The 261,832-nt window shown below is 41.3% G+C and overlaps 2 protein-coding genes, 3 long non-coding RNA genes and 1 pseudogene across 12 annotated transcripts; 4 read left to right on the forward strand and 2 right to left on the reverse strand.

The window, feature by feature from the left end:
- Window positions 1–2,570: 2,570 nt before the first annotated feature.
- Window positions 2,571–33,835, forward strand: LOC137635574 (uncharacterized). Of its 2 annotated transcripts, XR_011042725.1 has the most exons (4): window positions 2,571–2,731; window positions 12,610–12,756; window positions 13,135–13,281; window positions 33,742–33,835. It is a non-coding gene; the product is annotated as an uncharacterized lncRNA (long non-coding RNA). The 2 variants fall into 2 exon arrangements; XR_011042726.1 differs by lacking the exon at window positions 12,610–12,756 and having other exon boundaries at window positions 2,580–2,731.
- A 24,462-nt stretch (window positions 33,836–58,297) lies between these two features.
- Window positions 58,298–65,362, forward strand: LOC137635573 (uncharacterized). The gene is made up of 3 exons (XR_011042724.1): window positions 58,298–58,371; window positions 61,675–61,826; window positions 65,239–65,362. It is a non-coding gene; the product is annotated as an uncharacterized lncRNA (long non-coding RNA).
- Window positions 65,363–87,864: 22,502 nt separating this feature from the next.
- LOC137635571 (uncharacterized) lies at window positions 87,865–156,502 on the reverse strand. Of its 7 annotated transcripts, none has more exons than XM_068368035.1 (4): window positions 156,418–156,502; window positions 123,759–123,920; window positions 90,233–90,366; window positions 87,865–88,338 (listed from the first exon to the last, which is right to left on the reverse strand). In XM_068368035.1, exons 3-4 carry the CDS (start codon window positions 90,279–90,281, stop codon window positions 87,944–87,946), a joined length of 444 nt encoding a protein of 147 aa, XP_068224136.1. In that variant the 5' UTR covers window positions 90,282–90,366; window positions 123,759–123,920; window positions 156,418–156,502; the 3' UTR covers window positions 87,865–87,943. The 7 variants fall into 7 exon arrangements, with proteins under 7 accessions (XP_068224136.1, XP_068224134.1, XP_068224138.1 ...); XM_068368033.1 differs by lacking the exon at window positions 156,418–156,502 and adding an exon at window positions 139,322–139,405; XM_068368037.1 differs by lacking the exon at window positions 156,418–156,502 and adding an exon at window positions 139,322–139,405 and having other exon boundaries at window positions 123,742–123,920.
- LOC137635572 (uncharacterized) lies at window positions 88,132–89,343 on the forward strand. Its single transcript, XR_011042723.1, has 2 exons — window positions 88,132–88,242; window positions 88,282–89,343. It is a non-coding gene; the product is annotated as an uncharacterized lncRNA (long non-coding RNA).
- Window positions 153,942–167,033, forward strand: LOC137635570 (DNA replication complex GINS protein PSF1-like). The gene is made up of 5 exons (XM_068368032.1): window positions 153,942–154,662; window positions 154,927–155,022; window positions 159,443–159,533; window positions 162,555–162,671; window positions 166,793–167,033. Exons 1-5 carry the CDS (start codon window positions 154,568–154,570, stop codon window positions 166,895–166,897), a joined length of 504 nt encoding a protein of 167 aa, XP_068224133.1. The 5' UTR covers window positions 153,942–154,567; the 3' UTR covers window positions 166,898–167,033.
- Window positions 167,034–167,039: 6 nt separating this feature from the next.
- LOC137635575 (tRNA (uracil-5-)-methyltransferase homolog A-like) lies at window positions 167,040–226,401 on the reverse strand (annotated as a pseudogene).
- Between the last annotated feature and the right edge of the window lie 35,431 nt (window positions 226,402–261,832).

Raw genomic sequence — 261,832 nt, forward strand, 5'->3', positions numbered from 1 at the left:
TATCGATATTTATTATTCATAATAGGCTTGTAATCTCAAAAAATTCATGGACACGGCGATGGTATGGCCACCTGTTGACTGTAAAAGTAATTAAAATATTGCAAAAAAATTAATACGAATTGCAACTTTGTATATCAAAGAGGCTATTTTGTGCAAGACATACGCTATTTAATCATTGCAATGTAAGACGAATATATTAAGAAATAATATTACTTTTCTTTGGAGTAATAATGTATGCAATTACTAAGAGGAAAACTATTTAAAAATTGAATTTAAAAAACTATGAGTAACTTTTGTATCTGAGAGTATTCATTAAAATACCTATTGTCTGCGCTATAAATTTCTTCCCTATAAAATATATCTTATGCATAATAATGATACAAAATATATTTATTTCACGTAATAAATGTCCTTAGATACTAATAATGATCTATTTGATTGTAAAATTAGAAATCTTAAAGGTGTTTTGCTAATCATATTTGGTAAAATAGATAGCAGAGGGAATTCTGAAACAGAGTCAGCAACTTGTGTTACCAGAAGAAATGAGCAAAATACCTTGAAGATTTCTAATTTTACAATCAAATAGGACTTTGATGATATCTAAAAGAATTTATAATCTTATATAGATATATTTTGTATCAGTTCTGTACATAGAATATATTTTATCTCTTAGAATTTTAAAACTTGAACAAAAGCTCTTTTGATGACTGATATGGGCAAGGTTGAAGTTGCTAGAAGTGGCTAGTAAATTTTCTATTTTAGTTCTCTTCTCAGTATTTATCTTCACAATTGGATATATTATAACTCCAGTTAAAAGTAATTTTATTTTTTAATATATTCGTCCTATATTGCAATGATAGTATAGTGCGTGTCTTGCACAAAATACCTTCTTTTGGATATACAAAGTTGCCATATAGTATCAAATTTGTGTCTACATAAATAATTACTTCTACTGCCAATAGGTGTCCATACCATCGCCGTGTCCATGAATTTCTTGAAATTACGAGCCTATTTTGAGTAATAAATATATATATAAATCATTTAATAGAATACAGGAATCGTAGTATCAAAATTAAAGCTGAAATTTACATGGTAGAATGGGCCAATTTATAAGATATTGTTTTCTTAATTTAGTTTTGTTTTCCTAAATAAATTCGTCTGCTAATAATAAATCTCTATTTTTAAGGTTTTCCTCTATATATAGCTATCTCTAGGATGGAATATCCTTTAATGATTAAATGTATTAAATTCTAAGACTTAAAATTGCCTTTAAAATTGAATATTAATGTTTTATAAGCCATAACACAAAATTCTTTTTTGCCACGTTACCAAACTAGATGACTAAAAACCCTTCAAGATTTCCAAATTTACAGTTAAATAAAACATTAATGGGGTCTAATGCACTCTATTTCTTAAATATAACTGTATTTTGTAATACTATTTTATAAAATATATATTTTATATGGAAGAATTTTAAAGCTCAGACAATAGTTTTTTCTTTTAATGAAGGATCCTTGCCAAGAGAAAATTTGGCATCAGTCTCTTCTAATATATTTGTATTATCAATTTATATATATATATATATATATATATATATATATATATATATATATATATATATATATATATATATATATACATATATATTAAGAATTGAATATATTACTCCTAATAAAAATAATTTACTTATTTTAATATATTCGTCCCGTATTATTATTATTATTATTATTATTATTATTATTATTATTATTAGCTAAGCTACAACCCTAGTTGGAAAAGCAGGATGCTATAAGGCATATATGGGCTCCAACAGGGATAAAAGCCAAGTGAGTAAAGGAAATAAGGAAATAGATAGCATAGTGTGCTCGTGTGTACCTTCAAGCAAGGGAACCCCGTCTTGGATTAGAGTTCTCTTGCTTGAGGATACACTCGAACACACTATTCTACCTTATTTCTTTTCCTCTTATTTTTTTCTTAAGTTTTTAGTTTATACAAGAAATATCTTTTCTATTTTTTTTTTTACTGTTCTTGATGTATTTTATTTCAATTGTTCATTACTTCTCTTTTAGTTTATTCATTTCCTTTCCTCACTGGGCTATTTTTTTTCCTGTTGGAGCCCCTGGGCTTATAGCATCCTGCTTTTCCAATTAGGTTTGTAGCTTAGCCAATAATAATAATAATAATAATAATATTAATCTGGTTAGTCCAAGTCCCAGTAGCACTCAAGTAGTAGTATCTCGACGGGTGGCAGGTACCTTGGCCAACCTACTACCTGCTGTGAAATTATCTCGAATTTTATATTTTCTCATCTTTACATTACTGAAAAATCGTTGGTAATTATATTAAATTTGAAGGCCATGCCATTCATTTACAATTGAAATCCAGTGTTTTATACGTCAGAATGAAAGGATAATATTGAAGCTGTAACGACAAATTTAATATTAATTGGATGAAATATGACATATGAAAGATATTTGTAATATAACATTGTGATTTACGAAATTATATGATAGATAAATGGTTTAAAACAAAGTCTATAGACCTTGGTTTAAAATACAGTTCCCTTCGTGGCTCGCAAGGCTGTTGGAACGTTCCCTTCGTGGCTCGCAAGGCTGTTGGAACGTTGACAAAAATGTAAACAAAGTCACGTGACCTAACATCATGAGTTGTGATAGTGCGCGGCAAGTTTCGTTCAAGAAAACCATGTCTCTCCTGCTACAATTAGCTTATTGTAAGTATTTTCACGTAATGTCTTATGTTTTTATACAGCCAAAAGATAAACTAACATCTCAGTGTACTGTCTAACGTACTATTTGGTATTTGCTGGCAAAGACAAGACTAATCGAGAATCAGTCTCTTGGTAAGTTGGTACGGGATTGTCTACAATTGTCATATTTAACAAGTTGGCTGTTGTGTTTCTACCGATGACTGGTATAAGCTAAGGCCTTCTCAGAATATAGCCATTGTAAATTAAATTACTCTGGTTATTACAGATAATACTTTGGTTTATGAATAGCACGTAATACGACTAGCCAACATGGCCTCTTGTCATCTCTTTGGCCACCCTACCGTAGATTTAAATTGCTCATGCTATGGCCTCGATTATATTTATGAAGTAGGAAAAACCATTTTAAAGTAGATTTATTCAATCTACGTCATTTTTATATGAAAAGCAACCTTAGTGACTTATTTTTCGTAATTGTAGTAGCAGTTTATTGTAGTCTTGGTATTGGCCTTACTTTAGGTATCCAATTTGTGATTGTGAATGGGTTATGCACAGTAAAGGTTTGAAGGCTGCTCATGAATGGCAGAGGCAAGGGGCAGTGACAATGTCCTAGACTAAAGACTGACCATATATACTTATGAACTGCGCCCAAGGTAGGACGGAGGGGGCCCAGGCAATGGCTGCCTATGACATAGCAATTAAACCTATAGGCTCCCCCCAATCCCCCATCCTTAGCTCACAAGGATGGTGAGGTTTCAGTGACCAAAGGAACTAACGAGTTTGAGCGGGACGCAAACCCCAGTCTGGCATTCACCAGTCAGCGACGTTACTCCATCGGCCACCACAACCCTAAGCCTGTGGTAATTACCTAAACAGTTTATTGATGAATTTTACCTTTAGTATTTACCTTTGGTGTGGTCATATGGTACCTAAATAGGGTAATTTGCCTTATACTAAAGCTTAACTTGGTATAGGTGGGCAAAGCCTACCCAGAAAATAAGTTGGGATTACAGTTACTCTATACTGGTTAGGTGGTTGAGGTTATAATAGGTTTTGCTTCCCTGTACTTTACTTGTTATTGTGGATTCCATGCTATTTCTTTATCCCTAAACCAGCCATAGTTTAAGCTGTAAATTTACCCCCATTCCTTATCTGCTCCTACTTTCAAGTCTTCTGCCGTATCCCTGCTCCTATTTCCTTCATTCTTGCTCTCCATTCTCTTCGAGTTCAGGGAGGAGGCATAGCCTCTACAATAGCTCGTACTATAATCTAACTATTTTGAATTTACTTTCTTTTACGCTGCTTTGTCTTTTTGTCTACATCAGGTATAATATTCATTTTGTATTTTCTAAATTTGTTTCATTTAATAAAAATGAACCTATTATTTTTTTTAGGTCTTCCTCTTAGGGTTGCGGAAGCTCGGTTATTTCATTCCTTTTATATGTTCCTGGCAAAAAACAAATAATGGTTTAAATGACCTTCAATTCTCATTGCTAGACTATAGAGGCCAAATTTTCAATATTAATCTTACCCGATGATCATGTAGCTGTCAACTCTGTTGCCCGACAGAAATCTACGGTCGGGATACGCCAGCGATCGCTATACAGGTGGGGGTGTACACAACAGCGCCATCTGTGGTCAGGTACTCCAGTACTTCTTGTCAACACCACCTCAATTTTTCCTCTGTCGTGCCACCGGCTAGACCTACTTGGATACGCTGTTGATTCTGGAGTTATTGTTCACGATTTGGTGATGTATTTGCTCTAGAGTTTAGCCTTCGCTATTCAGGAAGCTTATAACATTAGCTTAGCAAGTTTTTGGAATTAATTTGATTTAATTTTGGTGACGAAGAGAGTATGAACTCTCTTTCACTTTTAAATGGCCGACCCTTCCCTTAGACGGAAGTGTTGGTGTCGAAGAGAGTATAGACTCTCTTTCTTAATTTTGCTTAACAAAGTTATAGATTTATTTTATATCTTTCCGCCTTTTTTAGGCCTCTTCGATTAACTTCCTTTTATTATAAACTTAAAAATTAATTTTTATGTTTGTTTATATGCGACCTTTCCTAATAGTAGGCGGTCTTTTCTTGGAACCGAAGTTAATTAACATTGAGCCCGTCATAACGTTTTTACCTGTTAAGATTAATTCTAATAAAGGAACTTTTTATTTGGGAAAGCTTTCAGTTTTTTTCCTTTAACAATAATATGTTTTAACGATATATATAATTGGGCTCATCTCTCAGGTTCTAAGTCAAGAGAGAGAGAGATAGAGACGGAGGGAGAGAGAGGAGGATAAACGTTTCGTTCAAGCGGGTAACGTTGTTATCGTTTTTGCTCTTCTCCCTAGTCTCTTTAGGGGAAGAAGGTAAATGTTTCTAGAGTTTTATTCTTGTTCCCAGGCTTTATGCGGTGAGAGATTTTAAACATAGTTTATTTGATCTAGTGTTTAGTCTCTTTTCCAGCCACTGAATTCTTTATCTTTCATTATGTTTTTCTGTTACATTGTAATACTGTTTTCGCAATTACTAACTTTTAATGAAGGATAGAATTGCGTGTTTCAGGTACAAACCACTTAAAGTTTCGAGTTCAGTGAAATAATTGCAAACAGAAAATCAAAAGTGATAAAGTGATAAGTGCAAAGTGTTACAGTGTTGCGTTCGAGGGTTCGTCTGTTCGTGCCAGTTGTTCGCCTAGTCTGGGACCTCTTACAAGCTCCCAAGCCCAGGGGAGAAGTAATGTCGAAGGACTTATGGGTTCATCAGGCCTTGATCGACGAACAGACGTTTCCCTCCGTGGTTTCGGGTGTATCCACTCACGTAGCCGACGTGATCACCCCACCCACACAAAGACGAGAGAGCCCATTTATTCCTCGTCTGCGGAAGAGGTTTCTCGCAGAAACCATGGACCAAATCTTGCAGCTTTTAAGTGCAAGTCGGTCCCTTCCGCGCAAGTCCAACTCCTAGGTGTAGCCACTGCCACTGGGTCAGTTCGGACTTGCTGCAGTACGACACCTGCACACCTCCCAGAGAGGCAAGGTGGTACCGCAACAGGCAGTAACTCCGTCTGTTGCCGCACCAGCTGTTTTAGACCCTCAGTCTCAACGGACAGTAGCTCCGTTTGTTGTTGTTTTTCATAGACCCTAGTGGTCCATGCTGCAGACTATACAGTCTCAGCTTGCTCCTTCATACAGGAGTATCATGCTGGAAGGTTGACAATGCAGCCTGTTAACCTACAACCCGCCGAGGTTGTGCGCTCAGCAGATACTGCGGCTGCCTGCTCCCACCCTCCACCTGTGAGAGCTCCACCTCAGATGCGCAGTCCACCCTGCCAGACGCATGTTCTTGCTGCGCCTCCTGCTTTCATGCGTGAGTTGCCGGGTTCCAGCACTATGAGGCAACCTCCTCAACCCATGAGGCAGGAGCCTCATGCTATGCGGCAACCTCCTCTACCCATGAGGCAGGAGCCTCATGCTATGCGGCATCCTCCTCAACCCATGAGGCAGGAGCCTCATGCTATGCGGCATCCTCCTCAACCCATGAGGCAGGAGCCTCATGCTATGCGACATCCTCCTCAACCCATGAGGCAGGAGCCTCATGCTATGAGGAGCCTCATGCTATGCGGCATCCTCCTCAACCCATGAGGCAGGAGCCTTATGCTATGCGGCAACCTCCTCTACCCATGAGGCAGGAGCCTCATGCTATGCGGCATCCTCCTCAACCCATGAGGCAGGAGCCTCATGCTATGCGGCATCCTCCTCAACCCATGAGGCAGGAGCCTCATGCTATGCGGCATCCTCCTCAACCCATGAGGCAGGAGCCTCATGCTATGCGGCAACCTCCTCTACCCATGAGGCAGGAGCCTCATGCTATGCGGCATCCTCCTCAACCCATGAGGCAGGAGCCTCATGCTATGCGGCATCCTCCTCAACCCATGAGGCAGGAGCCTCATGCTATGAGGAGCCTCATGCTATGAGGAGCCTCATGCTATGTGGCATCCTCCTCAACCCATGAGGCAGGAGCCTCATGCGATGCGGCAACCTCCTCAACCCATGAGGCAGGAGCCTCATACTATGCGGCATCCTCCTCAACCCATGCGGCATGAGCCTCATCCCTTGCAGCATGAGCCTCATTCCATGCAGCATGAGCCTCATACCATGCAGCATGAGCCTCATCCCATGCAGCATGAGCCTCATCCCATGCAGCATAAGCCGCATGCCATGCAACATGCTCTGCATACCTTACAGCATGCTCTACATACAGCATGCTCTGCATACCTTACAGCATGCTCTGCATACCTTACAGCATGCTCTGCATACCTTACAGCATGCTCTGCACATGCTCCTCAGTCACACATCTTTGGTTGTTGCCAACTCACAAGACTGTCAAGCAGTTTCATAACGTTGCCTTTCTGGTCTGCTGCTTTTGCACCAGTGAAACCCTCACTGAGAGAACTTAGCTTTTCTCGGATATGGTTCCTGTAGATGAGAAAGTGCTATTCTCCCTCCTTCTGATATTCCCTTGAGGACTCTGTCATTTGGAGAGGAGACTTAAGCTGCTTAGCCTCCTATGGACTTTTATTTAAGCATAACATGCTTCCAGGGAGGGTAATGGTTCCGCTTCAGTCGCTAACCCCGTCTGTTGCCACACCTGCTCCCATAGACCTTGAGCTTTGTTGCAAGACATGCAGTCCAAGCTTAGTCCTTGTTAGAGGATTTTTTGTTTACAGAGTCAGTGTGTCACTGGGAAGACGTTCAACAACCAGCAGAGGTGACTTGTTGTGACGCAGTGCGGCAACCTCAGCAACCCGATAAGGAGTTGTCTGTACTACCCAGACAGTCTAGACAGTTTCGGGTTGTCGCTGTACTTCCTCGCTTCCCCATGGTTGACAGTTCACAGACTGTGCAGCAATACCATGATCTTGTGTCCGACTCCGTCAGACGACTGGCTTTTAAGAGCTCCCACAAGTCGTCGCTGTCTGGAGAATCTCAGATGAACTATGGATCTGACCAAGGAACTGGGCCTCCTGGTCAATTTAGAGGAGTCCCAGCTCGTCCCATCCCAGACCATTGTCTACCTGGGTATGGAGCTTCAGAGTCGAGCTTTTCGGGCTTTTCCGTCGGCCCCAAGGATCTACCAAGCCCTAGAATGCATCCAGAGCATGCTGAGAAGGAACCGATGCTCAGTCAGGTAGTGGATGAGTCTAACAGGGACACTTAAATCGCTGGCCCTGTTCATCGAGTTAGGGAGACTCCACCTCCGCCCCCTTCAGTATCTTCTAGCTGCTCACTGGATAAAGGACATGACGCTAGAGACGGTCTCAGTTCCTGTTTCCGAAGAGAGGAGGTCTACTCTAACGTGGTGAAAGAACAGCTTTCTTCTCAAGGAAGGTCTACCTTAGGCTGTTCAGAAACCCGACCGCCGTCTCTTCTCGGACGCATCAGACACGGGCTGGGGTGCGACTTTGGACGGGCAGGAATGCTCGGGAACATGGAATCAGGAGCAAAGGACACTTCACATCAATTGCAAGGAGCTGTTGGCGGTTCATCTGGCCTTGATAAACTTCAAGTCCCTCCAGCTTAACAAGGTGGTGGAGGTGGACTCTGACAACACCACAGCCTTGGCTTACATCTCCAAGCAGGGAGGGACTCATTCGTGGAAGTTGTTCTAGATCGCAAGGGACCTCCTCATCTGGTCAAAAGATCGAAAGCTCACGCTGGTAACGAGGTTCATTCAGGGCGATATGAATGTCATGGCAGATCGCCTCAGCCGGAAGGGTCAGGTCATCCCCACAGAGTGGACCCTTCACAAGAATGTTTGCAGCAGACTTTGGGCCCTGTGGGGTCAGCCAACCATAGATCTGTTCGCTACCTCGATAACCTAGAGGCTCCCGTTGTATTGTTCTCCGATTCCAGACCCAGCAGCAGTTCACGTGGATGCTTTTCTGCTGGATTAGTCCCATCTCGACCTGTATGCATTCCCGCCGTTCAAGATTGTCAACAGGGTACTTCAGAAGTTCGCCTCTCGCAAAGGGACACGGCTGACGTTGGTTGCTCCCCTCTGGCCCGCGAGAGAATGGTTCATAGAGGTACTGCAATGGCTGGTCGACATTCCCAGGACTCTTCCTCTAGGAGTGGACCTTCTACGTCAACCTCACGTAAAGAAGGTACACCCAAACCTCCACGCTCTTCGTCTGACTGCCTTCAGACTATCGAAAGACTCTCAAGAGCTAGGAGCTTTTCGAAGGAGGCAGCCAGAGCGATTGCCAGAGCAAGGAGGACATCCACTCTCAGAGTCTATCAGTCTAAAGGGGAAGTCTTCCGAAGCTGGTACAAGGCCAATGCAGTTTCCTCAACCAGTACCACTGTAACCCAGATTGCTGACTTCCTGTTACATCTAAGGAACGTAAGATCCCTTTCAGCTCCTACGATCAAGGGTTACAGAAGTATGTTGGCAGCGGTTTTCCGCCACAGAGGCTTGGATCTTTCCACCAACAAAGATCTACAGGACCTCCTTAGGTCTTTTGAGACCTCAAAGGAACGTCGGTTGTCCACTCCAGGCTGGAATCTAGACGTGGTCCTAAGGTTCCTTATGTCATCAAGATTTGAACCTCTCCAATCAGCCTCTTTTAAGGACCTCACATTAAAAACTCTTTTCCTCGTGTGCTTGGCAACAGCTAAAAGAGTAAGTGAGATCCACGCCTTCAGCAGGAACATAGTTTTCACATCTGAAACGGCTACATGTTCCTTGCAGCTCGGTTTTTTGCTAAAACGAGCTTCCTTCATGTCCTTGGCCTAAGTCGTTCGAGATCCCAAGCCTGTCCAACTTGGTGGGGAACGAACTGGAGAGAGTACTTTGCCCAGTTAGAGCTCTTAGGTACTATCTAAAAAGGTCATAACCTTTACGAGGACAATCAGAAGCCTTATGGTGTGCTATCAAGAAGCCTTCTCTTCCTAGGTCTAAGAACTCAGTTTCTTACTAAATCAGGCTTCTGATTAGGGAAGCACATTCTCATCTGAAGGAAGAAGACCTTGCTTTGCTGAAGGTAAGGACACATGAAGTGAGAGCTGTGGCTACTTCAGTGGCCTTCAAACAGAACCGTTCTCTGCAGAGTGTTATGGATGCAACCTATTGGAGAAGCAAGTCAGTGTTCGCATCATTCTATCTCAAAGATGTCCAGTCTCTTTACGAGAACTGCTACTCCCTGGGACCATTCGTAGCAACGAATGCAGTAGTAGGCGGGGGCTCAGCCACTACATTCCCATAATCCCATAACCTTTTTAACCTTTCTCTTGAATACTTTTTATGGGTTGTACGGTCGGCTAAGAAGCCTTCCACATCCTTGTTGATTTGGCGGGTGGTCAATTCTTTCTTGAGAAGCGCCGAGGTTAAAGGTTGTGATGAGGTCCTTTAGTATGGGTTGCAGCCCTTTATACTTCAGCACCTAAGAGTCGTTCAGCATCCTAAGAGGACCGCTACGCTCAGTAAGGAAGACGTACTTAATAAAGGCAGAGTAATGGTTCAAGTCGTCTTCCTTACCAGGTACTTATTTATTTTATGTTATTTTTGAATAACTAATAAAATGAAATACGGGATACTTAGCTTCTTTGTCAACATGTATGCTGGTCTCCACCCACCACCCTGGGTGTGAATCAGCTACATGATCATCGGGTAAGATTAATATTGAAAAATGTTATTTTCATTAGTAAAATAAATTTTTGAATATACTTACCCGATGATCATGATTTAATTGACCCACCCTTCCTCCCCATAGAGAACCAGTGGACCGAGGAAAAAATTGAGGTGGTGTTGACAAGAAGTACTGGAGTACCTGACCACAGATGGCGCTGTTGTGTACACCCCCACCTGTATAGCGATCGCTGGCGTATCCCGACCGTAGATTTCTGTCGGGCAACAGAGTTGACAGCTACATGATCATCGGGTAAGTATATTAAAAAATTTATTTTACTAATGAAAATAACATTTTTGTGAATATGACCCATGCAATGTCATTCCCGATACAAATGTTGTCTCTTGCGTGATACCGCAGGGTAACCAGGCATCCTGTATTAGAGAGGATTGTACCATAATTATGAAGTTCGTCCTGTGTTCCCTATCAATCCTTTTTGGGTCCCATACAGTATTTTAAAGATCTGAAAAAATATTTATTTTAGTGAAATTTTTAAAAATATTTTTATAAGGATTATGGAAAGGCTTTCATCATAAAGTAAAATCCTTTAAAACTATAAAACATGCTTGATTGCAATATTCTGATGCCTCGATATATGTAACGAATGTAGCCGAGTCTCTGCGGGTGTAACTTTATGAAAGTTGTGTCTCTATGTTGTTCAACTACCTCTCCAATTTAAGTATCCCTTATTTCAGTTTTCTAAGTCTGGTCACCCTGGAGGAAACAGGTATCTAATCTAGGCTTAATACTCTATAGTATGTACATGGAGTTCTAGGTTTTGATTCCAAACGTTGCTGATAAGAACTTGAAATATTGACCAGAATGTCTCCTTAGTAGTTAATTACCTCTGCCAACAAAGTTGGAAGGAGGTTATGTTTTATCCCCTGTTTGTTTGTTTATCTGTTAACAGTTCCCTGGCTACAATTTTAATCGTAGAGTAATGAAACTTGCAGGGATTACCTGTTACGTAAAAAGCTGGAAAGGATTAAATTTTCTAAGGTCAAGGTTACAATCAAGCAAAAGGTCCAATACACGTAATCAGCCATGAGTTTGGACGTCGTTGTCACAGGGACTTTAAACTTGCCTCATAATTGAGTGTATGAAAGTCCATGTCATTTAATACATATGAAGGTCGAGGAATAAGATACCACGGCGGAGGTATGCGCTCTACTGAGTGCCCCTCTAGTTTTTATTAGTTTTTGTCTAGAGATCTTGTAATGTAGTTGATACTGGGGGGAGAGAGAGAGAGGCGTGCATCGAACCAAAACAGAACAGCGAGAAGGAGCTATCTAAGCATGATTATTATGACTCGTGCACCAAGTTTGTGTCAGAGGTCAGTGAACATAGTTAGGGTCAGTAATTTGACATATTCAAGGAACTGAAATTGTGTTTTATGGACAAGAAAAGTCTCTGATGAAAATGAGTTATATCCGTAGGGTGGATAGTCTGTATTTCGTGTTTCCGATCGGCAGTTTGCGCTTATGGGAAGGCAACTTTACTCTGTTCTAACTGTATTCATCTGATGACCTTGCAATATAAATATGGTCTGTCTACCCATAAGATAAGAATAAACACTCAGATGCAATTAAGCCTTTTCTTTTAGAAACAAGATGACAAAAACGGCCTTTAAAGAACGACAGGCTCTAGAAATGAGTACGACAAGATGGTTTCACATGCACACTTAAAGTAATAATACCGATCGTCTACTAATCAGGGTATTTCCGGAGAGAAAGAAAAACTTAAACCATAACCTAGTGCACTATAAGCATGATCTTGTAAAGGTTTACTTGACAAATTCAAGACAAAATCAGGGTTAGCATGCTTATTCCAACCAGTGAATTGATAAAATTATCTGTTAAAGACTGTAAATTTATTTTTAATGTAAAGTACTACCTGCAAAAGTTTGGAATGGCAATGGGTAATCCCCTATCCCCAGTACTCAGTAACCTTTACATGGAATTTTTCGAAGTTAAATTGTTACCAGCGATTTTGCCTAAAGGGGTTTTTTGGTTTCGTTATGTTGACGATATTTTTTGTGTTTGGCCCACATATGAGAATCTAAATATTTTTTTTGGAAAAGTTAAATAGTTTAGTATACTCCATAAGATTCACTTTTGAAGAAGAGAATAATTGTAAATTGCCATTTTTAGATGTTTTAGTGCATAGAAATAATAGAAGATTTGTTTTTGATATTTACAGGAAAGCTTCCATATTAATATTTGGGCACTCCCCAAGAGAAATTAGTTTACTAAACTTTCAAGTGGGCTCCACAAGGCACTAGAAAAGTGGGAAGACCCAGGCCTACATGGCTGAGGACTATGAAGTGAGATGGGAGATGATGAATGGGCAAGTACTGATTAAAAGGTCAAAATAGAGACGACTGGCGAAATCTAACCGAGGCCCTTTGCGTCAATAGACGAGGAGGAGATGATGATGACTATATTCTGGGGATATTATGTATATACATAAACAAATTTGACACATGTTAAACGAGTTCTGTGTTAGCAGTCCTATGAGTGGCCATCAATGCTTTTAATGTATAATCTTATTATTGGTGAATAACCTTCCAGTGTTAGTCATTTGAAAACTTATGTACAAAGACTGGCTTACTGCACTGACATTTTTTTTCTCTTATCATTGCTTTCTTTTTTTCAATTCAATAGATTTTACTTGTTTCCAGAAGTATTTCATGACATGCTTATCCATGAATTATCTTATTTTCAGATCATGAAAGTTTGCTGAAGTAAATTGAGCTACTGAACCGCAAGTTTGAACAGCAAGTACACTACAGTTATAGAGAACGCACCAAGAAACCGCATGACTTAAATGCAAAAACCAAGTTCTCTAGGATTACATTATATCAATTTCAAGGTAAGAGACGAGGATTATTTTTTATTTAATTTTAATAAACGCCCCTTTTAAAAAGTAACAAAGGAGGAAGCTATAGTCCACTTCTTTTAGCGATGCATATTTGCACCGACTCGCAACGGTGCCCTTTTAGCTCGGAAAAGTTTCCTGATCGCTGATTGGTTGGGCAAGATCATTCTAACCAATCAGCGATCAGGAAACTTTTCCGAGCTAAAAGGGCACTGCCGCGAGTCGGTGCAAATATGCATCGCTAAAAGAAATGGACTATAGTACCTGGGTTAGAGGTCTGATCATGGAAAGTTATCCACATCGTTAATGCACAGTTAATCATATTTGAACTAATCATTAGAAAAAAAAATTCTCTCTCTCTCTCTCTCTCTCTCTCCTCCTCCTCCTCCTCCTCCTCCTCCTCCTCCTCCTCCTCCTCCTCCTCCTCCTCCTCCTCCTCCTCCAATCAATCATAAACCCTAAATGAGGTACAAAAAACAACCTTCCAATTTCTTTTAATTTGTCCAAAAGAATCCTATTTTTTTCAATATTAAACTTACCCGATAATCATGTAGCTGTCAACTCCGTTGCCCGACAGAATTCTATGGAGGGATACGCCAGCTATCGCAATACTAGAAGGGGGTGTACTTACCAGCGCCACCTGTGGCCAGGTACTCAAGTACTTCTTGTTGACACCTCCTCAATTATTCCTCTGTCGTGCTTCCGGCAAGACGTTCTGGGATACGCTTATGTTCTTGGAGTATTTTCACGACTTTGGTGAAGTATTTCTCTTTGATTTCGGCTGTCGCTTTACTGGAAACTTCTATATTAGCTTAGTTAGCTTTTGGAATTAATTTGATTAATTATGGTGACGAAGAGAGTATGAACTCTCTTTCACCTTTAAATGGCCGACCCTTCCTTTAGACGGAAGTGTTGGTGTCTAAGAGAGTATAGACTCTCTTTCTTAATTTTGCTTAACAAAAGTTATAGATTTATTTTATATCTCTCCGCCTCTTATAGGCCTCTTCGATTAACTTCCTTTTTTTTTAAACTTATTAAAATTAATTTTTATATTTGTTTATATTCGACCTTCCTAATAGTAGGCGGTCTTTTCTTGGTACCGAAGTTAATTAACATTGAGCCCGTCATTTCGGTTTTACCTGTTAACATATTATGCTATTTTAATGTCTTTGAAAGAATTTCTTTGATAGTCTAGTACTGTTTTCAAAGTTGAACTAACGTTTTGTTTTGTCTCTGCAGTTGTTGACGTTCAGAACGTTCAACTTGCACTCTATCGTTACGATAGAGAAAGAATTTTCACGGTTTCACATTGCAGTAAGAGTAACCGTGTCTAGCGTTTTGTTCATTCTTTCTTAACTTAATGGTTTTAATCCTGATAAAGGAACTTTTCATTTTGGGAAATATTTCAGTTTTTTCCTTTAACAATAATATGTTTTAACGATATATATGATTGGGCTCTTCTCTCAGGTTCTAAGTCAAGAGAGAGAGAGAGAGAGAGAGAGAGATAGAGACGGAGGGAGAAAGAGGAGGATAAACGTTTCATTCAAGCCTGCCAGGCGTACGAGTAACGTGTTATCGTTTTTGCTCTTCTCCCTAGTCTCTTTAGGGGAAGAAAGTAAACGTTTCTAGAGTGATCTAGTGTTTAGTCTCTTTCCAGCCACTGAATTATTTATCTTTCATTAGATTTTTCTGTTACTTTGTAATTCTGTTTTCGCAATTACTAACTTTTGAGAAAGGATAGAATTGCGTGTTTCAGGTACAAACCACTTAAAGTTTCGAGTTCAGTGAAATAAGTGCAAACAGAAAATCAAAGTGATAAGTGATTAGCGCAAAGTGTGTCAGTGTTGTGCGTGAGGGTACTTCTGTGCGCGCCAGTCGTTCTCCCAGTCCGGGACCTCTTGCAAGCTCCCAAGCCCAGGGGAGAAGCAATGTCGAAGGACAAAAGGGTTCAGCAGGCCTTGATCGGCGCACAGAAGTATCCTCGGTGGTTGTGGGCGTGTCTTACCGAGACCGTCACTCCCACCCGCAGACGATTGAGCCCTTATTTTGCTCGTCTGCAGAAGAAATTTAGGGGAGAAAACGCTGGTCTCAGGTCTCAAGACCTCTTAAACATAAAGTCCAGACCTATGCCAGACGTACGAAGTTAGAGTTCAACAACCCGGATGCAGTCATTGGGTTAGCTCTGACTCTCCTCAGTCATCAGTTGAATGCACTCCGCCTAAGAGGAGTAAGGTTCTGCCGCAACAGATCTCTGCTGTTAAGGCTTTACCTCAGCAGACCTTAGTGTCTGCCGACCCCAAGTTGACTCTACTGCAGTCCATGCAGTCACAACTTTCGGTCTTGATGCGTGAGTGTCGGGCTGAGAGTGTTGCGCCTCCGCCTCCGCCTACACTCCCTCCGCCTGCGCTCGCTCCGCCTGCGCTCGCTCCGCCTGATCGCAGTACCACCTGCCAGGCGTACGATGTTGAGCCACGTTCTGAGTTGGCTGTTCCCAGTGGTGCTCAGCCTCCGCCTTCTTTAAGGCAACCTTTACAATGGGATCAGGAGGATTATACCTCTCTTCCTCCGCCTCCACTTGCTGCTCCACCAGTGATGCAACTCTCGGTTGAGGTACAACAACCTCTCCCGTCCTTGAGTCAGTCTCCTCAGCTCTCGCTGCAGCGAGCTCAACCCTCCACAAGGCAAGCACCACTACACCTTAGCCTTGCGCCTCAGGAGCCTCAGCTTGCGAGACATTTACCTTGTTCTGCGCAGCCTCTACCTCATCGCGCTCCGCTCACACCACAGGAACAGGAACTTGCTACTCCGCTTCCACCACCGCTCAGCAAGCGCAACCCTTGGGTTCAGCCACTCATGCCAGGAGTCAGCCTCCTCCACCCATGCGCCTACCTTCTGCTACTTCCTTTGATCAGCCTTTGCAGACTGAGCCTCAGGTGTTCCCTCAACAGAGTCTTGAAGAGGAAACCACAACTATTGTTGTTCCAGCTCGTTCTGACTCTGCTGTTCAGCATACCTTACCTCCATTTTCAAACCTTATGATAATGGAGGTTATTTGTATTACTTATAAAAATATATTTGTATTCCTTGCAATATATTTTTAACAATATCGCAGAATATGGCAAAAAATATGAATCATGAGTTATGAATGTAAGGTAAATATTATGTTGATATTTAAACCTATGCAAGCATGCATAAAGCACTCTAGCACTGGTCATGGAATTTCTGAGAAATGTTAAACGCCATGCACACGCTCTGCTTACCTTACAGCATGCTCTACATACAGCATGCTCTGCTTACAGCATGCTCTGCATACTACATGCTCTGCTTACAGCATGCTCTGCATTCAGCATGCTCTGCATACAACATGCTCTGCATACAGCATGCTCTGCATACAACATGCTCTGCATACAGCATGCTCTGCATTCAGCATGCTCTGCATACAACATGCTCTGCATACAGCATGCTCTGCATTCAGCATGCTCTGCATACAACATGCTCTACATTCAGCATGCTCTGCATACAGCATACTCTGCATACAACATGCTCTGCATACCTTACCGCATGCTTCTCAGTCACACATCTTTGGTTGTTGCCAACTCACTAGACTGTCAAGCAGTTTCATAACGTTGCCTTCTAGTCTGCTGCTTTTGCACCAGTGAACCCTCACTGAGAGAACTTAGCTTTTCTAGGATATGGTCCCTGTAGATGAGAAAGTTCTTTTCTCCCTCCTTCTGATATTCCCTTGAGGACTCTGTCATTTGGAGGGAGCCTTTAGCTGCATAGCCTCCTATGGACTTTTATTTAAGCGTAACATGCTTCCAGGGAAGGTAATGGTTCCACTTCAGTCGCTAATCCCGTCTGTTACCACACCTGCTCCCATAGACCTTGAGCTGTGTTGCAAGACATGCAGTCCAAGCTTAGTCCTTGTTAGAGGATTTTTTGTTTACGGAGTCAATGTGTCACGGGGAAGACGTTCAACAACCAACAGAAGTGACTTGTTGTGACGCAGTGCGGCAACCTCAGCAACCCGATAAGGAGTTGTCTGTACGACCCAGACAGTCTAGACAGATTCGGGTTGTCACTGTACTTCCTCGCTTGCCCATGATTGACAGTTCACAGACTGTGCAGCAGTACCATGATCTTGTGTCCGGCTCCGTCAGACGACTGGCTTTTAAGAGCTCCCACAAGTCGTCGCTGTCTGGAGATTTTCAAATGGACTATGGATCTGACCAAGGAACTGGGCCTCCTGGTCAATTTTGAGGAGTCTCAGCTCGTTCCATCCCAGACCATTGTCTCCTTGGGTATGGATCTTCAGAGTCGAGCTTTTCGGACTTTTCCGTCGGCCCCAAGGATCTTCCAAGCCCTAGAATGCATCCAGAGCATGCTGAGAAGGAACCGATGCTCAGTCAGGTAGTGGATGAGTCTAACAGGGACACTTTCATCGCTGGCCCTGTTCTTCGTGTTAGGGAGACTCCACCTCCCCCCCCTTCAGTATCATCTAGCTGCTCACTGGATAAAGGACATGACGCTAGAGACGGTCTCAGTTCCTGTTTCCGAAGAGAGGAGGTCTTCTCTCGCGTGGTGTAAGAACAGCTTTCTTCTCAAGGAAGTCTACCTTTGGCTGTTCAGAAACACGACCGCCGTCTCCTCTCGGACGCATCAGACACGGGCTGGGGTGCGACTTTGGACGGACAAGAATGCTCGGGAACATGGAATCAGGAGCAAAGGACACTTCACATCAATTGCAAGGAGTTGTTGGCGGTTATTCTGGCCTTGATAAACTTCAAGTCCCTCCAGCTTAACAAAGTGGTGGAGGTGGACTCTGACAACACCACAGCCCTGGCTTACATCTTCAAGCAGGGAGGGACTCTTTCGTGGAAGTTGTTCTAGATCGCAAGGGACCTACTCATCTGGTCTAAAGATCGAAAGCTAACTGGTAACGAGGTTCATTCAGGGCGGTATGAATGTCATGGCAGATCACCTCAGACGGAAGGGTCAGGTCATCCCCACAGAGTGGACCCTTCTCAAGAATGTTTGCAACAGACTTTGGGCCCTGCGGGGTCAGCCAACCATAGATCTGCTCACTACCTCGATAACCTAGAGACTCCTGTTGTATTGTTCTCCGATTCCAGACCCAGCAGCAGTTCACGTGGATGCTTTTCTGCTGGATTGGTTCCATCTCGACCTGTATGCATTCCCGCCGTTCAAGATTGTCAACAGGGTACTTCAGAAGTTCTCCTCTCACAAAGGGACACGGCTGACGTTGGTTGGCTCCGCTCTGGTCCGCGAGAGAATGGTTCTTAGAGGTACTGCAATGGCTGGTCGACATTCCCAGGACTCTTCCTCTAGGAGTGAACCTTCTAAGTCTACCTCACGTAAAGAAGGTACACCCAATCCTCCACGTTCTTCGTCTGACTGCCTTCAGACTTTCGAAAGACTCTCAAGAGCTAGGGGCTTTTCGAAGGAGGCAGCCAGAGCGATTGCCAAAGCAAGGAGAACGTCCACTCTCAGAATCTATCAGTCTCAAGGGGAAGTCTTCCGTAGCTGGTACAAGACCAATGCAGTTTCCTCAACCAGTACCACTGTAACCCAGATTGCTGACTTCCTGTTATATCTAAGGAAAGTAAGATCCCTTTCAGCTCCTACGATCAAGGGTTACAGAAGTATGTTGGCAGCGGTTTTCCGCCACAGAGGCTTGGATCTTTCCACCAACAAAGATCTACAGGACCTCCCTAGGTCTTTTGAGACCTCAAAGGAACGTCGGTTGTCCACTCCAGGCTGGAATCTAGACGTGGTCCTAAGGTTCCTTATGTCATCAAGATTTGAACCTCTCCAATCAGCCTCTTTTTAGGACCTCACATTAAAAACTCTTTTCCTCGTGTGCTTGACAACAGCTAAAAGAGTAAGTGAGATCCACGCCTTCAGCAGGATCATTGTTTTCACATCTGAAACGGCTACATGTTCCTTGCAGCTCGGTTTTTGCTAAACGAGCTTCCTTCACGTCCTTGGCCTAAGTCGTTCGAGATCCCAAGCCTGTCCAACTTGGTGGGGAATGATCTGAAGAGAGTACTTTGCCCAGTTAGAGCTCTTAGGTACTATCTAAAAAGGTCTTAACCTTTACAAGGACAATCAGAAGCCTTATAGTGTGCTATCAAGAAACCTTCTTTTCCAAGTTCTAAGAACTCAGTTTCTTACTATTCAGGCTTCTGATTAGAGAAACACATTCTCATCTGAAGGAAGAAGACCTTGCTTTGCTGAAGGTAAGGACACATGAAGTGGGAGCTGTGGCTACTTCAGTGGCCTTCAAACAGAACCATTCTCTGCAGAGTGTTATGGATGCAACCTATTGGAGAAGCAAGTCAGTGTTCGCATCATTCTATCTCAAAGATGTCCAGTCTCTTTACGAGTACTGCTACACCCTGGGACCATTCGTGGCAACGAATGCAGTAGTAGGCGAGGGCTCAGCCACTACATTCCCATAATCCCATAACCTTTTAACCTTTCTCTTGAATACTTTTTATGGGTTGTACGGTCGGCTAAGAATCCTTCCACATCCTTGTTGATTTGGCGGGTGGTCAATTCTTTCTTGAGAAGCGCCGAGGTTAAAGGTTGTGATGAGGTCCTTTAGTATGGGTTGCAGCCCTGTATACTTTAGCACCTTTGAGTTGATTCAGCCTCCTAAGAGGAACGCTGCGCTCAGTAAGGAAGACGATCTTATTAAAGGCAGAGTAACGGTTCAAGTCGACTTCCTTACCAGGTACTTATTATTTCATTGTTATTGTGGATAACTGATTATATGAAATACGGGATACTTAGCTATCCTTTAGTCTTGTACACTGGTTTTTCACCCACCCCCCTGGGTGTGAATCAGCTACATGATTATCGGGTAAGTTTAATATTGAAAAATGTTATTTTTATTAGTAAAATAAATTTTTGAATATACTTACCCGATAATCATGATTTAATCGACCCTCCCTTCCTCCCCATAGAGAACCAGTGGACCGAGGAATAATTGAGGAGGTGTCAACAAGAAGTACTTGAGTACCTGGCCACAGGTGGCGCTGGTAAGTACACCCCCTTCTAGTATTGCGATAGCTGGCGTATCCCTCCATAGAATTCTGTCGGGCAACGGAGTTGACAGCTACATGATTATCGGGTAAGTATATTCAAAAATTTATTTTACTAATAAAAATAACATTTTTCTGTTGTTTTTTCCATTAAGTTCCAGAAATTGCCAACCTTGATAATGGGCAAATTTCAAGGGCTCTTGCAGTGCATCTTAATACAAACGGCTCTGATATCCAGCTCGGAAATTAACAGGTTATCCCAGATATGCTATCTTCCAGCAGTTATGCTTTACTGAACATATATATTTCAAACATGGGAATTAAACCATTGTTCTCTAGTTTTGGGTAGTGCCATAGCCTCTGTGCCATGGTCTTCCACTGTCTTGGGTTAGAGTTCTCTTGCTTGAGGGTATGCTCGGGCATGCTATTCTATCATATTTCTCTTTCTTTTGTTTTTTGTTTTTTTTGACATTTTTATAGTTTATATATGAAAGATCTATTTTAATGTTACTATTCAATAAGTATTTTATTTTGATTGTACATTACTTCTCTTGTAGTTTATTTATTTCCTTGTTTTCTCACCTCACTGGGCTAGTTTCCTTGTTGGAGCCCGTGGGCTTCTAGCCCCATGCTTTTCCAACTAGGGTTGTAGCTTAGCTAGTGATAATGATAATAATAAACATGGGAATTTAACCCTTTTATCCCCAAAGGACGTACTGGTACGTTTCACAAAACTCATCCCTTTATCCCCATGGACATACCGGTACGTCCTTGCAAAAAATGCTATAAAAATTTTTTTTTTCATATTTTTAATAATTTTTTGAGAAAATTCAGGCATTTTCCAAGAGAATGAGACCAACCTGACCTCTCTATGACAAAAATTAAGGCTGTTAGAGCAGTTTAAAAATATCCATCCATCCATATACCAAAGGCACTTCCCCCAATTTTGGGGGGTAGCCGACAACAACAAGAAACAAAACAAAAAGGGGACCTCTACTCTCTACGTTCCTCCAGCCTAACCAGGGACTCAGCCGAGTTCAGCTGGTACTGCTAGGGTGCCACAGCCCACCCTCCCACATTTCCACCACAGATGAAGCTTCATACTGCTGAGTCCCCTACTGCTGCTACCTCCGCGGTCATCTAAGGCACCGGAGGAAGCAAAATGTGCTGGGGAAAAAATAACCCCTTGGGGGTTAAGGGTTGGAAATTTCCAAAGAGCCTGGGGGTAAAAGAGTTAAGTTATATAATGTAAGTTCGGCTGAAGGCTCGACCAACTGACTCGGAATCAAATGAGAGTCGGTCACTACTACAGTACATACACAGGAAATTAACATGCTAATACTGTCACTGGTTGGTACCCCAGATCACCCTCTTATTCGTGATTGCCATGTTCTCACCTGGCACTTAGGTCGTTCCTCTTCGCTGACATATGAAGACCACCTCGCCCTTATTTTAATTGTTTTTTTTTATATTCTATTAGCTGCTTTCCACAGACAAGGTTAAATGACCTTATTTCCTTACTTTTTGCCTGTGCATTTTATAACTTTCAATACAGTGATGCCTCAGCTTACGAAAGTAATCTGTTCAGGATACGGTTTCGTATGCTGATTTTTTCGTATCCTGAGTCGCGTTTTACATGTAAATAGCCTAATCCGTTCCAAGCCTTACGAAAAGACACCTTTTCTTTCATAAACACGCTAAACTGTAGTAATAAACATGCAATGCAGCCATTTCTATCATTCAATAATCAACCCAACCGTTAAAAACAGCCTAGTCCATTCCAGAAACCACCATGAGATTATTTAATAATGTAGTTATAGCCTAGTTATCCCCTCCAAGCCCTAAGAAAACGGTCCGTTTTCTTTACTACTGTATAAAAGTTACGGTCCTGTATGTAAAGCATTTGGATCAGTGAAGGTGTATTGTTACCTGTACACCTAAATTAAGGGTTGATACCCTGAAAAAAAAGGTACTGTACTCTCGGCGACGAGTTGGGATCTCGTAAGTTTTTCGTATACTGGGGCATAAAAATCTTTGTATCGCTTTTTGTACCCTGAATTTTTCGTAAGCAGAAACTTTCGTATCCAGAGGTATCACTGTATTTGAATAGAGTAATTTCAACTATCTAAACATCATAGTGTTCTTGAATGTGAATAGTTCACCAAATGACCGGCGTCAATGACTTTAGATGTCAGGATGCCTGAAAACTTTAAATCAATCAATCAATCACCAAATGAACACTTTAGATCAGATATTTGAACACTACTGGCCTACTTCAGAATTTGATGCTTGTAACAACAGTAAGGCGTTGAAATCACAGATCAGAACTCTTATCAAACTGAGCTCAAAATATGTCGGCTTAAACCGTAGTAAATGTTTCAAAGAAATGTTTTATGTATTAAAGGTTTACTGTGAATAAGAGACTGAAAAATCTAAATATTTTTACATGACACATCCGTGTCCCCAATGTTAAATTTACCAGTCACATATATTTGAAGACAGTCAAATTATTTTGTCTTCACAGGAACATTAATTTTTACCAGACCAGTTGAATACTGTTAGAAATTGTCCGACAGTCCTGTATTTATCATAGGGTCTTGATTAAAAACAGAGTTCTAAAGGCTACTTATCAGTGGCAGAGGCAATGGTCAGTGACAATGCCATATAGACTGACCATATATGAATGTGATCAGCGTTCCAAGCCCTCTCTCCTCCCAAGCTAGGACCAGGCAGGGCCAGGGAATGGCGGCTGATAACTCACAAGGTAGACCTTTAGGGTCCCTCAAACTCCCCATGCTTAGCTCACAAGGATGGTTAGGTTGCAGACACTACAAACTTAATCACCCTTTTCCTTTTTAAGCAAGAAGATTATCAATAATGAAGATGGCTACCACATTAAAACAATTGATTGGTTGATTATCATAAATGCATGTGGCAGTGTCCCAGGGAACATGCTACTACATCAACACTGATACTATTCGTATTCATAGCTGCTGCTCTTTAATTCTTAGGTTGTTTGTTTGGTTAGTGAACAAATCATCAATTTACAATTCTTACAACAGCTCAGTCATTATGTACCTGCAGTGATGTCACAACAACCCTGTAAGTAATTAAAATTTGCGGCTGGGTAATCGATTCGCTGTTCACTTCATAACGCAGTTAATTCTTCGTGAATTCTAATGCTTTCTTTTTTGACATTGGTATTTAGACATACATTATTACATCTGTATGTATCATGATGTACTGTAGTGTTATCGTATGTTTGCATGACGTTCACTGCTGTAATATTATATCAAATGTGCGAGAGGGAAGTGGTATTAGTTTCAGATTATTATTATTAATTGCTAAGCTACAACCCTAGTTGGAAAAGCAGAATGCTCTAAGCCTGGGGACCCCAATACGGAAAATAGCCAAGCGAGGAAAGGAAACGAGGAAATATGAAATATTTTAAGGACCCTAACAGCATTTAAATAATTAATTCCTATTTAAACTACAAATACTTTTAACAAAACAAGAGGAAGAAAAATTAGATAGAATACTGTGCCCGAGTGTACCCTCAAGCAAGAGAACTTTTTAATCCCTTTCTCACCTGATGTGGTCCATTTCATACTTCGCTTTCTTGAGGTATACTCGTTCTTTGTTGGGTGGTTTATGTCGAGTAGTAGCTGGTTTGCTGCTTTGTCTGGTGTCATGGCAGCTACTCTTGTTCGAGTAGTAGCTGGTTTGCTGCTTTGTTGGGTGTCATGGCAGCTACTCTTGTTCGAGTAGTAGCTGGTTTGCTGCTTTGTTGGGTGTCATGGCAGCTACTCTTGTTGAGTGTCATGGCAGCTACTCTTGTTGAGTAGTAGCTGGTTGGCTGCTCTGCTGGGTGTCATGGCAGCTACCCTTGTTGGGTAGTAGCTGGTTTGCTGCTCTGTTGGGTGTCATGGCAGCTACTCTTGTCGAGTAGTAGCTGGTTTGCTGCTCTGTTGGGTGTCATGGCAGCTACTCTTGTCGAGTAGTAGCTGGTTTGCTGCTCTGTCTGGTGTCATGGCAGCTACTCTTGTTCAAGTGTTCTGTTCAATGTTCAGTTCTTTTATAGTAATCCAAGCCTTCTTGCTATTATATTCTCTTGCTTGAGGGTGCTCTCAGGCACACTATTTTATCTTATTTCTCTTCCTCTTATTTATTTTAAGTTTTTATAGCTTATATATGAAAGATCTATTTTGATGACACTGATCTTGAGATATTTTATTTAAAGTATTCATGACTTCATTTATAGTTTATTTATTTCCTTGTTTCCTATCCTCACTGAGCTATTTTTCCCCTGTTGAACCCTAGGGCTTATAGCATCCTGCTTTTTCCAACTAGGGTTGTAGCTTAGCTAGTAATAATAATAATAATAGGGGTCTTTTCTTAGATCTTGGGCAAGGGATGAAGGGATATCCGCAACCTCATGGGATATACTTTTGTAATTGGCAAATTAAAAAGGTAAAACTTTTATCATGGCTTTTTGAAAGGTAAATTATTTTTAGATGACCGCGGAGGTAGCAGCAGTAGGGGACTCAGCAGTATGAAGCTTCATCTGTGGTGGAAATGTGGGAGGTTGGGCTGTGGCACCCTAGCAGTACCAGCTGAACTCGGTTGAATCCCTTGTCAGGCTGGGAGGAACGTAGAGAGTAGAGGTCCCCTTTTTGTTTTGTTTCTTTGTTGATGTCAACTACCCCCCAAAAATGGGGGAGGTGCCTTGGTATATGTATGTATGTATGTGTTATAATTTTAGGTTATATAGAGACCAGAGTCAGTTCATTGAGTAGATCCCTGGAAAGAGCTATTTATTGATTTCCTGTGAGAATTCAGAGAGTACCATAAGAAGAACTAGAAAACAGTCAAAGATGCCTTCCTTGTCCAGCTGATGAAGCTGATATAGATGTATACTGGGATGGATTCTTGCTCGTAGAAATTTTTGATGTTTAGGTTCAACTTTGAAACACTTTATTTGTGACAAGTTCATGTGTATAATTAAAGCATGCTAATGAATGTATAAGGCAAAGTGTAGGATTTCTCTTTTATTAACCCTTTTACCCCCAAAGGACATACTGGTACATTTCACAAAAGCCATCCCTTTACCCCCATGGACGTACCGGTACGTCCTTGCAAAAAAATGCTATAAGAATTTTTTTTTTTCATATTTTTGATAATTTTTTTGAGAAAATTCAGGCATTTTCCAAGAGAATGAGACCAACCTGACCTCTCTATGACAAAAATTAAGGCTGTTAGAGCAATTTAAAAAAAATATACTGTACTGCAAAATGAGCTGGGGAAAAAATACCCCCCTGGGGGTTAAGGGTTGGAAATTTCTAAATAGCCTGGGGGTAAAAGGGTTAATATTACTATTACTAGCTAAGCTAGAACCCCAGCTGGAAAAGCAGGATGTTATAAGCCCAAGGGTTCCAATAGGGATAATAACCCAGTGAAGAAAGGAAATAAGGAAATTGATAGAATGGTGTGTCCGAGTGTTCCCTTAAGCAAGAGATCTCTAATTAAAGACTGTGAAAGACCATGGTACAGAGGTTATGGTACTACCCAAGACTAGAGAAGAATGGTTTGATTTTGGAGTGGCCCAGAAGAGCTCCTTTCTCTTCTACCCTTAGTAAGTGGAAAGTAGCTACTATTATTATTATTATTATTATTATTATTATTACTATCCAAGCTACAACCCTAGTTGGAAAAGCAAGATGCTATAAGCCCAGGGGCTCCAACAGGGAAAAATAGCTCAGTGAGGAAAGGAAATAAGGAAATAAATAAATGAAGAGAACAAATTAACAATAAATCATTCTAAAATAAGAAACAACGTCAAAACAGACATGTCATATAATAAACTATCAACAACATCAAAAACAAATATGTCATAAATAAACTATAAAAAGACTATGTCTGCCTGGTCAACAAAAAAGCATTTGCTCCAACTTTGAACTTTTGAAGTTCTACTGATTCAACCACCCGATTAGGAAGATCATTCCACAACTTGGTCACAGCTGGAATAAAACTTCTAGAGTACTGCGTAGTATTGAGCCTCGTGATGGAGAAGGCCTGGCTATTAGAATTAACTGCCTGCCTAGTATTACGAACAGGATAGAATTGTCCAGGGAGATCTGAATGTAAAGGATGGTCAGAGTTGTGAAAAATCTTATGCAACATACATAATGAACTAATTGAACGACGGTGCCAGAGATTAATATCTAGATCAGGAATAAGAAATTTAATAGACCGTAAGTTTCTGTCCAACAAATTAAGATGAGAATCAGCAGCTGAAGACCAGACAGGAGAACAATACTCAAAACAAGGTAGAATGAAAGAATTAAAACACTTCTTCAGAATAGATTGATCACCGAAAATCTTGAAAGACTTTCTCAATAAGCCTATTTTTTGTGAAATTGAAGAAGACACAGACCTTATATGTTTCTCAAAAGTAAATTTACTGTCGAGAATCACACCTAAAATTTTGAAAGAGTCATACATATTTAAAGAAACATTATCAATACTGAGATCCGGATGTTGAGGAACCCCCGTCCTTGACCTACTTACAATCATACTTTGAGTTTTGTTAGGATTCAACTTCATACCCCATAATTTGCACCATGCACTAATTCTAGCTAAATCTCTATTAAGGGATTCACCAACCCTAGATCTACATTCAGGGGATGGAATTGATGCAAACAGAGTAGCATCATCTGCATATGCAACAAGCTTGTTTTCTAGGCCAATCCACATGTCATGTGTATATAGTATGAAAAGTAATGGACCAAGAACACTACCCTGTGGAACACCAGATATCACATTCCTATAATCACTATGGTGCCCATCAACAACAACTCTTTGAGATCTATTACTTAAAAAATCAATAATAATGCTAAGAAACGACCCACCCACTCCCAACTGTTTCAGTTTGAAAACAAGGGCCTCATGATTAACACGGTCAAAGGCAGCACTAAAATCAAGGCCAATCATACGAACTTCCCGACCACAATCAAGGGATTTCTGTACAGCATTGGAGATTGTAAGAAGGGCATCACATGCTCCAAGGCCTTTACGAAAACCAAATTGCAAACTAGGGAGTAGATGATTACCTTCAGCAAACCTATTAAGACGTTTTGCCAGAAGACGTTCAAAAACTTTAGATAATATGGGAGTTATGGAAATTGGGCGGTAATCAGTGGGACTTGAGCTACCACAAACACATTTACATAGAGGAGTAACATTACCAATTTTCCAACTAGTGCTAAAAGCTCCTCTTCTTGCTAACTTGCGCAAAATAACAGATAACTTTGGAGCTAGGAAATCTGCTGTCTTTATAAAAAACAAAGGAAAAATACCATTTGGGTCTACACCTCCATAAGCATCAAGGTCCATCAACAGATCTTTAATCTCACGAGATCGAAAAGCTAAACTAGTTAGTTTAGCCTCAGGAAAACAGGAATGAGGAAGTTCAAGTTTTTCATTACTCTGTTTTCTGTCAAAAACATCAGCCAAAAGGGTTGCCTTTTCCTTTGGACAGTGAGTGACTGAGCCATCTGGTTTAAGTAAAGGAGGAACTGTTGCATCTACACCAAAGAGTGCAGATTTAAGGGTAGACCACCATTTATGTTCCTGAGTTGTACCAGAAAGTGTTTCTTTTATGGTTAAATTGTACTCCTTTTCAGTTGAGGCATAAACTCTCTGAGCAAAAGCTCGAAGCTGAGTATAGTTGTTCCAGGTCAAATCTGATCTGTTACCCTTCCAAAGTTGATAGGCCTCCTGCTTCTCCAAAAAAGCACGTCTACAATCATTATTGAACCACGGTTTGTCCTTCACTCGGTACCTTAGCACACGAGAAGGGATACGCCTATCAATTATGTTGACTAGATTCTCATTCAAAGGGACAACAGGATCTACACTATTATATAATTGTGACCAATTCAAGCACAAAAGATCATGTAAAATCCCATTCCAGTCTGCTTGGGATTTCATATAAATTTTACAAGAATATGATATATCAGGGACAGGCTGCTCAGTCTTCACTAATAATGAAATCAAGGCATGATCAGATGTCCCGACTGGAGAACCAACCTTACCAGTTATAACGCCAGGGGAGTCAGTGTATACAAGGTCCAAGCAATTACCAGACCTGTGAGTAGCTTCATTTATGAGTTGCTCACAGCCTGATTCAGAGGCAAAGTCTAAAGCTCTTAAGCCATGGCGATCGGTAGGAGAGATAGAACTTAACCACTCCTTATGGTGAGCATTAAAATCACCAACAAAGACAAAAGAAGGCTTTCTATCATCTTCTTGTATCTTAGCCATAATGGTAAGAAGACAATCGAAGATAGAATCATCCATGTCTGGATTCCGGTAGATCGAACATAAATAAAAGTTGTTATGCCTGCCACAAACTTTTATTACCTGAATCTCATGACATCCACATTGATAGCAGGACTTATGAGAAGCAGGGTACTCGGTCCTAATATACACCGCCATTCCCCTGGCCCTAGGGATGGCATCACGTTTCAACATTATTGGCTTCTTGAAACCAGTTATAAGGAGCTCAGATGAGTGCCTCATATTAGAAACCAAAGTTTCTGAGCACAAAAGAATATCATACTGTCTGGACGCAACTGTAAGGTCTTGGATATTTGCATGAAGACCACGAATATTGCAATACAGAAGACGACATTGACGAAATCTAGGACGTACTGGTCCAGGATTTCGCTCAATGTCTCCAGACAGCATAAGAATTAATAGAAATAAAAAAGAGACATCATACTTAAAAACTAGATTAACAAGAATTATAACAAAAACAATACGTACAGAATTATAAACAAAGTGATTGATGATACCCATAGACTATAGTAAAAAGTCGGAAAAACTGGTCAACATGGAGGAGCCGATACACCATGCAAGGCTAAATACCCTCCAGGATAGCCACTTCAACTGAAGGGAGGACAGTAAGGATGGTTTTGAGAAGAAAAAGAATCAGAAAAAGGAAAAGATAACCTCTTGATAAACCACCAGGCATCCATGGCCCTTCTATTAAGCCTGCCCAACACACCATTTCAAAAAAACAAGAGGAAGAAAAAAAAAATAAGATAGAATAGTGTGCCTGAGTGTACCCTCAAGCAAGAGAACTCCAACCCAAGACAGTGGAAGACCATGGTACAGAGGCTATGGCACTACCCAAGACTAGAGAACAGTGGTTTAATATTGGAGTGTCCTTCTCCTAGAAGAGCTGCTTACCACAGCTAAAGAGTCTCTTCTACCCTTACCAAGAGGAAAGTACACTGAACAAATTGCAGTACAGTAATTAACCCCTTGGGTGAAGAAGTGTTAAGTATCTCATTGTTGTCAGGTGTATGAGGAAAGACGAGAATATGTAAAGAATAGGCCAAACTATTCTGTGTAAGTGTAGGCAAAGAAAAAATAAGCCGTGACCAGAGAGAGGGATCCAATGCATTACTGTCTGGCCAGTCAAAGGATCCAATACCTCTCTAGTGGTAGTATCTCAACGGGCGGCTGGTGCCCTGGCCAACCTACTACCTACTGAACAATTACAGTACAGAAATTAACCCTTTGAGCAAAGAAAAAGAATTGTTTGGTTAGCTTAAGTGGTGTCATATGTATGAGTACAGAGGAGACTGTGGAAAGAATATGCCAGGCTATTCGGTGTACGTGTCGGCAAAGGAAAATGAACCGTAACCAGAACGAGATTCAATGTAGTACTGTCTGGCCAGTCAAAGGACCCAATAACTCTCTAGCGGCAGTATCTCGATGAATGGCTGGTGCCTTGGCCAACCTAGTACCTATAATATTAAGTGAAAATTTGTATTTTTCACAAGTGTGTGTTGCTGAAATGCAAAAGAAATGTCACGTACTGTATTTGGGACGAGGGGCAATTGTCAAAATCTTAAAAGTATGAGACAGACCTTTTGATTAACCCTTCATAGATTTCCCCATTTAGGCACTTTGTACCTGTAATAATGCAGTTGATGCATTTGAAATTTGCCTCTTAAGTTTTGCCTTTACTGTAATTGTATTTCCTGTGACATTTATTAACATTGCTTTTATTAGCTATTAACAACGACAACAAATGCAGGTGTTTTTAGTCCACTGCATGACAAAAGCCTCGCACATATCAATGAGTTTTGCCAGTTGTCTTCACCACGCTGGCCACTGCGGTATAGGTGAGGGTGTGAGATTTTTGTGTGATTACTCAAACCAAACCAACCAAGGGTGTCCCAGACTAGTACAGCTTTGCAGATCATAGTGATATACAAACCTTTTCACCATGTGAACGTATGCCCACTCGGAAAGGGGTTAACTATTTAAGTACTGTTTATATCAATATCACATTTACGAAAACTATTCCAGCCATTTGTATAGCTGATGTAATCAGTGGAGGTTGAAACACATTTTCTTCCTGTCTTCTGGGAGAGACGTCATATCCGCTAAGCATCGCAAGACGAAACTGTTGCAAACAGAGAACCTACTCTATCCTATTGTGCTGACTTATATTATTAAGGAAAGGTGGTTACCTTGATGAGCGTGTTTTTAATGTGGATGAGACCTGGTTATTTTGGCTGCATATGCAAAGTCTTAAGTGTATAAGGAGAGATTGACTTGATTCTCACAGCTGAAACCCTTGCTGGTGTATCAGGCAGAGGATCCAGGGGTATAATGGAAGAGACAACTGCCTGTCGTGTAGAGGTTTAACAAGAAGGCTCGAGTGACACGCCATTTTTAGATTGCTTTACACACCTTCAAAACAAACTATGGTACTTAACATTGGAATGTGTGAAGATGGAGCTTCGGACATGACGAAATAAATCCACGAATGTTAAAAAAGGTCGAGAGCACCACAAAAAAATTCCACACTAACAAGTCCAAAAAGAAGGATGTTGTTCAGATGGCGCTCGCGTCGTGGCGTGGGTGGTGTGGCGCTGGTGGTTGGCTAGGGCCTTTGTATCGGCCCATCCCTTTGATGAAGGGATTAACTAAATGGAAGACAACCTGTGAATAGTGGATTTCACGCGCCTTTGCTTTATACACGACACCCAAAAGGTGCTCGCTCGAGGGTTGTAACCTCAGCATTCCATGCTTTTATCTTTCTCTGGTATAATTGGAAGGTTTTATCAGAAAAGGTATATAAGAAGGACTCTTTTCACCGGGCGCCACATGTCTCTCCCCAGAAATAGATTTTTCCTTCGTCAAAATCCCTTTATTTTACCAGAAGTCTGACTGTGTTATGTTTCCAAGGGTTTGTTTAAAAGTTTTAGTACTGGACAATGCTCCTGGTTACCTGCTCACTTGAGTCCATTGGCTAGCCAGACACGAGTGGATCCCTCTCTCTGGTTACAGCTCATTTTTCCTTTCCCTGTACATAATACACCAGATAGTCTGGCCTATTCTTTCCACATTCTTCTCTGCCCTCATGCACCTGACAATACTGAGATTACCAAACATTTCTTCTCTCCAGGGGGTTAACTCCTGCACTGTTAATTGTTCAGTGGCCACTTTCCCTTGGTAAGGGTAGGAGAGACTCATTAGCTATCTTTAGTATCTCTTCTAGGAGAAGGACACTCCAAAATCAAGCCATTGTTCTTTAGTCTTGGGTACTGCCATAGCCTCTGTACCAGTCTTCCGCTGTTTCAGAATAGAGTTCTCTTGCTTCAGGGTAGACTCGGTAATGCTATTCAATCTTTTTTTTTCTCTTCCCCTTAATTTCTTTAACTTTTTATAGTTTGTATATGCAAGATCTATTTAATGTTGATGCTGTTCTTAGAATATTTTATTTTAGTTGTGCATTATTTCCTTGTTTCCTCTCCTCACTGGGCTGTTTTTTGCTATTAGCTCCCAAGGACTTATAGTATCCTGCTTTTCCATGTAGGGTTGTAGCTTAACTAGTAATAATGATAATTATAATAATAATTATTTGGAACATATTGACCAAGGTGTCATTGCTTTTTTGAATGCAAGTCCTACTGTTTTCAAAGGACATTTACTAAGGGGCTCAGAAGAAACTGACAGCAACAAGGAATGATTAAACTTGAGAAGTCGTCTCACAAATTACTGTTGCCTGTGTGGACGCAACTTTATTCTTTGTTCCTGAAAGATCATTGGTCCAAACTTAAGGGAGTAAAGAAGTATTTTACTCTAAGTTTTGGTAAACAACCCAATAATAAGATAAAAGTTCTATAAGGCAGTAGTCTTATCATCGGAGAAGTTTGAAGTAAAAATGGGATTTTGACGAAGGGAAAATATATTTCTGGGCGAGAGACCTGTGCCCCTCCGTGAAATGCTCCTTTTACATCCTTTCTAAGGTATATAACTGCGATGAATTACCAGAGAAAAAAGTTGCATAGGAATGCCAGGGTTGAACCCAGCTCGCTTACCTATATAAGGTGTCGGTATAATACTGGGGCGTGATAAATCACAACCAGAGGTCTCGCGCCATTTAGATATCTCCTCCTCAATATCCCCGTTACAGCGAGGTGCCGTTCAACACCCACCACTGAATGCTACTACCACCATCTCAACCCACGCTAACTACGTCACTCCTTTTCATAGCATCATCGCTTCCGCTTGTTGTGATTTTTTGGCTGTGTTTTTCGGTGTTTTTTCTCCGCTCTAGTGCAAGATGTCGGATGCCCAAGATTGGGAGTATCCTGCATAACTTCTACTTGTATAGTTCAGTAAAGTCATATCTTTCCCTTTAACTGCAAAACAGAAAGGTTTAGAATTTAGTTGTTAACTCTTTAACCCCCAGGCTATTTGGAAATTTCCAACCCTTAACCCCCAAGGGGTTATTTTTTTTCCCAGCACATTTTGCAGTATATTTTTTTTCAAATTGCTCTAACATCCTTAATTTTTGTCATAGAGAGGTCAAGTTGGTCTCTTCTCTTGGAAAATGCCTGAATTTTTTCAAAAAATTATCAAAAATATGAAAAAAAGATTTTTATAGCATTTTTTTGTGAGGACGTACCGGTACGTCCATGGCGGTAAAGGGATGGCTTTTGTGAAACGTACCAGTACGTCCTTTGGGGTAAAAGGGTTAAGTGATTTTCTTTTTACTGGCTTCCCTTTGGCCAAGTTGTCCAATCCACCGGCCTCAGCTGTTATGATTGAGTAATAATTGACTATGGTTTATAAATTTAGCTATTGGATGTTTACAAAATACACATTGTGTAACCTCCTGTGTAATGTTATCGAAACACTAAACCTATTTTGGAGTTCGCTGTGGAATATACTATATTGAGTTAGTGACTTTTTTTTGTATTTGGGGAGACTTAGAGACTTGTCCGTATGACTTTGATATAAATTTTATTAGTTTACTGTTTATAAAGTTCTGTAACTAATTTGGTATTGTGATTGACAGGTGCCCTGCAAATCAGCGGTCAAAGAGGGAACCGACAGTAAATGCCAGGAATCGGATCTTTGCAACTACTGTACAGGTTAAAGGTGAGTGCCACATGTAGTAGTAGGTATGCTTTAGATGCAAAATATCTCGCTGAAGCATTTTCGTTTTTACTAATTTTTAACCCTTTTACCCCCAAAGGACGTACAGGTACGTTTCACAAAAGCCATCCCTTTACCCCCATGGACGTACCGGTACGTCCTTGCAAAAAAATGCTATGAAATCTCTTTTTCATATTTTTGATAATTTTTTGAGAAAATTCAGGCATTTTCCAAGAGAATGAGACCAACCTGACCTCTCTATGATAAAAATTAAGGCTGTTAGAGCAATTTAAAAAATATATACTGCAAAATGTGCTGGGAGAAAAATAACCCTCTGGGGGTTAAGGGTTGGAAATTTCCAAAGAGCCTGGGGGTAAAAGGGTTAATGTACACACAACCATCAGGTCGTCATTAATTGCCTCGCCTCGTTCCTTATGCGGCGGCAAAGCTTTATCTGTTGTAGCTTATGATACATCAGCATTCTTATCTTCCATTTATGAGTATGTATATGATTTCCATAAAGTTTAAACTCTGTGTTATATCCCTAAGGTAATATCGTCTCATTAACTTGATAGCTTTTACTCCGTCATCTCAAGTCTCTGGTTTCATTAGCCCATGGGAGAGACTATGAAAATCATAATTATTGGCATCGCCATCAAATGGTTTTGCCAATAACCTTGGCTCGTAACCTGTTGGCATATTCACGGCGATAAATAATTAGCATTAAATACTCTCTCTTCAAGGATGCGTTGGATAAATTAAGATAAAGGAGGTTGTAATGAAACTGGGTCCTTCTCTCAACACTTTATTTGGAACTTAGAAAATTTACAATCTGCTCAAATGAGTTAGGGCGCTTATATGATTAAAATGGATAATGAAGTACAGTATCAGAGAAAATTGACAGAACAGTAAAGCCAGTCTTTGATTATTCTTACCCATTGCAAGCTATTCTGTGGAACAGCAACATTTTCCAAATGTCCAGCAATGCTCTAATGTAGGATTTTCCATTTCAGGAGACCCCGATGATATGCACTTCTTCCTCGGGGCAAGATCCGGAGAAATAAGGTCAAGCGGAGAAGAAATAGAAGAAGCTTCTCTGAACTCTTGTACCTTATACCCCCCTTTAGCTTTTAAGTTTTGATCCTATTTGTGACTGGGGTCTTTCCTTCCCTTATTGCTTTCAGCCTGAAATCTGCCACTCTCAGTTTATGAGGTTCTCTGGATTTATTTGTAATCTTACAATCCGTAATGGTTTTCTTGGCTATCTAACACACGGTAAATTTGTGAAACATTTTGTCCATTTTATAAGTTACTCAATGACGTCTCCTTTTCTCAAACTTCTGTATTCATGACAATTCATAGCTTCAGCTAATTCCATCAATCTTTCACCTTCCTGATTGTTTCTTCCAACACTCTTATCTTAAGATAACACTAGCAGTTCACTCCTTCGAGATCTTCCTATGTATTCTAGTAGTTTCCCTCTAAATTCATCTCTGTTTTTCGCCACACCTTTAAGGGATGCATGTCGAGAGGATATGCCATATTATCTTTCTCATGAGCTTGATTTCTGACATTTTCCTGCAAATCTTAAAGTAGAATAACTCCTCCCACATTTCTCCTTGTATCTTCCCTTGCATAGTAAACTTTATATCCTTCCCCAAGATTTCTTGCACGTTTCCCCTTCCGGTTTCTCTCCTGTATATGTAAAAGTCCTTCTTTTCCTTCTATGCATGACATCCACTGACTACTTGAGCCTATGGGACAGTGTAGAGAGATTTAATAACTTTGTTCCATAGGGTGCTAATACTATAAAATTATTATGAATTTGATCCCATAGGTTTATGTAAGTACAATATTCATGCCAAGCAAGGAAGATTGTAGTAATTGTGTTTGGAATAATAAAAAAATGTAGACTTTATTCAAGTTGAGTGTACAGCCCAAAAAATATATACAGTGATGGAGACCTGAGAAGTTTTCTTTCATTAATAAACTAACAATTCTTTTGGAATTTAGCAGTTGTTTCAAAAACCTTCCAGACACATAATCCATAATTGTATTTTGTTCCTACACAAGTTCAAACCCTCATTATATATGTATGAGTTTACTCCTAAGTCATTTAGTTACGACCAGAATTTAAGTTGTTGGATTCTGGTAAGATTGTATGCTTACCAACTGCCTCGCCCCTGTGTAGGAGTGGCCGAGTTAGCGAGACCGCCATTTGTCTCCTGGTCTCCCTAGTAGACGTACATGTTTACTACCGCTTCCTCGCTATGATTTTATGTTGCTGCTTTATACATACATACATACATATACCAAAGGCACTTCCCCAATTTTGGGGGGTAGCCGACATCAACAAATGAAACAAAACAAAAAGGGGACCTCTACTCTCTACGTTCCTCCAGCCTAATCAGGGACTCAACCGAGTTCAGCTGGTACTGCTAGGGTGCCACAGCCCAACCTCCTGTTCAAGGTAGTGCGAGAACGTGGCCTGTCTTATGGATATCTGTGTGGCACGTTCATGAGCACAGTTGGGAGAGAAATAGTTCTACTGTAGTTCCTTTTCCAGGCTTTTATAATCTGTTTCCAAAAGGTTCTAAACTTTTGGAGACCAATTTCAGATGTTTTTCATCTCAAGTTCCTATTTTAAACCAGGTTCTCCATTGAGACGACTTCCACAGTTTTAGCTGCAATTCAAAGGTGGAGATAAGCTGTAAATACCTGTGCTCTGTCACCGGGCTGGATCAGGATTCAATAACTTAATCTTTGTAGAAAATATTCATAATAATCTTGATCGCTCTCAAACAAAAACAACTCGACTACTTCCCACCAATGTACATAATGTCAGCATGTGTTAAAGATACTGAGGTACACCAGTGTTATAGAGAAAATAGAACTTGGACATTTTTAACGGACACTAAATACCTCAAGTTCGTTTCAAGACAGAATTTGTCAGTTTAAGTTATGTTTTGAATGCTCTTCACTGAATGTTTTCAGAAGTCACAGCCCCAGTAGCAGAGTGGTTATTATTATTATTATTATCATTATTATTATTATTATTATTATTATTATTATTATTATAAGTGTTATTACTTGCTAAGCTACATCCCTTGTTGGAAAAGTAGGATGTTATAAACCCAAGGCCCCCAACAGGGAAAATAGCTATGTGAGGAAAGGAAATAACGAAATGTACTACAAGGGAAGTTTAAGAATAATAACATGAAAAAAATCTTTCATATATAAACTATAGAAACTCAAAATAACAAGAAGAGAAATAAGATAATAGTGTGTCTATGTGTACCCTCAAGCAAGAGTGCTCATCAACAATTGAGTGGTCATTCTTTGATCTTTGACGACCGTTAAGTGGAACTTCTTAACAAGGCTCAGGATTGTAGTCTATTTTGAGAAGTCCTGTTTTAATCAGACTCTGTTAATGTTTTATCTGGGAAGGACGATAACCTCAAAAATTTCTGCTTATGGTCAAAATATTGAAGGAATAAATGTTGTTTTGTTCCACAATTGGTTGGTCCTGTAAAGAACTATGCCCTCTGGGAATACATAGCTAATGCTCGATTGGGTTGAATCTGAAGTCTGCTTGGTATAGGTCATTCATTTACTTTGTTAACCCTTTTACTCCCGGGCTATTTGGAAATTTCCAACCCTTAACCACCAAGGGTTATTTTTTTTCAAACATTTTGCAGTATATTTTTATTCAAATTGCTCTAACAGCCTTAATTTTTCGTCATAGAGAGGTCAGGTTGGTCTCATTCTCTTGGAAAATGCCTGAAGTTTCTCAAAAAATTATCAAAAATATGCTAAAAAAAATAGTATTTTTTTGCAAGGACGTACCGGTACGTCCATGGGGGTAAAGGGATGAGTTTTGTGAAACGTACCAGTACGTCCTTTGGGTGTAAAAGGGTTAAGCTTGTTGTACAAGATTTTTCTTAATTCTGATCATCGTTTGCATTCAGATCTTCCCTGATAGTACCATCCGATTTTGTTAACCTAATGCCCTATGTATAGTAAGAGAAATCGATACCCGTTTGAGGATCGAGGTGAGGATGGCAGGGTCATCCTTGCCAAGATTCTTGGACATGATGTGTCCTACCATGCTAGTAGTATTTCTAGCTTCATTTCAGAAGCAGATCTGAACGATATTTAACTTTCAAAATGACATCTTTGCTTTTATGGTTTTAATTGAATATTCTTTTATTTTTTATTCACAATAAACAATATCGGCGTCAATGACCTTAGATGTCAGGATGCCAGAAAACCTTAGATCAAGCAATCAATTGTAATATTAGGTATGTAGTTAATTCTAATAGTCAGGCCTTCTCCATCATGAGGCTCAATACTTAACAGTATTCTAGAAGTTTTATTCCAGCTGTGACTAAGTTGTGGAATGATATACCTAATCGGGTGGTTGAATCAGTAGAACTTCAAAAGTTCAGACTTGCAGTAAATGTTTTCATGTTGAACAGGCTGACACAAGTTTTTATACTATATTTATGAATTATCTATTTTAATGTTACTGTTTTTAAAATCTGTTATTCTAATTGTTCATTAGTTTACTTGTAGTCTATTTTCCCATTTCCTTTCCTTACTGGGCTATTTTCCCTGTTGGAGACCTTTGGCCTATAGCATCCAACTTTTCCAAGCTTGGATAGTAATAATAATAACAATAATTTTGAAAATGGTTTCTGTTTCAAATATTAACCCTTTTACCCCCAGGCTATTTGGAAATTTCCAACCCTTAATCCCCAGGGGGTTATTTTTTTCCCAGCACATTTTGGTGTATATTTCTTTTAAATTGCTCTAACAGCCTTAATTTTTGTCATAGAAAGGTCAGGTTGGTCTCATTCTCTTGGAAAATGCCTGAATTTTCTAAAAAAATTATCAAAAATATGAAAAAAAAAAATTTTATAGCATTTTTTTGGCAAGGACGTACCGGTACGTCCATGGGGGTAAAGGGATGGCTTTTGTGAAACGTACCAGTACGTCCTTTGGGGGTAAAAGGGTTAAGAATTAATGGAAACTTTTTGGATAGTTTTTTTTTTTCTACCTCAAGTTTCTATTTTCTAGGTACTCGTTCCCGATCATTATGTTCTGTGATATGTCTGTTGAAATGAGGCTCTACTTTGAAGGTTAATTAGCTCTAAGGAAATTTGTCAATTGTAGTCTCACAAAACGGATTTTGAGCGAAGCGAAAAATCTATTTTTGGGTGAGATAGCCATGTCGTCCTGATGGAAGTTCCTATAGGGTAGCTTCCTTGGGTATATTTGACTGCGGTGATATTCCCAGAGAATTTACCTTAAGGTACCTAGAATTCTAACTCCTGGAGCACATATCCCTACATAAATGAACCAGGGATATCGCGAAATATCAGAGGACGTATTCTTGACACGCCACATAGCAATCTGCACCCCGAACAGAATTAACACTTCGAAGGGGTCAAGGAGAAAGAAAGGAGAGCCGCTCGTAAGGTACCTCTCCTCTCTCGCTTCGTATGCGTGCATAGCGCCGCCGACAGCGCCATCTGTATTCCTTTTTGCGTAACTCAACAACTCGGTGTTTTCCCTGTGTTATCTCGTAATTCTAGCTGTGTTTGAGGCACTAGTTCTGTCACACAATCTAGTTAAATAAGGGTGAATGTTGTGCACTTGGGTCTCACGGCAGTTTTGCCATATATGAAACGAGGTACTACAGAATTCAGACCTTTTTTTATTGTCATGACAGAGGAACTTTTAAGTTTCGCCGAAGCAAGGCACGTCTTCCTTCTTCCTCATTCTGTGTTGGCATATTTTTCTTTTCATTTCAACCTCTTGTTTAAATTTTGGTGCTCATATATACTATACCTCCTTAGCGTATAGAAAGCTGGAACCTATTTTTGGAGGCTGAAAGACCATAAAATTTTAAATGATAAAATAGTAGATCATAAGTAAGTCTTAATGTATTGCTGGGCATGTAGGAGATTTGTATTTTCACATTACTGTTCATACCCACGAAGTATGTGGTCCATTATCTGGATGGAATAACAACATGCACACTCGGCAGAGGTGTCGAGACTCCACTTATGAAGATTGTCTCCAGTTCTTCCAACTCTAGCACGTTTCAGAGTAACCTAATGCTTTCTACAGAGGTTTGTTCCATAGGGATGAGACTCACAAGGGCTCTGGATGGCCTCACCAAGTGGGCTGTGGTCTGTTTTTTTCTCCAGCATTCTAGGCGGTAAGTTGCTGACTCCATGGGGTCGAGGCTATTGGTGGTTAAGAAGCTCATGCAGGATTTCAATTTGTCTAACCACCCGGTGATTGTAGAGTGGGTCCGCTTCATCTTTCTCTTATTTTTGGGTCTTTCAATGAGCTGTGTGGCAGATGTTCGGTGGTACAATGCCTTCCAGTCTATAGATTATTGGGATTTCCAGTGAATCCTCCCTTAACCTTGGAAGTTCTGGTCATTCTCAAACTATGGCCAAACCTAATGCAACCTCCCATTGTCATTCAAACATTAATAGCATTTCATTCAGTAAGAGATCTGAGCCTACGCTTCCTCACTACAAAATTGAAACCCTCTCGGTCTCAAAATCTTTACCTTCTATACTTCTTCTGCAGCCAAACTTTGCAATTCCATGATCCTAGTCACTCTATGAGACAGCTAGATTGTGAGGCAGAAGACCAAGCTGATCTCTTATTACTTGTGTGGATGGCATGGCATATTGTATGATTCCCTTAAAATCTGAGGTGAACAAAGTTTCAATCAATTTGAATTGTTTTCATCGTATTTCAGATAACAGCCATCGCCGTTTACCTGTAAGCTTAGCCACTAGCTCATCTCGCTATAATCGTATTGGGGCTAATATAGGTGCTAGTACTGTACATCTAAAGATAATACTATTCTACACACTCCCTAATCTACCCTGTTTCAAAGTATAAATACATACATACATACATATACCAAGGCACTTCCCCCAATTCTGGGGGGTAGCCGACATCAACAAATGAAACAAAAACAAAAAAGGGGACCTCTACACTCTACGTTCCACCCAACCTGACAAGGGACTCAACCGAGTTCAGCTGGTACTGCTAGGGTGTCACAGCCCACCCTCCCACATTATCCACCACAGATAAAGCTTCATAATGCTGAATCCCCTACTGCTGCTACCTCCGCGGTCATCTAAGGCATCGGAGGCAGCAGCAGGGCCTACCGGGACTGCGTCACAATCGCTCGCCATACATTCCTATTTCTAGCATGCTCTCTTGCCTCGCTCACATCTATCCTCCTATCACCCAGAGCTTCCTCCACTCCATCCATCCACCCAAACCTTGGCCTTCCTCTCGTACTTCTCCCATCAACTAAATCTGGAAATCAGCTGATGTTCACAAGGATTTCCCAGCAAGACAGGTAAATCAGGAAGAGAAATACAGAGACGGACAATGAAAGTGAGGAAGCATCACCTTTTCATTCATTGTGGAACTCGACCCTAATAAAACGATTAAGGTAATTTCTAGGTTTTCAACTTGCAAATATTTGGAGAACCAAAGACAATCCAACTGAAAACTTGAATCTTAAGTATTGTATCAAAAGTTCTTATACTGTAATAAGATAAAGAAATATTGTAATAAAACAACATTATACAATTCAGATCTCCCTGGACAATTCTATCCTGTTCGTAATACTAGGCAGGCAGTTCATTCTTATAGCCAGGCCTTCTCCATCGTAAGACTCAATACTATGCAGTACTCTAGAAGTTTTATTCCAGCTGTTACCAAGTTGTGGAATGATCTTCCTAATCGGGTTGTTGAATCAGTAGAACTTCAAAAGTTCAAAGTTGGAGCAAATGCTTTTTTGTTGACCAGGCGGACATGAGTCTTTTTATAGTTTATATTTGACATATTTGTTTTTGACGTTGTTAATAGTTTATATATGACATATCTCTTTTGACATTACTTTTTTTAGAATGATTTATTGTTAATTTGTTCTCTTCTGTTATTTATTTCCTTATTTCCTTTCCTCACTGGGCTATTTTTCCCTACTGGAGCCCCTGGGCTTATAGCATCTTGCTTTTCCAATTAGGGTTGTAGCTTGGATAGTAATAATAATAATAATAATAATCTATTGACTTATATAGCTGGAAATCATAGGCATGTAACTTAGGTTAGGTCTACCTTAGGCCAAAATTGAACAAAATTCAACTTAAAACATCTTGGAATCTATTAAGTTTGTAAATTGATAACCTTCTGTTTCTTATTCTATCAAATCGTAGAGTGGGTCAACTTCCAAGATAGTTTTCACATCTTGACTTTAACTTCATTATGGATAGATACACAGAATTGTCTCGAATTCAGAAAAAGATTCTGGTTCATGATTACGAGAGATATTTGCAGATTGAGCCACCGAAGTACTATGTCTTTGTGTTTTATATGATTAACCCTTTTACCCCCAAAGGACGTACTGGTACGTTTCACAAAAGCCATCCCTTTATCCTCATGGACGTACCGGTACGTCCTTGCAAAAAAAGGCTATAAAATTTTTTTTTCATATTTTTGATAATTTTTTGAGAAAATTCTGGCATTTTCCAAGAGAATGAGACCACCCTGACCTCTCTATGACAAAAATTAAGGCTTTTAGAGCAATTTAAAAAAAAAAATATACTGCAAAATGTGCTGGGGGAAAAAATAACCCCTTGGGGGTTAAGGGTTGGAAATTTCCAAATAAAAGGGTTAAGAGATGAAAAGGGTTATGCACTTCTATGGTTGGTTCAGTATCGGTATGTACTAACATGGTAGGTTCAGTATCAGAGACACAAAACTAAAATTGATTTCTGCTCGTATCTCAGTACCTGTGTTGGATGGAGTAAACGATGATAAATTAGTGGCTCAAGTAGAAAATAGAACTCGAGCCAATGTCCTGACGTCAGTTTCTAGAAATACCCAACCTTCCTAGCCAGCGCTGAGATGAAAACAGGCCAAACCCCAGACATGAATTGATATATCTGAGGCCTTTTTTCTGCAGTTGACTAGAAACGGCTGTATTTGCTCGACGGACTTACGAGGAGGCCCTTTCATGGAGGAGATATCACGGCAAAAATTCCGCTAACATAGACATTCCAGAAGGTTTGCCAACCGAACTCTAAAACCTTATCGTAGAACAGAATGACGGTTACTTAAACCGAAGGCTGGCAATGAGGGTACACTCGGGCACACTACTATCTTATTTCTCTTCCTCTTGTTTTGTTAAAGTTTTTATAGTTTATATAGGAAATATTTATTTTAATGTTACTGTTCTTAAAATAGAAAATGGCTGTCTGCTAAAGAGGCTGATGAATGCAAGAGTTGATGGGAGAGGTACAAGAGGAAGGCACAAGGTTTTGGGTGGATGGATGGAGTGAAGGAAGCTCTGGGTGATAGGAGGATAGATGTGAGAGAGGCAAGAGAACGTGCTAGAAATAAGAATGAATGGCGAGCGATTGTGACGCAGTTCCGGTAGGCCCTGCTGCTGCCTCCGGTGCCTTAGATGACCGCGGTGGTAGCAGCAGTAGGGGATTCAGCATTATGAAGCTTCATCTGTGATGGATAACGGGGGAGGGTGGGCTGTAGCACCCTAGCAGTACCAGCTGAACTCGGTTGAGTCCCTTGTCAAGCTGGGAGGAACATAGAGAGGAGACGTGCCCTTTCTTGTTTCATTTGTTTGATGTCGGCTAACCCCCCAAAATTGGGGGAAATGCCTTGGTATATGTATGTGATGTTCTTAAAATATTTTATTTTTACTTGTTTCCTTTCTTCACTGGGCTATTTTCCCTGTTGGAGCCCCAGGGCTTGTAGCATCCTGCTTTTCCAACTAGGGTTGTAGCTTAGCATGTAATAAAAGTAATAACTAAGCCGGGGCCCCTGATCATGTCCAGGCCAGAGCCCTGAAGGTGTGTCACAGGGGTATCCTGCTGATAAAAATTTTTTTAAGGCATTTAAAGGCTTCTAGTGACATTATTATTTTTTTTTTTTAATGCAACAGATGAGATAATGACAAATCCACATACTGTACCTGGTTGAGGTGACAAGAAATTTGTATTTTCTCTAATAATTTCTATTTTTGTGTAATACAGTATGCCCTCTTTACATGTTATATTGTTGTATGCTTATCCAGTCAGGAAAATATTATAGTTTTTGTCAAAGCTCATGATCATTTTCACCATGTTTACTTTGAAAATAATCACTATTTTTTGAAGGTTTGTCAAGGAGGGAGGTTTTGGTAACTGCGCTTGTTAGTGACACGAGGCTAAAACGTGAGTCTTGTGTAGGATATAAAATGCCTGAGTCTCAAGGAGGATTTAAAATGTGCGAGTCTCACGCTGGATTTAACATGCGTGAGTCTCTCGTAGGATATAAAATGAGCGAGTCTCATGCAGAATTTAAAATGCGTGTCTCACTCAGGATTTAAAATGCGCTTGTCTCACGCAGGATGCATAACGATTGACAGGTACGCGACTGGCTCGCCTTTTACTCCTTTTGGAAAGACAACAGCCCAACCCTTGAGTCTTGGCTTTGGTCAAAGAAGGCTATTGAATACTGTACCAACCGGCCTTAATCGAGAAATCCATTCCTCTATGCAAGTCATCTTACTTATACAGCAAAAGCTCAGTTACTGAAAATAAAAATTGCAAATCTCTCGGAGAAATATGTGATTGAAGAGATCTTAAATCGTCCCCCAGGGTTCTACAACATATTCCAGGACACAAAATTTTCAGGAGGGTGGAGACCAGTTTTGGATGCCTTGTCACTCAAGTTTACATACTGTACATACATACATATACCAAAGGCACTTCCCCCAATTTTGGGGGTTAGCCGACATCAACAAATGAAACCAAACAAAAAAGGGGACCTCTACTCTCTACGTTCCTCCCAGCCTGACAAGGGACTCAACTGAGTTCAGATGGTACTGCTAGGGTGCCACAGCCCAATCTCCCACATTATCCACCACAGATGAAGCTTCATAATGCTGAATCCCCTACTGCTGCTCAAGTTTACAGTGCTTGAAAAGTTTTCTTTTTAAACATCCTAAAAGTTCTTGAAGCGATCGAACAAAACGATTGGTTGTACGCAATAGACGGATGCGTGTTTTAAATTTTAGAGTTCTCTTGCTTGAGGGTACACTCGGGCACACTTTTCTATCTAGTTTCTATTCCTCTTGTTCTGTGAAAGTTGTTATAGGTTAAATTGGAAATATTTATTTTAATATTGTTACTATTCCTAAAATATTTTATTTTTCCTTATTTCCTTTCCTGACTGGGCTATTTTCCCTGTTGGTCCCCCTGGGCTTATAGCATCCTGCTTTTCCAACTAGGGTTGTAGCTTAGCATTTAATAATAATAATAATAATAATAAATAGTTTCATATTGCAAATTCCCACCTTGCTTACTGCCCTCCTTTATATAATATTTTTTCTACTACAATATTTCATTTTGATTTTTTGATACAATATCCGAGATTTATTATTTCAGATGAATTTTTGTTTGTATCTCTGAATGTTCGTAAGTCAAGGACCTTTATTTAAACTTAACCTGCTCCTTTTTATTTCCATACTCACCTGATGTTCACATACTTGCCCCCCCCCCCCCATCCCCTCCCCTCTTCTAGCCACTGATTCATAGCAACAAGAGGAGGAATAATGTCCATTTAGAAACTGAAAGATACAATAGTTCAAACAAATTGGTGGTATAGATCCCAAATATAGTCCTATACAAGTCAAAGACCCAAGCTAATTACAGTACGTAGACAGATGTGACTAGTTTGCTGGAACGGGTGTAAACTTTTTACTTGTCAAATTTATTTTATTTAGGGGGAAAATATAACTAATTTTAGTCTGAAATACTTATTCTTATGGTATGTTAGGAATAGAACAGTCTAAGGGTGGTCACAGGTGGTGTAGGTACCCCGCCTCACCTTAGGGAAGGATATGGCTCAAAGGTTAGGTTAGGTGAGGAACCTTAGGTAGTGTTCTTATGTTGGTGTATTATTCTATCATAACTTAAAAATTACATTAAGATAATTTCTTCTTACACTAGCCTCTCTCTCTCTCTCTCTCTCTCTCTCTCTCTCTCTCTCTCTCTCTCTCTCTCTCTCTCTCTCTCTCTCCTGCTGAGCATGGTCTTCACATATACTCTGAAGTTGTGAACTATTGCAGCTGTTTTTTGCAACAGTGTCTGCAAATATTATAGGGTAAACCTAGTTTTAAGTGAAGCATTGTGTCAATTTACAGTTATTTAGTGATAAATTCAATGATCTAGATGAATTAAAGCAATTCAGATAGCTCAATAATGATAAGTATAATTACAGCAGTTGAAAATTTATATTATAATTCTCATAGTATTATGTTGGTTAAATATATCACCAAATATTAAGGCTTAGCATTATATTAATTCCTTCACTACCATTTAGGGTATGGGGAAAATTTTATATATTTTCAACATCCTCTTAAAGTAAGTTTATTGCCATTACTGGACACTTCCACCTTCTCTTGGATGGCGTAAAGAAGACAATGCTATAAGCATTAATAAGCTTATGGAATTAATTGGTTATTATTATTATTATTATTATTATTATTATTAGCTAAGCTACAATCCTAGTTGGAAAAGCAGGATACTATAAGCCCAAGGGCTCCAATAGAGAAAAATACCCCATTGAGGAAAGGAAATAAAGAAATATAGAAAATCTACAAGAGAAATAATGAACAATTAAAATAAAATATTTTATTATTAGCTAAGCTACAACCCTAGTTGGAAAAGCAGGATGCTATAAGCCCAAGGGCTCCAATAGGGAAAAATACTCCAGTGCAGAAAGGAAATGAAAAAAAAAACTACAAGAGAAGTAATGAAGAATTAAGATAAAATATTTTAAGAACATTAACAACTTAAAATAAACTCTTCATTAGAAACTATAAAAACTTGAAAACAAGAGGAAGAGATTTAAGATAGAACAGCGTAGCCAAGTGTACCCTCAAGCAAGAGAACTCTAACCCAAGACAGTGGAAGACCATGGTATAGAAGCTATGGCACTACCTAAGACTTGAGAACAATGGTTTGATTTTGGAGTGTCCTTCTCCTAGAAGAGCTGTTTGCAATAGCTAAAAGAGTCTCTTCTACCCTTACTAAGAGGAAAGTAGCCACTGAACAATTACAGTGCAGTAGTTAGCCCCTTGGGTAAAGAAGAATTGTTTGGGAATCTCAGTGTTATCAGGCTTATGAGGACAGAGGAGAGTGTATAAAGAATAGGCCAGACTATTTGGTGTATGTGCAGGCAAAGGAAAAATGAGCCATAACCAGAGACAGGGATCCAATGCCATTGATTGTATATTAGAAAATTGTGTGCCAAATTTGAATGCAGATGCTTCTAGTCTACTGCAGGACAAAGGCCTCAGGCATGTCCTTATTCATGTCTTGGGTTTGACCATTTCATCACCATGCTGGCCATTGAGGATTGGTGATGGTGGGAGACTTTAGACTGATTGCTTACAGCAAACCAAACTAGTATGGGTGGTCCTAACTAGTACAGCTTTGCTGATCATGGCATTACTCAAACCTTTTCACCATGTTAAGGTATCCCCACTCAGAAAGGGATATATATATATTTTTGGGCTCAAGCCATGGCGTCCTGATGGAAGGTTCCTGTTTGGTAGCTTCCTTGGGTATAAGACTACTAAGATATTCCCAGAGAATTTAACCACAGGTTATCACAGAATTCTAACTTCTGGAGCGAGTATCTCAAAGGTTTCCCTTTAAGACATCGTAATACAACAGGGGACACGCATGTCTGGTCGTGCCACATAGCTATCTCCACCCCGAACAGAGTTAACGCTTCGGTGTGTAAGGGCTGAGAATAGCTGGGAGCCGTTCCACAGCTAATCTCACTCGTGGCTACTACTGATACTCGAGACGTAAACAAACGGACGCCATTGCTCTAATGACGTCACGAGCGTCTTTATCCTTTGTTTAGTAGCTGCCCTACTGAGACGGATTTTCCCTTGTGTGAACTTTATCGTTTTGCATCTTCGCTATGTCGTTACCTTCAGCCTCGCCTTCTTCTGGAAAGTTGAGTACAAGGTTCCAGTATTGTTTAATTAAGCTCTGGCCGTAAAGTAAATATTATTTTGCGAAATAATTGATGTTTTGTGGCAGAGCTGTGCCTCTACCGGACCCGCCATTTTATGGCGTCGTTGTTGTTTTGCATGTCTTATTTAGTTAGCCACAACAACGCTTCCGGCCTTATATACTAATCGAATACATTAGTTTATTTAGTCTTCATAGCTAGGAACTTTTATTTCGTGTTTAGACGCTTTTTATCGGTCATCGATTGACCTCATACCAGTCGGCTACTATAGCCCCCAGGCCAGGAGCCTATATACAAGTGTTCATGCATGAATTATCAGTGATCCTAGACTAAGTTATGAAGATAGTGGCATTATTATTATACAATACTTTTGACTAGTGATGCAAATGTTTTCGCCTTCAGGGACCATATAGGGGATAGGCTAGTCAGTGATTCTTACTAGCCTAACCTAACCTTAGGACCCCTATATGCTTCCTTCATCCCCTGCCTTGGCATTCCCTCTAATTAGCCTTGATCCCTTTTCTGAGTAAAGGGATTCATTGTCTAATAGAGTATTATATCGCCTCTCAGTCCTCCCTAAAGGAATGAACCCCCTTTAGGATTGCGTCTGAGAGTGAGGTTAGGCTAGCCTACCTCTATGGCTAGGATAGTCTGCGACTTTCCTGCGATAGCGATACGTCTTCTTCCCTGCCTAGTTCAGGACTTTTAGCCCTGATCTAGGTCGGGTTAGGAAGGTTTCTCTGTCCCTTGCTGAAACTGTACTCTTGCACCGTTTTAGCCGATCAGCCTAATCTTAGGTTAGGGAGTGTCCTCCCTTCCCTTTGTGGCCGCTCTGGTACAGAAACCCTTCCTGGGAAGACCCCTCTCTTCTCCCTCCCCACCTATCTCTTGTATAGCCTAGCCTATGCTTAGGTTAGTTTATACTTATCTGTCCCCTGTCCTACAACTCCTCCTTAGGGTGGATGAGTAGGGCTACCCGAGCTTCCTTGTGCAGTCCGCTCTGGTACATATACCTTCATAGTGTCCTATAAGGTTAGTTCCTAGTGTAGCTCTGCATAAGGGAGTCTCCCCCCCCCCCCCCATCTTGGGTGTTCCCTAGTCCTCCCTTGGGCTACCTGCTCCCGGTCCCTAGTGACCCCTGCATATGGATGATAGAGCCTGTCTCTATCATGGGTACTCCCCCTCAGGGAGGGGGAGGGATGTCTGGAACCCTGAAGGTACTTCCTGCATCCTTCCCCCCTCCCCCTGTCTCTCTATCTATCTGGGTGCCGGTCTCTTGCCGCCTCTTATGCCGGCAATACCTGCCTCTTGGTGACTTCCCTACCCTTGCCGCCAGCCCCCCGTGTTCCGAGGGACTGCCGGCTGCCGCCGGCTACTACCGGCGGCTCTCCTACTCCTATCTAATCGTCCGCTTGCCGGTCGATCTCCGGAGTGCCGGCATATACTGCCGGCAACCCGATACTACCTGTACCATCCTTACCCCAGTCACCAATCCGGCATCCTCCGGCTGCCGGAGCCGCCGCTCCCTGCCGGCGTGCCGCCGTTGTGCCGGCGGCCGCCATCCTGGTATCTAACTGACTTTTGAAAATTGTCTGTTCTAATGCCAGAATCTATGCTGGAGCGGGCTCCGGCGTGCCGGCGGCTTGCCGGATACCCCGGAGGCGTCAAGAATACTTGCACCCCCTCTCTGTAGCTATCATAAGACTAAGATAGCCCTACCTGGCAAATAGATAAGCTGCTTTGCTTCTAAGATCAGTACCTAGTACTGCTCTATTAGTGATCATGCTGTCTCTTTGCATTCTTCTATTTCCAGCATGCTATGTGCATCTTAGCACGGCTGGTTGCCAGAAGCAGTTACCCTTAATGAGACCTTCTGGCTCTTATCTGGGAACCGAATGAATTCGATCCCAACCTTGTCCTTGGCTTTCCATGGAGTTCCAATATAATGGGAATCCTAGGAAACTGTATCCAATGATCTCGGTCATTTGGATTATCCCAGGACCAAGCCTTTGGTAACCAGCCGGGCGAGATGCATGGAGCGTGTTCTCCTTTACTGTTTCACTCTCTATGCATCACACCTTATAAGTTAAAATTAATGATTAATATTAACTTAATTTAAGAGCCATTTCTATGACTCCCCCATACTCATTTTCTCTTTCTTCCACAGGAGGAGCAGATGAAGTGCGATTTCGCATACTGTGCCGTGAAACGCTCCCAGTTTTACGGACATACGGCGTGCAGGACTCACGCCCCTTGCTCAGACAAGAGAGGGGATTGGAAGTTCTGGAATCCACTGGATTGTACGGTCTGCCAGGCCTACCTAGTTGAGGCCTTCCATAACCCTCCCTCAGCGGAGGTTAGAGACATTGCTCGTGAGAAACTGCGCAAGTGGGTGCGTGGTTTTCAGAGGAATGCCACTGGACCGTACCTGGCCACCGAAGAACTGAGGTCCCTGCTGTTCCCTAAGGCCTCCCCTGATTCAGTGGTTCCAAAGGAAGCAATCCCAACTGTCCAAATTACGGTGGAACCTGATGTGGTCATGGCTCAGTCCATGCACGAGTGTCGCCTAGATTCCGAAGAGGATGAACAGATCTCTGACGTCTCGGAAGACACGGAGAAGACGCTTATGGCTCAAGGAGCCGAAGAGGACGAAGACAAGGTGGAATACACCGAGTCGGAGATTGGAGCTACTCCCTCGTCCATCCCTCCGCCTACTCCTACACCGACGGATGTGTCCATTCCGTCTACCTCCTCGACCCCGGATCCTTCTTCCTCTACACAAGAACTGATCCGACTGATTAGAGCTGTCATGGACGACAGACTGAAGGAGAACCAGGAGTCCATCAGGTCTATGATTGGATCCAGAGAACCGAAGAAGATCTCGGTTAAGGATCTCCCAGCTTGCTCTCATGCCAACCCGTGGAGGTATGCAGAGCATATGGTTATTGCGACCGGCAGGATCTTTGTTAGTGACAAAATCGGCACGGTCCCGTTGGAAGATGTGGAATTCTTCCCAAGCTTCGAGGCCTACCCGGACTGTTACGTCCGGCTTCGTTCTGAACCTGCCTCGAAGGAGGAGACCGAACCTAAGGAAGAGATAGTGTTCGATCTCGCTAAGGCCCAGGCTATGCTAGCCTCCGCATTTAAGAGCAGGGGCTTTACCTGCTCTAAGCTTCCTGCCTTGAGCAAGAAGCATCCTACTTATGTCGCTCCCGACACTGCGATTCTTCCATTTTTGGAAAAGGCCTTGGCTGCATGCCTTAAGGCGGCGGAAGAAGGGAAACCCTGCCCTGCACTGGAGGAGTGCAGACCCTTCTCCATCGTAACGCCCCCTGACACTAGACAATGGAAAGATGTCCAACATACTTTCGTTGTGGGTAGGCTTGATCCTGACGTTGCCGGACGTCAGTTTAATGAAGACCTCCCTAAGCTCAATGATCACCTCCTTCGCCGGGAACAAGACACGAAGGAGAGGCTTGCAGCGTCTCTTTCTCATCAAGTCCAACTTGAAGTTATGGCCTGTGACACAGCAGTACCAGATCACTACATGGTACTGGCCAAATCCCACTTACTGACGGTAATGAAGGACTTGTACCATTTCATAAAGGCTCGTAGAGCCTGTCGTGAATTCGTGTTTGTCGGTGCCACCGTGAAACACGAACCCCGGAGGCTGATTTCCTCCAACATCTGGGGAAAGCACCTGTTTCCTTCGGACCTTGTCAAGGAAATAACGGACAGAGCTGCCACGGAGAATAGGAACCTTCTCCACAAGTGGGGCATGTCCAGGAAAAGGAAAACCTCTCAGGACGATGGACCTCAGCCTAAGAGGAAACCTCAGAAACCGAAACCCCAGCAACGTCAACAAAGACGTCAGTTTCCGGGACCCGCTACCTCCCAAGTGGTTGCCCAACCACAACAGACCTTTCAATTGGTCCCCCAACCGGTGTTGTCACAGTCACCGGTCTTCACCCCTGCCTTTGAACAGCCAACCACTACCTTTCATGCCAGAGGTAGAGGCTCGTCCAGGGGTGCAAGCAGAGACGCCTCTCGTCGTCCCTCCAGAGGTAGAGGAGGAAAGGGAGCTAGCGGCCGAGGCAACAAGTCCTCGGGACACCAGAAGCAATGAAGTGCTTCCGGTGGGAGGAAGACTCCGCCAATTCCAGGATCGTTGGACCTTCGATCCTTGGGCACACAGCATCATCAAGAACGGTCTAGGCTGGAGTTGGGTGCAACCACCCCCAATCTTCCAGCGGTTCTTCCAACAATCGACCCCCATTCTGGAAGAATATGTTCTAGACCTCTTGAACAAGAAGGTGATAAGGAAGGTAAAGTCCACCAGGTTCCAAGGGAGACTGTTTTGCGTTCCCAAGAAGGACTCAGACAAGCTCAGAGTCATTCTGGACTTATCCCCCCTCAACAAGTTCATAGAGAACAACAAATTCAAGATGCTGACGCTTCAACAAATAAGGACCCTTCTGCCTCAAGGTTCCTACACGGTCTCTATAGACCTGGCGGATGCCTATTGGCACATTCCAATGAACCATCACGCTTCCTCCTACCTAGGATTTCGACTCCAAAGGAAAAGCTACGCCTTCCGGGCCATGCCATTCGGCCTCAATGTGGCCCCTCGGATCTTCACAAAGCTGGCGGATGCCATAGTACAACAGCTCCGCCTAAGAAACGTCCAGGTGATGGCCTACCTCGACGACTGGCTAGTCTGGGCTCCATCGCCCGAAGAGTGTACAAAGTCTTGCGACGAAGTTACCCAGTACCTAGAACACCTGGGATTCAAGATCAACGAGAAGAAATCTCGCCTCTCTCCAGCTCAGAAGTTTCAGTGGCTGGGAATCCACTGGAATCTTCAGTCACACCGCCTTTCCATCCCCCAGAAGAAAAGGAAGGAAATAGCAGGGTCTGTCAAGCGACTACTGAAATCCAAACGCATTTCAAGACGACAGCAGGAACGAGTTCTAGGCTCTCTACAATTCGCCTCAGTGACAAACCCAGTGCTTCGTGCACAGCTAAAGGATGCCGCGGGAGTCTGGAGACGATCGGCATCCATCGCTCGAAGAGACCTCAAGAGACGGCTTCCAGACAGACTTCGACGCCTCCTAAAGCCGTGGTCGGAAGCAATGGCCCTGAAAAGGTCCATTCCTCTCCAACACCCTCCTCCATCACTCAACATCCACACGGATGCCTCACTGGAGGGCTGGGGAGGTCACTCCCACCTAAAACAAGCTCAAGGGACCTGGTCTCCACTATTCAAGACGTTCCACATAAACATCTTGGAGGCCATGGCGGTCCTTCTTACTCTGAAGAAGCTATCCCCGCCGCCCTCGATCCACATCCGTCTAACCCTAGACAACTCGGTGGTAGTTCGTTGTCTCAATCGCCAGGGCTCAAGATCGCCCCAGATAAATCAGGTGCTTCTCCCAATCTTCCGTCTGGCGGAGAAGAAGAAGTGGCACCTGTCTGCAGTTCACCTACAAGGATTCCGCAACGTGACAGCGGATGCTCTATCTCGGACAAACCCGATAGAGTCGGAATGGTCTCTAGACGCAAGATCATTCTCCTTCATCTCTCATCAAGTCCCAGAACTTCAGATAGATCTCTTTGCAACGAGCGACAACAATCAACTTCCTCTGTACGTAGCCCCGTACGAGGACCCCAAAGCAGAAGCGGTGGACGCCATGTCACTGGACTGGAACAGATGGTCGAAGATATACCTGTTCCCTCCCACCAACCTTCTGTTGAAAGTCCTCTCCAAACTGAGAACCTTCAAAGGGACAGCGGCCCTAGTGGCTCCCAAGTGGCCCCGGAGCAACTGGTACCCCCTGGTCCTGGAGCTGCAGCCCAAGCTGATCCCTCTCCCGGGCCCAGTTCTCTCTCAACAAGTACAGAAGTCGACTGTCTTCGCTTCATCATCGAAAATCAAGGACCTTCATCTCATGATTTTCTCTCCCTTGCCGCAAAGAAGAGGTTTGGGATCTCGAAGAAAAGTCTAGACTTCCTAGAGGAATACAAGACCGAATCCACGAGACGGCAATATGAATCATCCTGGAGGAAATGGGTCTCCTTTGTTAAAGCAAAAAATCCTAAAGAAATCACCATTGATTTCTGTATGTCCTTCTTCATTCACCTTCATGGACAAGGATTAGCAGCCAATACGATTTCAACCTGCAAATCGGCTTTGACTAGACCAATTCTATATGCTTTCCAAATTGATCTGTCCAACGACATCTTTAACAAACTGCCGAAAGCATGTGCTCGCCTACGCCCAGCACCCCCTCCGAAACCGATCTCCTGGTCACTAGACAAGGTGCTCCATTTCGCCTCCAACTTGGACAACGATTCATGCCCCCTCAAGGATCTGACTCAGAAAGTTATATTTTTATTTGCTCTCGCCTCGGGAGCTCGAGTCAGCGAAATAGTGGCATTATCAAGAGAAGAGGGACACATCCTGTTTGCTGATTCAGGAGAAGTGACCCTCTCCCCTGATCCGACGTTTCTCGCCAAAAATGAATTACCCACCAAAAGATGGGGCCCTTGGAGAATATGCCCCCTGAAGGAGGATGTCTCTCTATGTCCAGTAGAGAGCCTCAAGGTCTATCTTCGCAGAACTTCAAACTTTGGTGGAGGCCAACTCTTCAAAGGAGAAACATCGGGCAGCGACCTGTCACTGAAACAATTAAGAGCGAAAATCACCTACTTCATTCGCAGAGCGGATCCGAACAGTACACCCGCTGGTCATGATCCTAGAAAAGTGGCATCTTCTCTGAACTTCTTTCAGAGCATGGACTTTGAGAGCCTTAAAAACTTTACGGGCTGGAAGTCCTCGCGAGTTTTCTTTAAACATTATGCGAAACAAGTGCACGAAATCAAACATTTTGTGGTAGCCGCAGGTAGTGTTATGAAACCTGCACCTAACTCTGCGTAGAACAGTGAGTTATTTGGGACTCTAACTCTTCGGGTGCCTATGTTGACCCTCGAGTGATTCATAGTGATGTCTAAAAACACTTAGTGCTTTTATAACTGTTCTTATCCCAGGTGAAATGTCATAGTGTTACACAAGTGCCGCATGCCTTGAGCATGATGTGTTATTTAAAGACTTGCGTTCCTCGAGAACGAGTACCTACTAATCCTGAAATTCCCTTTCAGATTCAAGAGCAAGCCTTTATTTCTATGTACATTATTATTACTGTAAATGAACTTTACTTTTGCTGTAAATTATTTAATTTCTGCATTGTGAAATAAAATTTCTATTTTATTACTTATGCGTCTCTTTCAGCTCCTACTTACTATGAAATACATACTGTCATAGTTTTATTTATTCCTCCTTTCTTATGGTCATGAAGAATTTAAGATATCTATCCTTAAATTATATTCACCTTGCCTCAGTAAGGTTCCTACTCGAATACTTACTTCTGATAATCAGGAGATGAATCCTACACACAGTGCCCAACCACCACTGACCCACTCAGAATGTTCCTATACAAATATCAAACATTCTGCTTCATCTCTAAGCTTTTAAAAAGCTCTTCTGTCAAGATGAATAGTCCTTCAATACCACTTTGACGTCGGCATAGCCCATGGGAACTTCCTACCAATGGGGGGCAGGATACTTCGTTCCTATGGTTCTTATCTAAGATTACTTTGCTATTTTGTCAATGCCTAGGCACTTAACTCTGGGGGAAAATCTACCACGATACATTGATTCTCTGGTACTCTTCCATCAGGACGCCATGGCTTGAGCCCAAAAAACGGATTTTGAGCGAAGCGAAAAATCTATTTTTGGGTGAGATAGCCATGGCGTCCTGATGGACCCTCCCTACTACTTCGTCAGTTTGTTCCCACCCTACACAATTGTATCATGGTGATGGGCAGCAACTGGCGCCAGGATAAAGACGCTCGTGACGTCATTAGAGCAATGGCGTCCGTTTGTTTACGTCTCGAGTATCAGTAGTAGCCACGAGTGAGATTAGCTGTGGAACGGCTCCCAGCTATTCTCAGCCCTTACACACCGAAGCGTTAACTCTGTTCGGGGTGGAGATAGCTATGTGGCACGACCAGACATGCGTGTCCCCTGTTGTATTACGATGTCTTAAAGGGAAACCTTTGAGATACTCGCTCCAGAAGTTAGAATTCTGTGATAACCTGTGGTTAAATTCTCTGGGAATATCTTAGTAGTCTTATACCCAAGGAAGCTACCAAACAGGAACCTTCCATCAGGACGCCATGGCTATCTCACCCAAAAATAGATTTTTCGCTTCGCTCAAAATCCGTTATATATATATATATATATATATATATATATATATATATATATATATATATATATATATATATATATATATATATATATATATATATATATGTGTGTGTGTGTGTGTGTGTGTGTGTGTGTGTGTGTGTGTGTGTGTGAGAACTGTATATCCACAAGCTAAATATGGTATATTAACATTTAAGTTAATAATAATAGTCTATAAATCAATTTCATAACACACATGCATGTAAATTATTATTATTATTATTATTATTATTATTATGATTATTATCATTATTCTTTAATATATCCTATTATTACTTAAAATCGACATTGTATCTCAAGGGAATGTAATATATATTTTTCCAAACTGAATATATGATTAAAAAATGATGAAAATCCATTAATATTTAATTAAATAATTTAAAATAAAAAAATATTCACACAAGGAACGCTTCCTCTGTCAAAATCAGCTGATCGTTTGTAAACACTTTCGCTTTCATTTGACCGTCCCCGCAACACACTAACCCAAACCACTTTCGCTTTCATTTGACCGTCCCCGCAACACACGAACACCCTTCGACTATCTACCCCGTTATTATTATTATTATTATTATTATTATTATTATTATTATTACTGTACTTTATATAGTAAATTGAGCCTGTAATGTATATTTAAACAAACTATTAATAATTATTGATTTTACAAGAAATGGTCTATTACTGAGAAAAATATGCATAAATCGTATATATTTGGTGGAAGTTTATCGCACATAAGGTTTATCCATGTTTCAACAGTAGGCATAAAGCCTGAATGAGGCTTATAGTAATTTGTTTCATACTAGGAGTCATCTCCTTTTAAAGTAAACACACACACACACACACACACACACACACACACACACACACACACACATATATATATATATATATATATATATATATATATATATATATATATATATATATATATATATATATATATATATATATATATATACACCCCTTGGTAGTAGGTTGGCCAGGACACCAGCCACCCGTTGTGATACTACCACTAGAGTTATTGGATCCTTTGACTGGCCAGACAGTGCTACATTTGATGCCTCTCTCTCTGGTTACGGCTAATTTTTTCTTTTCCCACCTATGCACCAAATAGTCTGGCCTATCCTTTACACATTCTCCCCTTTCTTCGTACACTTAACACTACTTTCCTCTTGGTAAGGGTAGAAGAGACTCTTTAGCTATGGTAAGCAGCTCTTCTAGGAGGACACTCCAATATAAAACCATTGTTCTCTGGTCTTGGGTAATACCATAGCCTCTGTACTATGGTCTTCCATTGCCTTTGGTTAGAGTTCTCTTGTTTGAGAGTACACTCAGGCACACAATTCTTTCTATCTCTTCCTCTTTTTTATTTTGGTAATTTATGAAATATCTATTTTAACGTTACAGTTTCTGAAATATTTAATTTTAATTGTTTATTACTTTTTAATATAGTTTATTTATTTCCTTTTTTCCTTTCCTCATTGGGCTATTTTCCATGTTGGAACCCTCTGGCTTATAGCAAATTAATATGTATCTGTCCCTGCAGTATTTGGCCTAAGGAAATCAGGGTAACATAAGATATATCATTGCCATAATTTGCCCACAAACTGAAATATCTGAACTTGTCCTTCATTTTCCACTATTTGTTTATTTAATGGTTTATCAAGTACATTAATTCTCAAAAGTTTTTGAAAATCAGTTGTACATTTTTACATTTTTCATATAAAAAGTCACGGAATATATATAATATATATTCTGTTTTATTCATTATTATTTTTTATGCATTGAAATTAAACTGAATTTGAATTTTACCAAAAGAAAAAAAAAAGAAAAAAATATCAGCTGGGCAGGATCAGCTGATTGAATGACCATTGCCAAGTTGGAAAAAATTCCTTCGTAATTCTTGCAATTTGAATCCACCCAAAATCGTATTTAAAAAATTTTCAGTAATTTAAATTACATTAAAATATCATTTTAAATTATTAATAAATGAATAATAATATAAATAACATGATATTTATAATTTAATTAAGATTTTCTATACGTCTGTATGCCTTTCTTAACATTGATGTCTGGACACACTGTCTTCTGTTTTCCTCTCTCTGTTGTCTGTACGATGGCTCACCTGAACTACTATTTCCTCTATAAGTAAGTTATTTTAGGTGTTTTTATTATATTTTATCATATTTAATTAAATTTCTAAGTATATTTGAACGACAAAAACTGCTTAAACTACACCAGGTTTTATAAATTACAGATTTTACGATAGAATATTGAAATTTCAAAATCTCATGGCCAGAACTTTTGACCGGCCGTGTTTAGGGGCTATATATCTTTATATATTAATAGATATTATTTGATATATTAGTTTTTTTGGAAGCAGTTACGTTATTTCCTGTTTTATATTATCGTACGAGTTGTAATAGCAATGGGTTTGTCACATACAGTAGCTATTTATATAAGAAAAACTAGTTTTTTTTTTTTTTTTTAAACAGCAAAATACGTGAGAAAAATAATATTTTCTTAGATTTTTCGTTTTATATTGTTCTGTTGATGATATTTTCATAAGTATATCCATCTTTTTTATTAATCACCACCACCCTACACAAACCCCAGGTGAGAATTGGCCCTTGGGGGGGTTGTGAACCCCAGGGGAGAAAGTGTCTTTAGGGGTGTGTGGCAATGTAAACTACCCTTATGTCTAAGATAATAACAGCTGATCCCAACATAAGAAATCTAGCCAAGAAATTCATATTTATACTAAATGGTTAAATTATAGTTACAGACGGAACAATATTTTGAGCCAAAAAAAAGTTCTTCCTGTAGTAAATAATGTGGCTTCACTGAATTTGACTTGGTTTCAACAGTAAATAAACCGAAAACCCATTTGACCATCTAAGAACGTGGATATATTTTAGAAATCTAATGGTTTTTGTCCTCTATGTGCTCGCTTCGCTCACGGAGGAAAAACAACGTTGAGCATTTATGTACTGGCAAGCAGTTTATGATGAGTTGCGCACGTTAACCCCATTAATTATTATTTCTTGGGCAGTTAAGTTTTTATTTGTAGTGAAAATGTCATTTTGGGTAGTTTGTAGTGCTACGACCAAGCATCCTAATTTGCTTATTATCGCTCCGACTGTTATCTTGTATAGAATAAAAACGTTTGGAAATGGTCAACGGATCTTAAATATGTTGTGTAAGGGGGGGTCCGGGGGGGCGCAGCCCCCCTGGGTAAGGACACGGCTTTTAGCATAGGTTAGGTGGGTTTTTTAAGTTAGCTTCTCCCGCCAAAATCGTTTTTAGAACGACGGCCACAGTTCAGAATATTCCCGTTTTCTACGGGATCTGGCCGTCACCCTACAAAGGCTCCACTGAATTTGACCTTCATTTCAACAGCAAATAAACTGAAAACCCGTTTGACTGTCTAAGAAAGTGGATATTTTTTAGAAATCTAACGGAAAAAGAAAAACAAGCTCATGTACTGGCAAGCGGTTCATGATAAGTTGCGGATGGTAACCCCATTAATTATTATTTCTTGGGCAGTTAAGTTTTTATTTGTAGTGAAAATGTAATTTTTTAAGAAAACCAACGTTTTTTTTTCTATAGGAAACGCCTGTCTTTTAGTAGAAAACCTTTTCCCGTCTGTAGCTATCACAAAATTGATTCCTGTTTAAAAGTGTGCTGTTGGTGATGGTTCCCCTACAATAATGCCAGGTGAGAATCAGTCTTTAGGGGGATGGCAATGTAAACTCACCTTTAAGTCTAAGATAATAACTGCTGATCCCAACATAACGATAAGAAATAAAGAAATTCTTTATTTTTTGCTAAATTAAAGTGGTAAAACCACTGGTGTAGTAGGTATGGGCTGACAGGGTTGGATTTTTTCAAACCTCCCCCAGTCCTCCAAAGCAGGGGAAGAAAATATTTATTTTTCATTTCCTCACTGGGCTATTTTCCCCGTTGGAGCCCCTCGGCTTATAGCATCCTGCTTTACAGTACTAACTAGAGTTGTATCTTAACAAGTAATAATAGTAATGGTAACTTTACAAACTCGATGCCCCAGTCCCCCAAATCTCTAACTACCCCCGAGGGGGAAAAGAACCCTTTGGAAGGACTGCGGCAAAGGTACCTCGCTCTAATACCGTTTTCTCCCTAGCACCATTTTCTATATCTTAAACATATTCCGATATCAAGCACAGTGAAATGACGTCACTCGAGGGATTTTTGCACGGCCCGGGCTAGCTTCGCCCGCAAATAAGCACAATCTCACTAATGCGTTCTACTGGCAAGCAATATGCGGATGCGCATAATATGCGGATGCGCAGCGCATGCCAGCTGCGTCTGTCACTATTTCTGGGACCATAATGTTATAGCATTATTAAGCTGACTTAGGATGCTATATAGTTTCAACTTATCATTCTGTGTCTGATGTTTTTGGGTGAAGGGCTACGAACTTTCGTATGATGTATCAACATATTTAGGACACTTACTATCTTTTGGAAGAACCCATGTTACTTAAAATATAGCAAGTTTGGGAATTATTACAGTGGCGTGTTCAACTTGATTAGTTTACAACCCTCACAAGTGTCAAACATGAGATTTATGACTAAAATAAAAGAGTATCTTAACAAAAACCAAATAAAACCTATTTATTAATATAAATCTAGAATCTGATAGGGCAAATTTAGATGAGGCTTAGTCAAATCGTCAGAGATAGAGATGGGTCAAGTGTAACGAATGCGTAAACAGGTCTTTGTCTTAATATTTGTCCCTTGAAAACTCCCACTAGCCAATAGTAATACATTATCATTGGAGCGCTGTGCTCAGCGGGTGGAGTTACAGTACTGCATATGTAGGTGAAAATTGTCACAATGGTCAATGGGTATGAGTCAAGTTAAGTGGAAACAAATGTACAAACTTAGCCCTTTTACCCCCAAAGGACGTACTGGTACGTTTCAGAAAACACACCCCTCTACCCCCATGGACGTACCGGTACGTCCTTGCAAAAAACTGCTATTTAAATTTTTTTTTTGCATATTTTTGATAATTTTTTTGAGAAACTTCAGGCAATTTCCAAGAGAATGAGACCAACCTGACCTCTCTATGACAAAAATTAAGGCTGTTAGAGCAATTTAAATAAAATATACTGCAAAATGTGCTGGGGAAAAAATAACCCCTCGGGGTTAAGGGTTGGAAAGTTCCAAATAGCCTGGTGGTAAAAGGGTTAATAAGAGCTAGTAATTGTGACACGTGAAACGTTAAGAAACAACTTGGAAAACGAGCAGACTTAAACTAAGTTTAATATTTTTTCTCATCTTGCAATTGATTAAGGTCTATTAAATTTCTTATTTCTGATCTAGATATTAACCTTTAGCACCGTTGTTCAATTAGTTCATTATACATGTTGCGTAAGATTTTTTTCTAATTCTGACCATCCTTTACCTTCAGATTTCCCCGGACGGTTCCATCCTGTTCGTAATACTGGGCATGCAGTTAATTCTAATAGCCAGGCCTTCTCCATCATGAGGCTCAATACTACACAGTACTCTAGAAGTTTTATTCCACCTGTGACCAAGTTGTGGAATGATTTTCCTAATCGGGTAAGTTAAATCTGTTGAACTTCAAAAGTTCAAACTCACAGCAAATGTTTTTATGTTGAACAGGCTTGCACAAGTCCATTTATAGTTGATAAATTAAATATGTTTTAGTGTTGTTTTTGCTTTGAAGTATTTAATTTTAATTTTTATTACTTATATCGTTTGTTTATTTCCTTATTACCTTTCCCCACTGGGCTATTTTTCCCTGTTGGAGCCCTTGGGCTTCTAGCACCTTGCTTTTCCAACTAGGGTTGTAGCTTAGCTAGTAATAATGATAATAATAGTAATGTGTTGTGAAGAAACGTCATGTCATTTACCCATGAAAAATATAAACTAGAATGTCGTTGGTTTATGGAGACAAAAGAAATTTACAGTAATGAAGAAAATAAGTGTTCCCATTGTCTGATTTTAAACGTTGAATTATTTATTTGTGAACGAACGAAGCCACTGCGAAGCGAAAACCAATTTAGGGGCGTAATGTAAATTATAGGCATTTATGAGACCATAATAGGGACCCATGTGATAGGTGTGTGCAGCATAACCACATACCGCTTGAGAGAAGAGAGGAGCAGTGAATTATGTTTATTTGCGAGCGAAACAATTCGCGGCTTAGAAAAATCCGAAGTTTTTGTAGTAGGTTGTGACGAACCGGATCAAGTTAATGTGGGTAAATATTTACTATAGCACAACACTCCCAATGAAGGAAATAGGAAGTGTTACTTTTGTATAGGTACTTTGAAGTGTTCTGATGCAAGTTGGGAGAAACTCCCCTCAAATGGTTTATGCTTGGACGTGGCTCCCCTCGCTTTCTAAGCGGAAAGGTAGCAAGAAGTAGTTACCAGTACATAGAAAAAGGTACACAATTATAATCCAGGGAAATGCGTGGCATATATTGCTGCTAATGTAGCTTGTATCTTACTAGGATATTCAGACTGTAGCTTGTATTTGACTAATGATTTAGGTAGGAAAAGGTGAAAATGATTAGTGTATACATTTATTTTATTTAAGGAGTATTTCTTTAGGTTGGAAGTGTACTTACTTTAGGGAAAACTTTTTCTAAGGAAATGTTTTCCCGTCCTAAGTTATATAAATTTTTGGTCTCGAATGTGAATCCATTGCTATTATGATAGTTTGCGAGACTGCCTGGTTCAAGGTACAGTACTTCAATCCCAAAAATGTCTATTTTCAACTTTGGTTTAGAGCTTAGTACTGAACGATACAAGCCTTTATATAACGACGGACAGGGATTCGTGGATAGAACACTGTCTAACCTAAGCTTCCCCACCTAACCTAACCTACAAACAGTGCCCTTACCTACTTACCCAAAGGGGAGCTAAGACCCCCATGAGAATCCCCTTAGACTGCCTCATTCTTAGCGATAAGATTGAACTTATGCTACTGAAAACTTACTATATTTTAAGAAATTGTCTTGATGTGAATTTGTTTATCATTTATTATTATTATTATCATTATTATTATTATTATTATTATTATTATTATTATTATTACTTGCTAAGCTACAACCCTAATTGGAAAAGCAGGATGCAATAAGCCCAAGGGCTCCATAAGTTTTTGTAGTTTATATATGAAAGATTTATTTTAATGTTACTGTTTTCAAGATATTTTAATTGTTCATTACTTCCCTCGTAGTCTATTTTCCCTGTTGGAGCCCTTGGGTTTATAGCATTCTGCTTTTCCAGCTAGGGTTGTAACTTAGCTAATAATAATAATAATAATAATGATAATAATGATAAACATAAAATAATGTGCGTGGGTGTATCCTCAAGCAAGAGATCTCTAATTTGACTTTTGAAGACTGATAGAGAGGCTATGGCATTACCCAAGGTAAAGATTGAAGAACAATGGTTTGATTTTGCGAGTGTCCTTCACCTAGAAGAGCTGCTTACCATCGCTAAAGAGTCCCTTGTACCCTTGCCCTTAAGGAGAAAGTAGCCACTGAACAATTACAGTGCAGTAGTTAACCCCCTTGAGCAAAGAATAATTGTTTGGTAATCTCCGTGTTGTCATGTGTATGAGGACAGAGGAGATTGTGGAAAGAATAAGCCAGACTGTTCGAAGTTTGCGTAGGCAGAGGAAAAATGAGTTGTAAAATTTGCTTTTTCGTAGGAAAAAATCGCTAATTTTTAAAAAGTAAACCAAGTCGTCTTATGTTACTTTTCCTGCCCCAACAACCCCACAAGTCTCGGATTTAAGGTCAAATTAGGAGCTCGGTGGCGTGTCAGGTTGAGTTGGCTAACTACTGCCACCTCTCGATTAAAGGGATCACGTTTATATTGTTAAGAAAATACATTTATCATTTGTTTTGGAATGTATTCAATGCATGAAGGTACACCATTCTGGTATCCTTGTTCGTTAGGTAGTAAAAGTTTTTGCACTTAGAGAGTAACTGTTAGATTTTAAGATTAGAATCCAGATGGTTTAAGACCATGAAAACGAATATAGTTTTTGGGCAAATCATAGGTCATGCTATTTTCCAAGGATTAAAACTATCATAGTTGCAAGAAGATAGGTTCTTCTTCGCTATTCTTGGGTAGTGCCATAGCCTCTGTACTATGGTCTTCCACTGTCTTGGGGTAGAGTTCTCTTGAGGGTACACTATTCTATCTTGGTTCTCTTCCTCATTGTTATTTTGAAGTTTGTATAGTTTATATATGAAAGATTTATTTTAATGTTTTGTTCTTAAACTACTACTGTAGTTTTTCCCTATTTTCCTTTTCTTCATATATACAGTACCTATATACTGTATATGTATCTTTAATTCTATTTTGTGTAAACATACACACACACACACACACACACACACACACACATATATATATATATATATATATATATATATATATATATATATATATATATATATATTTATTTACCATCGTAACCTCCTACACCTATTGACGCAGTCATCTCTATAATGAGTTTTTAAAACAATACTTCTCCATTCATCATCATCATCTACTTCATAGTCCTCAGCCATGTAGGCCTGGGTCTTCCAAAACTTTTAGTGCCTTGTGAAGCCCAATTGAAGTTTTGGTGAACTAATCTCTTGGAGTGCAAAGATCATGCCCAAATCATCTCCATCTACCCCTCACCATGTTCTCATCCACATATGGCACTTGAGTAATCTCTCTTATAGTTTCAGTTTCTAATCCTGTCCTGCCATTTAACTTCTAATATTCTTCAGAGGCCTTTGATGTAAAATCTACAAAATCTGTTGGATTTTGTTTCATTGTTATACCACGACTCATGTCCATACAGTAACACCGATCTCGCTAAACTGATATATAACCTGTAATATGTAATTTCAGGTGATGTGATTTCAAAATATTACTTAACCTAGCCATTGTCTGATTTGCTATTTTCAATCTTTCTGATACAGAGTTATCTTTTTCAGGTGAAGTAAGGAATATTTGTGTGCACCGAGATGGATACTAGCAAGTGTATTGACTAGCAAAGGACTAGTTTTGCACAGCAGACCTCCACATCAATGAACTTTACCTACCCATGACATGTAAAAGGTAATACAGTACAGTAGCTATAGATATCGGGTGGAAATAGTCACGGTTATTAGTTATGGTTTCCAGTGAACAACCAGAGGATAAATCTATGGTTGGGTTCATGAATTAGAATAATTTTAATAGTTGTATTTTTTAGGCTTTTGTTTGTTTACATAATTAGCTGTGGGATTCAAGTGTTTGCGACTAACGGTATACTGTTAGTAGCATAAAACGGATTTTGAGCAAAGCGAAAAATCTATTTTTGGGTTAGGTAGCCATGTTGTCCTGATGGAAGTTCCTTCATAGTAGCTTCCCAGGTTATATTTAACTACAGTGATATATCCCCAGAGAATTTTACCTTAAGGTATCCAGAATTCTAACGCCTGGCGCGAATATCCCTGGCTTTCGCCTTTAGGGCTATCGCATTATATCAGAGGACGTATTCTTGACACGCCACATAGCTATCTACACCCCGAATAGCATTTACGCTTCGAGAGGGGAAAGTGGCAAGAATTGTAGGAGGGCTGTTATTAAGGCAACGCTCCTACTCGTACTATAGTTGAGCGCCAGTATGACGTCACGTCCCGGCGCCATCTTGTCATTCTTTCTCTCGTAGTGATACAAACTCGGTGTTTTTGGATTACTTTATCAGCTATGATGCTTTCTCCACCTTCATCTGCCTCTGGAAAGTTGATTATTATCTTTAATTTGTATAAATGTAAGCTCTTGCCAGTTTTTTCATCGATTCAAGACTTAATTAACGCAACAACAGCTGTTGCCTAACCGGATGGCGTCATGGACGCGGTTGTTCGATATGCATATGTCATTTAGTCAGCCAGAACGACCTTCCCGGTATATATTCGCTTTAATAGATTTAGCTATTTAGCATTTTTAGCTAGGAAATTTTATATTATGCTGATGGTACCGTGGTTTCGGCGATTTAGTTACCGATCCTCACTCATGCTAGGCTTCCTAGCCTAGGCACGTAGCCTTACTCTCATGCATGATATAGTTTTCCTAGTGTGATAATTTATTGAAGCTTTAGGCAATATTTTATACATATAAGATATTACTGCATAAATTTTCCTCTTCCAAGATAGTATACGAGAGAGTTTCGGTAGTCGATTCACACCGCGCCTAGGCTACTAGCTTAGGGGCTTTAGTATACTTTCATACACAAGTTTAAAATGAATACACGAGCATCCCACTGTCGACAGTAAAAAGGAAATCATTTGCTGTAACTGCATAGTTCTTGTACCCATGATCTGTGCTTATTGCATCTCCACATATCTCACTCTTTTCAGCCAATACTTTGGTATTATTAAAGAGGCCCTGAAGTTTGTTGACAACCCTAGTAACAACAGATGTAAAGTAGAGAAAGCCATAAGCTATTGCTTCTGTTAACATTATTTTTGTACATTGTTACTCTTGACTCTCCCATCCTCTCTGCTTTCTTATCTTGACTCGTATCCATTGATGAGTACTCTCTCATATTTCTTTTACATAGTACTTTTCTCACAGCCTTGCACTTTGACACAATTTTTCTTGTACTCCTATTCACATTCCCGGACGCTATTGCAAGAGTGAACGTTTTTCTTTCTCTGCACCTTCAATTCTTCACATTTTCTTAATGTGTGCTATACTTTCTTTCATTATTTCTCTCTTCTTTTTCTGCACCTTCAATTCTAAACATTTTCTTGATGTATGCTGTACTTTCTTTTATTATTTCCATCTTCTTTTTCTGCACCTTCAATTCTTCCCATTTTCTGTGTGCAATCCTTTCTTTCATTATTTCCTTTGAGGTTTTCAGGGAACCCCTTCTGTTTTTTATCCCTTTCACTAACCTCCTCATTGCTTGTTTTCCTTCCTGAATATTTCATCCTTATTTTTTCTCCTCCTTAGTTAATTTCTCAAAAATTTCAATTCATCTTCCATGTCACACTCCCAAACCGTAAAGTCTATGCTCACTCACACTTCTTTCTGGACCCAGTTGAGTTGGAGCCTAATGAGTAATGCCCACGTTAGGCCTGATATATTATTATATTTATAATTATTATTAAATGCTAAGCTGCAACCCTAGTTTGAAAATCAGGATGCTATAAGCCCAGGTGCTCCAACGGGGAAAATAGCAGGATTAGAATTTATAGGGATCAGAAGTAATCATACATTTACTTATTTTTTTTTCTTTAATTTATTTTCCTGGGTACGCACTTATATAGTCCCTTTCATACTCTCTTTTACCATCAATAATAATTTTGAAATTGACTCTCATACAAGTACTATCTTTTTAACCCTTTTACCCCCAAACGACGTACTGGTACGTTTCACAAAACTCGTCCCTTTACCCCCATGGACGTACCGGTACGTCCTTGCAAAAAACTGCTATTTACATTTTTTTTTGCATGGTTTTGATAACTTTTTGAGAAACTTCAGGCATTTTCCAAGAGAATGAGACCAACCTGACCTCTCTATAACGAAAATTAAGGCTGTTAGAGTAATTTTGAAAAAAATATTTTGCAAAATGTGCTTGGAAAAAAAAAACCCTGGAGGTTAAGGGTTGGAAAGTTCCAAATTGCCTGGGGGTAAAGGGTTAGAACATATTAACCTCCACTTTTCATAGTAAAAGTACTGTCTTGTTAAAAAAACTTTGCTACATTTCTAACTTAATAAATCTATTTAATGTATACAATATTTAATCTAATGACCTTATAATAAATTCTTTATTCCTCAACTATTGAATAAATTTGACATGCTTTTCGCTTTTAGATTTAGCTATACTGTACATTTGCCTCCACTCTTACTCACTTAGTCTACACACATTGGTAAATCTCTTACGGTAATATAGGATTTGAAACTTTCCAAATATATATTGCACTTACCACATCAGCATGAAGACATATTTGCTCTAGAGGCCACTTTAAGGCCACTTTACTCGAGAACGCATCATCCTTCTCAACAGTCACTTCTATAAATATTATCGGTCATACTAACCTTTTCAAACCATGCAACAACTTCTATTCTCCACTCCTCATTCAACTAATAGAATACTTATATGTATTGACCCAGAATAAATTGTGAAACAGCATACATACAGGACATAACCTCCATTATTTATTCAGGTCCAGTTGTTCGTAAATCTCTACACCAAGATGTATTCCTTGGCAATTTCTAAAGCTTTTTTTAGTTTCTTGAATATTTTTTGAACGACTTCCTGTTTTGTAATAGCCATATATTTCTTCTCTTTATTCTTGATTGCCTTTCTTATCTATCGTTCCTACAGCTAGTCTTATGTAGTGGACGAAACCTCGTTGTTACGGGTGATTTTGAGGAGGGAGAAGTCTAATTGGAAAGGGACCTCTGGTAGTGGTATCACTCGCCCCAGTTTTAATACCGACACCCTTTAGGGGTAAGCGAGCTGGATATATTCCTAGCATTCCATGCAACTTTTTTCTCTGGTATATTTAGCAGTATTTATACCTTTGAAATGGTGCTTTAAGGAGCATTTTACGGAGCGACACAGGTTGAGCCCAGAAATTGGTTTTTCCTTCGTCAAAATCCCTTTTTTAGTCACTTTAGCTTTTATATTTTGTAGTTTTCATGTTCATCCCACTTCATATTTTCTAAATCTCTTCCTACCCTCTTATACCAATGAAAGGTTCCTACTGTACCCAGAAATTCATGGTGAAGTTAGACAAAATACCCATTTATTTCACCACATGTTTCTTGAACTCTAAACCTTCAATTAATCCATTTTCACCTTTATTTTACACAAGTACCCATTAACATACAGGCACTTTAGTACACTTAGTTTTACCTTAAATAATGATCTTGAAACCTTACTTTATACAAATTTTATACTAAGTATTACTGCTGTTTTGCAGATAATAATATTGTTTTAAAAACGCTATGTAATACCTACCCAAGTCGTGAGGCTATCAATCAAAGCTGCGTTCCAACTTATACTACAGTATTCTCTTTTATATTGTCATCTCAATCACTACATTACATGTGAAACCTTTTTTCGTCTTTTGAATACAGTATGCATTCTTTTCAAGTATAGGACGCATCTCTTCAAACACTTTTTATACCCAGGTCTACAAGAGCCAAAAACAGATACCCATTGACCACCTTACTTATTCTTCTTACCCATTCCGTTGTACTTGAAATACCCTTCAATTTGCCTTTTCTTCTTATATCCCTCTTAGACTTTGCAATCATATCTCTTCACTCCGGTGTTGACAGCATGTACTCATGTGCAATATATTTTCATTCTCTTACGCTTCCATTCTCATACTGCTCTTCAAATGTCTTATCCACAACATTAGGCTGCTGGGTTTCAAGTCTGTTTCCAAATGACTTAAGGACATTTTGTTTTGAAATCTTTATTCAAAAGGAACAATTTCTGTCTGGACAGATAAATAGGTGTTAGAAGAGGTAGAGCATTTCTGTTACACTGAAGTCAGGAGTCAAGTCGAAAGGCATTAACAAGGAGAAATAGTCTCCCCCAAAGTCCTCTTATATAATGTTGTAATAACCCTTTTACCCCCAAAGGACGTACTGGTACGTTTCACAAAACTCTTCCCTTTACCCCCATGGACGTACCGGTACGTCCTTGCAAAAAAATGCTATTTAAATTTTTTTTGCATATTTTTAATATTTTTTTGAGAAACTTCAGGCATTTTCCAAGAGAAAGGGACCAACCTGACCTCTCTATGACGAAAATTAAGGCTGTTAGAGCAATTTAAAAAAATATACTGCAAAATGTTTGTGAAAAAATTAACCCTTGGGGGTTAAGGGTTGGAAATTTACAAAAGGCCTGGGGGTAAAAGGGTTAATAAAAAAGGGAAAGTCTTATGCAATATGGCCTAGGGACATTGGCTGCACAGTCAAGAAAAATGGATCACACTTTGATAACGGTGGTGGCTCAGTTTGGTTTTGATTGCTAATGTGGCAATGTAACTGTTAGGTTTTTACAGAGGGGAGAGATGCATGTGATAGTTTATTCAACAAGACAGAGAGCTAATATACAGATAGGTGAGAACAAAAATGACAAAATTCAAATTAAACAAGACGTTTGATAGCAAACTTAAACAGGTTTATATTATTAGAGCAGGGGAGACCGAGAGAAAAAAAACTAACGTTAGTGTACGATCGTGTATGAAACACATGCTGTACACCATGTTCTTGTTTGCCTTTTTTTTATAAGAATTGGATATGCAGACTTTGATGATCTATTGTATGATGTATTTTTATCACAGTGTGCGTAACTTCAAAGTTGGTGTACAATTATACATACAGTACTTATATCTTTTACTCTAGTCCATTTCTTTTAGCTATGCATATTTGCACCAACTCGCAGCGGTACCCTTTTAGCTCGGAAAAGTTTCCTGATTGCTGATTGGTTGGACAAGATAATTCTAACCAATCAGCGATCAGGAAACTTTTCCGAGCTAAAAGGGCACCGCCGCGAGTCTGTGCAAATCTGCCTCGCTAAAAGAAATGGACTATAGATATTGGCTTAGGCTGTCACATCAATTCGTCACCACAGATCAGACATTTTCATATGTTCATATCTATCATGGGGTAATTATGAACATACAATTGTGCCTTTCACATATAATACCTGTACATCTTAGTGTTAAATATAATAGTTGACCCATAGCAAACCATAGCGCCACCCCTAACAAAATGCGTTCTATTTTCCTCAATACGGCAGCCTGTGTTTCTGCATTACAGAGTAGTGTAGGCCATATTGCATATGGTTTTCCTTTCTACTAATTGGACATTATATAATAAGATCTTTGGTGCAGACAATTTCTTTTATGATGCTGCTACTTTTCTGTAAGGCCCTCTTGCTTCCTGCTTTGAATTCCACTGTAACAGTAATGCCTTTCCTAAGACCTGTGCATCTGTCCCAGCAGGTTAATCTACTTTATCATTTGCTTTATATTTGATTTAAAATCACTTAACCCTTCTACCCCCAAAGGACGTACTGGTACGTTTCACAAAACTCATCCCTTTAACCCCATGGACGTACCAGTACGTCCTTGCAAAAAAAAATGCTATTTACATTTTTTGCATATTTTTGATATTTTTTTTGAGAAACTTTAGGCATTTTCCAAGAGAATGAGACCAACCTGACCTCTCTATGACAAAAATTAAGGCTGTTAGAGCAATTTAAGAAAAATTTACTGCAAAATGTGCTTGAAAAAAATAACCCATGGGGGTTAAGGGTTGGAAATTTCCAAATAGCCTGGGGGTTAAAGGGTTAATCAGTACTAACCACCACCGCTTTCTCGGATTAATATTAATGCTTCACTTCCATAGATGATTGTCTTTTTAAAATCTATTCATAATATTGAGTAGGTGTCGGTAGGGTAACCCAACTGTATTCTCTAGGGCCTGTCACGGCCCTCCCCTTTGATGAAGGGATTATCTAAATGGAAGACAGCCTGTGAATAGTGTTTTACAAACGCCCTTGTTAGATATACGACACCCACAAGGTGCTCGCGCGAGGGTTGTAACCTCTGCATTCCATGCTTTTATCTTTCTCTAGTATATTTGGAAGATTTATATTAGAAAAGAAGGACTTTCACCGGCCGTCACAGGTCTCTCCCCAGAAATAGATTTTTCCTTCGTCAAAATCCCTTTATTCAACAGTTTTTACAATTGCATGTGATCACACAATTTACTTTCATATGCTCACAACTCTACCGTTAATGATAATCATGAAACTAACCTTCGTATTTATTTTATACAATTTTATACCGTTGATATTATCAGTTGGTAAAAGTTCAGTATTATTGACAAAGCAGCCAATCTTAGTGCTTACCTAAATCAAAGTAATTAACCCTTTTAACCCCAGGCTATTTGGAAATTTCCAACCCTTAACCCCTAGGGGGTTATTTTTTTTCAAGCACATTTTGCAGTATATATTTTTTTAAATTGCTCTAAAAGCCTTAATTTTTGTCATAGAGAGGTCAGGTTGGTCTCATTCTCTTGGAAAATGCTTGAATTTTCTCAAAAAATTATAAAAAATATGAAAAAAAAAATTTTATAGCATTTTTTTGCAAGGTAAAGAGATGGCTTCTGTGAAACGTACCAGTACGTTCTTTTGGGGGTAAAAGGGTTAATATATGAAGTTGCATAAAACTTAATACTGTACCCTATTTATCAATCTCAAACCGAAGCAATTTTTACATATGCATGTTACTTTCCTCTATTACGTAGCCCTCTGCAACACACCATGTTCTAGAACAGGACCTGTACATTTACTCGGCGTTTTTTTATACACGTATTTCTTGTCAGATTCCTACTGCTCAAAATATTGCCTATGTTCCATTTAATCCCTTATTCTAGGTTCAAAATACATTTTTCTGCCCTCGCACTCATTTCGTATTTTAATATCTGAAGTTACTTGTTCTACCACTCAAGTTTTGCAACATTTTATATATTTCTTCAAACACTTACAGTATTTCTATCCACTCCTAACCTTTTTGTTTTTATTTTCCCCATTCCCTACACATTCACCACCAGATCAACTCAGTTTATACGTTTGCTTATTGAAGCTGTGCTGTTCCCTATCAGATCAATCATGCTTTACTTTGTACATATACTTCTTAGAGTCGAGCACATCCCAATAAAATGGCCTTGCTGAATACATTATCCACACCCCCTCCATTCTGTGAAATAGTGTAGCCTATTTCACTTCTGTACTTTCATTCACACGATGCCCTTTCTCTCCGCAACTAAAGCATGTGATGAGTGACCACCTTCATTAAACCTAATTTATTACATCTTAAATCCCTTCCAGTTTGTCTTTTATCCTTTCTTGTATATCTTATGATACTTATTTCTGCATTCTCGAATTCTGGGTATACAGTATAGTGTACTCATTTTGATTTGTGACACTTACAATTCCACAGTATTCATCCTGAAATATTGCCATAACTTTTACTGGGTTGCTTGTTAAGAGCAAGTCTATATGCCTTCTACTATGAAACTCACTTTTCTCCTTTCTCGCATATACACTATATCCATTTCTTGCATTCACATCAATTTTAATCTCTCAATTTTTTACTGTTTCCTGCACACCATCTCATTTAAATTTTTCATTCACCCATCTCATTTTATCCTTTTCTAAATGGTAAACACAGACATTGCTCACTAGAGTAGCCAAGAAATTTTTTATCAACACCCTACAGATATTTATATCTTTGTTTCCACACAGTATGTTTTCTTTCCTAAAGTCACCATTCTAATTGCATATATCCTGTCTAATTTTGTCCCGTTCTGTCTTCTTGCAATTCTTTCTTTGTGGTGTAACTGTAACGTGTCAAGCATGAAGTTCTGTTGCGTTCCACCGTGATCAGTTATTTTACTGACAATAGCCAACATGAAGTCTCACTCTTTATCTTAACCTTCTCCCTTCTCATAGGCACTTGCAAGGAAGCAATCTTTCTACTGCATTCCTCCATTGATTTACCTCCTTTCTGGTCTCTCTATCCATGCACCATTGTAACATATTTTATTAAAATGTCTTGGGTGCTTTAAAAAGTACATTACTGTATTTCACATGGAAACTTATTACTGTAGGTATTTGTTTTTTGTAATATGATAGCAGGTTTCAAGTACTTTTAAATGTTCAATAAGGTATATAGGCAATGCGGAAGAAGCTTTTCAAGACGGAAATCCATCTTGTGTCGAAAATAGCTTTGCTTCTGGTCTCTCGGAACAGATTCATGATGTAGAGTTGGGTGTTACTGTACTGTGTAGTGGTTGCACTTACATCCATATTTCTCTCTCCTGACTTTTTGCATAACTCCATCCTTGAAGGTAGTGACAGTCAGACTTATTAAGCCTCACATCTCCTTTACCACCACACTAGTCATTGCCCTCTCGACACTACTCTTACATGCTTCTATAAAACTTTCTCTTTTCTAAGCTTTTATTTTTAATGTACACAGTACCATACAATCTCATTTTCACCCAGAATATACCTTCACAAATTATCATATTTTTTGGTGTGCCATAATGCTTTTTATTCATTTTACTTTCCACAAAACCGAATTGTAATCAATGATCCAAGCACCCTCTTCAAAATCCACAGTTCCTTCCCTTACCAAATTTTCTTTCATCGTCCTTCCTTTGGCAATCAAAATCCTATCATACACCTTCCTTATATCAAGTAACATTTGTCCCCTATAATTCCTACAAGTCACTTTTATCTTTATATTCATTCATTATTTCACCAACTTTGCATCCTGTAGACTAGCTTTTAAAAACCCTGATAGCCACTTAACCTTTTTACCCCCAGGCTCTTTGGAAATTTCCAACCCTTAACCCCCACGGGGTTATTTTTTTTCCCAGCACATTTTGTAGTATATTTTTTTTAAATTGCTCTAACAGCCTTAATTTTTGTCATAGAGAGGTCAGGTTGGTCTCATTCTCTTGGAAAATGCCTGAAGTTTCTTAAAAAATTATCAAAAATATGGAAAAATAAATTTTTATAGCATTTTTTTGCAAGGACGTACCGGTACATCCATGGGGGTAAAGGGATGGCTTTTGTGAAACGTACCAGTCCGTCCTTTGTGGGTAAAGGGTGCAGGAGTACAGCATCTGGTTTGTAATATCCTCTGTCTTCCTATTTTTGAACCTCTTAATTACTTTTGTTATATCTTCAGCAGTCATTGACAACTTGCAGATTTGTAAGTGTTGTGGCAAGCTGTAATGGACCTGAACTGGGTCCCCTATAATTCACCGAGTCTGTACTCTGCACGTTGGTGTACTGTCCCTAGAGCAGGGAAACAATATTTCTTTGGTATTGGGCTGTATTGAATTCCCTGTTCTAGCCTTGAACAGGAAAGTCATCGGAGACCGCAGAGCTCCTCCCCAAAAATTAGTTTTTCGTTTGTCAAAACTCTGTTTGTAGTCTTGCAGTCATTGGAGACCACAGAGCACCTCCCCAAAAATTAGTTTTTCCTTTATCAAAACTCTGTTTGTAGTCTTGCAGTCATTGGAGACCACAGAGCACCTCCCCAAAAATTAGTTTTCCCTTCGTCAAAACTCTGTTTGTAGTCTTGCAGTCATTGGAGACCACAGAGTACCTCCCCAAAAATTAGTTTTTCCTTTATCAAAACTCTGTTTGTAGTCTTGCAGTCATTGGAGACCACAGAGCACCTCCCCAAAAATTAGTTTTCCCTTCGTCAAAACTCTGTTTGTAGTCTTGCAGTCATTGGAGACCACAGAGCACCTCCCCAAAAATTAGTTTTTCCTTTATCAAAACTCTGTTTGTAGTCTTGCAGTCATTGGAGACCACAGAGCACCTCCCCAAAAATTAGTTTTCCCTTCGTCAAAACTCTGTTTGTAGTCTTGCAGTCATTGGAGACCACAGAGTACCTCCCCAAAAATTAGTTTTTCCTTTATCAAAACTCTGTTTGTAGTCTTGCAGTCATTGGAGACCACAGAGCACCTCCCCAAAAATTAGTTTTTCCTTTATCAAAACTCTGTTTGTAGTCTTGCAGTCATTGGAGACCACAGAGCACCTCCCCAAAAATTAGTTTTCCCTTCGTCAAAACTCTGTTTGTAGTCTTGCAGTCATTGGAGACCACAGAGTACCTCCCCAAAAATTAGTTTTTCCTTTATCAAAACTCTGTTTGTAGTCTTGCAGTCATTGGAGACCACAGAGTACCTCCCCAAAAATTAGTTTTTCCTTTATCAAAACTCTGTTTGTAGTCTTGCAGTCATTGGAGACCACAGAGCACCTCCCCAAAAATTAGTTTTCCCTTCGTCAAAACTCTGTTTGTAGTCTTGCAGTCATTGGAGACCACAGAGTACCTCCCCAAAAATTAGTTTTTCCTTTATCAAAACTCTGTTTGTAGTCTTGCAGTCATTGGAGACCACAGAGCACCTCCCCAAAAATTAGTTTTTCCTTTATCAAAACTCTGTTTGTAGTCTTGCAGTCATTGGAGACCACAGAGCACCTCCCCAAAAATTAGTTTTCCCTTCGTCAAAACTCTGTTTGTAGTCTTGCAGTCATTGGAGACCACAGAGTACCTCCCCAAAAATTAGTTTTTCCTTTATCAAAACTCTGTTTGTAGTCTTGCAGTCATTGGAGACCACAGAGCACCTCCCCAAAAATTAGTTTTCCCTTCGTCAAAACTCTGTTTGTAGTCTTGCAGTCATTGGAGACCACAGAGCACCTCCCCAAAAATTAGTTTTCCCTTCGTCAAAACTCTGTTTGTAGTCTTGCAGTCATTGGAGACCACAGAGCACCTCCCCAAAAATTAGTTTTCCCTTCGTCAAAACTCTGTTTGTAGTCTTGCAGTCATTGGAGACCACAGAGCACCTCCCCAAAAATTAGTTTTCCCTTCGTCAAAACTCTGTTTGTAGTCTTGCAGTCATTGGAGACCACAGAGTACCTCCCCAAAAATTAGTTTTTCCTTTATCAAAACTCTGTTTGTAGTCTTGCAGTCATTGGAGACCACAGAGCACCTCCCCAAAAATTAGTTTTCCCTTCGTCAAAACTCTGTTTGTAGTCTTGCAGTCATTGGAGACCACAGAGTACCTCCCCAAAAATTAGTTTTTCCTTTATCAAAACTCTGTTTGTAGTCTTGCAGTCATTGGAGACCACAGAGTACCTCCCCAAAAATTAGTTTTTCCTTTATCAAAACTCTGTTTGTAGTCTTGCAGTCATTGGAGACCACATAGCACCTCCCCAAAAATTAGTTTTCCCTTCGTCAAAACTCTGTTTGTAGTCTTGCAGTCATTGGAGACCACAGAGCACCTCCCCAAAAATTAGTTTTCCCTTCGTCAAAACTCTGTTTGTAGTCTTGCAGTCATTGGAGACCACAGAGCACCTCCCCAAAAATTAGTTTTCCCTTCGTCAAAACTCTGTTTGTAGTCTTGCAGTCATTGGAGACCACAGAGTACCTCCCCAAAAATTAGTTTTTCCTTTATCAAAACTCTGTTTGTAGTCTTGCAGTCATTGGAGACCACAGAGTACCTCCCCAAAAATTAGTTTTTCCTTTATCAAAACTCTGTTTGTAGTCTTGCAGTCATTGGAGACCACAGAGCACCTCCCCAAAAATTAGTTTTCCCTTCGTCAAAACTCTGTTTGTAGTCTTGCAGTCATTGGAGACCACAGAGCACCTCCCCAAAAATTAGTTTTCCCTTCGTCAAAACTCTGTTTGTAGTCTTGCAGTCATTGGAGACCACAGAGCACCTCCCCAAAAATTAGTTTTCCCTTCGTCAAAACTCTGTTTGTAGTCTTGCAGTCATTGGAGACCACAGAGTACCTCCCCAAAAATTAGTTTTTCCTTTATCAAAACTCTGTTTGTAGTCTTGCAGTCATTGGAGACCACAGAGCACCTCCCCAAAAATTAGTTTTCCCTTCGTCAAAACTCTGTTTGTAGTCTTGCAGTCATTGGAGACCACAGAGTACCTCCCCAAAAATTAGTTTTTCCTTTATCAAAACTCTGTTTGTAGTCTTGCAGTCATTGGAGACCACAGAGTACCTCCCCAAAAATTAGTTTTTCCTTTATCAAAACTCTGTTTGTAGTCTTGCAGTCATTGGAGACCACAGAGCACCTCCCCAAAAATTAGTTTTCCCTTCGTCAAAACTCTGTTTGTAGTCTTGCAGTCATTGGAGACCACAGAGTACCTCCCCAAAAATTAGTTTTTCCTTTATCAAAACTCTGTTTGTAGTCTTGCAGTCATTGGAGACCACAGAGCACCTCCCCAAAAATTAGTTTTTCCTTTATCAAAACTCTGTTTGTAGTCTTGCAGTCATTGGAGACCACAGAGCACCTCCCCAAAAATTAGTTTTCCCTTCGTCAAAACTCTGTTTGTAGTCTTGCAGTCATTGGAGACCACAGAGCACCTCCCCAAAAATTAGTTTTTCCTTTATCAAAACTCTGTTTGTAGTCTTGCAGTCATTGGAGACCACAGAGCACCTCCCCAAAAATTAGTTTTCCCTTCGTCAAAACTCTGTTTGTAGTCTTGCAGTCATTGGAGACCACAGAGTACCTCCCCAAAAATTAGTTTTTCCTTTATCAAAACTCTGTTTGTAGTCTTGCAGTCATTGGAGACCACAGAGCACCTCCCCAAAAATTAGTTTTCCCTTCGTCAAAACTCTGTTTGTAGTCTTGCAGTCATTGGAGACCACAGAGCACCTCCCCAAAAATTAGTTTTTCCTTTATCAAAACTCTGTTTGTAGTCTTGCAGTCATTGGAGACCACAGAGCACCTCCCCAAAAATTAGTTTTCCCTTCGTCAAAACTCTGTTTGTAGTCTTGCAGTCATTGGAGACCACAGAGTACCTCCCCAAAAATTAGTTTTTCCTTTATCAAAACTCTGTTTGTAGTCTTGCAGTCATTGGAGACCACAGAGCACCTCCCCAAAAATTAGTTTTCCCTTCGTCAAAACTCTGTTTGTAGTCTTGCAGTCATTGGAGACCACAGAGCACCTCCCCAAAAATTAGTTTTTCCTTTATCAAAACTCTGTTTGTAGTCTTGCAGTCATTGGAGACCACAGAGCACCTCCCCAAAAATTAGTTTTCCCTTCGTCAAAACTCTGTTTGTAGTCTTGCAGTCATTGGAGACCACAGAGCACCTCCCCAAAAATTAGTTTTTCCTTTATCAAAACTCTGTTTGTAGTCTTGCAGTCATTGGAGACCACAGAGCACCTCCCCAAAAATTAGTTTTCCCTTCGTCAAATCTCTGTTTGTAGTCTTGCAGTCATTGGAGACCACAGAGCACCTCCCCAAAAATTAGTTTTTCCTTTATCAAAACTCTGTTTGTAGTCTTGCAGTCATTGGAGACCACAGAGCACCTCCCCAAAAATTAGTTTTCCCTTCGTCAAAACTCTGTTTGTAGTCTTGCAGTCATTGGAGACCACAGAGTACCTCCCCAAAAATTAGTTTTTCGTTTTTCAAAACTCTGTTTGTAGTCTTGCAGTCATTGGAGACCACAGAGCACCTCCCCAAAAATTAGTTTTTCCTTTGTCAAAACTCTGTTTGTATTCTTGCAGTCATTGGAGACCACAGAGCACCTCCCCAAAAATTAGTTTTTCGTTTTTCAAAACTCCTTCTGTAGTCTTGCATTTAAAGTTCTGCCACTCTAGTATGCTTCACATTCAATTAATAGCCAGGCCTTCTCCATCATGAGGCTCAATACTACGCAGTACTCTAGAAGTTTTATTCCAGCTGTTACCAAGTTGTGGAATGATCTTCCTAATCGGGTAGTTGAATCAGTAGAACTTCAAAAGTTCAAAGTTGGAGCAAATGCTTTTTTTGTTGACCAGGCGGACATGAGTCTTTTTATAGTTTATTTATGACATATTTGTTTTTGATGTTGTTAATAGCTTATATGTGACATGTCTGTTATGACGTTGTTACTTTTTTTAGAATAATTTATTGTTAATTTGTTCTCTTCATTTATTTATTTCCTTATTTCCTTTCCTCACTGGGCTATTTTTCCCTGTTGGAGCCCCTGGGTTTATAGCATCTTGCTTTTCCAACTAGGGTTGTAGCTTGGATAGTAGTAATAATAATAATAATGAATTTTTTTCTATCTGACATTACAGTTTTTGTCACTTATTCAGTTACATTTGTTCATGACATATCTCCTTTCTAGCATTCTTGGTATACACTTCAACTATCTGTTTCCTCATTCATTTGCTTAGCATCCATCCAGAAACTTTGCCCTGACATTCACCGAGATTATTCATCGGCAGATGTATAATACTTGTATCCTGAGATAGTAGTTTATCCTTTCTTTCTTTCCCATGCACACACTACTTCCATTCCTCACACTTAATCATATTCAAGCTTATGATGTTCTTTAATTTCCACAACCTCATTCCATCTCGTTTTTCTTTTCAAATTGATACAATGAGACGTACTATACTCCCAGCACTGTCAACTGGCATTTTTAATCTTATTTCTTTTTCCTTTAGATAATTGTTGGAAGTTTGTTCTGTGCAAAGGATATTAATGAAGATGAAAGGTTTTTCTGTTTTCCAGACATTTGTAGCTAACTGACAGTTGTCTGTGTATCTTACTTATATGGTTTCTTGTTCCTGTTTGACAGCATTACTGTTACTGTTTATTTCCTTATGCATGATAGGTGTAGCTACTGCTGCCGAGTTGAAAGGGAGGGTCACTGCCCTTCTTGTCAGAATTTTCTTGTGTACAGAAGGTTCTAGAGACATATCTCCTGATAGTGCTGCCTCTTCATAGAGAACCGCGGATCTCTTTCCTCAGTGTGTCTTTGGCATCAGCCAGGATGCCAGACAAGGTCGTCTGCCTCTTCATAGAGTACCGAGGATCTGTTTCCTCAGTGTGTCTTTGGCATCAGCCGGGATGCCAGACAAGGTCGTCTGCCTCTTCATAGAGTACCGAGGATCTCTTTCCTCAGTGTGTCTTTGGCATCAGCCAGGATGCCAGACAAGGTCGTATGCCTCTTCATAGAGTACCGCGGATCTCTTTCCTGTGTGTCTTTGGCATCGGCCAGGATGCCAGACAAGGTCGTCTGCCTCTTCATAGAGTACCGAGGATCTCTTTCCTCAGTGTGTCTTTGGCATCAGCCAGGATGCCAGACAAGGTCGTCTCTTCACTCACTGCCAGTCGGAATGGAAGTGCACCCTTCTTTTCTTCTTTTTGGACCAAGGCCTTTGTTTTCCCACCTCAAGGTGCACAGGTATGGTTGATTGCCTCGCTTGCTTTAGGACCAGCATCAACTATCTATCCATATGCTATTATCTCTACTTTATTTCCTAATCGTGTAGTTGAATCAGTAGAACTGCAAAAGTTCAAAGTTGGAGCAAATGCTTTTCTGTTGACCAGGCGGACATGAGTCTTTTTATAGTTTATTTATGACATATTTGATTTTGATGTTGTTAATAGTTTATATATGACATGTCTGTTTTGACGTTGTTACTTTTTTTAGAATGATTTATTGTTAATTTGTTCTCTTCATTTATTTATTTCCTTATTTCCTTTCCTCACTGGGCTATTTTTCCCTGTTGGAGCCCCTGGGCTTATAGCATCTTGCTTTTCCAACTAGGGTTGTAGCTTGGATAGTAATAATAATAATAATGAATTTTGTTCTATCTGATGTTAGTTTTTGTCATTTATTCAGTTACATTTGTTCATGACATATCTTCTTTCTAGCATTCTTGGTATCATCATTAAGTACGGGGTGTTCGATGTCGAACGGTCGTGGCCCTCTGCACAAAACTTCTCCATTCATTCCGGTCTTGAGCCTTCCTTTCCAACTCCACCATCGTTAGCCCACACATCTCCTTGATATTGTCACTCAATCTAGTTTTAGGCCTTCCTCTCGTTCTTGTACCATAGACTGATCCAATTAGTAGCGTTCTTTCCAGAGTATTGTGTTTCCGAACCTGGTGTCCAATAAAAGTTAGTTTTCTTTCATCCAAAATGTCAAGTCATCTTTTTTCGATATTGATCTTTTGTAGAACTTCTACGTTAGTCTTTTTCTCAAATTCTTGGTATACACTTCAACTATCTGTTTCCTCATTCATTTACTTCGTATCCATCCAGAAAATTTGCCCTGACATTCACCGAGATTACTCTTCGGCAGATGTATAATACTTATATCCTGAGATAGTAGTTTATCCTTTCTTTCTTTCCCATGCACACATTACTTTTATTCCTCACACTTAATCATATTCAAGCTTATGATGTTCTTTAACCCTTTTACCCCCAAAGGACGTACTAGTACGTTTCACAAAACTCATCCCGTTACTCCCATGGACGTACTGGTACGGCCTTGCAAAAAACTGCTATTTACATTTTTTTTTTGCATATTTTTGATAATTTTATGAGAAACTTAAGGCATTTTCCAAAAGAATGAGACCAACCTGACCTCTCTATGACAAAAACTAAGGCTGTTAGAGCAATTTAAAAAAAATATATTGCAAAATGTGCTGGGGAAAAAAAACGCCTGGGGGTTAAGGGTTGGAAAGTTCCAAATAGCTTGGGGGTAAAAGGGTTAATTTCCACAGCATCATTACATCTCATTTTCCTTTTCAAATTGATAGAATTATACTATCAACCTTTATATCTGCCCCAAATTTTCACTTCTTCAAACTCATTCTGTTGACTTTCTATCTATGATGGTGGTAAATATTAATGATAATTGTACGATTGCAAATGACTTGTGACTTTAATTGATGGGATGTACTGCAGTATCCTTCACGAGAGACAAATTACTTACCTTCTACAAGGATATGTAATATAGCAATATGCTGGAACGTTCTACAGCTCCCTTTACTTTATTGATTCTCAATTTGATAAATATTCACCATTCTCCTAAACATTCACTACCAGACCAACCATGTCCAGTTTGTACATTTGCTTCTTGGAGCCTTATGCTTCCTGGGACAATATCCTTTCTGACCACGATTTGCATTCCCCATCCTTTCTGACCGCAATTTGCATTCCCCATCCTTTCTGACCGCAATTTGCATTCCCCATCCTTTCTGACCGCAATTTGCATTCCCCATCCTTTCTGACCACAATTTTTACTCCCCTTACTCTGTGAAACCCAATTTTGCTGTGTGACATAGCCTATTACACTTTAAAACATTTATTCACACAATGCATTTTCTTTAGTATCTAGGGACCCTAAATTATTATTATTCTAATGACCAAAGCTATTACATCTAAATTGCCTTTTAATCTGACTTTTCTCTTTTATATATCTTATGAATCTTTTATTTCTTATATGTGAGATGCCAGGCGTACACGGTTCTATTTTTGCCTTCTCTCAGGTTCTCATTCCCGTAGTATTCATCCAGAGAGATTACTATGACATTCACTGGGTTAGATGATCTACTGTTTCCAGCACACCATCCCTTTACAATTTTTCATTTACACATTTTTTGCTTTACAAATTGATAAACTCAGACATTGATGTGTACAGAGGAAAAGAAATTCAGTCCAAACGCCATACGTTTATTTATATCCTTGACTGCATACGGTACTACCGTATAGCTTTCATAAAGTTTTCAGTCTATGCATGCACATCTTGTCTTATTTTCTCCAATTTTATCTGCTATAAGTTCATTTTTTGTCTTAATGGCAGCCCTTCTCATACTCGGCTGATCACTCAGCCTCTCACAGATTCATAACTGTTCACCCACATGCATAATTGTCCTATAAAAGCAAGCCAGTTTCCCTTCCGAAAAACTGCCAAATTTGTACATTCCTAATTATTTTTTTTTCAAAACTACCACTTATTTCTCTTCAAACCACTGTACTGTATACTGTACTATCAGGGACTTTATGTAGTAACGATATCTTAAAGACTTTTCCTAAATTCTCTTTAATTTGCTCATATTTGCTTTCTTATCCTTACCCATTTGATCTCTTATTTGTTGGTGAATACTTTGACTTTGCTTTTTCTTCTTCTTTGTCTACATCTTTTTCCGCTTTTATGTCGGGTCGATGTATCTGGCCAGTGTTCTCCATCTACCTCTGTCCCACACTTCATCACCGGTTAATCTCACAATCGCCGCTGGCCATATTGGTTTTGGCTAATTTTTCATGGCTGGATGCTTTTCCTTCCGCCAACCTGCCCCATTTACCCGGGCTTGGGGCCGGCACCAAGTTGATGCTGGCTTGTCCCCCTCAGTGGCTGGGTTTTTTACTTTGCTTTTATGTAATTTTATTAAAACTTTGCATTTCTTGACGTCTGCTTTTCTTAGTACCCTCGTTCAACTTCCTGCGTGCTGGTGCAGGAGAGAGTCTTCTTTTCTGCATCTCCTTTCCCTCTAATTTCTTCATTTCAGATGTTCTTGCTTCCATTATCTCGGGTATTTTCAGGTAACCTTTCACTGTTCCTTCTCTTTCCCTATCATCCTCAGTTATTCACTTTTCTTCGTCAACCTTTCATTCTCAAATGCTCTTCCTCCTCAGTTCTTCCCTCAAAGCATTAGTTTCTTCTTCCTTACTGCTCGATTTCCTTTGCACTTATAAATAATTGATGCGTAGCTTGCTTGCTCGCTCTGTCATAGCAAATACGGAGAGGAGTCTGATTCTTGGACCAAAATCAGCCAATGCCTACGTATTTTCTACTTTACCTTTTTACACAATGCACACAATGACATACATACTGCATTCAGTTTCAAACATATAATTTTATGAAACATTTCCTCCACTTTTCAAATATGACAGTACTGTATATTATTAAAAATAGATTAATATTTACTTAGCTCAATGAAGCTCCTAAATATATACAATCCTCAGTCCAATGTATTTCAACGAGACTCCATATTCAATCTCACGATACACACTTGTGCATTTTTAAACCTAGCAACCTTGGCACTCCAATATGAAATTTAATTGCATTGGCAAATATGATTCCCATAATTAGTACATTTGAATAGTATTTGCTTCTACATGTACTGTATACAAATCTTTGTCTTCTAATAGGGTTATGCATTCAGTGCAGCTAGAACTGAAATGTTAAAAATAAGGTGGTGTCTGTAGTTACTGGTTGGTGATAACGAAGCCTCCCTTGCCTGCTGTGATACTGAATAGCCACTTTTTCAGCTGCCGGATATTAGACGTACTGTACTCCCGGCGCTGTCAACTGACATTTTTAATCTTTTATTTCTTTTTCTTTTATTTCTTTTTCTTTTAGATAATTGTTGGAAGTTTGTTCTGTGCAAGGGATATTAATGAAGATGAAAGGTTTTTCTGTTTTCCAGACATTTGTAGCTGACTGACAGTTGTCTGTGTATCTTGCTTATATGGTTTCTTGTTCCTGTTTGACAGCATTACTGTTAATGTTTATTTCCTTATGCATGATAGGAGTAGCTACTGCTGCCGAGTTGAAAGGGAGGGTCACTGCCCTTCTTATTGTCAGAATTTTCTTGTGTACAGAAGGTTCTAGGGACATATCTCCTGATCGTGCTGCCTCTTCATAGAGTACCGAGGATTTCTTTCCTCAGTGTGTCTTTGGCATCAGCCAGGATGCCAGACATGGTCGTCTCTTCACTCACTGCCAGTCGGAATGGAAGTGCACCCTTCTTTTCTTCTTTTTGGACCAAGGCCTAGAAGACTGATCGATAGGAGTTGCGTATGTTACGCTACCGTATCTCTCCTCATGGGAAAGACAGTACTACCCCATGGACTTGCTTCACCAAAGACGAAAAATAAGACGAGACAATGCAGAGGACACTTGAGAGTCCTCCTTTTACTTATGACAAGCACTTCCTTACATGCTCATGTGTACCAACTAACATGCTAATTTATGCATGTGTAACCTTGCATTACTTGTGTTTGTGCTCATGCTCCTGCGCCTGTTTTGTTTTCGCTAACACTCCTTCAGTCTCAGCTATTCACATACCCACTAGAGCACTAGGTGTGTGTCTACCTTTGCTTGCTCAAACGCCCACGAGTTCTCTCCTGTGTGTTCTCATGCTCCTACACGAGAGAGCACTCGCATGTTTACTCGTAGCCTAGTTTATTCTCCTACTGGACTGTGCCCTTCTACAGCAGGTCCCTCCTGCAGAAGTGTACCCTCACCTCTTCGTTTACCTTCCTGTGAGAGTGCACATTCTGCATTTCAAACCAGTGTTATAGCTGGGCTAGTAATGATAAAGGTAATAATAATAGGGGCTCAGCAGGTTAGGTTAGCAAATCGAGCTTGTCCACGGGACAAGAGGCATCTCACCTTGCATAAGTCGTGACGTTACTCCAGAATGAGAGGTAATGTCAAGTGGTCTTGTTAACTTTTTTATCTTCCCCTTCCCTGGGATGCAGTAATCACTATGTTATATGCTGGACCAGACAATGAATGTAGGTTGAGGTCCACATGATCAAGCATCTTTTCCAAGTAGTAAGTTTGTTTAGAAGCTCCTCTCCCATCTTTCCTAATGAGGGGGTGAATAGATGTGTATGCACCCATGTTCTCGTATGACCCTACATGTAGACAGCATATCCCCCTCACAGATATAGGTTCTTCCCTTGACTGCATACTAGGCCATGGTTGTAATCTAGTGGCTAATTAGGAGTCAGGGCTTCATTGTCACCAGCCAGTAACACCTCGTTATAGATTTTAACAACCACGATCAAGCTTTGCCGAAAGTATACGCTTATTAAAGGACTTGGTTTTGTATATTTAGGGAAAATACAAATCACTTCAGATATTACAATCATTGATAAATCTTCGGTACAGTATAGCATTTCTCTATATGAAATCCTCTCGCTATTTGGTTCACACATCACAAATTTATTAGGGTCTGCTTTAAGTAGAGTTCATTCCCTGTTTTGATAATACTGTAATTGGTCCAAATAAAGATGAATTAGTAGTCTCTTTGAATTACAAGTCTCTAATCTTTTGCATACATCATGCTACTAATCTTAAGTCTATTTTGTTTAGGTAATTCCTAGTAATGCTATTAATCAAATTTTATATTCCTAGTTTCAGTGAAGCTGGGAAAGCCTATTAAAGCTTTTCTGTTAAGGATATTGTATTTAGAAGGAAGGCTTAATGTTCAGTGGTTTATTGATAAGTGTAGGATGTGTGATAATTTCCTGTGCAACCTTCTAATAACTCAATTCTTTCACCTGTATAAAGCATTCATATTTTCTGTCTTATCCCTCGCCCATGTTGAACAGGCTGACATAAGTCTTTTTATAGTTTATATATGTAATATCTGTTTTGGTGTTGTTACCATTTTCAAAATATTTTAATTGTTCATTACTTTTCATATTGTTTATTTCTAATTTCTTTCCTTGTTGGGATATTTGTCCCTGTTGTAGCTCTTAGTTTTATAGTTTATATATGTAATATCTGTTTTGGTGTTGTTACCATTTTCAAAATATTTTAATTGTTCATTACTTTTCATATTGTTTATTTACTTAATTTCTTTACTTGCTGGGGGTAATTTTCCCTGTTGGAGCCCTTAGGCTTATAACATTTTTCTTTTCCAACTAGGGTTATAGCTTAGCTAGTAATAATCATCATGTGGCAGTGTGACGTCAGCAACGTAATCCTAAGGAGGTTGGCAATCCTTGAAGTTTTACTGCTGCAGTGTGTGAAGCAGAAGGATGATTTCTTTGTGTCTTTCTGTTCCTGGAAAGGCACTAGGGACTCTCCTTTCCCTGGGAACTTATCACCTGTTTGTACTATCAATGGAGTGTGAGATATCTTCCCAGTTGGAGCGTCACCACTGGACTGAACGACTTTCAAGAACAAGTTCAAGTGCCTTGTTCACTTCTGCTGTTAAATCTTTGTGTTGGTGTACTGGGACTGGGTTGATATGATAAACAGAGAGAAGCATCTCTCCTGTTTTCCCTTCACACACACACATGGATGCTTACCCCTTTCATTCATTTAAAACTGATTTGTGTAGTTTTCCAATTAGTGGAGGGATTCTTAAAAGGAATTATCAGTACTTTATATTGAATAAAAAAAATACCATTTTAGTTTAAAGACTAGAGAATCAATATAAAGAACTCTGGGTTTTTATGGCTAAGAAAAATACAGAAAAATTTAATTTTCTTTATTAACTTACATTTAAAATCTTGATTAACTAGATGTATGTGTCTACTAATATATAAATGGTGTTAATTCCACTGCAGGACACTGGTAAAACCAAGAGGTTCATTAGCAGGAACGGTGGTAAAACCAAGAGGTTCATTAGCAGGAACGGTGGTAAAACCAAGAGGTTCATTAGCAGGAACGGTGGTAAAACCAAGAGGTTCATTAGCAGGAACGGTGGTAAAACCAAGAGGTTCATTAGCAGGAACGGTGGTAAAACCAAGAGGTTCATTAGCAGGAACGGTGGTAAAACCAAGAGGTTCATTAGCAGGAACGGTGGTAAAACCAAGAGGTTCATTAGCAGGAACGGTGGTAAAACCAAGAGGTTCGGCAGCAGGACACTTTGATAAAACAAAACCAAGAGGTTCGGCAGCAGGACACTTTGATAAAACCAAGAGGTTCATCAGCAGGAACAGGGGATCTGGAAGAGACATTGTAAATTGAAGAAAGGCCAAAAAATAATTAACTAAAGCTTCAGTATTCGGTGTTAGTATATACAATCAAATGTAACATCATGACATATCTTTGTAATGGTAATTTACTGGAAGTGATAATGGTAATTTATTTAGCACATTTTATAAACCATTGCCTCTGTAATTTAACTAACACTTCCACTTGAAATTTCAATAATCACTTTAACAATACATGAAAATCTTTCATCAAAGTTAAATAACAATTTGTCCTGATAAGCAGAGGTTATTGTAAAAAGTCATATCTTTGAAGCAGCTGAAGATATTTTTATAATCAGAAGTTTTTATGACTGAACAAATCTATGAAAGTTCAAGATATTTTTATAATCATTAGTTTTTATGACAACAAATCTATGAAAGTTTAAGATATTTTTGTAATCAGAAGTAAAAAATGACTGAACATTTTTGTAATCAGAAGTAAAAAATGACTGAACAAATCTATGAAAGTTTCTTGTGAATAATAAGTTAAATTTAGGAATATTTATTACTAAAATTTTGATATCAAACATGAAAATAATTTTTCTGTAAATAATAATTTAGGAATAATTTCTAGTGAAAAAACTATACATGTTAAAATGACATTATTTTAATATCATACATGAAAATATTTTTATCTGCAAATAATAATTTAAGAATAATTTTTAGTTTGTTTTACATGTTAAAATTAAAAATATTTTTTTCTGTAAATAATAATTTAGGAATAATTTCTAGCAAAAGACTATATATGTTAAAATTATTGTTCAAATAAAGGCAAAACACACAAATTATAGAATCAAAAGGCGAGAATAGAAGCCTTAGTAAATTAGGTTACAAACTTGGATTTCAAGTTGCCAAAAAATAGCTGGATAAAACAAAATTGTAAACATGAAACAATTAAAATCCTATAAAACTCAAAATAATTTTCATGAAACAATTAAAATCCTATAAAACTCAAAAGACCCAAAATAATTTTCAAAGTAAAACAAACTAGAAATAGTTTTATAAAACTCAAGACCCAAAATAATTTTCAAAGTAAAACAAACTAGAAATAGTTTAATACTGAAAACTATAAGATAGTTCAAGGTTAGGAAAACAAACCTGTTAAAACATTTTAAGACCCAAAACAAAGTTATTTCTACAACAAGGTCAGAAAAAAATATAAAATTGGAAACCAATTCAGTGTTTTAAAATCCGAAACCAAGTAAACAGCAGAAACATCAGAACAGAAACAGATTTAAAATTAAAACAGCAGAAACAACAGAATCAGGAACCAATTTATACAGGAAACCTATTTCTTGACTATATCGGAAATTATTTTAAAACAGCAGAAACCAACCAGATAAAATCAGACATCAGAATAAAACAACCAATTTGTTTTAGACTATAAAATCAGAAACCAGTTTAAAAGAAACAATTAAAATCACAATAAAATCAGAAACCAATTTAAGACTTGCAATTAAAACCAGATAAAATCAAACAATGTGGGTCCAACATAGTCGACATCTAAAAAGTGAAAAGTTTTCCATGGCAAAAAGAGTAAACGACTAAATAAACTTTTGATTTTATCTATTTCAAGTATGACAAAAATAACCTGATTCAGTAAAGACTAAGAACGAGCCATAAAATCCAAGTAAGAGAGAAAACTGTAAAGGGAGAACAATAATCAGAGTACTACGGATGAGTGTCATTGAGGATGACAGTCGTAGGCTTTTTGACTACTGACGAATCACTTGACATTCAAACCATCAGAGGACATGGGATGATAGCGAAGAATTAAATTTCTTCGTAGTAGTGTGTAAAAGAAAAGAATAAAAAAAAGATTAAATAAATGGCTGTGAAGTTTATCATGTTAACTACGGTACTCACCAATTTGCTGCTTTTGTAAGGAATCATTGTTGGGGATTTGTGACCCCATAGAAGCAGTTCTTTCTTTTTATCCTCTGTTTATCATCTACGTTGAATAAAGCTCATTTTTTTCAACGCCTCAGCATGGTAAACCTCTGTAGGGGAAAATTTAACAGATTAGCATACAGTACATCATTCAAGTCAAAATTCATTTAACATGTACAGAACCAGTTACAAAGCCTATTTTCTAAAGTAAATCAAAATCATAAACAGATTTCTTCCATTATGCAAAGCTAAGAAAAAGTAATCTAAGGTCTCCACAGTCCCTTATATTCTTAAAAAAATAATCATTACTTTAAAGGCATAAAAAAGAAAATTAGAAAAAATAAACGGCATAGTCCCTTATTTTCTTTAAAAAAATAATCGGTACTTTAAAGGTATAAAAAAGTAAATTAGTAAAAATAAATGGTGTACTCTGGTATCTCCAAAAATTTATTTCAAATCACAACTAAATGTCCACCTGTTATCCACTGCAGAGAATATTAGATCCTATTGAAATAAGAGTAAAAAAGAAATTTATATAAAGTTTTTAAAAGTAATATGTATTTTTCCTAGCTATATAAACCTGAGGGATTGGTTGGTTGAAATTCAGGATAAGACCAAACTGGTTGTTCCTTTATCTTCCCTGGAAATGTCAGTCTGCATCATATGGATGAATATACTGTACAAGATTAGTAGGTAGTAAAAGGAGGGATACCTTTCCCCTATGGAGGGTGCAGAATAATACAGTATACTTGCTGTATGATAATTGGGTTGGTGTATATTCCACTATCTTCCCCCTCGCCTAAAGAGGATCTCTTGAATCTAAAAAATGGTGCTCAGAAGTGTAAACTTACAGGCATCAAGTCAGCTTCATCAAGTGATAATTTGATCATTTCGTCCCTCCAGAGAAGGGAAAGAAAACATGGAGAAGAGCCAGTCATTTTACCTTTCATTCCAGACTTCCATCCATGCATTACCATAGATAATATGCTTCCAGGCTTCCAGTTCCGTGTGGGAGATGGGCTGGCTATGCAACTACCTGAGCAGCCAAGCACAAAAGTGACGTATTTGTGGGCATACACCTGTTGGCAGAAGACCGTGAAGGTTGTTTAGCATTCGCATACCCCAGCTTTCAACACCTGGCTGACTGGGAGATTCCTCTTTAAAGGCAAGGGGGGGCCTATGCCTACGACTTCATGAGCCCTGGTTTTAGCTGGTACCTCAACACTCAGAAATTGAGGTGTACGCTTTACAGATATTAAGAAGCCATAAGAGATCATGTTCCTTGATAGCTCTTTCTTGGCTCTACAAGTGCTTAAGCAACGCAAAACCCTAACAGAACAGATAATGGAGAATAACCACTGGGGGTCACCTCACCTACCCCCTCTATCACAGGAGACACTGGTACTGTACTGGGAATACAGTGGGTGAGCTACCAGCTCTCTTAAACTACCTGCCACACCCTAGGAGGCCAAAGCCTCATTGTTAGCCATCTGCACAACAACATATGTGTTTCTTACCCTTCTGTAGGGTACAGCAATCAATGGGGGGAACCCCACACACCACCAGAACCCTAAAAACACGCCAATGGAGATCGCAGGATACTCCCATGGACGGAGCCCGGGGCATATACACAAAAGCAGTCAAACTCGATGAGGGAAAGAAAGAAGAAAAAGACTTCATCATTATGTTCTTGGGCGTCGCCAAAATAGACACCGCATAAGATTTGGCTCTCATTTTCCCCTTCAAAACATACGCCTAAAGCCACAGTGTGCGTATCAACAGCCAGTTTTGCCATAAACTGGTTGTAGCATCCACTCTTTTCATTTATCACAGACACCAACAGCCAGCATTTACTCTCTGTGAAGAAAATGAAAAAGATAAAAGCCCTTGTTCATGGAGCAACAGTACGTCTATGCTCATTGCGGCCAAACCCAAAAGTGAAAGGCTTCCAACTGGCAGACAGGTGGGGCTACTCAGTGTGCCTGCATCCTTAGAACTTTCCCTATTTTAAAGAGCTAAAGGCTTGTACTGCATATGCATAGGAACTACTATTATAATTGAAATTAAATATTAGTTGATGGTAAAGAGTAATTGAAGTAAGATTTATACAATCCATTGCTTTAAAAGAACAATTGAAGTAAAAAATTATACCCTTTTTTCTTTGAGAATCTTGGTGCAATTTACAGGTGAGAACAAACTACTGTTTAATTATTGTTATACCTGCTAAGTAATTCAACAATGATAATGTTTAATAAAATAGGTATTCAGTATATTGTCCCTATATCAAGAAAAACTTTTTAACAATTATTATTATTACTACCTAACCTACAACTCAAGTTGGGAAAACAGGATCGTATAAGCCAACAGGCTCCAAAAGGTAAAAAAAAGCCCAGTGAGGAAAGGAAATAAAGAAACACACAGAAGTGTACCTGAGTGTACCCTAACTTAAGAGAAATCTAATCCAAGACAGAGCAAGACCATGGTACAGAGGCTGTGGCACTACCCAGTCTAAAGAACAATGGTTCGATTTTGGAGTGTTGTCCTAGAAAAGCTTCTTACCGTAGCTAAAGTGTCTCTTTTACACTTACTATATGCAAACTAGCACTGAACAATTACAGTGGAGTAGTTAACCACTTGAGTGAAGAATTTTTCAGTTACCTTAGTGTTGTCAGGTGGTAAAGGAAAAAGGATAATGTGTAAAGAATAGGCCAGACTGTTAGTGTACAGTATGTGTAGGCAAAGGAAAATGAGTAATAACCAGATGGGGTTCCAATGTTATTACTGTACTATCTGGCCAGTCAAAGGACTCGATAACTCTTTAGCAGTACATAGTACAGTACTGTACCTCAATGGGTGGCTGGTGCCTTGGCCAACCAACCTACCTACCCACTATTATACAAATACGACACTCAAAAGACTGGTCAAACCTACAATTGGCACAAAGGGACGATTGCAAACAATCATGGAACAGTGCGTCTGTACTCAGAGAAGTCGAAGACAAAAGTGAAGAGCTCTCGACAGTTGACGCTACTCGCCTGCGTTCACCGCCTGTCATCAATTAACCCTTTTACCCCCAGGCTCTTTGGAAATTTCCAACCCTTAACCCCCAGGGGGTTATTTTTTTCCCAGCACATTTTGCAGTATATTTTTTTTAAATTGCTCTAACAGCCTTAATTTTTGTCAAGGTCAGGTTGGTCTCATTCTCTTGGAAAATGCATGAAGTTTCTCAAAAAATTGACAAAAATATGCAAAAAAATTTTAAATAGCATTTTTTTGCAAGGACGTACCGGTACGTCCATGGGGGTAAAGGGATGAGCTTTGTGAAACGTACCAGTACGTCCTTTGGGGGTAAAAGGGTTAATATTCAGGGTAGATACTAATCGTTTAACAGAAGTAAGGTACAGTATTTTCATATGAAATCAAGAGGATACTACATTTATAAAAAATATAATAACCAATTAAGATAAAAAATTAAAAAATCTTTTAATCATTTGTATTTTTCCTAACCTAATATGAGTATGATTTAAGCTAAGCTAGAATGGCCATTAAGCTTTCAATGAGGTAAACAGACCTGGCTGCAGAAGAACTTGTGGGGCGGTTAAGGTGAATAGTGCAACTTAAAAGATTTGTTCCTATAAATAACACAACCCTTCAACATTATAATAAGAGACTCATCCTTATAATGTGCAAATGCATAATAACAGAGAAAAAATAATCAAATTACAGTAAATACAGTATGTCATTTTTCTAAGTTGTTTGATGATGTTTTTCAGTATCAAGATTTGACTAAGCCTCACCTCGTATTGGTCAATCAAAATTCAGATATGATTGAATCACCTGTTTTATAGCGTTTTCATTTCCATCATTAAAAATACACTTCAGTTTATTTCAAATAAACTCATTGCAGTCATGGCCGACATTTATGAGGGGTTTAAACTGACTATGTTAAAAAATTTGTTCGAAAATCCTCATAGAAAAACCACTTTGCCAGTTTATTTCAAATAAAAAAATTCCTCGTTACAGTCATGGCTGACATTTGAGTACTACAAGCCTTATTTCACATAATAATTCAGAAACATTGACATATTTATATAACCACGTTGTTCTTCCAAGAGAAGTCAAGTCTCCTAAGTGTGTTAAACCTGAGGGTCTACGTTCAGACTGACACTACCAGCACTGTCACGCAAAAGTCCGTAAACCCGAAACTATAAGACGCGTGGCGCAATTTGGGGCTTCTTCAACGGCTGGCCGTTCCGGCGCCGTTACTGACCGTCAAACGGAAACACCAGACTCCGACTGATAGGGTAGGACAATAAGGCATCCTAGATCAGCTTGATAATAATAATACAGGAGTTATGGAATTATGATACGTTAGATAATGATTACACGGCTGGCGTGTGTAGAACATTCATGTACCTCTTGCATAACCCTTTTTCCCCCAAAGGACTTACTGGTACGTTTCACAAAACTCATCCCTTTACCCCCATGGACGTAGTGGTACGTCCTTGCAAAAAACTGCTATTTACATTTTTTTTTTTTTTGCATATTTTTGATAACTTTATGCAAAACTTCAGGCATTTTCCAAAAGAATGAGACCAACCCGACCTCTCTATGATGAAAATTAAGGCTGTTAGAGCTATTTAAAAAATAAATATTGCAAAATGTGCTTGAAAATAAAAAAAAAAACGCCTGGGGGTTAAGGGTTGGAAAGTTCCAAATAGCCTGGGGGTAAAAGGGTTAAACAGAGGAGTGATGAGATACTGTTTATTTGCGTGTGAATCGAGCCACGGCAGAGCAAAAACATTTGGCGTCTGTAAATAGATTATAGGTAGTCATAATACAGTACTTGATAGTGATCCACGCAGATGGCGTGCACAGCATAACCATGTAACGCTTACCAGAATACACAAGCAACGCAATAATGTTTATTGGTAATAAACATGAAAAACTATTTTTTTTCTTTGGTATTCTTGTGTTGTTTTGTTATGTTGTTACCTTCCATAAAGCCAGTGTTTTCCGATTACCACCGCCGTACGTACCCCTACACTAATGGGGGTCCCCTGGTGGGATTCGGTATTGGTGGCGGCAAAGGAAAACTAGGTATGTGGGGAAGATAACAGCAGAATAAAACAAAAATCCAAGAAACATAACAGAAAAAAATGTTTTTTTTCATGTAAAACTAACAGGACGAAGCAACACCAACAGAGTGACTGCGGCAGAGGTGCCTCTCTCAAGCACAGTTTTCTATATCGGCCCGATTTCTAAACGACGATTTAGAAAACTGGCTAAAGAGAAGGCTGTGCAATTTGCCACCACTCAAATAGATTTTGCTTCGCCGTGGCTAGTTTTGCTTGCAATAAACATCATCTCACTGCTCCTGTATTTTGGTAAGCGGTACATAGATGTGCTGTGCATGCCAACCGCTTAGTTAACCCTTTTACCCCCACCATAAGGTTAAATTTCGAGCACATTTTGCTAAATAATTTTTTAAAATTGCTCTAACAAGCTTAGTTTTTGTCCTAGAAAGGTCAGGTTGGTCTCATTCTTTTGGAAAATGCCTGAAGTTTCTCGTAAAATTATCAAAAATATGTGAAAATATGTAATTAACAGTGTTTTGCAAGAACGTACCGGTACGTCCTTTGGGGGTGAAAGGGTTAACTATCAAAGTACTGTATCATAATTACCTATAATTTATATGACATACCTGAAATGGATTTCACTCCGCCGTGGTTCGCTCCGCACCAAATAAACATTACCTCAATGATCCCTTGTTCTGGCAAGCAGTACACAAATCGCTACCTCATTGCAAGAGGGTCGTAACTCCAAATTCCTGATTTTTCAGGAAACGCATTTGAAAGTTGCTAAGTGCTATGAATTTGATCATGTTTCACAAATCTCTCGGCCGCTAATTCACCTAGATTTACGACTTTCTTACCAAAAGATGCAGAATCAATTCGGCAATCTTGTACACCATATAACTCAAAACTAGCAAATTTGGAGTTACGACCCTCTTGCAATGAGGTAGCGAAATGTGCTATGCACGCCAGCCGTGTGGGTCATAATTAAATGTATCATAATCGCCTACTGCACTATTATTATTAAACTGACCTAAGATGCCATGCTGTCCCACCCTATCAGTCGAAATCTGCCATTTCCGGACGACGGGCAGCAACACCACCGGAACGGCCAGCCATTGGGGAAGCTCCCAAATTCCCCCGTACACGTTTTAGTTTCGGGGTTACGTCCTATTGCGTGACACTGCCGGTAGCGTCGGCCTGAACGCAGACTGCAAGGCTTGACACACTTAGGACCCTTGACTTCTCTTGGAAGAATATCATGATTATGTATAAATGTCAATGTTTCTGAATTATTATGTAAAATAAGGCTTGTAGTACTCAAATGTCAGCTATGACTGTAATGAGGAATTTTGATTTGAAATAAAATTGAAAAGTAATTTTTTTCTGAGGATTTTTGACTGAAATTTTTAGAGGATTTTTGACTGAAATTTTTAGAGGATTTTTGACTGAAATTTTTATAGAGGATTTTTGACTGAAATTTTTATAGAGGATTTTTGACTGAAATTTTTATAGAGGATTTTTGACTGAAATTTTTATAGAGGATTTTTGACTGAAATTTTTTATAGAGGATTTTTGACTGAAATTTTTATAGAGGATTTTTGACTGAAATTTTTAAAGAGGATTTTTGACTGAAATTTTTAGAGGAATTTTGACTTGAAATAAACAAGCAGTGATTTTTTTAAAGAATTTCATGAAAAAAATTTTTTTTAATAGAAATAATGTATATCTAAATTTTGATGGCACAATTCAAGGTAAAGTTTAGTCAAATTGTCACATAAAGACGACAATGAAAACATCAATAAAGAATTTAGAAATTTTTTTATAATTACCATAATTGGATTATTTTTATTTTTTCGCTGCGGCAGAGCAGCCCTCTCCGCAGCCAGTTTTCTAAAAAGTCGTATAGAAATCGGGCCGATATAGAAAACTGTGCTCAAGAGGGTTACCTCTGCCGCGGTCACACTGTTGTTATTTTACTCTCCTAGTTCTACCTGACAAAAAACAACAAATTTAAAATAATTTGTATTTTCCCTAACTATACAAACCTGGAACTCTTTACTTAGGAATATTACTTCGGCAATAGCTGAAAATGACAAATTCGAAGATAATTTGTATTTTTCCTAACCATACAAACCTTAGCTATTTACAAAGGGTTATTACTTTTAGCGTAGCTGAAATGGCGAGCCATTAGAATTTAACGAGGGTGTATTACCCCCGCGCTAGTTAGCGGGGGGGTAGGGGAGTGGTAGCTAGCTACCCCTCCTCCCCCTCACACACAGGTGAATACTCACTTTCACTTAGAGGTAGGACTTGTCTTGGGGGACAGGGCTGGCGGGCAAATATGTGTAAATAGCTAAGGTTTGTATGGTTAGGAAAAATACAAATTATCTTCGAATTTGTCATTTGTTCCGTAACCGAAATACAAACCACGCTATTTACAAAGGGTGACTTATCCCTTAGGAAGGGTGGAAAGTCCCCAGCCATACTGGCTTTGGCTTTACCCGGGGACTCAGAATCCGAGTGAGTCGCACTCGAGAAAAGGAGTCCCTGCACCTCACAAGTTCCTTGCACCGCAAGGAACCATGTGGCCTACGTAAGCTTGTGTGTGAAGGAAGAAGTGTGACCCGTCCTAGGCAGTTGACCTGGAGTTCCAGAAGGAACTCTGGGTTAGGACGTTCCCAATACCACCTCGTCAGGGTATGGGGGACGCGACAGTATTGACTCAATACTCGGAACACAAGGAAGCATGGTTTACCTGCAGAGGTTCGAGGTCAGCTATGCAGAGACCAGGATGCTGCTTCCCCGTAGAGGGGATGATGAAGAAAGAAGTAAGGGCCAGACATACTTCTTTCGTTCATGCAGACTAAAACCTGATAACAATGCCCTCAACCTTCTGCTACCTGTCCAAAAAGGAGCCTGAGGTTAGACCAGCTGTTGTGTAGCCACCACAGAGCGATAGAAAACGTATCGAGACTCCTGTGGGTCACGCCCTGCAGGAAGCGGGCTGCGAAGGTCATCAGACGCTTCCAGACTCCAGCTTGTAGCACCTGCGTCACAGAGTAGTATTACTCGAAGGCGAGGGACGTTGCGATGTATCCAACATCGTGCTGTAGGGCGACGTGACAGGGGAGGGTCTGAAGACAGGTCGAGATGAATGTCCTTGAGTCCGGGCTGAAGAGGTATACTGGTGACTCTCCCCCCATGTCCTCCTTGTGTTCCCAAATCGGCTGCAACTGAGGCCAAACTGCAGCTGTTCCCAGCGCTAACCTCTCGATTCCTGTACTGGCAAGAAAGAGAAGGTCTTGGGACATCAGACACAGAATGGAGACTCAAAATCTTGAATGAATCGGACCGAAGGGTCGGGACCCTCAGATTCTGAGTCTAGCCAACAACTCAGGAGCGAGCCTGAATGTTGCCTTCCCCTCTTCCTTAGAAAGGGGGGGGAGTAGTAAGAGACCAAGAAGATTGCTTACACACTGGCCGTGGCCAGAGTGAGCAGAAGACCCAAGGCGGAATACAATCCGAGGCCTGTCATAAAAGGGTCTTGAGAAGATCTCTTAAAGGACTAAAAGTCCGAGCCATGCTCCAAGTTGGAGGTCTTCCTCCGACTAGGGCAGGGACGATCGTAGCTTCGCATGAGCGAGGATAGATCCAGCGGGCAGGAAAAAGTTATTCCTTTAAGCCTGAAGGTCAGGGAAAGGCTGAGCGACAGGCTTCATTGCCAAGAGCGGAAGGAGTTTCCTCCCGCCGAAAGGCAATAAGACCGTTATTGCTGGAGAAGAGGCCTCACGGGAAGAGGTATATCTCCCACGGCACCAACCACCTTAGACTCTTCACTTTGCCTGGGAGACCCCTGTGGATGACTATCGCAGATGACGCGACCTCCGTACCGCGACTGTAGCGGGTTGTCTCTTCTAGAGGAGGAAGCGTAGTGTCTCCAGGCATGAAGCCGAAGCGACGTCCCGGTTCGGGAGAGATGTCGCAGTGTGGTTGCTTGAGTAGTCTGCGCCGTGGGAGAAGCTCTCCCGGGAGTTCCGTCAGGGGAAGCAGAGGGTCCAGAAACCGTTCTGCGCATAGTCCCAGTGGAGCTCTCCCATTGAAAGGTTGACAGACAGCCTGGTTTTGTTGAGACCCATTGTCCGCAGACAAAAAGGAGGGAAGACGCAGGCGTCGAAGTTGTCCCACCATCACCGGAATGCATCTTGCCAGAGTCTCGGGGTCTGAGACTGGGGGGAAAACTAGCGGAAGCTTGAGGTTCCAAGCTGTCGCGATCAGGTCCCCCAGACCAGCACTTGCTGGTTACCCAAGGTCAAAGACCCTTAGGTACACTCTCTCTATGAGGCTCTGCTCGGATAGTCTGAGAGAAACATTCCCCTGCCTGGAATGAGAGAGCCGATGGTGGAATTGAGAGAATCTCAATCATCCCGGTATCTCTACTGCAAGATGTGAAGGTGTGAAAATGCGTCCCCTGCTGGTTAGCATGAAGTCGACACGCAACGGGGCGACTTGGCAGGAGCGGTAGGATCTGAAGAGGGGCCAGACTAAGGCCCTTAAGCCTGCCTGAATGATGGAGAGGTATCCTTCAGGTCTTGACCATAGGCCTGGACCGGAACATGCCCCCCCCCCCTTTCCTTTGACGAGTCCGAGAACCGCATCAAGAATGTGGGGAAAGGACGAGAATATCCACTACCATCAAGAGGCTCCATAGGTCAACACCCATTGCAGGTTTAATAGTTCCGCTGGTCCCATAGGGCCAGGGAGTCCGGTTAAACATTGCCTGAAGCCACCGGAACTTGGATCGCCCCACATGGAACTTATCCTGAGGCGACCGTTCGGACTATAAACGGGTCAATGAGGAAAGAAGAACTAGGAAACGTTTCAAGGTAGGGCTGAAAACTCTGCTTGACTGAGAACAGGTACTGCGACTCTCCTCAGTCTTGCCACAGTCAACCGAAAGGAAGGCTCGGAGGATGTGGTAACAGAATCTGGCGTCCCCAGGTGGTCACCCATCCAAGTACCGACGTTGCTTAACCTCGCTGGACGGACGAGAAGCGGGGTTTCCAACGTGGTAAGGCGGTTGACTCAATATCATGGCCAGATACTCCAGATGTTGAGGCAGAGGAAGAGAAGGCTCCAAGCAAAATACCATGAGCCCACACTCATGGTCAGCATTCGGAAGCTTTTCCCGGCGCTGAAGAAGGTCGAAACCCGAGCCTACCGGAGTTGACCAGCCCTCCAAACAGCAGAGGAGGCGGAAGTCTGCACCTGAGCGGCCAAGAGGAAGGCAGGGAGAGTTCTCTGGGGAAACAAACCTGCTATGCCACGGCGGGATAGCCACACTGCATCATAAGCAGGAATACTTGCAGTTTAGGCTGAATTCGACGAGCACCCTGGAAGATGGATGGAATGGAAACTGAAAGTACCCGTCCTTCCGATCCAGGGTTAAAGGAGTCCTGTCGCCTCGTTACCAGTCTGATCGATTCTGCTGGTCTACGCTGGCCAAAGTTTGTTCGACAAACTTGATCAGGGCTGAGAGGTCGACTATGGACATCCCCTCTCAGATCCTTCCTTACAAGAAAGGATCGACTGAGGGGGCCGGGGGTGAAGCCGTCGATGATCCTAAGGAAGACCTTCGCCTAAGGTATGGATCATTCTGCCCAACCGGGCAACTCTGCTGATGCTATGGCATAGAGGTTCAGAGACACTGAATTCGCTGACAGAGACGGCAGGCGCGATATCCTTGGCTACTCACAGAGATTGTGCGGGAATGGGCATCGGGAAGCTGTCATTCGGATGAGTAACCTTAAGCATCCTCCCAGCGAAAAAACCTGCAATCCTAGAGTTCGTGAACTCCTTTTAGGACTATGCCCCCCCGGGGGAGTCTCCCGTGCCATCTGTTCCTGACAGGAGGAAACTGCAATTGGACACCTTGTCCCAGTTGTCGTAGCCGATAACTTAGGCCGACGTGGTTGAAAGAAAAGGGAGCTGGAGCCCTGCAGAGTCTGGAAGAAAGCGCCTTGGAGGAGTGAAACCGGAAGTCGATTTACTCCGCACAGCAGATGTTTAAGTCTCTGTCCTTGGGCAAAGACAAAACTCTTCTCAAGGATGGAAGGGTGTCTGAGGTCGTTGACCTCCACAGATGAGACACCCGAAGGAAGCCTTCAGTCAGTGCGTCCAGATGGTACAACATCGAGCTTGTCCGCAAGTAGATACTTAACGACGAAAGGCCAAGGTGCCTGAGCTCGAGAGGAGGAAAGTACCCTTGATCTTCCTGTAGCTTCCTTGAACCAAACCTCGGGCCGTAACCGAGGAGGGAAAGAACCTGGTAAGCTCCCAGAGGAAGAGGTAAGCAGTCACCCCTTGTCCGATGGAGAAATCTTTAACGGAAAGCCCCCCCGCCAAAAATCCTTCCAGGGCGGGAGAAGGAGAGAGTACTCGTGCAGGAGAGGGGACCCTCGAGACCGACCTCTTGGGAACCAACTTCGCCCTGGGGGAAGTCACCACGAAGTCCACTCCTCTCTTTCTCTTCAGCGTAGGAGAGACAGCCGCTGGTTTGTTACCCTGGCCGGTGAGTGCTGGTTTCATAACCCTCATTAACGCCCGTGCCAGCGGATCAAACCATGTCTGCTGCTCCAAGGACACAGAGTCCGAAATCCTCGCTAAGGTGAAAGGGATCGGGCGATCCTTTGGAGAGGACACGACGGTTCCTGCCTGAAAAGAAGGTGGGAAGAATGCTGTACTGACCTGTCTTCGTCCTGCACTACCAACCTGTGCTTGGATGGAGGTGATCCCGAGTGCCGCCTAGGAGCACGCGTCCCTGCTGCTACCACCGGCTGTGGAATTCGCCGCGAACTATGGTCGCGCGAGGGCGAACGGTCGCGCAAAGGCGAATGGTCGCGCGGGCGCACAGGCGAGTGGTCGCGCGGGCGCGCAGGCGAGCGGTCGCGAGGGCGCGCAGGCGAGCGATCGCGCGGGCGCGCAGGCGAATGGGCGTGACGGCGAGGGATCGTGCTGCCGCGTAGGTGAAGAAGATCGCTGGCGGTAAGCGATGGCGAGCAGCATGTGTAGGTGAATGATCGCGTGATAGGGTGCGATGGTGATCAGCATCCGCAAGAGGGCGAGCGTTCAGGGTTGTGCGATGAGGAGCAGCATGCGTAAGCGGGCAATCGTGCAGGGTTGTGCGATGGCGAGCAGCATGCGCAGGTGAATGATCGCGTGAAAGGGTGCGATGGTGATCAGCATCTGCAGGAGGGCGATCGTTCAGGGTTGTGCGATGAGGAGCAGCATGCGTAAGCGGGCAATCGTTCAGGGTTGTGCGATGGCGAGCAGCATGCGCAGGTGAATGATCGCGTGAAAGGGTGCGATGGTGATCAGCATCTGCAGGAGGGCGATCGTTCAGGGTTGTGCGATGAGGAGCAGCATGCGTAAGCGGGCAATCGTTCAGGGTTGTGCGATGGCGAGCAGCATGCGCAGGTGAATGATCGCGTGAAAGGGTGCGATGGTGATCAGCATCTGCAAGAGGGCGATCGTTCAGGGTTGTGCGATGAGGAGCAGCATGCGTAAGCGGGCAATCGTTCAGGGTTGTGCGATGGCGATCAGCATCCGCAGTTGAGGGTCGCGCGATGGCGATCAGCATCCGCAGTTGAGGGTCGCGCGATGGCGATCAGCATCTGCAGTTGAGGGTCGCGCGATGGCGATCAGCATCCGCAGTTGAGGGTCGCGCGATGGCGATCAGCATCCGCAGTTGAGGGTCGCGCGATGGCGATCAGCATCCGCAGTTGAGGGTCGCGCGATGGCGATCAGCATCTGCAGTTGAGGGTCGCGCGATGGCGATCAGCATCCGCAGTTGAGCTAGTAGCTGGCGAACCATGTTCCTTCAGAAGTGTTGGAGAACGTTGGCGTGCCAGCTGTAACACACATGGGCGATCCGGAGATCGCTGGCGAGCTGATGATCGCTGACGAGCTGACGATCGCTGGCGAGCTGATGATCGCTGACGAGCTGATGATCGCTGACGAGCAGAAGGCTACGCGTGGAAGCCTGCGCAAAGAAGAGTCCTTGACCCCGACCTGAACCGAAGTTCTAGATCGCGAGGGCGAACGTGGGCGCACAGGGCACGTAACAGGAACCGCAGGGAAGATCATCTTGAAAGCGCTGACGAACAGGAGAGCGCTGACGAACAGAAGGGCGCGCAGGGAAACCCTGACACGCAAGGGAAGAACCCCCGTGGGGGCAACCCTTTGCCCCGAAGGGATCGTTGTCCGCCGGGAGACTGATGTCCGTCGGAAGACCGCTGTCCGTCGGGAAGACCGTTGTCCGTCGGGAAGACCGTTGCCCGTCGGGAGACGAGATTAGACTGCTGTCCATCTGCACCAAGACGGAAGATCGAGAAAAAGAAGTTGTAGGCTGCAAACGGAGATTCAAAAAGGCGCCTCAAGCACCCTTATAGGGAGATGAGAGGCCCTTACGACGAGGCGGACGGAGGGCCTTACGGCGAGGGAGGCCAACAGCAACAGCAACAGAAGAAACCTCCGAAGAGGAGTCTCTATGAGTGTACTCTCTCGCGAACGACAGAGAAACACTTCGTGGAAGAGACTGGTCAGCCAGTGACCTAAAAGGGGCAATCCTCCGAAGAGGAGCCCCTGCAGTTGCCCAGCCCCTTGAGCGAAACTGCAGGTGCGACCGCTCAGCACCAAGAGCATAGTCGCACGAAAAAAAGGCAAGAGAAGAACCCCCCAAAAGAGGAAAAGCTCAAGCCTGGACAGGAAAAAACTTCCCTCGGAAGGAAAGTTATCCGCCCAAGGAGGCAAGCCTCCTGACTGTTCTAAAATGAACTGGAGAGCTGTCCGTCGACACGGGAGTACTACCAGTAGAAGGAGACACGCCCCTGACGACAATACAAGGGGGGAGGCAGCAACAGCCGAATCCCCAGGACTCAACCAGACAGCTCACACCGTTGCTATATTACAGAAACGAACTAGATCGGTAACTGTAAAAAAATAAAACAAATAATATTAGTACACATTCATTCCCCCGGGAAGGCTCCGAAGAGGAATCCCGAGGAAAAGGAACAAGAATTACACAACAGGCACGTGCCCTCACAACCACTTACACTCGCGGAAGGAGAGCTGTAACCAAAACAGAATTATAACAATTATAATTATGTAACTATGTAATTATGTAATTTAAAAAAAAGAATGAACACTAAAGAAAAAAACGAAAACCCCGAAAGGAATCGTTCTACAAGCTGAAAAATTAACAACTACAATTAGATTCATAAACTAATTGAGACAAAATGTACGGCGTAGCAACCCCACCCACACGGGAAGGAAGCTACAAGGGCGTAGTAAAACATAGTAAAAGGGTGAACGACCTCAAGAGAGAGAGAGAGAGAAAGACCGAAGTCAAACTCGATCGCAACCCATAAAATTAGGCCGTGGTGGCCTAACTGCCGAGGCCTCCACGTAGATATCGTACACTACACACACACATCTGAAAAGGAAACTTACTTATTTCTATACTCAAATATATATACAAACATGAAAACATGTTTACATATATATTGAGTAAAAGAAAAGTAAGCGATTAAGTAAAGACAAAACAGACAATGGCTGCCAAGCGAGGACCAAGACAGAGACGTCTGTCACAGTCCGAGCCAAAAGTGAAAGTGAGTATTCACCTGTGTGTGAGGGGGAGGAGGGGTAGCTAGCTACCACTCCCCTACCCCCCCGCTAACTAGCGCGGGGGTAATACACCCTCGTTAAATTCTAATGGCTCGCCATTTCAGCTACGCTAAAAGTAATAACCCTTTGTAAATAGCGTGGTTTGTATTTCGGTTACGGAACAACTAGCCATTAAAGCTTTTTAGAGGTGTAACTACCCTCTGCTAGTTAACAGAGGGAGGTAGTGGGGAGTAGACCAACCACCCAGCTCACACCAGAGCTAGTAAACAACCGTCACTTTACAATTCCGGCAGGACTTCCGGGGGAAGGTGATGGCGGGACCAGTATGCGTGAAGAACTTCAGGTTTGTATGGTCAGGAATAATACATATTCTAAATTTGTCATATGTTCCAGCACTATGTAAAAATCTCACACTCTTTACGTTGGAGACTCACCCAAAGTCCTAAATCCAACTGGCTGAAGGCTCCCTGGGTGACATACTGTGTTTCGCATGAGCTCATCAGAGGGCGCCCTGACACCTCATAATCATTATAGGATGACAGTCAGGGCAATCTGTGCTATGTGTAGATTTTGGAGCGAAGCTCCCCACTTAACCTAGACATTGCCTGACCACCTCGCTTTGAGAATGGGGACATAAATACATAAACATATATCAGGCTACAGAAAGGGCATGGTACCCACCTGCAGTCAGAGGAAGAAAGCTTGTAGAGTTCCTTGGATGTTTGACCCCAAGAGCGGGGAGAGTGAAATATGAAATGGCCAGTCACTCGTGCATTCATCCAAGACTTATTCGTGGGTAACATCTGCCCACAACCAACTGCTACTTGTCCTACAAGGGAGCTGAGGTGTTATAGACCACATTTTATGCAGTCACCATAGGACTCAAGGTACAATAAATGTATTCAGGTTCCTGTGGGCAATGTCCTGCAGGTAGTGGGCGGTGAACGTTATTTGCCGTTTCCACACGTCCGCTTGTTAAACCTGCGTCGAGAAATAAATTCTTCTTGAACGCCAGGGATGTGCCGACACCCCTGAAGTCGTGATCACAGGGATGACGACTGGGAGGTGAGGAGCCTGGTTGTATGGTTCTCTCGATTACCAGTCTGATCCAGTAATCTTCCTCTTGGTCCTCCCCGTGCTCACTAAGAGCCTGCTGATCTGAGGCGGACTCTGGAGGTTTTTTTCAAGTATTTCCTCAGTGCCTTCACAGGGCAGAGTAACAGTTGGTCTGGGTCATCTGTCACAGTACCGAGACTCTCAACCTAACAAAAACAAATATGAAACTCAGTGTCACTTGGCCCCATCCCCTTGAAAGGGCGATATCATAAGACAGATCATGTCGCTGGCTGACTTTCTCGGCAGAGGCCAGGGCTAGGAGAAATGATATTTTCATAATAAAATAAATTTTTGAACATACTTACCTGGTAGTTATATATATATAGCTTAGTCCCTGACGTCACGGCAGCGTTTCAAAACTCGCGGCAATCGCCGATTGGGTAGCCAGGTGTACCACCAGTGCGCCCTCTACCAAGGTCCCTGGAACCATTTCAACTATTCCTCAGATTTTCCATGCCCTTAGGTCTCTAGAGGGGAGGAGGGTGGGAACTAAATTATATATAACTACCAGGTAAGTATGTTCAAAAATGTTATTTTCCTTAGTAAAATAAATTTTTGAATATACTTACCCGATGATCATATAGCTGCATCCCTGCTGCCCGACAGAAAAAAACCTACGGGCGGAATACGCCAGCGATCGCTATACAGGTGGGGGTGTACATCAACAGCGCCATCTGTCAAGTAGGTACTCAATTACTCGATGTCAACAAAGAACCAATTTTCTCCTCTGTCCACTGGGTCTCTATTGGGGAGGAAGGGTGGGTCCTTTAATTTATGATCATCGGGTAAGTATATTCAAAAATTTATTTTACTAAAGAAAATAACATTTTTCAATATTAAACTTACCCGATGATCATATAGCTGATTCACACCCAGGGGGGTGGGTAGAGACCAGCATTACATGTTGACATTATTATTAGCTAAGTATTCCGTATTTCATTTTAGCAGTTATTCAAAATAACAAGCATAAAATAAATAAGTACCTGGTAAGGAAGACGACTTGAACAATTACTCTGCCTTTTTAAGTACGTCTTCCTTACTGAGCCTCGCGATCCTCATAGGATGCTGAGCGACTCCTAGGAGCTGAAGTATGAAGGGTTGCAACCCCTACTAAAGGTCCTCATCAAAACCTCTAATCTAGGCGCTTCTCAAGAAATGATTTTGACCACCCGCCAAATCAAATAGGATGCGAAAGGCTTCTTAGCCTTCCGGACAACCCAAAAATATTTCAAGAGAAAGGTTAAAAAGGTTCTGGAATTAGGGAATTGTAGTGGTGGAGCCCCCACCACTACTGCACTCGTTGCTACGAATGGTCCCAGAGTGTAGCAGTTCTCGTAAAGAGACTGGACATTCTTAAGATAAAAGACGCGAACACTGATTTGCTTTTCCAATAGGTTGCGTCGAATATACTTTGCAGAGATCTATTTTGTTTAAAGACCACGGAAGTTGTGACAGCTCTAACTTCGTGTGTCCTTACCTTCAGCCAAGCTTGGTCTTCCTCATTCAGAAGGGAATGAGCTTCTCGTATTAACAGTCCGATAAAATAGGATAAAGAATTCTCTGACATAGGCAAAGATGGATTCTTAACTGAACACCATAAAGCTTCAGACGGGGCTCGTAAAGGTTTTTAAAATAGAACTTAAGAGCTCTTACAGGACATAATACTCTTTCTAGTTCATTTCCAACCATACGATAAGTTTGGACTATCGAACGATATTGGTCAAGGCCGAGAAGGCAGCTCGTGTTTGGCTAGAAAACCAAGTTGTAGAACATGTAGCCGTTTCGGATGAGAATCCGATGTTCTTGCTGAAGGCATGAATCTCACTGACTCTTTTAGCTGTGGTTAAGCATATCAGGAAAAGTGTCTTAAAGGTGAGATCTTTCAGGGAGGCTGATTGAAGTGGTTCGAACCTGTCTGACATAAGGAATCTTAGAACCACGTCTAAATTCCAACCAGGTGTAACCAAACGACGCTCCTTCGTGGTCTCAAAAGACTTAAGGAGGTCCTGTAGATCTTTATTGTTGGAAAGATCTAAGCCTCTGTGACGGAAGACTGATGCCAACATGCTTTTGTAACCCTTGATAGTGGGAGCTGAAAGAGATCGTTCTTTCCTCAGATATAAGAGGAAGTCAGCTATTTGAGTTACAGAGGTACTGGTCGAGGATACGGATACTGACTTGCACCAGTTTTGGAAGATTTCCCACTTCGATTGGTAGACTCTAAGGGTGGATGTTCTCCTTGCTCTAGCAATCGCTCTGGTTGCCTCTTTCGAAAAACCTCTAGTTCTCGAGAGTCTTTCGATATTCTGAAGGCAGTCATACGAAGAGCGTGGAGGCCTTGGAGTACCTTCTTTACGCGTGGCAGACGTAGCAGGTCCACCCTTAGGGGAAGTGTTCTGGGAACGTCTACTAGCCATCGAAGTACCTCGGTGAGTTATTCTCTCGCGGGCCAGAGGGAAGCAACTAGCGTCAACTTTGTCCCTTCGTGAGAGGCGAACTTCTGCAGTACCTTGTTGACAATCTAGAACGGAGGGAATGCATATAGATCTAGATGTGACCAATCTAGTAGAAAGGCATCTATAAGAACTACTGCTGAGTCCGGGATAGGTGAGCAAAGTATTGGGAGCCTCTTGGTCATCGAGGTTGCGAAGAGATCTATGGTTGGCTGGCCCCAGGTGGCCCAAAGTCTCTTGCATACATCCTTGTGGAGGGTCCAATATGTTGGAATTATTTGTCCCTTCCTACTGAGACAATCTGCTATGACATTCAAGTTGCCTTGGATGAACCTCGTTACTAGTGAAAAGTCTAGACCTGTTGAACAGGAGAGGAGGTTACTTGCTAACTCGTACCATGTCAGAGAGTAGGTCCCTCCTTGCTTGGAGATGTACGTCAAAGCAGGGAGTTGACCGTGTTCACCTCCACCACTTTGCCTTGAAGGAGAGACCTGAAGCTTTTCCAGGTCAGACGTACTGCCAGAAGCTTCTTGCAGTTGAAATGCATTGTCCTTTGACTCGAGTTCCATAATCCCGAGCATTCCCTACCGCCTAATGTCGCACCCCAGCCTACGTCCGATGCGTCCGAGAAGAGAACGTGGTTGGGAGTCTGAACAGTCAGGGGAAGACCCTTTCAAAGGTTGATAAAGTCCTTTCACCAAGTCAGACCAGACTTTATCTTTCCGGAAACCGGGATCGAGACCGCTTCTAGCGTCTTGTCCTTTTCCAGTGAAAAGCTACATGATACAGAAGAGGACGGAGGTGTAGTCTTCCAAGTGACACAAATTGAACCACGGATGACAGTGTCCTAACCAGACTCATCCACAGCCTGACAGGGCAGTGTTCCTTCTCCAGCATCTTCTGGATGGATAGCAGGGCTGGGGGTTGATCGTCTTGTTCAGCAATGTCCTCATCAGAGGGTTCCTCATCCGAAACTGATGAGGAAACGGCAACGGAGTGGGCAACGTCTGACTCGCTGAATCCGGTCGCACTGGTGGATGCGTGACGGAGCCGGACACAAGATCATGGTACTGCTGCACAGTCTGTGAACTGTCAACCATGGGGACGCGAGGAAGTACAGCGTCAACCCGAAACTGTCTAGACTGTCTGGGTTGTGCAGTCAACCCCCTACCGGGTTGCTGAGGTTGCCGCACTGCGTCACAACAAGTCACCTCTGCTGGTTGTTGAACGTCTTCCTAGTGACACACTGAACGTCCACAACCACCTCCGAGAGTCGTTTAACGTCAACGTGCGACTGGCAACCCACACTGGGTCGCACCGGTGGAGGAACCATCTCAACTGGCGGACGTGAGTAGGATACCTCAGCGTCAACAGGGCGTACAACCAACCGGTAGGAAGGTTGTTGGCTAGAAGGTTCTTCTCCGTAAAAAATCCTCTATCAAGGACACAAGCTTGGACTGCATGTCTTGCAACAAAGCCCATTAGGGTCTATGGGAGCAGGTGTGGCAACAGACGGGGTTAGCGACTGAAGCGGAACCATTTACCATCCCTGGAAGCATTGTTATGCTTTAAATAAAGTCCATAGGAGGCTAAGCAGCTTAAGGCTCCTCTCCAAATGACAGAGTCCTCAAAGGAATATCAGAAGGAGGGAGAACAGCACTTTCTCATCTACAGGAACCATGTCCGAGAAAAGCTAGGTTATCTCAGTGAGGGTTTCACTGGTGCATAAGCAGCAGACCAGAAGGCAACGTTATGTAACTGCTTGACAGTCTGTGAACTGTCAAAAACTGAACTGTCAACCGCAACAGGTGCGTGAGGACATACAGCACTGGTGCATTAGTAGCAGACCAGAAGGCAACGTCATGTAACTGCTTGACAGTCTGTGAGCTGGCAACAACCAAAGCTGTGTGGGGAAGCCTCAACTCCTGACTGACTAGTCTGCTGCGGGCGAGTGGCGGAAACCACAGTGGGTTGCGGAGGCTGACACACCGTGTCAAAACACGGCAGCTTGTGGTAGCTCATGCACGGCAATGGAGTGCTCCGTGTCTGTGGGAGTCAGCATGCGTCTGGCAGGGTCGACTGCGCATGGGTGGAGGAGCTCTCACAACAAGAGTGTGGGAGCAGGCAGCCATGCTGGGCGCACAACCGTGGCAGGCTGTAGGCCAACGGGTGCATCGTCAACCTTCTCCGCAGTCGGAGTGTGGGAGCAGGCAACAACCAAAGCGGAGTGGTGGTGCGTGGTGGGGACTGCCGTGGGTTGCGGAAACTAACGCATCACGTCAAAACACGGCAGCTTGACTCCACCTTCCCACTGCTGATGCGGTAGCTCACGCATGTTAACGGAGGGAGCCGCACGTCGGCTAACGTTAACATGCGTCTGGCAGGGTCGATTGCGCATCGGAGGTGGAGCTCTCCGCAGCCGGAGTGTGGGAGCAGGCAGCCTCAGCGTGAGCTGGGCGCAAAACCGTGGCAGGTTGTAGGCTAACGAGAGCAGTGTAAACCTTCTCCGCACGAAACTCCTGCAAAACCGCAGCTAACTGAGTCTGCATAGACTGCAGTAAAGACCACTTAGGGTCTACAAAAAACGGCAACAAACGGAGCTACTGTCTGTTGTGACTGAGTTACTGCCTGTTGCGGTACCACCTTGCCTCTCTTGGGAGGTGTGCAGTCGTCGGATGACTGCAGCGAGTCCGAACTGACCCAGTGGCTACACCTAGGCCGTTGGACTTGCGCGGAAGGGACCGACTTGCACTTAAAAAGCTGCAAGATTTGGTCCATGGTTTCTACGAGAAACCTCTTCCACAGACGAGGAATAAATGAGCTCTCTCGTCTTTGTGTGGGTGGGGCGATCTCACGTCGGCAACGTGTGTAGAAACGCCCGAAACCACGGAGGGAAAAACGTCTGTTCGTCGATCAAGGCCTGTGGAACCCATAAGTCGTTCGACATTACTTCTCCCCTGGGCTTGGGAGCTTGTAAGAGGTCCCGGACTAGGTGAACAACTGGCACGAACAGACGAACCCTCGGACGCAACACTGTAACACTTTGCACATATCACTTTATCACTTTTGATTTTCTGTTTGCACTTATTTCACTGAAATCGAAACTTTAACTGATTTCTACCTGAAACACGCAATCCTATCCTTCATTAAAAGGTAGTAATTGCAAAAACAGTTTTACAATGCAACAGAAAAACATAAATAAAGATAAAGAATTCAGTGGCTGGAAAAGAGACTAAACACTAGATCAAATAAACAACGTTTACAATCTCTCACCGCATAAAGCCTGGGAACAAGAATAAAACTCTAGAAACGTTTTACCTTCTTCCCCTACAGCGACTAGGGAGAAGAGTGAAAAAAAACGAATTCAGTGGCTGGAAAAGAGACTAAACACTAGATCAAATAAACTACGTTTACAATCTCTCACCGCATAAAGCCTGGGAACAAGAATAAAACTCTAGAAACGTTTTACCTTCTTCCCCTACAGCGACTAGGGAGAAGAGTAAAAAACGAGAACAACGTTACCCGCTTGAACGAAACGTTTATTCTCCTCTCTCTCCCTCCGTCTCTATCTCTCTCTCTCTTCTCTCTTGACTTAGCACCTGAGAGAAGAGCCCAATTATATATCGTTAAAACATGTTATTTGCTAAAGGAAAAAACTGAAAGGTTTCCCAAATAAAAAGTTCCTTTATTTAGAATTTAAACCATTTAAGCTAAGAAAGAATGAACGAAACGCTAGAATCGGTTTACTCTTACTGCAACGTGAAACCGTGATACACTCTCTCTCTATCGTAACGATAGAGCGCATGTTGAACGTTCTGAACGTCAACAACTGCGGAGACTAAAAAACTAAACGTAGGTTCATCTTTGAAAACAGTACGAGACTTTCAAAGAAATTCTTTCATAAAACATTAAAATTAAAAAAGTATTGAATTCTTAAAAGGTTAAATACGATATGACGGGCTCAATGTTAATAAACTTCGGTTCCAAGTAAGGACCGCCTACTATTAGGAAAGGTCGCATATAAACAAACATAAAAATTAATTTTTATAAGTTTATAATAAATGGAAAGTTAATCGAAGAGGCCTATAAGGGCGGAGAGATATAAAATAAATAGATCTATAACTTGTTGAGCAAAATTACCAAAAACCTAAACACACTTCCGTCTAAGGGAAGGGTCGGCCATTTAAAAGTGAAAGAGAGTCCATACTCTCTTCGTCACCATAATTAAATCTATCCAAAACGAGTTCAAGTTTTGAAATGAAGATAAAACCCCTGCATAGCGAAAGCTCAAAACTGGAATAGTGTACTTCACCAAATCGTTGTGAAAACAAATCCAGTTAGGGACGGCGTATTTAGTAGGTCTTGCCAGTGGCACGACAGAGGGAAAATTGGTTCTTTGTTGACATCGAGTACTTGAGTACCTACTTGACAGATGGCGCTGTTGATGTACACCCCCACCTGTATAGCGATCGCTGGCGTATTCCGCCCGTAGGTTTTTTTCGTCGGGCAGCAGGGATGCAGCTATATGATCATCGGGTAAGTTTAATATTGAAAAATTTATTTTATTATGAAAATATAATTTATAAACATCTGACTTACCTGGTAGTTATAAATATAGCTGATTGACACATTGTTGGAATTTACCTAAGAGTTAATAAACAAGCTTAAGGGTTCGTACCTGTTAAGGAAGCTGACTTCAATGAATTCCTGCCTCATTATGTCCACTTTCCTTAAGAGATCCAGCGATCCACCCAGGGGGCTGAAGACCTCTAGGAGCTGTCAAAACGGTGTATAACCTCTATGTGACAGGACCTCCTCCAATACCCTTGTTCCGGGTGCTCCCAAGGAACAAACTGACCACCTGACTATAAATCAATGATTGTGTACTGCGTCCAATCTCCACAAACAACCATAAAAATACAACAGTTCCAAGGGAAGAAAAAGGGTATTAGGTTACGGGAGTGTAGTGGTAGATCCTTCCCCCACTACTGCACTCGCTGCTACGAATGGTCCCAGAGTGTAGCAGTCTTCATAAAGAGTCTGGACTTGTTTCAAATAGTGTGAGGCGAACACAGATTTGCTCCTCCAGAATGTCGTGTCCATGATGTTCTGCAAAGACCTATTCTGCTTGAAGGCCACAGACGTTGCCACAGCTCTAACCTCATGTGCCTTGACCTTCAAAAGCTTGAGGTCCGTCTCACTACAATGAGAATGAGCCTCCCTTATTAAGAGCCTGATGAAGAAGGATAGCGCATTCTTAGACATCTGTAGCGAAGGTTTCTTGACTGAGCACCAAAGTGCTTCTGACTTGCCCCGTAAATTCTTCGTTCTTTCCAGGTAGAACTTCAGGGCTCTTACTGGACACAGGACCTTCTCTAATTCCTCTCTAACCAAATCCGAAAGGTTCGGAATCTCAAAACTTGGGCCAGGGTTGTGAAGGGCGTTCGTTCTTAGCAAGAAAACCTAGCTGTAAGGAGCAGATAGCCTTGTTATCTCTAAAGCCCACAATTTTGTTGAAGGCATGAATTTCACTGACAATTTTGCTGTCGCCAAACTGACCAAAAAGAGTGTGTTCATGGTGAGGTCCTTAAACGAAGCTGAATGTAAAGGTTCAAACCTGGTACTCATTAGGAACTTAAGGACTATGTCTAGATTCCAAGCTGGCGATTCCTGATGTCGTTTCAAAGGATTTGAGAAGGTCCTGGAGATCTTTATTATTGGACAGGTCCAAATCCCTATGCCTGAAGACGACCGCTAACATGCTCCTGTATCCCTTGATGATTGAGGTCGAAAACTTACGCTTACAGAAGGAAGTCAGCAATCTGAGTCATAGAGGTACTGGAAGAGGAAACAGTTGTTTCTGCACCATTCTCTAAAAACCTCCCACTTGGATTGGTAAACCTTGATGGTAGAAGACCTCCTTGCTCTCGCAATCGCACTAGCTGCTTCCTTCGAAAAACCTCTTGCTCTCTTGAGTTTTTCGATAATCTGAAGGCAGTTAGATGTAGAGCTTGGAGGTTTTTATGGTACAAGACATTTCATATTTTCACATGGCGACAGGAAAGACTAGTAATTATTAAGAATTTGGTATTTCAATTGCCCTACTCTTGGTACCATCAAACTGTCTTTCCTGCCGTCCAGTCTTTAAAGATGGGTAGTTTGGTAACTCCTCCTCCGTCCATATGCTTTACTCGAGCGAAAACGGAGACGAGGAGCCAGGCAGCCCGGCCGTCCGACAGTGTCAGAGAAAGAGACACAGAGAAGAGAGCTGAGACCTCACTCACCTGGGAAGGTTCCTGCAATTTAGACTCTTCCGACATGCCTGTCTTAGGCTAAAGGCTTTTATTGGGATCCCTGGTCTACGTCACCCTCTTGTGAACATCTGCAAAAATCCATCTGCAACGCCTTTGTACATGGTTCGACAATGGTGAGTACCAAGAATATATAGGGCTTATTTTTAAGGTTATCATTGCGAACTCTCATTGCCTTGTGTTGTCTATAAAAGTTTTCCTGTCTGTCATTTTTAATCTTATGAAGATTTGTATTAGTTTTTTGTGGTCAATATGTTTTATACATTGTATTCTCTTGTCCTTTCAGGTGATTTAGCTCTCGGACTAGTAACTCTAGCTTATTCATAAATTCACGTTGTTAACACTTGGGTAAGAGAATCGTCTAATACATTAATGTTTCGAGTGGTTATATTTATGACGGATTGTCTCCTATATTACGACCGAGCAAATTTATATTAGGTTTACCGTTCATTTCAGGATGGTGTTCGGTTTCGGTGTATCGGCCCTTTTATTTCCTTCCTGATACTAATGTAAACCTCAGTTGCTCAATTGTAAGGTAATTTTAAGTGGGTTATTATTGCGATGGGTATATTCTTCTACATAAATGACCATGACTTTTAGATACTAATCTTCCTGAATATTTCTTTACAGACAGCGAGCGAAGCAGAACGAAGGAAACGCCCTACGATCTACGTGAATTGCCTTGTTCTCCAACCAATTGTTTGTAACTACGTTACTACGTCATTTTAAAGGCTTATTTATGTAATAAATATCATATCTAATTACATTTTTCCTTCCAACCTTTATTTCAAATCACAGATTTTTTATGGTGTTCTGCTTAGGTACCTTCCTAAGTGGGGTTGTTTGAGAAGATCTACTCTCAAAGGGAAGCTTCTCGGTGTGTCCACCATCCATTCCAGTACTTCTGTGAACCACTCTCTTGTGGGCCAAAAGGGGGCCACTAGACTCAATCTGGTTCCCTCGGGCGACACAAATTTTTGCATCACTTTGTGCACAATCTTGAACGGTGGGAACGCGTACACGTCCAGATGGGACCAGTCCATGAGGAAAGCGTCGATGTGAACTGCTTTGGGGTCTGGCACTGGGGAACAGTAAGTCTCCAGTCTCTTCGTGGTTGCGAACAGGTCTATACAAGGACGACCCCAAGTCTGCCACAGGCTCTTGCAGACTTCCTGATGAAGTGTCCATTCTGTAGACAAGACTTGACCTTTTCTGCTCTCTCGCAGTCTCATAAAAAGACCTCGAGTGGGTTCTGCCTTGCTTGCCTATGTAGGCCAACGCCGTAGTAATGTTGGAGTTGACCTGTACCACTCTGTTCAGGACTGACTCTTCGAAGCCTTTGAGGGCTAACAGGACTGCCAACAGCTCCTTCTGGTTTATGTGGAGGATCTCTTGATCTTTTGCCCAGGAACCCGAGATCTCCAACTTTCCCAGTGTTGCTCCCCACCCCGAGTCCGAGGCATCTGAACACAACACAAGGTCTGGGTTCCTCTGTTCCAGAGAAAGACCCTCTTGAGGTTTGACGGGGTCGTTCCACTACTGAAGGCATCGCTTTGTGGATTCTGAAATGGGGATACATTTCGTCTCCAGCTCCTTTCCCCTATTCCAATGTAGATTGAGGTGGAACTGAAGAGGGCGAAGATTCAGTCTTTCCAGGGAGACAAACTGCTCCAACGAGGAAAGGGTTCCCAGAAGACTCATCCAATCCCTTGCAGAACACTTTCGCTTCTTTAGAAACCATTGAAGTTTCACCAGGGCTTGTTCCATCCTTGAGGTAGACGGAAAAGTCTGAAAAGCTCGACTCCGAATCTCCATCCCCAAGTACAGAATCTCTTGGGATGGTGTCAGTTGTGACTTGTCCCTGTTTATCAGAAGACCCAGTTCTTCTGATAACTTCATCGTCATCTGCAGATCCCCCAGACAGCGATCTTAGGAATGAGCTCTGCGTAGCCAGTTGTCCAGACACAGGGAGGCTCTGATACCTCTTGAATGCAGCATTCTTGCTACATTTGACATTAACTTTGTAAAGATTTGAGGCGCGGTGCTTAGGCTGAAACAAAGAGCCCCAAACTGGAATACCTCCTCTTTGTACATGAACTTCAGGTATTTCTTGAAGTTCAGATGGATGGGGATGTGAAAATACGCATCCTAAAGGTCTAATGAGACCATCCAGTCATCCTTTCTGACTGCTGCTAGGACTGATTTCGTTGTTTCCATAGTGAACTTTGTCTTCTGTACGAAGAAGTTGAGTGCATTCACATCCAGGACTGGTCTCCATCCCCGCGAGTTCTTGGGAACCAGGAACAAGCGGCTGTAAAATCCTGGTGACCGTAAATCTCGCACCCTCTCTATTGCCTCCTTCTTTATTAAGAGCGACATTTGCTGTTGCATCGCCTGTATCTTTGATTCTTCTCTGTATCTGGCCAAGAGGTCTATCGGAGTTACTACTAAAGGAGGTTTCCCTAGGAAAGGGATTTTGTATCCCTCCTTGGGATACAGAAGTTGGTTAGTCTGGCTCCTACCGCTGTCTGAAGGCGAATGCAGTTAGACCCTGCTTCGACCTGGTCTTGAGCCTCTCCTCTTCGCTCTCCTTCCCTCGGGTCTGGTACTACCCCTGCCGAATGATTGCCCGCGAAAGGGCTGAGAAAACTGATGGAATGGTGCTTCCTCCTTAGGCTTACGACTCGAGAAGGATGTAGGCACTCGAGAAGGATGTAGGCAGAACCTTCCTTGCTATCTTAGACAGTAAATCCTGTGTGGCCTTTTGGGCTAATGCGGAAGAGACTTCTCTGACCAGTTCTTGCGGGAAAAGGAGCGAAGAAAGAGGTGCATACAGTAACTCCGACTTCTGCATGGGTGTAACCCCATTCGCCAGAAAAGCGCACATTTGGGCTCTTTTCTTAAGGATACCCGCCGAGAAAAGAGCCGCTAACTTGTGGACCCGTCTCTCAAAGCCTTGTCCATACAAGATATAATGTGGACGAGGCCTTTTGTGTCTACATCCTTCAAATGAATACACCTTTTTCCCCAAGGCTCCTAGAGTCCAGTCGAGGAAATTAAACACCTCGAAGGCTCTGAAAATGCTTTTGAGAAGGTGATCCAACTCCGAAGTCGACCAAAACACTTTAGTTCTCCTCATGGCCGTCCGACGAGGGGCGTCCACCAGACTCGAGAAGTCCCCTTGGGCAGAGGCAGGGACTCCCAGGCCGAGAGCTTCTCCAGTCTCGTACCAAACGCTCGATCTGGATGCTAATCTGGTCCTTCTTAGATTACATCCAGTCCCCCATCATCTTTTAGGCTCTCTTAAATGAGCGAGACAACACCATCTTCATAAAATGGGACTCCTTCGAAGCCTTCCTGAGTGTAAACTCTAAAGGCGGGGAACGAGGAGCAGCAAGAACAAGGTTTTCAGGAAAAACTTCAGAAAAAACTCTCATGAGTCTTTTCAAGTCCGCCGACGAATGTTGGTTTTTCGGGTCCTCTTCTTCCGACACCTCCTCTAAGGGATAACTAGGGGAAAGGTGACAGTCATCATTCCCTTCTTCTGACAGGTCTCGTATCGAAGTAGAGACGTCCTGCTTCCTTGGAGTCAACTCCTTTTTATCCTGACTTCTGGCGTCATGGCGTCCAATATCATGACGCCTGGCGTCACGGTGTTTCAAACCTTGACGCTCGAAGCAATGACGTCCGCGATCTCAACGTTCGGTTTCATGACGTCCGAGGTTTTGACGCTCGGCGTCCCAACGTCCAACTTCTTGACGCTCGGCGTCATGACTTCCAGCTTCCCGACGCTTGGCATGATGTTCAACTTCTCGACGCTTAGCTTTCTGACGCTTGGCGTCAAGGCGTGAAGATTCTTGACGCTCGGCGTCTTGGCAAGCAACTCTCTTCTTGTCTGTGGGCTGGTAGACCTTCATGAGGGAGGAGAATTTCTGCAGCATATCTTGCAGTACACTTAAATTCGGAGCAACTTGCTGCTGTGGACAAACAGGAGACGCTGCTTCCTCAACTAGTTCTCCCTCCACATCACTCAAGGAAACCGCAGAACGTTCAGGAGACGAGTACCAATCCGAAGGGGGAGGAGGAGCATGTACAGAGATCATACCAGCCTCCGATAACTGTTTATTTCCAACCGATGGGGATGGCCGCCTGACATCTTCCAACTTCCTTTTATCTCCTACCGAAGTAGATGGCCGCTTGGCAGGAGAACTTTCCTCGGAGCAGGAAGAAAAATGCTCCAATGGCTGCAACCTGGCGCCTGAGGCGTCATAACACGACGCTACTCAACAGCGGAAATCTTCTCTTGAGAGGTCTCGATGTAAGACGGCAGCCCTGTCTGGGCGCTGCGTCATCCGACGAAGAAGAAAACACTTTTACCTCGCCTTTCCCATGGCGAGGGCGAGCGTCCTGCGAAGCGTCAACAGGTACGCTTGAGGGGACGACTGCTCGGGAGCTAACACCTCTCGCCTTCCCGTCGACATTTCTTCTCCCAGGGGTTGGGAGCTTGGAAGAGGTCTAGGGCTAGGAAAATGACAGGTCCGAACAGCCGCACCCTCCACTGCACTGACTTTAGCACCGACACTTGCACTCTAACTCTTTCACATCGGACCATAATTTAGTTATATCTGCTGCGAGCGACTCCACTCTCTTGCCCAGGGCTTGAATGGCCACCATCATGTCCTTAAGAGTTGGTTCATTAGCTTTAACAGTAGTGGGATCTGGAACTACCACTACAGGGGAAGGATCAATAGGTTCGTTATCACGGGGAGGGGAACAATCCCTAGAAGAACGAGACAAACTTTAACTTCTCCTGATCCTATCCCTTTCAAGCTTATGAGTGTAGCAATCATACTCCAACCACTTACTCTCAGTCAGAATTACACTTTCATCACAACGATCATCCAATTCGCAACATTTACCACTACATTTCACACAAATGGAGTGGAGATCTAGAGAGGCTTTAGCAAGCCGGGTCTTACAACCTCTCACACACCTTCTAATACTCGAAGAAGAGTCAGACATTATGAAAAAATCGAAAGAGAGATCAAAACAAGCAAAGGTCAAAACAACAATATCTAATCGGGCCAAGAAAATACCAAAAAACAAATCCAAAACGAGCGAAAGCCAAAGCCAAAGTGTACTTCACCAAAATAACTGCAAATAACACAGGCTACAGCGAGCGAAATTCCAACGATGTCACCGGTGAGGCGGCAGGGAAGATCTGAGGAATAGTTGGAATGGTTCCAGGTACCTGGGTAGAGGGCGCACAGGTGGTACACCTGGCTACCCAATCGGCGATTGCCGCGAGTTTTGAAATTCTGCCGTGACGTCAGGGACTAGGCTATATATATAACTACCAGGTAAGTATGTTTAAAAATACAAATTACTCCAAAAACTAATGATTTGTTCCTACGCGAATACAAACCCTCGTTCTTTAATATGAGTTTTACCCTTAGGAGGGAGAAGTCCTATAACCAACTGGCAGGTTTACATTCCTGGGAAATGCCAAAGAACTTTGGTACTGAATAGAAACAAAAGTGATGACTCATATCATCCTCATAGACATGAAGATGAGGTATATGTTAGGATAAGTCCCTACTATGGACTGGTAGATCAAGGAAGAACCTATACCTGTATAATTGAAGTCAGTGATTTTATCATTATGGAAGCATTATAAACGACATAGCGAGATGTTTTCGTTGTCTTTGCCTCTTTGACGTGATGAAATTCTTTCCAAAACAAAGGAAAACAGATGTGAAAAAGGGAATGTTAGAGGAAAACAAAAACGTGAACTAAAACGTGTACAGGTATTAATTTCTGGCACTGTTGTTCTGTTGGTTCTTTATGCATGCTGCATAAGATTTTTCATAACTCTGACCATCCTTTGCATCCAGATATTCACAGAACGTACCATCCTGTACTGTGAATATAAAAAGATGAATCATTTTAATGAAGTTAACATGAACAAATATTAAGGAAAAAAGAATATTAAAACAATTTAGATGAATTATAATAATCAAGTTAGGATATGTTGTTTAAATGTACGGTCATATGAGAACGCGGGTGCATACATTTGTCTATCCTCCCCTTCATCCAGGAGGATAAGGGAGATCATTCTGAACAAACTTATTGCTTAGAAACGTTGCTTGATCATGTGGCTCAAATGCATCTATCATCTGGTCCAACAAATAATGGAGTAACTGCTGCACCATAAGGAAGAGGTAAAAAGCCAGTCGATCTTACCTTCCCTTCTAAACTCACGTCATAACTGTCAATTTTTAGGCCCAAAGATGACTATTTTCAGCTAAAAATCAATTACCACATGATTTTCACCTTTACAGTGAGCCCTCGCTACTTCGCGGTTCGACCATCGCGGATTTTTTTCATAACGCATGTATATACATATATCGCGGATTTTCCGAAAATTTCGAAAATACCGCGATGTGACCGATGGTGCGAGATTGGAGAAAGTAAGGAAAATTAAATCATGATTGATTTCAATATAAATGAAACTTTGAGGAGCAACAAAGATATCATTTGTTAGAGAGATAGAGAGGGGTAAGGAATGGGAGGTAGTGAAAAGTAGCCCAGAGAGAGAGAGAGAGAGAGAGAGAGAGAGAGAGAGAGAGAGAGAGAGAGAGAGAGAGAGAGAGTGCGGGTGTGCGTGTTGTTTTAAATGTAATAAACAAAAAAATTTTATAGGTTATAACACATTGGTGCTTATGTAATATCAACTGTATACTGTAGACGGTTTGAATAAGTTAAGAAATGGTATAAACGATACTTTGTTAGTGTATCCGTACACTCTCAAGAGCGGAAGCTAGACGTCAGCTGATCTAATCACAGCCAAAAGTAAAACAAAAAGAAGTCAACAATACTCAATTTTTAAAACGCACCCGAAATTTAAAAACAAAAGTACACGCTTTCTTAATGTGCAATTAACTATTTAAAGAGAAGCAATTTTCTAGAACAAAATGATGTTTCCCAAAAAATAGTGGTTTGCTGATGAAATCGAATGCCGTATTTTTAGCAACGATTGAAATGGATGTAAAGTCGGCATAATTTTTTCGTTTCGTATTTAATTGACACTAAGAAAACTAATTTTAGTTTCTTCATCTATATGTAAGTATTGTATAACACGAAGAGAGAGAGAGAGAGAGAGAGAGAGAGAGAGAGAGAGAGAGAGAGAGAGAGAGAGAGAGAGAGAGAGAGAGAGAGAGAGAATCAGCTGTTGTAATGAATGCCGTGTTTTTCTTTCGTGAGAATTTCATCGCCACAACTAAAACAACAACATACTGTACTGAACTTTACAGTATTATACAGACTACTGTAATATGATAAAGTAAAATATTTGTAATAACCTATTTTATATGAAATGAGGCAATTTTTTTTGTTTAAAATTTACATTTACGTACGTAAGACAACTCTCTCTCTCTCTCTCTCTCTCTCTCTCTCTCTCTCTCTCTCTCTCTCTCTCTCTCTCTCTCTCTCAAAATGTTTTCCTGCTTTGCTACGTATGTATGATTTTATATAGATACGGTAAATAATATTTGTAATAACATTTTCTAAAAGCTTTTACTGTAATATCATTATTTATCACTTTCATCATGCGCGTTAAATGCCTTCGTTTGTTTACTGAGCGTACTTTATGACGCCGTCGTTTCAGGCGGCGTCATAAAGAAAAACATTTCATTTGGAAGTCCTAAGAAAAATTAAGTAAAACATTAGTAATAACAAAATCAACATACTGTACTGAATAATCACTATAATCGATGCAAAAACTAACCTATACACAGATGTGTAAATGCGTTTGTTTCTTCATTATGATCAGAAATAAACGTAAACAAAACAGTGGTTGCCATTTTTTATCGTGCTTTATGGCGTGTTTAGGAAACGCATGATATAAAATCACCTTTAATATTTGTGCCTGTTTTAGTTTAGGGTACTGTAGTACATGCATTAAGTGTTCTGTACATTAAAGGGTAGTTTGTTAACAGTACTACGTACAAGGGAAGGTTTTAAAAGTCTGAATATACATGTTAAATAAATACGTAAATATGGTGTCACTACTTCGCGGATTTTCACCTATCGCGGTCGGGTCTGGAACCTATCTACCGCGATAAACGAGGGCTCACTGTATACAAATTCCAGGCTTGGGTTAAAAAAAGAAGAATGGATTATTAAATCTTTTACCCCCAGGCTATTTGGAAATTTCCAACCCTTAACCCCCAAGGAACTCCACCAAGGACTCACTTTTCCGTTGTGCTGTCATTTTTTATATATCTGTAACACCAGGACCAACCCCAATAAATATGGCTATGACTGTCTTAAAACCATCCTTTAAGTAGATCCCTATAGCTCAAAAAGCCAGGGTATCAACACCAACAATGCAGTCTATTAAAGCCAAATGCTTCATCTCTTACACATCAGGTATATCAACCCATACCTCAAAGTAATTCACTATACTGTACCTAAAAACCGTAATTAATCCCTATAACAATACTGTATCACTGTGCTGTACTACAGTAAATATAGCACTTGATCTGTACTTATTCACATAGTATACAGTACTGTATAAATCTAGAATACAACTATGCTAGTCATCAAATACTAGAAAATATTCTAAAATTCACCACAATGTAAAGTAGAACACAAACCATATCCTGCAATGAAATTTATAGCAAAGAGAATTAAAATAAAGTGGTTCCCAATTCAACATGATATATAAAAAAATACATCATGGTTATCTAGTATTTTACAAAAGCAATAAGAAAATTCCATTTTAAAGAGGATTTAATTGCTAAATGTATATTTTTATTGAAAGAATAAAAACATCAGCTACTTACTGATCGATTATATTTACCTGTTCTTTCTTCAGAACACCGAATACACCGTTATTGAGCCATCATAAAAATTAATGTTCTTGCAAACATTACTTGCATGTTCCTTTCCAAAACTAGCTTGGGTTAGGTTACTTCACTGGCATAAAAGTTCATATCTTGCTGGATCATATTTAACAAGTAACCTGGAATATACAGAAAAATTAGAAAATGCACATACAAAACAGCTTAACCCTTTTACCACCAAAGGACGTACTGGTACGTTTCACAAAAGCCATCCCTTTACCTCCATGGACGTACCGGTACGTCCTTGCAAAAAAATGCTATAAAAAAGGGATTTTGACGAAGGAAAAATCTATTTCTGGGGAGAGACCTGTGGCGCCCGGTGAAAAGTCCTTCTTGTATGTCTTTTCTGATAAAACCTTCCAATTATACCAGAGAAAGATAAAAGCATGGAATGCTGAGGTTACAACCCTCGCGCGAGCACCTTTTGGGTGTCGTGTATAAAGCAAAGGCGCGTGAAATCCACTATTCACAGGTTGTCTTCCATTTAGTTAATTCCTTCGTCAAAGGGATGGGCCGATACAACGGCCCTAGACACACCCCCATCGCCGCACCACCCACGCCACGACGCGAGCGCCATCTGAACAACATCCTTCTGTAATGGTCATGACGGCTTGGAAAGGAAAGGGTGGGATCGTGTAAAATAAAGGGGGAAGGGTTTCACCGGGCGCCACAGGTCTCTCCCCAGAAATAGATTTTTCCTTCGTCAAAATCCCTTTTCTGGGTCGATCTGTGGCGCCGGGTGAAAATGTACCAGAGAATGCCTTCCAAGCCCAACAATAACTAATTTAATGAGGGGAGAGAAACAACACCATGTAAAGAAAATCATAAATAATTAAGGTAAACAAACATGATAACAGGGAAGCCTCCGAGTATCAGAGGAAACATGCTACAAAACTGACATGGCTAAGAATATCCCAACCCTATAATAACGGTAATCAATAATAGTTACAAACATAACCTAATATGTAATAAACTTAGGGCTAACGAACCACCAAGGAAGCGGCGTTGTGGTGCGAGTGGCGGGTAGGAGGGAGAAGAAAAGAGATGGATGAAAGGAAGAACAAAAGATCACTGGGGAGAGATAAGGCTCCCAGCTGCAACTGTTGGGTATTTAAGAGCCTGTAAGTTCATTAGATAGTGGCGTTTGAAGACCATAGGAGATTCCCAACCCGTGAACTTTATAAGGTCATCAAAGTCCATCTTCTGGGGGAAATGATCCCGGATTGGCTTGTTAAACGAAGTATAGGATCTATAGCCTAATACCACGTATGGGAATGGTACCTCCTTGTTCTCTGATAAACAAGGGGCCAGACGATCGGGTAGCAGTCGTGGCTAAAAAGGCCCTGAGAGTGGTGACCGGACATAGAGAAGTATCTTGGAGAAGAGGAATAACTTTCCAAGGGGACCACCTATTTTGGGGGTTAACGGCCGAATCATATTGGCGAATTGTCGAGTCCCTTTTGTCTGATTCGATGAAGAAATCGTTTTCCGGTTCAATGTTCGCGTCTCTACGAGCTGCCAACTTCCTGTAGTCCACAAAGTTAGGGTTTTGGACATCCTTGAGTAATCTGACACAGTGAGTTTGGAATACTCGGGTCAGTTTGAGGAACGGGATCCGGATGGGACGGAGTTTCCACTCGAGGAGGAGAGGAAACCAACTGTTCTTGGGCAGTGAGGTGGTACTAAAGCCACTGCGCCCCGGAAGGAGCGCAGTCGGTGTTAAAGTTTTTAGAAGATTCACTGGGAGAGATAGGGAAATCTTCCTCTAATGGTTCCAATCCCGGGGTAATGCGTCCATGGCATGAGCCCGAGGGTCCAGGATTGGGGTCACATAACAAGGAAGTTTGTGATTGATCTGAGATGTGAATAGATCTACCTGGATGCCTGGAACGAACCTGAGTATCCACCGGAGTGAAATTCTGACTCCAGGGAACTCGTCCTGGATAGTGAGCCCGTTCTCACATCCTGGCCTCCCGCTAGGTGAGGTGCTGACAGGAACCAGTTCTTTTCTGTTGCCCAGGCGAAGAAAGTGACCAGGATCTGATTCAGGTTGGGTGACTTGGATCCTCCCCTGTTTCCGTAGTGTACCTCGTCTGTGCTGTCTGACACTACTCTGATGTGGGTCGACCTCGGAGGAGTCTCTCTCTTCAGGGTCAAGAACACTGCCATGGCTTCGAGAACATTGATATGGGACTGTTTCATGGCTAGTGACCAAGAACCTGAAACATCTGATGTTCGGAGAAATCCCCCCATCCACTTAGAGACACGGCTGAATGGAATGTCACTTGTGGAGGTGGGAATTGTAGAGGAACCGCTTTGGAGAGGTTCTTCGGTTCGGACCATGGGCGTAGTCTCATTTTCCCGACAGAGGGGATCTTCGAGACCTTGTCTTCTTATAGGTACTGTAGCTCTCTTTCTCCAAAATCGATTGATGTCTTGAGTTTGGCTTTTATTAGGAGATCTGTTACTGAAGTGAATTGGGAAAGGCCGAGGATACTTTCTAGGCTCTTTGGACACCTGTTTGTGCTTGAGAAATTCTTGATCTTGGAACCTATTCCTCTTACTTTTGGAAGGGAGAGACAACGTGTGCTTCGAAAGGTCCCACTGAATGGCTAACCATTCTAAGTGGCCTGATGGTCGCAGGCGAGACTTATGGAGATTGACCCAAAATCACAGGTTGTCGAGCGATCGAAGTAATTCCTTCGTAGCTCTGTTGCCTTCTATGGCCGGCCGGGCCCAAATGAGCCAACCGGCCAGATAAGCAATGATCTGTATCTCTTGGTTCCTGAGTTGTTCTAACACTGCCTCTCCCAGTTTCGTGAATATCCTGGGATCAATGTTGAGGCCGAAGGGCATGTCTTGAACACAAAGGCTTTCCTGCTTAGGTGGAAACCCAGATAAGAAGAGAAGTTTCGAGCTATAGGCGCAAGCTAATAGCGGTCGGTAAGATCTACAGAGGTGGTGACGGTCCCACGGGGAAGTAAGGTCCGTACCTAAGAGATAGTCGTTTGATTGCTTTTTCTTGAGTAACCCTGTGGTGTACTCTTTCAGGACGGGAGTGGATTTCTGGGAGAAGGTCACTGGCGGAGGAGGAGGACCTTGAGGCCATTTTCATCTCAAACCGTTAGAGACTATGCTATGATCCCACAGACCGAGTCCAATGGTCACGAAAGTGGTAAAGTCTTCCCTCTACCGGGACCACCGCGTTGTGAGGGAGTGAATCTAGGTCCTTCCCTTCTCCGAGCCCCCTTTTTCCTAGGTCCGCCTTGATGTCGGGACTGTCTTCTACTCCTGTAGCTTCCTCTCTGGTGTCCATGAAAGGAGCCTGAGGGTTCGGATCTAGGGCTGCATGCAGGCAAAACATCCCAACAGAGTTGGGCTGTGTACCTGGGGAATCAGTGAGGTAGACCACCTGATGATGGGGGGTCAGATACAAAAGCGTCGAACCAGAGGAAGGCTGTGATGACGAGTGGGAAACCGACTATCGATTCCTGTCGGATAGAGGTCTCAGACAGAACGTACTTCCCACAACTGACCCGATCAGACCAACAAACGTGTAGGTCGAACTGGAAGGGCAGAGCCTGGAATTATCGTACCCCCCTGGCTGACAACATCCTGGTCCAGACAGATCGGGCCTGCCCTTTAGGAAATAATACCGTTACCTTCGGTACCTTGTCTAAGCTAACCAAGGCAATCTCTTTCAATCGAACGAATCCGTTGAATGGGAATTCTAGTACCTGGGAGTAAAATCTAGGTCCCCCAGAGGGAGGACGTCTATGCCCTCCAGATTTATGGTACCACCTATATCCGAGTTCCTGAACGGCACTGACTCACCACCATACCTTAGAGCTGCGTCATAGCCCCTTGGATTTCCTTAGAATGTGTTGCTTTTAGCCGTCACAGTTTATGCAGGGTAACATGAAAATTAGGATCCTTTAATGGTCCTAGGTCGGTGACGTAGGTAATTGCAAAGCTGAAGGCTCAAAACTCATCCCCACATACCTGCCCGTCCATGGGGTCGTTGTCCAACCTTAGAGAGGACACTCCGAGGAGATAGGGACCTCTAGATGGAGCATTCCTTCCCAACTTCGATACCCAAGGGTGGAGAGCCTCTCTTGCAGGCCAGAGAGAATCATCATCATCCTGATGGGAACCATGCAGGCGAACCTTCTGTAACACGAAGGGGACATAAGTCTGGATGTTCCTTGAACTTTGGTTAGCGATCCTATTCACAGGCTGGGATCAGCTGTATAACTCTTAAAAAGCAATTTTAAAGACAAGTTATTTAATGTATTATCTTCTGGGGTATAGTGCGACACTTGTATTCATGAAATGTGACACTGTTGGCGCATTCGCCACTGGGTGGAAATTTATTTCTATATGAACACTATGTTGTATGGATATTTATCCATATCTAGACATAGTTAGAATTGACTATGCATAAATATAGGCATAATTAATGTATTTCTATTTGAACACTATGTTGTATGGATATTTAGCCATATTTAGACAGTTAGGATTGAATATGCATAAATATAGGCATAATTAATTTAATTCTATTTGAACACGATGTTGTATGGATATTTATCCATATTTATACATAGTTAGAATTAAATACATGCATAAATATAGGCATAGTTACGTTCATAAATAATTTTTTTTTTTTTTTAAATCCTTCCCTTTACAGGTAAAACAAAAGATTGGCCACCCGTGGTCTGAGTGATCTCCGACTGTACCGGATCTCCGGTAACCATCCCCGGTACAAACAAAGGTCCGTCATAGTGACAACGTGAACCAGAGGAAATCTAATATTAACCTCAATGCTGATCGCCTGTACGATATCCGGTTAAGCCGGAGATTCGATGAAAAGGATCGTAATGACGATATTGTGATTATTCATGAAAAAGGGTTCATACCCTGATTCTGATCGTCTGATTGATCTCAGTTTGTACCGGAGAACCAGTGACAAAGGTCCGGCAACGTGAAAACGTGATCCTCACCGGTACGATAACATTCTCTAAAACTGAATGTCTGTGTTATCTCCAGTGAAGCCGGAGATTCGATGAAAAAGGGACCGTAATAATGAAACTGTGAAATCCTCATCGGTATCACATTAACTCCGGTTCTGGACGTCTGCTTGATCTCTGTTTGTATGGGAGATCCGGTAGCAAAGGCCAGTCCCCGTGAGATCGTGACCGTCACCGGTACGATAACATTAACCTCAATGAATGTTTGAGTTATCTCCAGTGAAGCCGGAGATTCGATGAAAAAAGGGGCCGGAAAGGTGTAATTGAGATCAAACATGACAAAGGTTCGTGTGCAAAAAGGTCTCAGCCGGAGTCTGAGTGCCGGATTTCACCGTTGCACTCCAAATATCTGACTAGTTCTCACCCAATGAGTATCCATTATAGCGGCGTATAACTCAAGGCGGAGCTAAGCATAACTCAAGGCGGAGCTAAGGGTGTCGGTATAAATCGAACCCAATTAATGACTCATACACCAACGTTCCTACTAATAGTGTTAGCTATATTAACAGTAACCACATCAATAAAACGTGTATAACATTAAACGTACTATCATCAACTCTGATAATAAGACGAGGCCTGAATAACTCGTGAACGTATAAAAACGGAGAACGGGAAAATCACCTCCCTTACTCGAGCTAATAAACGAGCACCCTATGCTCTCACTCTCAAGGTTACATAATAAAAGCTAACATCACACAATAATATAAGGAAAGTAAAAAACTGATTGCTTTTATTTTATTTTTATTTTTTCCTTTTTCATTTTTAGTCATTGTAATAACCAAAAACGAAGAATAACGACAACGTAACCAATAAATAAGGATATAGTCTAAATCGAGCCTTCCTGGGGCGAGTACAAACTAACAGACTAACAGACTAAATCGCAAACGTTTAAATCTCTATTCGGCCAAAACCATTGTTGGCACTATAATATCCAAATGTTTGTATATTTGTAATTTACCTAATGTCTGTTAATGACATAAGGATAAATAACTTAAAGCAATCTGCCGACCTGCGAGGGTCGGGGAAGCAGTGACATGCCCTTAAAATAAATATAAACACCAGCCTTAGCTAAAGGCAAGGCAAATATAAGTGTTAAGTGTATGGGCGACCTCCGGTGAAGCCGGGGCGTAATGAAATGTCCTGAATAATGCAGTCTTAGCCAAAGGCAAGGCAAATATAAGTGTGAAGTGTATGGGCGACCTCCGGTGACGCCGGAGGATAATGAGATACCCTGAATAATTCAATTGTGGCTAATAATTCAATTGTGAAGATATAAAAGCCAAGCCGCAGCTAAAGGCTAAGGCTTAGATCATAGCAAAGCATATTTACAAACTCCGGTGAGGCCGGAGGGAGAAGAAAGGTCCTGAATAATTATTGTGAATAAAAACACAATTGTAATAACAATGGCTATTGTGGATATGGCCGTGGCCTGAGACCGCAGTAAGGGCCACCGGAGGGTCGTATCTAAACAATATGAAGCCCGTCCCATGCAGTAAACAATATATAAATATAACAATAGAACGAAAGTCATTGAGAATCCCTCAAGCCGGAGTAGAACTCAAGGCGGAGTGGAAAACGTTCATAAACTACTCCCGAGCCGTAACGGGGAGAGGACGAACACGGACCAAAATAACGCTAACAATTGAAAAGTCACGAAAAATAAATAACTCGTAAGTTATCATCCACCCCGAGGGGGAGAGGTGAGGGAGGGAGAACCCGTTGACCGCAAAAAACGGAAAACGGGAAAACCGCTCAACCACCAGAGCAAAGAAAGAAAACGAGAGAAAGGGGTAACTCGTGACTGCGAACAGAAAACGGGGACCCCAATCTCTCGCTCTCTTGGACACAAAAACAGGACTAAAAATCACACAACACTATTATAAACGTATAAAATAAAAATGTACATCCATATAACACTACGATCGAAGAATAGCATCTGCTAAAACTTTAAATAAATAGCACAGTCGAGTGACGAACGCCTCGGAGGGGCGGGCACTAAACAAATACAAAGCTAAATCGCTATCTCGTTCGTAGGCTGGACTTACTAGCAAAAAGTACCATGAGCATAAATACACAAAAAAAATAAAAATAAAAATAATAACGGTTCTAAAGGCATAAGGCCAGGGACTTAACCAAGAACCTAAGTGACAGAGTACTAAACGGGCAGACAAAGATGAATTCCCAACAAGTGAACAAACAATGGCCGCATATTTTTTGATAATGTTTTGAGAAAATTCAGGCATTTTCCAAGAGAATGAGACAAACCTGACCTTTCTATGACAAAAATTAAGGCTGTTAGAGCAATTTACAGACACTATACTGCAAAATGTGCTGGGAAAAAAATAACCCCCTGGGGGTTAAGGGTTGGAAATTTCCAAATACCCCGGGGGTAAAAGGGTTAAATGAACAATAGCATAGTACAGTATTAATGTGGCTTATGAGGGGCCGTATATATTAGCATAGCATAAAACTAATTCCAAGAATATACAAAAAAGCCTTTATTAAATTATACCACTAACTTTTTGATGACTAATTTCCTCTTAAAGGGTTAAATATTAAAATATTTTTCTTCATCAGCTGATTTTATGGGATTTAAGAGCGAAAAGGCTTTTCTTTATCAGCCACATGACCGAATATAAATTTGTGGTATTAAATATGAAAGGAGCTTTATCTAGACTAAATATTTGACATCCAGGATAAATAATTACAGTACAGTATTACCGACTCTTTTCATTATTAATCATTATTCATCCAGATGGGTTAACAATATTGAATCACTACTACTAACTAATGGCATCCATAACACTTCCAAAAAAGATATTCCTTAGTCACAAATAACCAATTCAATATATAGACTAACATTGGGTTTTCCAAGTCTTGAAACTCTGGGGTCAGTATGAAGAGTATTTCAAATACAAAATATCCATGAATCAAGAGGACAACCAGAGAACCAACCAAGAAACCAAAAAAGATAAAATTGACATGACTTGGTAATAAACCTAGTCACGAAGTAGGATAGATGTGAGAGAGGCAAGAGAGCGTGCTGGAAATAGGAATGAATGGCGAGCGATTGTGACGCAGTTCCGGTAGGGCCTGCTGCTTCCTCCGGTGCCTTAGATGACCACGGAGGTAGCAGCAGTAGGGGATTCAGCATTATGAAGCTTCATCTGTGGTGGATAATGTGGGAGGGTGGGCTGTGGCACCCTAGCAGTACCAGCTGAACTCGGCTGAGTCCCTGGTTAGGCTGGAGGAACGTAGAGAGTAGAGGTCCCCTTTTTTGTTTGTTTCATTTGTTGATGTCGGCTACCCCCCAAAATTGGGGGAAGTGCCTTTGGTATATGTATGTATGTATGTATGTACGAAGTAACCAATTCAATATATAGACTAACATTGGGTCTTCAAAAGTCTTGAAACTCTGGGGTCAATATAGAAAGTCCCTCAAATACAAAATATCCCTGAATCATGGGGACAACCAGAGAACCAACCAAGAAACCAAAAAAGATAAAACTGACATGGCTTGGTGGGAGCCTTTGTAGGGTGACGGCCAGATCCGTTTTCATTCATAGAAAATGGGAATATTATAAAGTGGGGTGGACTGTGGCCGTCATTCTAAAATCGAGTTCGTAGAAAACTGGAATATTCTGAACTGTGGCCGTCGTTCTAAAAACGATTTTGGCGGGAGAAGCTAACTTAAAAAACCCACCTAACCTATGCTAAAAGCCGTATCCTTACCCAGGGGGGCTTCGCCCCCCCGGACCCCCCCCCTTACCTACTACGGGAGCGAGAAGATTCATGGCCGGAGTAAGAACTCGAGCCACAAATTTTCAGGTAATTTAGGGTTTTCGGCAAAAAACATAAAAGTGTGCGTTTAAGCACATATTTAAGATCCGTAGACCATTTCCAAACGTTTTTATTCAATACAAGATAACAGTCAAAGCGATTATAAGCAAATTAGGACGCTTGGCCGTAGCGCTACAAACTACTCGCTTGGTGATACACGGGTATCAGAAACTACCACATATGACCCAATAGATTCTTGTTTAAAATTTCAGCAAAATTTATAGGATATTAGATCTATTAATGAAGCACTATAGAAAAATAATCCTAGACTGCCCTGCTATCCTTCTTGAAGGGAAAAACAAGTCTATTGCAGGATATCAAGTGTAAATTATAAGAGATTCTGGTCTAGAAATGCTATAGTCTACTTTTGGCACAAAATCCTTCAGTCTCATCTTTTCAAGAAAAAGCTCTCAAACAACTGGAGGAAATCCATACAGAGCCTGGAATAAAATGAATACTACCAACATATAATAACCAAGAACGGGAGACTTTTTCAATCAGAGAAAAAGAAGAACAAGGAATCTATGATTGTGAATTTGCTCATCATACATGGTTAGTGATCAGAATATTACAGAATTAATGTAGATAGCTACAAAGGCTTCCATTAAAATGAACTTCTCATTTATTTCCAAAGGGAAATGTCTTAGAACAGACTGTCAAATGAAAGATTATCTCGTTGGGAGCTTCCTAGTATAATTTTCAGTAAATCTAGATTTGAATTTTTAAAATATAAATGGTTACAAAATCATACCCTTTCCTAAGGTTGCCTTCCTGATATTTTACAATATGAAAACTCTCAAGCTAAGATCCCTTGTTTACTGAAGCTGATTTCAAATACATTTGGTCCAAGGAAAATTTTTTAAAAGGCTGTCTATGAGAGTTTACAGTATGTAAAAGGCCAATATTAAATGCAGACTTGAATTATTCAAGTTTGTAAAAATGCCATGTCAACTTGTGTAGTCTTTGCCTTCAAAGTCTAGATACGGCACAAGAATAAAATTCCTCATAAAATATCCATTCTAAATGGAACCTCTATCTGCAGATCTTCCACATATATGTCTAAACATGTATTCATGAAGAATACTATGAAATAATATCTGATAAAAAAGCATTGATGGCATTTCATCAAGTCATGTTACTCTAAGGAAATCGGTTAGTTTATTAATTGCACTGTATTTCCGTAAAATCGGTGGAAAAGCATAGACGTCCAGGCCAGCCCATGGATATTAAAATGCATCCTCTAATGACACTGCCTGATGCAGAACTGGTGATCAGGAACTTTGGAGCTTCTTGTGGAGTCTCGTCACAAAGAGGCAGATCATTGGGATGCAAAAATAAGTCAATAGGCTCCTCACCCCTTGAGGATTAAAGGACTACTCCAATCTGACCACTTGTCCTTGTCGAATTAGGGTGTCGCCGATAACATTACTTTTAATGGGAATGACTATTCCCGACAGTTCGACTGCTTTGTTCAGTGCCTACTCATTAGCCAGCATCGCCAACTTGATCAGGTGCTTTGAAACATACAGTACTGTACTTCCTTTCTTGTTGACATATACTACTACAGGTGGTGTTGTTGCTCATCCAATCAACAGAGTGGCCAATCAGATCTTACTAGAATGACTGTAGTGTCAAGAACGCTGCTTTCAGTTCCAGAAGGTTGATGTGCAGGCTTTTTTCTTCTTGTGACTAGCGACCTGCGATGAACTGGCTCCTTAAATGGACACCTGAACTTTCTTTTAAAACATAGAATAAAAGAAGCAGCACTGGTGAAGGGCACTCATTCGAGAGATTCATATCCTTCAGCCATCCATCTTGATCAGACATCACTTCTTGTTTCATTGCTGGCCACTATTTCCTAAGACATCACTCAAGTGACTGCTGATGTAAACTGCAGTAAGGGATGAGTTTCTCTGATGATGACAGATGATCCAGTAAGTACTGCTGACGTGCTGGGAAATGTTAATGGCGTAGAAAAGGGCATGCTACTCCTGTGACTCTTGAGACCCAATTATAAGATAGAAAGACTCGTCCACTAACATCTTTTGATATTCCATCCTCTGTTAGGGTATGATGCTGAATTTTTCTAGATTTACCACGATCCCTAGATCATGGCAGAAGGAGAGAAGTTTGTTCTGATGTTGAAGGAGTTGCCTCCATGAGAATGTAAGGATTAGCCAATCGTCCAGGTATCTCAGTGGCCGAATCCCATTGGCATGCTCCAAAGCAGATATGCTTGTGAAAACTAGAATGAATACTTAGGAGGCAGTCAACTGTCCACAGCACAGAACTTTTAACCCTTTTACCCCCAGGCTCTTTGGAAATTTCCAACCCTTAACCCCCAGGGGGTTATTTTTTTCCCAGCACATTTTGCAGTATAATTTTTTTTAATTGGTCTAACAGCCTTAATTTTTGTCATAGAGAGGTCATGTTGATCTCATTCTCTTGGAAAATGCCTAAATTTTCTCAAAAAATTATCAAAATTATGAAAAAAAAAAATTTATAGCCTTTTTTTGCAAGGACGTACCGGTACGTCCATGGGGGTAAAGGGATGGGTTTTGTGAAACGTACCAGTATGTCCTTTGGGGGTAAAAGGGTTAATTTGAAGATTGATGAACAGGGATCTGGGAACATGCATCTCTCAGGTCCAGAGAGCTTATAATCATTCTCCCCGATGGCCATTCTTACTGTACTTGCTATATCAATCTTGAATACATTTTGTTACATAAACTTGTTCATGGTGGAAGGGTCAATTGCAGGTCTCCAGCCTCTTGTTGATTTTTCCATTAGGAATAGACAACAGTATAAGCCTGGAGACCCATCCAAGACTACTTGTAGTGCATCTTTTCCCATCATCTTTTGGGCTTTTCCTTGAAGAATCACATCTTTCTGAGAATTCTGGTGGTATGACGACAATCTTGCTGCCACAGTCTGAGTGAGAGGAGAACGAGAGTTAGAGAACGGGAAGTGGTATCAGTGTCTGAGGACCTCCACTGTCCAGTCCTCTGCCCTGTAGTAATGCCCTTTGCCTACCATAATGGGTTATAGCCCCCCTTCTACCCCTTCCCCTTATGCACTGGACAAAACAGGGATGTGAGAGTTGTAGTGAATCCATTGCTCTTTTAATAGACTGCATTGTTGATACCCTAGCTTTTTGAGCTATAGGGATCTACTTAAAGGATGGTTTTAAGACAGTCATAGCTATATTTATTGGGGTTGGTCCTGGTGTTACAGATATATAAAAAATGACAGCACAACGGAAAAGTGAGTCCTTGGTGGAGTTCCTCTACTTTTCCGCCGTTCCTTCTACTTCTTTGTGTGGAAAAAAAAAAGAACCGAGCTCTGGCTAATTAGGACGTTTCTCGAAGCCAGAGCCTCTAACCTAAGGAAGGCCATAATTTCCTTAGGACATCGCCCATGTCTGCATCGTCATTTCAAAGAACTATGTCTTAGGTTCACCTACAGGAGAATGGGTACAGTACTGTACTTGTGTCTTTATGGAAGACAGGTAAACGCAAATCGCTCTGGGCTTGCCTTAAGGTTACATAAGTATCGTCATCCTTTGTCGCCTTCCCTTTGGAGGACACCGACAGCGAAGGATCAGAAGCCAGAGTTCAACCAGGAGAATGATGGGGCCCTGCGGATTTCTTATACAACGAGGATGACTCAAAAGGAGAAGAATCTGATTTGCTTGGCGCTCTCTCTCTCTCTCTCTCTCTCTCTCTCTCGTCTTTGCACCAAAATATTTATACTCCTGCCACTAGGAGGACAATGACTTACATTTCTCATATGACGGAGACTGTAAGCAGTCATGACCTCTGCATAAAGGGCACAGCAGATGGGAATCTACACGGACAACTTGCTCATGACTGTTACGCACCGCCTGACAAATATTCCTGGGCATGACTGCATGCCTAAACATGGTTTCTCCATTTAGTAGGTAGTAGGTTGGCCAGGGCACCAGCCACCCATTTTGATACTAACACTAGAGAGTTATGGGGTCTTTTGACTGGCCAGATAGTACTACATTGGATCCTTCACTCTGGTTACGGTTCATTTTCCTTTTGCCTATACAGTCCCACACCGAATAATCTGGCCTATTCTTTACATATTCTCCCCTGTCCTCGTACATCTGACAACACTGAGATTACCAAACAATTCTTCTTACTGTACTGTAATTGTTCAGTGGCCACTTTCCTCTTTGTAAGGGTAGAAGAGACTCTTTAGCTGTGGTAAGCAGCTTTTCTAGAAGGGCACTCCAAAATCAAACCATTGTTCTTTAATCTTAGGTAGTGCCATAGCCTCTGTACCATGGTCTTCCACTGTCTTGGGTTAGAGTTCTCTTGCTTGAGGGTACACTCGGGCACACTGTTCTATTTTATATCTTATTTCTCTTCCTCTTGTTTTGTTAAAGTTTTTATAGTTTATAAAGTGATATTTATTTTAATGTTGTTGCTCTTCTTAAAATATTTCATTTCTCCTTGTTCCCTTTCCTCACTGAGCTATTTTCCTTGTTGGAGCCCCTGGGCTTATAGCATCCTGCTTTTCCAACTAGGGTTGTAGCTTAGTAAGTAATAATAATAATAATAATTACATTACTTATACAGCCTGAAAAAGAAAATGTAAAACTAAGAGCCAAATGTGGAACACTTAGCGCACATATATACGTCTTGGAGGCTAAAGTCAGTCGTTATTCGTTTAGCTGACAGGGAGGGGCGGGACTCCTCTACCCTCCAGAAACTACCGACACCTTGTTGAAAATCTTAACACCCAAGTTCCAACTTTGCTGATATCATATCCATATTAAACGACAAGCGTTTGTACTCATGTAGGAACAAAATACAGATTTGAATAAAAGTCTATATTACATAAGATTTCAGTTGACTTAAGTTTACTTCTGTGTGAGAGACAATCTTTTTCAGTACAGTACATATTGTATGAATTGATTTCAACTACAGTATGTAGGCAAATCTCAAGCTGTATCAAATTCAACCTAACCTAACCTTACCTAAGAGAGCTGGGTATTCTTACGGGGGAGAGAGAGAGAGAGAGAGAGAGAGAGAGAGCTACACCTCTCCTATAGTAACCTCTTAGGACGACACAGCTTTAGGTCGGTGGAACACAGGAATAATAAAATAAAGGAAACTTAAATAACCTGGTCACACCCACTTAATATAGATTAAAAGGGCATGGCCTCATTACTTAACACTTTTACCCCCAGGCTATTTGGAACTTTCCAACCCTTAACCCCCAGTGGTTATTTTTTTTCAAGCACATTTTGCAGTATATTTTTTTTTAAATTGCTCTAACAGCCTTAATTTTTGTCATAGAGAGGTCAGTTTAGTTTAGTCGGTGTCTATATCTTATGCTCGCTGGAGGAACTGGCCGCTGATATACAAAGGCTCCAAAACCTCCAACACACAAGACATGACCTAATGAATGAAATATACATTTCAGGGGAAGAGGATCCCCATATTTTGTGCAATTTTTCGTGGATTTATTATGCGTCCCAGAGAATAACGTATATATATAAAAAAAATTAGTTTTACCATTAATCATCCATTCGCCAGTAAGTCTCCCCTACCCTAAACCCATGGTTCCCACTGACTGGCCCCATTACTGTAGGATATATTGGGGTATATCTTATTAACTATTTATTTGCAAGGGAAATAATGGTTGGAGCCTTTGTATATCGGCAGCCAGTTCCTCATGAGTTAAGAATGGACATCAACTTACCTAACTTTTCCCCCTAACCTAACCTACAAGCTATGTCCTTACCTACTTAGGAGCCTTCGTAGGGTGACGGCCAGATCCCGTCGAAAACGGGAATATTCTGAACTGTGGCCGTCGTTCTAAAAACGATTTCGGCGGGAGAAGCTAAATTAAAAAAACCACCTAAGCTATGCTAAAAGTCGTATCCTTACCCAGGGGGGCTTCGCCTCCCCGGACCCCCCATTACCCAACAGTTTCCTTACCTACGAGTACGACGGGAGAAGCTAACTTAAAAAACCCACCTAACCTACGATAAAAGTCTTATCCTTACCCAGGGGGGCTTCGCCCCTCGGACCCCCCCTTACCCAACAGTTTCCTTACCTACGAATACGACGGGAGAAGCTAACTTAAAAAACCCACCTAACCTATGCTAAAAGCCATGTCCTTACCCAGGGGGCTACGCCCCCCCTGGACCCCCCCTTACACAATCATATTTAAGATCCGCAGACCATTTCCAAACGTTGTTATTCTATACAAGATAACAGTCGGAGCGATAATAAGCAAATTAGGACGCTTGGCCGTAGCACTATAAACTACCCCCTACTTACCTAATGCCGTATTCTAAGTTAGCCATAAGTGTACATGCAGGTGTCCGCTATCCTACATACACCACAATTTGGGACAATCATTAACAGGACATACGGAATTATAGCTCTTAAATTTCACACACAAAATCCCAAATATATGCATTTCATTTAAATTACGTTTCAAGCATGTCCCTAGGAATTACGCAGGATGCTGAAAAGGGCATAAAATACCAAAATTACCTAATGACTGGGTTGACGAATAAAGAGAATGAGTTTTGTGAGTATTGTGTTGATAAAGAAAAAAATAAATATATATATATTTAACCATCGCATAAGTTAAGATGTTAATATTACCCTTAAAGTTGAATTAAACAGCGTGGCGTCAGCCTCCTCAGTTCTCACTCACAGGGTTGCCAGATTATTTCGACTGGATTATCCTACATGAGCCTTAAAATTGTCGTTTTTCAACCAAAATTATCGTACACACTTTCAATATAATTATTAAGGAGTTTATGATTGACTTATTTCAAAATACTTGAGTTTAATTGTTTAATTAAACACACACACCACACATATGTATATACCTAAGGCATGTATCGTACATCGTACTGGATCTAAAATAATCGTACATGTACGATAATTATCGTACGACTGGCACCCCTGCTCACTCACTTTGTTTACATTTATGGGCGTCGTCTGTTGAACAAGAAAGTGGTTTAAGTTGCGTTTTGTTTTCTAATTGAGAAATTTTATACATATATTCATTGTTTTATTCAAACTACTATTACTTATTATAATATTAGCAATAAAAATAATAATATTAAAACATATTTATTGATATTTTCCCAAATGATATTTATTTTATGGACGGATTTTTATGTTTATGTTCTGTTCATGTTCAGGTTCCTTCCTGGTTCCTTATTGCTCACTCCGCAAAATAAATTTGCGGGCACTATCATTGATAGGTGCAACGCTTCTAAGCTTATTCTTATTAATAAGCTTATATTTCCTGTGCCTTAAATAAATTAATACCGTAAAGAGATTCTCAATCTTTACTTTTATTCCGTTCTACCTTGAAATTAGATAGGATAACACCTTGCTATCATCAGTTTTGGCAACCAGTTTGGACTTCATAAATTCTTCTTTTATACGCATTGTCCTACCTATAAATGCAGCCTTTCTTTTCTATATTCCTGGCAAAACAACAAAAAATGTATAAAATCTTCCTCCTCATTTTCACAAAAATTACAATTTACATCCCCCCTCATTGTGTCTATTTACAATATTTAGTTTTAACGTATCAGTTCTTGCTCTAAAAAAATATCACTGAAGCAAATGTATTGTCATAAGGTAAATCTTCTTTAATTTCTTTTTTCCACGTTCTATATATTTCTAAGCTCACTTTGCTTTCTATTTCTTCTTTCCACTTTTCAGTATCCCACTTTCTGGTTTCCGATTTTATTTTTACCTTGTTCATCCACAAGACTATATCTCACTAGAAATACGAAAGACTGAAGAAAGATTTTGAGGCTTTCAAGAATAAATTGAAGACTTTTCTTATGAGTGATTCGACACTTTTAACATTTCATATTTTAAAGAGTCTGTAATTGCTCGAACAATTTAATATGTAAAATATATACATACCTACGTAAGAAATTAGACAAGATTCATCCCAGGCTGCACATTTCATATCACTGTTGTACATATAAAAAAAAATATCTTGGGCGTTTGAGCAAAAATTCTTACGTCAATTTGACTAGTTTGTCAACAGCAGCCCATAACTCAGAGGAACCCACTCGCCTTATGCATTTATACCAGGAAATATCTGCTGTCTGATTGGCTGGTTGTAATATGACGTCACATACTCGTATTTATGAATGAATGTTACGTCGAAGGCCCAGTGGCGTAATGCCTATACATAGTTTCAAAATAATTAGCGCTTAAAATTTTGTATTTAACTAGAATAATCTTTTTAAAAGTATTGATTTTCTAAAGAAATAAATAATAGATCTTAATAAAAGTCATAAATTTGTCATATTTGAAGGAATAATTGACCCTCATTCTGGCTACGATGTTATATGTATGTGCGTTTGTGTGTGTCTGAAGTCATAGTAAACGAAGTCAGTAACCAATCAGAGCTGGGGAAGATGTAGCCAATCAGAAGGCTAGAATGCTCGGGACGTCTGCGTTGCTGTTTGAGAAACCTACTTTTCTTCAAAATATATGGAAACAATACTTTATACGATGTTTTTATAATATATTCTAGAAAAGGAATAAATTCTTATACTATTTTAATGAAGAAAAGGAGTCTTTGAGACGTCAAGATCTGTTTGCTGGTTTGAGAGTAAGGTTTGACTGAGTGACACGTAGCTAAAATTCGATATTCAAACAGATGCTATTATTATATCGAGCTTAAATAGTGTAAGAACATGACAGTAATTCGTATTTTGTTACATTCATGGTAAAATTTAATTGAACAAATGTTTAACAAATCATATGTTTTATTAACGAAATATGTCGTCATAAAGGGTAGGGGTAAAAATACTGTATCTCTGATGAATTAAGACAAACGTGCATTTTATAGAAACAAACTCAAAACAATATTTAGTAATAAAATGTATCTTAAATATATAGTTTTCGTAGTTATTATTACAATAAATAATAAAGAAATAGGGTGAAAGGGATTTGGTGAAAATTTCGAATGAATTTGACTAGTTCCCCAACAGCAGCTCATAAGTCAAAGGAACCCTCTCACCTTATGCATTATGAGCGGGAAAAATGTCTGGCCTCTCATTGGCTGATTCTTCCTACGCTCTGATTGCTGGTTGTATATGACGTCATGAAATCCACTGGTAATCGGGAAAAATATGTACTTATAATATATAAATTATGACTTATAAATTATATATGTTATTAAAATTAACATAAAATAATAAATAAATTAATAATTAATAAATAATTAATCTTTTTAAAGGACAGAACTTAAATAAATACGTCATATTCGAAGGAATACGTAACTGTGTTCTGGCTACGATCTTGAGAGTGCGTGCGTATGTCTGTGAAGCTGCAGTAAGCGATGGGTGCAGCCAATCACAGCTGAGGATGATACAGCCAATCATAGCACTGGATTATCCCGCTAAGATGTCCTACGTTGCTGTTTGAGCAATCTGCCCGAATTATCTTCGAGATTTTTATTTTTTTATTTAAGAAATAAATAAATTTTCTTTATTCCCTGCCATTCTTTATAAATTGTTTTGATAATATATATATTAATCGAGAGTGATTACTTAATGAAAAACCTTTAATTGCTTGAATAAAGAAATAAAAAAAACATAAGTCGGAGGAACCCTCTCGACTTATGGATTTTTTTAGCGGGAAATATCTGGCCTCTCATTGGTTGACTCGTCCTGAGCTCTGATTGGTGGTTGTATGTGACGTCATGGGAACTTGTTTTTATGAATGAATCTGCTGAGTTGGTGTGAAAAACTTATACTTCTTTTGGATAAATAAGGACTTATAATTTACAATTTTATATTGAAATTAACTATGAATAGTTATAAATTAATAATGAATAAATATTAGATCTTGTTAAAGGGCATAGTTAAATATATAAGTCATATCGGAGAGAATACTTGACTGTCCTTAAGGCTACGATGTTAGATGTGCGTGCGTACGTCTGCCTAGGTGTAGTAAGCGAAGGCAACAACCAATCACAACTGAGAAAATACAGCCAATCAGAACACTGGAATATCCCACTAAGGGAGAGATCCTGCGACTTATGCGTTGCTGTTTGAGAAATCTGCCCAATTTTTCGTCAAATTTCAACCAAACGTCCTAGCTAGAGTGGATAGGGCTGAGGAATTTGTCTTTAATGGAATTAATGGTATATTTTCTTCAAATTATAAAAAGACAGTCCCTTGTAGGATGTTTTTGATAAATTTTATCATGGGGAAGAATTTTAATTCCCAAATTATTATTTCTATTAAAGAATACGTCTTTGTGATGTCATAGAGAGTAGGATGAATTTTACAGCTGCCTAAATGATTGATTAACTGATTTGCTGTTAAATAACACTGATATTGGACACTCAAATAGATACTATTATTACATCGAGCTTAAATATTGAAGGAACTACATAACTGTAATTAGTATTTTGTTAAATTTTATGTATAACGTCATTAAACAGATAATTAAACCTCTGGTATTTCAAAATGATTCTTTTAATACGAAAATTAACTCTTCTAGTGAAGTGATATTCTGAGTATATTAGCATTATTTGATACTTATACATAGATAAGTTAGTGTGAATTTAATAGGGATAGTATTTTCTCATAACTACCGAGAAGTCTCTAAAATTTAGGAGTAAAAAGTAGTTAATAATTTCTTTTAAAATGACGTATTTATCAAGCTTGCGTATTTAAACGAATTCTAAATTCTATTTTATTAATAAATTGATAATATTTCAAGTTGTATTTTATAATAATTATGATTTATATATCCAAAATATTCTGTAATAACTAAGTTTTTCACTCAAATCCTGGCTAGACAAGATTTGAGTGAAAAACTTATAGTTATTACAGAATATTTTGGATATATAAATTATAATTATTATAAAATAAAACTTAAAATATCAATTTTTTAATAAAATATATAATAGAACTCATTTAAATAGGTTAGCTAAATAAAAACGTTATTTTAAAAGAAATAATTAACTAGGTTCTGGCTAAGATACTAGACGCGTAGTAAGAATTTGTAAGCAAAGAGTAAGAGTTCCTGCCATATAATACTGTACACGAAACCCTCTGAGAATTTTTCGTTTTTAAAGGATTTAAAGTTATATTTTATTCAAAATGTATAGAAATAGCTCCTTGTAAGATGTTTTGATAACATATTTCATCGAAGATATAAATTCTGGATACCAAAATCATTAATTTCTATCTAAAAAATACGTCTTTGTGATGTTAACTGATTAATTCTGTTTGCTGGTTTAAGTGAGGCTGATATTCGATATTCAAATGGATAATATTATCATATCGAGCTTATATAACGAAGGTGATTACATTATTTTAGTTCGTATTCTCTTAAATTTCAAGTGTAATGTAATTTGCATTATATCTATTAAGAAAATACGTCTCTATGACGTCATAAATAAGTAGGACGACTTCTAAAGCTTAACTAATCGCTTTGCTGGTTTGAATTAGGTGTTTAATAACGCTACTGGTGGACAATAGATCGTTTTATTATATCTAGTTTAAATAGTGAAGAAACTAAATGACCGTAATTCATGTTTGGTTAAATTTTAGGTATAATGTCATTAAACAGATGATGAAACCCGTTGCCTTCAGTACTTCACGTGTGTGTTAGATATGAATGATATCTATTTTCTAATTTCCATTCGTCACTGGGCTATTTTTCTTTATTGGAGCTCTTGAGCTTATGGCATCTTGATTTTCCTGATAGGGTTATAGCTTAGCTTGTAAAATTACAATAATGATTATAATTTGAAAATTACCTCTGTTGGTGAAGTGTTATTTTTAGCAGAATAACGTAATCTAATATTTAGATATAAAACAAACATGGTAAAATTAGTGCCTAATAACGTTAGTAGTTTCTAACAATTTCTTTTAATTACTATATGGGCTACTTTTCTGGTACTGTAAAGGTATTCTTATTTTATCATTTTAGCTATAGAATATTATGATGGATTGATTACGATATATATATATATATATATATATATATATATATATATATATATATATATATATATATATATATATATATATGTGTGTGTGTGTGTGTGTGTGCGTGTGTGTATTTGTTTGTTTGTCTGCGTGTGTCCATGCTTGGTACTACAATAATAATATCACAATTCGTAAACTGGGTCCTGTACATAATTTTCTTATATAATTCAACAATATGGGCATTACATGACACAACCCTATGTGTATTTGTAAAGAGAGAGAGAGAGAGAGAGAGAGAGAGAGAGAGAGAGAGAGAGAGAGAGAGAGAGAGAGAGAGAGAGAGAGAGAGAGAGAGAGAGAGAAGGATGCTATTTACCTTTCCACATCTCTTACCACATTCTACTTCTTGATTTTTTTCCTTTTTTTTAAGTTTTATCAAAATTTAGAGGTTTTCGTAAAATCCAAACCTTTTCTCATGCAACATTTTTCATTTCTTCATTTCAGAAATTTCTTCGAAAAAAAAGTCCTGTTATTTTTTTTTTCCTTAGAGCATCCGAACTACTGTAATAGTTTGACAATATTTTAAAGTAACATAAAAAATCTAGTTGGAAAAGCAGGATGCTATAAGCTCCAACAGGGAAAATAGCCCAGTGAGGAAGAGAAACCAGGAAAAGTTAAATATCTTAAGAACAGTAATAACATTAAAATGAATATTTACTATATAAACTATGAAAAACTTTAACAAAACAAGAGAAAGAGGGAGAGAAAGGAGGTAGAATAGTGTGCCCGAGTGTACCTTCAAGCAAGAGAACTTTAACCCAAGACAGTGGAAGACCATGATACAGAGGCTATGGCACTACCTAAGACCAGAGAAGAATGGTCTGATTTTGGAGTGTCCTTCTCCTAGAAGAGCAGCTTACCATAGCTAAAGAGTCTCTTCTACCCTTACCAAGAGGAAAGTACCCACTGAACCATTACAGTGCAGTGGTTAACCTCTTCAGTGAAGAAGAATTATTTGGTAATCTCAGTATTGTCAGGTGTATGAGGAGAGAGGAGAATATGTAAAGAATGTGCCAGACTATTCGGTGTGTGTGTGTGTGTGTGTGTGTGTAGGCAAAGGGATAATGAACCGTAACCAGACATAATGATCCAATGTAGTACTGTCTAGCCACAAAGGACCCCATAATTCTCTAGCAGTAGTATATCAACGGGTGGCTGGTGCATCTGTAGCTCCCTCTTTTTTTTTACTACTCAAAGAAAGAGAAAGAACACCCAGTTAGTAAGTATACGTAAAACTATTTCTTTTTATGAGAGGAAATAACCAGTAAATAACATTCAATCTTTAATGTAATTTTATGTTCATAGCAAATATCTTTTTTTCTTTCTTTCTTTTGTCGAAGATCGCCATTTCGTGTCACCAATCGTCTGGTTTTTATTTGGTTTTGTTCGTTTATTATTGATTAATATTTTGAATAAGTTAAACGATAGTTAATGCAAACAACTGTACAATAATATATGAATATAAATTAATTTATATAAATATAGATAAAGTATTAGAATTAAGATATATTTATACAAATAATAATCTCCAAATATTTGGAAAATCATAAACTATCGTAGGAAACAAACACAAAACACAAACTTAAACAGGTTCAAGTTTAGAAACAAACACAAAACACAAACTTAAACAGGTTCAAGTTTAGAAACAAACACAAAACACAAACTTAAACAGGTTAAAGTTTAGATGTTTGAACGGAGTGAGTTGTGTTTTCATTTGCTCCAGCTGATCGTCTGTTTTTGGTTTCGTTTACTAATTATAGTTGATATTTGCAATTATTTGAAAGAAAGATTATGGAAATAAAACTACATCACTACTTAAACATAAATAAGATAACTTTATAAATAGATAAATAATTATACTTAAATCCCAATTGTAAGAATAATAATTTAGAATTATTTATGATATCGTAAATTGTCGTAGTAAACGTATTCTTAACCACAAACCTAAATGGAGTATCGTCGTTGATTTTGGTTGAGTTCAGTAATTAAAATTAGATATTTATCATCATTTTAAGAAAAGTTTACAAATATAAACTTACGGTAATATTTGAAAAAGTTTATTTTTTAAGTGATTATAAAATGATTATTATAATTATTGCTCAAATATAAAAATAATAATCTATAAATATCCACTAAATCATAAAATGTCGTAGAAAACGTTTTCAGAAAACGTAAACAAAACCGCCAGCCTTCGACAATAACAATAACGTTGAGCGCGAACTGCCAGAACTTCAGAAGTTATTTGAAAATTGAACCTTTTCAGTGAACTAAAACTCGGTTTCATTGTGTCGTCTACCGAATCTCTGCCGGTTAAATAACGAAGGCTAAAGGTTTTCTGTGTATTTTGAACGGTTTGGAGGAGAATTTATATTGGGGAAGCCATATAATTAGTTAATATGGACAGTGGCCCTTCAAAATAAGCTTGAGTACATAGATCGTCTGGTATTATTTTACTGTATTGCAGGGTAATGTAACCTAGGAAAAAAACTACTTTTTTTTTTTAAGGTGAATGTGTTCTGATTGTATTTACTGGTGATTTGAATGTTTCTGATGAGAATTTGTGGAAAATTTTATTTTCCAAAAGCTGTGATTTTTTTAAAACCCAAAATCTTAAAAGGGAATTGGTTAGTTTGTAGTAGGGTGGATACATTTTATATATTTAATAGATAGGATATGCTAAGTTAGGTTATCACAATCTATTTTAATAGATGTAATTAGTTTACTGTAATACAATAGTTAAACTGATTTTTTACTAACAATTTAATACTGCACTACCCTACTAAAATGAATTTGAGCCACATTATCTAGTCCCGTGTTGAAGAATAATGGAGCCTTTGTATATAGACGGCCAAGGCCTCCTGAGCCCACAGAAATTGGGAATTTTCTTTCCATTTCCAGTCGTTCGTAGCCATGTCCGTCATACTACAAAACCTCGTACGCAAGAACACCGCCTAACTCAAGGGTCCCCACTTATCCTAACCTAGGAGACATATTCTTAGGCCACCCTGTGTTTGCTTGCTAACCGGTTACACTCATGGCAATGTAACCACGAATCATATTCTGTAAAAGATATCGATTTTACAAGTAATAAGAATGAACATATTTCACAAGCACACGTGATTTTAAACAATGTAAATATCACCCACAAATGGAATTTAATACCGAATTCTATCTTGGGAATATATATCCACTTGGAATTCATTTTTTTTTTTTGGTAACAGCTTCTGGCCGGGTGGAGATTCGAACCCCCACCTGTGTGGCTGGAAACTATGCCTACAGTGACTCTACTGAGTGTGTGGCTGGAAACTATGTCTACAGTGACTCTACTGAGTGACTCAGTAGAGTCACTGTAGGCATAGTTTCCAGCCACACAGGTGGGGGTTCGAATCTCCACCCGGCCAGAAGCTTTTACCGTTAAATGAATTCCAAGTGGATATATATTCCCAAGATAGAATTTGGTATTAAATGCCATTTGTGGGTGATATTTACAAAGTAATAAGAAAATTTACGCCTGTCCCAACGAACTACATTCAACCCGCATTGTCATTTTATTTTCTTTTTTTTCTTTTGGTGGGCGGTCGGTGAATGAGATGGACTGGTGCGTGTTCTGCGGTTCATCATATGCAAAGCAAGGTAGGATGACAAAAACATCAAGATAATTAGGATATTTAAAAAAAAACTTCATCGTATTTAGCAATATTCCTTTGGCTTGAGCTATTATAACAGTGCCATGAACAGTATATTGGGAGGAGGGTGATGGAAATAGAGGTACAGGGAACGAGAAGGAGAGGGAGACCAAAGCGAAGGTGAATAGACTGTATCAAGGATGACCTTCGATCAAAGGGATTAACCGATGGTAAAGTGTGGGACAGAGGTAGATGGAGAAAGCTGGTCAGAAACATCGACCCCACATAAGTGGGAAAAGATGCAGACAAAGAAGAAAAACTCCCTTGGTTGGGTGAAGTTCATAACCTCACCAGCTTTAGATTGTTCAACTTGTAAAAGGAATCTCTTGTATCACGTCGAACTTGGTAACTCTCGGAGGTCAACGTTGCCATTCTTACGTCTCGGCGGCCAAGAAGTTAGAACGGGCATCTCCACGCTAAGTTTGATGTTCCCATTACCCTGTTTGAATTTTAAAATGTTTCGATTCTGATTGAATAAAAGAAAAGTCCTTTGGCAATTTCCCAGGTTAAGCGGGGTCTGATTGGATTGTTTCAAATTACTGTGCCTGTCGATTGGCTCAGTGTTTTGCCGCTAAAGTGCTGATGAATTGATCAATACATTACGTACAGTGAATCCTTACCTACTGGTTACGCTGCATATCCTTAGCAAGCGCGCCCCCCCCCCCCACCTCTGTGTTCTTAGCTTACCCTAAGACAACTCGCAACCCTGTGTTCACTTCTCGTCTGGCTTCCCAGCGGAAACTTCAGACTTTCAGAGGTATATAATAGTGTAAGTTGTCTTGATAATTTGTGAAGAGCTTTTTTACATCGATTAACATAATTTAAACTGTTCAAAATGCCTTGAAGCACGCCACTAACACCCCCACCTCTGTGTTCTTAGCTTACCCTAAGACAACTCGCAACCCTGTGTTCACTTCTCGTCTGACTTCCCAACGGAAACTTCAGACTTTCAGAGGTATATAATAGCGTAAGTTGTCTTGATAATTTGTGAAGAGCTTTTTTACATCAGTTAACATAATCGAAACCGTTCAAAATGCCTTAAAGCACGCCACTAACACTTCCTATTTACTCCAGTAGGGAAATGGTCACTTGTTTGGGATGTTTCAAATACCATTAAATGTATCTTATCTAAACGAGTATTTAAATAGAACTGTTACAAATAAGTCCCTCGACAGTCAAAACCTCTCTGATTTGCTGTGAAAAATATTGTCCTGACTAATAATAAAGAAAATGGAAAAATCGAAGTTGGGACAACAGCACCACCTGTTACGAACTCAGGGGTTAAGATCAAGTTGGAACTCATTCAAATTTAATTCAGAGTTGTAAGAGGTCACGGAAGCTTCAAGTTATCTAGGTTACCATTATCCGCCACTTATGCCTTGTTCCTGTCTCTTAATATTGTACTATGCCTTGTTCCTGTCTCTTAATATTGTACTAGAGTATAGTAAACCTGGCATACATATGGTACCTTTGGCATTTTTGTAAGTACAATTGTTTTAAAGGTTTTGAAGGCTGCTCAGTTATGGCAGAGGCAAGGGGCAGTGACGTTTGCCCTATCAAGCAGGACAATGCCCTATCAAGCAGGACAATGCCCTAGAGACTGACATATGCTCAGTGCCCAAGTCTCCTCTCTATCCAAGCTAGGACCAAGGAGGGTCAGGCAATGGCTGCGGATGACTCAGCAGATGGACCTATAGGTTCCCTCAAACCCCCTTCCTAAGCTCACAAGGAGGGTAAGGAATTAAGGAGTTTGAGCAAGACTCGAACCCCAGTCTGGTAATCACCAGACAAGGACGCTCTCACCAGGCCACCACAACCCTAGGCCCTCCCCTTTTTTTTTTTTGTGAGTTTAGACTAGGTGAAGGTTGTCTGTAAGTCTAGCATAGGCTAGGTCATGATTAGTTTGAGATCTACCCGGAGATGCCTCGACACAGAATTTACGCTCTATTAAAAAAAAAATCAAGGTGAAATGCACATGGTTGCAATTTAATGTAAGCTGCACTTCTAGTCTAGTATATGAAGGCAAACAATTGAACGACTTGTTAATGGTTACCATCGTCCCGCTGTATTTAGCCGTACTGTCCTCAACTTTAAAGTGTTGAGGTTACTTTAGCCGGAGTTAAGTTGATGCTTTGTATGCAATGCTCAGAGCCATTCACGTAACCATGATCAGAAAAGTTGTTCTACTTTAATGCCTTTTTTGAAAGCATAAGATCTGTTATAAGAAGTCTACTTAATGCAATGCTGTTTGTTCTTTCACAAATACGAACCCTCGTCGTTTATATGGGTTACACTCTACAGCATTGCCGTTTAGCTACAACCAAAATTAAGGAGTTCCTGTGGATCTGGTAACATTGTATGGTTTTCCCATTCCCACCCAAGCTGGGTAGGCTTGACGGACTCTGCGGCTAAGTCCCCGCTTTACTCTTGGCCGCTGCAACCAACTGACGTCTGTTCGGCCGCTGACCCCTCTTCTCTTTTTCCTTATCAGCTCATGTGATCACGAGTGCTTCTTAAATATGTATGACAACCTGCCATGGCCTGCGGGTCATGGTAAGAAGTGTTCCGTGTCTTCCACTTGCAAAATCTGTAGGGAATGTTCATCTTCCCAACGGGAGAAATTTAGTAGCTGTCGTAAAGAAAGCTAAAAGGGATTGTTCATCCACTCCTTTCTCCAAAGAGGGCAAGAAGCAGAAATCTCTCACGAGCCCTGAATTTTCCCTGTCCTACCTATCGTTATCAGAATTCCAAGAGGCACAGATAACAAAGGATGCGGGCATCTTCATCAAACAGACACATGTTGAAGAGTTATCTCCGATTATTCTTAGTGAGACGGCAAATGCTCTTAAGTGATTAGGATCATTTGACCTCGTTAATTAACCAACCAGAGCAGGATTTTTAGAGGAACTGTTAATTTCTCCAAGAGTTTGTAAATCCTAACAGATCAATATCCCCACAGAATATGCTAAGCTCAGGGGAACAGATTTCTCATCCATGATGCAGAATTCACCGATTAATGTAGATCAATTAATAAATAATAACAAGCCAACATTGTCCTCGCACCGTTCTGCGAATGGACAACAGGTATCACCAACTCCTTTAACTTTCAAAGTTATATTATTCCACAGTGAGATCCCATAGTGAGTCGGGGCTACAAGTAACACCCGAAGACTCAAGTGGTAAGTTTCCTCCAGAAAAGAAGCTATTAAAGTTTCACCTGGAAAATCATCAACACTTCCAGACTCCTCGCAAGGGGTTAAAGTGTAAAAATATCTGAAAGATTGGTCATGTGCTCCTAGTGCTGATGCAAGTTTTTCCATGCGTCCGGAGATACACAAATGACCTGTGCGTCCCTCCGGTCGCAGGAATCGAGGATGTCAAGGTACCCGTTAGGGACAGTAGATCCCTAGATTTAACACCTGTAGGGGAATGCTGCACCCCCTGCAACATTACTGGATGAGGTAGCAGTTCTTCGGGGGAGATCCCAGGGCTATAGAATTTCTTCGCTCAGGGTATCATATCCTGTTCACAAGTTGTTGACCTACATTATCCCATACTCCGACTGACGATCCCATCGTTGTATTTGACGGGATCCCGAAAAGATCTGCTCTTGGAGAAAGAAATTTCACTGATGTTGGAGAATGAAGCAATAGAGGAAGTCTTACACAAGTCCCCGGGTTTCTTCTGCAACCTCTTCCTAGTGGAGAAATTGTCGTGAGGTTGAAAACCTGTTGTAGATCTTTCCTGCTTGAAGCAGTTTGTTCTTCAAACTCGGTTTGAGATGGAGACCTGCTGCACAGTGGCGCAGGCCATGCAAGATCAAGGAAGTACCTGCGTTTCATTTTCAGAGATTGAACTTAGGAGTTCAAGGTGCTATATGTCAGCCTGTCAACAGCCCCACAGACGTTCACTCTCCTGTTCACCCTAAGTCTCCTCATGGGCTCTCGCGACGGGAATAATGCTCTTGCAGTACTTAGACAACTGGCCACTACTGGCAGTCAAGATCTCGTCTTATCCACCAATTAGATTCTTCCCGAAATTTTCTGCGACCTGGGTATCCGGCTGTATTACGAGAAATCAAGACTTGACCCACAATGTCGTCTATGGTACTTGGGCATGAACATGGATACGGTCCAAGCCAGAGTATTTCCATCTTTAGACAGACCGTAACACCTTTTCTCCAGGAGTTCCTTCCAGCTCACTTCTAGCAGAAGCTTGTGGGTCCCCTTTCATGCATACAGAAACTGGTACCCTTCGCTCGGTACAGTGGCCACTAATGGTCGCAGACCTCAGACTCACTATCGGCCCTTTGGAAGATCCCACGAGACAGAAGAACAGATCTCTCGGGGTGTTTAGAGGAGGGGGATCTGATAGCACCTTTACTGATTCCAACTCTATTGTAGACTTCTGAATCATTTCAGATGCTTCTCGAAAAGAAGGAACAAATCTCATGACTATGGTCACAGGAAGACAAGTCGTTCCACGTAAATTGTCTGGATCTCAAAGCAGCGCATCTCGTGTTACTCTGCTTTACAGAAGCGATCGAAAGTCACTCGGTAGTGTTGATGAACGACAACACAACCGTAGTGACTTTTGTCAACAAGCTGGGGGCTCGGTATGCCAGATCCTCTGTCAGTTGGCAGTAGGGATGCAACACTAGCACATGTAAATACCATTCATCTCTCAGGTCAATTCATCCCATGGTAAAAGAATTTGATAGACAATATGATCCGACTAGTTGTCGATACTGTAATTGGTTCAGAATTGTCTGTGGATTATCTAGTGGCGAAGAGTCTGCTGAATACAGTATGCGAGCTTCCCTGGCCGTAGACATGTTCGCCGCATATCTGAACAACAATCTACCAGTATATTCTTCTCCAGTCCTGGATGCAGCAGCAGTAACGGAAGACTGTTTTCCAACACTCTTAGGACAGGATGGCGTCTATGCATTTCCCGTTCTGTCTGATCCGTCAGGTCTTGAACAAGATAAGGTTGTCACAAAACCAAAGAGTAACGCTAATCGCGCCAAGGTGGCCACAAGTGGATTGGTACCTGGACTATTCTAGATCTTCACACAGAAGTTCCAAGAGAACGTCCAGATTGGTCAAACCTTTTATGTCAACCTCATGTGAAAGTTTTACGAAACGGCTCACTGCCCGTCTCTTCACGGCTGAGGGTTATTCAACACCACCTCCAAAGGAAAGGCTTTTCGAGACTGACTACGGAGCACTTCAGGATACCTCCGCAAGTCCTCCGCAGCGATCTATCAGGCAAAGTGGTCACTTTTCTGTGATTGGTGTCATAGATGTGGAGGGAGAAAGTAATGTCAGTCACAGCAGTAAAGGCTATCGCTCAGCCTCGAGCCAGGTCTTCAGACTGAAGGGAATTGATCTCTCCTCCTTGTGGGAACTCTTGGCTTTATTCAGAAGATTTGAGCAATCTTGCCCACCTCGGGAACTTGAACTCCCGTCCGGGAGTGTGTTGAAGGCTTTAAGGTCCTAAAGTTGGTACCCGACGAACTGCTATGCAAAGCAACAGACAGGGACCTAACATTGAAGATAAGTGGTTCTCTTAGCTCTTTCATCATCAAAGAGAATGAGTGAACTACACAGTCTCTCTCACTTGGTGTCACAATCTGGGTGTTTAAAAGATTTGTCTTTTTGTCTTTTTTACTTTTGTGCCGAACCAAGACCCAAAATCCATCATTGACTGATGAGAGAGTTGTCTCCCTTATGATTTCAGCAATCAGCGAGGTAACTGATGATCATGACAGTCTTACTTTGTCCTGTAAGGGCAGTCCATCTTTATCTAAAGAGGCCCTCACCCTTTCGCCCTCTCGTCCCTAACTTGTTTGTAAGCACAGGTCGAAACAAGAAGGGAGTAACCGAGAACACCATCTCTTTCTGCTTACGAGAGGCTATCATGAGAGCATACAAATCTTTGGAAAATGTGTCGACTGGGGTCCCTCCCAAGGCTCACGACATTCGTAGTATTGCCGCAACTTTAGCATTCCACAAGAACCACTCACAGGTGCGTAATGTTTGGTTCTCTAAAGACAGATTATCTTCACAGCTCCAGTAATTAAAAGGTACCCATAGATCTTTGAACGCATTTTCCTTGTCACATCGACAGTTATTTTCAGCATTATTGTGGCATGAGAATGCAGTAGAATGAAAGGGGCTTCCTTCCTCTCTTCAGAACCTTCCTTCCTCTCTTCAGAACCTTCCTTCCTAGGGAGTACCTACACTGATAGCCACTTATACACGTAAGAAAACGTCTGTGACATTACATATATGTGATATATTTCAAATGAAGAAATTGTTCTTACACAAATCTCCAACTTGTGTTATGGCTTTGACAATTACTAAATTTTTTGAGGCTGACGTCATGACCATATTTGCATGTTGCAAAAAAAAACTTTTATATACTCCTGTTATACAGGACCAGATAAGCAGCCCATAAAGTAAAGTATTTGATGTTTTTTGACACAGAAAATACAAATTTTTAAATATTTGAAATTCTTTTCCAGGAATGCCACTGTGGCAGGCGAAGTGAAGTATTTTTCCGGCGTACATTTAAGACACGCCGCTTTGGAACAGAATAAAAGATGCCTTCGGGCCTACCTGTTAGTATGGGATATATTTCCGTGAATAGAATTGATGCTCATACAATGTACATTACTGTAGTTGCTGCATTATTTTATGAAATAAGAGTTGTTCCTACGCGGCGGTGTCATTCGAAAACTAACACTCGGGCCGAAGGTGTTGGATCTTTTTCAGGTAGCTCCACAGCGCCCTCATGGGACAAGAGATCGTCTCCTCTCGCCGTTATTTAAAGGACTCGGGTTTGTGTGGCTAGGAAAAATATAAATTTGAAAGTTTGTGATATTTTGAGTTGGTAAGAGTTCATTCTACACAATTGGCCAAGCAAAAGGGTGGATACTCACAAAGATAAATAGTGACACACTGGGGGGGGGGGGGGAGCAGAGCTGTAAAAATCCCATCTCCTAACAGGAAGGTGTTTCGGTACAAGAGGTCACGCTCTTGCTAGTAGTGCTAGGTCTCACGCTGTGGCGGGATGTGGTAAAGACAAACCCCACACCCTGGAATCTTACAGACAAAAGTCTCTGCAGCACTAACTTTTCTCCTTACATTATCACAAACCAGACTCTTGGACTGAAGGGAAATTAAATCTAACTTTAAAACTTGGTTGTGGGTACATTCGAGCACACTATTCTGTCTTGTTTCTCTACCTCTTGTTATTTTCAAATTTTTATATGAAAGGTTTATTTTAATGTTATTGTTCTTAAACTTCTCTTGTAGTTTTTCTTTATTTCCTTTCCTCATTGAGCTATTTTCCCTGTTGGAGCCCTTGGGCTTATAGCATTCCTGCTTTTTCAACTAGGGTTGTAGCTTAGCCAGTAATAATTAATAATAATAATAAAAAATCAATATTAAAAAGAAACTCCAACAATCACACTTATTGCTATAATACATATAACTAAATCAATTAGATAAAGCAACAATATTCAAACGAACCAAAAAAACATTAACAAAACTTAAAACTAAAACAATAACCGCAAACAAATAATATATAAGTATGTATATGTACTTTATATACTGTATATAGTAATACAGATACTGTTGTCCAGACGCACTAAGCCGAACTGTCTTTAACGGCACAGCCACAACTCTATGGCAAAACACAACACTGATGGAAAATCTGCCACAATTGCTTCAGTTAATCGGTAATAATCATTATTGTCATCATCATCCATTCAGGAGAAATTATTTATACAAGCCAGGTCATCAAAGGTTATACAATCCTCAAGAACAGTCTAATAAATGTCACTTATGATAATCCTGGCCAGCAATAATTTGTCCAAATTCAAAATGCAAAGAAAAAACATGTATGGACATTCCTAGCCATCTAAACTTATCTTACTAAAATCAAAGATAAATAATAAACTTTCTATCATTCACAATCACCCCAAAGGCAAAGAAAGCAATTCTGTACTTACCAATATAATAGATAAACACTTCCAAAGCTGGTAGAAAAAAGAATGATTCCAGTATTTGAACACACAACTGCCTCTGGCAGCAGTCAGTTAAAAAACACCTTTACCCAGGACATTCACTACTGGTCTAAACTAGCTACAAGAAAGTAAACAAACAACCTTAATTATACCAGCAGTCTTTCTCACTACAAACAATCGTTACACTAATTACCTCTCTCTCTCTCTCTCTCAATTGGAAAAAAATACATAAAAAGTTGATCCTATACATACCTCGCCCCCCCCTTACTTTGCCAAATCCTTCTCACACAAACACCTTATTTTTTCCTTACCCAATCATAGTCAGGAATGGGACCTTTGCTTTGAGTAACTGGGCCTTCAAATATTGTCTCTTTCACTTCTTCCATATCGCTATCATTCATTGTATTATTAACCCTTTTATCCCGAGGCTATTTGGAAATTTCCAACCCTTAACCCCCAGGGGGGTATTTTTTTCCCAGCACATTTTGCAGTATATTTTTTTTAAATTGCTCTAACAGCCTTAATTTTTGTCATAGAGAGGTCATGTTGGTCTCATTCTCTTGGAAAATGCCTGAATTTTCTCAAAAAATTATCAAAAATATGAAAAAAAAATTTTATAGCATTTTTTTGCAAGGACGTACCGGTACGTCCATGGGGGTAAAGGGATGGCTTTTGTGAAATTTACCAGTACGTCCTTTGGGGGTAAAAGGGTTAAGATTCCCATCTATACTTCTATCATCTAGTATATCATGCACTATCCCATTGTACCTCATTCTCATGCACTAATCAATGCTTGTAAAGTATGCTTAATTGAAAAACTTAATAACTCCAGAAACCTTCTTGGTTGATTTTGAAATAGCTATGATTAATAGTCTGTGCACAGTTTTTCCTCAAACTTAAGTAAAGTGTTGCTTTTTTCACCCGAGTCAAAACATCCACAGAAAGATACAAATTCACAAGTTTCGGCCGTGGTACCAAAATGATGAAATAGAGTTTTCTGTCAAGATGAAAATGGTAGCTGCCATTCAAAGGCTTAAAGGCCGTTCGTGAATGGCAGAGGCGAGAGACAGTGACATTGCCCTATCAAGCAGGACAATGCCTTAGAGACTGACCATATATATATATGATCAGCGCCCAAGGCCCTTCTCCATCCTAGCTAGGACCAAAGAGGGCTAGGCAATGGCTGCTGATGACTCGGCAGATAGACCTATAGGCTCTCCCAAATCCCCCATCCTGACCTTACAAGGATGGTGAGGTTTCAGCGACCAAAGAAACTAACGAGTTTGTGTGGGACTCGAACCCCAGTCTGGCGTTCACCAGTCAGGGACGTTACCACATCGGCCACCACAATTGCTTTTGTTCTATCTCATGATGTTGAAAAGGCTTTTATTATTATTGAAGTTGCAGCAACCAAAGAAACTAATGAGTTTGAGCGGGACTCGAACCCCAGTCTGGCGTTCAACAGTCAGGGACGTTACCACATCGGCCACCACAATTGCTTTTGTTCTATCTCATGATGTTGAAAAGGCTTTTATTATTATTATTACAAGCTAGGCTATAATCCTAGCTGTCCTTTGGAGTGGTTGCCCTTGGGAGGAATAATTTTCCTTAGACTCAACAGTTAGATGCTCCTACCAATATGTGTAACAGCAGTTCTAGCTTTGCCCAAGTCAATCTTCTGTTAAAGGACTGAGATTTGTATAGTTAGGAAAATTACAAATGACTTTATATTTATATTTTCACTTCCCATTGGGGTCAAACGTGGACTCCCAAATGGTAGACGATGTTGCGAGGTTGCTACCAATTGGTTCATAAAAATAACAAAAGATGTATTTGATATTGATGCGAAGTGGAAACTTATGTCCGTTATAGAAGTTAGAAATTAGTAAATATCTTCATTAATTGTTGTAAGGAAACATTTCTTACCCTTTTATCAAAAAGAGGTAAAAAGGTGATTTTTTTTTTTATCTGATATAGAAAATTTCCAGCTTGTAGTAATGAGTCAATATGAGTTTTTTCTAACATGATTGAAGACAGTATGAAAAGTTCAGTACTGTAGTCCCTAACTTCCAAGAAGTTTTAGGTGTCTGGTTTTCTGCTCAGCGCTTTCAGTGCACCTGATTTTGAGTGCTATAGGCATTACCTAATGGTCCTTGAAGTGTCCTTGCAACCCCCCTAAACTGGACCTCCTTTTTAGCCTTCTACCTCAAGTCTATCGTCACTTCCTTTCTACCGTCCAATCTCTTCCATGTTCAACAGTTTCAACTCGTCAGTCAGGGGCTTTACTTGCCCCCAGTGCCAAGCCATATTATGGGGTCTTATGACTGACCGGACAGTACTACATTGGATTCTTTTCTCTGGTTACGGTTCATTTTCCCTTTGACTACACATACACTGAATAGTCTGGCCTATTCTTTACAGATTCTCCCCTGTCAACACTGAGATTGTCAAACAATTCTTCTTTACCCAATGGGTTAACTACTGCACTGTAATTGTTCAGTGGCTACTTTCCTCTTGGTAAGGGTAGAAAAGACTCTTTAGCTATGGTAAGCAGCTCCTCTAGGAGGACACTCCAAAATTAAACCATTGTTCTCTAGTCTTGGGTAGTGCCATTTTCTCTGTACCCTTCTATATAATTTCTCTCTCTCTGTTTGTTAAATTTTTTATAGTTTATATAGGAGATATTTATTTTAATGTTGTTACTCTTCTTTATTTTATTTTCCTTTTTTTTCCTTTCCTCACTGGGCTGTTTTCCTTGTTGGAGCCCCTAGGCTTATAGCATCCTGCTTTTCCAACTAGGGTTGTAGCTTAGCAAGTAATAATAATGATAAAGTAATTAATCAGACTTTCCCTTATAAGTATCTGCACAAAAATGCGACATGTATAAAATGACAATCTATTAAAAACTAAAAAACTACAACATTAATGAAGCTGGGTAATAGTGGATTCATGTACAGTGAAGGCCAACTAACCGACTTGTCCCTATATAGACGTCTCTTTCTCTCCGCAGATACAGCAGATTAGAGCGAATCCGAGACATGCGGTGGGAGTTCGGAAACATCCTGCCGGCCAACATTCGAGCAACTCTCTGCGAACCGGAGGTATTTGTTCGGACGGTTCAGTGTTGGTTAAACCTTACGAATTTCCTTGGTTGGTTAACCCTTTTACCCCCAAAGGACGTACTGGTACGTTTCACAAAAGCCATCCCTTTACCCCCCTGGACGTACCGGTACGTCCTTGTGAAAAAATGCTATAAATTTTTTTTTTTTCATATTTTTGATAATTTTTCGAGAAAATTCAGACATTTTCCAAGAGAATGAGACCAAGCTGACCTCTCTATGACAAAAATTAAGGCTGTTAGAGCAATTTAAAAAAAATATACTGCAAAATGTGCTGAGAAAAAAATAACCCCTTGGGGGTTAAGGGTTGGAAATTTCCAAATAGCCTGGGGTAAAAGGGTTAAGGAATGTGTACTGTACAAAACTTCTTTCTTCTTTTTCATTTGGTTTCTCTCATTCAGAGGTCACCATAGCGGAAAATTGTATCTTTCTATTTACTGTCACACCAACTGCTCTCATGTTTTCTCTTATTGAAACCATAAATTTCCTCTTAGGCCTTCCTCTCCTCCTCCTACCTTGGTGGCTCCATGCTTTGCTCTCCCGACGTAATGTTCCTTCTCTTCACGTACCCGTACCACCTTGGTCTTGCTTCCCTCGCTTTCTTTCCAAACTGATTGACGTATGCAGTTCCTCTAGTCACTCTAGTGAATGTATTTCCGATCTTATCCTTCCTCGTTACCCCCCAGCGAGAACTCCATTTTCATTTCTGCAACTACTATCTCTGCTTCTTGCTTCTAGGTTTGGTCTCCAAACCATACAGTATAGCTGGTCTTACTGCCATTTTATGGGCCGTCTCTTTCAGACTTGCTGATATCCTCTTGTGCCAAACCACACCTGATACTTTTCTTCAGCCATTCCATTCCTCATCTTTCCATCGCACCCATTATTTCTCTGTATACAGTAGTTGATTCTAAATAAATTTATTATCATTTTCAAATCTATATATCAAGTCATACCCTTCCTCTTTAGTGCAGTCCCCCAAATCTTGAGATTTGCTTCAACCTCCTCATCACTTTCGCCACAGATCACTTTGTTGGCAGCAAATAACATGGACGATGGAGACTCCTGCTTAAGCATATGTATCCTGCACTTGCCCCTCACATACTTCTCATCCACTTCCGAGCTCTTCATGCAATACAATACAGTACCCTAATTCATCTCGTGGCACTATATCATAAGCTTTCTGTAGATCCACAAACTCGGAATGTAATTCTTTCTGGCCACGATATTTTTCAATTAAGATTTGCAAAACGAATATTACATGCAAAATGCTCCAACCTGGCACGAAATCATACTGCTCTCCACTCATCGTCAACTTGTGTCCTTAAGTCTTTTTATAGTTTATATATGACATACCTGTTTTGATGTTGTTACTGTTTTTAGAATGATTTATTGTTAATTTGTTCTCATCATTTATTTATTCTCTTATTTCCTTTCCTCACTGGGCTATTTTTCCCTATTGGAGCCCTTGGGTTTATAGCATCTTGCTTTTCCAACTAGGGTTGTAGCTTGGCTAGTAATAATAATAATAATAATATTACTTTTTCCTAGATTTTCAGCTTTATTCCACGGTAGTCTGTGCAGCTCTAAGCATCTTCATTCTTTTTGTATATAGCCACCAGGGTACATTTTCCCCACTCTTCAGGCATTCTATCCACAGCAAGATTCTTTGAAACAGCCTCGTTAGGAACTTCTCTTCTACATATACCAAGCACTTACACATGGATATCGTTTGGGTCCACTGCCCTTCTCTTTTTCATTCTCTTCAAGGCTTTTCCTTATTCTATCTTCCTTTTGTCAAGTACCTCTATATGTCCGCAGAGCTTCAAGCAGCCTCTCCTCTCTTGCATTGTACACATTCATGAGCTCTCTCAAATATTCTTTGTTTATCACTCGCCTGTCGTCAATGATAACATTACCATTTTCATCTTTTATAACCATTACATATTGTATATCTTTCCCTGCTTGGCCCAATCGGTAAATTCTTTTCCTCCCTCTTTTTGTATCCAGCCTTTTATATAACTCATCATATTCTTTAGCCCTTGTTCTTCCCACTGCTGTCTTAACTTTGTGTGGTTTCTCCTTAAATTTACACCTACCGGAAATGTCTTCTTTCCTAAGCCTCTGTTTTGCCAAACTTTGTCGGTGGTCAAACACACAGTTTTGGGTTACTGATTCTGTTAGATATGAAGATCTTTGGTTATTTTCTTTGATTTATTGATAATTTTTTGTGTCATTTCAATACTGCTCAAATCCATTTTCTTTTAGTATATAATATAGTTAAAATTAAAGAAAGCAGAGGCAAAATTATCAACTTACAATGCACTGATGGTGAATTAGCAGCAAATAAATCTCAATATTTTTATGTTTCTAAAACTAATATTTTTATTTCGTTTTAGTTCTGCTATTCAAAAATTTCATTACCAGCATTATGTGTTATTGCATGAAAAAATTTAATAAAAAATAAGAAGTAATTTTCACGATTACTGTATTTTGAATATCGTCACCCTCATAAACTAACTGCCTAAGTCATTTTCTCCACTTGTTGGGAAATCAAAATAAAACCTTCTCATTTCCTAATTCTTTATATCATTTTCTTGAGTTTCAATTCACAAATTCTCAACAGAGGAATTTGTGAATTAGAATTTGTGAATTGAAGCTCAACACAATGATATAAAGAATTAGGAAATAAGGTTTTTTTATTTCCCATCAAGTGGAGAAAATGACTTAGGCAGTTAGTTTATGAGGGGGACGATATGTTAAGTGATAATTTTGTTTGAAATTCGGAAGATGCCAGTGTTGTCCGTAAAAATTGCAACGTGTAGTGTATGAAAACATCATAGAATTGATCACAGTCTTAACTGTTTACATAGTTACAGTATTTGCCTCTATTTAAGTGGTCGTAGTATTTACCCGTATGAATATTTGCAATATTTGCTTATATTTAAATGCTTGTAATATTTGCCAGTTTAAAATTTACAATAATGTTGAAATTCCTTCCAGATTCAGTGGTTCAATAAATACAATAAAAATCTGGCGAATTACATGAGGTCCCTCGGAGAAGGTTGCGGGTTGGATCTCACCCAAGACATTAAGCCTCCCAAAAATTTATACATTGAGGTAACCACAAAATTTTCTTCCTTATATATTCATGCATTTGAAGTACTGTAGTGTGCTATAAATAACTTTGCATTTAACCCTTCTACCCCCAATGGACGTACTGTACTGGTACGTTTCACAAAACTCATCCATTAACCCCCATGGACGTACCGGTACGTCCTTGCAAAAAACTGCTATTTGCATTTTTTTTTTCATAATTTTGGTAATTTTATGAGAAACTTTAGGCATTTTTCAAAATAATAAGACCAACCTGACCTCTCTATGACGAAAATTAAGGCTGTCAGCGCAATCTAAAAAAAAAAATATTGCAGAACGTGCTTGAAAAAAAAAAAAACGGTTGGGGGTTAAGGGTTGGAAAGTTCCAAACTGCTTGGGGGTAAAAGGGTTAAAATCATGATAATGATTTTCAGTTTTTTCAGATGTTCAAACTTACAGCAAATGTTTTTTTTTTTTTTTTATGTTGAACAGGTTGATAAAGTCTCTTCATGGTTTACATGACAGATTTATTTTAATGTCACCAATCTTTAGATATTTCATATTCATTATTTCTCTTACAGTTTGTTCATTTCCTTTCCCTGTTAGTTTTTTTTTCCCTGTTGGAGCCCTTGGGCTTATACCATCCTGCTTTTCCAACTAGGGTTGTAGCTTAGCTAGTAATAATTAATTTTAGGTTAAGGCAGAATTATAGTGTGTTTACTTCTGGGTTAGACATGAAATATATTCCTCTCATTTTCAATTCTGGACTTTCTTCCTTATGTCAATTCTATTTTTTCTACACAAATACAAACTATATTTGTTTTTATATGAATGCAAACTTTCATTCTTTAATAGAAGTATTCAACGAAGCTGGAACTTGGATGTTAAAATGTATAGTGAGGTGGTGGTAGCATGGCTGTGAGTACCGACAAGTAACTACCGACATAAATCTCTTTATCTCTAACCTTGGCTGTTATGATTGTTCTCTGATTTTTTTTTATCAGAAACGTTTGCCGTCTGCTTATGGTGGAAACCCCACATACCGACATTTGGGTCTGCCCTGGTAAACCTGCTGGCCTGCTGTTGGCTCCCATCTCTTTAGTCCTTTTTTGCAAGGGGCACGATTGCTTGCAGTAATCACCCTGTGATGAGTGTAGGTCATAGCCTCCTTTTATAGTGGTTTGATTACGGTTGTAGGAAAAAGAAATCTTAAAGAGAGATTGTCTTCAGAGGCAAATTTGCACAAGCTGTTGCCAAAGAAGCTTTTTAGCTGCTCTCCCCTCCGGCACTTAGACTGGTGCACTTTTTTTATAACCTAACCTAACCGTAGATCCAAGCCCTCCAGAAGAAAACCGAGGAAGGTAGGAGACCTCGATTTGCCCCAAAACCAGGTTCCTAAAGTAAGAGCATCCACTCCTCTCAGTGAAGGTAATATCCTTCTACTTCCTCGTCAATGTTCTCCATCGTTTGTGAGGACGACACTTGCAGAGCTCGGACCACCTGTCCTTTATTCGAGACGGCCTTGGCTCAGTCCTCTTCAACTAACGTCGTAGTGCCCTTACGGGACAGAAGAAAATCATCCTGATCTCTGGTCACTTCTTTTAAGGAGATGTGTGCCATCATCATTCCTCTTCTATTGTGAAGGATGAGCTCGCTAGTTGGCCAAAATTCTACAATCACTCTGCTGGTCGTCATTGTTGATGTATTTTCTCTTGAGCTATTAGAAGAAGGTGGTGGGCAAGGGGAGCTTCCTTCGTGACAACTGAGGGTGTATGTACTCATTCCTGCACGGGGCCGAATAATGGTCGGTGGTAAAGAAACGACAGAAGAGACCCGAAAATCTAATTCAGTAAGCAAGGAATCTAACAGTCGCCATGTCCTGCGCTCCTTCCGAAGCAGATGTCCTGGACGTTAGAGCATCTGCTAACACCTCCAACAGCTTTTCTGCTGATGGGTCACCATCAATGCCTAAGGAAGGCCAAAACTTCCAGTGGTCCAAGCTCAGCAATTGTCGGACCACTGCTTCGGAAGGAACACAGGACATGGCGACCGTTAGAGTCCTTGCTTACCGTATTAGATTTTCGGGTCTCTTCTGTCGTTTCTTCACCACCACCTGTCAGTGACGCAAGTCTTGAAGGCTAGATTATGTTAACAGCAGACTGCTTTTGGAAATATACTCGCAGGTCCCCGGACACTTTTACCTTTGGGCTGTTGGTAGCCACTCAACTGGTAGTGTAGCGAACCCTCACAGGACAAGAAGCATCTAGTCTAAGATAGCGGTTGCAACATAAGTCCTAATATCAAAGGTATAAATGTCTGCCCCTTTTTCCTCTTTTCTTTCTCGTCTCTCGGGGTGCAACGGTTGTGCCGTCATTTGCTGTATCATATGTCTGACGCAGGCAAGCCTCCCAACAGGGCAGTATATTCCCTATCCTCCTTATGAGGGAGAGGATGAACAGCTTTATACAAACCCAATATATATTTTGGATAACATAATCCCTTTGGATATTTGTACCTCCATGATTATCTGTCAAGTGTTGGCAAAACAGAGTCTATCACCCGAGATATCCTTTTCCCAGATTGTTTAAAGTTATCCGTTGAAACCTTTTACAAGTTTAAGTGCTTTGACATCTTAGTATTTAAGCCATCTAGGTTAGTTATAGGAATTTCCTCTCTCTTTAGGAGTGTCATCTATTAAAAGACTAATGTTTGTATTTGCGTATGAACAAATCGCCAATTTCAAGTCATTTTTAATTTTCTTGACTATGCAAACACGAGTACAAGTTTTCTTCCTGCCTATGCTTCTCCACTAGTCCTATGTCATGGGCACAGTGGCTACTCAAGACTGTTAGGGCTTACCTGTCACCTTTCAGTGATTACAACCATCTTGTTTTTATTTGAACAGGCAAACTTCCAGCTTCACCAAACCCATACTGCTTTTAAAGAACTCAGGTTAATATAATTAGGAAATATACAAATGACTGGAAATTTAAGTTTTGGATACTCTTAAGAGTCTTTTTTTATATCAGATTATGATACTTACCAGAGGTCCAATTCCCAAAAGTGCCCCCTGTGTGGAAAGTCTGAAATTATATGAATACTATATGTTTAGCGTGTGAATCAGCTGTCCAAATCCACTTCAGTGATTACTACTTTTGTTTGGGTAATACTGTCATATAATCTACTATCAGTACTTATCAATTTGTTCACATTGAAAGGCACAAGACTGTGACAGTGTATATTTTATTAGAAGGGGACAGGATTTGCCAGTATATACAGTAGGAGACACCTCAGTTTTTCTCAGCATACTCTTAATAAATTTACCCAATATTTAACAAGTAAATTCTATAGTATAGGTTATTATACAGCTTCTTACCTAATGGTATTCAAATATTTGGTAGCTCATTTAAGCTTAGAATGCTAAAGCAGGTTTTATATTTATAGTCCCTAATCTGGTTTAAAGGTTTTGTAGCTTTAACTACTGATGCTCTAGTTATAGTCGATTCTTTTTAGTGAGGCATATTTGCACCGACTCGCAGGGGTGCCCTTTTAGCTCGGAAAAGTTTCCTGATCGTTGATTGGTTGGATAAGATAATTCCAACTAATCAGAGAGCAGGGAAATTTTCAGAGCTGAAAGGGCACCACTGCGAGTCGGTGCAAATGCAGCTCATTAAAAGGAATTGAGTATAGTTCCCAGTGATAATTTTCAAATGTATGAATGAATTTCCTATTGGAGGCATTATTAGGATACAGTGTTGTAGCGAGATTGTATTGACCAAAGCAAAATGCTTATGTCTTTAGGTACAACTGGGCGGATTTTCTTGGGTTCGAGTTCTCTTGCTTGAGGGCACATTCTTCTATCATATTTCTGTTATTTTTTTCAAGTTTTAATAGTTTATATATAAAAGATCTAATTTAATGTTGTTACAGTTTTCAAGATATTTGGATCGTTCATTACTTCTCTTGTAGTTTATTTCCTCGTTTGCTTTCCTCACTGGGCAATTTTCTCCCTGTTAGAGCCCTTGGGCTTATAGAATCCTGCTTTTCCAACTAAGGCTGTAGATTAGCTAGTAATAATAATAATATTGTAATGCAAGACTTGCCTACTTGGAAAACACAGTTTCATTCATATTGTTTCTCCTCAGGTCCGATGCCTTCAGGATTACGGTGAGTTTGCAATCGAAGAAGGCGACACGGTCATCTTACAGAAGAATACGACGCACTACCTACTAATGTCTCACTGTCAATAGATGTTTTAGAATATTTGATGGGTCTTGATCTTTTACTTTTATTAGTTTTAAACAATTTTATAGTTCATAGTGAACTTAAACCAAGGTCTTTCTTGTCATAATTAAAATAAGGCAACTTTGTAATAAAATGTTAAACCTGAGAATATTATTTTACTGGAATAATTTCTTACATTAGATACTATTTTATATTTATTCACTTAATAAAGTAAAAGTAATGACTAAACGTAAGTGACGATGAGTTCATAAAATTATCTTCGTGCTCACGAAAGCAAATGATGGAATCTTTACCGATGATAATACAGTCTAAGTATTAATTTGTTTATCTTTCTCAAAGATACTGTTTCTATCATCTTTAAATTGTTCTATCAAAGGTAAACTATTATAAAATAAAAGCTAACCTACATATTCACATGGGTAAAAGATCCCATTAAAGAAGGTGGCTGAAGCCTATAGTTTAACGTAAAATTAAGCTGTAAATTTTATACATGGAATTCTCAAATCAAAATCGGTAACTTGTGTAGTCTCTGCGGTACATTCTGAGTCCTGAGCTACGCTGCGAAGACATATCTTGGGTATCGCAGTCTTCTCTGCTAAGCCGATACGGGTCGGCAGGCGTCCTGCCGTAGGGGCCTGCCGGGGCCCCATAAGGATCCATCGCTGTTACACCGTAAGGGCCCAAAGGTCTCTCCTGTACGCATCCATTGGGTCTCTGGCGTACGGATCTCTGTTGCCTTGCATCTGGTCATAGCCCGATCCGAGTCGTTCAAACACTCTGTTCGGTGTGTTGTTGAAGTATCTGTCGAAATTTTGCCCCTGCATTTGTGGCCTCCTGTCATCCATGGGATACTGGCCCATTAAGCTCCCAGATGCTTCCCCCATCATGGATCTCGCTCCGCCGCCGTAGGATCTCCCGGCCGCTTACTCCGACCCCTCGACGTACTGGTGACGCGGATTGACGTACGGCTGGTACATCTCCTTCCGGCGTTTTCCCGACACGCTCTGCCAGGCGCCATAACCTGTAACCTGCGATGCATCGGCTTCGTCGCCACTTCCTTCGTCCTCCTGTTTGGGTAAAATTGCATCATTATTCATTCTTAATTTCAAATAGTTAACAATTACACCTTCAGTGTAGAAGCTAAGTTTTTAGATATGATGACCAGCACTTTACAATAGTGAGAAGAAAACTACTCATGATTATGATAGCATAGATCACTAAATATAAATTAGATAATTGATGATATAAATATAAATTTGGCATTAAATGGGAATTTATATTTAGGTTATAAACTGCTAAATGAAACTGATAGACAATTACCTTATTAAATTTTCACTTAGAAATACCCTTACTTATGATTTTAATCAATAATGAAAGTTAAAAGAAAATAATCTCATGGTAGTATCCGCAAAACAATATGTTTCAAAACAATATGTTTCAACGACAGATTTTCATACAAACTCATAACCATAACCACATTAGGTTACTTGTCAAAATATATAAAGGGATTTTGACGAAGGAAAAATCTATTTCTGGGCTCGACCTGTGTCGCTCCGTGAAATGCACCTTATAGCACCATTTCTAAGGCATAAAAATTTCTAAATATACCAGAGAAAAAAGGAATGCATGGAATGCCAGGAATTAACCCAGCTCGCTCACTTCGATGAGTGTCGGTATAGATACTGGGGCGTGATAGAACAACGACCATAGGTCCCTCACCAGTTAGACCAACGTTTATAGGTCCCTTTGCAGACTGAAAACTAGTGTGGTAAAGTTGACAAATATAGATAGAAGCTGTGAACTCATGCATTTTGAAAACCTCATCTTGATAGAATAAACTTTTCATTGATGAAAAGCTAAATGAAAGAATAAAAATAGATAAGGAATATAATTATCTCTAAGTACAAAATTGTTGATGATTAACTCTTAAGAAACAGGCAAGGCAGATTGAAAAGGGTCACTATAGATGATTAACTAAAACAAAAGCATGAACAGGTAAGGCAGATTGAAAAGGGTCACTATAGATGATTAACTCTTCAAGCAAAAGTATGAACAGGTAAGTCAGATTGAAAAGGGTCACTATAGATGATTAACTCTTCAAGCAAAAGTATGAACAGGTAAGTCAGTTTGAAAAGGGTCACTATAGATGATTAACTCTTCAAGCTAAAGTATGAACAGGTAAGTCAGATTGAAAAGGGTCACTATAGATGATTAACTCTTCAAGCAAAAGTATGAACAGGTAAGTCAGTTTGAAAAGGGTCACTATAGATGATTAACTCTTCAAGCTAAAGTATGAACAGGTAAGTCAGATTGAAAAGGATCGCTAAAGGGAAGCAAACAACAAGAATATTAAAAATTAAAAGTACCCAAGGTTCTGCTACACAAGCATCTGAAGGCTGGAGACAAAACAGTGGTACAGTATCTCAAAGATCGAAATGCTTTTGACGTGACAGAGGAAGGAAGAAAAGTGGATAAGAAACATCGTAGATACTGTAAACAAATAATAATGGCCAATCTTGTAGGAAAACTTGGGAGTATCTTAGAGAAGGGAGACGGGTGAAGTATCAGACCTGACCGAGTTCAGGAAGTAAGGGCATTGGACAGAAGAATGGGTATGCAAGCTCCATATTATCATCAACATCTCTTTTTAACTCCATTAGAAGTATGTTGATGACATCCATGCCGAGGGAATACTGCCTGCTGGCCATTATTGAAGATAAATTCAAAATAAATAGAAAAAAATCAGAAATTTACAAAAAATAAAAAAATTCAGAAATTAGCATTTGAGGGAAAATGGCAATATATGGGATCTAAGCCAAAACCAATGTCATGCAAGTGGTAGACACACCATCCACCCACACTTTCCAACTATAAAGAACCAAACGAGTATCAACACTGTTCGACAATTTATAATTATGTAATAACTTTGCTGTTTGATCACTTACCCCTTTAAAGGTATTTCAGGGTCGAGGTCGACCCCGGGGGGGGGGGGGGGGGGGGGGTAAAAAACGGGGAAGGAGGGAAGTTAGACGAAAATCAGTCCTAAAGCAGACAATGGCATGTAGACTAGTCACCCCTTGCAGGTTGATCACTTCCATATTCGAGACAGCTGATGATTTATGGGGAAAAAACAGGTTTTGAAAATGCTGTAGGGGTCGCATACCTTTCCAGGGTTAAAAAGAAGACTTTCATCTCCTCTTTAAAATGCTTCAACCTCAATGTGATATTTCTTAAAATTCACTAATATTGTTTGACTCCTCTAAAAAAAACTTTAATCTCATTATGATATTCTTAAAATACATCATATTTGCCTCTTTTCAAATAAAATACTTCAATCTCTTTCAAAATACTTCAATCTCTTGGTAATAAGATTTCTTAAAATACACAAATATCGTTTAAAAAAAATACTTCAATCTCTTAATCACATTTTTTTAAACATTTCAACTTCCATTTTAACAAAATATTACAAAAATATAAACCTAATTTCAGGCATTGATTGATTAATGAGTTTTCTGTCATATTAAAGAAAATCAGTTCCTTTCTTTGACATTTATTTCCAAATTAGACCAAATCCCGGTTGGATATGAGGTTTTCAAAAACATATTCGACCTTTTCCCTTTATAATAATACATTAATATTCAGAATATCTGGCCTTTTCACTTTATAATAATACATTAATATCCAGACCTTCCAAAGGAAGAATACTTACGATAAAAATACTTCAATCTCTCACGAGAATTTCCCGACGATTCAATTTCAATACTTTCGTATTGATAGATCACGATGAATTGATAATTGATTGATTGAAAGTTTTCTGGCATCCTGATACCTAAGGTCATTGGCACCCATAGCATTTATTATATATGAAAAATGAAAGAGAACTCAATTAAAACCATAAAAGTTACGTCATTATAAAAGTTTAAATAGTTTTCAGAAGACCTGCTGCTGAAGTACAGTGAACCCTCGCTACTTCGCGGTTCGACCATCGCGGATTCACCACTTCGCGGATTTTTTTCATAACCCATATATATATACATATTGGTAATAACAAAATCAACATACTGTGCTGAATAATCAATATAATCGATGCAAAAACTAACCTATACACAGATGTGTACAGTAAATGCGTTTGTTTCTTCATTATGATCAGAGAAACTTAAACAAAACATTGGTTGCCATTTTTTATCGTGCTTTTTGGCGTTTAGGAAACGCATGATAGAAAATCGCCTTTAATATTTGTGCCTGTTTTAGTTTAGGGTACTGTAGTACATGCATTAAGTGTTCTGTACATTAAAGGGTAGTTTGTTAACAGTACTACGTACAAGGGAAGGTTTTAAAAGTCTGAATATACATGTTAAATAAATAGGTAAATATGGTGTCACTACTTCACGGATTTTCACCTATCGCGGCTGGGTCTGGAACCTATCTACCGCGATAAACGAGGGTTCACTAATATAAAAATGCCGGCGCTTATAGTAGGACACATCACGTGCAAAAATCTTGGCAAGGATGAACCTGCCATCCTCACCTCGAGCCTCAAACAGATATCTATACAAATACCGATGAATTGAAGTATGGCCAGACATTACCATGCCTTTAGTACAGAAATTAACTCTGACATGCAGTCAAAGTACATTGTTATAACAGTAATGCATTTAGCATGGTTATTAAACTCACAGGAAGACGGCATCGTCGTAATGAGCGACTGTCACCCATGCGAAAAATACTTCAATCTCTTTTTCATAATTCAAAAACAAAAGTACTACGTTCCAAAGGTCATGTGAAAAACGACCTTCGGCATTTCAATAAGAAAAAAATCAATGAAATTAAATGAAAATATGTGACATCAAATCCTTTTTACAGTTCCAAAAACTTCTGACCAAAAGATTAATAAACTTCTCGAGAACCAGTTCATTTCCTTTCTTCACTGGGTTATTTTCCTTGTAGGAGCCTTTGGGATTGTAGCATCTTGCTTTTCCAACTACGGTTGTAGCATAGCTAGTAATAATAATATTAACAACATCCAATAATAACCTTCTCGAGAACCTGTTCATTTCCTTTCTTCACTGGGCTATTTTCCTTGTTGGAGCCTTTGGGCTTGTAGCATCTTGCTTTTCCAACTACGGTTGTAGCATAGCTAGTAATAATAATATTAAAAACATCCAATTTGACTTTGCAGTATTTAAGAACACCTTGTTGTACAAAAAACATTCATATATAACTTCAAATACAACTATAAACGCTATCAAGATATCCAGAAGATTAATTTTCATCCTGAAGGTAATAAATTGTTACAGTCATTAAAAGCAACAATACCTAATCTGAATTACTATTATTATTAATAGCTATGCTACAACCCTAGTTGGAAAAACGGGATGCTATAAGCCTAAGAGCTCCAACAGAGAAAATATCCCAAGGAAAGGAAATAAGAAAACAGATAAAATAGTATGCCTGAGTGTACCCTCAAGTAAGAAAACTTTAAACCAAGACAGTGGAAGACCATGGTACAGAGACTATGGCACTACCCAAGACTAGAGAACAATGGTTTGATTTTGGAGTGTCTTTCTAGAAAAACTGCTTGCCATAGCTAGAGTCTCTTCTACTCTTATCAAGAGGAAAGTTGCCGCTGAATAATTATAGTGCTGTATTCAACACCTTGAAAGAGGAATTGTTAGGCACGTGTTGTCAGATGTATGAGGAAAGAGAAAATGTATGAATAGGCAAGAAAATTCTGTGTATGTGTAGCAAAGGGAAATTGAGAAATAACCAGAGAGAAGGATCCAATGTGGTATTGTTGATCACACAGTAGTATATACAAAAACCTGCATCTGGTTGATTTGTGATCGAGATACGAGGAAATCACTTCAATAAGTTGATGGCAAAAGGAAGAGCCTAGTGATGCCAAGGACGAGAGCATTTAAAAAATAATTCTTGGGTTGAGGCAATGATATAAAAAAATTTCTGATATTGATGTGTTCAGGTTGATTAGAAAAAAAACTTATTTTACATTAAGCAAATACTTTATAGTATTCCTGTTCATGCTAGAATTTCCTTAATATTTTTCTATGTTGAAGGTAAGTCATGTAGGAATTATCATGTTGTATTATGCTCTCGCTTACTTGGAGAGGAAACCATGTTGCTAATGCGGGAATTGTTAATTTTCTTTGGTAGAAATATAAAACTACAGAAACTGCGTGCTGTGCTTTATTCCTAATCCTTCAGAATCTCTATATACACTGACTAACTTATTTACAGTTTTATAGTTATAGTAAACAACAGATAAATATCATATGAGTAATGTTACAATGGATTGGATATTTACAGTAAAGTAGTTAAGTTGTTTTCAGGTAACAGTATGTACACAAACAACCAAACAAGTAGTTAACATAAACATCCAGATAACAGTATGTACACAAACAACTAAACAAGTAGTTAACATAAACATCCCCCTTTCTTTGGGTTTTGACAAAAATAAGAAAGTAAACAAATTGATATAACATAAAATAAGGAACAAGTAGGATACATTGTAAACAATAAAATATAAAACAATAAATCATTCTCCCTTCATCTTTTCCTGCAGACGAGCTGATCTTCTTGGCAATTTAGGCATGTCGCAAATAGGATGATAGCTTGTTTGTTCATCATTGACGTTGGTTTCCCTCAATTTACTAGTTTCTTCCATTTCTGGTATTGCCGATGAATCCTGTGTATTTGGACGGATATGAATTCTATTTCTTCTATAAATTCCTCCTTCCTTTCCCTCAATTACATAGGATCGGTTTCCTTGTGCATGGCTAATGAGCCCCTTTTCCCAACCCTTTTTGTCTGGATTTTGATAATATACAGGTTGCCCCTCATTTAATGGTGTCATATCTCTTGCAGTTTTATCATAATATTTCTTTATGGATTCTCTCCGGGTTTCCCTTTTTTGAGAAACTGGATTGTCATTGTTCAGAATTTCAGGAATTATCGACCGTAATTTACGTCCAAACATCATCTGAGCTGGACTCAAGTTAGAGTCTTGACGTGGTGTATTTCTCAGCTCTAGTAACGCCAAATATTGATCTTTTCCATCTGCATGCGTCTTCTTCATCATATTTTTTACTATTTTAACTGCCGCTTCAGCCTTCCCATTTCCTTGAGGATGTCCAGGAGATGACATCCTGTGCTCTATACCCCACTCTTTAACAAAAACTTTAAACTGAAACGAGCTGAATTGTGGTCCTCCATCGGACACTAATTGGGTAGGAATACCGTATCTAGCAAACATCTTCTTGATTATCGCTATAACGTGATTTGAAGTTGTTGACGTTAGAAACTCTACTTCAGTGAATGAGGAATAATAATCAACAATGACTAAATAATTTCTTCCAACAATCTCAAACAAATCTAATCCGATTTTATTCCAGGGTCTGCCTCCGTCATTAACATCCATCAACGATTCCTTCTGATTCCGAGGTTTATACTGCTGGCAAATGTCACATGAATTGGCCATTTGCTTTATTTCTTTCGACATCCCTGGCCAAAATATTGCATCTCTTGCTCGTCGCATCATGCTATCGTAACCAAGATGAGCTACATGAAGCTTCGTTTTGATTGAATCTCGTAGTTTACGAGGAATCAGTATAAGAGTTCCCTTTAGAATGATGCCGTCTTGGTAACTCATGGAATCTCTAAAATCGAAGTAAGGTTTTAATACTTCGGGAATTATGTCTTTGCGATCAGGCCATCCTTCCTTGATTACAGACAATAATTCTTGCAGCTCTTCGTCGTTTGTGGTGGCGTCTCTTACTTCCTTTAAAATTGAATCGGGGTAATTTTTCAGTGAATCTATCATCCTTACCAATGTGTCTCTATTTTCCTCTTTTGGGCAGGCCCTGCTAAGGGTATCGGCTAACAAAAGGCTTTTTCCGCTTTTGTACTGATATTCGACGTCGTACCGGTTCAACCTCATCATTAAAACTTGTAAACGCATTGGAGCTTGACTTAATGGCTTTTCGAGGATTGAAGAAAGAGGCTTATGGTCATTATGAACAATAACACGTCGCCCAAAAGTATACTGGTCAAATCGCTCTAAACCAAAAACCACAGCAAGAGCTTCCTTTTCAATCTGAGCCCAGTTACGTTCGTTTCTAGCTAAGGTCCTTGATGCGTATTCTATCGGACGTCCTTCCTGCATAATGACTGCACCAATACCATCCTTGCTGCTGTCAACCTGTAATACAAGCTCCTTACTTTGATCAAAATAAACTAGAACTGGTGTACAGGTGACCTTTTCTTTGATCACTGAGAAAGCGCGAGTGCACTCATCATTCCATTCATACTTTGCGTTCTTTCTTGTCAGCTCTCGGATAGGTTCTAAATCATCAGCAAGATTGGGTAAAAACCTTGATAGATATTGTACCATTCCACAAAACCTCCGAATTCCTGAAATATCGGTAGGGGCAGGCATTTCTTTAATGGCCTTTACCTTATTTTCATCAGCCGTCACACCAGCTGATGTTAAACGATGTCCCATGAATGCGATTTCCTTTTTTCTATAAACCGATTTCTCTTCATTTAGTTTGATCTTTTTTTCTTGGCAACGCTTCTGTAGTGACTGAAGATTTTGTTCGTGATCACGCATTGCTTCGTGTTCCTCATTTCCAAAACCAACGACCACAATATCATCAGCTACACAGTATACACCCCGAAGCCCCTCCAATGCCTCATTTAATTTTCGCTGAAATATTTCACTACTCACCTTCAACCCGAAAGGTAAACGAGCCCATCGATATCTACCAAAGGGGGTAATCATTGTTGTCAACTTGCTGGATTCTTCATTTAGCCGTATATGCCAAAAAGCCTCTTGAACATCCAGTTTGCTAAATATCTTGGCATGTTTTAGACTTGGCAGTACATCCTCCAAAATTGGTAATGTGTAATATTCCCTTTTAAGAGCTTTGTTGAGTGGCTGAGGATCTATACATATTCTTAACTTTCCATTTGTTTTTTGAACGACTGCCATTTGACTAACCCAGTCAGTTGGTTCAGTCTCCGGAATCAAAACTCCTCTTTTCACAAGAGAGTGTAACTCTTTTTGAACCTTTGATTTTATTGCAATCGGTAAACGTCGGCACGGTAATATTCTTGCTGGTAATGTAGAATCTACATTAAGTTTAACCTCTCCAAGGTCACCAAGGTCGCTCATCTCATGGTCAATGTCAATTTTTGATACAAATGCTTTACCATTGACAAACACGAATCCCATCTCTTGACATGTCTTTGACCCAAGTAAACACATTAGGTCATTTGAAACCACAATGAAGGTTACACTTCTAATTTCATCATTTTTAGGGTTTTTCACATTCAATGTCGTCTCGCCAATGGGCGAAAGCTTGGATTTATTCCACATGGCGAGTTTCACAGACGTTGGTCGCACTTGATCCTTTTTGACATACCTTTGATATATTGCATTCACGTCAGCACCCGTATCCAAATGAAATCTAACCCGTATCGTTTACAATTAGTAATGCAGTTAATCTATTAGAATTTTTCATTGCAACCGGTGCCATCCACATGTAATGATCGTAGCCTTCATCTGCTTCTTCGTTCTTCTCTTTAACAATTTTAACTGTTTTCTTACACACAGCCTTGAAATGGTTTCTTCCTTTACATGCTTCACAGACTTTTCCCCATGCTGGGCATTTTGATTTTTCAAATTCATGCTTATACCCACAAAATCGACACTTCACGGCATACCTGTCCATATTTTTTGAGTCCGAAAAATCCTTATTAAAGGAACTATCAGTAGCTTTGGTTCTCCAATTGTTCACCTTATTAACATTCTCAGAGCCAACTTCGCACTTTGAGTCCGAAAAATCCTTATTAAAGGAACTATCAGTAGCTTTGGTTCTCCAACTGTTCACCTTATTAACATTCTCAGAGCCAACTTCGCACATCTCTTTAGCACAATTAACGGTTGCTTCATAAGCCAAACATATCTCGACAGCTTTTTCTAAATTTAAGTTTCTTTCTCGAAGTAGCAGCTCCTGTAGTTTCCCTGTCACTGAAAACACAATTTTATCCCTTATCATTCGCTCTTTTTCTTGAAAATTACATTTATCGGCCTGAACCTTGAGTTCTATCAAAAATGAATGAAATGGCTGTTTGTATGAAATTTTCCAAAACCTGAAGGACTGTAACACTTCACTGGTACGAGGACAACAATACTCTTCTAATCTCCTAATTACATCATCAGGATTATCTTTCTGCTCCTCTGTTTCAAAATTAAACTGGTCAAATATTTCTACCATTTGTGGTCCTGTGCAATGGAGTATAATTGCAACCTTTGTTTTCTTGGGTTTAGAACTAGCTCCGCTTGCTGTCATGTAGATGTCCACTTGTCTCCTCCATTTCTTGAAAGTATCAGCAAGATTATCATCCAAAGGGTCTAATGGTGGAGGCAAACGAAACACAGATTCAGCCATTTTCTTCAGGAAAACACGTTTTGTATCAATAGGCTTCTCTTTTTTTTTTTTTTTTTCTTTTGGATTCTTTAAATAACCGCTGCCACCATGTTAATTTTCTTTGGTAGAAATATAAAACTACAGAAACTGCGTGCTGTGCTTTATTCCTAATCCTTCAGAATCTCTATATACACTGACTAACTTATTTACAGTTTTATAGTTATAGTAAACAACAGATAAATATCATATGAGTAATGTTACAATGGATTGGATATTTACAGTAAAGTAGTTAAGTTGTTTTCAGGTAACAGTATGTACACAAACAACCAAACAAGTAGTTAACATAAACATCCAGATAACAGTATGTACACAAACAACTAAACAAGTAGTTAACATAAACAGGAATCACACTATTCATTTCTTGCTTTAGGTTCCCACCAACCTCCAGCCGATGCTCGCGAGCGAAAGTGTTGTAGAAATCACACAACGATCTCGCAGTTTGAGGAGGAAATAGGAGAAAGTGTAAACAAAACCGATCAGCTGATATCATCGTGGCACCCAAAAATTTTACAACAGTTGCAGTAATATGTATTCTCGGAACATTATGTGAATTTAAGAATTCTACAATTACCACAGGATGAACAAAGCAGATTTTCATTATCTCTTGAGGCTTGTTGGCCTCAAGATTGCCAAGCAAGGTCATGTCCTATTTGCAGCAGCCATCTTGTTTAGTTACATCCAGTCATGCTTGGGATTTATGCTCGCTGCTTCCTACCCAGTTGGGAAGCCAAAATCACGAGCAAAAAGCTCCTGGTTTCCCATTTTCGGCAGCAACGACTCGCTGCAGGCGGAAAAAAGCCTAGTGTGATTCAAGCTTAAGTCGTCAAGAATGTGTGTGAATCCAGATGACAACTGGGTATCCAATGCATTACCCGGATCATGTTGAAATCTCGGTTGTCTTGTAAGTATTAAGCGAAGAATCGTAAGAGAACGAGGACAATATGTACAGTACTACCTTTGCAGATCACTACCCACGTCGCCAATCATCATGACATAAACACATGATGAAATATTATTCCTTGGCAATTACCAATATCATTTGGGCTTCTTAATTATATTGCTAGAAACGCTGCCTATAAAATCGCTGAGCTTGTAAACAAGAAGAGAATTATTTTTATTATTTTCACAAAGTGCTGTTAAACTACAATATTTTTCTATACAGTACTTAGTAAAATTAATAAAAATGCATTTAACAGCATGTTTACAAGCGTAGCAACTTTATTTTACAAGCAGTACTGTATTGCCAATAGTTTCTTTTGAGCTAATGACAGCGTTACCTGCTACAAATGTAAGGCTATCAGGTCTCCCTAGCTTCCCAAAAAGTGTACCAGAATTAATGAAGCCATCTGTACCTTGCGATGCTGCTTCTGATAATGTTAGTTCATATACATATGCCTAATCAAAAAGAATCTTTGTCAAGGGAAATGATCAAGTGGATTGAATATCTAAGCTCCCCAGTTCTGAGTTTGATTCTCAAAATGAGAAAGGCAAAATGGAATAGGAAAGTTGGGGGTTTTTGCACAGTCATGCATCTCTATCTATTTGCCAAGGCACTTCCCCCAATTTTAAGGGGTAGCAGAAATAAAAAAAATGAACAAAAGTGGACCTTTTCTCTCTACGCTCCTCCCAGTCATGTAGGAAGAGATAAAAGGAAACAGAAGAGAAAAAGCAAAGGACCTCCAACACTAGTTACAAATGCTAAAGAACCCCTTCCACTAACTGTCAACCCAATACACCCATAAAGCGGTAAAATCAAAACTTCCAATGAAGATCAAACAATTATACACACCCAAATGCATTCTTGAATTACCGGCAAACTACTTTCCTTCAAAAGAAATGCCTAAAGAGCACGAGGAAGAAATTGTGATTGAAATCCAATAACTCATTATATACACCTTTACCTGGTGTCCTAGTAACGTAGCCAATGCTTATGATCCACCAATCACCAACGGGCAATGGAAAGGCCTAAATGAACTTCTTCAGCTACTAAGACAAAGCGTAGATCATTGTATACGTCTTGTATTTGCACTCTAGTAGCGTAGCCAACGCTTATGGTCCACCAAAGAGCAATAGAAAGGCCTAAGCGGAGCTCCTCGGCTACAGCAGCAAAGCGTAGATTGTTGAGTTGGTCTCAAATTACATAAATATGCTTGTCGAGGGTCACGGACACTGAGGTGGATGGGGGAAGGAGAGGAAGGCAATAGTTCAGAAGGAAAGACATATAGTAAATGATATGAGAGGAAAAAATGACTGAGAGAAATGAACACTCATGATAATAAGAGAACAGAGAAGGCTTACACGAAACAGCGACCACACATAGGGGTAAAGGCTGTAGACAAAGAGGAAAAGGACTTCACTGTACATAAATACATATGATCCTCGTTCAAAGGGAGTCGATCTTTGCTTCTTGGCGACGAAGCCCCGAGTGGAGATCGAACTTTGGAACCACTAAGTTTGGGTTTAGAACAGTCCAACTAAGCTACCACCACAGTCGCATTCTCCCTTTGCTCAAGTTATGGCACGAGTAAAACACAAGGTTTGTATTTGTGTGCGAATATGCTCGACCGACGGGTGAATTATGCCCGCTTGTCGAACCTCTAAATTGGAAAAAATACTTCAATCTCTTTCCTTAATCAATGTTAAAATCAGGTTGGTTGGATGCATGATATATATATATTGTAAAAGTATAAACGTTCATTCAGTCGTCCATAGCCATTAAGAAATTATATTATCCAATCAACAATAAGATAAGAAATAAAGAAAATTTTTAAAAATTCTATGGTACTGAAAGCTAACATTTTAAAACCATGTATTCTATCTACCATGGCAATTCCTTCAATTTTGGGAGGTAGACAGAAAAAATGATATTTTAATTATAAAATAAATTTTTGAATATACTTACCCGGTGAATATATAATAGCTGCAACTCTGCGGCTCGACAGAAAACACACTAAAAAAACTCGCGAGCGATCGCTATGAAGGTTGCGGGTGTGCCCACCAGCGCCAACTGTCGGCCAGATACCACTCTTGTATGTAAACAAAACCTTCAATTCTTCTCGTCCCGCTGTGTCTCTATTGGGGAGGAAGGGAGGGTCATTTAATTTATATATTCACCGGGTAAGTATATTCAAAAATTTATTTTATAATTAAAATATAATTTTTAAATATCTAACTTAGCCGGTGAATATATAATAGCTGATTCACACCCAAGGAGGTGGGTAGAGACCAGAGTTAATTATGTTTACAGCGTATAAGCTAAGAGTTTTTTCATTTTGACAGTTATCAATATAACAAAACCAAAATAAATAGGTACCTGGTAAGGAAGTTGACTTAGACGATTACTCTGCCTTGTAAGTCTGTCTTCCTCACGGAGCCCAGCGATCCTCTTAGGATGCTGACAGACTCCCAGGAGCTGAAGTATCAAGGGCTGCAACCCATACAACAGGACCTCATCAAACCCCTAATCTGGGCGCTCTCAAGAAATGACTTTGACCACCCGCCAAATCAATCAGGATGCGAAAGGCTTCTTAGCCTTCCGAACAACCCATAAAACAATATTAAAAACATTTCAAGAGACAGATTAAAAGGATATTGGAATTAGGGAAGTGTAGTGGTAGAACCCTCACCCACTACTGCACTCGCTGCAACGAATGGACCCAGTTTGTAGCAGTCCTCGTAAAGAGTCTGGACATCTTTCAAGTAAAATGACGCGAACACTGACTTGTTTCTCCAAAAAGTCGCGTCCATAATACTTTGCAGAGATTTATTTTGCTTGAAGGCCACGGAGGTTGCTATATCTCTAACTTCGTGCGTCTTAACCTTAAGCAAACATCGGTCTTTCTCATTCAAGTGAGAATGAGCTTCTCGTATTAAAAAAATCTGATAAAATATGACAAAGAATTCTTTGACATAGGCAATGAAGGTTTCTTAACTGAGCACCATAATGCCTCAGATTTCCCTCGTAATGACTTAGTACGAGCTAAATAGAACTTAAGAGCTCTAACAGGACATAATACTCTTTCCAGTTCGTTGCCTACGATCTCTGATAAGCAAGGAATATCAAAAGATTTAGGCCAAGGACGAGAAGGCAGTTCATTTTTGGCCAGGAAACCAAGTTGAAGTGAACAAGTGGCTTTTTTCTGTAGAAAAGCCGATGTTCTTACTGAAGGCATGAAGTTCACTGACCCTTTTAGCCGAAGCCAAGCAAACTAGGAAAAGTGTCTTGAGGGTGAGATCCTTCAGGGAGGCTGAATGTAATGGCTCAAACCTGTCTGACATGAGGAACCTTAGGACCACGTCTAAGTTCCATCCAGGAGTTGCCAAACGACGTTCCTTAGAGGTCTCGAAAGACTTAAGGAGATCTTGGAGATCTTTATTGTTGGAAAGATCTAAGCCTCTATGTCGAAAGACCGAAGCCAATATGCTCCTGTAGCCCTTAATCGTGGGAGCTGAAAGGGAGCGAACCTTTCTCAGATGTAAAAGAAAATCTGCGATTTGGGCTACAGAGGTACTGGACGAGGACACAGATGCTGACTTGCACCAGTCTCGAAAGACTTCCCACTTCGACTGGTATACTCTAATGGTAGAAGCTCTCCTAGCTCTTGCAATCGCACTGACTGCCTCCTTCGAAAAACCTCTAGCTCTTGAGAGTCTTTCGATAGTGTGAAGGAAGTCAGACGAAGAGCGGGGAGGCTTTGATGGACATTCTTTACGTGGGGCTGACGTAACAGATCTACCCTTAGAGGAAGACTTCTTGGAAAGTCTACCAGCCATTGAAGTACCTCGGTGAACCACTCTCTCGCGGGCCAGAGGGTAGCAACCAACGTCAACCTTGTCCCTCCGTGAGAGGCGAACTTCTGCAGTACCTTGTTGACTATCTTGAATGGTGGGAATGCATATAAGTCCATAAAAGACCAATCCAGTAGAAACGCGTCTATGTAGATTGCTTCTGTATCTAGGACTGGAGAGCAAAAGATTGGTAACCTTTTGGTCAACGAGGAGGCAAAGAGGTCTATGGTTGGTTGACCCCAAGAAGCCCAAAGACTCTTGCCCACGTCCTTGTGGAGGGTCCATTCCGTGGGTATCACCTGACCCCTCTGACTGAGACAGTCTGCCAAGACGTTCAAGTCCCCCTGGATGAATCTCGTCAACAGGGAGATGCCTCGAATTCTAGACCATAAGAGAAGGTCCCTTGCGATCTCGAGCAGCGTGAAGGAGTGTGTGCCTCCTTGCTTGGAGATGTACGCCAAAGTTGTGGTGTTGTCTGAGTTGACCTCTACCACTTAGTTTCGAAGACGCTTTCTAATATCATCAAGGCCAAGTGGAATGCTAATAGCTCCTTGCCGTTGATGTGCATGCTCTTCTGACTTGAGGTCCACAGACCCGAGCATTCCCGACCGTCCAGGGTCGCACCCCAACCCAAACCCGACGCGTCTGAGGACAACACGTGGTTTGGGTTCTTGACTGCTAGGGATAGTCCCTCTCTCAGACTGATATTGCTGTCCCACCATTTCAGGCATGCCTTTATTGGTTCGGAGACTGGGAATGATACCGTCTCTAATGTCTTGTCCTAGTTCCAGTGAGAGGCTAGATGGAACCGGAGAGGCAGAAGGGGTAGTCTCCCTAGTGAGACAAACTGCTCCAGGGATGAGAGAGTCCCTACGAGACTGTTCCAACTCCTGACTGAATAAACGTTTTCTTTTCAGCATTAGTTGGACTTTGAGCAGGGCTTGACTGCGAATCTCCATCCCCAAAAATAGAATAATCTGGGATGGGATCAGTTGGGACTTTTAGGTTGACCACAAGTCCCAACTCCCTGGCCAGACTCAACGTCCAATGTAGATCCTGCAGACAGCGAAGGCTGGACGATGCTCTGAGAAGCCAGTCGTCCAAGTACATGGAGGCTCGGATCCCCGATAGATGGAGGGATTTTGCCACATTCCTCATGAGCCTCGTAAACACGAGAGGCGCAGGACTGAGGCCAAAGTACAGGGCTCGAAACTGGTACCCCACATTCCTGTAAACAAACCTCAGAAACGGTTGGGAATCCGGGTGTATAGGAATGTGGAAGTATGCCTCCTGAAGGTCGAGAGAGACCATCCAGTCGCCTTCCATAAATGCTGTCAAGACAGCCTGGTAGACTTCATCGTGAAGTTTGTCTTGACAATGAACACATTGAGCGCACTTGCCTCTTACGTACTCCTGCAGTGAACATGGCTGCCAAATCATGGAGCCATCCCTGAGAGACTTGTTCCTGCAGAGAACGTGGCTGTCAGATCATTGGAGCCATCCCTGAAAGCCTTGTTTATGCATGACATAATTGTACAGCAAAACTTCAAAGGCTCGAAAACAGCTGTGAAGTTGACCTGTAAAATCTTGGAGCGTCTCATGGCCAGGCGCCAGGGAGAGTCTATGAGGTTTGAGAAGTCTATCTGGGCAGAGGCAGGAACTCCCAAGCCGAGAACTTCTCTCGTGTCATATCAGACTCTCGCTCTATAAGCCAGTTTAAAAGAAGGGAAAGCAAAGGCTGTATCCCCCAAACTCCTCCTGGTGATAAACCAGTCGCCTAGCAAACGTAAAGCTCTCTAGGAGAGCGAGAGAGCACTAGCTTATAAAACAACGGCTTTGAAGTAGCTAGGCCTAGTGTAAGCTCTGACGTTTAGGCGAACGAGGAGCAGCAGTTACAAAAAGATCCGGACAAAGATCCTTAAAAATCAGCATGATTTATTTAAAGTCCATAGAGGGCTAAGCAGCTTTAGGCTCCTCTCCGTCTGACAGAGTCCTCAAGGGAATATCAGTAGGAGGGGGAACAGCAACTTCCTCATCTGAAGGAACCTTGTCCGATAATAGCTGAGTCTCAAGCAAGGGAGAGACCTACCGTGGTGGCAATGCTTTACAAGCAGAGTCCACACGCACTGGTGCATTAGTAGCGGACCAGGACGCAACGTCATGTAACTGCTTGACAGTCTGTGAACTGTCAACAACAACAGGTGCGAGAGACCAGGACGCAACGTCATGTAACTGCTTGACAGTCTGTGAACTGTCAACAACAACAGGTGCGTGAGGACGCACAGCGTCCACTCGAGACTGCTTTGACCGCCTAGACTGAGCAGTCAAAACAACTCTAGAATGCGGAGGTTGACGCTCAGCGTCAAAACAAGTCAACTCCGATTGTTAGCGAACGTCCTGAACGTCAACAGGAGCATCAGCAAGTGGCCTAACGTCCAAATGTGGCTGAAAATCCACACGAGACCGCATCGAGTGTGGTTCTAAACAACCTGACTGACGTGACTTAGCTACGCCAACGTCAACAGGACGCACAAAGGAACGTTAGGGTGGCTGAAAGCCAGGATCTCGATGAGATAAACGGCTAGGCTCAACGGACTTATCGGCAGAATAGTCTTCCATAAGGGAGGCAAGCTTATTCTGCATGTCTTGCCGTACAACCCATTTAGGATCAACGGGAATGGTTGCGGTAAGAGACGAGGGTAACGTCTGTGACCGCAAAACCTTGCCTACAAAAAGACTCTCGGAGTCTGTGTTACGCTTTTGTTAGGCGGCGAGCAGTCTTCCGATGACTGCATAGGGTCAGAGCTGTCCTAATGGCTACAACCAGGACGCTGGACCTGTCCTGAAAGGACTGACTTTCGCTTAAAGGGCCTCGAAACCTTGTTTCACGGTTTCTTATGCGAAAAGCCTTCGGATGACGAGGAGAAAATCGTCTCTCTCGCCTTATGGTAGGGGTGATCTTGGTAAGATACACCCGATACCATAGAGGGAATGTCTGTTCGCTGATCAAGGCCTCTCGAACCCATAAGTCGTACGACATTACTTCTCCCCTGGGCTTGGGAGCTTGCAAGAGGTCCCGGACTAGGCGAACGACAGGCACGAACAGACGAACCCTTGGTCGCAACACTGATAACACTTTGCGCAATATCACTTCATCACTACGATTTTCTGTTTTGCACTTATTTCACTGAAATCGAATCTTTTAACAATTCACATCAGGTATGAATAAAACTGATTTCTACCTGAAGCACGCAATTCTACCCTCATCAAAAGGTTGTAATTGCGAAATCAGTCGTATAATGCAAGCACATTAATACCAGCAAAAAACAGTAAACATATTTTAAGATAAAAAATTCAGTGGCTGGGGAAGAGACTAAACACTAGTTCATTCAAAACTACGTTTTCAATCTCTCACCGTACATTGCCTGGGGACGAGAATAAAAAACTAAAAACGTTTTATCCTTTCTCCCCGTACAGAGACTAGGGACGAGAGTAACTCGAGAACAACGTTACCCGCTTGAACGGAACTTTTTCTCTCCTCTCTCTCCCTCCGTCTCTATCTCTCTCTCTCTCTTGATTTCGCACCTAAGAGAAGAGCCCACTTACGTTTCGTCAAAAAAACATGTTATTTGACCAAAGGAAAAAACTGAAAGGTTTTTCAATTAAAAAGTTCCTTTAAAATAGAATTTAAAACATTTAAGCTTTGAAAGAAGAATGAACAAAACATCAGAATCGATTTACTCTTTCTGCAAAGTGAAACCGTGATACTCTCTCTCTCTATCGTAACGATAGAGCGCAAACTGCGTAGCATAAATAAACTAAACGTTAGTTCATCTTTGAAACAGTACGAAGACTATTCAAAGAAAATCTTTCATAAAATATCTATTGAAAATATTCATTTAAAAAGTTTTAAATCATTAGCTCTTTAAAAACTATTTACGATTGAAAGGGCTCAACGTTGTTTAACTTCGGTTTCCAAGTTAGGACCGCCTACTCTCAGGAAAGGTCGCATATAAACAAATCATTAAAATTTATTTTGATGTTTATTATAAATGGAAAGTTAATCGAAGAGGCCTAATAAAGGCGGTGAGATATAAAATATATAGAGGAAAATCTATAATTAATTTATAACGTGATAAGATAATTGCTAAAAGCCTAAACACACTTCTGTCTAAGGGAAGGGTCGGCCATTTAAAAGTCAAAGAAAGTCCATACTCTCTGTCATCAAAAATTAAATCTATCCAAAAACGAGTTCAAGATTTAAGATGAAGATAAAACACCTGCACTGCGAAAGCTCAAACCAAAATGAAGTACTTCACCAAATATGTTGAGAAAACTCCAGGTTCTACAGCGAGTATTGATACGTCTTGTTTACATACAAGAGTGGTATCTGGCCGACAGTTGGCGCTGGTGGGCACGCCCGCAACCTTCATAGCGATCGCTCGCGAGTTTTTTGAGTGTGTTTTCTGTCAAGCCGCAGAGTTGCAGCTATTATATATTCACCGGCTAAGTTAAATATTTAAAAATCATCTATAATTTATATATGGTGAGAACGGTGCGGTTACATGAAAAAAATTGAAGATCAGCTCTTCCATTTGAAGAGGAAAAAGAACCTTTATATTTGAGATTATCATTATTATTATTATTACAGTTTATTACTATAAAATCCGGGCATAAATAGACGAAAATTTCTTCTCTTGACAAAGAAAATATTTCTATTAAAGACAACTCGAATTAGTTAACAGACTCACCCGATTGGAACGAAAAATTCTCCTTTATAATTTTTGCTCTTCGGTCGAGAGAGATCCACGAAATTCTTGAAGGCACCGTCGGGATCGCACGACGTGTAGATTAGCCGATCCATGTTCTCGCACTTGCGGAGCGCTCTGATCACACTCTCGGCTGTTGGGAGATTGACACTTTGTTAGGATATAAATTTTTACTGGATGTAGATGGCCACATCATACTAAATATAAACCAGAGAAGTCAAGTGATTATAGACCTCTGCCAATGAAGATTGTCAATATTTTACTACCGTCTATATACTAAGCTTTCTCTTTTTGATATGTTAAATTTGAATTAATCTACTTTATAGTAATTTGCCAATAAAGATTGTCAATATTTTACTCAAGTCTATAGACTTAGCTTTCTCTTTTTGATGTTAATTGTGAATTAATCTACTTTATAATAATTTGCCAATGAAGATTGTCAATATTTACTACCATCTACTCACCAAGCTTTTCTTTTTGATATGTTAAATGTGAATTAATCTACTTTATAGTAATTTGCCAATGAAGAAAGTCAATATTTTACTCAAGTCTATAGACCAACCTTCTCTTTTTCATATGTTGACCCTGATTGAATCCACAGTATATCACTAACAATAACTAGAATCTACTAAATTTAATGGGTTTTTGCATAGCGTAACATCTATACAGTACGTTATTAAAATCAGGCGAAAATCTGGCAAGAAGTTCTGTTCAGACAAACGAATATAAATACAAAAGCAGGTCTCTTTACAACCTACTTGGCAGAGGTAATAAAAAATAATTCTCACAAAGGAGTTAATTCAGCTTCATAAACCAATTCTCCGGTTTCATACGCATTTAACATCATATCATTATTGGAATTAATAATTTCTCAAAGACCAAATGAGTCTTGAAATATCCTGAGATATACATACATACATATAACAAGGCACCTCCCCCAATTTCGGGGGTAGCCGACATCAAACAAATGAAACAGAAAAGGGAACCTCTCCTTTCTACGTTCCTCCCAGCCTGACAAGGGACTCAACCAAGTTTGGCTGGTACTGCTAGGGGTGCCACAGCCCACCCTCCCCCGTTATCCACCAGAGATGAAGCTTCATAACACTGAATCCCCTACTGCTGCTACCTCCGCTGTCATCCAAGGCACCGGAGGAAGCAGCAGGGCCTACCGGAACTGCGTCACAATCGCTCACCATTCATTCCTATTCCTAGCACGCTCTCTTGCCTCTCTCACATCTATCCTCATATCACCCAGAGCTTCCTTCACTCCATCCATCCACCTCTAAAAAATATAACTGAAGCAAAAGTATTGTCATAAAGTAACTTTTCTTTAATTTCTTTTTTCCACGTTCTATATATTTCTCAGCTTACTTCCATTTGCTTCATGGAAGTCACTTCTGTTAGTATGCTACTCTAAAGATAAACTAAAATTACACTAGATGTCGGTTCCGTTACTTGACGTTCAATTCACAATTCACAAATACAAGTTTTGCTTTTCCAACTAGGGTTGTAGCTTAAAATGTCATATTTTAATTTTTCATTACTTTTTATATGGTCTATTTTTTTCCTAATTTCCTTCCCTCGCTGGGCTATTTTTCCCTGTTGGAGCCCTTGGGCTTATAGCATCTTGCTTTTCCAACTAGGGTTGTAGCTTAAAATGTCATATTTTAATTTTTCATTACTTTTTATATGGTCTATTTTTTTCATAATTTCCTTCCCTCGCTGGGCTATTTTTCCCTGTTGGAGCCCTTCGGCTTATAGCATCTTGCTTTTCCAACTAGGGTTGTAGCGTAAAATGTCTTATTTTAATTTTTCATTACTTTTTATATGGTCTATTTTTTTCCTTATTTCCTTCCCTCGCTGGGCTATTTTTCTCTGTTGGAGCCCTTGGGCTTATAGCATCTTGCTTTTCCAACTAGGGTTGTAGCTTAGCTAGTAATAATAATAATAATAATAATAATAATAATAATAATAATAATAATAATAATAATAACACCTACACTCCAATAACTTGACTTTACAATAATTTCTCCTCATTTGACCAATACTGAGTCTGAGACATCACGACATAATTGTAAAGTCTTAAATATGACAAATTCGAAGATAATTTGTATTTTTCCTAACCATACAAACCTTAGCTATTTACAAAGGGTTATTACTTTTAGCGTAGCTGAAATGGCGAGCCATTAGAATTTAACGAGGGTGTATTACCCCCGCGCTAGTTAGCGGGGGGGGGGGGTAGGGGAGTGGTAGCTAGCTACCCCTCCTCCCCCTCACACACAGGTGAATACTCACTTTCACTTAGAGGTAGGACTTGTCTTGGGGGACAGGGCTGGCGGGCAAATATGTGTAAATAGCTAAGGTTTGTATGGTTAGGAAAAATACAAATTATCTTCGAATTTGTCATTTGTTCCGTAACCGAAATACAAACCACGCTATTTACAAAGGGTGACTTATCCCTTAGGAAGGGTGGAAAGTCCCCAGCCATACTGGCTTTGGCTTTACCCGGGGACTCAGAATCCGAGTGAGTCGCACTCGAGAAAAGGAGTCCCTGCACCTCACAAGTTCCTTGCACCGCAAGGAACCATGTGGCCTACGTAAGCTTGTGTGTGAAGGAAGAAGTGTGACCCGTCTTAGGCAGTTGACCTGGAGTTCCAGAAGGAACTCTGGGTTAGGACGTTCCCAATACCACCTCGTCAGGGTATGGGGGACGCGACAGTATTGACTCAATACTCGGAACACAAGGAAGCATGGTTTACCTGCAGAGGTTCGAGGTCAGCTATGCAGAGACCAGGATGCTGCTTCCCCGTAGAGGGGATGATGAAGAAAGAAGTAAGGGCCAGACATACTTCTTTCGTTCATGCAGACTAAAACCTGATAACAATGCCCTCAACCTTCTGCTACCTGTCCAAAAAGGAGCCCGAGGTTAGACCAGCTGTTGTGTAGCCACCACAGAGCGATAGAAAACGTATCGAGACTCCTGTGGGTCACGCCCTGCAGGAAGCGGGCTGCGAAGGTCATCAGACGCTTCCAGACTCCAGCTTGTAGCACCTGCGTCACAGAGTAGTATTACTCGAAGGCGAGGGACGTTGCGATGTATCCAACATCGTGCTGTAGGGCGACGTGACGGGGGAGGGTCTGAAGACAGGTCGAGATGAATGTCCTTGAGTCCGGGCTGAAGAGGTATACTGGTGACTCTCCCCCCATGTCCTCCTTGTGTTCCCAAATCGGCTGCAACTGAGGCCAAACTGCAGCTGTTCCCAGCGCTAACCTCTCGATTCCTGTACTGGCAAGAAAGAGAAAGTCTTGGGACATCAGACACAGAATGGAGACTCAAAATCTTGAATGAATCGGACCGAAGGGTCGGGACCCTCAGATTCTGAGTCTAGCCAACAACTCAGGAGCGAGCCTGAATGTTGCCTTCCCCTCTTCCTTAGAAAGGGGGGGAGTAGTAAGAGACCAAGAAGATTGCTTACACACTGGCCGTGGCCAGAGTGAGCAGAAGACCCAAGGCGGAATACAATCCGAGGCCTGTCGTAAAAGGGTCTTGAGAAGATCTCTTAAAGGACTAAAAGTCCGAGCCATGCTCCAAGTTGGAGGTCTTCCTCCGACTAGGGCAGGGACGATCGTAGCTTCGCATGAGCGAGGATAGATCCAGCGGGCAGGAAAAAGTTATTCCTTTAAGCCTGAAGGTCAGGGAAAGGCTGAGCGACAGGCTTCATTGCCAAGAGCGGAAAGGAGTTTCCTCCCGCCGAAAGGCAATAAGACCGTTATTGCTGGAGAAGAGGCCTCACGGGAAGAGGTATATCTCCCACGGCACCAACCACCTTAGACTCTTCACTTTGCCTGGGAGACCCCTGTGGATGACTATCGCAGATGACGCGACCTCCGTACCGCGACTGTAGCGGGTTGTCTCTTCTATAGGAGGAAGCGTAGTGTCTCCAGGCATGAAGCCGAAGCGACGCCCCGGTTCGGGAGAGATGTCGCAGTGTGGTTGCTTGAGTAGTCTGCGCCGTGGGAGAAGCTCTCCCGGGAGTTCCGTCAGGGGAAGCAGAGGGTCCAGAAACCGTTCTGCGCATAGTCCCAGTGGAGCTTTCCCATTGAAAGGTTGACAGACAACCTGGTTTTGTTGAGACCCATTGTCCGCAGACAAAAAGGAGGGAAGACGCAGGCGTCGAAGTTGTCCCACCATCACCGGAATGCATCTTGCCAGAGTCTCGGGGTCTGAGACTGGGGGGAAAACTAGCGGAAGCTTGAGGTTCCAAGCTGTCGCGATCAGGTCCCCCAGACCAGCACTTGCTGGTTACCCAAGGTCAAAGACCCCTAGGTACACTCTCTCTATGAGGCTCTGCTCGGATAGTCTGAGAGAAACATTCCCCTGCCTGGAATGAGAGAGCCGATGGTGGAATTGAGAGAATCTCAATCATCCCGGTATCTCTACTGCAAGATGTGAAGGTGTGAAAATGCGTCCCCTGCTGGTTAGCATGAAGTCGACACGCAACGGGGCGACTTGGCAGGAGCGGTAGGATCTGAAGAGGGGCCAGACTAAGGCCCTTAAGCCTGCCTGAATGATGGAGAGGTATCCTTCAGGTCTTGACCATAGGCCTGGACCGGAACATGCCCCCCCCCATTCCTTTGACGAGTCCGAGAACCGCATCAAGAATGTGGGGAAAGGACGAGAATATCCACTACCATCAAGAGGCTCCATAGGTCAACACCCATTGCAGGTTTAATAGTTCCGCTGGTCCCATAGGGCCAGGGAGTCCGGTTAAACATTGCCTGAAGCCACCGGAACTTGGATCGCCCCACATGGAACTTATCCTGAGGCGACCGTTCGGACTATAAACGGGTCAATGAGGAAAGAAGAACTAGGAAACGTTCCAAGGTAGGGCTGAAAACTCTGCTTGACTGAGAACAGGTACTGCGACTCTCCTCAGTCTTGCCACAGTCAACCGAAAGGAAGGCTCGGAGGATGTGGTAACAGAATCTGGCGTCCCCAGGTGGTCACCCATCCAAGTACCGACGTTGCTTAACCTCGCTGGACGGACGAGAAGCGGGGTTTCCAACGTGGTAAGGCGGTTGACTCAATATCATGGCCAGATACTCCAGATGTTGAGGCAGAGGAAGAGAAGGCTCCAAGCAAAATACCATGAGCCCACACTCATGGTCAGCATTCGGAAGGTTTTCCCGGCGCTGAAGAAGGTCGAAACCCGAGCCTACCGGAGTTGACCAGCCCTCCAAACAGCAGAGGAGGAGGAAGTCTGCACCTGAGCGGCCAAGAGGAAGGCAGGGAGAGTTCTCTGGGGAAACAAACCTGCTATGCCACGGCGGGATAGCCACACTGCATCATAAGCAGGAATACTTGCAGTTTAGGCTGAATTCGACGAGCACCCTGGAAGATGGATGGAATGGAAACTGAAAGTACCCGTCCTTCCGATCCAGGGTTAAAGGAGTCCTGTCGCCTCGTTACCAGTCTGATCGATTCTGCTGGTCTACGCTGGCCGAAGTTTGTTCGACAAACTTGATCAGGGCTGAGAGGTCGACTATGGACATCCCCTCTCAGATCCTTCCTTCAAGAAAGGATCGACTGAGGGGGCCGGGGGTGAAGCCGTCGATGATCCTAAGGAAGACCTTCGCCTAAGGTATGGATCATTCTGCCCAACCGGGCAACTCTGCTGATGCTATGGCATAGAGGTTCAGAGACACTGAATTCACTGACAGAGACGGCAGGCGCGATATCCTTGGCTACTCACAGAGATTGTGCGGGAATGGGCATCGGGAAGCTGTCATTCGGATGAGTAACCTTAAGCATCCTCCCAGCGAAAAAACCTGCAATCCTAGAGTTCGTGAACTCCTTTTAGGACTATGCCCCCCCGGGGGAGTCTCCCGTGCCATCTGTTCCTGACAGGAGGAAACTGCAATTGGACACCTTGTCCCAGTTGTCGTAGCCGATAACTTAGGCCGACGTGGTTGAAAGAAAAGGGAGCTGGAGCCCTGCAGAGTCTGGAAGAAAGCGCCTTGGAGGAGTGAAACCGGAAGTCGATTTACTCCGCACAGCAGATGTTTAAGTCTCTGTCCTTGGGCAAAGACAAAACTCTTCTCAAGGATGGAAGGGTGTCTGAGGTCGTTGACCTCCACAGATGAGACACCCGAAGGAAGCCTTCAGTCAGTGCGTCCAGATGGTACAACATCGAGCTTGTCCGCAAGTAGATACTTAACGACGAAAGGCCAAGGTGCCTGAGCTCGAGAGGAGGAAAGTACCCTTGATCTTCCTGTAGCTTCCTTGAACCAAACCTCGGGCCGTAACCGAGGAGGGAAAGAACCTGGTAAGCTCCCAGAGGAAGAGGTAAGCAGTCACCCCTTGTCCGATGGAGAAATCTTCAACGGAAAGCCCCCCCCCCACCAAAAATCCTTCCAGGGCGGGAGAAGGAGAGAGTACTCGTGCAGGAGAGGGGACCCTCGAGACCGACCTCTTGGGAACCAACTTCGCCCTGGGGGAAGTCACCACGAAGTCCACTCCTCTCTTTCTCTTCAGCGTAGGAGAGACAGCCGCTGGTTTGTTACCCTGGCCGGTGAGTGCTGGTTTCATAACCCTCATTAACGCCCGTGCCAGCGGATCAAACCATGTCTGCTGCTCCAAGGACACAGAGTTCGAAATCCTCGCTAAGGTGAAAGGGATCGGGCGATCCTTTGGAGAGGACACGACGGTTCCTGCCTGAAAAGAAGGTGGGAAGAATGCTGTACTGACCTGTCTTCGTCCTGCACTACCAACCTGTGCTTGGATGGAGGTGATCCCGAGTGCCGCCTAGGAGCACGCGTCCCTGCTGCTACCACCGGCTGTGGAATTCGCCGCGAACTATGGTCGCGCGAGGGCGAACGGTCGCGCAAAGGCGAATGGTCGCGCGGGCGCACAGGCGAGTGGTCGCGCGAGCGCGCAGGCGAGCGGTCGCGCGGGCGCGCAGGCGAGCGTTCGCGCGGGCGCGCAGGCGAATGGGCGTGACGGCGAGGGATCGTGCTGCCGCGTAGGTGAAGAAGATCGCTGGCGGTAAGCGATGGCGAGCAGCATGTGTAGGTGAATGATCGCGTGATAGGGTGCGATGGTGATCAGCATCCGCAAGAGGGCGAGCGTTCAGGGTTGTGCGATGAGGAGCAGCATGCGTAAGCGGGCAATCGTGCAGGGTTGTGCGATGGCGAGCAGCATGCGCAGGTGAATGATCGCATGAAAGGGTGCGATGGTGATCAGCATCCGCAAGAGGGCGATCGTTCAGGGTTGTGCGATGAGGAGCAGCATGCGTAAGCGGGCAATCGTTCAGGGTTGTGCGATGGCGAGCAGCATGCGCAGGTGAATGATCGCGTGAAAGGGTGCGATGGTGATCAGCATCCGCAAGAGGGCGATATCGTTCAGGGTTGTGCGATGAGGAGCAGCATGCGTAAGCGGGCAATCGTTCAGGGTTGTGCGATGGCGAGCAGCATGCGCAGGTGAATGATCGCGTGAAAGGGTGCGATGGTGATCAGCATCTGCAGGAGGGCGATCGTTCAGGGTGGTGCGATGAGGATCAGCATCCGCAGTTGAGGGTCGCGCGATGGCGATCAGCATCCGCAGTTGAGGGTCGCGCGATGGCGATCAGCATCCGCAGTTGAGGGTCGCGCGATGGCGATCAGCATCTGCAGTTGAGGGTCGCGCGATGGCGATCAGCATCCGCAGTTGAGGGTCGCGCGATGGCGATCAGCATCCGCAGTTGAGGGTCGCGCGATGGCGATCAGCATCCGCAGTTGAGGGTCGCGCGATGGCGATCAGCATCCGCAGTTGAGGGTCGCGCGATGGCGATCAGCATCCGCAGTTGAGGGTCGCGCGATGGCGATCAGCATCCGCAGTTGAGGGTCGCGCGATGGCGATCAGCATCCGCAGTTGAGCTAGTAGCTGGCGAACCATGTTCCTTCAGAAGTGTTGGAGAACGTTGGCGTGCCAGCTGTAACACACGTGGGCGATCCGGAGATCGCTGGCGAGCTGATGATCGCTGACGAGCTGACGATCGCTGGCGAGCTGATGATCGCTGACGAGCTGATGATCGCTGACGAGCTGATGATCACTGACGAGCAGAAGGCTACGCGTGGAAGCCTGCGCAAAGAAGAAGAGTCCTTGACCCCGACCTGAACCGAAGTTCTAGATCGCGAGGGCGAACGTGGGCGCACAGGGCACGTAACAGGAACCGCAGGGAAGATCATCTTGAAAGCGCTGACGAACAGGAGAGCGCTGACGAACAGAAGGGCGCGCAGGGAAACCCTGACACGCAAGGGAAGGATCCCCGTGGGAGCAACCCTTTGCCCCGAAGGGATCGTTGTCCGCCGGGAGACTGATGTCCGTCGGAAGACCGCTGTCCGTCGGGAAGACCGTTGTCCGTCGGGAAGACCGTTGCCCGTCGGAAGACGAGATTAGACTGCTGTCCATCTGCACCAAGACGGAAGATCGAGAAAAAGAAGTTGTAGGCTGCAAACGGAGAATCAAAAAGGCGCCTCAAGCACCCTTATAGGGAGATGAGAGGCCCTTACGACGAGGCGGACGGAGGGCCTTACGGCGAGGGAGGCCAACAGCAACAGCAACAGAAGAAACCTCCGAAGAGGAGTCTCTATGAGCGTACTCTCTCGCGAACGAAAGAGAAACACTTCGTGGAAGAGACTGGTCAGCCAGTGACCTAAAAGAGGCAATCCTCCGAAGAGGAGCTCCTGCAGTTGCCCAGCCCCTTGAGCGAAACTGCAGGTGCGACCGCTCAGCACCAAGAGCATAGTCGCACGAAAAAAAGGCAAGAGAAGAACCCCCCAAAAGAGGAAAAGCTCAAGCCTGGACAGGAAAAAACTTCCCTCGGAAGGAAAGTTATCCGCCCAAGGAGGCAAGCCTCCTGACTGTTCTAAAATGAACTGGAGAGCTGTCCGTCGACACGGGAGTACTACCAGTAGAAGGAGACACGCCCCTGACGACAATACAAGGGGGGAGGCAGCAACAGCCGAATCCCCAGGACTCAACCAGACAGCTCACACCGTTGCTATATTACAGAAACGAACTAGATCGGTAACTGTAAAAAAATAAAACAAATAATATTAGTACACATTCATTCCCCCGGGAAGGCTCCGAAGAGGAATCCCGAGGAAAAGGAACAAGAATTACACAACAGGCACGTGCCCTCACAACCACTTACACTCGCGGAAGGAGAGCTGTAACCAAAACAGAATTATAACAATTATAATTATGTAACTATGTAATTATGTAATTTAAAAATGAATGAACACTAAAGAAAAAACGAAAACCCCGAAAGGAATCGTTCTACAAGCTGAAAAATTAACAACTACAATTAGATTCATAAACTAATTGAGACAAAATGTACGGCGTAGCAACCCCACCCACACGGGAAGGAAGCTACAAGGGCGTAGTAAAACATAGTAAAAGGGTGAACGACCTCAAGAGAGAGAGAGAGAGAGAAAGACCGAAGTCAAACTCGATCGCAACCCATAAAATTAGGCCGTGGTGGCCTAACTGCCGAGGCCTCCACGTAGATATCGTACACTACACACACACATCTGAAAAGGAAACTTACTTATTTCTATACTCAAATATATATACAAACATGAAAACATGTTTACATATATATTGAGTAAAAGAAAAGTAAGCGATTAAGTAAAGACAAAACAGACAATGGCTGCCAAGCGAGGACCAAGACAGAGACGTCTGTCACAGTCCGAGCCAAAAGTGAAAGTGGGTATTCACCTGTGTGTGAGGGGGAGGAGGGGTAGCTAGCTACCACTCCCCTACCCCCCCGCTAACTAGCGCGGGGGTAATACACCCTCGTTAAATTCTAATGGCTCGCCATTTCAGCTACGCTAAAAGTAATAACCCTTTGTAAATAGCGTGGTTTGTATTTCGGTTACGGAACAAAGAGATATTTATATTTTGGCGATATAAGTTTATAGGACATTTCATCAGACTCTAGGAATTTTGGTTTTCAAGATTTAAAACTTTTTTTGAGAAAATTTTATACATTAGATTTAAATTTCTATTTACCATAGCCTTTTATATAGAAATCTTATTTATCCTATATTCTATATAATAATTTTATATTTCATTAATAGCTTTTATATAAAAATCTATTTTTATCCTATATTCTAAATCGATTTGCTTTATATTTTATTATTAGTTTTAATATAAGTATTTTTACCTCTAGAATTTAATCAGGCCAGCTATGTAAGAGTCGACTCATGCAAGCTGGTTAAGGTCTTCCCTTTTAATAATAATAATCTAATAAACAAATGATGAATTTTGACTTTCACAAAACAAGAATTGTTTTCAATCAAAGTAATGATATTCTAACTCAAATGAACAATTTCAACTCATTATTTCATGGTTACAAATCATGACTTACTTATGCCCAAATGACTGGAACTTCTCTAAACTCATTTAATTTTAATAAACTGTTGACTTACTTCTGCCCAAACGCCTGGAAGAAGATGGAGGTCACGCCGGCCAACGTGCCGACCCCGTCCTTGAAGTAATCTATGATGCCTTGCTTCAGGTCGCCGATGTCTTCCTCTGAGAAATCTTGCGGATGGATCTGCGGACGTAGAAGAAATCCTTGAGAGAGAATAATGATATATATATCATACATATACCAAGGCACTTCCCCCAATTTTGGGGGTTGCCGACATCATACAAATGGAAAAAAAGGGGCCCTTTCCTCTCTACGCTCCTCCCAGCCTGACGAGGGACTCAACCGAGTTCGGCTGGTACTGCTAGGGTGGCACAGCCCACCCTCCCACATTATCCACCACAGATGAAGCTTCATAATGCTGAATCCCCTACTGCTGCTACCTCCGCAGTCATCCAAGGTGATCGGAAGCAGCAGCATGGCCTACCAGAACTGCGTCACAATTGCTCGCCATTCATTCCTATTTCTAGCACGCTCTCTTGCCTCTCACATCTATCCTCCTATCACCAAGAGCTTTCTTCACTCCATCCATTCCCCCAACCTTGGCCTTCCTCTTGGCAAGGAAAATTATATCAATGAACAGAGAAAGAATGAGATAGGTTATCTATTACTTCACCCATGGCTAAATATGAAATATTGCAATGCAAAAATACTCAAAAATTTCTCAGACATAGTAGAGAACTTTTGACTTTAATATAATTCAGAAGTATGGATATATGGAACCTTCTCTGGGGTCAGGGCCTGGGAGGCCAATTGAGGAGTAAAGTATACTACAAAGTTCAAGTTTAACGAGGTTGAATGACAACTGCAGTAATAAGAAGGGCATATATGTTGAGACTTATAAAATGTAGAGTTGCAAGAGGATGAAGGACCCCTGTTAAGTTAAGTTCAAAGACAATGGACCAGGTTAGGTGCAAAGACAATGCACTAGGTTAGGTGCAGAGACAATGCACCAAGTTAGGCACAAAGACAATACACAGATTTATAGAGGTCACTACTGTCCCCTTGAAGCGATGAACTTTACAGTACTTTGAGATTTCCCTTCTGCGAGTGGTTTACCCCAAGATGATTCCTGACCCAGAACACTTGGTCAAAAGGGGTCAGGATTGCTTTAATATAAATGGACCCAAAGTCCACTGCAAGTTTTAAACCTATCCTCTCCGTCTTTAAAACCGATACTCTTCTATACTGACCACAACGGCTATGAGAACATCGTCGTGGGACGACGTCCTGACGGTAAGCTGTCTCCACACCCCTTTCGTGGGTCAGGGGATCGAACAGTTTGTGCTCCGAGCTGCGAATGTAATCCTGGAATACCTGATGGAAAATAAAAAGGGGTAGACATCAGTTTGAAAACAAGTAGCTTCTTACCACTAGGATCTTAAATAAAATGGAGATCGCATAGAAAAACACTGGTCAGTTTTTTATGGGCTTAGAGAAATCATTAAATTTACAGGTAAAGTAATCTTTTGGCTATTGCGAGCATTAAGACCCAAGCCCCCACTGCGATGGTTGACAACCGCTAAGTAGATAAATAAACCTGCATTCTTTTTTTAAATTGCTGTAATTTGCCCGTAGCTATAACCCCTCGTGAATAACGATAACCGACAACCACAGACACATTTATGGATCTATTATTTCCATGTTGTTTAAACTCTACAATTCTCGATTCAGTTTTCTTACTATTTTTACTTACCACATCAAAATTTATTAGTTTCCTTAAATAATTTTTTTTTATAATGGACTTAAAATTAATAAATTTCAACTGTTATATATCATAAATATACTTATGCAATTACATGTAGTTAATAACAATATATATACTGTATATATGTATATTATGTATTTTGTTTAATTTATGCATCAGAAACTTGGAGCCTTACCAAAGCCTTAGAATATAAGCTAGTTGTAACTCAAAGAACTATGGAAAGAATAATGATGGGAATAACACAAAGAGATAAAGAAAGAGCAACATGGATACGAGAGCAGACTAAAGTAGAGGATATTCTAATAAGAAAAAGAAATGGACACGGGCAGGACATTTTAACCCTTTTACCCCCAAAGGACGTACTGGTACGTTTCACAAAACCCATCCCTTTACTCCCATGGACGTACCGGTACGTCCTTGCAAAAAATGTTATTTTGATAATAAAATAAATTTTTGAATATACTTACCCGGTGATTATATAGCTGCAACTCTGTTGCCCGACAGACAACTCTACGGTAAAAACTCGCCAGCGATCGCTACACAGGTTGCGGGTGTGCCCAACAGCGCCATCTGTCGTCCAGATACCCAGTACTCAATGTAAACAAAGACTCAATTTTCTCCTCGTCCCACTGCGTCTCTATTGGGGAGGAAGGGAGGGTCCTTTAATTTATAATCACCGGGTAAGTATATTCAAAAATTTATTTTATTATCAAAATAACATTTTTCAATATTTAACTTAGCCGGTGATTATATAGCTGATTCACACCCAGGGGGGTGGGTAGAGACCAGCAATATATGTTTACACTTTTATGAGCTAAGAGTTTTTATTTCATTTTAGAAGTTATCAAAATAACAAAAACAAAATAAATAGGTACCTGGTAAGGAAGTCGACTTGAACAATTTCTCTGCCTTTTAAGTACGTCTTCCTTACGGAGCCTCGCGATCCTCTTAGGATGCTGATCGACCCCTAGGAGCTGAAGTATCAAGGGTTGCAACCCATACAACAGGACCTCATCAAAACCCCTAATCTAGGCGCTCTCAAGAAATGACTTTGACCACCCGCCAAATCAACCAGGATGCGAAAGGCTTCTTAGCCTTCCGGACAACCCAAAAAACAACAATAAAAACATTTCAAGAGAAAGATTAAAAGGGTATGGAATTAGGGAATTGTAGTGGTTGAGCCCTCACCCACTACTGCACTCGCTGCTACGAATGGTCCCAGTGTGTAGCAGTTCTTGTAAAGAGACTGGACATCTTTCAAGTAAAATGACGCGAACACTGACTTGCTTCTCTAATAGGTTGCGTCCATTATACTTTGCAGAGATATATTTTGCTTAAAGGCCACGGAAGTTGTTACAGCTCTAACTTCGTGCGTCTTCACCTTAAGCAAAGTTCGGTCTTCCTCACTCAGATGTGAATGAGCTTCTCGTATTAACAATCTGATAAAGTCTGACCAAGCATTCTTTGACAAAGGCAAGGATGGTTTCTTAACTGAACACCATAAAGCTTCAGATTGGCCTTGTGAAGGTTTAGTACGCTTTAAATAGAACTTAAGAGCTCTAACAGGGCATAAGACTCTTTCTAGTTCATTGCCTACAATCTCCGATAAGCTGGGGATATCGAAAGATTTAGGCCAAGGCCGAGAAGGCAGCTCATTTTTGGCTAGAAAACAAAGTTGTAGCGAACAAGTGGCTTTTTCTGACGAAAATCCTATGTTCTTGCTGAAGGCATGAATCTCACTGACTCTTTTAGCCGAGGCTAAGCATACCAGGAAAAGTCTTAAGAGTGAGATCTTTCAGGGAGGCTGATTGTAACGGCTCCAACCTATCTGATATGAAGAATCTTAGTACCACGTCTAAATTCCATCCAGGGGTAGCCAAACGACGCTCCTTGGTGGTCTCAAAAGACTTAAGGAGGTCTTGCAGATCTTTATGTTTGGAAAGATCTAAGCCTCTATGCCGGAAGACCGATGCCAACATGCTTCTGTAGCCCTTGATAGTGGGAGCTGAAAGGGATCGTCCTTTTCTCAGGTATAAGAGAAAAACAGCTATTTGAGCTACAGAGGTACTGGTCGAGGATACAGAAACTGACTTGCACCAGTCTCGGAAGACTTCCCACTTCGATTGGTAGACTCTAATGGAAGAAGCTCTCCTTGCTCTAGCAATCGCACTGGCTGCTTCCTTCGAAAAGCCTCTAGCTCTCGAGAGTCTTTCGATAGTCTGAAGGCAGTCAGACGAAGAGCGTGGAGGCTTTGGAGTACCTTCTTTACGTGTGGCTGACGTAGGTCTACCCTTAGAGGAAGACTACTGGGAACGTCTACTAACCATCAAAGTATCTCGGTGAACCATTCTCTCGCGGGCTAGAGGGAAGCAACTAACGTCAACCTTGTCCCTTCGTGAGAGGCGAACTTCTGCAGTACCTTGTTGACAATCTTGAACGGTGGGAATGCGTAGAGATCCAGATGTGACCAATCTAGGAGGAAAGCATCTATATGTATTGCTGCTGGGTCCGGGACTGGAGAGCAATAGATTGGAAGCCTCTTGGTCAGCGAGGTTGCAAAGAGATCTATGGATGGTTTTACCCCAAGTGGCCCAAAGTCTCTTGCACACATCCTTGTGGAGGGTCCATTCTGTTGGAATTACTTGCCCTTTCCGACTGAGACAATCTGCTATGACGTTCAAGTCGCCTTGGATGAACCTCGTTACTAGGGAGATGTCTTGACCTTTTGACCAGATGAACAGGTCCCTTGTGATCTCGTACAACGTCAGTGAGTGGGTACCTCCTTGTTTGGAGATGTACGCCAAGGCCGTGGTGATGTCCGAGTTAACTTCCACCACTTTGCCTCGAAGGAGAGACTTGAAGCTTTTCAAGGCCAGATGTACTGCCAACAGCTCCTTGCAGTTGATATGCATGCTCCTCTGACTCGAGTTCCACAGTCCTGAGCATTCCCGACCGTCTAGTGTCGCGCCCCAGCCCACGTCCGATGCGTCCGAGAAGAGAACGTGGTTGGGAGTCTGAACAGCCAGGGGAAGACCCTCTCTTAGGTTGATATTGTCCTTCCACCAAGTCAGACAAGACTTTATCTTTTCGGAAACCGGGATCGAGACCGCTTCTAGCGTCTTGTCCTTTTTCCAGTGAAAAGCTAGATGGTATTGAAGAGGACGGAGGTGTAGTCTTCCTAGTGACACAAATTGTTCCACGGATGACAGCGTCCCTACCAGACTCATCCACAGCCTGACTGAGCAGCGTTCCTTCTTCAGCATCTTCTGGATGGATAGCAGGGCTTGATCTATTCTGGGGGCTGATCGTCTTGTTGTTCAGCAACGTCCTCATCAGAGGGTTCCTCATCCGAAAACTGATGAGGAAACGGCAACGGAGTGGGCAACGTCTGGCTCGCTGAGTCCGGTCGCACTGGTGGATGCGTGACGGAGCCGGACGCAATATCATGGAACTGCTGCACAGTCTGTGAACTGTCAACAACCATGGGTGCGCGAGGAAGCACAGCGTCAACCCGAGACTGTCTAGACCGTCTGGGTTGTGCAGTCAACACCCTACCGGGTTGCTGAGGTTGACGCACTGCGTCAAAACAAGTCACCTCTGCTGGTTGTTGAACGTCCTGAACGTCAACAACCACCTCCGAGCGTCGCTTAACGTCAACGTGCGGCTGGCAACCCACACTGGGTCGCATCGGTGGAGGAACCACCTCAACTGGCAGACGCGAGTAGGTTACCTCAGCGTCAACAGGGCGCACAACCGACCGGTTGGAAGGTTGTTGGCCAGAAGGTTCGGAGCAACCTTCTCCGCATTAAAGTCCTCTATCAAGGACGCAAGCTTGGACTGCATGTCTTGCAGCAAAGCCCATTTAGGGTCTACGGGAGCAGGTGTGGCAACAGACGGGGTTAGCGACTGAGGCGGTACCGTTTACCATCCCTGAAAGCCTTGTTATGCGTGACATAATTGTACAGCAAAACTTCAAAGGCTCGAAAACAGCTGTGAAGTTGACCTGTAAACAACTTGGAGCGTCTCCTGGCCAGGCGCCAGGGAGAGTCTACGAGAATTGAGAAGTCTATCTGGGCAGAGGCATGAACTCCCAAGCCGAGAACTTCTCTCGTGTCATATCAGACTCTCGCTCTATAAACCAGTTTAAAAGAAGGGAAAGCAAAGGCTGTATCCCCCAAACTCCTCCTGGTGAAAAACCAGTCGCCTAGCCAACGTAAAGCTCTCTAGGAGAGCGAGAGAGCACTAGCTTAAAAACAACGGCTTCGAAGTAGCTAGGCCTAGTGTAAGCTCTGACGTTTAGGCGAACGAGGAGCAGCAGTTACAAAAAGATCCGGACAAAGATCCTTAAAAAAAATCATCATGATTTAATTAAAGTCCATAGGAGGCTAAGCAGCTTTAGGCTCCTCTCCATCTGACAGAGTCCTCAAGGGAATATCAGTAGGAGGGAGAACAGCAACTTCCTCATCTACAGGAACCTTGTCCGATAAAAGCCGAGTCTCAAGCAAGGGAGAGACCTACCGTGGTGGCAATGCTTTACAAGCAGAGTCCACACTCACTGGTGCATTAGTAGCGGACCAGAACGCAACGTCATGTAATTGCTTGACAGTCTGTGAACTGTCAACAACTGAACTGTCAACCACAACAGGTGCGTGAGGACGCACAGCGTCCACTCGAGACTGCTTTGACTGCCTAGACTGAGCAGTCAAAACAACTCTAGAATGCGGAGGTTGACGCACAGCGTCAAAACAAGTCAACTCCGATTGTTAGTGAACGTCTTGAACGTCAACAGGAGCATCAGCAAGTGGCCTAACGTCCAAATGCGGCTGAAAAACCACACGAGACCGCATCGAGTGTGGTTCTAAACAACCTGACTGACGTGACTAAGCTACGCCAACGTCAACAGTAAGCACAAAGGAACGTTAGGTTGGCTGAAAGCCAGGATATCGATGAGATAAACGGCTAGACTCAACGGACTAATCAGCAGAATAGTCTTCTATAAGGGAGGCAAGCATATACTGCATGTCTTGCCATACAACCCATTAAGGATCAACGGAAATGGTTGTGGTAAGAGACGAGGGTAACGTCTGTGACCGCAACACTTTGCCTACAAAAAAAGACTCTCGGAGTCTGTGTTACGCTTTTGTTAGGCGGCGAGCAGTTATCCGATGACTGCATAGGGTCAGAGCTGTCCTAATGGTTGTAACCAGGACGCTGGACCTGTCCTGAAAGGACTGACTTTCGCTTAAGGGCTTCGAAACCTTGTGACAGGTTTCTTATGCGAAAAGCCTTCGGATGACGAGGAGAAACAACGTCTCTCTCGTCTTATGGTAGGGGAGATCTTGGTAAGATACACCCGATACCATAGAGGGAAAACGTCTGTTCGTTGGTCAAGGCCTCTCGAACCCATAAGTCGTTTGACATTACTTCTCCCCTGGGCTTGGGAGCATGTAAGAGGTCCCGGACTAAGTGAACGACAGGCACGAACAGACGAACCCTCGGACGCAACACTGTAACACTTTGCGCATATCACTTTATCACTTCGATTTTCTATTTTGCACTTATTTCACTGAAATCGAAACTTTTATTGATTTCTACCTGAAACACACAATTCTACCCTTCATTAAAAGGTAGTAATTGCGAAATCAGTCGTATAATGCAAGCTCATTAATACCAGCAAAAATCAGAAAACATATTTTAAGATAAAAAAATCAGTGGCTGGGAAAAAGACTAAACACTAGTTCATATAACTACGTTTTCAATCTCTCACCGCACATAGCCTTTGGACGAGAATAAAAAACTAAAACGTTTTATCCTTCCTCCCCGTACAGCGACTAGGGACGAGAGTAACTCGAGAACAACGTTACCCGCTTGAACGGAACGTTTTCTCTCCTCTCTCTCCCTCCGTCTCTATCTCTCTCTCTCTTTCTCTCTTGATTTCGCACCTAAGAGAAGAGCCCAATAATATTTCGTCAAAAAAAACATGTTATTTGACTAAAGGAAAAAACTGAAAGGTTTTTCAATTAAAAAGTTCCTTTAAAATAGAATTTAAAACATTTAAGCTAAGAAAGAATGAACAAAACGTCAGAATCGATTTACTCTTACTGCAAAGTGAAACCGTGATACACTCTCTCTCTATCGTAACGATAGAGCGCATGTTGAACGTCCTGAACGTCAACAACTGCGTAGCATAAATAAACTAAACGTTAGTTCATCTTTGAAAACAGTACGAAGACTATCAAAGAAATTCTTTCATAAAATATTACATTTAAAAAGTTTTAAATCCTTAGCTCTTTAAAAGCTAATTACGATATAAAGGGCTCAACGTTGATTAACTTCGGTTTCCAAGTTAGGACCGCCTACTCTCAGGAAAGGTCTAAATAAACAAAACATTAAAATTATTTTTATATGTTTATAATAAATGGAAAGTTAATCGAAGAGGCCTAATAAAGGCGGAGAGATATAAAATATATAGAGGAAAATCTATAACGTGATATAATTACTAAAAGCCTAAACACACTTCCGTCTAAGGGAAGGGTCGGCCATTTAAAAGTGAAAGAAAGTCCTTACTCTCTTTGTCACCATAATTAAATCTATCCAAAACGAGTTCAAGATTTAAGATGAAGATAAAACACCTGCATAGCGAAAGCTCAAAACTAGGATAAAGTACTTCACCAATTAGTTGTGAAAAAACTCCAGTTTAGCAACAGCGAGTAAGTACGTCTTGTCGATAGCTCGACAGAGAGAAAATTGAGTCTTTGTTTACATTGAGTACTGGGTATCTGGACGACAGATGGCCCTGTTGGGCACACCCGCAACCTGTGTAGCGATCGCTGGCGAGTTTTTACCGTAGAGTTGTCTGTCGGGCAACAGAGTTGCAGCTATATAATCACCGGCTAAGGTAAATATTGAAAAAATGCTATTTAAATTTTTTTTTGCATATTTTTGATAATTTTTTGAGAAACTTCAGGCATTTTCGAAGAGAATGAGACCAGCCTGACCTCTCTATGTCAAAAATTAAGGCTGTTAGAGCAATCTAAAAAAAAAAATATACAAATATACTGCAAAATGTGCCTGAAAAAAATAACCCCATGGGGGTTAAGGGTTGGAAATTTCCAAAAAGCCTGGGGGGTAAAAGGGTTAAGAGAATGACATATAATAGATGGACATTAAGAATAACAGAATGGGTCTCAAAAGAAGCAGGAGAATTTGATATTATAAAAATATTTCGCAGACAAAAGCAAATGTTAATCTTAAAACATGTGCGAATATCAACTATTACAAATGTAAATGAAAACATTCGGACCATCTCTACTTGGCACCACAGAGTCTCAACACTCAAAACATCCGACCTACCTCGACAACCTTCTTCATAGTATTTGGAATGTGGACTAGATGACCTACTGGTTCGACAGCTAGGCTCCCGGCCTTCTAACTGGAAACTCGGAATCCGACAGTCAGCAAATTGTCTTCGGGGTTGATGCCTAGAAGGTGACATCGAAAAATTAATAAAGCTGGAAATTGTTCTTAGTTGGGAAAGCAAATTCCCATTTCTTCAAGGGAAAAAGGAGAGGTAATAAGTAAATAATAATAACAAAACAAGATCTGAATGCAAAGGGTAATGAGAACTATGAAAAATCTTATACAAGCATAAAGAACTAACTGAACAACAGTGTCAAGAGATTAATATCTATTTCAGGAATAAGAAATTCAATAGACCTTAAATTCCTGTCCAACAAATTAAGATGAGAATCAGCAGTTGAAGACCAGACAGGATTACAATACTCAAAACAAGGTAGAATGAAAGAATTAAAACACTTCTTCAGAATAGATTGATCACCGAAAATCTTGAAAGACTTTCTCAATAAGCCTATTTTTTGTGCAATTGAAGAAGACACAGTCCTTGGTTTGAAGTCTAAATTCTTTAATCCCATCCTAGTTTCTGTAATTGTACAGAAATTCAAGGAGTGTCGAAGTACTATACAGTCATTTTATTTTATCAAATTGGGACAATCTCTTGAACCATTCTGTGATAATTAACAAACATGGACCGAACCACTTCTTGCTGAGAGAATAGTCTACACTTGAACAGGTGTAAATAAGAAAACAAGTTTCCGGTGTAAATACAAAAACAAGTTTCCGGTGTAAATAAGAAAACAAGTTCCCGGTGTAAATAAGAAAACAAATTTATGGTTTAACACATTATCTAATAAACAAACCGACAGAGTACGTTAAGTCCAGAAAGCTTGGGACTCGTAGATTTCGGTGGTCACTGAGCTTCTCAATGGAAACATATAAACAAACAAATTACACATATGGGAATACTTATAATTTACCCATCACAGAGATTAAATGAACTTTTAACGGTGTCATTTCAAAGCTTAATATCTTTAGTTTATTAATCTTAAGTAGAAAAACACTATGTTAAAATAGCGGCACGTTAAAATAAGCCACATATGCATCTTCAGTTTTTCAGTATGATATTTTTTCAATTAAAAATTGAATTTTAATGAAATTTCTTATTTCTATACTCGCCTGTACCTCATATTACTTCTCTAGAAGCTTGGTTCACATTGACATTTACCATAAAATCTTTAAACAATCTAAATATTTCCATTTTCTTTTCCTTCCATTATTAAAATAGTACAAACCTTCAACTATTGATGTATGTGATGAATAAGCCCAAAGGCTTAACAGGGAAAAATAGCCCAGCGAGGAAAGTAAATAAACTACAACAGAAGTAGTGAACAATTGAAATAAAACTATAAAAACTGTACTGTAACAACATAGAAATAGATCTTTCATATATAAACTAAAAAAAAAAACTTTCCTGAGCTTAAAATCAAGAACAGTGGCGCGCCATTAACTAACAGGAAAGCAACAAGCAACAGTATCGAAACAGCTACGAGAACCGATCACTTCCCACTGTAGAGGATTCGCCCATCCAGATATTACAGTCACGCGTCGAGACGAGTCCGATGTTGCCACTCTTATTAATCTACTGTACTTGAAAATAGTTGGACAAAACCCTTCCTGAGAAGGTCAACAATACTTGAAAATAGTTGGACAAAACCCTTCCTGAGAAGGTCAACAATACTTGAAAATAGTTGGACAAAACCCTTCCTGAGAAGGTCAACAATACTTGAAAATAGTTGGACAAAACCCTTCCTGAGAAGGTCAACTATACTTGAAAATAGTTGGACAAAACTATTCCTGAGAAGGTCAACTATACTTGAAAATAGTTGGACAAAACCATTCCTGAGAAGGTCAACTATACTTGAAAATAGTTGGACAAAACCCTTCCTGAGAAGGTCAACAATACTTGAAAATAGTTGGACAAAACCCTTCCTGAGAAGGTCAACAATACTTGAAAATAGTTGGACAAAACCCTTCCTGAGAAGGTCAACAATACTTGAAAATAGTTGGACAAAACCCTTCCTGAGAAGGTCAACAATACTTGAAAATAGTTGGACAAAACCCTTCCTGAGAAGGTCAACAATACTTGAAAATAGTTGGACAAAACCCTTCCTGAGAAGGTCAACAATACTTGAAAATAGTTGGACAAAACCCTTCCTGAGAAGGTCAACAATACTTGAAAATAGTTGGACAAAACCCTTCCTGAGAAGGTCAACAATACTTGAAAATAGTTGGACAAAACCCTTCCTGAGAAGGTCAACAATACTTGAAAATAGTTGGACAAAACCCTTCCTGAGAAGGTCAACTATACTTGAAAATAGTTGGACAAAACCCTTCCTGAGGAGGTCAACTATACTTGAAAATAGTTGGACAAACCCCTTGCAGGAAACCTCAACACCTGTTCACCTATCCACAGGTATTATCGCCTCTCCTGATATGTGTACCAACTTACTCTCAGCTCATCAGAAAGAAGTCGATCACATTTACCCCAAATGAGAACTACAAACAGGAGAAAGCTTCTGAAGCTTAAACTAATAAGTTTTGGATCAATAAAGTGGAAACACTTCAGGAATGATCACCAGGAGATAGTTTACATAGCAGATAGAGAAAGGTGTTTCGCAATACAATGCTAATTTCTTTGAACAGTCTTAGATATGCATCAGGTTTCTGGTCAGCCACTCAAGTTAATGGGTCTATGAAGAAAAAACAAGGCTGTACTTGCAAAACTATTGAAATGCCGTGGGTCATCTACTGAAAAAAAAAAGGACCTTGAACCCAGTGAGATGTTAAGAGACGCAATGGCATTACACTAATTTCGAAACTAAATAATGAAAATACCACATTCGAAGGCGTCCGATTATTTTCACAGATGTTTCACTAAAGAAAAGAAGCATGAAAATTGATGTGGTCTTCGATGTGTACAAGAAAATGTCAAGTGAACATGCTGAGAGTCTTAATAGTGGTTATCTTATAACATGATCTTTAGAGAATCAACATCAAATTACATGGTCAGTCTTCAAAAACTCCTAAAACTTTCTCAGATTAATCAGCGTCTGTGGAAGCTAAAGAAAAACTTGTCCCTATAGAGAATCAACTTCAAAACTGCCTGATCAGTCTTCAAAGTCCTACAATAGGTAGCCAATGTCTTGCCCAACCTAGCAATTCACAATCCTTTCGCCATTCCTATTAGTTTATCTTTCAATATCACTGCATCAAATTAATCCAAAGACCTAATAGCAATGAATCCCTAAGCATAACAATGGTGTGATATCTCACAACTCTTCTTGTCATAAAATACAATAACAAATATTCTTTTCCTATCTTCAGTAAAAGTATGTGGAATGATCTTCCTAATCAGGATGTTAAATTAGTGGAACCACAATTGCAAAGAATGTATCTACTTATTCATATCGAATAGACTGACTTAAGGCTGTCTTTATAGTTTATACACGACAGAAAAGAATGTATCTACTTATTTATGTTGAATAGACTGACTTAAAGCTTTCTTTATAGTTTATACAAGAAAGATCTATTTTTATACGTTACCGATCTCAAAACATTTTAATTATTCATTACTTCTCTTTTAGTTTATTCATATCTTTACTTACTTTCCTCACTGGGTAATTTCACCCTGTTGGAACCCTTTGGTAATCATCCTTCTTTTCCAACTAGGGTTGTAGCTTAGCTGGTAATAAAAACATTAATAAACTTTGAAAGAAAACAGACTTTGCATCCATTACCTAACATATCACCTAAGTAAATCTCTACACCATCAAATTGTTAAGGACTCAATAACTTCGAGAAAAGCCAACATTACCTGATCTTCGTACGTGAAGTGAGCGAACGGCGTCACGCTCTTCACCACCCGTTCGTTAATTGGAATTTTGGCGTCCGGGTTGACTCCCTCCAGGAGCTTGGAGTCGGCGGCTCGTTTGGCCTGAACCGGGTCTTCCACGGGTTTTGCGATCTGGAAGAAAAAACTTAATAAATCATTTATATAAATGATTTCAATTGAAATCTCCATGTACAGTTTTTTTTTTTTTTATTTCTAAATGTATTGGATTAAATATCTATGATAGATGAATTAATTACTATTTTAGCAAGACGTAAATTAAGACAGTAAAGAATCAAGAATATATACAATAAATACAGGAGACCTGTAAGAACTTTAATACCATGACAAGAATATGTACTGTACAACAAATAAGGGAAACCTGTAAGATTCCTATAGTTTACAGCACCAGCATTGAGATTAAAACGAGTCTGAAGGACACTCCAAAATCAAACCATTGTTCTCTAGTCTTGGGTAGTGCCACAGCCTTTGTACCGTGGTCTTCTACTGTCTTGCATTAGAGTCCTCTTGCTTGAGGGTACACCCGGGCATGCTATTCTGTCCTATTTCTTTTCCTCTTTTGTTAAAGTTTGTATAGTTTATATAAGAGATATTTATTTTAATGTTGTTACTCTTCTTAAGATATTTTATTTTTCTTTGTTTCCTTTCCTCATGGGGATATTTTCCCTGTTGGAGCCCCTGGGCTTATAGCATTCTGCTTTTCCAACTAGGGTTGTACCTTAGAGAGTAATAATAATAATAACAATAATAATTGTACAATTAGGAAGCACATTTCACAAATTGGTTACAGCATCGGGAATAAATTCCAAAATACTCTACAGTTTTAACCATTCCTCAAAATAAATAAAGCTAGAACCACCAACAACATGAAAGCCCCTTCGGCCACATAGCAATGCGCATTGCCTGCATAAGCAGGGAGTGCATTGCAACATTCCTATATGAACATATAAATAAAAAATGATCAGCTGAGTCTTCACATACACATCCACATATTACAGTAATATACATAAACATCGTTATTACCAGCGAGGTTATATTTTCACCTGGATTTACCCGACTACTTTTTTACGCGTATCTGTGTGTGGGATTACGTTAAATTTCGTGCTGGATTTTCATCAAATTGCAACAACGGATTGGCATTATGCCCCAGAAGAACCCCTTACATTTTTTAGGTGATCCAGATGAAGATCATAATTCTGGTTAACCCTTTACCCCCAAAGGACGTACTGGTACGTTTCACAAAACCCATCCCTTTACCCCCATGGACGTACCGGTACGTTCTTGCAAAAACTGCTATTTACTTTTTTTTTTTTTTTTTTTTTGCATATTTTTGATAATTTTTTGAGAAAATTCAGGCATTTTCCAAGAGAATGAGACCAACCTGACCTCTCCATGACAAAAATTAAGGCTGTTAGAGCAATTTAAAAAAAAAAATATACTGCAAAATGTGCTTAAAAAAAAATAGCCCCTGGGGGTTAAGGGTTGGAAAGTTCCAAATAGCCTGGGGGTAAAAGGGTTAATATTTTTATTATGTAATAGACTTATTCACGGCCAACATACAAAAGAGGAAACCTTGGATCGAAGACTTATTATCATGCAGTAATGTATACTCACAGCCAATACGAAAAGACGAAATCCTGGTCCGTAGACTTGAGTACAGTAAAGCATTGACAATCTTCATTGCCAGAGGTCTGAAATCTACGATTACTGTACTCTTTCTACTCATTATAAGACTCACCGAACACGAGAGGACGCATTTCTTCCACTTGAACTTGTCCAGCACAGTCAGAGCCTTGGTCCTGGACTTCTCGTCGCGGAAAGTCACGTAGGCTCAGTCTTTGTTGGAGCCGGCCGGCTTGATCTTGTGCGCCTTGAGCTGCAAGGTCTCCTTCAGAAGTTTCTTCAGTTGCTGGAAAGATGAAACGATTGTTAACATTGTTTGAGAGCAAAAAGTCTAATTATAGTCGAGTACTGTTTGCAGGCAAAGGTCAAACTATAGTTTAATACTGTTTGCAGGCAAAGGTCAAACTATAGTTTAATACTGTTTGCAGGCAAAGGTCAAACTATAGTTTAATACTGTTTGCAGGCAAAGGTCAAACTATAGTTTAATACTGTTTGCAGGCAAAGGTCAAACTATAGTTTAATACTGTTTGCAAGCAAAGGTCAAATCATAGTCCAATACTGCTTGCAAGAAAAAGTCAAGTTATGGTCCAATACTGTTTGCAAGCAAAGGTCAAGTTATAGTCCAGTACTGTTTGCAAGAAAATGTTATTTTCATTAGTAAAATAAATTTTTGAATATACTTACCCGATAATCATGTAGCTGTCAACTCCGTTGCCCGACAGAATTCTACGGAAGGGATACGCCAGCGATCGCTATACAAGAGGGGGGTGTACTCACAAGCGCCACCTGTGGCCAGGTACTGCAGTACTTCTTGTTGACACCACCTCAATTTTTCCTCGGTCCACTGGTTCTATGGGGAGGAAGGGTGGGTCAATTAAATCATGATTATCGGGTAAGTATATTCAAAAATTTATTTTACTAATGAAAATAACATTTTTCAATATTAATCTTACCCGATAATCATGTAGCTGATTCACACCCAGGGAGGTGGGTGAAAACCAGTGTACATGTATATCAAGAAGCTAAGTATCCCGTATTTCATATTATCAGTTATTCAAAATAACGATGAAATTATAAGTACCTGGTAAGGAAGTCGACTTGAGCCATTACTCTGCCTTAAATAAGTTCGTCTTCCTTACTGAGCGCAGCGTTCCTCTTAGGAGGCTGAACAACTCTAAGGTGCTGAAGTATCAAGGGCTGCAACCCATACTAAAGGACCTCATCACAACCTTTAACCTCGGCGCTTCTCAAGAAAGAATTGACCACCCGCCAAATCAACAAGGATGTGGAAGGCTTCTTAGCCGACCGTACAACCCATAAAAAGTATTCAAGAGAAAGGTTAAAAGGTTATGGGATTATGGGAATGTAGTGGCTGAGCCCCCGCCTACTACTGCATTCGTTGCTACGAATGGTCCCAGGGTGTAGCAGTACTCGTAAAGAGACTGGACATCTTTGAGATAGAATGATGCGAACACTGACTTGCTTCTCCAATAGGTTGCATCCATAACACTCTGCAGAGAACGGTTCTGTTTGAAGGCCACTGAAGTAGCCACAGCTCTCACTTCATGTGTCCTTACCTTCAGCAAAGCAAGGTCTTCTTCCTTCAGATGAGAATGTGCTTCCCTAATCAGAAGCCTGAATAGTAAGAAACTGAGTTCTTAGACCTTGGAAAAGAAGGCTTCTTGATAGCACACCATAAGGCTTCTGATTGTCCTCGTAAAGGTTAAGACCTTTTTAGATAGTACCTAAGAGCTCTAACTGGGCAAAGTACTCTCTCCAGTTCATTCCCCACCAAGTTGGACAGGCTTGGGATCTCGAACGACTTAGGCCAAGGACGTGAAGGAAGCTCGTTTAGCAAAAACCGAGCTGCAAGGAACATGTAGCGGTTTCAGATGTGAAAACTATGATCCTGCTGAAGGCGTGGATCTCACTTACTCTTTTAGCTGTTGTCAAGCACACGAGGGAAAGAGTTTTTAATGTGAGATCCTAAAAAGAGGCTGATTGGAGAGGTTCAAATCTTGATGACATAAGGAACCTTAGGACCACGTCTAGATTCCAGCCTGGAGTGGACAACCGACGTTCCTTTGAGGTCTCAAAAGACCTAGGGAGGTCCTGTAGATCTTTGTTGGTGGAAAGATCCAAGCCTCTGTGGCGGAAAACCGCTGCCAACATACTTCTGTAACCCTTGATCATAGGAGCTGAAAGGGATCTTACTTTCCTTAGATGTAACAGGAAGTCAGCAATCTGGGTTACAGTGGTACTGGTTGAGGAAACTGCATCGGTCTTGTACCAGCTTCGGAAGACTTCCCCTTGAGACTGATAGACTCTGAGAGTGGATGTTCTCCTTGCTCTGGCAATCGCTCTGGCTGCCTCCTTCGAAAAGCCCCTAGCTCTTGAGAGTCTTTCGAAAGTCTGAAGGCAGTCAGACGAAGAGCGTGGAGGTTTGGGTGTACCTTCTTTACGTGAGGTTGACGTAGAAGGTTCACTCCTAGAGGAAGAGTCCTGGGAATGTCGACCAGCCATTGCAGTACCTCTATGAACCATTCTCTCGCGGGCCAGAGCGGAGCCAACCAACGTCAGCCGTGTCCCTTTGCGAGAGGAGAACTTCTGAAGTACCCTGTTGACAACCTTGAACGGCGGGAATGCATACAGGTCGAGATGGGACCAGTCCAGCAGAAAAGCATCCATGTGAACTGCTGCTGGGTCTGGAATCGGAGAACAATAAAACAGGAGTCTCTAGGTTATCGAGGTAGCGAACAGATCTATGGTTGGCTGACCCCACAGGGCCCAAAGTCTGCTGCAAACATTCTTGTGAAGGGTCCACTCTGTGGGGATGACCTGACCCTTCCGGCTGAGGCGATCTGCCATGACATTCATACCGCCCTGAATGAACCTCGTTACCAGCGTGAGCTTTCGATCTTTTGACCAGATGAAGAGGTCCCTTGCGATCTAGAACAACTTCCACGAAAGAGTCCCTCCCTGCTTGGAGATGTAAGCCAGGGCTGTGGTGTTGTCAGAGTCCACCTCCACCACCTTGTTAAGCTGGAGGGACTTGAAGTTTATCAAGGCCAGAAGAACCGCCAACAACTCCTTGCAATTGATGTGAAGTGTCCTTTGCTCCTGATTCCATGTTCCCGAGCATTCCTGTCCGTCCAAAGTCGCACCCCAGCCCGTGTCTGATGCGTCCGAGAGGAGACGGCGGTCGGGTTTCTGAACAGCCAAAGGTAGACTTCCTTGAGAAGAAAGCTGTTCTTACACCACGCGAGAGTAGACCTCCTCTCTTCGGAAACAGGAACTGAGACCGTCTCTAGCGTCATGTCCTTTATCCAGTGAGCAGCTAGATGATACTGAAGGGGGCGGAGGTGGAGTCTCCCTAACACGATGAACAGGGTCAGCGATGAAAGTGTCCCTGTTAGACTCATCCACTACCTGACTGAGCATCGGTTCCTTCTCAGCATGCTCTGTATGCATTCTAGGGCTTGGAAGATCCTTGGGGCCGACGGAAAAGCCCGAAAAGCTCGACTCTGAAGATCCATACCCAGGTAGACAATGGTCTGGGATGGGACGAGCTGGGACTCCTCAAAATTGACCAGGAGGCCCAGTTCCTTGGTCAGATCCATAGTCCATCTGAGAATCTCCAGACAGCGACGACTTGTGGGAGCTCTTAAAAGCCAGTCGTCTGACGGAGCCGGACACAAGATCATGGTACTGCTGCACAGTCTGTGAACTGTCAACCATGGGGAAGCGAGGAAGTACAGTGACAACCCGAAGCTGTCTAGACTGTCTGGGTCGTACAGACAACTCCTTATCGGGTTGCTGAGGTTGCCGCACTGCGTCACAACAAGTCACTTCTGCTGGTTGTTGAACGTCTTCCCAGTGACACACTGACTCCGTAAACAAAAAATCCTCTAACAAGGACTAAGCTTGGACTGCATGTCTTGCAACACAGCTCAAGGTCTATGGGAGCAGGTGTGGTAACAGACGGGGTTAGCGACTGAAGTGGAACCATTACCTTCCCTGGAAGCATGTTATGCTTAAATAAAAGTCCATAGGAGGCTACGCAGCTAAAGGCTCCTCTCCAAATGACAGAGTCCTCAAGGGAATATCAGAAGGAGGGAGAAAAGCACTTTCTCATCTACAGGGACCATATCCGAGAAAAGCTAAGTTCTCTCAGTGAGGGTTTCACTGGTGCAAAAGCAGCAGACTAGAAGGCAACGTTATGAAACTGCTTGACAGTCTAGTGAGTTGGCAACAACCAAAGATGTGTGACTGAGAAGCATGCGGTAAGGTATGCAGAGCATGCTGTATGTAGAGCATGCTGTAAGGTAAGCAGAGCATGTTGCATGGCGGGTAACATTTCTCAGAAATTCCATGACCAGTGCTAGAATGAGTAATATCGCATTACTGTCCATTGAAAGTGCACGTGCCGAGGGAATTGATTTAGACTGTTTTGTTGATGAATTTGATAGCCGGCATGATAATCGTAGAATTAAGCTGCACTAAAAATACGTACTATAATCTACTTCACCTCAGGAAAGGGAAACTCGCCCTGTTGGCAACACTGCATTACTTCATGCATGCTTGCATGGGGTTTTAATATCAACATAATATTTACATTATATTCATAACTCATGATTCATTTTTGTTTTGAAGATATTTTTGCCATATTTTTGCGATTTTGTTAAAAATATATTGCAAGGAATACATATATATATTTTTTTTTTTTTTTTTTTTTTTTTTTTAAGTAATACGAATAACCTCCATTATCATAATGTTTGTGTAGGCATACATGTATATGTTTTACAAATGCAAGTTATGAAAGTAATGAGGTGTTATTATTGTCATTTGTTATTTCAAAGTTGAATGGGAAGAGGCTCAAGCTGAGGAGAAAGTGGCAGATGCATGCGTTGAGGTGGCTAACTCATAGCATGAGGTTCCTGCCTCAAGAGTTGCGCTTGCCTCAAGGGTTGAGGTGGATGCGCAGTAGCAGGTTCCTGTCTCACGAGTTGAGGTTCTTGAGGTGTGAGCTGCGAGAGTTGAGGTAGCGGCTGCGCAGAACGCAGTTCCTGTCTCACGAGTTGAGGTTCTTGAGGTGCTAGCCTCAAGAGTTGAGGCTCTCGCCTTGAGGAAAGTTGAGGTAGCAGCTGCGAGAGCTGAGGTGGCTGCCTCAAGGATGGTAGAGGTTGTCGTACCTCAAGAGGTTGTTGCCTCGAAGATGGTCTAACTGCAAGAAACTCTTGCCTCAAAGGAAGAGGAGGATGTAAGGCATAAGACTCCTGTTCCCATTGTTGAGGTTGCCTTAAGGAAGGTGGAGGTTGCTGCACAACACTGGTAACTGGCAACTCCCAACGCGGCAGCTCACGCATGGAGGTAGCCTGAGGAACCTCAACCTCATACGTCTGGCAGATTGTACTGCGCAGAGGAGGAGGAGCGTTCGCAGGAGGAGGTGTATTAACCTCCTCTGCCTGAAACTCCTGCATCAACACCGCAAGCTGAGACTGCATTGACTGCAGCAAAGACCACTAGAGTTTAAGAAAGACAACAACAAACGGAGCTACTGTCCGTTGAGACTGAGGGTCTAAAACAGCTGGTGCGGCAACAGACGGAGCTACTGCCTGTTGCGATACCACCTTGCCTCTCTGGGAGGTGTGCAGTTGTCGTACTGCAGCAAGTCCGAACTGACCCAGTGCTAATGGCTACACCTAGGAGTTGGACTTGTGCGGAAGGGACCGACTTGCACTTAAAAGCTGCAAGATTGGTCCATGGTTTCTGCGAGAAACCTCTACCGCAGACGAGGAAAGAAAGGGCTCTCTCGTCTTTGTGTGGGTGGGGTGATCACGTCGGCAACGTGTGTAGATACACCCGAAACCACGGAGGGAAAAAAACGTCTGTTCGTCGATCAAGGCCTGCTGATCCCATAAGTCCTTCGACATTACTTCTCCCCTGGGCTTGGGAGCTTGTAAGAGGTCCCAGACTAGGCGAACAACTGGCACGAACAGACGAACCCTCGAACGCAACACTGTAAAACTTTGCGCTTATCACGTATCACTTTTGATTTTCTGTTTGCACTTATTTCACTGAACTCGAAACTTTAAGTGGTTTGTACCTGAAAAACGCAATTCTATCCTTCCTTAAAAGTTAATAATTGTGAAAACAGAATTACAATGTAACAGAAAAATCTAATGAAAGATAAATAATTCAGTGGCTGGAAAGAGACTAAACACTAGATCAAATAAACTACGTTTAAAATCTCTCACCGCATAAAGCTTGAGAACAAGAATAAAACTCTAGAAACGTTTACCTTCTTCCCCTAAAGAGACTAGGGAGAAGAGCAAAAACGATAACAACGTTACTCGCTTGAACGAAACGTTTATCCTCCTCTCTCTCCCTCCGTCTCTATCTCTCTCTCTCTCTCTCTCTTGACTTAGAACCTGAGAGAAGAGCCCAATCATATATATCGTTAAAACATATTATTGTTAAAGGAAAAAAACTGAAAGATTTCCCAAATAAAAAGTTCCTTTATTAGAATTAAAACCATTAAGCTAAGAAAGAATGAACAAAACGCTAGAAACGGTTTACTCTTACTGCAACGTGACACCGTGAAAATTCTCTCTCTATCGTAACGATAGAGCGCAAGTTGAACGTTCTGAACGTCAACAACTGCAGAGACAAAACAAAACGTTAGTTCCACTTTGAAAACAGTACGAGACTATCAAAGAAATTCTTTCAAAAACATTAAAATAGCATATGTTAACAGGTAAAACCGAAATGACGGGCTCAATGTTAATTAACTTCGGTACAAGAAAAGACCGCCTAGTATTAGGAAAGGTCGAATATAAACAAATATAAAAATTAATTTTAATAAGTTTATAAAAAAGGAAGTTAATCGAAGAGGCCTATAAAAGGCGGAGAGATATAAAATAAATCTATAACTTTTGTTAAGCAAAATTAAGAAAGAGAGTCTATACTCTCTTAGACACCAACACTTCCGTCTAAGGGAAGGGTCGGCCATCTAAAGGTGAAAGAGAGTTCATACTCTCTTCGTCACCATAATTAATCAAATTAATTCCAAAAGCTAGCTAAGCTAATAATAAAACTTCCTGAATAGCGAAAGCTAAAATCTAGAGCAAATACATCACCAAATCGTGAGCAAAAACTCCAGAATCAACAGCGTATCCATGTAGGTCTAGCCGGAGGCACGACAGAGGAAAAATTGAGGTGGTGTCAACAAGAAGTACTGCAGTACCTGGCCACAGGTGGCGCTTGTGAGTACACCCCCCTCTTGTATAGCGATCGCTGGCGTATCCCTTCCGTAGAATTCTGTCGGGCAACGGAGTTGACAGCTACATGATTGTCAGGTAAGATTAATATTGAAAAAGGTCAAGTTATGGTCCAATACTGTTTGCAAGAAAAGGTCAATTTATAGTCCAGTACTGTTTGCAAGCAAAGGTCCTGTTATAGTCATTGGGGGTTAAGTTTTCTGCTATTCCTCAACTGTTTATCTAAGTCACCTTAATAAGTGGTATGAATATCAAAGTCCTGTCCTTAAAAAAAAGGCATTAGCCGACTGACCCGCTCAAAGGACGATAGTTGGCACACGTAAAGGAAGGAACGACCACCAATTCGTCATCTGCTTTTGTCTATTTATTAGTTAAAACAAGTTAGTCGACTACTCACCCCCATCGCATAATATCGAGGCAGCCCCTAATTTCTATCTTAAAATCCTCGGACGTGAACTCCGTGTCTCGCTTCGTCTGCGGCGTTTCCCTGGTCTCCACAGACGCTTCCCTTCCAGTGGAGCCGTTCGTGTCATCTTCCTGTATCCCATCGATGTCGCTGTCCGCCTTGAGGATCAGCTCGTCCTCGGCCTTGCCGGTGCCGTTTTCCTCGTCGTAGTCGTCCTCCGCCTCATCCTCCTCGCTGTTCAGGTGATCCTCGAGCTCAATCATGTCTTGGTCATCGGCCAAGTTTTCTGAAAGACAAAGTTGAGCTTAGTAAAACAAATACATCTGATAGACATAATTATTCTCTTACTATAGCTAAGAACTAATATATACTCATCCCTTTGAATTTTTATTATATGCAGGAAGTTTCACGAATTCCTTAAGAAATCATTCTCAGTACAGCAGTCGGATATCTGCAAGCTCTCATACCAGTGGAGTGCTTGTCTCGTCAACATCACTTCAAGTATGGTACTTGTACTGAGCTAATTTTAATATAAACAACTTTCAAAATAAAGGATTATTCTTTGGTTATAAAAGGATAAAGGAATAATCAGTACCTGTCTACAGCCTTCTCTTACATTAAATTGGTGAATTTGAAAGAACATTTAATGAACACTTGGAATAACAACGTTAACGGCCCTTTCAATTACGAAAATACGAGGCAGAATAACTGGAGATTTGCCGACCGAGAATGGATAAAACTTCACTGAATAGACCCAGAATATGATCCCAGAATATAATGAAATCTTGATATAAATTTATATATGATATACTGTTGGCAGGAACCGTTGATAGATTGATTTTGGGTTTTTCCGTCATCCTGACATACATCAAGCTTTGTTGAAACAACTAAAAACACGATGCAATCTTGACACAGAACTACGGATGAAGATGAAATAAAGGCTAGCAAAATAAAAACTAATTGCCCACAAAGCTTCAAGATCCATATCCCAGAAGAGGACGATACAAAGAAATTAATCTAATCCACTTCAACTAATATATTCAATTGAATCCCAAAGTCCTATTCTACTGTTGTACCTTTTCAGTGGCTCCTTTACTTATAAACAAATCATAAAAACAAAAAACTTTTATGTTTGACTGCCAGCATCTTTTATCACTAACTACTATTAACCATCATAATAAATATCGAACCAAGAACATGTTAACCATTTACACTCAGGAAATTTCAACAGCCTTCTGCCAAGTAAAAATTAAAATTTTATTCATATCTATTTTCCCTTACCATACAAACCCGAATCATTTATCAGGAGAATGTTTTTAGCGTAACTACAAGGCGACTTAAAATTCTTAAATAGGAGACCTTAGGGGATACGTCAAAGCCCTTTGGTCCTGCACAGGAGCTAAGATGACACGTCTTGTCAACCCCAACGACATAAGCATGAAAATACAGCCGGCAATAAGCCAAGTCACTAGCAGGAGCGGGTTGACGTCAAGGATGGCGAGGTTGTAGACTCTACTAGACATGGTCCAGCTTGAATGGTCCCTGAACTCCCGTTCAACTGATTACCAGGCATAGATGTTTCTGGAACAGAAAGGAAAGTCACCTCGGTCCAGGCTAATCGTAGCGAGGAGATGAAGGAGGATTGAAGTCGTGGCTGGCTGATTTCTATATCCAGTCTAAGCATTCCTGACCGTAGGTAATGGAGATCTTAAAAGCTTTCCAATTAGTGACAAGAAAAACACACCCTTTACTTAAGCTTGGAGGGGATACCACAGGCTCTAGCGGGTCCTCTAAAGGTGACGTTCTCCTATCGACAGATTGCAGAAGACTGACGACCAATCTCCACATACAACCATAAAAACTAAACAAGTTCCAAGAGATAGAAAAGGGTACTAGGAATTAGGGGAGCGTAGTGGTAGATCCTTCACCGCAACGAATGGACCCAAAGTGTAGCAGTCCTCATAAAGGGTCTGAACACGTTTCAAGTAATGGGATGCAAATATAGATTTACTTCTCCAAAAAGTTGTATCCATTATGCTTTGCAGAGAACGATTTTGTTTAAAAGCTACCGAAGTAGCTACCGCTCTTACTTCGTGTGTTTTCACCTCAAGCAGTCTAAGCTCTGCCTCACCACACTGGGCATGAGCTTCTCTAATCAAGAGCCTTATGAAAAAGGATAAGGCGTTCTTCGACATAGGCTGCGAGGGCTTCTTAACTGCGCACCAGAGAGCCTCCGAGCTGCCTCTTAAACTCTTTGTTCTGTCCAAATAGACCCTTAGTGCCCTAACAGGATAGAGCACCTTTTCCACCTCATCACCCACTACATCATAGAGATTAGCAATCTCAAAAGACTTCGGCCATGGATGTAAAGGACGCTCATTCTTGGTCAGAAAACCCAGCTGCAAGGAACATATGGCTTTCCCGTCTCTGAAACCAATGTTCCTCACTGACTCTTTTAGCTATCGCTAAGCTCACCAAGAAAAGGGTCTTCAAAGTTAAATCTTTAAAAGAGGCTGAGTGCAGAGGCTTGAATCTGTCACTCATGAGGAATCTAAGAACTACATCTAAATTCCAAGCAGGTGAATCTTGATGACATCTCTTAGAAGTTTCAAAAGACCTAAGAAGATCTTGTAGGTCTTTATTGTTGGAGAGATCCAAATCTCTATGCCTGAAAACAGTTGCCAGCATACTTCTGTACCCCTTAATAGTCGAGGCAGAAAAGTTATGCTTAGTTCCAAGATCTAAGAAGAAATCGGCAATCTGTGTTATAGAGGTACTGGAAGAAGAAACCGAGTTAGCCCTACACCATTCTCTGAATACTTCCCACTTGGACTGATACACCCTGATGGTAGAAGTCCTCCTTGCTCTTGCAATGGCCTTGGCTGCCTCCTTCGAAAATCCTCTAGATCTTGCGAGTTTTTCGAGTCTGAAGGCAGTCACACGTACAGCTTGGATGTTTAGATGGTTTCTTGCCAAGTGGGGTTGTCTGAGAAGATCTGGTCTTAACGGAAGGCTTCTCGGCACATCCACCATCCATTCCAGTACCTCTGTGAACCAACTTCTTGATGGCCAGAAAGGAGCAACTAGGGTCATTCTGATCTCCTTGTGAGAAACAAACTTCTGCACCACCTTGTACAGGATCTTGAAGGGTGGGAATGCGTACACCTCCATGTGCGACCAATCCAACAGTAACGCGTCTATGTGAGCCGCCTCGAGATCCGAAACTAGGGAGCAGTACGTCTCCAGCCTTTTCATCTTCGAGGTTGCAAACAGATCTATGAGGGGACGACCCCATAACCGCCACAGCTTCTTTCAAACGTCTAGGTGTCACGTCCATTCTGTGGGGAGAACTTGGTCCCTCCTGCTGAGTCTGTCCGCACTCACGTTCTTGACCCCCTGAATGAATCGTGTCAATAAAATAATCATCCTTTCCTTTGCCCATACGAGAAGAGATCTCGCCAACTCGTAAAGAGACTTCAGGTGGGTTCCCCCCTGCTTTGCTTTATACGCTAGGGCTGTGGTGCTGTCCGCATTGATCTGAACCACCTTGCCTAGGACCAGATTCTCGAATCCCTTGAGGGCTAAGTGCACAGCTAAAAGCTCCTTTTGATTGATATGAAGAATCTCTTGCTCTTTTGTCCACAGACCTGAGATTTCTCTTTTCCCTAAGGTTGCTCCCCACCCCGAGTTTGAGGTGTCAGAAAACAACACGAGGTCTGGGTTCTTTTGCTCCAATGAGAGGCCCTCCTTGAGTCTGTAAATGTTGTTCCACCATTGAAGGTGTGTTCTGATTGCACTCGTGATGGGAATACTCTCCCTGTCAAGACTGTCTCCCTTCTTCCAATGAGCATTGAGATGAAATTGAAGGGGACGTAGGTGCAGCCTCCCCAGAGACACAAACTTTTCCAGAGATGAGAGGGTCCCCAGAAGGCTCATCCACTCTCTCACTGAACTGACGTCCTTCCTCATAAAGGCACAAAGCCTTAGGAGCGCTGACTGAATCCTTGCCGGGGGTGAAAAAGCCTGAAAACCCTGACTCTGAATCTCCATCCCCAAATAAAGAATCTTCTGGGATGGAGTCAGCTGTGAATTCTTTGAACTCACTAGAAGTCCCAACTCTTTTGCCAAATCCAAAGTCATCTGAAGATCCTTCTAGCAGCGATCGGCTGAGGGAGCTCTTATGAGCCAATCGTCCAAGTACAGGGAGGCCCTGATGCCTCTTGAGTGCAGCATGCTCACCACACTCAGCATGATCTTCGTGAATATCAGAGGGGCTGTGCAGAGACCGAAACATAAGGCTTGGAACTGGAAGACCTCCTTCCTGTACACGAACCTCAGATAACGTCTGCAACTTGGATGTATTGGGACAAGAAAATAAGCGTCCTGGAGGTCCAACGATACCATCCAGTCGCCTTTCCTTACTGCTGCCAGCATGGTTTTCTGAGTTTCCATGGTGAACTTTGAATTCTGGACGTAGTTGTTGAGAGCACTTACATCTAGAAACGGTCTCCATTCCCCTGAACTCTTGGGAACCAGGAACAAACGGTTGTAAAACCATGGCAATTCCAAGTCCCGCACCCTCTCTATCGCTCTTTTTTCCAGCAAGAGAGACATCTGAAGCTGCATGGCCTGCCTCTTCGGTCCTTCCCTGTATTTGGGCGAGAGATCCACAGGATCTGTGGCTAAAGGAGGCTTTGATAAGAATGGGATTTTGTATCCTTCCTTTAGAACACGAACGGACCAAGGGTCAGCTCCCCTTACCTCCCACGCTTGCCAGAAGTAACTTAGCCTGGCTCCCACTGCTGCTTGAAGGCGCGGACAGTCAGACCCTGCCTTGACTGGACTTAGCTCTGGTGTGCAGGTGAGCGCTGGCGCGCTATAACAGGAACATCATCTGCTGGCGAGCGCTTGCGCGCAGGGGAGATGGTGCGTAAGGGACTTATGCACAAATTTGTGCGAAAGCCCTTGATGCCCCGAAGGGATAGTTGCCCGTATTACAACGGGATGAGTTGGCGCCCACAGCGCGTCAGCAGCCAGGAACGGCGACGGCAGGACAGCAGGTCTGGCGGGTGGAAGGTCGGCGTGCCCTTTGTAAGGACGACCTTCCACCGAAGGAGATCGCGAACGATCTGCGGAGAGGTCCAGGGATGTAGCTGGTAGAGTCGGAGAACGACGGCGAGGTTCCTCTGCGGCGGACTGCAGAGATGATGAACCGAAGAGGCGCCTCCTAACACCCATGTGAGGTGAAGGAAGGCGGGCTTTACGCCTTATACGCCCTCTGGGGTCAGCGGGTCCTCCGAAGAGGAGTCTCTGTGAGTGACCTTCCCCCGAGGGGGAGAATCACCGGCAGGAGAAACCGTTGGACTTAGTTCCTCCCTTGAAGGATGTTCGGAGGGGGGAACTAAGCCTTCAGCTACATCGGGGGAACATCATGAGCAGAGGTTTGATACAACTCATCGGAAGCCTCTGCCACAACAACGTAGACGATAGACAGAGGATCAACCTCTGCTAAAGTCGGCAATTGTTTGACAGCTGCCCCCAACCTGATCATGTCAAACAAGGCTTCCTTGGAGGGCGAACCCTCAAGCCCCAAGGAAGCCCAAAGCTGTAACAAATCATTATTAGATACAGGTACATTAAAATCCTCCCACGGGGGAGGAGGAGGAGCTGCCTTGCTATGGGAGGCAACTCACTCTCCCAAACCCCGAGATCGGTCAACAGAACTACGGCCTACGCTACCACTCGACAGTTTCTCGGAAGAAACAGATCGAGTGGGAGATTCGGAGGAGGTTTGGGCCACGGAAGAAGAGCCCTTGGGATTTTCTCCTTTCAAAGAAACCTTCGAAGGAGAATTATCCCGTCTGGACTTCTTCTTCCGGCGCCGAGAAAACCTCTACCACTGGGAGGTAGACCACTCCCTACACTCCCCACACACATTATTCCTATCACACCGCTGGCCCTTACAGTAAGGACACAAGGTGTGGGGGTCCGTTTCGACCGCCGACATATACGTGCCACAAGGGCGGTCAGGTAATCCAGGACACTTACGCATAGCAGAGGCCAACTTCACACACACTCTATCAAAGGAAAAGCAAAAAGATTAGCAATGGCTGTCAAGGAAGGCGAGGGTGACAGCGGACACGTCCGACTACCACCCGAGCCGAGAGCAAAGTGAGCTCAAGCACAGGTGTGTGTGAGGGCGTGGGGTAGCAAGCTACTCTCCCTAACTAGCGGTGGGGTAGTAAACCCTCGTTAAAATTCTAATGGCTCGTCATTTCAGCTACGCCAAAAGTAATTACCCATATTAAATAGCGTGGTTTGTATTTCAGTTACGGAACAAAGGAATTATTTTATAACAACACTCATAATTTCAGTAACGGAAGAGACATTTTACCAGAAATATTCACTCTGTTTGCCTCAACTTTCCCCACTAATTATGTTTTGCTGTGATGAAATAGTTAAAGAAGTGAACGAAGGAATGGAAGATATAAGCAAAGATCCAGGAATGTAGGTACTCAGACAAGGAAGTTAAACGGAATTAGTGATAATGGAAAGGACGAACTTAATTGGTTCCAAGAATCCCACCCTACAAAACATAAACTCTACTTACCACTATCCTTTCTGATTAAGAAATCCGTTTCCCGGTGTGGCTTGTGGGACGATTCGCATTCAAATCTGAAAAACATATATTTTGTTAGAAAGAGTCTCAAGGCTTTCTATTAATCAGGTAATTTTGGGTACTCACAAGCTGTACATCAGCTCAACTCATTTTTCCATAGCTAGAGTCTGTTATTATTATTATCATTACTTGCTATGCTACAACCCTAGTTGGAGAAGCAAGATGATATAAGCCCAGGGGCCCCAACAGGGAAAATAGCCCAGTGAGAAGGAAACAAGGAAAAATAATATATTTTAAAAACAATGACATTTACATAAATATTTCCTAATATAAACTATGAAAATAACAAAAAAGAGGAAGAGAAACAAGATAGAATAGTGTGCCTGAGTGTACCCTCAAGCAAGAGAACTGTACAGTGGAAGACCATGGTACAGAGGCTATAGCAAAACCCAAGACTAGAGAACAATGGTTTGATTTTGGAGTGTCCTTCTCCTAGAAGAGCTGCTTACCATAGCTAAAGAGTCTCATTTGAATAGACCTTAAGTCGTCTTATTTGATGGTAGTATGATCATTGCCCTAAATTTTCAGAATATGCTCTCTCAACGTAAATTTCTATTTTCCTATGTTATTCATCTAAATTGGAGAGGCAGATACAAAAATAAAGATACAAAATGTATGTGTGGCCCTGAAGAAGAAACATTGGAACACTTTATATTACACTGCGAGATGTAAAAGGAAACAAGAAATAATTGCATACTATTACAGCAACCATATATTGAAAATGAACGTGAAATAATAGCGGACATTCTTTGTTTCAAGAATCATGATAAAAAAGAAACAGAAAGCAGAACAAAATCTTAACCAGGAACTGTGGAAAATAATAAAAAATAACAAAACAAGACATCAAGTGACAAACGACAATACCATATAAAGAAAAGAATAGAGGAGCCGTTGCAAAGGCTTATTCTCAAAGTACATGTACAAATTTGCTCATTTCCCTTTTTACCCTTATCAATTTACTAGGCACTACAATTTAAGCTTGCTCTCACAATATTTCAGTTCTACACTGTGCATCAGTATATTTTACAGTAAACGTCCTGAATATTTAGCTTTTCCTAATGCAAATAAAGAACAGACACCACAAAAAGGCAAATCACCATCTGCAACTTCTTATTCCGAATAAGGGTTAATAAATGTAATGGGCCACCAGTAGCCCAAGCGCACAAGTGGCTTATTGAAGGATAAAGCAAAGGGGACGAATCGTCACACCCCCACCCCCATTTCAATAAGGACCCAGCGACCTAGGTTAGAGTAGACATTATTAACGGGTTATTGTGACTCTTCAGATTACTTCTTTGAATATGATCACTGCCTCGGTAGCATTGCTTAACCCTTTTACTCGCAGGCTATTTGGAAATTTCCAACCCTGAACCCCCAGGGGGTTATTTTTTCCCCAGCACATTTTGCAGTATATTTTTTTAAAATTGCTCTAACAGCATTAATTTTTGTCATAGAGAGGTCAGGTTGGTCTCATTCTCTTGGAAAATGCCTGAATTTTCTCAAAAAATTATCAAAAATATGAAAAAAAAATTTTTATTACATTTTTTTTGCAAGGACGTACTGGTACGTCCATGGGGGTAAAGGGATGGCTTTTGTGAAACGTACCAGTACGTCCTTTTGGGGTAAAAGGGTTAATAGATCTGATGATTTTCTTTTCAGCATTACTGCATTCTGCCAATAAGAGGGTAAAATTCATCCTTCATCATCATGGGTAAGGTAGATCCAATGCGGGTCAAAATTGGGCATAATGCAATTTACAAAATGAGTACACAAAGAAGGTAAAGTACAGTTTACAGCGTCACATTTTGAGAAATTTTGTCTCTCATCTTCAGGCTGGAGTGTTTGAAATGGTGCTGGTAACCCTGCTTCCAAAGTACCCATCCCTATAAACCTGCTTCCCATAAGACAAGTCGTAACCGTGTGTTTCCTTCCCATGTACCCATCCCTATAACCCCACTTGGAGTCCTTGTATATTAGCGGCCAGTTCCTCCAGCGAGCATAAAATATGGACATCAACTAACCTAAACTTTACCCCTTAACCTAACCTACAAGATGTGTCCTTACCTACTTAACTAAAGGGGGTGGTAAGGGACCCCTGCGACCCCCTTACACTGACGTATTCTTAGTGTGCCGCTATCATACATATAGATGGCCGCTTTCATACATCCCCCCCCTCCCCGCTTATCCTAAGGCAAGTGGTACCCAAGTGTTTGGAGAACAAATATTTGGTTACAACTTTATAATATTCTTGTGTGGACACATGACACACTCTGACATGTACAAGGTTATGTGTATATGAGCTGTCTTACTATGTAAAATAGTATACAATACAGTACAAGGGTGGCTCCGTATCCTGACCTAACTGCTGGGGATGGGTTGGCTACTCCCCCATCAACCAGGCTTAGACCAGCGTATCCTGATCTAACCCTAAAACTAGTACTTAGAAGACAACTCATCGCCTCACTTATACTGTATAGTATTTTATAGTAATGTACAAGTAAGACAACTCGGAGCCACACTTGTATTGTATTGTATACTAGTTTACATAGTAAGACAGCTCATATACACATAACCTTGTACATGTCAGAGAGTGTCATGTGTCCACACAAGAATATTATAATGTTGTAATCAAATATTTGCTCTCCAAACACCCGGGTATGACTTGACTTAGGATAAGCCGGGAGGGGGGTGGTTGTATGTATGATAGCAGCAATCTGTATGTATGATGACGGCGCACTAAGAATACGGCAGGGTAAGGGGGCCGCAGGGGTCCCTTACCACCCCCTTTAGTTAAGTAGGTAAGGACACTTCTTGTAGGTTAGGTTAAGGGGTAAAGTTTAGGTTAGTTGATGTCCATATTTTATGCTCGCTGGAGGAACTGACCGCTGATATACAAAGACTCCAAGTGGGTTTATAGGGATGGGTACATGGGAAGGAAACACAGGGTTATGACTTGTCTTAGGGTAAGAGGGGTTATAGGGATGGGTTGTTTGGAAGCAAACACAGGGTTACGACTTGTCTTGTGGTGAGCAGGTTTATAGGAATGGGTACTTTGGAAACAAACGCAGGGTTACGAATTTTCCTGTGGTGAGCAGGTTTATAGGAATAGGTACTTTGGAAGCAAACGCAGGGTTACCAGCACCATTTCAAACACCCCAGCCTGAAGATGGGAGGCAATACTTCTCGAAATGTGACGCTGTAAACTGTACTTTACTTACTTTATGTACTCATTTTGTAAACTGTATTACTGTATACCCAATTTTGATCCACATTGGGTTACCTTACCTTACCCATGATGAAGTATGAATTTTGCATTCTTATTGGCAGAGTGCAGTAATGCTGAAAAGCAAATCATCAGATCTACAGTATTAAGATAGAAAACAAAAGCAATGATACCGAGGCAGTGATCATATTCAAAGAAGTAATCTGAAGAGTCACAATAACCCGTTAATAATGTCTACTCTAACCCAGGTCGCTGGGTCCTTATTGAAATGGGGGTGGTGGTGTGACGATTCGTCCCCTTTGCTTTATCCTTCAATAAGCCACTTGTGCGCTTAGGCTACTGGTGGCCCATTACATTTATTATCCCTTATTCGGAAAAAGAAGTTGCAGATGGTGATTTACCTTTTTGTGGTGTCTATATCTGCATTAGGAAAAGCTAAATATTCAGGATGTTTATTGTAAAATATACTGATGCACAATGTAGAACTGAAATATTGAGAGAGCAAGCTTAAATTGTAGTGCCTAGTATATAGATAAGGGTAAAAAGGGAAATGAGCAAATTTAGTTCATCATTACAGTCTACTTTGCGTGAATTATTGCTTCTCTTACTTATTATCACTACACATATCCCATATCGTATTGTGAAATTAGTTTTTATGGGATAAATAACATAGGAAATTAGAAATTTATGTTGAGAGAGCGCATTCTGAAAATGTTATTTTCATTAGTAAAATAAATTTTTGAATATACTTACCCGATAATCATGTAGCTGTCAACTCTGTTGCCCGACAGAATTCTATGGAGGGATACGCCAGCTATCACAATACTAGAAGGGGGTGTTCTAACCAGCGCCACCTGTGGCCAGGTACTCAAGTACTTCTTGTTGACACCTCCTCAATTATTCCTCGGTCCCACTGGTTCTCTATGGGGAGGAAGGGAGGGTCAATTAAATCATGATTATCGGGTAAGTATATTCAAAAATTTATTTTACTAATGAAAATAACATTTTTCAATATTAAACTTACCCGATAATCATGTAGCTGATTCACACCCAGGGGGGTGGGTGAAAACCAGTGTACAAGATTAAAGGATAGCTAAGTATCCCATATTTCATATAACAGTTATCTCAAATAACAATGAAATAATAAATACCTGGTAAGGAAGTCGAATTGAACCGTTACTCTGTCTCTTTTTTAAGTTCGTCTTCCTTACTGAGCGCAGCGTTCCTCTTGGAGGCTGAATCAACCCAAAGGTGCTAAAGTATACAGGGCTGCAACCCATACTAAAGGACCTCATCACAACCTTTAACCTCGGCGCTTCTCAAGAAAGAATTGACCACCCGCCAAATCAACAAGGATGTGGAAGGCTTCTTAGCCGACCGAACAACCCATAAAAAGTATTCAAGAGAAAGGTTAAAAAGTTATGGAATTATGGGAATGTAGTGGCTGAGCCCTCGCCTACTACTGCATTCGTTGCTACGAATGGACCCAGGGTGTAGCAGTACTCGTAAAGAGACTGGACATCTTTGAGATAGAATGATGCGAACACTGACTTGCTTCTCCAATAGGTTGCATCCATAACACTCTGCAGAGAACGGTTCTGTTTGAAGGCCACTGAAGTAGCCACAGCTCTCACTTCATGTGTCCTTACCTTCAGCAAAGCAAGGTCTTCTTCCTTCAGATGAGAATTTGCTTCTCTAATCAGAAGCCTGATGTAGTAAGAAACTGAGTTCTTAGACATTGGTAGAGAAGGCTTCTTGATAGCACACCATAAGGCTTCTGATTGTCCTCGTAATGGTTTTGACCTTCTTAAATAGTACTTAAGAGCTCTAACAGGGCAAAGTACTCTCTCTAGTTCGTTCCCCACCATGTTGGACAGGCTTGGGATCTCGAACGACTTAGGGCAAGGACGGGAAGGAAGCTCGTTTTAGCCAAAAAAACCGAGCCGCAAGGAACATGTAGCCGTTTCAGATGTGAAACCTATGTTCCTGCTGAAGGCGTGGATCTCACTTACTCTTTTACCTGTTGCTAAGCACACGAGGAAAAGAGTTTCTAATGTGAGGTCCTTAAAAGAGGCTGATTGGAACGGTTCAAATCCTGATGACATTAGGAACCTTAGGACCACGTCTAGATTCCAGCCTGGAGTGGACAACCGACGTTCCTTTGAGGTCTCAAAAGACCTAAGGAGGTCCTGTAGATCTTTGTTGGAGGAAAGATCCAAGCCTCTGTGGCGGAAAACCGCTGCCAACATACTTCTGTAACCCTTGATCGTAGGAGCTGATAGGGATTTTACGTTCCTTAGATGTAACAGGAAGTCAGCAATCTGGGTTACAGTGGTACTGGTTGAGGAAAACTGCATTGGCCTTGCACCAGCTTCGGAAGACTTCCCATTAAGACTGATAGACTCTGAGAGTGGATGTCGTCCTTGCTCTGGCAATCGTTCTGGCTGCCTCCTTCGAAAAGCCTCTAGTTCTTGAGAGACTTTCGATAGTCTGAAGGCAGTCAGACGAAGAGCGTGGAGGTTTGGGTGTACCTTCTTTACGTGAGGTTGACGCAGAAGGTCCACTCTAGGAGGAAGAGTCCTGGGAAACGTCGACCAGCCATTGCAGTACCTCGGTGAACCCTTCTCTCGCGGGTCAGAGGGGAGCAACCAACGTCAACCGTGTCCCTTTGTGAGAGGCGAACTTCTGAAGTACCCTGTTGACAATCTTGAACGGCGGGAATGCATACAGGTTGAGATGGGACCAATCCAGCAGAAAGGCATCCACGCGAACTGCTGCTGGGTCTGGAATCGGAGAACAATACAAGAGGAGCTTCTTGGTCATCGAGGTAGCGAATAGAACTATGGTTGGCAGACCCCACAGGGCCCAAAGTCTGCTGCAAACATTCTTGTGAAGGGTCCACTCTGTGGGGAAGACCTGACCCTTACGGCTGAGGCGATCTGCCATGACATTCATATCGCCCTGAATGAGCCTCGTTACCAGCGTGAGCTTTCGATCTTTGACCAAATGAGGAGGTCCCTTGCGATCTTGAACAACTTCCTCGAATGAGTCCCTCTCTGCTTGGAGATGTAAGCCAAGGCTGTGGTGTAGTCGGAGTTCACCTCCACCACCTTGTTAAGCTGGAGGGACTTGAAGTTTATCAAGGCCAGATGAACTGCCAACAACTCCTTGCAATAGATGTGAAGTGTCCTTTGCTCCTGATTCCATGTTCCCGAGCATTCCTGTCCGTCCAGTGTCGCACCCCAGCCCGTGTCCGATGCGTCCGAGAAGAGACGGTGGTCGGGGGTCTGAACAGCCAAAGGTAGACCTTCCTTGAGAAGAATGCTGTTCTTCCACCACGTTAGAGTAGACCTCATCTCTTCGGAAACAGGAACTGAGCCCGTCTCTAGCGTCATGTCCTTTATCCAGTGAGCAGCTAGATGATACTGAAGGGGGCGGAGGTGGAGTCTCCCTAACTCGATGAACAGGGCCAGCGATGAAAGTGTCCCTGTTAGACTCATCCCCTGCCTGACTAAGCATCGGTTCCTTCTCAGCATGCTCTGGATGCATTCTAGGGCTTGGAAGATCCTTGGGGCCGACGGACAAGTCCGAAAAGCTCGACTCTGAAGATCCATACCCAAGGAAACAATGGTCTGGGATGGAACGAGCTGAGACTCCTCAAAATTGACCAGGAGGCCCAGTTCCTTGGTCAGATCCATAGTCCATTTGAAAATCTCCAGACAGCGACGACTTGTGGGAGCTCTTAAAAGCCAGTCGTCTGACGGAGCCGGACACAAGATCATGATACTGCTGCACAGTCTGTAAACTGACAATCATGGGCAAGCGAGGAAGTACAGTGACAACCCGAATCTGTCTAGACTATCTGGGTCGTACAGACAACTCCTTAACGGGTTGCTGAGGTTGCCGCACTGCGTCACAACAAGTCCCTTCTGTTGGTTGTTGAACGTCTTCCCCGTGACACATTGACTCCGTAAACAAAAATCCTCTAACAAGGACTAAGCTTGGACTGCATGTCATGCAACACAGCTCAAGGTCTATGGGAGCAGGTGTGGTAACAGACGGGATTAGCGGCTGAAGTGGAACCATTACCTTCCCTGTAAGCATGTTATGCTTAAATAAAAGTCCATAAGAGGTTATGCAGCTAAAGGCTCCCTCCAAATGACAGAGTCCTCAAGGGAATATCAGAAGGAGGGAGAAAAGAACTTTCTCATCTACAGGGACCTTATCCTAGAAAAGCTAAGTTCTCTGAGTGAGGGTTCACTGGTGCAAAAGCAGCAGACTAGAAGGCAACGTTATGAAACTGCTTGACAGTCTAGTGAGTTGGCAACAACCCAAGATATGTTGAGAAGCATGCGGTAAGGTATGCAGAGCATGATGAATGCAGAGTATGCTGTATGCAGAGCATGCTGTATGTAGAGCATGTTGTATGCAGAGCATGCTGAATGCAGAGCATGCTGTATGCAGAGCATGTTGTATGCAGAGCATGCTGAATGCAGAGCATGCTGAATGCTGAGCATGTAGTAAGCAGAGCCTGCTGTAAGCAGAGCCTGCTGTAAGCAGAGCCTGCTGTAAGGAAAGCAGAGCGTGTGCATGGCGTTTAACATTTCTCAGAAATTCCATGACCAGTGCTAGAGTGCTTTATGCATGCTTGCATGGGGTTTAAAAATCAACATAATGTTTACCTTACATTCATAACTCATGATTCATATTTTTGCCATGGTTAGAAAATGGAGGTAAGGTATGCTGAACAGCAGAGTCAGAACGAGCTGGAACAACAACAGTGGAAGGTGCAGAAAGTTCCTGTTCCTGTGGTATGAGTGGAGCGTGAAGAGACCGAGGTTGCGCAGAACAAGGTAAAGTTCCCGCAAGCAGAGGTGTCTGAGGCGCAGGATCAGGGTGCACGGGTTGAGCTCGGTGCAGCAGCTGAGGAGACTGACTCACAGGTGGAAGAGGTTGTACCTCCACCGAGAGTTGCACCACCGGTGGAGCAGCCAGGGGAGGAGGAGGAAGAGTGGGGTAATCCTCCTGATCCCAAACCGAAGGTTGCCTTAAAGAAGGCTGAGGCTGAACAACACTGGGAACAGCGAACACAGAAAGAGGTTCAACATCGTACGCCTGGCAGATGGTGCTGCGACTGGGTGCAGCGAGTGCAGGCGGGTTGAGCACAGGCTGAACGGGTGCAGGGGAGGTGCAACACTCTCAGCCCGACACTCATACAACAGGTCCGAAAGCTGTGCTTGCATGGACTGTAGTAGAGTCCACAACATCGTACGCCTGGCAGATGGTGTTGCGACTGGGTGCAGCGAGTGCAGGCGGGTGCAGCACAGGCTGAACGGGTGCAGCACAGGCTGAACGGGTGCAGCCGGTTGGTGCACCACCGGTGCAGGCGGGTGCAGCACAGGCTGAACGAGTGCAGGCGGTTGGTGCACCACCGGTGCAGGAGGAGGAGGAGGTGCAACACTCTCAGCACGACACTCACGCATCAGGTCCGAAAGCTGTGCTTGCATGGACTGTAGTAGAGTCCACAACATCGTACGCCTGGCAGGTGGTACTGCGATCAGGCGGAGCGAGCATAGGGGGGGGGGGGGGGGGAGTGTAGGTGCACTCTCAGCCCGACAAACTGATGACTGAGGAGAGTCAGAGCTAACCCAATGACTGCATCCGGGTTGTTGAACTTTACTTCGTACGTCTGGCATAGGTCTGGACTTTACGTTTAAGAGGTCTTGAGACCTGAGACCAGCGTAACTCTGCCTTTATTTTCTCCTCTAAATCTCTTCTGCAGACGAGCAAAATAAGGGCTCAATCGTCTGCGGGTGGGAGTGACGGTCTCGGTAAGACACGCCCACAACCACCGAGGATACTTCTGTGCGCCGATCAAGGCCTGCCGAACCCTTATGCCCTTCGACATTGCTTCTCCCCTGGGCTTGGGAGCTTGCAAGAGGTCCCGGACTGGGAGGACGACTGGCGCGCACAAAAGTACCCTCACGCATAACACTGACATACTTTGCACTAATCACTTATCACTTTGATTTCTGTTTGCACTTATTTCACTGAACTCGAAACTATAAGTGGTTTGTACCTGAAACACGCAATTCTATCCTTCTCAAAAGTTAGTAATTGCGAAAACAGAATTACAATGTAACAGAAAAATCTAATGAAAGAAAATTCAGTGGCTGGAAAGAGACTAAACACTAGATCACTCTAGAAACGTTTAGTTTCTTCCCCTAAAGAGACTAGGGATAAGAGCAAAACGATAACGACGTTACTCGTACGCCTGGCAGGCTTGAGGGAAACGTTTATCCTCTTTCTCCCTCCGTCTCTATCTCTCTCTCTCTCTCTCTCTTGACTTAGAACCTGAGAGAAGAGCCCAATCATATATATCGTTAAAACATATTATTGTTAAAGGAAAAAACTGAAATATTTCCCAAAATGAAAAGTTCCTTTATTAGGATTAAAACCAATAAGTTAAGAAAGAATGAACAAAACGCTAGACACGGTTACTCTTACTGCAATGTGAAACCGTGAACATTCTTTCTCTATCGTAACGATAGAGTGCAAGTTGAAACGTTCTGAACGTCAACAACTGCCGAGACAAACAAAACGTTAGTTCAACTTTGAAAAAGTACGAGACTATCAAAGAAATTCTTTCAAAGACCTTAAAATAGCATAATATGTTAACAGGTAAAACCGAAATGACGGGCTCACGATAATTAACTTCGGTACCAAGAAAAGACCGCCTACTATTAGGAAGGTCGAATATAAACAAATATAAAAATTAATTTTAATAAGTTTATAATAAAAGGAAGTTAATCGAAGAGGCCTATAAGAGGCGGAGAGATATAAAATAAATCTATAACTTTTGTTAAGCAAAATTAAGAAAAAGAGTCTATACTCTCTTAGACACCAACACTTCCGTCTAAGGGAAGGGTCGGCCATTGAAAGGTGAACGAGAGTTCATACTCTCTTCGTCACCAAAAATAATCAAATTAATTCCAAAAGCTAACTAAGCTAAAATAGAAGTTTCCAGTAAAGCGACAGCCGAAATCAAAGAGAAATACTTCACCAAAGTCGTGAAAATACTCCAAGAACATAAGCGTATCCCAGAACGTCTTGTCAGAAGCACGACAGAGGAATAATTGAGGAGGTGTCAACAAGAAGTACTTGAGTACCTGGCCACAGGTGGCGCTGGTTAGAACACCCCCTTCTAGTATTGTGATAGCTGGCGTATCCCTCCATAGAATTCTGTCGGGCAACAGAGTTGACAGCTACATGATTATCGGGTAAGTTTAATATTGAAAAATTTAGGGTAATGATTAGACTACCATCATTACTATAAAATACTATACAGTATAAGTGAGGCGATGAGTTGTCTTCTAAGTACTAGTTTTAGGGTTGGATCAGGATACGCTGGTCTAAGCCTGGTTGATGGGGGAGTAGCCAACCCCTCCCCATTAGTTAGGTCAGGATACAGCTCCTAGACTGCGTTAAATGGGGTCAAGTTTGTTTCCCTTTTAGAATATAGTTTTTCCACCAAATTTTGTAATTTCAAAACATTTGAAAGGTGCATAATATGTTTCCCCTAATTATCTGCATCAGTATAGTTTAAAGTATTCACAAATATACCAAGAAAACTTCTTATTTTCTTTATTTGGGTTATTGTACTACAGTAAAGATTTACCTTCTTGACTTCGTTTTATCGTCTCATATTCGTTTTAACGATTCTTCTGTTTGTCCTAACGATTGTTAGATCTATTATAACGATTATTTTCATTATTGTAACGATTCTTGTCTTTATTGTAACGATTCTTGTCTTTATTGTAACGATTCTTGTCTTCATTGTAACGATTCTTGTCTTCGTTTCTATCGGAAATTGAGTTTACGATGTAGCTTACACACCACCCTTGGTCGAACGTAAAGACCACAAGACCACGGAAATCATTCGTCTAAAACAAATATAAAATGGTATTAGTTATGTTTTTGTGAAGGAAAAACCACAAATAGGTAATTTATTTGGTAAATACTTGCTATTTTACCTTGCTAGTATATGGCAATTCGTAGTTTCTTGGGACGGACCGGGTCAGGAAATCCGTCAAGAATCGGTACAACGAAGACACAAAAATGGTTAAAAAACGAAGACAAAATGGATAATACGAAGACAGAACTAGTTAGCAGCTAGACAAGAATAGTTAGAATAACATAATATAAACATACATGTAATTAATGTAATATAATTTGCTTTTTATAAGGATAAACTGTAACTTTACCGAACGCAATTCTGTACCCTAGCTGTTACGTCAAGCAAGGTGATCATCTTATAATTGAAAGGATTATATACACTTACTGTGTTCCTAATGGTTATGAGTTACTTTTAACTATTGATAATTACATTATAAATTACGTAATGTAATGCAAATATACAATATTATGGAATTATTTACCTTGCTCGCTGGGTTCCTGGTTTTTTAATGTTTACATCGCAAAATAAATAAGTTTGCTTGTGGGTAATGACGTCATAAATTAAAGATGGCTTCTTGGTGACGTCGTACCAAAACAAATAAACTATACATCTTTAAAATGTTTTATCTTATTTTATTACTTTCAATAATATAAATAGATGAAATATAAATCATATACATAAATTACTATTAAACTTAAATACGTTTTAGTAGAATTTATTCTGGATATTAGTTGAATTTGAAGATTTAATTAAAATACTTTACCAGGATTAAAGCTATACCCATGACGTCATAGAAACTTCTTCCTAGTTCCTTATTGCTCACTCAGCAAAATAAGTTTGCGGGTACTCTATCCTTTAATAGATAGATGCAAAGCTTCTTTAAGCTTCTTATTATTGTTATTAAGTTATATTACCTGTGAATAAATAAATTAATACCGTAATGAGATTCTCAATCTTTACTTTTATTCCATTCTACCTTAAAATTAGATAGGATAAAACATTGCTTTAGTTTTGACAACCTATTGTGGCAATCAGTTTGGACTGTACTAAAGAACTTGTTTTTTTTTTCTTTTATGAAGATCAAAATTTGTTTACATTCATCCTGGGATCCAAAACTGTAAAGAAAAGTAAAAGGGTTCTAGTTTTTAAATTCTTTATAGTTTTTTAAAATATTTGTGTATACTTTTTGAGAGTTTCCATACTTGTTTTAAGGTATATATATAAATCATTAGTTCTATTTTAATTTATTTTTATGTCTCACCATGGGAAAATACAGTATGACATATGAAATATTAATACACATGCTGGCATTATTTAGGCCAACCAAACGAAGGCCATTTTGTGTATTGTAATGCAGTTTCCAGTATATTATCATAATTTTATTCATCATGATATGATAGAATTATTTATTCTAATACTATCCATTATATTTCATTACAATAATTACTTATAATATTTTATTAAGTTTATGTTACATTATATTATTCACATATAAAGGACATTACATTTTTTCATTTCTGACTGGCATAATTTCCCATTGTACTGAAATGACTAAATCTTTATATATGGATTGAACATTACATATGGTCGAACAATATAAAATTAACCAAACCATTATTATTTTGATTAAATATTCATTATATATTATGTACAAATGACCAATATTACATTTAAATGCAATGTTCAATCCATATATAAAGATTTAGTCATTTCAGTACAATGGGAAACATTTATGTTGATACTTAGGCCTAAAGACCTATATATAATCATATAAAAACACACATTAGCAGAGTATACATTAAAATATGTGCTGTCCTTCATACATTATCATATGTCTAAAATATTTAAAACAGGTTCCATAAGTCATCATATTGCTATTTTCATTCTTGCCCAAAAACAAAACGAATTGTGAACCTTCTTTTCTCTTCGAAATCTTCTCATTACTTCACTATCAAGGCTCATATATTCAGTTCTTAATTAGGTAAAAAATCAGCTGTTTTCCTTTAATGATTCAAAGTCAAGTTTTGCTATTCTTCTTTTCTTTATCAGTTTCCATGTTTTACAACTCAGTCATTTCTTTCGTTTTACTCTAATTCCACGTCAGATTATGATGCTTTTCTTTATTAGTTTCCATGTTTTACAACTCGGTCATTTCTTTCGTTTTAATCCTCTGTCTGATTGTGATGTTGGCAGATTCCCTAAAGATTTCATTTTTTTTACAATAAATATTCACATCTATTTTTACTTCATCGGGTAACATTTCTAAGGCCAAAAATCTGTTTCAGCACTCTATAACAACCCTTTTTACTAGTGTTAGCTTAGTTTTTCTATGAGGTAGGTTTGCATTACTTTTACTCTCTACATATATAATGAATGATAAATACCATGCACATGGAGAGGGGATTCGATAGTAAATGTATAAATATGTTGGGTGGGGAAATAGTTACAATAACTGGGCATCCATTTTCTTTCCTTCTATATCACAATGGTTAAAAAGTCTTTTCATCGTCATCGCTGTCCATGGCGGTAATGACGAATTCCACACCTTCATGTATATTGTCTCATGACCAGTTCTGTTCCTCGAACGATCTAGACCTTCTCATAGGTAACCGACCCCACCCCTCCCGATTCCCAAAACCTCCTCCGTTGCGAACAGCTTTAATTTATGTAATGAATTCCATTCTTATAAAATCTACATTATTTCAATCTAATTTTCTTCTTTTCTTTTTTCTTATTTTCATTCATCTATGGCTTCTAGTTTCTCTTTTTTCATCTCTTGACCCAGTTTCTTTACGATAAAAGTTTGTTGTCTCTTCGTATATCAGGACTCCTTCATGTCATCCAGTACTGACTTTTTACATCATCTATTCATTGCTAAGAGGTCAATTTGGCTGAGATATTCTCCCACAAAGATGTCCAAGTATACTCTGGTATATGTGTTTTCAAGCAGTGTTTCCCCATTATCAGATCATTCGGAAAAAAAAACTTACTTCCCGATAGTGAGTATAGGAATGTGATATCCGGTGTTCCACAGGGTAGTGTTCTTGGCCCATTACTTTTCATACTATATACACATGACATGTGGTTTGGCCTAGAAAATAAGCTTGTTGCATATGCAGATGATGCTACTCTCTCTGCATCAATTCCATCCCCTGAATGTAGATCTGGGGTTGGTGAATCCCTTAATAGAGATTTAGCTAAAATTAGTGCATGGTGCAAATTATGGGGTATGAAGTTGAATCCTAACAAAACTCAAAGTATGATTGTAAGTAGGTCAAGGACGGTGGCTCCTCAACATCCGGATCTCAGTATTGATAATGTTTCTTTAAATTTGTATGACTCTTTCAAAATTTTAGGCGTGATTCTTGACAGCAAATTTATTTTTGAGAAACATATAAGGTCTGTGTCTTCTTCAATTGCACAAAAAATTGGCTTATTGAGAAAGTCTTTTAAGATATTCGGTGATCAATCTATTCTGAAGAAGTGTTTTAATTCTTTTATTCTACCTTGTTTTGAGTATTGTTCTCCGGTCTGGTCTTCAGCTGCTGATTCTCATCTTAATTTGTTGGACAGAAACTTACGGTCTATTAAATTTCTTATTCCTGATCTAGATATTAATCTCTGGCACCGTCGATCAATTAGTTCATTATGCATGTTGCATAAGATTTTTCATAACTCTGACCATCCTTTACATTCTGATCTCCCTGGACAATTCTATCCTGTTCGTAATACTAGGCAGGCAGTTAATTCTAATAGCCAGGCCTTCTCCATCATAAGACTCAATACTACGCAGTACTCTAGAAGTTTTATTCCAGCTGTTACCAAGTTGTGGAATGATCTTCCTAATCGGGTTGTTGAATCAGTAGAACTTCAAAAGTTCAAAGTTGGAGCAAATGCTTTTTTGTTGACCAGACGGACATGAGTCTTTTTATAGTTTATATATGACATTTTTGTTGTTGACATTGTTAATAGTTTATATATGATATATCTCTTTTGACATTGCTTTTTTTAGAATGATTTATTGTTAATTTGTTTTCTTCAGTTATTTATTTCCTTATTTCCTTTCCTCACTGGGCTATTTTTCCCTATTGGAGCCCCTGGGCTTATAGCATCTTGCTTTTCCAATTAGGGTTGTAGCTTGGATAGTAATAATAATAATAATGGAGTGCCATGTTCTCTCCCAGAATGTAGAAACCACTTTCCTCAAAGGCTTTTATTGTCGAATCCAGTCAGTCTGGTTTCAGTGAATACACATAGCCAGGCCATATTCTAAAAGAACAGACAAAGGCTTCTCTAATTTGCCATGCTAGTTCAATTTTGTCAAGTTATCCTCTGGATTTATCAACTTATATCTTATTTACTTAATACATGCTTCGCAACCTTCTCCCACTTGAAAAGGCTGCACGGGAATAAGGGACGTTACTACCATCTGAGATTTCACTAAAGGCCACAGATCTTTCCCCTAACTCTGCCTCTCCCTTGTTGAAAGCCTCAGTTTTATGCTTTTAAGAGTAAAAAAAAGTGTTTGTATAATATACATGCACATAATATATAGGTATATATGGTATTACGCTACTGGTAACAATGCTGAATAGATCCAAGAGACTGTGCGATGAGATTTTATATATAATAAAGGCGACAAAAACTAGGAAAATAAACTAATTTATATTTTGAACAAGACTATGTTTAAATACTTTATATAAATCAATGTTTATCTTTTAAAAACACCCAAATCATCACAAAAGTTAAAAACCGCAAAGCATAATTCTAATAGAGCAAAGTAATGACTTTAACCAAGTGCTGGGAGAGCAAATTACGAAATTACTAACTTTCAAAGATTAAACTATAACAAAGAATAACCAAGTATAAACAGTTCAATAAAATTACATAGCAATTTCATGAAAGCACATATTAGGGAGCACAAAAGGGATGAATATTTAAGAGAATACTTTATATAAACACATCCCTCCAAGAGGAGACAGAACATTGTAGATCCAAGTAACTGATTGATTACAATTTTTGTGTTCAGAAGCAAAAGTCAAATCTGGAAGCCTGTCAGCAATGAGGTTTAATATTACCTTTGATAAGCAATATCCCTATGTTATATTGCTGCAGGACCAAATGGCTCAGAGTTGATCCAGTTTATTTAAATTTACTTACTAAAGAATGGATTACGGTCAGAGGAAAAAAAAAAAAAAAAAAAAAAAAAAAAAAAAAAAAAAAAAGATTTTTCTACATTTTATTTACAAGAGACAAAGATGATTTATTTAAGAATCAAATTTTTCAAGAGCATGAAGGAAAGCCCAAGCTGCCTCTTCCACTGTAATCTAGGAACTGAGGCTTCGGTTTATTGAATAAGAAGTCTGGGGTCGTAAATCAAGTCACCAGTCTGCATCAAAACTGCCCCTACAGCCACATCACTAGCTTCTACTTTGAGATAAACAGCTTGTCTGATTCAGATAGCTTTCAACACAGAAGACTATTTTAATAGCTGCAAATGCACGTTGACAATCTTCTGCCCACTAGAGTCAATCTTAGGGCTGGCGAGATTAATCAGAGGGGCAGCAACTACCGAAAAAGTTCGGACAGAACTCTTAATGAAATCCAGCCATGCTAAATAGAGCACTGAACTGCCTTGTTTACGGGAGTAGGATATTCTTTAATGCATGTAACTACCAACTCTGGTCATGGATGTCGGGAGCGGAATGATTGCACCAAGAGTTACAAGACTTTCCCAATGGTAGTTTTCTGCCAGATTTCTAAGGCGAAGAAACAGGTCTCACGATATTTAAATATTCTTTCCATGTATCGTCGTGGACCATTGTCATCAATGACAACATCTCATCTGAAACAGAACATTAAAAGGTTGAAAGGTTTCAACAGCATGTGTCATTTCAAAGGGGAAGGACAGTATTGAAATTGAACACATCACATTAAAAGGTTGAAAGTTTTCAACAGCATTTGTCATTTCAAAGGGGAAGAACAGTATTGAAATTGAACACATTACGTTAAAAGGTTGAAAGTTTTCAACAGCATTTGTCATTTCAAAGGGGAAGAACAGTATTGAAATTGAACTACAGATATGATACAGGCAGAAGCCTTCCTAGCATTTTGTCAAGGGTACTTCTATAGTATAATCTATAATCTTTATAAAACTATTAAAAAAATAGCATTTGTAACAATGTTAAAATTCTTAAAGGATTAGTGTCTTTATGGGTGGCAGCAGAGTTTAACTCCCGATAACATTAAGAGACTCAAGACTTGCCTGGTTTTTTGTTAGAAGATGCAGGGTGAGCCCCATGAGTTTATCACTTTTCTGCCAACCCTTTCTGGATAAGGATGATAAGTTCCATAGTTTCCGTTTTGTACGAAAGTATTCTGTAGGGGGTCTGACAGACTGAATTAGTCCCAGGTGTCAACACCACATGTGAAGCAACAGCTGATGGCAGAGGTACATCTGAAAAATGTAGTAATAAAAGCCAAAGTTTTTTTTTTTTTTTTTTTTTTTTCAAGCTGGGGACTTAATAATGCACGATATGTCGTACAAGATTGTAAGTGCTATATTTACAAAGTTGGCCTTTTATGGTAGGAAGAATTATCACGTGTAATCACAGTGGCCATGATTAGCTGTGAATTTTCATTATCTATTCCATCCAATTTCTAGAGATACACAACAAACCTATGATTCTTAAGCCTACCAGGTGTGTAATATAATCATATTAATTTTCTATTGTGGTTTAACAGAATACCTCGTAAAATTTGCTCCAACATTCAGTTCTCTATACTTATCAATTGTGTCAGCCCGTGCTAATTTAATCAATGCTAAGTATGGACATTTTCCACACTAGTAATTTTCTGCCTTTCAAGAGTTACGAAAATTACTTCTAGTATCCAGTGGTTAGCTTGTACGCCTTACAAGCTTGTACGCCTTACAAGCTTGTACGCCTTACAAGCTTGTACGCCTTACAAGCTTGTACGCCTTACAAGCTTGTACGCCTTACAAGCTTGTACGCCTTACAAGCTTGTACGCCTTACAAGCTTGTACGCCTTACAAGCTTGTACGCCTTACAAGCTTGTACGCCTTACAAGCTTGTACGCCTTACAAGCTTGTACGCCTTACAAGCTTGTAACCTCCGAGATCCGTAATCACAGCATCGTTGAGACGTTAAAAGACTGAATATTTAGTTTGCTCCTTAAGCTTCAAGACACTGAACTAAAGGGGGTCACTAAATTCTGAGCCACTACAAAATATATATATAAAAAACTTAACACATGAACTCATATACCAGACCACCACATATCACGTACACTAAAACAAAACAATTGAATAAGATACAAAATACACAACTCTTGGTGGAATAACTTACGAAATACAGGAGATACTTAACAAGTAATCCTTACTAGTTACACTATGTCAGGCAATCTGATCTTTATACCAAATCTACCTTTCAAAGAAGACTAAATTACACTCCAGCAAGGAGAACTAAATACAAACAAAATCACAGTTCAAACAAGGATTACAGAGTAAATGCTATGCAAGTACAATTAAGGGAGAACTACACGAAAAAAGACAAAATAAATATTACGTGATATTATCAAGCTATCATGATATACAATACACACACACACACACACACACACACACACACACACACACACACACATATATATATATATATATATATATATATATATATATATATATATATATATATATATATCAAACCTTTGTTAATATATTTCATAAGTGAATTGTAAAGGTTAAGGATTTCAGCTTCCCAATTTGCATGTCAAAATTCTTGAAGATAAAGGAATGAAGTCTATTGTCATAATGAAGACTTCCATTTGTCTGAATATATTTGATAATAATAATAATGATAATAATAATAATAATAATAATAATAATAATAATGATGATAATAATAATAATAACGTTATTATTATTATTATTATTATTATTATTATTATTATTATTATTATTATTATTATTATTATTATTATTGTTGTTGTTGTTGTTGTTGTTGTTGTTACTAATATTGCTATTTGTAGAAATATTAAAGTTATTTATACCGAATTCTACCTCTGAGAATGAATACCCCATGGAAATTCATTAATGATAAATGCTTCTGGCTGAGCAAGGATTCGAACCTATGTCTTGAGCCGACACAATGCCTGCAGGGATGACTTTACGATTGGTAAAGTCATCCCTGCAGGCATTGTTTCGGCTCAAGACATAGGTTCGAATCCTTGCTCAGCCAGGAGCATTTATCATAAAGGAATTTCCAGTGGATACACATTCCCAGAGGTAGAATTGGGTATGAAATGCCATTAAGGTAGAGATATTTACATGCACAATTATATATATATATATATATATATATATATATATATTATATATTTATATATATATATATATATATATATATATATTATATATATATATATATATATATATATATATATTATATATATATATATATATATATATATATATATATAGATATATATAGATATATATATATATATATATATATATATATATATATATATATATATATATATATATATATATATATATATATATATATATATATATATATATAAATATATATGTGTGTATAATATATATATATATATATATATATATATATATATACATATATATATATATATATATATATATATATATATATATATATATATATATATATATATACAGTGCATACATGTATATATAATGTTTCTTATTAAAACACACCATATAAGGGTTTCGCCCTTACCAAAGGGCTCATCAGGTGGGTTCTGCCAACTTCCACTTTTGAGAAAGATAGAAGCCAGCAAGGTTCCCACGACCCTCCTCACCACTACCTCATTCAATCCAAACAGCATGAAGCCAGGCAACTAAGCCAAGCTTCTTTAGGCCAGACAATTAAGCCAAGCCTTTAATCCAAGCAGCATGAAGCCAGACAACTAAGCCAAGCCTTTAATCCAAGCAGCATGAAGCCAGACAACTAAGCCAAGCTTCTCTAGACCAGGCAATTAAGCCAAGCTTCATTAGACCAGGCAATTAAGCCAAGCCTTTAATCCAAGCAGCATGAAGCCAGACAATTAAGCCAAGCTTCTCTAGGCCAGGCAATTAAGCCAAGCTTCACTAGGCCGGGCAATTAAGCCAAGCATCTAATTCAAGCAGCATGAAGCCAGACAATTAAGCCAAGCTTCTCTAGGCCAGGCAATTAAGCCAAGCATCTAATTCAAGCAGCATGAAGCCAGACAATTAAGCCAAGCTTCTCTAGGCCAGGCAATTAAGCCAAGCTTCACTAGACCAGGCAATTAAGCCAAGCATCTAATCCTAGCAGCATGAAGCCAGACAATTAAGCCAAGCTTCTCTAGGCCAGGCAATTAAGCCAAGCATCTAATCCAAGCAGCATGAAGCCAGACAATTAAGCCAAGCTTCTCTAGGCCAGGCAATTAAGCCAAGCATCTAATCCAAGCAGCATGAAGCCAGACAATTAAGCCAAGCTTCTCTAGGCCAGGCAATTAAGCCAAGCTTCACTAGACCAGGCAATTAAGCCAAGCATCTAATCCTAGCAGCATGAAGCCAGACAATTAAGCCAAGCTTCTCTAGGCCAGGCAATTGAGCCAAGCATCTAATCCAAGCAGCATGAAGCCAGACAATTAAGCCAAGCATCTAATTCAAGCAGCATGAAGCCAGACAACTAAGCCAAGCTTCTCTAGGTCAGGCAATTAAGCCAAGCTTCACTAGGCCAGGCAATTAAGCCTAGCATCTAATCCAAGCAGCATGAAGCCAGACAATTAAGCCAAGCTTCTCTAGGCCAGACAATTAAGCCAAGCTTCTCTAGGCCACATAATTAAGCCAAGCATCTAATTCAAGCAGCATGAAGCCAGACAATTAAGCCAAGCTTCTCTAGGCCAGGCAATTAAGCCAAGCATCTAATCCAAGCAGCATGAAGCCAGACAACTAAGCCAAGCTTCACTAGACCAGGCAATTAAGCCAAGCATCTAATCCTAGCAGCATGAAGCCAGACAATTAAGCCAAGCTTCACTATGCCAGGCAATTAAGCCAAGCATCTAATTCAAGCAGCATGAAGCCAGACAATTAAGCCAAGCTTCTCTAGGCCAGGCAATTAAGCCTAGCATCTAATCCAAGCAGCATGAAGCCAGACAACTAAGCCAAGCTTCTCTAGGCCAGGCAATTAAGCCAAGCATCTAATCCAAGCAGCATGAAGCCAGACAATTAAGCCAAGCTTCTCTAGGCCAGGCAATTAAGCCAAGCTTCACTAGGCCAGGCAATTAAGCCAAGCATCTAATTCAAGCAGCATGAAGCCAGACAATTAAGCCAAGCTTCTCTAGGCCAGGCAATTAAGCCAAGCATCTAATCCAAGCAGCATGAAGCCAGACAACTAAGCCAAGCTTCTCTAGGCTGGACAATTAAGCCAAGCATCTAATCCAAGCAGCATGAAGCCTGACAATTAAGCCAAGCTTCTCTAGGCCAGGCAATTAAGCCAAGCTTCACTAGGCCAGGCAATTAAGCCAAGCATCTAATTCAAGCAGCATGAAGCCAGACAATTAAGCCAAGCTTCTCTAGACCAGGCAATTAAGCCAAGCTTCTCTAGGCCACATAATTAAGCCAAGCATCTAATTCAAGCAGCATGAAGCCAGACAATTAAGCCAAGCTTCTCTAGGCCAGGCAATTAAGCCAAGCATCTAATCCAAGCAGCATGAAGCCAGACAACTAAGCCAAGCTTCTCTAGACCAGGCAATTAAGCCTAGCATCTAATCCAAGCAGCATGAAGCCAGACAATTAAGCCAAGCTTCTCTAGGCCAGGCAATTAAGCCAAGCATCTAATCCAAGCAGCATGAAGCCAGACAATTAAGCCAAGCTTCTCTAGGCCAGGCAATTAAGCCAAGCTTCACTAGGCCAGGCAATTAACCCAAGCATCTAATTCAAGCAGCATGAAGCCAGACAATTAAGCCAAACTTCTCTAGACCAGGCAATTAAGCCAAGCTTCACTAGACCAGGCAATTAAGCCAAGCATCTAATCCTAGCAGCATGAAGCCAGACAATTAAGCCAAGCTTCACTAGACCAGGCAATTAAGCCTAGCATCTAATCCAAGCAGCATGAAGCCAGACAACTAAGCCAAGCTTCTCTAGGCCAGGCAATTAAGCCAAGCATCTAATCCAAGCAGCATGAAGCCAGACAATTAAGCCAAGCTTCTCTAGGCCAGGCAATTAAGCCAAGCATCTAATCCAAGCAGCATGAAGCCAGACAATTAAGCCAAGCTTCTCTAGGCCAGGCAATTAAGCCAAGCTTCACTAGGCCAGGCAATTAACCCAAGCATCTAATTCAAGCAGCATGAAGCCAGACAATTAAGCCAAACTTCTCTAGACCAGGCAATTAAGCCAAGCTTCACTAGACCAGGCAATTAAGCCAAGCATCTAATCCAAGCAGCATGAAGCCAGACAATTAAGCCAAGCTTCTCTAGACCAGGCAATTAAGCCTAGCATCTAATCCAAGCAGCATGAAGCCAGACAACTAAGCCAAGCTTCTCTAGGCCAGGCAATTAAGCCAAGCATCTAATCCAAGCAGCATGAAGCCAGACAATTAAGCCAAGCTTCTCTAGGCCAGGCAATTAAGCCAAGCTTCACTAGACCAGGCAATTAAGCCAAGCATCTAATTCAAGCAGCATGAAGCCAGACAATTAAGCCAAGCTTCTCTAGGCCAGGCAATTAAGCCAAGCATCTAATCCAAGCTGCATGAAGCCAGACAACTAAGCCAAGCTTCTCTAGGCTGGGCAATTAAGCCAAGCATCTAATCCAAGCAGCATGAAGCCAGACAATTAAGCCAAGCTTCTCTAGGCCAGGCAATTAAGCCAAGCTTCACTAGGCCAGGATATTAAGCCAAGCATCTAATTCAAGCAGCATGAAGCCAGACAATTAAGCCAAGCTTCTCTAGGCAAGACAATTAAGCCAAGCATCTAATTCAAGCAGCATGAAGCCAGACAATTAAGCCAAGCTTCTCTAGGCCAGGCAATTAAGCCAAGCTTCACTAGGCCAGGCAATTAAGCCAAGCATCTAATTCAAGCAGCATGAAGCCAGACAATTAAGCCAAGCTTCTCTAGGCCAGGCAATTAAGCCAAGCATCTAATCCAAGCAGCATGAAGCCAGACAACTAAGCCAAGCTTCTCTAGGCTGGGCAATTAAGCCAAGCATCTAATCCAAGCAGCATGAAGCCTGGCAATTAAGCCAAGCTTCTCTAGGCCAGGCAATTAAGCCAAGCTTCACTAGGCCAGGCAATTAAGCCAAGCATCTAATTCAAGCAGCATGAAGCCAGACAATTAAGCCAAACTTCTCTAGACCAGGCAATTAAGCCTAGCATCTAATCCAAGCAGCATGAAGCCAGACAATTAAGCCAAGCTTCTCTAGACCAGGCAATTAAGCCTAGCATCTAATCCAAGCAGCATGAAGCCAGACAACTAAGCCAAGCTTCTCTAGGCCAGGCAATTAAGCCAAGCATCTAATCCATGCAGCATGAAGCCAGACAATTAAGCCAAGCTTCTCTAGGCCAGGCAATTAAGCCAAGCTTCACTAGGCCAGGCAATTAAGCCAAGCATCTAATTCAAGCAGCATGAAGCCAGACAATTAAGCCAAGCTTCTCTAGGCCAGGCAATTAAGCCAAGCATCTAATCCAAGCAGCATGAAGCCAGACAACTAAGCCAAGCTTCTCTAGGCTGGGCAATTAAGCCAAGCATCTAATCCAAGCAGCATGAAGCCAGACAATTAAGCCAAGCTTCTCTAGGCCAGGCAATTAAGCCAAGCTTCACTAGGCCAGGATATTAAGCCAAGCATCTAATTCAAGCAGCATGAAGCCAGACAATTAAGCCAAGCTTCTCTAGGCAAGACAATTAAGCCAAGCATCTAATTCAAGCAGCATGAAGCCAGACAATTAAGCCAAGCTTCTCTAGGCCAGGCAATTAAGCCAAGCTTCACTAGGCCAGGCAATTAAGCCAAGCATCTAATTCAAGCAGCATGAAGCCAGACAATTAAGCCAAGCTTCTCTAGGCCAGGCAATTAAGCCAAGCATCTAATCCAAGCAGCATGAAGCCAGACAACTAAGCCAAGCTTCTCTAGGCTGGGCAATTAAGCCAAGCATCTAATCCAAGCAGCATGAAGCCTGACAATTAAGCCAAGCTTCTCTAGGCCAGGCAATTAAGCCAAGCTTCACTAGGCCAGGCAATTAAGCCAAGCATCTAATTCAAGCAGCATGAAGCCAGACAATTAAGCCAAGCTTCTCTAGACCAGGCAATTAAGCCAAGCTTCACTAGGCCAGACAATTAAGCCAAGCTTCACTAGGCCAGGCAATTAAGCCAAGCTTCACTAGGCCAGGCAATTAAGCCAAGCATCTAATTCAAGCAGCATGAAGCCAGACAATTAAGCCAAGCTTCTCTAGACCAGGCAATTAAGCCTAGCATCTAATCCAAGCAGCATGAAGCCAGACAATTAAGCCAAGCTTCTCTAGGCCAGACAATTAAGCCAAGCATCTAATCCAAGCAGCATGAAGCCAGATAATTAAGCCAAGCTTCTCTAGGCCAGGCAATTAAGCCAATCATCTAATCCAAGCAGCATGAAGCCAGACAATTAAGCCAAGCTTCTCTAGGCCAGGCAATTAAGCCAAGCTTCACTAGGCCAGGATATTAAGCCAAGCATCTAATTCAAGCAGCATGAAGCCAGACAATTAAGCCAAGCTTCTCTAGGCAAGACAATTAAGCCAAGCATCTAATTCAAGCAGCATGAAGCCAGACAATTAAGCCAAGCTTCTCTAGGCCAGGCAATTAAGCCAAGCTTCACTAGGCCAGGCAATTAAGCCAAGCATCTAATTCAAGCAGCATGAAGCCAGACAATTAAGCCAAGCTTCTCTAGGCCAGGCAATTAAGCCAAGCATCTAATCCAAGCAGCATGAAGCCAGACAACTAAGCCAAGCTTCTCTAGGCTGGGCAATTAAGCCAAGCATCTAATCCAAGCAGCATGAAGCCTGACAATTAAGCCAAGCTTCTCTAGGCCAGGCAATTAAGCCAAGCTTCACTAGGCCAGGCAATTAAGCCAAGCATCTAATTCAAGCAGCATGAAGCCAGACAATTAAGCCAAGCTTCTCTAGACCAGGCAATTAAGCCAAGCTTCACTAGGCCAGACAATTAAGCCAAGCTTCACTAGGCCAGGCAATTAAGCCAAGCTTCACTAGGCCAGGCAATTAAGCCAAGCATCTAATTCAAGCAGCATGAAGCCAGACAATTAAGCCAAGCTTCTCTAGACCAGGCAATTAAGCCTAGCATCTAATCCAAGCAGCATGAAGCCAGACAATTAAGCCAAGCTTCTCTAGGCCAGACAATTAAGCCAAGCATCTAATCCAAGCAGCATGAAGCCAGATAATTAAGCCAAGCTTCTCTAGGCCAGGCAATTAAGCCAATCATCTAATCCAAGCAGCATGAAGCCAGACAATTAAGCCAAGCTTCTCTAGGCCAGGCAATTAAGCCAAGCTTCACTAGGCCAGGCAATTAAGCCAAGCATCTAATTCAAGCAGCATGAAGCCAGACAATTAAGCCAAGCTTCTCTAGACCAGGCAATTAAGCCAAGCATCTAATCCAAGCAGCATGAAGCCAGACAATTAAGCCAAGCTTCTCTAGGCCAGGCAATTAAGCCAAGCATCTAATCCAAGCAGCATGAAGCCAGACAATTAAGCCAAGCTTCTCTAGGCCAGGCAATTAAGCCAAGCATCTAATCCTAGCAGCATGAAGCCAGACAATTAAGCCAAGCTTCTCTAGGCCAGGCAATTAAGCCAAGCTTCACTAGGCCAGGCAATTAAGCCAAGCATCTAATTCAAGCAGCATGAAGCCAGACAATTAAGCCAAGCTTCTCTAGACCAGGCAATTAAGCCAAGCATCTAATCCAAGCAGCATGAAGCCAGACAATTAAGCCAAGCTTCTCTAGGCCAGGGAATTAAGCCAAGCATCTAATTCAAGCAGCATGAAGCCAAACAATTAAGACAACATTCAAAATTCGTCAGTACATCATGAATGTCTGTCGATAATTATTGGCATATAAATGACTAGCATGAAGAGAAGCAACTTGAAGCCTATTTCAGTGTTCTGGCCTTTGAACTTACGGGCTTTTACGCCGCGCCAGAGGTAGCCCCTTTATACCGAAATAGGTTTCGGCCAACTTCCCTTACTCCAGCTAGCTTATTAGTAGTCAGTAGTGTCTGATGACAACCATCAAGCCAGGCAATTAAGCCAAGCATCCTTAGGACCAAGACTGACTTTGCTCCCAGCCCTCCATCAACAGCCATTGGATGAACACCTCACCAGAGACGCAGCTTCCTTCCCCAGCTGAACTATCTTGGGCCAACCTATAAGGACAAGACTGCATACTAGAAGAAGCCTAGCTCGTTCCCTCTGCAGAGCCGGTCTTCTAGATTATTCCCCCAGAACCACCCGAAGGTTGGTATCCAAAAGAATAGATCTAGATATCCGACCATTTGTACACTTGACAAAGGTCCTGTACACCCCATCAAGGTACATAGCATACTAGAACCTGCTAGGTTTCTTCCCTCTGCAGCACCAGTCCTCCAGATTATTCCAAGCATCATCCAAGCTGGAGAGTTAAGCATTGCATTCCTCAAGCTGGGCCATCCATCCAAGCACCCTTCAAGGTGGGTAGTCAGTCAGGTCAAAGGACCTTTTCTTAGGGTTCCTTTTCACTTTCATATTTTCACAGGGCTGCTCCTTTATCCTTCTTTACGCTCTAACACTATCCTTCGCTATACACTAACACAAGACACCCAAAACCTTTAAATCCTTATAATATCCTCATCAAGTCTGATATTATCCATGAGCTTTAGGTCTTTGTCCATGTCCTTTATTTGGAGCCATTCCTCGGCCTGGTCGTTGGCCATCATTTCCTCTTCCATGAGCTTTAGGTCTTTGTCCATGTCCTTTATTTGGAGCCATTCCTCGGCCTGGTCGTTGGCCATCATTTCCTCTTCCATGAGCTTTAGGTCTTTGTCCATGTCCTTTACTTGGAGCCATTCCTCGGCCTGGTCGTTGGCCATCATTTCCTCTTCCATGAGCTTTAGGTCTTTGTCCATGTCCTTTACTTGGAGCCATTCCTCGGCCTGGTCGTTGGCCATCATTTCCTCTTCCATGAGCTTTAGGTCTTTGTCCATGTCCTTTATTTGGAGCCATTCCTCGGCCTGGTCGTTGGCCATCATTTCCTCTTCCATGAGCTTTAGGTCTTTGTCCATGTCCTTTATTTGGAGCCATTCCTCGGCCTGGTCGTTGGCCATCATTTCCTCTTCCATGAGCTTTAGGTCTTTGTCCATGTCCTTTACTTGGAGCCATTCCTCGGCCTGGTCGTTGGCCATCATTTCCTCTTCCATGAGCTTTAGGTCTTTGTCCATGTCCTTTACTTGGAGCCATTCCCCAGTTAAGTTCTTGGTCATTGTATCCTCTCCCAAAAGCTGAAGAACTTCTTCCGTGATTTGAAGCCCTTCCTCGAACTGGTCCTTGGCCATCAATTCCTCGTCCAAGGACTAGAGGTTTTTGTTTATGTCCACGATATGGAGCTATTCCTAGTCCTGGTCCTTGGCCATCAATTTCACGTCCTTGAGGTTGTCCAAAGGGAATATTTTGTCCATTTACATTTGGTTGTCCTGGTCCTCTCCTAATTTGATTGGGTTGTCCATATAGATTTGGTTGTCCTTGAGCTATTCCTCGTCCTGGTCCTTGGCCACCAATTCCTCGTCCTGGTCCTTGTCCTGGTCCTGGCATTCCTCGTCCTGGTCCTTGTCCTGGTCCTGGCATTCCTCGTCCTGGTCCTTGTCCTGGTCCTGGCATACCTCGTCCTGGTCCTTGTCCTGGTCCTGGCATTCCTCGTCCTGGTCCTTGGCCATCAATTCCTCGTCCTGGTCCTTGTCCTGGTCCTGGCATTCCTCGTCCTGGTCCTTGTCCTGGTCCTGGCATACCTCGTCCTGGTCCTTGTCCTGGTCCTGGCATTCCTCGTCCTGGTCCTTGTCCTGGTCCTGGCATTCCTCGTCCTGGTCCTTGTCCTGGTCCTGGCATACCTCGTCCTGGTCCTTGTCCTGGTCCTGGCATTCCTCGTCCTGGTCCTTGGCCATCAATTCCTCGTCCTGGTCCTTGTCCTGGTCCTGGCATTCCTCGTCCTGGTCCTTGTCCTGGTCCTGGCATACCTCGTCCTGGTCCTTGTCCTGGTCCTGGCATTCCTCGTCCTGGTCCTTGTCCTGGTCCTGGCATACCTCGTCCTGGTCCTTGTCCTGGTCCTGGCATTCCTCGTCCTGGTCCTTGGCCATCAATTCCTCGTCCTGGTCCTTGTCCTGGTCCTGGCATTCCTCGTCCTGGTCCTTGTCCTGGTCCTGGCATTCCTCGTCCTGGTCCTTGTCCTGGTCCTGGCATTCCTCGTCCTGGTCCTTGTCCTGGTCCTGGCATACCTCGTCCTGGTCCTTGTCCTGGTCCTGGCATTCCTCGTCCTGGTCCTTGGCCATCAATTCCTCGTCCTGGTCCTTGTCCTGGTCCTGGCATTCCTCGTCCTGGTCCTTGTCCTGGTCCTGGCATTCCTCGTCCTGGTCCTTGTCCTGGTCCTGGCATACCTCGTCCTGGTCCTTGTCTTGGTCCTGGCATTCCTCGTCCTGGTCCTTGTCCTGGTCCTGGCATACCTCGTCCTGGTCCTTGTCCTGGTCCTGGCATTCCTCGTCCTGGTCCTTGTCCTGGTCCTGGCATACCTCGTCCTGGTCCTTGTCTTGGTCCTGGCATTCCTCGTCCTGGTCCTTGTCTTGGTCCTGGCATTCCTCGTCCTGGTCCTTGGCCATCAATTCCTCGTCCTGGTCCTTGTCCTGGTCCTGGCATTCCTCGTCCTGGTCCTTGTCCTGGTCCTGGCATTCCTCGTCCTGGTCCTTGTCCTGGTCCTGGCATTCCTCGTCCTGGTCCTTGTCCTGGTCCTGGCATACCTCGTCCTGGTCCTTGTCCTGGTCCTGGCATTCCTCGTCCTGGTCCTTGGCCATCAATTCCTCGTCCTGGTCCTTGTCCTGGTCCTGGCATTCCTCGTCCTGGTCCTTGTCCTGGTCCTGGCATTCCTCGTCCTGGTCCTTGTCCTGGTCCTGGCATACCTCGTCCTGGTCCTTGTCTTGGTCCTGGCATTCCTCGTCCTGGTCCTTGTCCTGGTCCTGGCATACCTCGTCCTGGTCCTTGTCCTGGTCCTGGCATACCTCGTCCTGGTCCTTGGCCATCAATTCCTCGTCCTGGTCCTTGTCCTGGTCCTGGCATTCCTCGTCCTGGTCCTTGTCCTGGTCCTGGCATTCCTCGTCCTGGTCCTTGTCCTGGTCCTGGCATACCTCGTCCTGGTCCTTGTCTTGGTCCTGGCATTCCTCGTCCTGGTCCTTGTCTTGGTCCTGGCATTCCTCGTCCTGGTCCTTGTCCTGGTCCTGGCATACCTCGTCCTGGTCCTTGTCCTGGTCCTGGCATACCTCGTCCTGGTCCTTGGCCATCAATTCCTCGTCCTGGTCCTTGTCCTGGTCCTGGCATTCCTCGTCCTGGTCCTTGTCCTGGTCCTGGCATTCCTCGTCCTGGTCCTTGTCCTGGTCCTGGCATTCCTCGTCCTGGTCCTTGTCCTGGTCCTGGCATTCCTCGTCCTGGTCCTTGTCCTGGTCCTGGCATACCTCGTCCTGGTCCTTGTCTTGGTCCTGGCATTCCTCGTCCTGGTCCTTGGCCATCAATTCCTCGTCCTGGTCCTTGTCCTGGTCCTGGCATTCCTCGTCCTGGTCCTTGTCCTGGTCCTGGCATACCTCGTCCTGGTCCTTGTCCTGGTCCTGGCATTCCTCGTCCTGGTCCTTGTCCTGGTCCTGGCATACCTCGTCCTGGTCCTTGTCTTGGTCCTGGCATTCCTCGTCCTGGTCCTTGTCCTGGTCCTGGCATTCCTCGTCCTGGTCCTTGTCCTGGTCCTGGCATACCTCGTCCTGGTCCTTGTCTTGGTCCTGGCATTCCTCGTCCTGGTCCTTGTCCTGGTCCTGGCATTCCTCGTCCTGGTCCTTGTCCTGGTCCTGGCATACCTCGTCCTGGTCCTTGTCTTGGTCCTGGCATTCCTCGTCCTGGTCCTTGTCCTGGTCCTGGCATTCCTCGTCCTGGTCCTTGTCCTGGTCCTGGCATACCTCGTCCTGGTCCTTGTCTTGGTCCTGGCATTCCTCGTCCTGGTCCTTGGCCATCAATTCCTCGTCCTGGTCCTTGTCCTGGTCCTGGCATACCTCGTCCTGGTCCTTGTCCTGGTCCTGGCATTCCTCGTCCTGGTCCTTGTCCTGGTCCTGGCATTCCTCGTCCTGGTCCTTGTCCTGGTCCTGGCATACCTCGTCCTGGTCCTTGTCTTGGTCCTGGCATTCCTCGTCCTGGTCCTTGGCCATCAATTCCTCGTCCTGGTCCTTGTCCTGGTCCTGGCATTCCTCGTCCTGGTCCTTGTCCTGGTCCTGGCATTCCTCGTCCTGGTCCTTGGCCATCAATTCCTCGTCCTGGTCCTTGTCCTGGTCCTGGCATTCCTCGTCCTGGTCCTTGTCCTGGTCCTGGCATTCCTCGTCCTGGTCCTTGGCCATCAATTCCTCGTCCTGGTCCTTGTCCTGGTACTGGCATTCCTCGTCCTGGTCCTTGGCCATCAATTCCTCGTCCTGGTCCTTGTCCTGGTCCTGGCATTCCTCGTCCTGGTCCTTGGCCATCAATTCCTCGTCCTGGTCCTTGGCCATCAATTCCTCGTCCTGGTCCTTGGCCATCAATTCCTCGTCCTGGTCCTTGGCCATCAATTCCTCGTCCTGGTCCTTGGCCATCAATTCCTCGTCCTGGTCCTGGTCCTGGTCTTTTCCCAATTTGATTGGGTAGTCCAAATAGATTTGGTTGTCCTGGTCTTTTCCTAATTTGATTGGATTGTCCAAATAGATTTGGTTGTCCTGGTCTTTGGCCACCGCATCCACAAGCTGGAGCCCTCCCTAGTTCTGGTCTTTTGCCATCAATTCGTGGTCCTTGAGGTTTTCCAAATTGATTGGGTTGTCCATATTGTTTGGGTTGGCCATATAGATTTGGTTTTCCATTGAGATCTGGTCGTCCAAATGGATGTTTTTGTTTATATAGATCTGGCTGTCCATATCGATGTTTTTGTTTATATAGATCTGGCTGTCCATATCGATGTTTTTGTCCATATCGATCTTTTTGTCGGGCATATAGATTTGGTTGTCCAAATGGAAGAGTTGATTCATATGGATTTTGTAGTTGTAATGGATCTGGGTATTCGAATGAAGATGAATATTCAAACGGATTATATTGTTCAGGCAGATCAGGTTGTGCTGATGGCACCATACCTTTTGGCATTGGAAACCAACTTTCGATACGTTTAATCGTCGTGTCCTTCTTCTTCTTCTTCTTCTTCTTCTTCTTCTTCTTCTTTTTCTTTTTCTTCTCCGATTTCTCGCCGAATTCCCCAAATTTAGCATCTTCCGTGATATTACTTCCTAAGAATCTTTTGAAAATGCAAGGGAAAAGTTTCATTATTAGCTTTCTGTGCTTGATTAAAGTTATAAGAATTCCTAATTGTTTCAAATAAATGGTTAAATATATTAAGCCTGGAGAACTAATTAACCCAGAATGTTCACATATTGAGCTCGAGTAATCTGTTGATTGACCTTCTTCTATTGATTCCTCGTTCAGTCATTCTCCTCCTCCTCCTCCTTTTCCTCATTCGTCTTCTTCTGATAAAGATCTTGTCTAAGCTTCTCTATCTGCCTTGTAAGGTCACACTTACCTTTTCCTTCTCTCTTTATGTCGCCTTCTTTCAAAGAATTCATCTGCCTGGTACCTGACAAGTCCCTTTTCAGCTTGAAAATTTCTTCCTTAAGTTTAGCAATCAGTCCACAGTCGGTTTTTTTCTGTAATGTTAGGCTCTCACTTCTCTCTGGATGACTTTCAACCTTTTCCTGTATCGGGTCTCTTCCATTCCAAAGAGAGACAATTGGATCGTCCGCAGTAACTTGACGATAATCCTTCTCCTCCTTTTCATTATCAACATCATCACTGGTTAAATTTACCTGTGTCGTTTCTTCAATCAGATCTGCCACCGACTCTTCTTTTATCTCTTCATCTAAGGAGTCATCCTCTTTTACCTCCTCTTCTACTTGCTCTTCCTCCTCCTCCTTTTCCTCATTCTTCTTCTTCTCATAAAGATGTTGTCTAAGCTCCTCTATTTCATTGTTTAGCTCATCCATGATCTTTTCTATAGGTAGGTAGGACGCGGGAATTCCACTAGGCTTAGAAATAACTTTATAGTCTGCTTTTTCCTGCAGTGATCGACTCTCGCTCCTCGGATCTCTGGCCATTTGTTCTCGGTTCTTCTGGTCACTTTTAACCACCTCTTTTTGCAGCCAGCTATTTAAAGGAGGTCGTTTTGTTTCTTCCTTTGAACACCTGTGGACACTTCCTTTGCCAGCCAATTGTTTTTGACCTGGTAGGCCCCATGGTTGAGGAGGGCCTGGTGGGCGAGGAGCAGGTGGACGAGGAGCAGGTGGAAGAGGAGCAGGTGGACGAAAAGCAGGTGGACGAGGAGCAGGTCCTCGTGGACGAGGAGCAGGTGGATGAGGAGCAGGTGGACGAGGAGCAGGTGGACGAGGAGCAGGTCCTCGTGGACGAGGAGCAGGTCCTCGTGGACGAGGAGCAGGTCTTCGTGGACGAGGAGCAGGTGGACGAGGAGCAGGTGGACGAGGAGCAGGTGGACGAGGAGCAGGTGGATGAGGAGCAGGTGGACGAGGAGCAGGTGGATGAGGAGCAGGTCCTCGTGGACGAGGAGCAGGTCCTGATGGATGAGGAGCAGGTCCTGATGGATGAGCAGGACCTCGTGGATACCGAGGACGTACTGGTGGACCCCAAGGAGCTGATGGAGCAGGAGGAGCCCAAGGAGCTGATGGACCCCAAGCTGCTGGTTGACCATAAGGATATCCTTGTTGGCCATAAGGATATCCTTGTTGGCCAGAAGGACCATGAAGAGGTCCTGTCTGACCATAGGGGTCCTGCATTGCATAAGGGTCGGGAACATCTTTATCCGTTTTGTCGTCTCCTTTCTTCTTCTTAGCAAGTCCAAATAATTTTTCAAAAAGCTTCTTATACATTTTAAAAGGGTTGAATACGTATGGAAGGATATTTTTCATATCCTTGATGAATTCTGTCTGGATCGCTTCTAGGTCAGAGACCCTTTCTTCCAAAGTTCTATTGTCCATCTTCCTTCCAGCCATGTTCATCTTCCTTCTTTCAAAATATCCCCTTTCATTCCACCCAAATTCACCCATTTTTCCAAAGTCCGACCCTGTAAATCCAGAATTTCCTGCCCATCCCAGGTCCCACCAACCGTGCCTGCGCTTCTCCCGCTCCAGTTCCTTTTCTATTTTCTTCATCTGCTCTATGAAAACCTCTTCCTTCTGTTGTAGAAGATTCACGAGTCTAGTGTTTTCCTTTCTCAGTGCATTATTTTCTTTCGTGACGAAATCGACTTTCCTCTCCAGGGATAGTATTCTGTTCATCATTTCCTCACGGCCGCATTCGTCCTGGGCACATGGCTGCCTCGAACGTGCCACTTCTTTCTTCTTCAGAGAAAGATAATCTTTGATTATCTTGTGCCTAATGTGGGGATAAAACTCCATCGGCTCTTTGTCTTTTCTTTCTTTTTCTAAAATCCTCAACTTCCATTGGCCTTCCTCAAATTCACCGCCGTGGCCACCCTGGCGATAACGTTCCTGTTCATAATCGTAATTGGTCAAATTTTCCCATTGCTGATTATCCTGTTCGTCGGTGTACCGGCCGTAGTATTCCGCCCGTAATGCTGTTATCAGTGTTTCCATGTCAAAACCCCACTCGTCTCCATAACAATTTGCATACCAACCCAGGAGACTGTTGAGGTAGTCTCCAACTACAAGCGAATTGTTCCATACTAGATGGTTGATAGCGACAGCCAAGCTGAAAGCATCAGTGCCGGGGCCGCACCCCCATCCCGAAAGGATCTTGGGAGCGAACCATTGACACCCCTCTGGGATCTGTTTACGGTTAAAAGGATTGAATCCGATCGGTGTCATTAGGCCTAAGCCGATCACTGTCACCCTCGGAACCCCTCCTTCGGGCGGAAAGTCTACCATAACGTTATCGAATCTCACATTGTTATGGCAGTAACCAGCGTCGTTGAAGCTTTGCAGTATTTCAGCAAGCTCTATCAATACGGGCAGCAACTCCTCCCAGGATGGTGCCATCTCCCACACCCAGTTTTGGAGCGTCATGTCATGGCAAGATAGTATTATCCCCTGCTTGTCTCTAGTGATTCCTATGACTTCTGGAACCGCCAAATGCTGTAATTGGAGGAGATTTAGAACTTCGGGATCCGTATCGCCGGTAGTCGTTTTCAGGCAGTAGCCTTCGAAAATCCCTCCAAGTTTATGGACGCTTCCGAATGCGCCTTCTCCAAGTGCCTCGGTTACGAAGGACCAAATATCCTCATATTCGTACATGGGCAAACCTGTCACTGAACAGTATTCTATTGGGTACATCCAATCTTCATGGATTAAAGGATTTGTCCACATCTGGGACATTTTATTATAACACACAAAACTGGCAAAACCATTTGCAGCAGACAATGATACAAAACATCCATTCATCGATTTACTCGCCATTTTTTAATAATAACTATCTTCTTTGACACCTGAACCAAGTATAATAGTAAAAGAGAGAGAGAGAGAGAGAGAGAGAGGAGAGAGAGAGAGAGAGAGAGAGAGAGAGAGAGAGAGAGAGAGAGAGAGAGAGAGAGAGCCATTAGAATGCAACAAATTCTTGTTTGGCTTCAGCCGGAGTCGATATGTCTTCCGGTAAGAAGAGAGAGAGAGAGAGAGAGAGAGAGAGAGAGAGAGAGAGAGAGAGAGAGAGAGAGAGAGCTCCATTAGGATACAACAACTTCCTTTTCGCCTTCAGCCGATATGTCTTCAGGTAAGAGGGTTCCAAGAAAGATAGAGAGAAAAACTAGTTTATAATAACTTTCTTATTTATTATCATATATATTAATATACGGATAAAGCGACCGAGAATCCACTAGATAAAGAAGTGCAGAAAAAAAAAATAAAAAGACCGACAAGAAAATGAAAGATTAACACTAGTTTTCTTTCGCCTCGAATC

The sequence above is a fragment of the Palaemon carinicauda genome, unplaced genomic scaffold (assembly GCF_036898095.1).
Source record: "Palaemon carinicauda isolate YSFRI2023 unplaced genomic scaffold, ASM3689809v2 scaffold142, whole genome shotgun sequence".
Taxonomy (NCBI): Eukaryota; Metazoa; Arthropoda; class Malacostraca; order Decapoda; family Palaemonidae; genus Palaemon; species Palaemon carinicauda.

What these genes read in the sequence shown, in the direction of transcription:
- LOC137635571 (XM_068368035.1), bottom strand. Translation starts at nt 90,281, where the DNA reads ATGGGGTCACAAATCCCCAACAATGATTCCTTACAAAAGCAGCAAATT. An exon ending in CTTACAAAAGCAGCAAATTG is followed by an intron (nt 88,339 to 90,232) that starts GTGAGTACCGTA and finishes TGTCTCTTCCAG; the next exon opens with ATCCCCTGTTCCTGCTGATG.
- LOC137635570 (XM_068368032.1), top strand. Translation starts at nt 154,568, where the DNA reads ATGAAAGGGGCTTCCTTCCTCTCTTCAGAACCTTCCTTCCTCTCTTCA. An exon ending in CAACTCTCTGCGAACCGGAG is followed by an intron (nt 159,534 to 162,554) that starts GTATTTGTTCGG and finishes AATTCCTTCCAG; the next exon opens with ATTCAGTGGTTCAATAAATA. An exon ending in CCAAAAATTTATACATTGAG is followed by an intron (nt 162,672 to 166,792) that starts GTAACCACAAAA and finishes GTTTCTCCTCAG; the next exon opens with GTCCGATGCCTTCAGGATTA.